Genomic DNA, 265617 nt, shown 5'->3' with positions numbered 1-265617 from the left:
AACTTTCAGGGTAGTTTTTCTTCTGGTGCTACTGTTTTTAGAGCATTGGTATAAGCTGTCTGTGCATGATGCTTCCTGCTAGTGATTCTTCCTTTCAAACCTGTTTTAGCCTTCCAGCTTCCTAACAAAGGTTTTATATCTGATGTTTGGTACATGTGCATTTGTAAAAGCCTTTGTCTTCTCTGATCCTATAAATCTGTCAGTTTGTTGAACAAGCAGCAAAAATAATTTCACTTCTCTTTTTTAAAGTGAGTTGTCCCATATTTGCTTCTTTTCTATGTCATTTTTTTTTTAAAGATTTATTTTATTTATTTGAAAGACAGTTACAGAGGCAGAGAGAGAGAGAGAGGTCTTCCATCCACTGGTTCACTCCCCAGATGGCCACAACAGCTGGAGCTGAGTCAATCTGAAGCCAGGAGCCAGGAGCTTCTTCCTGGTCTCCCCCATGGGTGCAGGGGCCTAAGGATTGGGCCATCTTCTATTGCTTTCCCAGACCCAGGCAGAGAGCTGGATTGGAAGTGGAGTAGCTGGGATTTGAACCGGTGCCCATATAGGGTGCCAGCACTGCAGGACAGAGCTTTAACCTGCTGTACCACAATGCCAGTCACGCAGACAGTTTCAACTATTTTAAACATTTGTTTTATAGCCTGTCACCTGAAGTTTTGTAATAGTACTGTTTGTTGGATTTTTTCCTCAAGGAGGATTCTAAATTTTACAGTGTGAACTGTTTTGCAGTAAAGCCCGCTAAGGTTTTAATGTTTGTGTCCCCTCCAGAATTCATGCTGAAATGTAGTCTGTAGAGCAGCTGTATTGAGGTGAGGCCTATGGAAACTGCTGAGGTTATGACGACCCCACCTTCATGAACTGATGGTGCCTTATAGAGTGGCTAAAGGAAATCAGTTAGGTCCTTTTGGCCCCATTTACCCTTGTGCCTTTCACCATGTGAAGACCCAGTGACACAGTGCTGTTTTGGAATTATCTTATTTGAAAGGCAGAGTTACAGAGAGGTAGAGCCAGAGAGAGCTTCCATTCTACTGGTTCACAACCCAGATAACCACAATGGCCAGAGCTGAGCTGATCCGAAGCCAGGAGCCAGGAGCCAGGAGCCAGGAGCTTCTTCTAGGTCTCCCATGTAGGTGTGTCTGGGCCATCTTTTGCTTTCCCAGGCGATAGCAGAGAGCTGGATTGGAAGAGGAGCAGCCAGGACTTGAACCGGTGCCCATGTAGGATGCCGGAGCTGCAGGCTGGGGCTTTAAGCTGCTGCACCACAGCACCAGCCCCAATATTTTTCCCTTTCTATTTATTTTTGTTTTCTTTGTAAGTCTTTTTTTTTTTTTTTTTTAAGATTTATTTATTTATTTGAAAGTCAGTTACACAGAGAGAGGAGAGGAGAGGCAGAGAGATGGAGAGAGGTCTTCCATCTGTTGGTTCACTCCCCAGATGGCTGCAGTGGCCGGAGCTGTGCTGATCCGAAGCCAGGAGCCAGGAACCTCTTCCAGGGTCTCCCATGTGGGTGCAGGGACCCAAGGACTTGGTCGATCTTCTACTGCTTTCCCAGGCGATAGCAGAGAGCTGGATTGGAAGTGGAGCAGCCAGGACTGGGACCGGAGCCCATATGGGATGCCGGCACTTCAGGCCAAGGTGTTAACCTGCTACGCCACAGTGCCAGCCCCAATATATTTTTATCTTTTTTTCTCTAAGTCTTGACTCTCAAAAAATCAATAAATATTTTCTTACAGATATATTGATAAATTATGCATATCAAAAAGCGGAGAGAAAAGAATGAAAAAATAAACAATGAAAAGTGATATAAGAAAGTTCCCTACTTCTCTAATCCCCAGTTTCTCTCTCTTTAAAATGGTGATACCAATGTAATGGAAGTATTTGCCTCAAATGGTTTAAACAAACCTAAAGCATTTAAATGTTAACAGTGACAGCACCACATGAAAAAAAAAAAAAACACAAAAAATAAACCTACATTAAAGTGGCAAGATACAGAATACAAAGAAACTGCCTTTATATTAAGAAACAAAAACTAGCAAATAATAGTAAAGAAAACCCCATCTCAATAACAAAGAAACCTAAATACTTTGGAAGAAATTTAACAAATTTGAAAAACCTGTATACGAAGATTTAAAAATATTCCTGAAAGACACAATGAAGACTACCCTTGACTAGTAAGATATAATATGAAGATATCAGTTAACTAAAATTAGATCTGTATCTCAAATGTTTTAAGAATATACTCCAAAAGGATCAGGGACCTATGTAAATTTTTTTTTTTAAGATTTATTTATTTTTTACTTGAGAGAGTTACACACAGAGAGAGAGGGAGGTCTTCCATCCGCTGGTTCACTCCCCAATTGGCCACAATGGCTGCAGCTGTGCCGATCTGAAGCCAGGAGCCAGGAGCTTCCTCTGGGTCTCCCACGCAGGTGCAGGGGCCCAAGGACTTGGGCCATCTTCTACTGCTATCCCAGGCCATAGCAGGGAGCTGGACAGGAAGTGGAGCAGCCGGGACTAGAACTGGCGCCCATATGGGATGCCGGCGCTTCAGGCCAGGGCGTTAACCTGCTGCGCCACAGTGCCGGCCCCCTACATAAATTTTCATAATTTGAGAAACAAAACCCAGTGGTAAATGAGAATGACATGATTTAGTATTCTCAAGACATTAAATGCCCTTAAACTTGTGAAAAAATATTCAACCTCACTCTTAGGTGAGATGCAAACCAAGACTTACAAGGGAAATGCCATGTTTAGCTTTCAGCCATCAAACTGACAAAAATTTAAATGACAAACATTATGTTGGCAATGTATGTGCAAGCAGGCACTCACACGTTTCTGGTGGGGAAACTGGTACAATCTTTTTGGAGAATTTGGCAATACGTAGCAAAAGTCATATCCTACTTCTGGGAAGTTACCTGAATACACATTCCAAACACAAAAACGCAAATAGGCAAGATTATTCAATTATAGTATTGTAATGGCATAGTACTGGGTATGATCTAACTGCCCACATAAGACAAAAATTGAAGAAACTGGTATAGTCATATAGTTGTAACAAACTATGTAATACAGCATGCTTTCAGGTTAAAAAAAAAGAATTTATGCAAAAAGAAAGGATAAACCAGGAACCAGATAGGTTTCCTCTAAATGTGCAAACAAGATAGAAAGGATGGGGGGTGGGGTGGGGATGGAGCGGCTGCCTGCAGTGCTGGATCCCCCTATAGGTGCTGGTTTGAGTCCTGGCTGCTCCATTTTCGATCCAGCTCTCTGCTATGGCCTGGGAAAGCAGTCGAAGATGGCCCAGTTGCTTGGGTCCCTGCACCCATGTGGGAGACCCCAAGGAAGCTCCTGCCTTCAGATTGGCACTGCTCTGGCCATTGTGGCCAACTGGGGAGTGAGCCAGTGGATGGAAGACCTCTCTCTTTCAAATAAATAAATATATATGTATATTTTTTAAAGGGAAGAGTGACTTTTTAAAACTATTTATATTTGGAAGGCAGAATGACAGGGAGACAAATTTGTCCATCCATCTGTTCATTTCGTTCACTCCCTAAATGCCGGCAAGAGCCAGAGTGAGGCAGGTAAAAGCCAGGAAGTTCATCCAGGTCTCCTGCAAGGGTGATAGGAACCCAAGTACTTGGGGTATCATTCGCCAACTCAGTCACATTAGCAGGAAGCTTGGACCAGAAGTGCAGAGTAGCCAGTACTCTAGGGATGCTGAGTGTCCCAAGCTGCAGCTTAACCCACTGTTACAATGCCCACTCCCTTTTTGTGTCACTTTTAGTATTTGAAAATAAAAAATGCAAATTAGATTACAAATGAACATAACTATTTGAAAGTGGAAGATTGTAAAGTCAAAGTGATGGAAAATTGGAACGTGGAAAATTGTAAAGTCAAAATAAAAGAAAATGAGGAAAAAGTAATCATGTGGTCATGCATGGTATATACAGATAGTAAACTGAGTTAAAATATCAAAGTATGATCAAAGAAAATAGGGATATTTAACTTGTGTGGGGTAAAAAGAGCCCTTCAAATATTTTAAGAATGCATTTAAATAGAAGTGGGATTGATTTTTTTTCACTATGGTCTTCATACAGGCTTAATGGATAGAATATATGATTAAAAGTAACTTACAACACTTAGTGACTTTCAAACATTAATACGCATGATTTCCGAACACACAGGACAGACAACCCTTCGGAAATGGAGGAGGATTTGGATTCAGTCTTTTCCAGCATGAGATACTGTAATCCTATAGAACTGTTTGTTAAGTAGTAAGAATTTAAAACTCCCATTACTTTGGCCAACAATCGTGGCAAGAGCAACACTCCTAACATTTGTCTCAACTTTTTTGAAAATAAAAAGCCAGTAAGCAACAATTAAATAGAAAATAAGAACACTACTGAGTTTGAGAAATTTATTGGTATTTTAGTAAAGACATTCATCTTAGTCATCTCTCTCCCATCTTGACCTTAGGTTAAGTTTTTCCATTTGGGTCAAGAAATCAGTGTGTAGGAGAGGGATGTTATTTTAACAACAGTTAAATGGACAAAAATGGATACTTTGCCTACATTAAAGTAAGTTAAATTCATGTAACTTGATATAATAAAATCATGTAAGAACTAAAGTTCTATATACATTTCCATTGTTTTACTTGGGGCTTATTCTAGACTTAAATGTAAGTGAAGAAAGTGTTAGGAATATACACAGGCTGCTTCTCTGGAGTTATTACCTATTAGAAGAGCTTAGTGAGTGGTTACCACCAGTAAAAGTTTGAAGCTGCCTCCAAATTTAACATCATAGGAGTTTTCAAGGAAATCATTGTACTATTTTGTCTGTGACTTACGTTTTTAAAGATGGGTTTAACTGTCACACTAAAAAAAGAGGTCATATGCAATACAAAAAATACAAAACAAACACTCTACAATACACAAATCTTAACAGAGTATATGTGGTGAGAACTCCATAAAATATGTTTGAAGATGCATTTTCTCTATATCTCAGTACCTAAAATGTGCTTTGGAGAGGCCACTGGTCAATATGTATGTTCTTAAACTAAATCATGTAATTGTACTATTAAGAAGTCCTGTAGTGAGTTTAATTCAAATATGATTTCACAACTTAGTAATTTAAATGTGTAGACAAAGTTACAGAAAGTGCATCTTCTCATTTTCCATCTTTATACAATGTGGTTTTTTTTTTTTTTGGTGTTTATACCTTTTAAAAAATAAAAAAAAGCCAAATACTTAAGCAATATGTACATTTACATTTTTGGTGGTGGTTTGTATTTTAAAAGAAACAGCTTCCTTCTGATTTGCCTCAAGTTCTGGTGGAAATGCGTACAGGAACTAGCTAATAAACAAAAACCAAGAGAAGCACATTTGAAATACTGATTTACTTTGGTAGCAAATGGTTGGTCTTTGAAGACTAATGAAGGTAGACAAGATCCCTTAAGGTGAAGTAGGCTATTTCAAATACTCGATAGTTTACATAAAAAGTTAAACTTTTTTTTTAAAAGAGCTAAGCCGTGGTATCCACTGACAGCAATGCAATATCTAGTTTATGATGACTTAAAACAAATGCCCACAAAGAAAAAGCTGTACTTTAATTTTATCTAAATTTACTTTCAGTCAATAGTAACTTTTTTTCTCCGTACAATACTCCCTTCCCTCTATAAGGCTGTTCCTGGGAGCCTGACAGTTTAGGTAACGAGGGAGTTAAGAGACTTAACTACTCGCAGTTTTAAATAGACAATAAAGTTTTGCTTCCCTCTTAATGTGCTAATAGTTGTGTCTAAAAAAATATGCAATTCTTAAAAAGGTACCATTTCTGATTTCTTTATTATCTGTAACCTTTGGAAACTAATCACATGAAACTACAAAATTAGCAAATGTCTGAAATCTGTGTATAAAACATAAATTACCTCTAATTTCAAACTCTCATTTATTAGTGTACCACTCAATCTTAAAAAAAATGAAAAAGAAAAAAAAAAGCGGCTCCAAAGATAGTCTTATACCATTCTTTAAAAAAGGAAACTGTTCCTTTTAACTTTACACCCACCCCACACCCCAATTTCAAAACACATCATTTAATTGTCTTGGTCATGGACATTTCCAAGATGAGATTTTATATTTCTCTCCCATAGCTTCTGGTTATCAGAAAACCCATGCTTTCCTTTATTGAAGGAATTTGGTCCGGCTGATGTTGGTGTATCCCTGTGTTAAAAGAAAGGAAATTTATGTGAATTGTCACATAAAGTCTTACTCAATATATAAATTTGCTTAGCACAGATTATAACACAAGCTGGATACCAGAAGCCCCTTCAAGATTTTTAAATACCATTTGCACAGACAGTTCTAGACTTCAGAGTCAGAAGGCCTGAGGTACATAGCTTAAGTAAATATTAATGACCAACATTTAATTCTGATACACAGCCAAGGGCAGCAGCTACTGGTTTATAAAAGTATCATCTGTAACCCATTAACATGGCCATGAAATCAGTTTGGTGGCTTGCCATCAGCATTTGTGAAAATGAAAGAGAAGGAAAACAAAGATGTATCACATGTAGAAAGGCTCAATGCCATTTTATAAACACTTGTTCCAATTTTATGTTTTATATGAATACTGAGTTTGAATCTGAAAGGACAGCAGGCAGGCAGCCATTGGGACTGTTTCCACTTGAATCAAGAGACTGAATTTAAGAACTAAGGCTCATGTATGGATTTTAGCATTTAGTTCTTTGGAGGGTCATACATTTGGTAGAAATGGGGGATATCCAATGGATTGATATAAAGTTGACCTTTCTTACTACCCTCTACTAGGTTATCCATTTATGCATATAAAGATGAAGATAGGCCAAGTGCTGCCCCCCCTCCCCCGACATGGGAGAGCAGGAAGAAGCTCCTGGCTTCGGCATGGCCCAGCCCTGGCCTTTGAAGCCATCTAGGGAGTGAACCAGCAGATGGAAGATTTTTCTGTCTCTCTGTAACTCTTTCCAGTAAATTAAAAAAAAAAAAAAAAAAAAAAAGCATTATGTACAACTTAGTGTTGTTCTTATTTTATCCCTATAATTTCCTAGAATATTTATGAAAAATTATAATACCTTCCAATATTCTTCATCCTCATCTTTGCTTCTGGAGGCATTTCCTCTGGTTCACTCTAAAGGAAAAAAAAATAAGTAAACGAGATGAATGCATATAAATTTATTAAATTCAGTTGATTACTGACAATACTCAATTTTATATTAGTCTTAGCATTTTGATACTGTAAATTTTGATAACGAGAAAATCAGTGATGTATCTTAACTGCTTTTTTAAAAGAAAGGCATTATCTTCTATAATACTGATCTTTCACAAAGATCACCTGCCACTTGGGATGCCCACATCCCACATCAGAGTGCCGGTCTGAATTTGGCTCCTCTGCTTCTGATCCAGCTTTCTGCTAAAACATCCTAGGAGGCAGCAGATGGTGGCTCAAATGCTTATTAGGTCCCTGCCATCCACATGGGAGACCTAAGTGGAGTTCTAGGCTGCTGGCTTTGGCCTGGTATAGATCAGCTGAGGTGGGAATTTGGGGAGTGAATCAGTGAATGGAAGACCTCTCTTTTTCTGTCATTAAATATATGGGGGAAAAATATTTTAAAAATATATTCTACATATTGCATATGTTCTGAAATATCACTATACTCCATAAACATATGGATTCTTAAAAACAACCATAAAAATGTTTATTTTGGTGCAAAAATTATAAATCCAATGCATAAGACTTTCTAATACATATTTTCCATGAACTTTTTAAAGATCTCTCATGTATAACTGTCAATTAAGAACAAAATTTTTTTTAAATCTCATGTTCTAGAAACAAAACCATTTTACTAAGTGCTACACATAGTAAAGAACGTATTAAGTGCTTTAATATGCACTGTTTTAAAATTCTTAACAAAATTATCTCACAAAGGGAGAATAATTATCATCATCTGCATTTTAAGGGGAGGTGTGCCCAAGGTCACAAAGCTAATTATAGCAAACCAGTCTGAGGCCAATACAAAGGCTCTTAGCCAGTTTACTGTATTGCTTCTCTCAAAACATTTCCCTTTTACTATAAAGGCACCTTTTTTTCTTTTTTGACAGGCAGGGTTAGACAATAAGAGAGACAGAGCGAAAGGTCTTCCTTCCATTGGTTCACCCCCTAAATGGCCACTACGGCCGGCGCGCTGCGCCGATCCAAAGCCAAGAGCCAGGAGCCAGGTGCTTTTCCTGGTCTCCCATGCAGGTGCAGGGCCCAAGCACTTGGGCCAACCTCCACTGCCTTCCCGGGCCACAGCAGAGAGCTGGACTGGAAGAGGAGCAACTGGGACTAGAACCTGGAGTACTGGTGCCGCAGGCAGAGGATTAGCCTAGTGAACTGCAGCACCGGCCTAAAGGCACCTTGAAAGGTCATTCCTTGTACTTTTAAAAACTGTAGGGCAAGTTCCTTTCCGATGTATACATATTTTTATGTATAAATGGTACTGCTTATTAGCTAACTATTTTTTACAAGAGTGGCCACAAAATCAAGGTTGTGGGAGCTTTCATTAGTCAAATCTGGTATATTTTGAGCATTACAGCCTATTGGATAAAGTATCCATGAATCTTTACTTACATAATACGAAAAACTTGGAAAGTGATAAGGGAAAGCTCTTCTTCATAGTAAAAGACAGTTAAATAAATGTAGAACAGATGATGGAATTAGAAAAATCACCATTTTGCACACTATGAGAAACGGTGACTTGATCAGCCCTTGCCCTGACTGTTGATGAAGAACTTAATACTTTATCCCTTTTAGTATTTTTTTTTTCTACTTAATACTATAGGTTGAATTCTGTAATTAATACACAATTAAAAAACTTAACTGAAAAGTGATCCCTGTTAAATATAAGAGTGGGAAGAGATGTGCAATTTGGGACATGCTCAAGCTGACTTGCCCCAAATGGTAGAGTTAGAAACATACCAGGGGATTCCAATTCAATCCCATCAAGGTGGCATGTACCAGTGCCATATCACTAGTCCAAGTGATCAATTTCTGTTCACAATTGATCATAATGATAGGACTAAGAGTCAAAGGGAGCACATAAACAAGACTAGTGTCTGCAAATACTAACCGATACTGGCCTCAGAATCAGCCGCGAAGGCATTCAGATCTGGCTGAAGAGCCCAGGAGAGTATTTTAGGCATGGAAAGCCAAGACACTCTGGCAAAAAAAGGATGGACAGACGGACGGAAGGACCTAAATGAAAGATCTCTGAGAGTGAGATACCAATAGAAAGAACAGGTCATCAAAGAAGGAGGTACCTTTCTCTGAAGGGAGGAGAGATCTTCTACTTTGATAATGACCTTGTCAAAATATGATCAGAATGAGCGAACTCAAAAGGCTTCCATAGCCTTGGCAACTCATGACAAGAGCCTAGGGAGATTACTGACGCCATAAACAAGAGTGTCAATTTGTTAAGTCAACAACAGGAGTCACTGTGCACTTACTCCTCATGTAGGATCTCTGTCCTTAATGTGCTGCATATTGTGATTTAATGCTATGACTAGTACTCAAAAGTATTTTTCAGTTTGTGTTTCTGTGTGGGTGCAAACTGTTGAACTCTTTACTTAATATATGCTAAATTAATCTTCTGTATATAAAGAGAATTGAAGATGAATCTTGATGTGAATGGAAGGGGAGAGAGAGTGGGAAATGGGAGGGTTGCGGGTGGGAGGGAAGTTATGGGGGGGGGGAAGCCATTGTAATCCATAAGCTGTACTTTGGAAATTTATATTCATTAAATAAAAGTAATAAAAAAAAGAAAGAAAAATCACCATTTCGCAAACATTATTACAATGATCAACTCAGGAAGAATCATAAATAGATGTTAACACTTTTAAGTAAATGCTCGTGAAGTTATATATTTTCACATATTCTCAAAGTGTAACCTCACAAGATAGATTTTAATTGTAAATGATAAAACAGGAATTTGACAGTGGAGAAATCTGGCAGGCATCACTTTACCCAAATGATCAAAGTTAACACTGCCAGTAATGGGGCATACTAATAACATGTGCTTTCTGGTACAATGCGTTGAGAGCCTGGCATCACTTCTTTAGTCTTCCTGCCAAAAACAAGGATTATGAATTGACTCCTGAGGAAACATCAGGCAAATCCAAACTGAGAGACACTGTACAATTAAAATAACTGGGTTGTACTCTTCAAAAAGGTCAACTTCATGAAATACACAGAAAGATTCAGAATTGGCCAAATAAACGACACTAAAGAGACCCAACTGGAAAAATACAATTTCAGTACTGACTAAACTGATGCCCTCTTTTTTCAATATAGTTCAGACTCAGCTATATACCCAAGATTACTTATGCCCTTAAAAGAAGATGAAGACTTTAAATGTGTATATTCTTTTATCTGAGATAAGTTAATCCTTTATCATTATGATATTATAGCAGAAAGAGTGATGTCTGAACCTATCTAGAAATTAATTAAAAAACAGTTGGGAAAACAGTAAGGTCTGATGAAGGGAACATGGGACAAAAAACTAGAAGATGCAAGGGATAACATGTGTATACATTACCATGTATTCATGCATACTTACTTTCTCCATTTGCAAAATGTGAATAAACACATTATACTGAGACAAAGGGTAAATTTAAATTGTATGAAAACTGCTAAGCATTCGAAGTAAACTAAAGGTTATGCCAATTGTTAGATATTCAAAGTAAGTCATTATTATAATGTAGGTGCTTAATTTCCAGCCTCTGCACTTTTGCACTTGTGTTCCATTCTTCCTGTGTCATCCTTCTAGACGTCTGTACATGTCCAGTTGGCTTTGATTAATTGCAACCTGATCTCTTAAGAATGGCAGTGATGCCAGAAAACCTGCAATACTAGCTGAGTTACTGCTTTTTAGAAGTGAAATATTTTCCCCCAACAAAATCTTATTTGGGTTCTGAAATATCAAATAGATGTAAGCAAAATAGGGGTAGAGGACCAGAATTCTGCTTGCTAGGCATCAGCTTTCCACATTATAGCAGCTCCTAAGATATGTCCATAGGACCACACAACTCTGAGAAATGGTTTAAAAATCTATTTTCCAAATCGAGCGTTAAGGCCTCAGGCATTTGGCCTAGTAGTTAAAACAATGGTCAGGATGCCTACATCCCACATTATAGTGCTTGGGTTCAACTCCTGGCTCCATCTTCTCTTTCTGCTAATGCAGACCCTGGGAAGCTGTAGATGATGGCTCAAGTACTTGGGTCCTAGCCACCCATATGGGAGATCCAGATGACTACTGGCCTCCTGGCTAGGGCCTACCTCACCCTTGGCTGTTGCAGGCATTTGGGGAGTGAACCAGCAGGTGCAAATTCTCTGCCTTTAAAGTAAACAAATAAACAAAACTTAAAAAAATTAAAGAAAGGGGTTGGCTGGTGCTATAGTGTGGGTAAAGCTGCCACCTGCAGCTTTGCTATACCATATGGGCGCTGGTTCAATTCACGGCTGCTCCACTTTCAATCCAGCTCCCTGCTAATATGCCAGGGAAAGCAGCCAAAGATGGCCCAAGTACTTAGACCCCTTGCACTTGTGGAAGACCCACAAGAAACTCTTGGCTTTGGATCAGCCCAGCTCTGGCCATTGCAGCCACTTGAGGACTGAACTAATGGATAGAAGATCTCTCTCTCTCTCTCACTGACTCACTCAATCTTTCAAATGAATAAATAAATCTTAAAAAAAAAAAAAAAGCCTCCATTTTAAAACTAAGAAACTGTGAAAAGATGAGTTCTTAAATTATTTATTTGTTCAATTGTTTGCAATGGCCAGGTCTGGGTGAGACTGAAACTGGGAACTCAATCCAGGTCTCCTATGCAGGTGGCAGGGACCCAACTATTTGAGTCATCATCACCTCATGGAATTCATATTAACAGGAAGCTGGAATCAGGACTCAAGCCTAGGTAGGTACTCCATTATAGGCTGCCATTTGGGATCCTCCCACCTCCTATCAGATGGCCTGGGTTCAAATCTTAGCTCCACTGATGATTCCAGCTTCCTGCTAATATGTACCCTGGAAAGTAGTTGGGTCCTTGCACCTGAAGTGGGAAATCTGGATTGAGTTCCTGGCTTCTAGTTGGGACCACTGCAAGCACCTGAGGGGTAAATCAGCAAGTGGGAGCTCTCTCTTCCTCAAATAAAAACTTAAAAAAAAAATAATATCCAGATTTACTCACAGGCTTTGCTAGTTAATAAATGAGCAAGACACCATAGGAAACCAAGTCTTCCAACTGCCAGTCCGGTGGTCTTTGGTTTCTCTTTTTTCAATTTCCATAATCTTTCACCTCATCACATAATTTAGATTTTTATGTGAGTAGCTTACTTGTGTCTATCCTACTAGGATGAATTCTATGAGAACATGTCCAACTTAATTTTAAGTAATTCCTTACCTACTGATCTAAATTCTAGTGATTCCATTTTATCCTTGCCCAATATTCCAGCCCAGTCAAATGCAGCTAATAAGGATTTACCACTTGTGACCTGAAAGCTGATGTCTTGGCTAACAAAAGTATTCCCTGGTTCACCAAAACCTGGCTTAATGTGTTAGAATCCAATCCATATAACCTCACATCTAGACTCCTCAAACATTAGTCCCAGTATCTGCACTGCTTTGGGAACAGTTACTCATGTACCCTGTAACACTTTATTGTTATTTAGTAGGGTTATATCTTAAGTGACAGTTAGGTTCTAAAGTCAGAGACTAACACAAAAATCACTGTCAACATTATGCTTGAAAATTCCATTAGTCATTCATAAACACTTTTAAGACTGGTGAAACTGAGAACTGCAGCTGACAAACAGAACATCTTATGTGCACTCTGGAATATGTGCTTATTGAGTAGAACTGCAGAATCATCTACATTATTTAAGTTATTCCTTCTAGAGATATGGGAAGCAAGTACTGTAGCTGCCTTTTTTTTTTTGACAGGCAGAGTGCATAGTGAGAGACAGAGAGAAAGGTCTTCCTTTTACCGTTGGTTCACCCTCCAATGGCCGCCACGGCTGGCGCGCTGCGGCCCGCACACCACGCTGATCCGAAGGCAGGAGCCAGGTGCTTCTCCTGGTCTCCCATGGGGTGCAGGGCCCAAGCACTTGGGCCATCCTCCATTGCCTTCCCTGGCCACAGCAGAGAGCTGGCCTGGAAGAGGGGCAACTGGGAAAGAATCCAGCGCCCCGACCGGGACTAGAACCTGGTGTGTCGGCGCCGCAAGGCAGAGGATTAGCCTAGTGAGCTGTGGCGCCAGCTTTTTTTTTTTTTGACATCCTTTTTAAAGCGTAAGGACAAGGGGCCAGCACTGTGGCATAGCTGGTAAAGCTGCCGCCTGCAGTGCCAGCATTCCATATGGGCGCCAATTCAAGTCCTGGCTGCCCCACTCCTGATCCAGCTCTCTGCTATGGCCTGGGAAAGCAGTAAAGGAGGCCCAAATCCTTGAGCCCCTGCACCTACGTGGAAGACCCAGAAGAAGCTCCAGGCTCCTAGCTTCGGATCAGCCCAGCTCTGGCAGTTGCGGCCATTTGGGGAGTGAACTAGTAGATGGAAGACCCCCCCCCCCCCGCCACCTCTCTAACTCTGCCTTCCAAATCAATCAATCAATCAATCAATCAATAAAAAAAAAGTGCAAGCACAGGAGTTGGGGTTGTGGCACAGTGGGTTGAGCAGCTGCTTGCAATGCCTGCATCCTGTATATGAGCACTGGGTCGAACCCCCAGCAGCTCTGCTTCTGAACCAGCTCCAGCTTAAGTACATGGGCCCTCGTCACCTATGTGGGAGACCCAGATGGGGTTCCTGGTTCTTGGTTTCTACCTGGCCCAACCCAGGCCATTGTGGGCATTCTGGGAATGAACCAGTGGCTAGAAGATCTGTCTCTTCCTCTTTCTGTCACTCTGCCTTTCAAATAAATAATCTTTGGGAAAAAATAAAAAAGATGAAGTACAATGCTCAAAGGTACTTCAAAAAAGCTTTTGGAAAAACGAAATTAAACAATATCTTTAGGGGTAGGTGTTTGGCCCCAAGTTGGGACATCTGCATGCCATATTGGGGTGCCTGGGTTTTAGTCAACACCGTTCCCGATTCCAGCTTGCTGCTGGAGTACACCCTAGAGGCAGCAGGTGATGGCTCAAGGGGTTGAGTACCTGCCACCCAGGGGGAGACCTGGACTGAGTTCCCAGCTCCTGACTGTAGCCTGAAGCCTGGCTCAGGCTTGATTAAAGCCTCTACATGTATAATCAAAAGAAAAAAAAATGTAAAAATTTTTTAAAAAGACTTTTAGTTAAAAAGCAGAGTTAGAGGCCGGCACCACGGCTCACTAGGCTAATCCTCCGCCTGCGGCGCCGGCACCCCGGGTTCTAGTCTCGGTTGGGGCGCCGGTTCTGTCCTGGTTGCTCCTCTTCCAGTCCAGCTCTCTGCTGTGGCCCAGGAGGGCAGTGGAGGATGGCCCAAGTCCTTGGGCTCTGCACTGGCATGGGAGACCAGGAAGAAGCACCTGGCTGTGCGCCGGCTGTGGCGGCCATTTGGGGAGTGAACCAACGGAAGGAAGACCTTTCTCTCTGTCTCTGTCTCTCTCACTGGCTAACTCTGCCTGTCAAAAAAACAAAAACAAAACAAACAAACAAAAAAAAAAACACAAAAAAACAGAAAAAAACCCAACAACAACAAAAAAACAAAACAGAGTGAGAGAGAGAGGGACAGACAGATTTTCCATTTGCTTGTTCATGCCCCAAATGGCTGTTACTAGCTGGGGCTTCTCCTGGGTCTCCCACATGCTTGGGTGCAGGAGCCCAAGCACTTGGGCCATCTTCCACTGCTTTCATTAAAGGCTCATTAAAGGAGTTGGATCTGAAGTGCAGTAGCCAGGACTCCCATAAAGGATGCCAGCATTGCAGGTGGTGGCTTTGCCCATTATGCCACAGAGTCAGTCCCTCAAAACTTTTTTTAAAAAAGATTTATTTGAAAGGCATTCACAGACAGGGAGAGACCAAGAGAGAGAAAATTTCCATCGCTAGTTTACTCCCCTGATGGCCATAAAAGCTGGGGCTGGGCCAGGCATAAGGCAGGAGCCAGGAGCTTCATCTGGGTCTCCTGTGTGGGTGTCAAGGGACCAAGTACTTGGGCCATCTTCTTCCGCTTTCCCAGGTGTATTAGCAGGGAGCTGGGTTGAAAGTGGAGCAGCTGGGACATTAACTGGTGCCCATATGAGATGCTGGTATCACAAGCAATGGCTTAATCTGCTATGCCACACTGGACCGTCATAACCTTTCTGCACCAAAATAAACGTATTTTTTAATTCAATTTTTCCATAAATTTATTGAAGTATACTCATATCGTTGCTGAAACACCAACTATAAAAAACACTAAGGTAGTATTAAATTTTTCCTTTATGGATCCTAGGTACTTCCTAGCTTGTATTTGTTATTCATAATAAGTATCTGATATGGTTAAGCTTCTTGCCCCAAAAGCCAACAATATTAAAAAATAACCCCACAACTAAATACAAAAATAGAACACCCAGTTTTGTAGATGACACACACAAAAATATGTAAAGAAAATAATCTGTAATCTGTCATTAATGCCTTTCTTAAAGAACTAAAGTAAAATAAACAAAATTGGTGTCAACTTACATCTTCATCTTCATTAAAAGCCGCTGCTACTGAAAGAGTTTTTGGAGCAAGAGTTGGAACAGTTTCTTTAGGCTTCTGAAGATAAAACATAAAAAAATATCACTTCAGTAACATTCATACATACTTATTTAATGATATGAATCTTTAAAGATTCAATTGGGTTATCAGTATGGAGGTTTTCACTAATTTTCATATCCATTTGTTTTCTTCCTCTAAAAGATTACCTAGTTAACATCTGTAATGTTTAGGACCACTTACTAAGGGTACTGTCACAGGTAAGAGAAAATGATTAGCAATACCTTCCCATATAGGCATTAAAATCAATATAATGTACTTTGAGAACACAAAAGACACCATGACTCACCTTTACTGGCTATTTTCTGCCCTTTGTCCTGTAAACAGGCTTCATCTACATCATCATTTTCTTTCTAACCTAAGTTTTTTCCCCCATTTCTCTCACCTAACCTGAGTTTTAGAAAAATTATCCTCATCATCAGTACCCTGGCAATAACCATTCAGTCTTCAACCTATTGGAATCTAGCTCCCTCCTTAATAATTCCCCTGAAATTATTCTCGGGTGGCCCACCAATGAGCAGCGTGCTGTATTTTAATCACCAGCTTTTTGAAATCAACCCTGCCTTGACATCTAGGACAGGCATATTTGACAGTTCATTTTACAAGTTCTTCTAATCCTCTCACCTTTTGTTCTTTCTCCACCTTCCACCCTACACCCCACGCTGCCAATGTTCTCCCCTTGACACAGATACTCAGGATTTTATTGTTAGTGATCTTTCCTATTCTGTACTTCTGTGGTCATTTTCATTCACTCTCACAGTTTGAATTACCAAATCCTATCTCTAGTCCCAAAATGTCATCTGCGTATTCGACAGCTCCACTTAAGACAGCCTTTGAGTACTTTGTTTCATAGTGTCCTTATGTACCTAGTCAGAAAACCTTTTCCTCAACTTATGAGCTCTTGTTACTATACCTCTATTAGATACTTAACTTTCCTTCTGCTTTTCCATCATACTACCGCACCACAACCTAATGTTCTTAGTACTACCTGCTTGTTAGAACTATCAACTCCTCACTTTTTGCGATTTTTCTCCTTCAGCCCTCTGTAGCAGTACTAGAGTGATGTTTCTAAAATGCAAATCCATGTCAAGACTCTTTATAATGGTTCTTTGTATCTTTGCATGAAATGCCATTTTGCTTTTTGCCTATATTTAAATCCAACTCAAATATCATTTCATCAGTAAAATCTCTGATCTGCTAAAACAAAATTAACCAATCTTCCTACCACACATTTTCAAATTATTTGCTTTTGAAAGAAAAGGTGTTAAATTGGATATTATGTACTGTGACTCTAGGAATACTCTTAAAGACATCACATATTTAATGTAGAAACAACTTAAGACACAAATAACTACTAGCTGATCAACTATCTTTTACATCATATAGCCAAAAGCAGCAGTTCAACTATTTAATTTCTTACACTTCCCTGAATAATCTTATTCTACATCTTACTTACCCAAGAAGGCTACAACTATTTTATAAAAACAGGGCTTATTTTCCATAATTAAAGTTTTATTATGTGTTTTCAAGTATAACTTCCACCTCCCCATCTACAATGATTAGTAATTACTAAATCAAGCCATTAAGCAGGGAGAGTTAGATTTAGGGAATATGCTCAAGCACATTAAAATTGACCATCAAGGAGACCCACTATATTAGAATTATGATTGAGAACACATGTTTACTATATCAAAAATTTACACATAAGTTCATATATCAAAGAGAAGCAATATATCTTAATGTATTTTTTTTGTAATTTACCATGACTTTATAAAAGCAGGTTTCTGAAACAAAATATTTAATAATATTCATTACAAACATTCATATATAAAATAAGAACTTACACTTGATCCAAGTTTGATGGATATGGCTGATGCTTTCTTTGACGTCTGACTACCTATGGCAAATCCAAACTTGGAGATCTTTGTAGGTTTTGTTGGGAGGTCTGCAGCTTCTTCTTCAGCTGATCGTTTCTCAGCGCTGCGACTGGAACTTTCCCCTCCATTACTGGAAGAAACAGTCTTAGTTTTCACAGGTTTTTCTGCTTCTTCTTCAGGTCCTGGTGAAGTCGAAACAACTTACCAAGATGAGCTATTTTTACTGAGCAGATTGATGGGAGCAGCAACCTCAAAAAGCATCGTTACAAGGAAGATACCTCTGCAGTTGTCACCTACTGACCCAACAGTCTCTTCCACTGTTTGTTAGAGTATACAGCAGGAACTGAGATTGTGTGGCAGTAGAAGAGGCTCCCATGAATTAACTAGCATAAAATACAGAGCAATTTAAAATTATAAACATAGAGTTCACAAAAAAAAGACCCTTCAACTAAACACTATATAAACTGTACAATAATCTGGTTATGATTTTGCTTTTTAGAAATTAAGATCTATAAATTAAATTAGTTTGTGAGTGCTAAAATAATACATTTGGCTAACAAATTGTAATATTTTTCAATTACAGGACTGATTATACAAAGTACCTAGTTATGAAAAGGTCATTACCCAAACTACAGTGTTAACACAGGCTAGAGTAATTTTCTTAAATGATGTGTTCCTCAAGTACATCTCATATAATCTTAAAAGTTGAAAAGCAATTTAAAGGAAGACTTCAGGTTCACCTCTTGAGTAATTTAGTCTAATCTGAAAGCTTGGCTATCACATGTTTCAAGCTATCTGTAAGAGCTATTAAAAATCACTTTGATTTATATATTACGTTTTCTAGTGAAAGACAAGCTAATCACAATTTCAAATAGTAACAATGTTGGTTTGGAAGGCAACATGTCTTTCAATAATTTTGCTTGTGTTTCTGTTAAGTCAATGATGAAATTCATTAATATCCCGAGTACTTTAGGTCTGTTATATAATACTGGGAGATGAGACAGAAGACAATTTCATTTTCTTTCCCCAGTTTGCCAATTCACCATATAGAATGTATCCTGCTACACTGGATAGAGTGTTTATAGAGAAAAGGATGCTTTGAGGATGGCCTTTACAACAGTTAAGAAAACATGACAAAAGCTAGAATGGTGAAAAAACAATTAAGCACAAATGGATGGAAAACAATTAAACAATTGGAGGCTACAGATTTGTTCCATGTGGTTTGGGAATGACAGTGTCTCTAGATTAATATGCACTCTTTTTTTTTTTTTGACAGGCAGAGTGGACAGAGAGAGAGACAGAGAGAAAGGTCTTCCTTTGCCGTTGGTTCACCCTCCAATGGCCGCCGCGGCCGGCGCACCGCGCTGATCCGCTGATCCGATGGCAGGAGCCAGGAGCCAGGTGCTTTTCCTGGTCTCCCATGGGGTGCAGGGCCCAAGCACCTGGGCCATCCTCCACTGCACTCCCTGGCCACAGCAGAGGGCTGGCCTGGAAGAGGGGCAACCGGGACAGAATCCGGCGCCCCAACCGGGACTAGAACCCGGTGTGCCGGCGCCGCTAGGCGGAGGATTAGCCTAGTGAGCCGCGGCGCCGGCCTTAATATGCACTCTTAACACTGATTTTGTTTAGACCAAAAAGTGGCATTTTAGCCTAGCAGTTAAGACACCCACTACTCAATTCAGAGTAGCTCAGTTTAATATCTGACTCCATCTCCTGCCTCCAACTAATGTAGACCGTGGGAGGCCGTAGAGACAGCTCAAGTAACTAGGTTCCTGTGACACTTGTAGATCTGGAATGGAATAAGTTCGTAGTTTCTGGCTTCAGACCTGGCCAATGCGAGCAACAGGGGGAGTGAACCAGTGGATGGGAGCTCGCTCTTTTTATCTCAAGTAAATAAATACATTAATATTTAAAATTCAATAAAGGAATTTTTTTATCCCCTTTGGACAAGGGGTGAAAGTTGTAATGATAATGTAAAGGAAGGAATTAGATTTTGGGATTTTCTCAGGAAGCAAAGATAGCACTATTTGAGGTGTCATTTGCTTACGTATGTATGAAGTTACAAAAGAACCTGAAGAATTTTTAAAGACTGCTATTTAACAGTTGTAAAACAGAACTCAATTCAATACAAATGGGATCTTACTCTCAAATAAAAATATTAATAACATTAAATATGACAATGGAATTCCTATGTGCTAATAAATGGAATATAATACTAATGCCATTATGCCACAATAATGAATTCCATGGAGACTGCTCCAGAAAAGAGTACAAAAAGGGACATGGGAGAACTCTTCTTCCACTCATTAAGTGGAAACTGCTCAATTTTATTCACATCTGTATTGTCTTCAGAAGAGGCAAAACTAGACCATCAATATGACAGGTCCACATTGAACATTAAAGATACTGTGTTTATTAAAAGTCACTTCTACACATAACTGATTCCAGATCCAGCAATTTCTAGACAAGTAAAAACTGATCTTGCCCACTCTAAGTGTTTTTGGTTTTTTAAAGCAACTGTAAAAACTATCAGTATGAGCGGATCAGATCTACTCTTCAGTGAAGAGGTGGGGACAGCAGGGAATGAAGGAAGGTGGGTGCATTATTGGCCCTCATTTCTTAGCTTTAAAAAGCTCAACGTGTCACATAAATTGAGATGCTATTTTCTCTTTACATAACCCTCTTAATAGTTATGTAGTAAATACACAAAGCATTTAGGGAAAAAGTAAATGGAATAAATAATGGAGATGGGAAACTATGACAAATCTATGACACTAAAAATGTGATATTACAGTTTTTATAATTCCATGTACATACATTATTTGAAAATTATAAACCACATCATGTACCACTTTAAACTTGGGGTTTTTAATCAAGGTCCTCTATAATGGGACATTTTATATTTGGGGACTGTAGGAAACAAAATTTTTGGTGACCATGAATTGTGACTGTGAAAATTTTTAGTAATGTAAACTATAAATAGCCAAAATAAAATCACATCACTTTACACATGAAGCAAATTATATCAAATTACTAGATTCTTAATGTGAAATAAAATTCACATGGTGCTACTGTTTTTCTTCTCCACTGAAAAGCTAGAAGAGTTTTGGAAGCTAGAAGGCTTTGGAGCACAAACAAAATTACCTCTTAAGAAAGTCTGAGTCCAAAAAGTGCCTCTCAAGGTCCATTTGCATTATGGTAGCTTCTTCATATGGAAAAAGGGCAAACAGCTATCTTTCAGGACTGCTGTGCAGTTTACATAAGAATGTAGTCAAGACCTCACTAGTGCCTGGCATAGTGTCAATTTCACTGAAGTAGTTCTTAGCACAACCTAATAAAGCTGGAGATGGTGGTGATTATGTATGAACAGCTTTTCTCTGAAATTTCTACAAATTTCAAAGAGCTACAAATTTTTAAATAAACTTAGAAAAAAAATCTACACAAAACCTTATTGTATTTTTGGAAACTGAAAGCAGGTAGTTCAAGTAATCAGCTTCTCTCAGAGATGTAAATTAATATCAACTATAAAAGTAACTTTCCCATAAAAAAATACTATGCTTTCAATTTAGTGGATTGTTCAATAGGTTTGTAAAAGCTCATTCTAGTCTGTAGTCAAATCCCAAAGACAAACCTAACATTTTTTTTTAAAAATTGTGTCACAAAATTACCAACTTAACAATATTCACAGAATTACATGTTTTAATTGTGATTCCGAGGCACAATTTCATAAAAATACCTGACACCTAAAAATGGTTTATATGCAATAGTACTAGTTTCTTGTAAAGGAAATGACACAAACTAGGTAGAAGTTAAGGCGTGACATTTTCTTCTCCGTTATAAAAAAAATTTCCTGATAATTTATACTACCCTCTCCCTCCCCCAAGTGCTAAAATGGGAATATCAATATTCATCAAAGCTAATATCTCTCAACTGAAAGGGTGGCAGGTATATAGTGGATTTACGTTGTCACTTCGGGTACACTCCGGCAGCGCCTTAAACACACCTCTGCAACTCTACCAAGACAGGTAAAAAGCCAGCCTTAAAGTTTAAGACACAGGAGATTCTTCAGGCTACAGGTGTTATGTGGAGGACTGGCCAAAGACTTTACTACAGGGCACTTAGGTTTTCTTTAAACTAGTTGTAAATTCTTGTGTAATTTTACTCCACAATTTCCAAGAAAGTTTTTTTTTTTGGGGGGGGGAGGGGGAAGGATCCCTACCGAGGAAGCCCTACAACTGTTTTTTCATATGCTATTTTACTAGTTAAAAAAAAAAAAAAGAGGATGAAGTCTCAGCTCAAACTAGTAGCACTCTACATGCTTCTTTTAAAAAAGGAAATTCTGAATTCAAAGCAACGGAACATTACACTTAATAGTTATGTTTGTTACCATAATTCACATTAAACATTGCTCTACTAGATGCCTGTATATGCTATTATCTCCTGTATTTTTTCATACTAAATACTCTCAGGGATAAGACTTGAGGGAGTGGGAATACAGAATAATATTTAAAACTTCTAAACAAGACAGTATGAGCGGTTCGCACGTGTCTAGTCATTGCCTTCTTACGACAAAGCGGGGTGGGGGGACTGGAGAGATCACATCTTCTTTTCCTTAATGCAGAACACCCCAGTTTACGGGGCCGCAGTGGTTAGAATAAGGCAAGCCGTAACCTGATTAACATCGTAACAAAATACAAGAGTCACCCTTGCCTATTTAGCCTCCTAAATATCTGGCATGCGGGCAGCTGGCAGCAGCCTGAAAAGGCACGGTACTTCAGAAAAAGGCGGCCACCCTCCAGCTCGAGACCCCGGAGCTTAAACCAGGGGCAGGCAAAGGCACTCTCTCGCCCGGGCCCATCCCGCTATAGAGTCCGGGCTTCGCAGAACGCGGGGGGAAAGAGCAGGCCGGGGTTGTCCACCTCCTCAGCCAGAAAGCGCCGCAGACGTAATCGGCTCCAACGTGTAACCGAGAGGCCGACACAGTCGGAAAGTCGGCCTGCGGCCAGTTCCCGCGGTCGCGGCTCGGTGGCTCGCCTGGGAATGTGTGCGTTTCGTGTGATGAACGTCTCCTGTGTATTTTGTGTGATGTGCGTCCCCGGTATGGCGGTGAGCGGCCCCTGCACCGCCGATTCTGGTCCCACCCTAAGTTTTCGTTCTCCCTTACTGGCGCCCTTTTCCCTTCTCCCTCAGAGGCAGGGCCTCCGCTGGGCCACACGGTGACCAAAGTGGCCCACTCTCCCCCGGCAAAGAGGCGCTGAAGGCCCCGATCCCAGTGGGCCTCACGGGCGTGCCCGGGGCTCGTCTGGGCCCAGCACCGGGCCGGGTGAATGCCTGATCCGCCCACTCTTGTCCCCACCCAACGCCCCCCACCCCGGGGAACTCAAAGAAAAGCCCAGAGCATCCCACGCAGCCCGCGACGCTGGGGTTGTGTTCACCTCCGGCGGCTCCAGCTCGCTGCGGCTTTTCGGGCTTCTCTTCTCCCGCCTTCCCGTCCGCCATTTTCCCCGCCGCGGCCTCCCCTGCAGCCACGCCAAGGACGTCACGGCCCCGCCCAACAACCACTGAGCTGTGGGGCCGGCCGGCGAGATGGCAGCCTAGAGTGGCCCCGGAGAGTGAAAAGCGGCCTCTTCGCGAACGGAAGTGGACGTGACGTCGTCGATTAGCCGCCCCTGAACGGGGAGGGGGGGAAGGTGGGTGGTCTTTCTGGAGGACTGGTTGCAGATTTCGCTGCTGGACTCTTAGGTTTTCATGCTCCAGGGCCAGAGCCAGGAAGGTCGGGGCAGGTGTAAGCGTCTCAGGAAGGGTTGGTGGAATCTTGGAAGGTGTTTGCAAACTCGGACGTGGTTGCGGTTAAACCTAGCCGGGTCTTTTCACTGTTGGCTGCATCACGTGGATCCGCCTACTCTGCGTTCCCTACTTAACGGGGGAATGAACTTTTATCGAGCGCCCTCAAGTGTTAAGACACTTTTCCTACACTATCGTTTAATCCCCCGCAATAGTTCAATGCAGAATTTACCTTTGTTTTAAGTATCCATGAGTTAGGAATCAGAGAAAGAAATAGTCCAAGGTGACGAAGCGAAATGGTAACACCCCCTGTTCCGCAGGTCGCAGTCTTTCAAGTTGACAAGCTTTTTCCTTGCTGAGGAACTTCTGGTGGATTCCCAGGGTCTGCAGAATAAAGTCCGTGTGTTGTATTACGACCCAGCCTACCTTTGCGGTCTCATCTTCCTTTTTCTATATATTTATCCCCCCGTTCTAGCCAAACGGAGTCGATTACTTGCCTCGCTAGGAAGCTGGACTTTATGGATTTGTTTTCTAATGTACAGTCAACATTAGACATCAGTCGTAAGAATCACTAGTTAGGTTTGAATCCCTGACTTGCCTTTTCCTTATCGAGTACCTTGAGAGTGGCTTACTGTCTGTACACCTACCTTTGCTGTATAGACTAGAAATAGTAACACCCCCTCAAAGCTGATCATGGGGATCAAATAAGGTATAGAATTTCTGTATAACATTCTTTTATTTACTTTTTTATTCCCACAGTGTGTGCTCTGGGTTGAAGTCTGTGGTCCGTTATTTTCATCATATGATGTATGCAAAAGTGACCAGGAAACTCTTAGAGCAGGCACTTAATTATTGTTTGTTCCAGTTTTCCTATATGTGATCTTCGCAAGATAATCATTAGACTATCTTTTTAAAAAAAAGATTTATTTAGTAGAGACTATCATTTTTAAGTAGAGACATGAACAGGACATTTTTAGGTAAAATTATGTATGTACTTATTTATAGATGCTTGTATTTTTAAGTGACAAAAATAGATCTCAGAGTGATCACATCTTAGGAGCAGATCAGTTCCCACAGACCACACTGCAGAAGTTAATGATGGAAAACAGTAATCCACTCACCTGTCAGTTCCATAAGGTTACACTGTGACTTGTTTTGGTCACCACCATTTCCTCAGGTCCTAGATTACACCAATCTCAATATATATTCATTGGAAAAGTGAGTGCAAGTTGCTGTAACCCCCTCCAGATGGACTGGGGACTGAAGAGGCCATGTAGTACAAGGCAGAGAGAAGCAGTTCTGGATTACACAAAAGTGGATTTAATTTCTGACTGCCATTTGCTAATTCTTTGAGTTTGTACTGATAAACAATACTACTGAGTATGTGTTAACTTATATACAAGTAGAATACGAACAGGGCTGCTACCTAGAGCATTAGGACAGATTATTATCTCTTAGATAAAATATACTGCCTGGCCATGGTGGGGTCTTGCTTAATGGTAGCTATTGGGATGGGTGTGTGGTGCAGCAGTTAATATTCAGCAGCTCCATATTCAAGTAACTGGTTTTGAGTCTCAGCTACTCCTTTTTTTTTTTTTTAAGAAGTGGAACAGCTAGGACTTGAACATGTGCCCATATGGGATGTGGGCACTGCAGACAGCAGTCCCTTCCACTATGCCACAGTGCTAGGCCTGATCAGCTACTTCACTTTCAATCCCACTTCCTGCTAATGTGCATTCTGAAAGGCAGATGTTGGCTCAAGTAATTGAATCCCTGCCATTCAAGTGGGAGACTCAGCTTGAGTTCTGTGCTCTTGGCTTCAGTCTGGCCTATCCCTGGCTGTTGCAGGCATTTGGGGAGTGAACTAGTGGATGAGAGCTCTCTCTCCATCTGTCTTTCAAATAAAGAATTTAAGGTAGCTAGTATTTATACTTCTATTCAAATTATGGTTTAAAAGCTGGAGTTGGGAACAGAGCCAGGACTTGAACCTAGGCATTCTGATACGGGATACAGGCATCCTAAGGGCATCTTAGGCCAAAAGACTGCCCCAGACCCTAGAAATTTTAGAAGTTCATATTTGTATCACTTTATACCCTATAATCATATATAACTATAAATTATCAATTTACAATGTAAGTAGTACATATGTGGATTGTGTTCATTTTTTACTGGACCACAGTGGTGTAGAGGAAATGCACAGTGTGTTCTGAATATCTGCTTAAAGGATATCGCTTAGATATTAAGTTAAACTGGATAACAACTGTAGGGCAAATAAAGGCTGTTAAAATTATTTTTAGTTGGGGCCAGCATTGTGGTATAGTGGTAAAGCCAATGCCTGTGACACCAGCACCCCTTATAGGTGCCAATTGAGTCCTTGCTGCTCCACTTTGGATCCAGCTTCCTGCTTATGGTCTGGGAAGAGAGGTGGAAAATAGCCCAAGTCTTGGGCTTCTGCCACCATGTGGGAGACCTGGAAGACACTCCTGGCTTTGGCCTGTCCCAGTGCTGGCCATTTGGGGAGAGAACCCATGGATGGAAGATCTTTACCTCTTTCTCTGTATAACTGACTTTCAAATAAATAAATAAATCTTTTTAAAAATTATTTTTAGTAACAATTTCCTAAGTAGTAACCATTGGGAAGTTGCCATCATGTTTGAAAGTAACAAAAACTACAAATAGTATTATGTGAAAACCTGACTGCGAGAAGCAAGAAAAGAACTCCAAAGAATACTTTTAGCATGAATCACTGAGTAGTGAAGATAAGAGAGAAAAGCCATTTCCCTACCTCATACTTAGTGCCTGGGAAACCAGACCATCTAGTTTCAAAAAACTGAAGAATCATTCATGGTTATACTGCATTCCAACTTCTAAAACTGTGAGAAACCTTATCAATACATAATCAAACTGTTGATGAGCTTGTTACTGTGATTTATCTATGTAAGAATGAAGGAAAAGCCGGCGCCATGGCTCAGTAGGCTAATCCTCCACCTTGCGGCACTGGCACACCGGGTTCTAGTCCCGGTCTGGGCACCGGATTCTGTCCCGGTTGCCCCTCTTCCAGGCCAGCTCTCTGCTGTGGCCAGGGAATTCAGTGGAGGATGGCCCAAGTGCTTGGGCCCTGCACCCCATGGGAGACCAAAGATAAATACCTGGCTCCTGCCATCGGATCAGCGCAGTGTGCCGGCCGCGGCAGCCATTGGAGGGTGAACCAAAGGCAAAAGGAATACCTTTCTCTCTGTCTGTCTACTCTGCCTGTCAAAAAAAAAAAAAAAAAAAAAAAAAAGGAATGAAGGAACCTTAGAAATCGGTCACTGCTTGGCTATTTGGAAGAAAAATGGTCATTGATTTTTTAAAAAAAATTTTGTTTGCATCACTGAAGTACTTCAGCATATTGTACAGAAAGAAGTAACAGCATACTCCTCAAGGCAGTAACGCGTATATACTAGCACTAGAAATTCCACACATTTTTCCTGACTTCATATCTGTTGAACAGATATGTGCCAGATACCATGCTTTATATATCAAAAACTATTTATCTCTGCTGTGGCCAGGGAGTGCAGTGGAGGATGGCCCAGGTGCTTGGGCCCTGCACCCCATAGGAGACCAGGAAAAGCACCTGGCTCCTGGCTCCTGCCATCAGATCAGCGTGGTGCGCCGGCCGCGGCGGCCATTGGAGGGTGAACCAATGGCAAAGGAAGACCTTTCTCTCTGTCTCTCACTGTCCACTCTGTCAAAAACAAAAAACAAAAAACCAAACAAACTTTATAATCACCTTTTTTACAGATGTGGAAAACTAAACTTTGAAGAGATTTAGCAATACAAGCAATGTCAGGGGCTTTAAGAGTGGAGCTGGAACCCAGAGAGAACTGGGATCAGGCACAGAAATGAGATAACCTAGGAGCCTTGCTTGCCTCTCTAGTCCCAATCCTGCCAGGCATTTTCAACTCCCTATCCTTAACACTACAGTACTATTTTTCTCTTCAGTGTACCTCAAGCAACTCAAGTATTAGTACCTTGACACTTAGTAGGGCCTTACGTTGAAATTCATTCATACCATACTTCCCATTGAGGTCTAAGTTTATGTATCATCTTATCAAGGTCTTTCCTAATCCTAGAAATTTGGGTTAGGTGTAATTTATCAGCTAGGACTCTAAAGACAGATCTTTTGTATTTTGAAATTTTTTCCCCTAAGAAGGGCTGGTTTCTTCTGTGAAAAGTTGTTAATAACATCTACAACTTAAATAAATCATGTCAACTGCACACTATCTCATTTGGTAGTCAGTACTGAAGTACTTCGTCAAAAATTAAGTACTGCTTTAGTAAATATATCACACGGCATATTTCAGATTTCCAAATCAGAAATTAGGACGGAGTAGGAGGCCATATAATTTCTATTTTCCATGTTTTCAAAAATTTGGATGCAGATTATTATGAATATTGTTCCTAAAGTTCTTTTCTTAGGGTACAGGTATACATTTTCCCAAGTATATTACAGCTTATTTGGTAGCAAGTGGCAGAAATGCAACTCAAACTGGTTTAGGTGAAAAACAGCCATTTATTAGGTTACTAAGGTATCTCATGAAGTTGAACAACCAATAAATGCAAGTGATAATCTATAGCTGAACCTGACAACTGGAACCAGGGATTTCAACAGCTGCAGAAATTGGTCTCTATTTTCTATATGCAAACTTTATTCACTCCTACAATAATCTAATTTACTCAACATAGAAAGGCATTGTCAATCATCAATCCCAGAGTCTCCTGCCTATCAAAGTCCACCACCTGAAATGAACTGATGTAGGCTATGCTAGATCTCAGATCCAAAAATCTTGGAAAAGGATTCTTGGTGGTCTGAAAGTCAAATGCAGGGCACTGGCATTGTGGCACAGCAGGTTGGGCCACTGCCTACAACATTGGCATCCATGTGGGCACCAGTTCAAGTCCTGGCTGTTCCACTTCCAATCCAGCTCCCTGCTATTGTGCCTGAGAAAGCAGCAGAAAACGGCCCAAGTACTTGGGCTCCTGAACACACATGGGAGATCTGGAAGAAGCTCCTGGCTCCTGGTTTTGGCCTGATTAAGCCCCAGCCATTGCTGCCATTTGTGGTGTGAACCAGTGGATGGAAGTTCTCTGTCTTCCCACCCCTACAACTGCCTTTCAAATAAATAACATCACTTTTTTTTTTTTTTCCAAGGAAAGCTATCTATTTGACAACAGGGCAAGTACTATATGATGCAACATTAGCCAAAAAAATCTTTTTTTCTAAGAGGAAAAGAAATTAGTTTGACCATACAAACCCATTTTTTGTAATACAGCCAAATTCTATGATATGTCAAGGGATATCTTAGCCTTGTGCTTAACCAAGATTCAATTAAGCAATATATTTTAGTGCCCATGACATGTTCAACATACCAATACTTACTTTATAAAGTGAACTAACACCTGAAGTTTAGAAATCTTTTTCCAAATCAATTTTTCACAAGGATAGTTGCTATATGAATAAAAAATATTTAAGGAGAATGAAGTCTGAAACTAAGAAAATCCATTAAAAAAAAAAAAACCCACACCAATGGTCCAACTGTTTAGTGGGCTCACTTAAAAGTATTTCTTGGGGCCAGCGCTGTGGCATAGCGGGTAAATGCACTGCCTGTGGGGCTGACTTCCTATATGGGTGCCAGTTTGAGCACTGACTGCTCCACTTCCAACCCAGCTCCCTGCTAATGCACCTGGGAAAGCAGCAGAGGGTGCTCCAAGTGCTTGGGACCCCGCACCCACATGGGAGACCTAGAAGAAGCTCCTGGCTCCTGTCTTTGGATCAGCCCAGCTCTAGCCACTGCAGCCATTTGGGGGGTGAAGAAGCTGATGAAAATGCTGTTTCTGCTTCTCTAAATCTGCCTTTCAAGTAAAACACATAAATCTTTAAAAAAGATATTCTGTTAAAAAAAATCAACTCCTTATTTTGGCTGATTGCCTTTTTACAGCAAACAAAATATATTCCCAAGTTTTACAGATATTTAATTAATTGAGAAAAGACACAATGCCCTGGTTTGCAAAGACATCTTTAAAAGAAAATTATTTCTACTTAGCAAGAAATACAACAAATAAACTGTATTTTCAATCCATTTACAAGTTATCAAATTTTCTCATTCAAATTATCTCTTTTGTGTACATTTAGAGAGCCTTTTGGAAATGAATTAAAGGTCTTTGCCTTCTTCACTTTATTGACAAAATCTCGAGATTGCTGTGAAACCTGCAGATAACCACTATGCTTTCTCCTGGGAACAAACTTCAGAGCCTCTTCCCAACTTCCAGAGTTTTTCAGACGTAACAAAATACGCATCATCTGATCTAGGGTGAGATTTTTGGTACCAGCGTCCCAATGTAAATATTTATCTAATGGAAGGCATTCTGTTGCCAGCTTCAGTCGTTTTGCATTGGCTAGGGATGTGCCTGGTTGCATAGCCTTATCAATAAATGATCCAACTACATAAATTTTGTCATGCCTGAAAGTAGTCATAACATTGGGAGAATCTGCAGTTAAATATATAATATCATCCTTTGGAAATAAATCTACATAAGACTTTTCTGTTGCTGTTAAAAACAATTTGTCCCATTTTTCTCCATAACGTTTAACTAACTCTCTATGATAAGCACCATTTATTTTAAGGTTACAGAAATAAATATGGAAAGGATCAATATTTCTTCTGTTACACCCTTCACTTTCTAAAAGTTGAGAAACTGCATTCTGTAGTTCTTTTGGTTTCATATAATTATCATAAATCATGTCAAAAACTAAAGGCTGTCCAAACTGCATGGCCTGAGCACCCTTCCAGCCCATTGCACTGTTTATATTCTTATTCCAAAGTCGCAGAAAAAGAAAGTTTTGCGGTTTATCTTCCTCAGTGGTTTCTAACAGCTTGACATTTTTTGCTTCTTCCCTTGCTGCTGCTTTCATTTCTTTTTTTATTTGCCTGGCTTTTTTCAGGTTTTCCTTAATAAATAAATATTTCAAATATTTCTTTTTTGATGACTTAGAAGGACATTCTATAATGGTTTTAAGCTCTTCTTCAGTGATATGTTCTGGTACTTCTCTGCCAAGCAATCTCCACATTTCAATTAATTCTCTGGTGGCAACTAGAGGATCTTCATCCTTGTCACTGAAGCCCGTTGAAATAGCTTCTTGCACACTAGATTTCATTGTAGCTTTCCACCCATCCAATTCTAGCTGTTCAGGAGCAGATGTACCCTCCTTATTAGGACAGGGCACAGCTGGTATTTTAGAAGACATGCATCTATGCAGAAGTGTTGAACATAAATTCCTTCTCTTCCTATGAAGGGTAAATGGCACCAGAAACCTAGCAAAAGGTCTTAATGTTACACTAACACTCATTTTGAGGAAAACAGACATACAAGAAAATTCCTGCAAAAGAAGAAAAATGCATTTAAAAGACAAAGATTTTTAAGAATTCCCAACTGTAAGTATACATTAGAGGAGCCAAAATATAACCAATTCTGAAATAAAGTAAAATCCCTGTGTTGCATGTTGTTACGTGTTGCATCATTCCCTTTTCCTAGACTCTGGCAGCCAAAAGGCTGTGATCATTCACTGAGCAAAAAGTTTAAAACTTATTTGGGGTCTTATTCTTAAATATGAATCTCATTATTTTCTCCCTCCCTCTCTCTTCCTCCCTTCCTTTCTTTCTAGATTTATTCATTTTATCTGAAAGGCACAGTGACAGAGAAGGAGAGACAGAGACATAGATCTTCTATCTGCTGGTTCACTCCCCAAATGGCTGCAACAGTCAGGGCTGGGCCAGACTGAAGCCGGAAGCCAGATGCTTTATTCTGTACTCCCACACAGGTGCGGGGGCCCAAGCACTTCAGCCATCTTCTGCTGCCTTCCCAGGCGTATAAGCAGGGAGGTGTATCAAAAGTTGAGCAGCCAGAAATTGAACTGGCACTCGTATGGGATGTCAACTCTGGCACAGCGACAGCTCCTCACTATTTCTTTAAGCAAAAAGATACCTCTCAGATACTTTTAAAAACTTATATAGGGGTCAAGAGGATCAATGTACTGGATAACAAAGGTTTTGCACTGCAGATGCAGCTGAGATGCTGCTGCTGTATTCTCAATTCTACATTAAGCCCAGGTACATACCCCAAAACAAGTCCTACATACAACCAATATGGAAGATAAAGGACAGAAAAGCTACAGAAGATGGCAACAGGTGAAAAAGCACTTGAGAGCTGCAGTACAATGCTCATGTTCTCAAATGAGAAATATATAGATATTAATCATATAGATAATTAAAAAATAATGAACTCCTTACTACAAATTTTATTTTGCAGCAAATGTTATTGCTAAATAAAACATACAAAATTAAAATACATACATGCATAATTTTTTATCCTAAAGAACTGGATGGCCAGAAGATGATGAAGACACTTAAAGAAGTGAAACCAGTGTCAAATTTGAAGAAAACAAAAACAAAAACAAAGAATTCAAATTTTTACAAAATGCAACTAGTACACTTAAAAAGAAAAACACCTTTTACTCTTGGCCATTTCAATCACTGTGCGTCAGAAGACACCTCAAAGACCCACATGGGGTTCCTGGCTCCTGGATTTGGCTTGGCCTACCCCTGGCTGACTCTTGCAGGCATTAGGGGACTCAGCCAGTAGATGGATGATCTCTTTCTTTCTCTGTCTCTCTCTGTGCTGTTCTGACTTTCAAAACAAATAAATAAATAACCCCCCCCCCAAAAAAAAGACACCACAAATGCAAGAAATTGAAATCATCTCTCTCCCTTTTTCCCCCCTTCCCAACCTGCTTTTCCTTTTGTGTTCTGTTTCAGAGATGGGCAACTACTGTCCATCCAGCTGCAAAAACTAGAAACTGGAAATCATTTCACTACGGTCTTCTGTCACAATTACCAGACCTAATTCATTTGATGACAAAGGCATTTGAAAAAAATTCATTAAGGGGACAATATTTAGCCTAGCTCCTTTAAAAGAGAAAATCATTTATTTTAGACTCACTGAAATATTTAAGACACAGGATAAGATGCCTACCTTCCACACTGGAGTATCAGGACTCTATTTCCTGTTTAGGTTTCTGATTCCGGCTCCTGCCAAGGCAGATCCTAGGACGCAGTAACGATGGCTCAAGTAATTATGTTCCTGCCATGCAAACGGGAAGACCTAGATTAAGTTTCTGGCACCTGGCTTTAGCCTGACATAGGTGCAGTCCCAGCCACTTCTGACATTTCGGGAATAATCCAACAGGTAAGAGCTCTTTCTGTTTCTCAAATAACTAATTCAATTATTTTTATTTTTATTTTGTAAATATAAATTTCCAAAGTACAGCTTATGGATTACAATGGCTCCCCCGCCCCATAACTTCCCTCCCACTAGCACCCCTCCCATCTCCCACTCCCTCTCCCATTCCATTCACATCAAGATTCATTTTCAATTATCTTTATATATATATATATATATAAAGATATATGTTTTAAGTTCATGGAAGACAGAATTACTTTTTTTTAAAACTGAACATATATTTTACTTTCCAAATATTTGTTTGGATTCTCTTCAGTCCTATACTTATTTATTTGAAAGGCAGAGAGTTAGAGGCAGAGAGATAGAGATATTTTCCATCTGCTGGTTTACTCCCCAAATGACCTCAATGGCAGGAGCTAGGCTCATCTGAAGCCAGGAGCCTGGAGCTTCTTCTGGGTCTCCAATGCTGGTGCAGGGGCCCAAGGACTTGGATCATCCTCTACTGCTTTCCCAGGCCATAGCAGACAGCTGGATCAGAGATGGAGCAGCCAGGACTGGAACCAGTGCCCATATGGGATGCTGGCACTGCCAATGGCGGCTTTACCTGCTATGCCACAGTGCCAGCACCAGTCCTATTTTATCTCTTAGCTTCCAGAATTGCTCTTCCCATCTCCAAGGTGCTTAAGTCAGTGCAAATCTTATCAATGGCATTCATATCATTCCCAAGCAGTATCTGTAACTCTACTGCTGCCAAGTTAAAAAATCACTTATTAATATAGTTTACAAAGTCTGTCACGTTACCATACCTTGTCTACTTATTCAGCTGCACCTCTAGCTATTCTTCTCATACTTTATATGAAGTATTCCTCCTTTTAGTTCTCACAGCACCCTGTGCCTACAAAAGTACTTGTAACACTACTGTAATCACCGGATTATTTTTTTGTCCCATCACATGCTGAGGACTACCTAGCCCATCAGGATTAGAACAGTGTCTACATTGTTAACATTGAACTCATTGCTTGGCAGCATTTGGCTTACATCAAGTAATTTTTTGGAAGAAGTACCTGGGGTCAATGCTTCCTACATTTAAAAAAAGTTCAGATTTCCTTTAAAGAAAAAGATTTACTTCAGTCTCAATCGAAATATTAAATCTGGGGCCCTCAGGCCCCAATCTGATAAACATTAGTCTTTTCTTTTTTTTTTTTTTAATTTTTTTTGACAGGCAGAGTGGACAGTGAGAGAGACAGAGAAAGGTATTCCTTTGCCGTTGGTTCACCCTCCAATGGCCGCCGCGCACCACGCTGATCCGATGGCAGGAGCCAGGTGCTTCCTCCTGGTCTCCCATGGGGTGCAGGGCCCAAGCAGTTGGGCCATCCTCCACTGCACTCCCTGGCCACAGCAGAGAGCTGGCCTGGAAGAGGGGCAACCGGGACAGAATCCGGCGCCCCGACCGGGACCGGGACTAGAACCCGGTGTGCCGGCGCCGCAGGCGGAGGATTAGCCTAGTGAGCCGCGGCGCCGGCCAGTCTTGTCTTTCTAACTAGTGCAAATGTCCAAAATATCTCAGACAAGGAAAGTCAAAATTTAAAAGGAGACCAAGATTATCATCTTACGAAGCACTGCCCTCGTTTCAGATACTGTATTACGTATAGTTTCTTAAATCAACTGGGCGCCCTTCTCTTCGAACCTTCTCGGTGCACAGGCTCCACGAAGCGCACCTTTGAAATGTCTTCCGCGTTCTGCCACCCCGCAACGTACGCAATAAGAGAAAGAAGAAACAGCGCATACCAGGACTGCACACTGCCTTCTGCCACCGCAGAGCACACCGGGGAACCACAAACCGCAGAATTCGGCCCGAAACGCTGCCCACGACTCAGCCACGCAGCCCCCGCAGGTCACTCAGCAGTCCGCACAGTACCCGCCTTTGACCTGAGCGGCAGCCGGAACTCCCGCCCTCTATCTTCCGGCGCTGCCTTCTGACATCACGAGAGGCGGGGAAAGTTTTCTGGGCTCGGCGCCTTGCGCTGGAGCAGGCGGCTGTCAGTAAGCAAGTGGGTATTTGAACGTTTTCCAGCGGCACAGGCGTGTACTTGTTTTTTGTTCTTTATCCCTATTGTATTAAAAACTCATCTAATCTTCTCTTAACGCATTCTCTACTTGGGCTCCGTATTTATAAACATGGGCTCACATAGTGCTAAAATAAAATTAGCATTGCACAAGTCTATCCAATTTCAACTGTTTGAGGAGAGGAGTTTAACTTTTAACCTGTTACTTACCAGTACCTAGTACAATGCTTGCAATATGGTTGTCCACGGTGAATCTCACCTTCTGTCTCTTCCTAGCTCATACGGAAATTTTATGTGAAAATGAAGTTGAAGTACATTTATAAATCTAGCCTTTAGGCAAAAATCCAGGCTGTTTTGTTTAGCCAACACAATGTACTTTGGTTGTCATTTTAGATGGCCATTCATGATGAAAAGGTAAGTCTTTTTAACAAATGATACTGGGAAAACTTGATGTATGCAAACAATGACGTTAAGCTCATCTCACTTAACACCTAATGACCTAAATGACCTAAATAAATGAGCTGGTGCAGCCACTATGGAAGACAGTATGGAGATACTTCAGAAATCTGAATAAAGACTTATATGATCCAGCCACTCCTGAGAATTTACCCAAACCAAATGAAATCAGCATATGAAACAGTTATCTGTACCCCCATATTCATTGCAGCACAATTCACGATAGCGAAGGCATGGAATCAACCCAGATACCCATCAACTCTTGACTGGATAAAAAAATTATGGTATATGTACACAATGGAGTATGATATTCAGCTATAAAAAAAATGAAATCCTATCTTTTGCAACAAAATGGACACGACTGTAAACCATTATACTTAGTGAAATAAGCCAGTCCCCAAAAGACAGATACCATATGTTTTCTCTGATCCAAGGTAACTAGTAGAGTACCTGAAATGTAATTACTGGAGTGAAATAGACATTGTGAGAATTGATGATTGTTTACAGCCCTGTCTCTTCCATTGAAGAACAATATATATTTTTTCTTTTTTTCTTCCTACTATTCATGGAAATCTATTGCTTAGTGTAGTGCTAACTATATCATTAAATGAACTGAAAATAGATCTTTGTAAAAGTTAAGAGAGAGAATATGAGAGGGAAGAGGAAGAAGGGTTGGAGCATAGGTGGGAAGGAGGGTGTTGGGGGAATGTCACTGTGTTCTTAAATCTGTATATATGAAATAAAAGAAACTTGTATGACTTAAATAAACTTTAAAAATTAAAAAAAAGAATGTGAAAAGGAAAAAAAAGCTAAATTTAAGAGCAAAAATTATAAAACAGAAGAAAACACAGGTAAAGCTTTATGGCATTGGATTTGGCGGGTTTTATGAATAAGACAGGAGAGTGTAGGCAACACCAACCAAAAAGAAACATAAACCAGACTTTATAAAAATTGAAAACGTTGTGCATCAAAGGACAGTCTGTTAACACAGTGAAAAGGCAACCCACAGAATGGGAGAAAATATTTCCAAGTCATATCTCTTTAAAGGGATTAATACCCAAAATGTATAAAGAACTTCTACAACTCAGCAACAAAAAGTCAAACAACCCAATTCAAAAGTGGGAAAAAACTTTAAATTTCTCTAAAGAAGATATGCAAATAGACAATAAGCCCATAAAAAGATGTTCAATATCATTAATCATTGAAGTACAAATCAAGACAGAAATCTCTTGTTGAAAATAATTAGAGAAAAACTATTATGGCCCATAGCCAACTGTTTATTTTTTTTTTTATTGTGGTGTGTATTAAAGACTTACTAATTCACATCCATTAAAATGACTATTAGGGGCCAGGATTGTGGCATAGCAGGTTAGGCTGCTTTCTGCAATGCCAGTATTCTAAATGACACCAATTCCAGTCCTGGCTGCTCCACTTCCAATCCAGCTCCCTGCTAATGAACCTAGGAAAGCAGTGGAAGATGGCCGAAGTACTTGGGACCCTGCTGTCACATGGGAGAGCCAGATGGAGTTATAGGCTCCTGGCTTCAGCTTGGCCCAACCCCAACCATAGTGGCCATTTGGGGAGTGAACCAGCGGACAGAAGATTTATTCATTTTCTCTCTCTCTGTCTCTCTCTTCTTTTCTCTCAAGAAAGTAAATAAATCTTAAAAAGATCACTATGCGGCTGGCGCTGTGGCGCAGTGGGTTAAAGCCCTGGCTTGAAGCGCCAGCATCCCATATGGGCGCTGGTTCTTGTCCCGGCTGCTTCTCTTCTGATCCAGCTCACTGCTATGGCCTGGGATAGCAGTAGAAGATGGCCCAAGTCCTTGCGCCCCTGTGCCCACGTGGGAGACCAGGAAGAAGCTCCTGGCTCCTGGCTTCATATCGGCGCAGATCTGGCCGTTGCAGCCATCCTGGGAGTGAACCAGCAGATGGAAGACCTTTCTGTCTCTACCTCAATCTTTTTTTTTTTTTTAAAGGATCACTATTAAAAAAAAACTAGAAAATACTAAATATTGGCATGAATGTGGAGAAATTGGAAACCTGTGTGTTGCTGATAAGAATGTAGAATGTGCAGCTGCTGTGAAAATCAGATAGTAGTTCCTCAAAAAGCCAAACATAAAGTTAATGTTATGCAGCAATTCTCATAAGCATGTACAGAGGAATTGAAGGCAGGGACACAAACCTTCCATCCGCTGGTTCACTCTCCAATTGGCCACAGTGGCCGGAGCTGCGCTGATCCGAAGCCAGGAGCCAGGAACTTCCTCCTGGTCTCCCTCACGGGTGCAGGGGCCCAAGGACTTAGGCCATCTTCTGCTTTTTCAGGCCACAGCAGAGAGCTGGATAGGAAGTGGAGCAGCTGGGACTAGAACTGGTGCCCATAGGGCATGCCAGCACTGCAGGCGGCAACTTTAACTGCTATGCAACAGCACCGGAAAAGGGCAAGTATTGTATGATACCACCCTTATGAGGTAACCAGGAAAATTTTAGAGAAGGGGAAACAAGGGAAAAATAATGGTAAACCGTGGACTATAACATAGTCTTTCCCAAATGATTTTCCAAAAACGTCTTTTGTGTAAGAGACTGGCTATTATCATGTCGGAAACAGAGGCAGGAAAAGTAGATTAATAATGAGTTTTCTCCCAAACGTGGAAGGAAAAATCAAGGATAAATACCTAGAGGACCTGTGCTATGGTGTAGAAAGTTGAGCTTCCACCTGCAGTGCTGGTATCCCATATGGGTGCTGGTTGGAGTCCTGGCTGTTCCACTCCCAATCCAGCTCCCTGCTAGTGCACCTGGAAAAGCAGTAGAAGATGGCCCAAGTATTTGGGCCCCTGTACTCATGTGGGAGATCCAGGAGAAGCTGCTGACTCCTGGCTTTGGCCTAGCGCAGCCCTGGCCATTGTGGCCATTTGCGGAGTGAACCCGCAGGTGGAAAATCGATCTCTCTCTCCCCTTCTCTCTGTATGTCTGCCTTTCAAATAAAGAAATAAATCTGTAAAAAAGAATAAATATCTAATAGTTTTCTTTAATAGCAAAGATTGAGACTCCCCCCACCCCAGTCTTAAAGAGCATATGTCTGAAGTTTTTCAATTAAGTATATTTCCTTAAGGTTTTGATACATAATATTTACCTGGAAAATAAAGTTTATTTCTCAAGTTTTTTTGTGTGACAAATCTTTGGAAGCATCTGTAAAAGTACATATAGCAAAATGTTATTTATTCACTGTGTCTGGGATCTAAAGTATTCCAGATTAAGAATATTTCCATGTGTTACCTCAAAATAGAAGAACAGGCCTGCGCCACGGCTCAGTAGGCTAATCTTCCACCTAGCGGCGCTGGCACACAGGGTTCTAGTCACGGTCGGGGCACCGGATTCTGTCCTGGTTGCCCCTCTTCCAGGCCAGCTCTCTGCTATGGCCAGGGAGTGCAGTGGAGGATGGCCCAAGTCCTTGGGCCCTGCACCCCATGGGAGACCAGGATAAGTACCTGGCTCCTGCCATCGGATCAGTGCGGTGCGCCGGCCGCAGCGCGCTGGCCTCGGCGGCCATTGGAGGGTGAACCAACGGCAAAGGAAGACCTTTCTGTCTCTCTCTCTCACTGTCCACTCTGCCTGTCAAAAAAAAAAAAAAAAATAGAAGAACAATGGTTTAAAAAATGTGTTTTGGGGGCCAGCACTGTGGTACAGTGAGTTCAGCTGCTGCCTGCAATGCTGGAATCCCATATGGGCAAGTTTGAGTCCTTGCTGTTCCACTTCTGATCCAGCTCCCTGTTAATGTGCAACAGAAGATGACCCAAGTGCTTGGGTCCTGCACCCACTTGGAAGACTTGGATGAAGCTTCTGGCTCTTGGCTTCAACCTGGCACAGCACTGTCTGTTGCAACCATTTGGGCAGTGAACCAGCAGAAGCAAGATCTCTTTTTCTCTGTAACTTGGCCTTTCAAATAAATAAATAAATCTAAAAAAATGCATGTGATTATATAAGAAATTACTTGTAATATGGGACATAAGGAATTGTAAGAAATAGATTTTAGAAGCAAACAAGCAAACAAAAATCCATAAAACAATTTTACATAAAACCTTGAATTAAAAAAGTAGACGATCTGATAGGCCTTGGCCCAAATTTTGGCTTAGAAACAACTGGTAAATCTAAATAAAAGCTGCTTCATAATCAAGGCACTTGCTCTCAAACTCTTCACAGCTCATTCTATCACATGTCCTTTTTCCTACACTGGCATAAATGTAATTTGCCTCTTCTATTGAGTAGAGGACTACTTCTCTATACTGATGTCTCAAAGTTGGAAGACAGAGCATGTGTTTAAAGGTCTAGGTGTTTCTTACAGTGTAGAGACCTCTTCTGTTTGATTCTCTGCCAAACTCACAGCATATAAAACAGTTCCTAGCATAGAGTGGGAATTCAATAATTATTTGCCAATCAATGAATGCTATGATAGGTTAAATAAGTGGTAAAAATGGTTTGGACTAGAATGGCTTCAGTAGAGGCAAAGAAATGTATGTGGATTTGATATTTAAAATGTGGAAATGACAGAACTTGGTGATCAACTTGGGACAGAAGGAGAGGAGGAAGTCAATCTGATATCAGCTCCTGGGAACAGAGTGATTAGTAGTAGCAGAAATGGGGAAAATAAGTCCATGGTAAGGGTAGAGATGGAAAGTTTACTTTTACATGTGTGTTTTGTGAAAGGAATGTGAATTTTCAAAACAATAGAGTCATTTATGTCAACCCTAACAAAAATAAATAAGATCCAAAGGTTATGAAGACAAGGTTCTTACACATATTTACCTTATAGTGACTGACATAAAAGACCCCTCCAGAATCGCATGTGGAGGCTCCCACAGCCTTATACAGATAGAATTTCTGCAAGGGCATCTGCCCAGCAACTGTTTATTCAGTCTCAGACTAATGTCACCCTGGTCTTTGATCATTTTATCCAAAGACTATTTTTTTCAAAGTATTTGAGGTAATCCTTCTTATTTTTCCTTTGAAAACTTGCCCTGGCCTCAACATCTTTAAATATGGATGTAAATTACTATGGCATGGAGATATTCATTGCAATCCTTTGCTGTTCTAGTTGCAGTACTCTGATGTTCCTAAATAAATATCGTATTCTTTAGAGTCTCTCTCTCTCTCTCTGTCTCTCACTGTTTTTTGTTTTGTTATTTAGGTTGACAATCTGCAGCAACACCACCTTCAAAAGGAATCAGTAGCTCTCGGAACTGGATAACTGGATATGGTACCAAGATGAAGACCTTTGCTCTGTCAGTTTCCATGGCCTACCATTTTCCATGGCCTACATTTGTGAGTCTTGTCTCAGAGCCCCCCACTTTTTTGGTAAAGGCAACTTACTGATTTTACTTGGGATGCTTTGAACAAATATTTTGATAAACAGGGGGGGAATATGGAAGGAAATTGGTAGCTGTCAGAATAAAAATTGAATTGCCTACGTCAACCTTAACAAAAACAATAAAGTTTTGTAGTTATGAATGAAGGGTTCTTTCATAATTGCCTGGTGGTAAATGTCCCGAAAGGTTCTGTCAAAATCCCAACTTTACATAGAGGTTTCCACAATCTTCTACTAAAAGTACCTCTACGAGGACATCTGCTCAGCAACTGTCTGTTCAACCTCAGACTAATATACCCCATTTATTCATCACTGTGGTCAATATTATTGTTTCTTTTTTAAAAAAGACTTATTTATTTGAAAGGCAGAGTTACAAAAAGAGAGAGAGAGAGCGAGAGAGAGCGAGCGAGCTAGAGATAGGGAGAGATCTTACATCTGTGGATTCACTCCCCTAATGGCTGCAACTGCCAGGGCTGGGCCAGGCTGAAGCCAGGAGCCAGAGCCAGGAGCTCATCTGGGTCTCCCACGTAAGTGCAGGGCTGAAGCACTTGGGCCGTCTTCCACTGCTTTCCCAGGAGCATTTGCAGGGAGCTGGATAGGAAGTAGAGCAGCTGGAACTGGAATCATTGCCTGTATGAGATGCCAACACTGCAAGCGGTAGCTTAACCCATTATGCTACAACACTGGCCCCACATTATTGTTTCAAAATATCTTATTTAATCCTCCTCATTTTTGTCTTTAAGAACTTTCTCTTGCCTCAACTTTTTTGAATATGCCCATGGTTTACCGTGACATGCATGCTTCCATCACAATGCTCTTCTATTCTCATTGCAGTGCTGTGCTGTTCCATAATAAATGTTATATTCTTTAGAGTCTGTCTCTCTCTTTGACTGTTTTTTGTTTCATTATTTAAGTTGCCACTCTTGTTGTGATTTCTCTTAAGTACAGTCAAATGATATCTCCTTTATGATAGAAGTTAGCTGGCTGCGTGAGTCTAGAGTATAGGACACAGGGGAATTCACCAAAGGTAAAGGTTTGAGAGGTTTTTTTTTTTTTTTTTGACAGGCAGAGTGGACAGTGAGAGAGAGAGAGAGAGAGAGACAGAGAGAAAGGTCTTCCTTTTGCCGTTGGTTCACCCTCCAATGGCCGCCACGGCGGCGCACCGCGCTGATCCGATGGCAGGAGCCAGGTACTTATCCTGGTCTCCCATGGGGTGCAGGGCCCAAGCACTTGGGCCAGCCTCCACTGCACTCCCTGGCCACAGCAGAGGGCTGGCCTAGAAGAGGGGCAACCGGGACAGAATCCGGTGCCCCAACCGGCACTAGAACCCGGTGTGCCGGCACCGCAAGGCGGAGGATTAGCCTAGTGAGCCATGGCACCGGCCGAGAGTTTTTTTTTGCTGACACAGAACCTGTGAATGTGTATGGATGGACGAGATCACTCAAGATTTGGGTAGAGGCCGGCGCCGCGGCTCACTAGGCTAATCCTCCGCCTAGCGGTGCCAGCACACCGGGTTCTAGTCCCGGTTGGGGCGCCGGATTCTGTCCCGGTTGCCCCTCTTCTAGGCCAGCCCTCTGCTGTGGCCAGGGAGTGCAGTGGAGGATGGCCCAAGTGCTTGGGCTCTGCACCCCATGGGAGACCAGGAAAAGCACCTGGCTCCTGGCTCCTGCCATCGGATCAGCGCGCTGCGCCGGCCGCAGCGCGCCAGCCGCGGCAGCCATTGGAGGGTGAACCAACGGCAAAGGAAGACCTTTCTCTCTGTCTCTCTCTCTCACTGTCCACCCTGCCTGTCCAAAAAAAAAAAAAAAAAAAAAAAAAAAAAGATTTGGGTAGAGAGGGAGACTAGGAAAAAGGGGTTGAAAATGAGTAGTTAGAAAGATGTGAATAAAACAATCAGAATCTGTCATGGAAACCAAAGGAAGAGTGACTGTCTCGAGCAGAAAAAGATGGGTGAACAGGATCAAATACTGTTCAGAGAGCATGCAATGTAGACTGAAAAATATATTCGTTTTATCAGTTGAAAGCCATTAGAACCTTATTGTCAGGTTTGGGAGGCTTCAACCAGATGAGAGTGGAAGAAGAATGAGTAGATTATGAGAAAATGGAGTCAACAAGTTTAAATGCTATAAAATCTGGTAAAGGGAAAGACATTTAGAACAGTTACTGGGAGTGGAGTGCAGGTAAACTTTGTTATTATTACTGTTATGTTAGGAGAGACTCATCATTTTAAATGCTGACAGGATCATTAATAAGATAATAAAGCAAAGAGAAGATAACAGTATGGGTAAACATCCTAAAAAAATTAAAAGATGGTATTCAGAGGGCAAGTGGTGTGTGTGTGTATTATTACAAGTATTTTAAAAAATATTGAAGTGTGCACTGAATAGGGAAACAAAGAACCTCAGTACTTGTACTTTGCAGTGTTAATGGTCCAGTTCATTTTGAGGATCATGAATTTATAGTAATACCATTCTGTTAAGTTAAGCAATCTTTTTCCCACTACTTAGCCAACATTATTAAATATTAAGAAATCCAAGTACAGCTATGTTTACAGAAAAGAAGTGGGTAATGTTGTGGAATGTATTGGTGTGGGGGAGGATAAACAATTTTATCTCTTCCCTCCATGAGTTTTTAGCTAAAACTCTTCTAACAAAAGCAGAATACTGGGGGCTGGTGCCCATATGGGATGCTGGCATCGAGGTGGTAGCTTTACACACTGGGCCACAACACTGGCCCTTGGTCATGATTTCAAGGAAGATTCTATCTCTGTGTAACTCTGCCTTTCAAGTAAATAAAGAAATATTTTTGATATTAAATAATATTTAATTATTTTAAATTTTAATTATTTAAATAAATAAATGTTTATTTATTTATTTGAAAGGCAGAGTTACACAAAGAGGAGAGGCAGAGAGAGAGAGAGAGAGAGAGAGATACCTTCCGTTCACTGGTTCACTCCACAATTGGCTGCAATGGCTAGAGCTGCACTGATCCAAAGCCAGGAGCCAGGAGCTTCTTTCAGGTCTCCCATGCGGGTGCAGGGGCCCAAGGACTTGGGCCATCTTCTGCTTTCCTAGGCCATAGCAGAGACCTGGATCAGAAGTGGAGCAGTAGGGACTCAAACTGGCGCCTATATAGGATGCCGGCACTGCAGGCGATGGCTTTACCCGCTATGCCACAGTGTTGGCCCCAATAAATAAATATTTTAAAAAATGGAAATATCCTTTATTTATTTAGCTATATATTTTATTTTTCCTTTTACTTAACATATTAATACATATTACATTTATGCAGTACCGTGAGTTACTTTAATAACCATGTACAAAGTATACTGATCAAATCAGAATACTTTGCATTTCTTTTTTTTAAAAGATTTATTTATTTATTTGAAAGTCAGAGTTACACAGAGAGAGGAGAAGCAGAGAGAGAGAGGTCTTCCATCCGATGGTTCACTCCCCAATTGGCCGCAACGGCCTGAACTTCGCCGATCTGAAGCCAGGAACCAGGAGCCTCCTCCGGGTCTCCCACGTGGGTGCAGGGGCCCAAGGGCTTGAGCCATCTTTTTACTGCTTTTCCAGGCCAGAGCAGAGAGCTGGATTGGAAGTGGCAGCCGGGACTCGAACCGGCACCCATATGGGATGCCAGTGCTTCAGGCCAGGGCGTTAACCCGCTGCGCCACAGCACTGGAAGCCAGGAGCAGCTTCCTCAAGATTTCCTTTATTAATATAGATTTCTCTCACAAAAGGATAGATTTTCAGAGCTACTCCTATGTCTATAGTTTCTCAAAATAATCTGCTCAAAATAATCAATATGTCAAAGAGGCACATTTGGGGGCTGATGTTAGTCTGGTCTCCTGAAGTCCTAATTTGGGCTAGTGTGTTCTGAGCCCCATCAATGGCATCAGAATGACTGCAGGAGTGACCTATAGGGTCTGTATAAGATGAGAATATGTCACCCCAAAAGACACAACTCTAGTGAAAGGATTTTTTTGAGCTGAAGTCATTTGAGAAAAAGCAGACACAGAATGAGCTCTTTGTTCTGCCTCATGTACCTGAAAAGAACACATATATTCCCCTTTTTGAAGGTGTCATATATATGTATATATATACGTGTGTGTGTGTGTGTATATATATATATAGTGATGTGAACACCAGAGTTGAGATGGCACTGAGAAAGTGTCCACATAAACAGACCAGACCTGACAGACTAGCCATTATCTACCATTAGTTTTGTATTTGTCTTCATTTTGCCACCTGTAGAAACTTAAAATGTCTTTTCTTTGTATTGTCTCTTTTTCTCTTTAAATTTATCTGCCTCTTTTCAAATGGTGTAATGGCCTCCCAACCTATCATTTCTTTGTGTGGGGGGAATTTTTTTCTTTCTATGAGCCACCCCTGTGCCATGAAAATCCTTTATTAAAATTTTTTTAAATTAAAAAATTATTTTCTTTTTTTTTAAAGATTTATTTATTTATTTGAAAGTCAGAGTTACACAGAGAGAGGAGAGGCAGAGAGAGAGAAAGGTCTTCCATCCGATGGTTCACTCCCAAGTTGGCTGTGACGGCCGGAGCTGTGCTGATCCGAAGCCAGGAGCCAGAAGCTTCTTCAGGTCTCCATGTGGGTGCAGGGGCCCAAGGACCTGGGCCATCTTCTACTGCTTTCCCAGGCCATAGCAGAGAGCTGGATCAGAAGAGGAGCAGCTGGGACTAGAACTGGCACCCATATGGGATGCCGGCGCTTCAGGCCAGGGCGTTAACGCCACAGCGCTAGCCCCTAAAAAATTATTTTCATTTTATTTTAATGGTAGAGAAACAGAGGGAGATAAAGAAAGAGAGAAATCTTCCATCTACCGGTTCACTCCCCAAATGCTTTCAACAATCAGGACTGGGCCAGGATACAGCAAAAAGGCTGGAACTCCATCCAGGTATCCCAGTGAGTGCAGCGACCCAAGTTAATGGGGCCATTATCTGCTTGCCTCCCAGGGTGCACATTATTAGGAAGCTGGAACTTGAACCCAGGCACCTGATAAGAGATGTGGGCTTCCCAAGTGGTGTCTTAACCACTTATGTAAAATTCTCATGTGAAACTTTTTTGAAGATTCGTTTTATTTGAAAGGCAGAGTTACAGAGAGAGGGAGATACAGAAAGATCTTCCATCCATTGGTTTCGTCCCCAATGGCTGCAATGAGTGGAGCTGGGCCAGACTGAGAACAAAAGCCAGGAGCAGCTTCTTGATCTCCCACATGGGTGCAGGTGCCCAAGCATTGGGGCCATCTTCCACTGCTTTCCCAGGCACATTAACAGGGAGCTGGATTGGAAGTGGAACAGTCAGGACACAAACTGGCACCTGTATGGCTAGTCATATTGGCCAATCTCCCATGGTCAATTGATGTTGTTAGGGATATGCATCTGACTTTATTATCTTTTTAAAAGATTTTATTTATTTATTTATTTATTTGTTTGTTTGTTTGAAAGGCAGAGATAGAGAGGAGGTGGAAGAGAGAGAGAGAGAGAGGGAGAGAGAGAGAGACATCTTCCATCTACTGCTTCACTCTCCAAATGGCTACAATAGCTGGGGCTGGGTGAGGCTGAAGCCAGGAGCCAGGAGCTTCTTTTGGGTCACCCATGTAAGTGCAAGGGCCCAAGCACTTGGCCCATCCTCTGCTGCCTTCCCAGGTGCATTTGCAGGGAGCTGGATCAGAAGTAGAGCAGCCAGGACTCAAACTGGTGCCCATATGGGATGCTGGCATCACAGGTGGTGGCTTAGCCTGCTTAGCCACATGCCAACCTCCCATAATGTGTTTTTAATGTTATTTTCCACTCTGAGACAGTTCAACTCCTAGAATTGAGCCTCCATTGTTAAGCTCCATGTGGCTGAAAAGTTTCCTTTTAGGTTCTGATTTGCATTTTTTTCCCTTGTTGAATTGTTCCTGTATGGCTTGGTAACTCCATTCTTACACCTTGAAGGAGGTAGGAAGTGGTAAAACTAGTTTTGTTGCCTAGTTGCCACACTTGGTGTCAGGAGGGACCTCCAACAATGGCAGAGGTTCCATACTGGGCCGCAGAAGGTGGGACTTAACACTTTTGCTGGAAGATGGGTGGTCAGTCACCACCCCATCATGGTTGCCTCCATTCCTGGTTGCAGGCTGCATGCCTGGTAGGCAGTGCTGTGATTCCACCTCCCCCCCAAACTTTTTATTTAAGGTATACAAACTTCATGCATTTCATAAATGTAACTTCAGGAACATAGTGATTCTTTCTACCATACCCGCCCTCCCATCTGCACTCCCACTCTTCTTCCTCCTTCCTCTTCTATTCACATTCTTATTTTTTACTAAGATCTATTTTCTTTTCTTTCTTTCTTTCTTTTTTTTTTTTTTTTTTTGACAGGCAGAGTGGACAGTGAGAGAGAGAGACAGAGAGAAAGGTCTTCCTCTGCCCTTGGTTCACCCTCCAATGGCAACCGCGGCCGGTGCACTGTGGCCGGCGCATTGCGCTGATCCGATGGCAGGAGCCAGGTACTTATCCTGGTCTCCCATGGGGTGCAGGGCCCAAGGACTTGGGCCATCCTCCACTGCACTCCCTGGCTACAGCAGAGAGCTGGCCTGGAAGAGGGGCAACCGGGACAGAATCCGGCGCCCCAACCGGGACTAGAACCCGGTGTGCCAGCGCCGCAAGGCGGAGGATTAGCCTAGTGAGCCGCAGTGCTGGCACTAAGATCTATTTTCAATTAACTTTGTACACATAAGATTAACTCTATACTAAGTAAAGAGTTCAACAAATAGTATGAAAAAAAAACTTCCTCAACAGTCAAGATAAGGGCTATTCAAAATTATCACATCTCAAAATGTCAATTTTACTTCCACAGATTATTTTTTAGGTGCTCTATTAGTTACCACAGATCAGGGAGAACATATGGTATTTGTCCTTTTGGGACTGGCTTATTTCACTAAGTATGATCTTTTCCAGTTTCACCCACTTTGTTGGAAATGACTAGGTTTCATTTTTTTTTTTTTTACTGCTGTGTGGTATTCCATAGTGTACAAGTCCCATAATTTCTTTATCCAGTCTTCAGTTGATGGGCATTTGGGTTGATTCCATATCTTAGCTATTGTGAATTGAGCTGCAATAAACATGGGGTACAGATAATTCTTTTATTTGCTGATTTCATTTCCCTTGGGTAAATTCCCAGGAGTGGGATGCCTGGGTCATATGGTAGGTCTATATTGAGATTTCTGAGGTATCTCCAAACTGTCTTCCACAGTGGCTGTACCAGTTTACATTCCCATCAACAATAGATTAGGGTATTTTTTCCCCCACATCCTTACCAGCATTTGTTGTTTGTTGATTTCTGTTTGAAAGCCATTCTGACTGAGGTGAAATAAAACCTCATTGTGGCTTTAATTCAGTGTTGTGATTTTCAGTTTAATGCTGGTACCACCCTGGAGCATAGGCTCCAAATGTGGGGATCAATGCCTCCTAGGGTCAAGGACCCTAGGTACAGCAGTGAAAGCCCCCCAGAATTCAGGGCACTGAAGTTTTAGGGCTTAAACTAAACTCTGAATGCTGATTTCAGCTTAATGCTTGGCTTCTGTCACCCTGGAGCATGGACTCCAGGTGTGATATTGGCTGTCCCTTAGAGGTTGAAAGAAGCCTTAGTGCTGATGATGCTGCATACAGATATTTGGGGCACTGGGGAAAGGCCCCAAATAAAGACTAGTCAGTTGCATCCTCTAGTATACTGAAAACTTAGCAATGGCAGTGCCCACCAACCCTCCATAGTAGCCAGATATCCTAGGTACTGTGGTTTAAAAAATATGGGGTTTTGGGTAATGTTAATACCCTAGATCTGGATCAACCTTCAGGAAGTCCCCAAAGTGGGCTGGAACAGGGAACCCCACCTTGGGGTGTGAAAAGAGAGATCCTAGGACTTCAGATCTCATCTAATACAAGGTATTCAAGTCACATGTCTAAGCATAATTGGACTTGCGGAAAGACATGTCTGCTTTTACTTTTATTTTTCCAGGACTTTTCAGCTATGTATGACACTGTACTCATTCCTGTGGACTCACTTCTAAGGATACAGTTTCAAAAACAGGCCATGGAACTTCACCCACTCCTTCCCCACACCATGTGCTATATGATAAAAACAGCATTCCAAGTATTTATTAATATAGACAGGGACAAAGAGGAAAGAGTACTCCAGCATGGTGAGTAGTCCAGACTGCAGGAAATCACTGTAATCAGCAGTCAGCAACCTCAGAACCAGCTCAGGAGACATTCTGGCTTGGCTGAAAAGTCCATAGCATGGTGTTTCAGGTGTTGAAAGCCAAGACAATGGTACAACAAGTGTCTTTCTACAAAGGACCCCATGGCCCATGGCCCCAGTACAAGAGAACTGTTTTATTTTTATTTTTATTTATTTTTTTGACAGGCGGAGTGGACAGTGAGAGAGAGAGACAGAGAGAAAGGTCTTCCTTTAGCCGTTGGTTCACCCTCCAATGGCCGCTGCAGCCGGCACGCTGCGGCTGGCGCGCTGTGACCGGCGCACTGCGCTGATCCGAAGGCAGGAGCCAGGTACTTATCCTGGTCTCCCATGGGGTGCAGGGCCCAAGGACTTGGGCCATCCTCCACTGCACTCCTGGGCCACATCAGAGAGCTGGACTGGAAGAGGGGCAACCAGGACAGAATCGGGCACCCCAACCAGGACTAGAACCCGGTATGCTGGCACCGCAGGTGGAGGATTAGCCTAGTGAGCCATGGTGCCGCCCAAGAACTGTTTTTTTTTTTTTAACTTTTATTTAATGAATATAAATTTCCAAAGCACAGAATATTGATTACAATGACTCCCCCGCCCCCAAGAACTGTTTTTAAAAACAGGGAATGTCCCCTCCTTCAAAGGGAGGAGAGAGATCCCACTTTGCTCATGGTTTTATCTGATGACTGATGTGGTCTGAGGACTCATGGGGTTTTTATAGCCTAGACATCTCATGTCAAGAGCCTTGGATGATCACTCACATCAAAGGTAAGAGTGTTAATTTGTTTCGTGGACAACAAGAATCACTATGTTCTAACTTTAAAATTAACACTCTTATGTATGAGGTCAGTGATCACCTGCCGCTCTTGACATGAGCTGCCTAGGCTATGGAAGCCTTTTTTTTTTTAAGATGCTTTTTATTTAATGAGTACAAATTTCATAAGTACAACGTTAGGAATATAGTGATTCTTCCCACCATACCTGCCTTCCCACTCCCACTCCCACCCCATTTGCTCCTCTCCCATTCTCTACTAAGATTCATTTTCAGTTAACTTTATAAACAGAAGATCAGGGCCGGCGTCGCGGCTCACTAGGCTAATCCTCCGCCTTGTGGCACTGGCACACCGGGTTCTAGTCCCGGTTGGGGTGCCGGATTCTGTCCCGGTTGCCCCTCTTCCAGGCCAGCTCTCTGATGTGGCCAGGGAGTGCAGTGGAGGATGGCCCAAGTGCTTGGGCCCTGACCCCATGGGAGACCAGGATAAGTACCTGGCTCCTGCCATCGGATCAGCGCAGTGTGCCGGCTGCAGCGTGCCGGCCGTGGCGGCCATTGGAGGGTGAACCAACAGCTAAAGGAAGACCTTTCTCTCTGTCTCTCTCTCTCACTGTCCACTCTGCCTGTCAAAAAAAAAAAAAAAAAAAAATTCAAAAAAAGAAAAAAACCCCAGAAGATCAGCTCTATACTAAGTAAAGATTTCAACAATTTGCACACACACACACACACACACAATATAAAAAGCTGTTTGAGAACAAGTTTTACAGTTAATTTTCATAGTACAACTGATTGAAGAGAGAGGTGCTGCATGGGGAGTTGGTGCTGCATGGGGAGTTATTGCACAGTGACTTCTGTTGTTAATCTAACAATTAACACTCTATGTGTGATGTCAGTGATCACCCAAGGTTTTTTTTTTTTTTTTTTTTTTTTTTTTTTTTTTTTTTTTTGACAGGCAGAGTTAGTGAGAGAGAGAGAGACAGAGAGAAAGGTCTTCTTTCCGTTGGTTCACCCCCCAAATGGCTGCTACGGCTGGCGTGCTGCACTGATCTGAAGCCAGGAGCCAGGTGCTTCCTCCTGGTCTCCCATGTGGGTGCAGGGCCAAAGGACCTGGGCCATCCTCCACTGATGGATGATCCTCCACTGCCTTCCCAGGCCGCAGCAGAGAGCTGGACTGGAAGAGGCGCAACTAGGACAGAATCCGGCGCCCTGACTGGGACTAGAACCTGGTGTGCTGGCGCCACAGGCAGAGGATTAGCCTATTGAGCCACAGTGCCGGCCCCAAGGTTCTTGACATGAGCTGCCAAGGCTATGGAGCCTTTTTTTAAAAAAATTTTATTTAATGAGTGCATTTTTACATAGTACAACTTTAGGAATATGGTGGTTCTTTCCCTCATAACCCCCCCTCCCTGCCAGCTCCCATCCCACCTCCCGCTCCCTCCCTCATCTCCTTCTTCATTATGGTTCATTTTTAGTATGACTTTAGATACAGAGGACCAACTCTATGCTAAACATAGACTTCAACAATTTGCACCCACTCCCCACATACAACATACAAACTACAGTTTGGGGAGAGGATTTGCAGTCGATTCTCATATTACAATTCAATAGGGACAGTGGAAGCCTTTTGAGTCCACAGTCTCTGTCAGTATGTTGACAAGGCCATAAGCAAAGTGGAAGTTCTCTCCTCCCTTCAGAGAAAAGTATATCCTTCTTTGGTAGCCACTTCTTTCCACTGGGGTCTCACCCACTGAAGTTCTTCATGTAGGACATTTTTTTTTTTTTGCCACAATATATTGTCTTTCCATGACTAAAATGCTACTTAAACAGTTGTCATTCTATGAATCTGCTGTATGGACTGCTTCCCATGTTGGGGCATTCATTCCTTTTTAATTCTTTTATTATTACCAGACACTTAATCCTATTTATATGATGACTTTGATACTTAATTCTATCTATATGATCACTTTAATACTTAATCCTATCCATATGATCACTTTATTTTTTTAACTTTTATTTAATAAATATAAATTTCCAAAGTACAACTTTTGGATTATAGCGCATATGATCACTTTAACACTTAAGATGATATTTTTACCACCCAGCTTAAGGGGATTTGGGGTCCCATGGCAAGTTTTTAAACTGTACCTTTAGAAGTCTGTAGGAATGTATGCAAAACTAAAGAGCTTTACAGTTACAAACTTCACACACTTCATAATTACAACTTTAGGAACATGTGATTCTTCTCACTGTGGTCTCCCACCCTTCTTCCTCCTCCCTCTCTTATTCTCTTATTTTTTACTAAATCTATTTTCAATTGACCTAAACACATATGATTAACTCTATGTTAAGTAAAGAGTTCAACAAACAGTAAAGACAAACAAGCACAAAAAAATTCTTCCTCAACAGTCAAGACAAGGGCAGTTCAAATCATTGCTTCTCAAAGCGTCAAGTTCATTTCTACAGATTGCCTTTTAGGTGATCTACTAGCTATCACAGGTCAGGGAGAACATATGGTGTTTGTCCTTTTGGGACAGGCTTATTTCACTAAGCATGATGAAATGACCAGATTCCTTTTTTTTTTTTTTTTTTAACTGCTGTATGGTGTACCTATTCCATAATTTCTTTATCCAGTCTTAAGTTGACAGGCATTTGGGTTGATTCAATGTCTTAATTATTGTGAATTGAGGTGCAATAACCATGGGGGTACAGATACCTCTTTTATTTGTTGATTTCTTTTCCTTTGGGTAAATTCCCAGGAGTGGAATGGCTGGGCTATATGGTAGGACTATATTCAGATTTCTGAGGGATCTCCAAACTGTCTTCCATAGTACATTCCTGCCAACAGTGGATTAGGGTACTTTTTTCCACACATCCTCACCAGCATTTGTTGTTTATTGATTTCTGTATGAAAACCATTCTAGCTGAGGTGAGGAGAAACGTCAGTGTGGTTTTGATTTGCATTTCCTTGATGGCTAGTGATCCTGAGCATTTTTTCATGTGTCCATTGGCCATTTGGATTTCCTCTTTTGAGAAATGCCTATTTAAGTCCTTTGCCCATCTCTTAACTGGGTTGGTTGTGTTGTTGTTGTTGTTGAGTCTTTCTTTCTTTCTTTCTTTCTTTCTTTCTTTCTTTCTTTCTTTCTTTGACAGGCAGAGTTAGTGAGAGAGAGAGAGAGAGAGACAGAGACAGAGAGAAAGGTCTTACTTTTTCCATTGGTTCATCCCCAAAATGGCCACCATGGCTGGCGCACTGCGCTGATCCGAAGCCAGGAGCCAGGTGCTTCCTCCTGGTCTCCCATGCGGGTGCAGGATCCAAGCACTTGGGCCATCCTTCACTGCCCTCCTGGGCCACAGCAGAGAGCTGGACTGGAAGAGGAGCAACTGGGACAGAATCTGGTGCCCCAACTGAGACTAGAACCCAGGGTGCCGGTGCCGCAGGCGGAAGATTAACCAAGTGAGCCGCAGCGCCGGCCTGTTGAGTTTCTTGATCTCTTCACATATTCTGGTTATTAATCCTTTATCAGTTGTATAGTTTGCAAATAATTTCTACCATTCTGTCAGTTGTCTCTTCACTTTCCTGAGTGTGCCTTTTGTAGTACAGAAGCTTCTCAATTTGATGTAATCCCATTTGTTAATTTTCTCTCACTATTTTTTGGTAATGTCTGAATGTCTAATTCATTTGCTTGGAAGATATCTGCTGTCATCCCTGGGTGCATCCTTGAAGTTAATTGCTTGCAAGTTTAAGTCATTTGTTATTGTAGTACTGAGCACTAAGACAGTTTGGATGATCTTCCTACTGAAATAAAAGAGTAGATCCTTAAGTCTGGAGTAGGGAATGATTGGACAGGTTATGCATGCTATGCATATCAGAGTCCTTTTACAAGACAAGTTTATATTTCCTCATTGGCATCAGTAGCAGGTATATTCTAATAGGCCTAACCTATGTGATAGATCTCTAGAAAATCCAAATGTTGAGTTGTTTACTGATGGTGGTAGCTTTTTGAAGGAAGGAATTAGACAGGTTATGCAATAGTTGATCTTAGGTCAGGTATTGCCAACTGACTCAAAAGGCTCAACTTACTGCTTTGACTAGAGCCTTACAACTGGGAAAAGATCAGAGTCAATATTTACACAGACTCCACATGTGCTTTCATTGTTTACATGCATATGCAGCTATTTGGGGAAAAAGAGGCCTAGTTCCTGCAAAGAACTTTCCCATTAATTATGGGAGAGATATTAGTTCTCTTTTAGGCAATACTGGAACCTCTGGAAGTGGCTGTCATATACTGCAGGGGACACCAGAAGAAAGGTAGTCATGTTAGCAAAGGAAATACACTAACAGATAAGGCAGCAAAAAGAGCTGCTTCACAGATTTTAGAAATGGCTGCAGTACCTTAGCCTGTAGAGATAACTAAAAATCCTTACTATACTGAGTCTGAGATAGAATGGGCTTAGCAACATGGTCATATGCTATGGGTGATGGACTTTAAATAATAAGATCATGCTCCCAATGACCTTTCAGTGGAAAATTATTAAGGAAATGTATGGTTCTACTCATCTGAGAAGAGGAACTTTAAAGCAAATAATTTTGGGGGTATTTGGAGGGAAATAACTACAAACAGTCATAAGGGAAGTAATTCATTCCTGTCTCCTCTGTCTACAAAATAATACTAGTGGTCACATCAAGCTACCCCTCTTACTCCTGTACAAAGGAGAGGAACATATCCAAATGAAGACTGGCAAATAGAATTCACTAACATGCCCTCAGCAAATAATTACAAATATCTAATGTTCTTTTTGTTTCTTTAGATTTATTTATTTATTTGAAAGTCAGAGTTTCAAAGACAGAGGAAAGATAGAGAGATCTCCCATCTGCTGGTTCACTCCTCAGATGGTTGCAACAGCCAGGAATAGCCCAGGCTAAAACCAGGAGCCAGGAGCTTCTTCCAGGTCTCATGTAGGGAGCAGGGGCTCAAGCAGCCAGGCCATCCTCTGCTGCTATTCCCAGGCCATCAGCAGGGAGCTGGATTGGATGTGGAACAACTGGGACACAAACTGGTGCCCATGTGGGATGCCTGCATTGCAAGTGGCAGCTTTAACTGCTATGCCAAATTGCTGGCCCCTATTTGTTTTTATTAATACATTCACAGGATGGATAGAAACTTTTCCAACTCCATCAGAGAAGGCCCACGAGATGTCAAAAAAAAAAAAAAATAGCTCAGGCCATTTGAGGGGCGAACCAATGGAAGACCTTTGTCTCTCTCTCTCTCACTGTCTAACTCTGTCAAATAAAAAAAAATAGCTCAACAGACAGCCATTGCTCTAGGGTGGTGGGTACAGATATGGGTTTCATTTCCAAGTATAGCATAAGCAAGAGGGAATTTGTAGCCAAGGAGCTGGGTGGGAGTCAGTGGATGGAAAATTACTAAAGAAATATCAGAGGTAAGGCTGATTTTAATAAAATTGGCCTCACAGAATTCTTAATTGAAGATTGTTCAGGGTGATCAGATATTACCTGAGGGATAGTTGAGGAATCTAATCAGATACTGGGGGTGATCAAAAATAGAAGATGGGGGGTTTTCTCTCTAAATTGAATTAGCGTAATTCAGTACACAACTAGCCTGACTATATTTGGCCAAGCAAAGAATCATTGTTACTATAGTAAAAATACTATAGCGTTGGTGTTTCATAAATAATAGAAATTTATTTCTGACAGTTCTGGAGGCTGGAGAATCCAAAATCAAGGTACCAATAGATTCTGTGTCTGGTGAGGACCAACTTCCTAGTTCATAGGCCGTGGTCTTCTCATGGTGTCTTCACAAGGCAGAAGGGGAAAGGGAGCTCTATGGGGCTTCTTTTACAAGGGCATTAATTTCTTTTCTTTCTTTCTTTCTTTCTTTCTTTCTTTCTTTCTTTCTTTCTTTCTTTCTTTCTTTCTTTCTTTCTTTGACAGGCAGAGTTAGACAGTGAGAGATAGAGAGAGAGACAGAGAAAAGGTCTTCCTTTTCATTGGTTCACTCCCCAAATGGCTGCCACGGCTGGCACACTGCGCTGATCCGAAGCCAGGAGCCAGGTGCTTCCTCCTGGTCTCCCATGCAGGTGCAGGACACAAGCACTCGGGCCGTCCTCCACTGCCTTCCCGGGTCACAGCAGAGGGCTGGACTGGAAGAGGAGCCATTGGGACAGAATCTGGCACCCCAACCGGGACTAGAACCCGGGGTGCTGGCGCCGCAGGTGGAGGATTAGCCAAGTGAGCCATGGCGCCGGCCAAGGGCATTAATTTCATTCCTGGATGTGGAACACTCATGACCTAATCTCTTCTCTGTCGCTCCCCCATTCGCGGAGGAACGACACAGGACCCTGCGCTGTTCTTTTGTCTGCTCGGCCCTTCCCGGGTTTGCTGCTGGTCCTTCCCGGGTTGGCTGCTGACTCCTCCACCTCCGTGGAGGGGCGGCTCCCCCTGCCACTTTCCCCACTTCCACGGAGGAGTGGCACACCGCCGGCCGGCTCTCTCGGGGGCTGCTCAGATGTTATCCGGATGTTCCTGGTGCATGTTGTCTCTCTCCTCCTTTATAGTCCTCTTCCACCAATCCCAACTCTGCTACCCACACGCCGAGCATGCTGCTCTCCTCCAATCAGGAGCAGGATCAGCTCCTGCAGCTTGTCAAACTGATGAGGCAGCTGCGTAGAGGTTGTTTGGTCTCTTTCTCTCAGCGCCATATTGTGGGAGAGCAGATGCATAGAATAAGTCTTAATTCCAGTAACTTAGTCTAGTCTCAGTTGCTCCCCACACTTCTCCTAATCACATCTGAACTCTAAATGCTGTCATAATGGTTGTTATGTTTCTTTCTTTCCCTCCCTTCCTCCCTCCCTCCCTCTCTCCCTTTCTTTCAGATTTTTATTTTATTTATTTGAAAGACAGAGTTACAGAGAGAGGTAGACACAGAGAGGGAGGTCTTCCATTTGCTGGTTCACTCCCCAGATGGCCACAATGGCCAGACTGGAACTGTGCTGATCTGAAGCCAGGAGCTTCCTCCAGGTCTTCCATGTGGGTGCAGGGGCCCAAGGACTTGGGCCATCTTCCACTGCTATCCCAGGCTACAGCAGCGAGCTGGATCAGAAGAGGAGCAGCCGAGACTAGAACTGGTGCCCATATGGGATGCCGGCACTTCAGGCCAGGGCTTTAACATGCTGTGCCACAGCGTCAGCCCCGGTGTTATGTTTTAATATATGAATTTTGTAGGGTTGAAGAAAACACATCCATTCAGTCTGCAGCTGCACTCCCAGAGCAAAGATGATCTTATAATGAACAACTGTGCTCAGCTGCTTTTTATTTTATTTTTTTATTTTTTGAAGATTTATTTATTTATTTGAAAGTTAGAGTTACACAGAGAGAGGAGAGGCAGAGAGAGAGAGAGAGACAGAGAGAGAGAGGGAGAGAGAGAGAGGTCTTCCATCTGATGTTTCACTCCCCAGTTGGCTACAACTGCTGGAACTGTGCCTATCTGAAGCCAGGAGCCAGGAGCTTCTTCCAGGTCTCCCACGTGAGTGCAGGGACCCAAGGACTTGGGCCATCTTGTACTGCTTTCCCAGGCCATAGCAGAGAGCTGGATTGGAAAAGGAGCAGCCAGGACTAGAACCGGTGCCCATATGGGATGCCGGTGCTTCAGGCCAGGGCTTTAACCTGCTGCGCCACAGCACCAGCCCCAGTCGCTTTTTAAATAGTTTTTGTGGGCCCAGTTAGTTTAGCTTTAGCAAGAATTCTGCTGAGTCAGTTTAGTGAACATTACTCACCTTTGGTGTAGCTCATCAAATCCTTCATCCCCTAGCCTTGATATATTATCATCCTGATCTGCCTTCAACAAGAATCCCTCAACCTTGATATTTCTTCTTAGTAATTTTCTACTTAATGACCCCCTCACATTACTCCTGGGCTATCAATCCCCACTTATACTTGTTTTCAGGGTTAAGACTGATCTCCCATACTGAAAATTCCCAATTGCAGTAGTCCTTCTTGAATAAAATTGTCTTTTCTTTAACAAGTGTCATGAATACTTTTCTATTGAAAATTTTTCTTTTTTTATTTGAAAGGCAGATTTAGAGCGATAGCAAGAGCAGGAATGCGAGAGAGATCTTCCATTCGCTGGTTCACTCCCCAAATGGTCGCAAAGGCCAAGGCTGGGTCAGGCTGAAGGCAGGAGCCAGGAGCTTCTTCCAGATCTCCAATATGGGTGCTGGGTTCCAAGTACTTGGGTCATCCTCCACTGATTTTCCAGGCACATTAGCAGGGAGCTAGATTGGAAGTGAAGCAGCCATGTCTTGAACCGGTGCCCATATGGGTGACTGGAGTCACAGGTGGAGGCTTAACTTGCTGTGCCTCAATACTGGCCCTGAACATAACTCTTTCTCAATCTTCTAGCTCCATCTGATCTGAACTTCTTTCTTCTGCCTTAAGACCTTTGCATACACTGTTTGCCCATGACTTTTTTCTCCTAGCTTATAATTATTGTCCCAAATCAAGTATCATTTTCTCAGGAAAATATTCCCTGAACCCCAAGACTAGTTAGCTCTTATGCTAGATATCCCATGGCACCTTTTACTTTTTTTTTTTAAACTTTTGTTTAATGACTATACATTTCCAAAGTACAGCTTATGGATTACAATGGCTTTTCCCCCACCAATGACTTCCCTCCCACCCGCAACCCTCCCCTTTCCCGCTCTCTCTCCCCTTCCATTCACATCAAGATTCATTTTCAATTCTCTTTATATACAGAAGATCAGTTTAGTGTGCATTAAGTAAAGATTTCAACAGTTTGCACCCACATAGAAACACAAAGTGAAATATACTGTTTGAGTACTCGTTATAGCATTAAATCACAATGTACCGCACATTAAGGACAGAGATCCTACATGAGGAGTAAGTACATAGTGACTCCTGTTGTTGACTTAACAAATTGACACTCCTGTTTATGGCATCAGTAATCTCCCTATGCTCCAGTCATGAGCTGCCAAGGCTATGGAAGCCTTTTGAGTTCACCGACTCTTATCTTATTTAGACAAGGTCATAGTCAAAGTGGAAGTTCTCTCCTCCCTTCAGAGAAAGGTACCTCCTTCTTTGAAGACCTGTTCTTTCCACTGGGATCTCATTTACAGAGATCTTTCATTTAGTTTTTTTTTTTCCCAGAGTGTCTTGGCTTTCCATGCCTAAAATACAATTTAATACTTTATCCCTTTTAGTATTTTTTTTTGTTCTACTTAATCCTATTGGTTGAACTCTGTAATTAACACACAATTATTATTAGGTGTTTAAATTTTAACTGAAAAGTGATCCCTGTTAAATAAAAGAGTGGGAATAAGAGAGGGAGGAGATGTACAATTTGGGACATGCTCAATCGAACTTGCCCCAAATGGTGGAGTTAGAAATGTGCCAGGGGATTCCAATACAATCCCATCAAGGTTGCATTTACCAATACAATCTCACTAGTCCAAGTGATCAATTTCAGTTCACAATTGATCATACTGATAGGTCCAAGAGTCAAAGGGATCACATAAATAAGACTAGTGTCTGCTAATACTAACTGATAGAATAAAAAAGGGAGAGAATGATCCAATATGGGAAGCGGGATACACAGCAGACTCATAGAATGGCAGATGTCCTAAATAGCACTCTGGCCTCAGAATCAGCCCTTAAGGCTGAAGAGCCCATGAGAGTATTTTTTTTAATTTTTATTTATTTTTTATTTTTAGACTTTAATAAATATAAATTTCAAAAGTATAACTTTTGGATTATAGTGGCTTTTCCCCTCAAAACCTCCCTCCCACTCATAACCGTCCCATCTCCCACTCCCACTTCCATCCCATATTTCATCAAGATTCATTTTCTTTTTTTTTTAAATTTAATTTAATTTTTTTTTGACAGGCAGAGTGGACAGTGAGAGAGAGAGACAGAGAGAAAGGTCTTCCTTTAGCTGTTGGTTCACCCTCCAATGGCCGCCACGGCTGGCGCGCTGCTGCCGGCACACTGCGCTGATCTGATGGCAGGAGCCAGGTACTTATCCTGGTCTCCCATGGGGTGCAGAGCCCAAGTACTTGGGCCATCCTCCACTGCACTCCCTGGCCACAGCAGAGAGCTGGCCTGGAGAGGGGCAACTGGGACAGAGTCCGGCGCCCTGACCGGGACTAGAACCTGGTGTGCCGGCGCTGCAAGGCAGAGGATTAGCCTAGTGAGCTGCGAGCTGGCCTTCAAGATTCATTTTCAATTATCTTTATATACAGTAGATAAACTTGGTATGTACTAAGATTTTTAACAGTTTGCATCCACACAGATGCACCAAGTATAAAGTACTGTGAGTACTGGTTTTACCGTTAATTCGCGTAGTAGAACACGTTAAGGACAGAGATCCTACATGGGGAGCAAGTGCACAGTGACTCCCGTTGTTTACTTAACAAATTGACACTCTTATTTATGATGTCAGTAATCACCTGAGTCTCTTGTCATGAGCTGTCAAGGCTATGGAAGCCTCTTGATTTCACAAACTCTGACCTTATTTAGACAAGGCCATAATCAAAGTGGAAGTTTTCTCCTCCCTTCAGAGAAAGGTACCTCTTTCTTTGATGGCCCGTTCTTTCCACTGGGATCTCACTCACAGAGATCTTTTATTTAGGTGGTTTTTTTTTTTTTTTTTTTTTTTTTTTGCCACAGTGTCTTGGCTTTCCATGCTTGAGAAACTTTCATGGGCTTTTTAGCCAGATCTGAATGCCTTAAGGAATGATTCTGAGGCCAGAGTGCTGTTTAGGATTCCTCCATGTTAATAGGTGTACATCCTTTCCCAGCTGGTGTTCTACATGATGTTTATTGTTAAGAAGTGCAACAGGCCAGCGCCGCGGCTCACTAGGCTAATCCTCCGCCTAGCGGCGCCGGCACACCGGGTTCTAGTCCCGGTCGGGGCGCCGGATTCTGTCCCGGTTGCCCCTCTTCCAGGCCAGCCCTCTGCTGTGGCCAGGGAGTGCAGTGGAGGATGGCCCAGGTGCTTGGGCCCTGCACCCCATGGGAGACCAGGAAAAGCACCTGGCTCCTGGCTCCTGCCATCGGATCAGCGCGGTGCGCCGGCCGCAGCGCGCCAGCCGCGGCGGCCATTGGAGGGTGAACCAACGGCAAAAGGAAGACCTTTCTCTCTGTCTCTCTCTCTCACTGTCCACTCTACCTGTCAAAAAAAAAAAAAAAAAAAAAAAAAAAAAAAAGAAGTGCAACAGCATGGACTTTGCTTATCGCTTTCCACTTACTACAATTAAGCAGGTCCATAAAGAAGCCTTCACATGCAATGAAGACAACATTCTTTCCTTCAGTCTGAGAAATGTAGTAATCTCCAATGTAAACCACATGTTCTTTAGGGTTTTTGGTGCCTCCTCCTCCTCACTGGGGAGAATGCATGAGATAAAATTTCTCTGCCTGAACCATTTTTTTCAGGAAGAGGACTCATTATTTTGTGTTAAAAGGGCTTTCCATTCTTTATGTCATTATGTCCACAGAATTTTCATTGGAGTTTGATACAATTACATCATATTTTGCCTACAATATTATTTGAAAACCTGATATCTTACTTCCATATTGTAGACCATGATGTATTATTGTTGCCTGCTGACTCCACTGACCAGCTCAAAAGACCCATTGGGCTTTTTAGGAGGATGAAAATAGCAGAATGATAATTTGGCAATGTACTATCATTTGTGTAAAAGTAGTTTTTTGTTCATTATCAGCCTGGGGTGGGTTATATACTTTTTGTAATTTGCACGTTTTCGTCGAAACCCCAGAAATGTATCAGATGGCCAAGACTCTCTAGCATTTGCTATTTTTCCCAGGTACATTTTTATTAGAAAGACAAAAGGCCTTTGTGTATCAATTCACATTTTTCATTGAGTCACTTTTAAGTTCTAGTCAGTAAGTCAGATTGTTCAGTAAATCTTTGGAAGCTTAGATCCTGAGATTTTGGTAATCATGGAGAAAAAAAAAATTTCAGTTTGCTAAATTCTTCCTCTAGGAAATCATGCTAATTAAGCCATTTAAGGAGCCCTTTTAATCAAACTTTGAACCTATAGTAAAAACTTTAAATTGGGGTAGGCGTTGTGGCATAAGTGGTGGGTTGAGTTACTGCCTGCAACAACCTGTTCGTGTGCTGCCTACTCCACTTTCAATCCTGCTCCCTCCTAATGAATCTGGGAAAGCAGCAGCAGATGGCCCAAGTGCTTGGACCCCTACACCCACATAGGAGACCTGGATGGAATTCTGGACTCCTGGCTTCAATCTGGCCTAGCCCTGGCCATTGCCACCATTTGGGGAGTGAACCAGCAGATGGAAGATCTCTTTCTCTCTCTGTTTTCTCCTCTCTCTCTCTCTGTAACTCTGCCTTTCAAATAAATAAATCTTTTTTTTTTTTTAATTTGACAGTGAGAGAGAGAGAGACAGAGAGAAAGGTCTTCCTTCCATTGGTTCACCCCCAAATGGCCACTACGGCCGAAACTACGCCAATCCGAAGCCAGGAGCCAGGAGTCTCTTACTGGTCTCCCATGTGGGTGCAGGGCCCAAGCACTTGGGCCATTCTCCACTGCCTTCCTGGGCCACAGCAGAGAGCTGGACTGGAAGAGCAGCAACCCGGACTAGAACCCGGCGCCCATATGGGATGCCTGTGCCTCAGGTGGAGGACCAACCAAGTGAGCCATGGTGCTGGCCCCAAAATAAATCTTTAAAAACAACTTGAACTCAAAATAATTATGCACAGTTGTGAGAAACTGAATATAACAAGTCACAGCTACCAGACCATATAAAAACACAGAACTTTGACCTATACCCTATAGCAACCTCCCCAGGAAGCCACCCACTTCTCTGTAATAAACCACACAAGAATTCAGTATGGCATGTGCAGGAAGCCACATTTCTATCTCTACTGACAATCCAGGAAGCAAACCAATAATTTCTTTCCGAACTGGCCCCACATGGCCAGCTTGTTTAATTTTTGCCAGCACTTCCAACTTGGGAACAGTCCAAGAAAGACAAGTACTTGTATGTACCTCTAGCTAATCACATGAGATACTGACAGCCTCCATGTTTTAACTACTCATCAGCCAAATCTGAACTCTTCTCTTCTTCCACTGTAAAACTTTCTCAATCCTCTGACTTTCCTTGAGTCTCTGTCAGAACTGAAATGATAATTCAGTATAATTATATAAAGTACCAGATACTGAATTAAGACAGGGCTAGTCCCTTAAGTACCATAAATGTTAGTTGAATGAATGCTAAGTTTTAGCCACCTACTTTTTGTCATCATCTTAGCATATTATGTTTCAATCAAGGTCTAGTCTTTTTTTTCACCTAGGTATTTAAAAAGGAAGAACTTTAATTTTAAAATGAGATCCTTTTTATTAGGAGGATACTTTCTCTTTGCTGACCTAAATTTATTTCTGTTCCAATGCTAAACTGCTAGCCTATTATTATAAGGTGATCATGCAAACTTAATGTTTTTGAATTTGAGGAAGCCCCTTGAGGACAAACATATAGGACAGGCTGTGAGACCATCAATATTGCAAATGGTAACGTTTCATTCTATTCTAGGGCCACCTAGGGAGGTCGAGTGAACTAGAGTTTTCTTAACGTTCTCTCCTCATAATTTTTGCCGACCTAGTCTTCGAAATAAATACACCTTTTAGGAATCTAGGCTAAAATCGAGCACCCAGCTTCACTTCTCCAGAAACGCAGAAATCAAACAAAGACTGCCACCAAATAATACACAGACGGTGGCAGCGAGCAGAGAAAACAAGTCCCAGGAAGTGATTTCCGGGTGGAGGTGGGAGGGGCAGCTGATTTCCGGTCTGAGGGCCGGCGATGGCTCTTGCGCAAGCGTAGCTCGTACTTCCCTGTTTTTTTTTTTTTTCTTTTTTTTTCTTCCCCTCTCCCTTTCCCCCTCCTTCCCCCAAGCCTGAGGGGTCTTGAGGTGACAGCGCCTGCAACCGGGAGTCCAGAAGCTGGAGAAAAAGATGGACAAGAGGAAGCTCGGGCGACGGCGATCTTCATCCGGTGAGGAAGGGTTAGAGGAGGACTGATCTGCTTGTCTCCTACCTGGCTGGGCAAATGGGAGGCGCAGGCGGCGACAGGCGTTGCGGCCCAGGGCGGGGAGGGGAGGGGACGGAGAAGGAGGGGCGCGCACAATGGAAGGCCTCTGGGTCGCCCCCGCCCCCCGAACCGAAAACCCAGTCCGAGCTGTCATCGAAACCTCAGCTGTTTTTCACCTCGACAGCCCTTTCATTTTCCCCTCTGGCAAACGCTGAGCGCCCTGGGCCCACGGCTCTCTCCGGTTGGCTTGCCCCTCTCCTGCCACGCCTTCCCGTTATTCCACCGACGTTCGGGTTTCAGCGCCAGCTCCGCGGCTGACCCCACTCCCCTCTATTGCCTGGCTTCCCTCTGGGCCTCCCTGCCCCCACCCGGGGCAGGTAGAAGCCGCTGCACGGACGAAAGGCGGGGCTTGCTAATTGACACTTCGTTCGGTCGAGAAATGCCTCCCTCTCTCCTTCGGAACGCGCCCGCACCGTAGCCTTTTTCTTTTTCTTTCTTTTTTGCTTTTCCAGCTTTGTCCTGCATTTTCCAAAAGTGATTGAGAGTCGAACAAAGGACTTGAAGCCGTGCTTTCGTTGTCTTGTTATTCTGAAACATAGTTTTGTCTTCGAAATTGCTTTAAGGTTTAAATGATGGTGTTGAGCTTCTTGTAGTGTGTATGTCTCGATGGCACAAAATGGAATTATAAGATGTGAGATAGAGTTCCTCCCGGGCAACAAGTTTTGTCAAACATTTCATCCACCAAGGTCTCTCAAGCCTTTAGCTTAAGCCCTTCAGACGGGCGAGGAGAGGACCAGGACTCTAATGAGCTTGCCATCCAGTACACAAGCTAACATCTGATGAAACAGTTTTTAATTGTGCTACTTATTTTTGTAGAAGCAGTGCTAACAGTTTCAGATTTATTAAGGAGTGCCCTCTGAAAGTGAATCTCGAACGTTTTTTTGGTTGTTTGGTTTTCACTGCAAGGGATTTAAAAAAAAAAAAAGGCAACAGAGACATATTCTCTAACAGTTGAATGGAATAATGAAGTATGTGGGAGCAAGCGAGAATCACCATTAAAAATGCTTAAAAGCAGAAGTACAACAGATATGCAAGTATTAGACTTATAGACTAGAAATTTCAATAAAGTTTTGAATTAAAACAGGAAAGTTCTGGGGCTGGAATTGTGACATGGCATGTTAAGCTGCCACATGCAATGCCTGAGATTGCTGGTTGCTCAACGTCCTATCCAGCTTTCTGCTAATATGCCTGGAAATGCCCTTGAGGTGGGCCCAAGTCCCTGCCTTCATGTGAGAGACCTGGATGAAGCTCCTGGCTTCAGCCTGGCTGAGCCCTGGTCATTCTGGCCATTTGGGGAATGAACCAGCTGATGGAAGAGTCTCTCTCTCTCTCTCTCTCTCTGCCTCTCCCTCTCTCCCTTTCTGTCTGTAATTCTGCCTTTCAAATAAATGAATAGATCTTAAAAAAAACAAATAGAAACGTTTTGGGACTATTGTGACTCAGTGGGTTAACTGCCACTTGGGATGCTGGCATTTCATATTGGAGTGCCAGTTGGAGTCCTGACTGCTCTGCTTCTGAACCAGCTTCCTGCTTGTGTGCCTGGGGAGTCAGTGGGAGATGGCCAAGGTGGCCTGTGCCACCCAAATGGGAGACCAGGATGGAATTTCTGGGTCCTGGCTTCTGAATGGCTCAGGACTGGCTGTTGTGGCCATTTGGGCAGTAAACCAGTAGATGAAAGATCTCTTTCTCTGATTCTCCCTCTCTGCCTTTCTAAATAAATATATTTTAAAAGATTTTATTTTTATTTTATTTATTTGTAAGAGTTACAGGGATAGGTAGAGAAACGGAGAGGTTTTCCATTGCTGCTTCACTCCCCAAACGTCTGCAACAGCTAGAGCTGAGCCGATCTGCAGCCAGGAGCTTCTTCTGGGTCTCCCATGTGGGTGCAGGGGCCCAAGGACTTGGTCCATCCACTGCTGCTTTTCCAGGCACATTAGCAGGGAGCTGGATTGGAAGTGGAACAGCCGAGACTCAAACTGGCGCCCGTATGGGATGCTGGCACTGCAGGCTGGGGCGTTAACCCACTGTGCTACAGCACTGGCCGCTCAAATACATAAATCTTAAAAACAAAAAGGAAGATTCTGGGGCAGGTGTTATAGTGCAAGTGGTTAAGCTGCTACTTGGGATACCCAGATCATGTACTGGAGTGCATGTTCTAGTCCTGGCTACTCTGCTTCCTATCCAGCTCTTTGTAAATGGTCCAGTGTAAATGGTCCAGGATGCAGTAGATGATGGCTCAAGTACATGAGTTCCTGCCACCCATGTGGGAGACCTGGATTGACTTTCTGGCTCAGGGCTTCAGCCTGCCATAGCCCCATCTGTTGTGGTCGTTAAGGAAGAATGAAACAACAGATGAAAGGTTTCTTTCTGTCTCTCTGTCTCTCTCGCACTTGGCTGTTCAAATAAATAATAAATAAATCTTAAAAAAAAAAACCAGGAAAGTTAAATTAATTTGCAGGTTTTCAACTGATTGATTATTCCTGGAACACCCTTAGAGATCTGTGTCACTCTCATTTGCAGTTAAGAATATATATATTTTTTAAGCAGGTGGTTAGGTACAGTGCTAAGAACTTTATAAACTAATTCTTTCAAAAGCTTTTTAAGGTGATTATTTATGCTTTACAGGTGAGGAAACAGAGATTTAGAGAGGATAACTGTTAACTATAACTATTAAGAAACAGGATTCAAAAATCTGGTCTGATTACATAATCTATAGTTTAAACTATTTACTGCAGTGGAGTGGAGGTAAGGGAAAGGATTTCATGGAAATGAGTGTAATGACTATAGGTAGAAAATTTGTTTTGCTGCTAGATTTTCAGAGCATTTTATGTGCTGTTGCACATTATGCTTCTTCAAGAGAATGGCTGAGCTTGCAGGGTTTTTATTTTCTTTTTCTTTAAGAAAATATTATTTTATTTGAAAGGCAGAGCAACAGAGAGTAGAGGGAGGGAGGGGGAAAGGGAGTAGGAGGGAGGGAGGGAGTGAGGGAGAGAGAGAAAGAGAGAAAGAGAGAAAGAAAGAGAAAGTATCTTCCATCCACTGGTTCATTCCCCAAATGACTGCATCAGGAACACCACTCCCTTGAGGGTGCAGAAACCCAAATACCTAGACCATCACCTGCTGCATTCCCAGGCACAGTAGAATGGAGGTGTATTTGAAGCAGAGCAGCCATGACTTGAACTAGCACTCTGATACGGGATGCTGGCATCACAAGCAGCAGCTTAACTCACTGTGCCACAACACAAACCCCTCCGTGTTTTTAAAACTTGATTTTGAATATCTCTCCTCTCCCCAGTTTCATCTTTGAGGTACTAGTGTTCTGTGTTGATATACCTTGTGTTCTTGTTATACAAGTTTGAGTAGGTCCAGAGGATGGATGCTTGCTTTGCATTGGAATTAAAATGAGTCATAATTGAAGTTCAAAATGAGAACCTACAATTAATCATGATACAGCTATATTACTTGTAGAAATGTTAGCTGAATCCATTGGAATGAATGGAATTACCCACAAAAATAGCAGAGTGAGAAGTCTTGAATCACATGATGAATTTCAAAGTAGGGAGAGCATGACATTGGTATGCAGTTAGGCAGTGATAGGTTTAGTGGAGGAGGATGAAAAAGAATACTAACATTGTTTCAGAGAGTTAAAGTAGTATGAGGGTACTGAATTTGGCAATTAGGAGACCAGTTTTACTACTGGTAAAAGCAGAATACAAGATCCAGATTTCAAGAGGCTAAATGAATGGGTGGTGATGAGGAAATAGCAAAAGTAAGCTGAGAAAATTGGATGGAAGAGGAAGTCTTGGTTAAAACAAGTATGCATTTTTAGTAGTGGCAGGTTTTTTTTTGACAGGCAGAGTGGACAGTGAGAGAGAGAGAGAGAGAAAGGTCTTCCTTTTCCGATGGTTTACCCCCCAATGGCCGCTGATGCTGGTGCACCGCGCTGATCCGAAGCCAGGAGCCAGGTGCTTCCTCCCGGTCTCCCATGCAGGTGCAGGGCCCAAGCACTTGGGCCATCCTCCACTGCCTTCCTGGGCCACAGCAGACAGCTGGACTGGAAGAGAAGCAACCGGGACATAATCCGGTACCCTGACTGGGACTAGAACCCCGGGGTGCTGGCACCACAGGTGGAGGATTAGCCTAGTGAGCTGCGGTGCCAGCCAGGCAGTTGTTAAAACTATGTGACTTTCCTCAGTGGTACTAAGCAATATTGGAGCAAGAATATGGAAACAAAAACTGTGTTTAGTTTTACTTAGTTACATAGCATTAAAAGATGTGACAAAATGTGGGGGCAAAGAGAATTTGGTGGGAGTGAGGGAGTTTGAAGTATCGAAGACAGTATGTTGTAGAATGACAGGTTCGTATTTGAGAACTTGAGAAATGAAATAGTTTTTCTTAATTTCATTTGTAAATGCATATTACTGAAATGGGAATGTGTAGAATAAGTTTGTTGGAATAAAGATTATTCCATTGTTTTGAGTGAGTTGATTGATGCCATTTTAGTGCTTTAGAATAATTTTTTATTGCTGAGAGGAAAAATTTTTTTAAAAAGATTTATTTATTTACTGGAAAGTCAGAGTTACACACAGAGAGAAGGAGAGGCAGAGAGAGAGAGAGAAAAAGAGAGAGAGAGAGAGAGAGGTCTTCCATCCAGTGGTTCACTCCCCAGTTGGCTGCAACGGCCAGAGCTGTGCCAATCTGAAGCCAGGAGCCAGGAGCCAGGAGCTACTTTGGGATCTCCCATGCGGACTTGGGCCATCTTCTACTGCTTTCCCTGGCCATAGCAGAGAGCTAGATGGAAAGTGGAGCAGCCTGGAGTTGAACAGGCCACCCATATGTAATGTCAGCACTGCAAGCGGCGGCTTTACTTGCTACGCCACAGTGCCTGCCCCAGGAAAACTTTTGACGAAGCATCAACATATTCTAGGAATGTTGGACAGTGTTGTGGCTGAGTAAAAGGCAATCATAAATATGGCTGAGGAAATATATTCAATTTATGAAAATTTAAAGGTAGAATTAGGACATTAAAATTAGAGTATGAGGGGACTTCAAACAGCATGCTGGGTAACATTGTAGACTCTTCCAGTTTTGCCATAGTGACACTTATGGGGCATTCCTGGTGATGTCTACAAAAATCACTTTTCTTGTGGATGGTCATGTGTGTGGCCCAAGGAACAACCCTATATTTTCTTTTTTTTTTAATTTTTAAAAATTTTAAATTTTATTTATTCAAAAAATTTTTTTTGACAGGCTGAGTTAGACAGAGAGAGAGAGGGAGACAGAGACAGAAAAGTCTTCCTTCCGTTGGTTCATTCCCCAAGTGGCCGATATGGCCAGCGCTGCACCGATCTGAAGCTAGGAGCCAGGTGCTTCCTCCTGAGCTCCTATGCGAGTGCAGGGCCCAAGCACTTGGGCCATCCTCCACTGCCTTCCTGGGCCACAGCAGACAGCTGGACTGAAAGAGGAGCAACCGGGACAGAATCCAGCGCCCCAACCAGGACTAGAACCCGGGGTGCCGGTGCCGCAGGTAGAGGATTAGCCAGGTGAGCCGTGGCGCCAGCCCAACCCTATGTTTTCTAAAAGACCTGGAGAACATATTTGTTGTCTTTCCTCTAATTACTGGAACATACTATTCAGGCTTAAAGGGGATTACTCTGATTTGATCAGTATACACTGTATACATGTATTGAAATGTTACACTTGTAGTGCATAATTATGTAGAATTGTTGTCAGTAAAACAATTTAAAAAAGTATGTCAGGCGGGCAATAGGCAAGATGTTCACATCTGCAGCCTGAGTTTAATACCTGGCTTTGCTTCCTGACTCTAGCTTCCGGCTAATATAGCCTTGGGTAGCAGCAGAGATGGCTCTAGTAGTTGGATTCCTGCTACCCATGTAGGAGACTTAAATTGAATTTGTTGGCTCCATTGCTGGTATTTGCAGAGTGAATCATGTATTGGAGCAGTCTCTCTTACAAAAAATTTTTAAAAAGTTTGTGGAAAATAGCCACCGGGACTGTGGTGTAAAAGATTAAGCCTCTGCCTGTGGCACTGGGTTCTCCTATGGGAACCAGTTTGAGTCCCAGCTGCTCCACTTCCAATCCAGCTCCCTGCTAATGTGCATGGGAAGGCAGTGGAGAATGGCCCAAGTGCTTCAGCCCCTGCAAAGACCTGTAAGAAGCTCCTGGCTTTGTCCTGGCCCAGCTTTGGCAATTGTAGCCATTTGGGGAGTGAACCAGTGCTTGGAAGATCTTTCTCTCTCCTCTCTCTATTTCTGCCTTTCAAATAAATAAAATAAAATTTTTAAAAAAAGTTTGTGGAAAACAGACTTAAAAGGAAAAAAAAATTCTCAACATAAGCTCCATCAAATTCAAGACATCTTTGCAAGCAATCATGCTAGTCATCTAGTCCATCCATAAAGAACTGAGGGTACTGGGAATTTAATCAGGTTAGTGCAGTCTTTTTTCCACTATCAACAGAAGAAAAATAGGTGACTTTATAGATTTTTTAAGATTAGGAAACAAAAATCAGAAGGAGGCAAATCAGTTAAATACCTAATGATTTCCTATTGAAACTCTCACAAAATTGCCCCTGTTTGATGAGAGGAATGAGAAAGAGCATTGTTTTGGGGTGGAAAATAATGTTGGTGAATATTTCCTGGGTATTTTTTTGCTAAAACTCTGTCTGATCTTCTCAGAAATTTTTCTGATCTTCTCAGTTATTTTTCTTTGGCCCTTAAAAAGTCAATTAGCAAAATGCCTGGACTATCCCCCAAAACTATTGTTATGGCACTTGCTCTTTTTTTTTTTTTTAAGATTCTTAAAAAAGATTTTCTTTATTTATTTGAGATGTAGAGTTACAGGCTATGAGAGTGCAAGATAGAAAGAGAGAGAGGTCTTTCATCCTCTGGTTCACTCCCCAAATGGCCACAACAGCCAGAGCTGAGCTGATCTGAAGCCAGGAGCCAAGAGCTTCTTCTGGATCTCCCATGTGGGTGCAGGGGCCCAAGGACTTGGGCCATCTTCTTCTTCTTCTTTTTTTTTTTTTTAAGGATTTATTTGAAAGTCAGAGTTACACAGAGAGAAGGAGAGGCAGAGAGAGAGAGAGAGATCAAGGTCTTCCTTTGTTGGTTCACTCTCCAATTGGTCGCAAAGGCCGGAGCTGCACCGAACTAAAGCCAGGAGTCAGAAGCCTCCTCTGGGTCCTCCATGTGGGTGCAGAGTCCCAAGGCCTTGGGCCATCTTCCACTGGCTTTATAGGCCATAGCAGAGGGATGATTGGAAGTGGAGCACCTGGGTCTTGAACTGGTGTCCATATGGGATGCTGGCACTGAAGGCAGTGGCATTGTGCACAACACCACAGTGCTGACCCCATGCCATTTGCTCTTGACTAGTCCATTTTTGCTTTGACTGAATAACTTCCACAGACTGGGAAACTCCACATCTTGATAGTCATTGCATTGTGCTTTTTTTTTTCTTTCAGGATTGTGTTGATAAGGCCATATTTCATATCCTACTAACATTTCTTTGAAGAAGTGCAGCATGATCTTTCTACCACTTGTTTAACATTTCCATTGAGAGCTCTGCTCTTGTCTGCAGCTGACCTGGTGCAACAGTTCTGGCAACTATTGAGCAGAAAAGTATTTCTACTTTAATTTTTCAGTTTGAATTGTATAAGCTAAATGAGTTGAAGTATCTATGGTGTTGGCTGTTGTTTCTGCTAACAGTTCTCAATGTTCTTCACTTAGGGCACAGATAATTTCTCCTTACAAATTAATGTAGTCTGCTGCTGCTGACTTCATTTGCAGCATTGTATTGTTCCTTCTTTTTTTTGAATAATCATTTATTTTTTCATAAATACAACTTTAGGAATATAATGATCTTTCCACCATTCCCACCCTCCCACCCACACTCATACCCCTCTTCCTCCTCCCTCTCCTATTCACATTTTATTTTTAGGTCTGTTGTAATGTTTTTTTTAACTTTTATTTAATAAATATAAATTTCCAAAGTACAACATTTGGATTATAGCAGCTTTTTCCCCCCATAACCACCCTCCTACCTGCACCCATCTCATCTCCCACTCCCTCTCCCATCCCATTCTTCATCAAGATTCATTTTCCATTATCTTTATATACAGAAGGTCAATTTAGTATATACTAAGTAAAGATTTCAACAGTTTGCACCCACACAGAAACACAATGTGAAAAATACTGTTTGAGTACTAGTTATGCCGTTCATTCACATAGTACAACACATTAAGGACAGAGATCCTACATGAGGAGTAAGTGCACAGTGACTCCCGTTGTTGATTTAACAATTGACACTCTTATTTATGGAGTCAGTAATCACCCGAGGCTCTTGTCATGAGTTGCCAAGGCTATGGAAGCCTCTTGAGTTTGCCAATGTGAAGTTTCTTGATCTCTTTGTAGATTCTGGTTATTAACCCTTTATCTGTTGCATAGTTTGCAAATATTTTTTCCCATTCTGTTGGTTGTCTCTTCACTCTCCTGACTGTTTCTTTTGCAGTACAGAAACTTCTCAATTTGACGCAATCCCAATAGTTGATTTTGGCTTTGACTGCCTGTGCCTCCTGGGTCTTTTCCAGAAACTCTTTGCCTGTGCCAATATCTTCAAGGGTTTCTCCAATGTTCTCTAATAACTTGATGGTGTCAGGTCGTAGATTTAGGTCTTTAATCCATGTTGAGTGGATTTTTGTGTAAGGTGTAAGGTAGGGGTCTTGCTTCATGCTTCTGCACATGGAAATCCAGTTTTCCCAGCACCATTTATTGAATAGACTGTCCTTGCTCCAGGAATTGGTTTTAGATCCTTGATCAAATATAAGTTGGTTGTAGATGTTTGGGTTGATTTCTGGTGTTTCAATTCTGTTCCATTGGTCTATCCATCTGTTTCTGTACCAGTACCATGCTGTTTTGATTACAACTGCCCTGTAGTATGTCCTGAAATCTGGTATTGAGATGCCTCTGGTTTTGTTTTTGTTGTACAAGATTGCTTTAGCTATTTGAGGTCTCTTTTGCCTCCATATGAATTTCAGCATCATTTTTTCTAGATCTGAGAAGAATGTCTTTGGTATCCTGATTGGAATTGCATTGAATCTATAAATTGCTTTTGGGAGAATGGACATTTTGATTTTGTTGATTCTTCCAATCCATGAGCATGGAAGATTTTTCCATTTTTTGGTATCCTCTTCTATTTCTTTCTTTAAGATTTTGTAATTCTCATCATAGAGATCTTTGACATCCTTGGTTAAGTGTATTCCAAGGTATTTGATTGTTTTTGTGGCTATTGTGAATGGGATTGATCTTAGACGTTCTTCCTCAGCCGTGGCATTGCCTGTGTATACAAAGGCTGTAGATTTTTGTGCATTGATTTTATATCCTGCTACTTTGCCAAACTCTTCTATGAGTTCCAATAGTCTCTTAGTAGAGTTCTTTAGATCCCCTAAATAAAGAATCCTATCATCTGCAAAGAGGGATAGTTTGAGTTCTTCCTTCTCAATTTGTATCCCTTTAATTTCTTTTTCTTGCCTAATAGCTCTGGCTAGAACTTCCAGAACTATATTGAATAGCAGTGTTGAGAGTGGGCATCCCTGTCTGGTACCAGATCTCAGTGGAAATGCTTCCAACTTTTCCCCATTCAATAGGATGTTGGTTGTGGGTTTTTCATAAATTGCTTTGATTGTATTGAGGAATGTTCCTTCTATACCGAGTTTGCTTAGGGTTTTCGTCATGAAAGGGTATTGTATTTTATCAAATGCTTTCTCTGCATCTATTGAGATAATATATGGATTTTCTTCTGCAGTCTGTTAATGTGGTATATCACATTGATTGTTTTGTGCACATTGAACCATGCCTGCATACCAGGGATAAATCCCACTTGGTCTGGGTGGATGATCTTTCTGATGTGTTGTTGCATTCTATTGGCCAGAATTTTATTGAGGATTTTTGCATCTATGTTCATCAGGGATATTGGTCTGTAATTCTCTTTCAATACTGCATCTTTTTCTGGCTTAGGAATTAAGGTGATGCTGGCTTCATAAAAAGAATTTGGGAGGATTCCCTCTTTTTGGATTGTTCTGAATAGTTTGAGGAGAATTGGAGTTCGTTCTTCTTTAAATGTCTGGTAGAATTCAGCAGTGAATCCATCTGGTCCTGGGCTTTTCTTTGTTGGGAGGGCCTTAATTACTGTTTCAATTTCTGCCTCAGTTATGGGTCTGTTTAGGTTTTCTATGCCTTCCTGGTTCAATTTAGGTAGGTTGTATCTATCCAGGATTCTATCCATTTCTAATAGATTTCCCTGTTTGCTGGCATACAAGTCCTTGTAGTAATTTCTGACGATTCTTTTTATTTCTGTGGTGTCTGTTGTTACATTTCCTTTTTCATCTCTGATTTTACTGATTTGAATCTTTTCTTTTTTGAGTTAGTTGGGACAATGGGGTGTCAATTTTGTTTATTTTTTCAAAAAACCAGCTCCTCGTTTGGCTGATTTCTTGTAATGTTCTTTTGGATTCAATCCTATTGATTTCTTCTCTGATTTTAATTATTTCTCTTCTCCTGCTAGATTTGGGTCTGGTTTGCTGCCATTTTCTCTTAAATATTCCTGTTTTTTTTTTTTTACTTTGGATTTCCAAATTTTCCTTGTACCAAAAATATGCTTATCTCTGAATTCCATTTTCATTTTTTTTTTGAAAGGCAGAGTGGACAGTGAGAGAGAGAGACAGAGAGAAAGGTCTTCCTTTGCAGTTGGTTCACCCTGCAATGGCCACTGCAGCCTGCGTGCTGCAGCCGGCGCACCGCGCTGATCCAAAGGCAGGAGCCAGGTACTTCTCCTGGTCTCCCATGGGGTGCAGGGCCCAAGCACTTGGGCGATCCTCCACTGCCTTCCCGGGCCATAGCAGAGAGCTGGCGTGGAAGAGGGGCAACTGGGACAGAATCCGGCGCCCCGACCGGGACTAAAACCCTGTGTGCTGGCGCTGCAAGGCGGAGGATTAGCCTAGTGAGCAGAGGCGCCAGCCCCTGAATTCCATTTTCTAAAAACTTTTTTTTTTAATGAGAGAGAGAGAGAGAGAGGGAGGGAGGGAGGGAGGAAGAGAGAGAAACACTTCCCTGTGCATTGGTAATTGGTTCACTCCCCAAATGTCTGCAATGGTCAGGTCTATGCTGGGGTTGGAGCTAAAGCCAGGATCTTGGGATGCAATCCAGTTCTATGTGGCTGACTCTTGTGGGTGGCATGAACTCAGTCATTTGAATCATTACTGATGCATGCCAGGGTCTGTTGGCAAAAAGTTGTAGTCAGAAACCCAAGCCTAGAATTGAACCCATGTATTTAACGTGGAATGCAAATGTCTTAACCGCTAACCTAAACACCTAAAACTAAACTCCATGAACTTTTTGAAATAGTCTCATATATCTTTGTTACCATCTAGATAAAGATCTAGAACATTTTCAGCATCTCAGAAGCCTTACTTGTATCCCTTTCCAGTTAATACTGTTTTTCTTTTTGGGAACACACCACTATCGTTCATATTCATTCATTCTCTCTATCTATGTTATCTATCTCTTCTTTCCTCATTCCCTCCCTCCTCACCCTTCCTTCCTCCCTCTTTTTCTCTCTCTCTGTTTGTTTCTTTCTTGCTCTCTTTGTTTTTCTTTCATATTTATTTATTTACTTGAAAGGCAAAGCATTAGAGGGAGAGAGAGAAAGACAGTTATTCCATCTACTGGTTCATTCCCCAGATATTCACACTGGCCAGTCCAGGCTGAAACCAGGAGCCAGGCATTCCATCTGGGTCTCCCATGTAGGAAGCAGAGGCCAAAGCATCTGGCTATCGTCTGCTGCTTTCTCAGGCACATTAGCTATGAGCTGGATTGGACTGGAGCAGCTGGGATTTGAACTGGCCCTTACATGGGATGCTGGTGTAGCAGACGATGGCTTAACCCACTATACCACAATGTCATCCTCTACATTTTTTATAGCTGAATAATTTTCCACTGTATATATACAAACATGTTATATATACACTATAAATATACACATTATGTACATATAAACATGCTATATAATATATACATTTATATATTCTGCACACACACACACATATATATTATCCATTCATCCATTAAAGAGCGCCTAGGTTGATTCCTTATTTTGACTGTTGTAAATAGTTCTGAAATAAACATGTAAGTGCAGATGTTTTCTCAATTTTCTTATTTCATTTCCTTTGAATATACTCAGTAGTGAGATAAGTGGATCATGTGGAAGATGTATATTTAGTTTTCTAAGGTGTCTCCATACTATTCTCTATAATGACTGTGCTAATTTACATTCCCACCAATAGTGTATAAGAGTTCCATTTTTCCACATCTTTGTCTGCATTTGTTATTTTTTGTCAATAGGCATTCTTTTTTTGTTTGTTTGTTTGTTTGTTTTAAGGGAAAGGGTTTATTGGGGAAAACCCGACAGACTGGAGGGAAGGGGTGAAGAGGGAAAAAGAGAAGGAGAGTGTGAGAGAGAGATCCAGAGAGAGAGATCAAGAGACAGAGGAAAAGGGGGAGATGGATCAGGAGACGGAGAGAAAGAGAGCCACGTGTTCAGGGACAGGTCCTTTTAAAACTTTGCTGGAAGGTGGGCAGGGATGTAGGAGCATTGAATCCCATTAGGATGGAGGTGGAGCTGACACCAGTGGTTGGGCCATGTGGCCACCTGGCTTCCAGCAATGGTGGCATTGGGGTATAGATTGCGCCATAGATAAGACTGTGCCATTTTACTAACATTCCCCCCTTTGTCAATAGACATTCTAACAGGGATGAAGTGATACTTCATTGTGGTTTTGGTTTGCCTTTCCCTAATGGCAAGTAACATTGAGCACTTGTTCATATTTTTTAATTCCTCCTCCTCCTCCTTGTCCTTGTCCTCTTCTTTCTTTTAAAATAAGCTTTACTGGGGCCTGCATTTTGGCATAGTAGATACCTGCCATCTGTGATGCCAGCGTGTCATAGGAGTGCCAGTTCGTGTTCTGACTGCTCTACTCCTGATGTAGCTCCCTGCTAATGCACATGGTAAAGCAGAGGAAGGTGGTCCAAATTCTTGGACCCTTGCCAATCAATTGGGAGACCTGCATGGAATTCCAGGCTTCTGGCTCTGCCTGTGCTGGCTGTAGTCATTGCCACCATTTGAGGAGTAAACCAGTCAATGGAAGAGCTCTCTTTGTGTGTCTTTCACTCACTGTCTAACTCTGCCTTTCAATTAGATAAATAAATCTTATTGCCACATTCTTTTTTTTTTTTTTTTTTTTTTTTTTTTTTTTTTTTTTTTTACAGGCAGAGTGCACAGTGAGAGAGAGAGAGACAGAGAGAAAGAGAGAAAGGTCTTCCTTTTGCCGTTGGTTCACCCTCCAATGGCCGACACGGCCAGCGCCCTGCAGCCGGCGCATCGTGCTGTTCTGAAGCCAGGAGCCAGGTGCTTCTCCTGGTCTCCCATGGGGTGCAGGGCCCAAGCACTTGGGCCATCCTCCACTGCACTCCTGGGCCATAGCAGAGAGCTGGCCTGGAAGAGGGGCAACCGGGACAGAATCTGGCGTCCTGTCCGGGACTAGAACCCGGTGTGCCGGTGCCGCAAGGCGGAGGATTAGCCTATTGAGCCACGCCGCCGGCCTTAGATAAATAAATCTTAAAGACAAAATTAAAAAAAAAGATTTACTTATTTGAAAGGCAGAGGGTCACATAGAGATAGGGAGACAAAGAAATAGAAAGATGTTCCATCTTCTGGTTTACTCCACAAATGGCTGCAGCAGCCAGTGCCAGACAATGCCAAAGTCAGGAGCCAGGAATTCCAATGAGCACTCTGACATGGGATGCTGGCTTTGCAAGAGGTTGTTCAACCTAGTGTACCACAATGCCAGCCATTTGCATTTCACCTTCTCCCCCACCCCTTCTCCCCTCTCCCCACTCCTCTTCTCCTTTTACCTCTAAAGATTTGTTTTATCTATTTGAAAGAAGAGAGATAAAGAGAGGAGAAAGAGAAAGAGATCTTCCTTCTGCTGGTTTACTCTCCAAGTGGCCATGATGGTTGCGCTGGACCAGGATGAAGTGAAGGAGCAGGGAATTCTGTCCAAATCTCCCACTTGGGTGGTAGAGTTCCAGGTACTTGGGCCATTTTCTGTTGTCTTCCCATGTGCATTAGCAGGGAGTTGGATTGGAAGTGGAGTAGATGGGATTCGAACTGGAGTTCATATGGAATGCTGTTCTTGTAGGTGGCAGCTTACTCTGTTGTGCCACAATGCCGGCACCATGTTTCTTTTGAGACATGTGTGTTCAGATAAGTTGCTCATTTTTAAATTGAATTTTATTTATTTACTTGAGCAGTAGAGTTACAGAGAGAGGGAGAGACAGAGAGAAAGGTCTTCTATCCACTGGTTCACTCCTCAGATAGCCGCAGTGGCCAGAGCTGAGCTGATCTGAAGCCAGGAACCAGGGGCTAGGAGCTTCTTCTGGGTCTCCCACGCAGGTGCAGGGGCCCAAACACTTAGGCCATCTTCCAGTGCTTTTCCAGGCCATAGCAGAGTTGGATTGGAATCGGAGCAGCTTGGACTAGAACCAGCACCCATATGGGATGCTGGTGCCACAAGCAGGGGCTTAACCTACTGTGCCACAGTGCCAATATTTTTTTTAATTGGATTGGATTGGATTTTTTAATTATTGAGGTTTTTGAGTTCTTTTTACAGTCTAGGTATTAATTCTTTGTCAGATGAATGGCTTGAAAATATTTTCTCTTTTCTGTTGTCTCTTCACTCTGTTGATCATTTCTTTTTTGCTGTACAGAAGCTTGTAGGTTTGATGTATTTTTGTTTTGATGTTTGTGCTATTGGGATTTTTATTAAGAAATCATTGTTTTTCACTGATGTCTTGAAGTGTTTCACCTGTGTTTTCTTCTGGTGGTTTCCTAATTTGAGAGGTGTTACAGTTAGATCTTTGATCCATTTTGAGTTGATTGTTGTTAAGGGTGAGAGATAGGGGCCTCATTTATTAAAGAGGCTGTCCTTTCTTCCATTGTGTGTTTTGGTGCCACTTCTGGTTTATCTATTGGAAAAAAATCACCCCTTTACCACAGAATGGCAGTAGTGTGTTTGCACATAAATGAATTTGTGGACCTCTGCCATCTGTTTTTATTATGAACTTTGTGATATATTCCAGTAGACTGTCATTTCCAAAGAAGTGTGACTTGTTTCTAATTTGTTCACTACACTGTCCTCACTGTTTAGCTCAGTACCAGCCACATGATAGACATTCTTTGCTGATTGTGTGAGAGTGTTCATGAAAGAAATATACACAGGAAGTCTAAAAATTGTTGGTCAGGGGCTGGCGCTGTGGCGTAGTGGATTAAGCCACCGCCTGCAGTGCTGGCATCCCATATGGGTGCCAATTCAAGTCTTGGCTGCTCCACTTCCCATCCAGCTCTCTTCTATGGCCTGGGAAAGCAGCAGAAGATGGCCCAAGTACTTGGGCCCCTACATCCATGTGGGAGAACCAGAAGAAGCTCCTGGTTCCTGGCTTCAGATTGGCGCAGCTCCGGCCGTTGCAGGCAGTTGGGGAGTGAACCAGCCGATGGAAGACCTCTCTCTCTCTCCGCCTTTCCTGCTCTCTCTGTGTAACTCTGACTTTCAAATAAATAAATAAATCTTTAAAAAAAAAATTGGTCAGTGAAGAATTCAGCTGTTCTTAGTTGCACATTATGCTTATATATGAAGTAGAACTAAAAGTGTGTTTGTAGATTTAACCTGCCCTGTATTTCCCCACCATTAGAATTTATGTAATGAGATGCTTTTGCCACTTTATTTTTATTTTTTAAAAAGATTATTTATTTGAGAGGTAGAGTTACAGACAGAGAGGGAGAGACATAGAGAAAGGTCTTTCATCTTTGGGGTCATTCCCCAAATAGCCACAACTGCCGGAGCTGAGCTGATCCAAAGCCAGGAAGCTCTTCTGAATCTTTCATATTGGTGCAGGGGCTCAATCAAATGGGCCATCTTCCACTGCTTTCCCAGGTAATGACGGAGAGCTAGATTGGAAGAGGAGTAGCTGGGACACGAACTGGCACCCAGATAGGATGCTGGCGATGTTGGCGGAGGCTTAGCCTACTACACCACAGCGCTGGCCCACTTCTGCCATTTTATTTGAGGTCTTTGGCTAGGGAATTTCATTTAGTTCTTAGATACAGATTTACCTCTGTTTTCTTGTCATTATACATATATTGTTTGCTGGAGACATTTTATGAGAATCTGCTGCTTTTCAGACAGAAAGTAATTATTTTTGACCACTACATATTTAGGTTTGTGGATTCTATAAAATATGTCATTCTAAATCTAACAAGAAGTTAAAATCAGGGATGTATGTAAAAGGATCTATTATAGTAAATTGTTTCTCAGTTAGATATTAAATGATAATTTTTTACCATTTTTTTGGTTTTTGTAGAAATTGTCACAGAAGGAAAAAGGAGAAAATCTTCATCTTCTGATTTACATGAGGTATGCATTAGTTTTTCTTTTAAACTGTTTTTATTTTGGAGTTACTGGTATTTTGCAATTTATCTTTTAAATAAAATTTTAAGGAAAGTGCTCTTGAATTTAATCAGTTTTGGGGGGGATATTGTTATAATCTGATTAACTAAATGAAGTTTAATCAGGAAACTGTTTCTTGGACCAATCTTCTTCAAGTCATTTTATGATGACAAGTATACTTTCTAGGCCTCAGTTTTGATTTTATATAAAATGTTAACAATATTTCTGTGATAATTTAATATGGTAGAGCTACTCATGTTTATTTATTAGTATTACTATAGATGTAGAAGAGGTATACTCAAAGTATGTTCTGAAAATCACTGGAATGTGTCATGTAAAAACTTTTTCTCATGTATTTCTTCCATATAAAGCAAGCTTAGCAAATCAAGCAAAATGAAATTTCTACTTATATAGGAAGTCTTTTTTAAAAATTTAACCATGTATGGACAGATGTATTTTTTTCTGTAGAATTTTGTTATGTAAATGCTGTAACATCCTGATTTACATTATAATTATTTATTAGGCACTTTTATCACTTTCCGAGTTATGCACAGAGACCTTTAGTTTGAAACATTTAAAAAATATTTATTTATTTGAAAGGCAGAGTTACAGAGAGGCAGAGGCAGAGAGAGAGAGGTTTTCCATCAACTGGTTCACTCTCCAAATGACTGCAATGGCCAGAGCTGAGCTGATCCAAAGCCAAGAGCCAAGAGTTTCTTCTGGGTCTCTCATGAGGGTACAGGGGCCCAAGGACTTGGGCCACCTTCTGCTGCTTTCCCAGGCCACAGCAGAGAGTTGAATCGGAAGTGGAGCAGCCGGGACTTGAACTGGCACCCATATGGGATGCACTGCAGGTGGTGGCTTTAACCACTATGCCACAGCGCCAGCCCCGAAACGTTTTTATGTTGTGTAGTTGTAGCATTTAGCAAAGAGGGAGAAGAAATCCTAAAGAATGGTGGTGAGAAGGAATCAAGAATGCCTTAGAAGTCTGTTTAGAGTGTGGCTTTAGTGACTTTCTTCCTTGGCTTACTTAGGATTTTCAGTGTGTAGTGTCTCCATTTAAAATTCTTGTTATAGCTTCAATGGAATGAATAATGGAGGCTAAAGGGAAAGTCTTACATTAGTTTTCTGTTGTTAAACAGTGTACTGGAAAGTGGGTAATTTATAAGGAAAAGAGGTTTCTTTTGGCACAGTTTGGAGGCTGGGAAGGTGATGGCATCTGGTAAGGCTCTTACGTAGATTCACTTCATGTCAGAAAGTGGAAGAGCAAGCAGGCAAGTGTAGAAGAGAAGCTTGTGTAAGGAGAGCAGAGATAAGTGGTAAAGCCTGGAATTATAATCTAACAAACCCAGGGTTATAAATAACAGGGATAGGGTGAGATGGACCCAAAAATCATAAATTAATAACCCAAAGAAATTTGGGGAGAGAGGACACCTCAGGAAAAAAAACTGGGTGATGTTATATGGATGATTAGCTCCTACAAAATTCATGTGGAAATTTGACTGCCAATACAAAGGTGTTGAGAAATAAAATTAGTAAGGCAGTTTAGAATATGTGGGTTGAAGAGTAAAATTAGAAATATGATAAGGATGATTTATAATAAGGGAGATAGGAACAACCTCAGCCAGGGTCCCCATTCCCCAAGAATATCTGGGAGTAGTTGTTGCCAGATTCCTTTTATTTTTTTTTGACAGGCAGAGTGGACAGTGAGAGAGAGAGACAGAGAGAAAGGTCTTCCTTTGCCGTTGGTTCACCCTCCAATGGCCGCCGCGGCCAGCGCGCTGCGGCCGGCGCACCGCGCTGATCCGATGGCAGGAGCCAGGAGCCAGGTGCTTTTCCTGGTCTCCCATGGGGTGCAGGGCCCAAGCACCTGGGCCATCCTCCACTGCACTCCCTGGCCACAGCAGAGAGCTGGCCTGGAAGAGGGGCAACCGGGACAGAATCCGGCGCCCCGACCGGGACTGGAACCCGGTGTGCCGGCGCCGCAAGGCAGAGGATTAGCCTAGTGAGCCGCGGCGCCGGCCGCCAGATTCCTTTCATCCACATCACAGTATCCAAAATATTACTGACTTGAATTTCAACTTGTCTGAAATCATTGTTATACACAGAACAGAACACACTGAAGTGGTTATGAAGGATCATACATGTGCCTCCCTCTGAGGCAAGAAAATTGTCTAAGGCCATTCTATTATCCATTAGAGATTCCTTTAGATAAAATACTGAGGGCTGTGCCATTAGCTAGCTGTTCAATGACCTAAATTATGTTTTTCCAGGCTCAGTTCTTATTTTGCATGACCCACCCGAGGAATAGCAAGAGCTCAGGCATTTAGAGCACAATACACAAAATGAGCCCATGTGCTTCTTTTTTTTTTTTAATTTTTTTTTTTTGACAGGCAGAGTGGACAGTGAGAGAGAGACAGAGAGAAAGGTTTTCCTTTTCTGTTGGTTCATCCTCCAATGGCCGCTATGGTGGTGCACTACGGCCGGTGTGCTGCGGCCAGCGCACCATGCTGATCCGCAGCCAGGAGCCATGTGCTTCTCCTGGTCTCCCATGCAGGTGCAGGGCCCAAGGACTTCAGCCATCCTCCACTGCACTCCCAGGCCACAGCAGAGAGCTGGACTGGAAGAGTGGCGACCGGGACAGAATCTGGCGCCCTGACTGGGACTAGAAGTCGGTGTGCTGGCGCTGCAGGCGGAGGATTAGCCTATTGAGCCGCGGCGCTGGCCCCATGCACTTCTTTTAATCCTGAGAAAAAGGGGCTGAGGATGGAGATTAGAAAATTAGGAATTATGGTTACTCCTGGGTTGAGAGCTAGCACAGTACATTCCCTATAGGTGATACATTTACTCAGATACTTGGCGGATATTAAGACATGAGAGTTTGAGAGTATGTAGAGATTGTTATTCTATAAGCAAACATGTAGCCATCAGGAACACAGAGAAAGTCACGTGTATTATCTGTAGAGTTTAGTAAGTGCTTAGGAGATCGAATTTAGTTGTCATTAAGAATGAGTCATTTGGGCAGAGTTCCCCTGCCATGTGCAGAGTTTCTTATGGCTAGTCGGTATTTCCATGAGTGTGAATCTTGGACAAGAGTTTTGTTAAGGGGCTGGCGCTATGGCGTAGCAGGTAAAGCCCCCGCCAGCAGTGCCAGCATCCCTTATGGGCGCTGTTTTGAGTTCCGGCTGCTCCACTTTCTATTTTTTTTTTTTATTTTATTTTATTTTTTATTTTATTTTATTTTTTTTATTTTTATTTTTGACAGGCAGAGTGGACAGTGAGAGAGAGAGACAGAGAGAAAGGTCTTCCTTTGCCGTTGGTTCACCCTCCAATGGCCGCCGCTGCAGCCGGCGCACCGCGCTGATCCGATGGCAGGAGCCAGGAGCCAGGTGCTTTTCCTGGTCTCCCATGGGGTGCAGGGCCCAAGCACCTGGGCCATCCTCCACTGCACTCCCTGGCCATAGCAGAGAGCTGGCCTGGAAGAGGGGCAACCGGGACAGAATCCGGCGCCCTGACCGGGACTAGAACCCGGTGTGCCGGCGCCGCAAGGTGGAGGATTAGCCTATTGAGCCACGGCGCCGGCCTTGCTCCACTTTCGATCCAGCTCTCTGCTATGTCCTGGGAAAGCAGTAGAGGACGGCCCAAGTCTTTGGGCCCCTGCACCCATGTGGGAGACCCAGAGGAAGCTCCTGGCTCTTGGCTTTGGATTGGTGCAGCTCTGGCTGTTGCAGCCAATTGGGAAGTGAACCAGTGGATGGAAGACCTCTCTCTCTCTCTGCTTCTCCTTCTCTCTCTGTGTAACTCTTTCAAATAAAATAAATAAATCTTTAACAACTACAAAAAAGAATTTTCTTAAAATAGTCCCAAGCAAATAAAGGGCAGCCTGGAATCTGTATGAGTATGAAAGAGGACAAATACAGATAGCTATGTGCCTGCAACAACTTCAAATGCAATATTCTCTGGTGATTTTCTGTTTGCCTCATTCCTTCTACATTAATTAATAGGATTTTTTTCTGTAAGCAAAAGCTGACCCTCTTCTTCCATTTATTTATTTAAATATATCAATATGGAATCATAGATATTTATTTTATTTCAAGGGTTATAATCCACTACTAACATTGCTTTTTTTTTTTTTTAAATTTTATTTATTTATTTGAGAGGTAGAGTTAAAGAGAGTGAGAGGTAGAGACAGAGAGAAAGGTCTTCCATTGGTTGGTTCACTCCCCAAATGGCCACAATGGCTGGAGCTGCACCGATCCAAAGCCAGGATCCAGGTGCTTCTTCCTGGTCTCCCACGTGGGTGCAGGGGCCCAAGCACTTGGGCCATCTTCTACTGCTTTCCCAGGCCATAGCAGAGAGCTGGACAGGAAGTGGAGCAGCCGGGACTAGAACCAGTGCCCATATGGGAAGAAGGCACAACAGGCAGAGGATTAACCTATTGCACCATAGCACTAACCCCCTATTGCTTTTTTTTTAGTCAGAGTACTGTAGCTTTTCAAGGAGATATCATTCAGATTGGCTGCCATTCCCTTTGACATATAGTCTCTTAAAGTCTATTAGGTGTATTTATTTCTGTGTACTCAGCACCTAACCCAGTGCTGGCACCTGACAGGCACTCCAGTGATTTATGAATGACATTGAATTGGAAAGTTGTTCTGGATGATGAAAAGCCAATGAATCAAATCATTACAGAGCCCTTATTCTCTAATGACAGAGCCATTACATTTTTAGGGGGAGGCAGTGAACCAAAATATTTCATATTTCAGCATATTTTTCTCCAGATAAGACCCACATTTTTTTTTCCGAAACTCTCAGAAAATTCTATAATAAGCCACTTCCTGATTAAGAAGCATCCTCCTTCCTCAAATATGCTCCTGTGAAAAACATAATGTTGAAACAAAATGTGTTTTATTCAGGTAATTACTCCCAAAAGCTAGACATCTGGAAGGCAAGAGGTGTGTTTTTCTTTTTAAAGATTTATTTATTTATTTGAAAGTCAGAATTACACAGGGAGAGAAAGAGAGGCAGGGTTGTGGGGAGGGATCTGCCATCTGGAGCTTTGCTGATCTGAAGCCAGGAGCCAGAAGCTTCTTCCGGGTCTTCCACGTGGGTGCAGGGCCCATAGACTTGGGCCATCTTCTGCTGCTTTCCCAGGCCATAGCAGAGAGCTGGATTGGAAGTGGAGCAGCTGGGACTCATACTCATGCCCATATGGGATGCTGGCACTGCAGGCGGTGGCCTTACTCGCCCCAGCGTTGGCCCTGAGTGTGTGTTTTTCAAAGAGAGAAATATTACTTGTTTCTTTTGAGAACCACCAAAGGGCTTCCTCCCTTGTCACTTTGATTGAGTCCAGCAGAAAGGACTTGTGGTGAAAGATCTGCGCTAATCAGATTCATCAAACTGCTGAACCAGCGGGAAGCATCAGAGATCCTGGGTGCTCTGACTATGTGCACTGTTCTAGGATGGATGCTGCTGGGCTGACAGCTGTGGTGGGCTTAAAATATCCAGGTCCCCACTCCCTGCTCCAGACCCAGGCCCTGTGTGTTGACCAGACACACCAGAGGCCTCTGGAAAAGCTCAAACTAGCTGCCTGTCAGGCCTGGCTGAGAAAATGCTGGCACCCCCACAGCTTGGTATGGCTGGGCTGTCCCAGGGTGGTCTGCTCTGCACTCCCAACTCGGGTGCAGTGTCCTTTGGGCCTGCCGCATGTGGCTCATGCACCACACCTGGGATGCCTGGTAAGGGATGCCTTCTCATTAAAACACACTGACAACCAGAATCTGGGAATGGGAGCTCATACCCGAAGCTTTATGGAAAGCAAATCTGAATGGCCAGATGATACACGCAGGCTGTGTCTTTAGAATTGTGTAAGGAAGGCAGAAACGTTCTCTTTTGTGACCCGTGTAAGCCAGGCTGAAGGTATATTGCCTTTTATGACTAGCTTCGGACGTCATGCACCTGTACGGATTCAAGGGGAAGAAACACAGTCCAGACATTGTAGAACTGATAATATCACATTCTAAGAAGAGCAGGTGAAGTGGGAAATATTGGTGTGGCCATCTTTAGAAAATACAGTCTGCCACAGAATTCACTGTAAGCTACTTACAAAGAACGAATGGGTGGGAACAGCCATAAGCACTTGTACCTCCTGAGGAAGCAACTTTTGTTTCCTAACTTGGAGTATGTGGCAGATGATTGCTTTAGAAGTAATAGTGCCTTTTGTAGATGAATAATTATAAAGATGCACTTTTTAAAACAAAATAGCAAGAAATTAATTAAGAAGTTACTAGTCCTAGGAAGATTAAATTTATCCTCCAGAGGTGCTAGTGAAATAAAAGAGTTGAAATACTCTGATTCAATTTTATTTTTATCCTCCTGACTTAGGCTTTCTTATCATAGAAGTAATTCAACAGATTGTTACTGGTTGTAGTTTTACAACTTACTATGTGTAACCTTTGTAGGCTGAATTTGAAGTTTATTCATCACTTATGAGTTTATGTGAAAGATTATTTAATTTAATTTAATTTAATTTAATTTATTTTTTTTTTTACAGGCAGAATGGACAGTGAGAAAGAGAGACAGAGAGAAAGGTCTTCCTTTTGTCATTGGTTCACCCTCCAATGGCTGCCGTGGCCAGTGCGCTGCAGCCGGCGCACCACACTGATTCGAAGGCAGGAGCCAGGTGCTTATCCTGGTCTCCCATGGGGTGCAGGGCCCAAGCACCTGGGCCATCCTCCACTGTACTCCCTGGCCACAGCAGAGAGCTGGCCTGGAAGAGGGGCAACCGGGACAGAATCTGGTGCCCCAACCCGGACTAGAACCGGTGTGCCGGCGCCACTAGGTGGAGGATTAGCCTATTGAGCCGTGGCACTGGCCAGATTATTTAAATTTTTAACAGATGATTTCAAACTTGTGATTGTAGTCCATGCTTGCATTCATTTATTTAATATATCATGAGCCACATGCTTTGGAGATAAAAATATGAAAAAGGCAGAGACTTCTCTTTAAGGAGTTCTATGGTCTGGATAAGAAGTTACACATAGACAAATAACAAGAATATGGTATATGTGTAATGTAACAGACATAATATAAATATATCACTTTCTAATACCTTGATGTAAGGATAAGAGAATAATTTTGACAAGAAAATTTAGTACTTCACACTAAAAATAGGGCATTTTAGGTTGAGGAAGCAAGATACACAGAGATCTAGGAATATAAAATAATATGACATGTTTTAAAAAGGTTGAGTAACTTAACATGGTTGGGTTTAGAGTTTTGAAGTGGGGTGATGTGAAAGAGCACCAATTGTGAAGAGCTTTGTCTATAAATAATGGGTGCCATTGTTTTTTAAGTAGTTTAAGTATTATAACCATAATTAGATTTATGTATCAAAGAACTGTGGAGCTTGCATTTGAAGGATCAGAAGGGGAGGAGACTGAAGGCAAAAGAATATGAATGCTCTTTGCCTTTTGGTGATGTTAAATTCTAATAAATGTACTGCAAATTGAAAATATTGTAAGTAAAAATTGCGTTTAATATGCAATTAAAATCAAAGCTTAGTGAAGCCTATGTTTAATGTGCTCAGAACACTTACTTTACCTCACATTGGGCAAAAATCATCTAACACAAAGACCATTTGTAACTAAAGTTGGGAATATCTCAAGTAACCTATTGAATACAGTACATGGTAGAGTTCAATATTGGTTGCTTACCCTTTTGATGATGTGGCTGATAAAGCCACAGCTTACTGCTGCCCAACCTTACAAGGAAGTATTGTACCACATATTACTGTTCTACTGAAAGATAAAAATCCAAAATTCCAAATTCCACTAAATGTGTGTTGCTTTTTTATCACCCTAAAGTCAAAAATTAATTTGTGGCTGGCGCCATGGCTCACTAGGCTAATCCTCTGCCTGCGGTGCCAGCACACCAGGTTCTAGTCCTGGTTGCCCCTCTTCCAGGCCAGCTCTCTGCTGTGGCCCGGGAGTGCAGTGGAGGATGGCCCAAGTCCTTGGGCCCTGCACCCCATGGGAGACCAGGATAAGCACCTGGCTCCTGGCTTCGGATCAGTGCAGTGCTCCGGCCGCAGTGCGCCGGCCGTGGTGGCCATTGGAGCAAAGGAAGACCTTTCTGTCTCTCTCTCTCACTGTCCACTCTGCCTGTCAAAAAAAAAAAAATTTATTTTGAATCATCCTAAGTTGGGGGCCATCTATAGTTATGAAGCTGCAATTCACTTGTCCACCTTTATACTCAATGAGTTTTTAAAATAAAATTGTATTTTATTGCTTGTGCACTGAGCACTGAATTTAAAACTCTGAAACTGTTAGCAGAATATTAATGCAAGGTAATATAAGGGTTCTGCTAGCTGATTCAGCTCTTGCATGTATTTTTTAATTAAGCTGATTATTATCTCATCCTAGTTTCAGATAAGAAAGATGTTAAATGTAAAACCAGAAGATGCTCATGCTCAATCACCACTGTCCAAATTCAGAAGCACAGAATGCTGGGATCTCCCTTTGCAGGGGGTAAATAAAATTAACTTCTTTTAAGCATATAATTTTATTTGGTGTGTTTAAAATATTTTAATCAAGTTGAATTTCTATTTTCCTGGATGTCCTTTTTTATTTTCTGCGTGATTTAATTGCAGATTTTAAATTAGTTTATCTCTGAAATATGTTGGAATGATGCTTTGAGGTTAGGACTTCTTTTGATTTCTTCCAAATTCAAATCTCATTGTAAAATAAGTTGTTTTATTAATAATAAAATTTTAAGTTTTGTAGAATCATTTGTTCATTTGCTTTTATTTGTTTTTAATTTTTTTAAAGGCTTACTTGTTTGTTTGAGAGGCAGAGTTACAAACAGAGAGAAGGAAAGGCAGGGAGATAGATCTTCCATCTTCTGGTTCACTACCCAAATGTCCACAATGGCCGGAGCTGGACTGATCTGAAGCCAGGAGCCAGCAGCTTCTTCCTGGTCTCCCACATGGGTGCAGGGATCCAAGCACTTGGGCCATCTTCCACTGATTTCCCAGACCATCAACAGGGAGCTACATTGGAAGTAGAGTAGCTGGGACTTCAACCAGCACTCATATGGGATGCTGGTGCCATAGGCTTAACCTACTGCACCACAGCACCAGCCCCCTGTCTTTAAATTTGAGAGAGTACCTCTTCAAAGGTGATATAGTTGTGTATCAATAGATATTCTGATTATAAATCTGGGCTTTAATTTTATCACTGGTAAGCATTATTATAGGGCTCTGGTTGATAAGGCTTAGTATAGCAATTTTTTTTTTTTAAATAACATAGGACTTTATTAGTTTGTCATCTGAAACAGCTCATGGTCAATTGTTTAAAAACAGAAATTTTCTCAGATTTCCCAATTTATACACTTTTGGCTATATTAGTCTGCTAGGGCTATCATATCAAAACACTACACAATGGGTGGCTTAAAGACAAAATTATTTTTTCACAGTTCTGGAATCTGGAAGCCCAATATAAAGGTGTTGGCAGTGTGCAGATATAAATTTTCAAGTTCTTTGAGTAAATACCAAGGAATGTGATTGCCAGATCATATAGTAACAGTATATTTAGTTTTGTGAGAAGCTGTCAAACTCTTCCAATATTGTAGCATTTTGCATTTCAACCAGCAGTGAATAATTCCTGCTGTTCTATATTTTTGGTAGCATTTGGTAGTGTTAGTGTTTTGGATTTTGCCCATTCTTTTTAACTTTTAATTCTCTGATAATATATGAAGTGAAACATTTTTGCCTTAGTATATCTGCCATATGATGTGAAGCATCTATTTGCCATCTGTATATCTTATTTGGTGAGATAATCTGTTAAAGTCATTAGCCCATTTTTTTTTTTAGGAGAAAATAATCATAGATTATTAATCTGCCTAGAGAAAAATCACAGTTTGGGATCTTACACAAACTTTGAAACTCAAAAAAGGGCTAGATATTTGAAGCTTATATACCCTTCTTTATAGGGGAGGGTGAGATGTGACAATTCTCAGAATTAATAAGAGATTACTAGAGACAGAAATCAGCTTGTAAAATGATTTCAGTGAACCTAAGGTAGAGAGATTATCTTTTAACACTCTTTCCACTTTTTTCTTAAAAGAGTAGCTTTTACTAATTTTCATACAAATGAGACAACCAAATTACAAATTGTACATGATTTTTAAAAAAAGTTTAAATAGTTTTTAGTATAGTTCAATATAGTTCGTAGATACAATTCTTTTTTTTTTTTTTTTTTTTTTTAATTTTTTTGACAGGCAGAGTGGACAGTTAGAGAGAGAGAGACAGAGAGAGAAAGGTCTTCCTTTGCCGTTGGTTCACCCTCCAATGGCCGCCGCTGCAGCCGGCGCACCGCGCTGATCCGATGGCAGGAGCCAGGATCCAGGTGCTTTTCCTGGTCTCCCATGGGGTGCAGGGCCCAAGCACCTGGGCCATCCTCCACTGCACTCCCTGGCCATAGCAGAGAGCTGGCCTGGAAGAGGGGCAACCGGGACAGAATCCGGCACCCCGACCGGGACTAGAACCCGGTGTGCTGGCGCCGCAAGGTGGAGGATTAGCCTATTGAGCCACGGCGCCGGCTCAGATACAATTCTTAGAATATAATGATATTCACTCTTTCTCCCTCTCTTCTTCTCTTTCTCTCCCACCTTCCCTCACTCTCCCTTTCTTTCTTTTTTAGTTTTTGATATAACAAATTTTATTTTATTATTTTTAAGTTTTATTTAAGGTCTACAAATCTCATGTATTTCCTATATACAGATTTAGGAACATAGTGATACTTTCTACCCTACTCTCCTCCCTTGCCTATTCCCATTCTTATTTTTTACAAAGATTTATTTTCAGTTAACTTTATACTCATAAGATTAACGCTATACTAAATAAAGAGTTCAACAAATGCCATGAAGGCAAAAAAAAAAAAAAAACAAAAAACACTGTTACTCAACAGTTGAGACAAAGACTGTTCAAAATCATTGTATCTCAGAGTGTCAATTTCACTCCTATAGATAGCTTTTTTGGTACTCTCTTAGTAACTACAGATCAGGAAGAACATATGGTATTTGTTTTTTTGGGACTGGATTATTTCACTAAGTATAATGATTTCTAGTTGTATCCATTTTGTTGTAAAAGACAGGATTTCATTCTTTTTTACACCTGAGTAGTATTCTGTGCTATGTATTTACCATAATTCATTTATCCAGTCATCAGTTGATAGACATCTGAGTGGTTTGGTATCTTAGCTATTATAAATTGAGCTGCAGTAAACATGGGGCTACACATAACTCCTATATACTGATTTCATTTCATTTGAAATGAACTGGATGGTTGGGTCATATGGTATGTCTATTTTCAGCTCCAAAAGCTGTTTTTAATAAATATATATGATGTGTCTTGATAGGGATTCTTTGAGTTTATCCTGTATCAGGTTAAGTGAGTTCTTTGAATCTGTAAGGTAATGTCTTTGATCAAACTTGGAAAGCTGTCAGCCATTAAAAATTTTTTTTTTTTTTTTTTTTTTTTGACAGGCAGAGTGGACAGTGAGAGAGAGAGACAGAGAGAAAGGTCTTCCTTTGCAGTTGGTTCACCCTCTAATGGCCGCCGCGGCCAGCGCGCTGCGGCCGGCGCACCGTGCTGATCTGATGGCAGGAGCCAGGAGCCAGGTGCTTTTCCTGGTCTCCCATGGGGTGCAGGGCCCAAGCACCTGGGCCATCCTCCACTGCACTCCCTGGCCACAGCAGAGAGCTGGCCTGGAAGAGGGGCAACCGGGACAGAATCCGGCGCCCCAACCGGGACTAGAACCCCGTGTGCCGGTGCCGCTAGGCGGAGTATTAGCCTAGTGAGCCGTGGTGCCGGCCTAAAAATTTTTTTTTCTGCACATGTTCATTTTTCTCTCCTAGGATTTAAATGACATGAATATTAGAAATTTTATATTTTCTCAGATGTCTGTAAGTCTTTATTCATTTAAATTTTTAAAAATGTTTTCTGTGTATTCAGGTTGTGTAAGTTCTATTGGTTCATCTTCAAATTCACTGACTCTGTTTTTTAAAATCTGTATCTTAATCTTTAGTCCATTTAGTGAATTAGTGGTTATCTTTTATCTCCATTTTCACTAATGGTTATTTTTTATTTCTATCTTATTCTTCCCCCATTTAGCATATCAGTAGTTATCTTCCCTTTTAGTTTTAAAATTTCCATTTGGTTTTCTCTAATCATTTTTTTTCTCCACTGAGGCTTTCCCTATTTCCATTTCTTTGAAGAGAGTGCATCCTCCCTTTTCAGAGGATAGTTGTAATAGCTGCTTTAAAGTTTTTTTTTTTTCCTGATGGTTCTAATCTATCATCTTGCACTTAGCTTCTTTTGATTGTTTATGTGAGTTGTTGAGATTGTCTTGTTCCTTTGTATGTCAATATTTTTTGGATTGTCCTGGATATTGTGATTGAGTTGTGAGTCTCTGGTTATTTATTTATTTGAAAGGCAGAGCTAGAGAGAGAGAGAGGTTCCATCTGATGGTTCACTTTCTAAATGGCCGCAACAGTTGGAACTGGGCCGATCTGAAGCCAGGGACTTCTTCTGGGTCTCCCAAGTGGATGCAGGAACCCAAACACTTGGGCCAAGCTCTGCTGCTTTCCCAGGCTCTTTACCAGAGAGCTGGATCGGAAAGTGGAGCAGCAGAGACTTGAACCAGTACTCATAAGGGATGCCTGAGCTGCAGGCGGCAGCTTTACCTGTTAGGCCACAGTGCCAGCCCCTCCAATGTTATTCTTTTTTTTTTTTTTTAAAGATTTATTTATGTGAAAGAGTTACACAGAGATGTGGGGAGCAAACCGGACTAGACTGAGTTACTGGAATTAAGACTTATTCTATGCATCTGCTCTCCCACAATATGGCGCTGGGAGAGAAGTAAACAGCTTCCGCACAGCTGCCTCCAGTTCAGCTAATAAACTGTAGGACTTGCTCCTGATTGGAGGAGAGCAGCATACTCGGCATGTGGGCAGCCGAATTAGGATTGGCGGAGGAAGACTATAAAGGAGGAGAGAGACGGCATGCACCAGGAACATCTAAGGGGAACATCTAGCTGAAGGAACACCTGTGCAGCCCCCGAGAGAGCCGGCCGGCGGTGTGCCGCTCCCCCGCGGAAGTTGGGAATGTGGCCAGGGGGAACTGCCCTTCCACGGAGGTGGAAGGGATAGTAGCCAACCCGGGAAGAACCAGCAGCAAACCCGGGGAGGGCCGAGCAGACGAAAGAACAGCGCAGGGCCCTGTGTCGTTCTTCCACGAAGAGGGGGAGCGACATAATGGTGCCGTGACTTGGATATGAAGCCTAGGCAGGACTTAGTGTCGTTCCTCCACGAAGAGGGGGAGCGACACAGAGAGAGAAGGAGAGGCAGAGAGAGAGAGAGAGAGAGAGAAAGAGAGAGAAAGGTCTTCCATCTGCTGTTTCACTCCCCAATTGGCCACAATGGCCGAAGCTGTGCCGATCTGAAGCCAGGAGCCGGGAATTTCTTCCAGGTTTCCCATGTGGGTACAGGGGCCTAAGCAGTTGGGCCATCTTCTGCTGCTTTCCCAGGCCGTAGTGGAGAGCTGGATTGGAAGTGGGGCAGCCGAGACAACTGGCACCCATATGGGATGCCAGCATTGCAGGCAGTGGCTCTACCCGCTATGCCACAGCACTGGCCCTCCAATGTTATTCTTTTTTTTTTTCTTAAATTTATTTGGCAGGTAGAGTTATAGACAGTGAGAGAGAAAGACAGAGAGAAAGGTCTTCTTTCCGTTGTTTCACTCCCCAAATGGACACTCTGGCTGGCGCTGTGCCAATCCGAAGCCAGGAGCCAGGTGCTTCCTCCTGCTCTCCCATGCGGGTGCAGGGGCCCAAGCACTTGGGCCATCCTTCTCTGCCCTCCCGGGCCGCAGCAGAGAGCTGGACTGGAAGAGGAGCAACTGGGACTAGAACCCGGTGCCCATATAGGATGCAGGCACCGCAGGCGGAGGATTAACCAAGTGAGCCATGGCGCTGGCCCCTCCAATGTTATTCTTAACAAATATTCGTCAGAGCCCTATGATAGTTTCTGTGTTTATTCCATCTAAAATTCTTAGTTGTACTCTATGGAAGAAATATTCCTATTCCTCTCTCATTTTACCTGAAGTGGAACTCTTATTCATTTTTCAAATATGAGTTTTTAAAGAAATATTTGTTTATTTTAAAGGCTGAGTATCAGAGAGAGGGAGGGCAAGGGGGAGAGGGTGAGAGGGAGAGGGAGAGGTTAGAGAGGGAGAGGGTGAGAGGGAGAGGGAGAGGGAGAGGGAGAAATAGAGGGAGAGGGAGAGAGAGAGAGAGAAGAGCAGAAGGGGGGGGAGAGAGAGAGAGAGAGAAAGAGAAAGAGAAAGAGAGAAAGAGAGAGACTGACTGGCTGAAGGCAGCACCCAGGAACTCCAGACTGGTTTCCCATATGGGTGGTAGGGGCCCAAGCACTTAGGTCATCTTCCCCTGCCTTCTCAGGTGCATTAGCAGGATGCTGGATTGTAAGTGGAGCAGCCATGACTTGAAATGGTATTTTGATATAGGATGTCAATGTTGTAACTGATGGTTTGCCCAACTGTGCTATAACAGCAGTCCCCCCACTCCTCCAAAATTTGAGTGTTTGATCTTTGTTATTGATTTACAGGTATACTTATATGATAAGGATATGAATCTGTTGCATGTGTATTATAAATATTTTTCTCCCGTTCTGTAACTTAACTGTTATATTTTATTATGGGATATCTTTTGATGAGCAGAGAAATTTGATCTTAGTAAAGTATATAATTTTTATCTTTTATTGTTAATGCTTTTTTACCAGATATGTTTTTTATTGGAAATGCAGTCATATGCTTTTGTTGTTGTTGTGGCAAAATACACAAAAGATAAAACTTACTATTTTAGCATGAATTTTGGCATTCAGTCCAATCACAGTGTTGTGCAACCATTATGGCTGTCTAGTTATAGGACTTTTTCATACCCTCAAAATAAACCTTTCTTGCACTAGGTACTCACTTCCTATTTTACAATTTCCTTCATCTCACAGCTCCTGGCAACCACTTATATATTTTCTGTCTCTATATATTTTCTTGTTCTGATTGTTTCTAAAAAATAGACTCATTGAACTTGCAACACTTGCATCATGGGTCTGCTGCTGACAAAAGCCCCAGATGGATCAGCCACTGCTGCTCTGTAACTATCCTCATTGCAGGAGCTGTAAGTAGGGTGATGGGATACCTCTGTAGTTGGAAAATAATTCCAATGAACTACTCCTCTTTCATGTTATCGGACACAAAGAGTGCCACACAAGTCCAGCGCAAATGCAGCAACGACAGTATCATTCAATGGGCCAGAGAGTTATCCTTGGTGACTATCCAATTTGGTTATGGAAACTGTTCTCTATCACTTAGCATAGAATCAAAAGGACCATACATAACTGAATAAGGAAAAGAAGCCTGATATTGGGGTTAGTGGGATTTGAGATTCTTTCTCTAGGTGAGGAGGTGAGAGAGTTCACTAAATGAGAGAACCAGAGAAGAAATATTGAATTAAGGGAAAGACTGCTATAAAGGTCATTCAGTTATCTCATTCTGGGTATTCAGAAGACTGTTTCTCATTGCCATTGCTTTTAGTAAAGGACATAAGATTGCTCCTGGTCAGTGATACTATTTTTAGCTCAAAGCATGAAAGAAAAGATGTAAATGCTCTTCTCCTCCAGTGGGGACATGAACTTCACAAACATGGTGTATCACCAAGATGGTGCTGAATTTTTTGGATCAAAGCTCCCTCTCTTGGGGGGCTGTAGCTGTGGCATAGAGGATAAAGCCGCTGCCTGTGGCACCAGCATCCTATATGGGTGCCTGTTTGAATCTGGCTGCTCCATTTCTGATCTAGTTTCCTGCTAGTGTGCCTGGGAAAGCTGCGGAAGAAGACCCACGTATTTGGGTCTTTGCCACCCATGTGGGAGACCCAGAAGAAGCTCCATGCTCCTGGCTTTGTACTGATCCAGTTCCAGCTGTTGCAGCCATTTGGGGAGTGAACCAACAGATGGAGGATCTCTCTCTCCCTCCCTCTGTAACTCTGCTTTTCACACTTGATCTTAGCCAAAAGGCCGAGAAGCGATGTAACTCTGCTTTTCAAATGAATACATATATATATATATATTCAGAGATATATATTCATTATATATTTAATATGTCTTCATATATATTCACATATATATTCTTCATATATATATGAATGTATACATATGTATATATATTTAAAAAAGCTGCCTCTTCCAGCAGCCAATATTGGATGTAAAGTTTTTTTTTTTAAAGATTTATTTATTTGTTTGAAAGTCAGAGTTACACAGAGAAGGGAGGAGAGGCAGACAGAGAGAGAGAGGTCTTCCATCCACTGGCTCACTCCCCAGTTGGCCGCAACAGCCAGAGCTGCGCTGATCCAAAGCCAGGAGCCAGAAGTTTCTTCCGGTTCTTCCACTTGGGTGCAGGGGCCCAAAGACTTGGGCCATCTTCTACTGCTTTCCCAGGCCATAGCAGAGAGCTAGATTGGAAGTAGAGCAGATGGGACTTGAACCAGCACCCATATGGGATGCCAGCACTGGAGGTGCTGCTATGCCATGATGCTGGCCCCAGATGTAAAGTTTGAGATAGAAATAAATCTTTATTGACCTCTGGGAAAAAAATAGACTTATTCAATAAGTAGTAGTGTCTGGAACCTTTTACTGAGCATTTTCATTGTTAAAGCATGTTATAATATGAATTAGTTTTTCATTTCTTTTTATGTTCAATGATTCGATTGTATGAATGTATCATGTTAACTTATATATGCATCTGTTGAGGGACATTGGATTGTTTTCACCCTTTGGTATTACACATGGTGCTACTGTGAAAATTTACATATAAGAATTTGTTTGAACATTTATTTTTCTTTCATTTGGTTATTAGTCGGGATTAGAATTGCTGTATTGAGGAACTACCATACTGTATTCCATAGCACGTACACCATTTTATATTTCTGCCAGTAATGTTTAAATGTTCAACTTGTTTACATCCTTGCCAACACTTTTGATTTTTTTCCCTCTCTTCCTCTTTTATTCTCACTCTTCCTCCTTTCCCATCCTAGGGGGTATGCAATGATATCTTTGTGGTTTTGATTTTCCTTTCCTAATAACTAATGCCATTGAATACCTTTTCACATGCTTCTTGTCATTTGAACACCTTCATTGGAAAAATATCTATTCACATTCTTTGCCCATTTTTAAATTGGGTAGTTTGTTATTATAATAATATTTTATTAAAAAATTTTAACATTGTACTTTTTTTAGTGTGTAATACAGTGTTTTAACATATGTATACAGTGTTTTGATACCTTCTTGTTACTACAAGAAAGGATATTTATGAAGGAAAAGTTTATTTTGCATTATGGTTTTGAAGGTTTCCAATCCAAGATTAGTTGATTGCATTTGTTCAGCATTTGGTGATGTCATTCTTTTTTTTTTATTTTAAAATTTTTCTATTTCTTTGAAAGGCACAATTACAGAGAGAGAGGCAGAATTATAGGGGTGGGGGAGGAAGTGAGAGAGAGAGAGAGAGAGAGAGAGAGAGAAATATCTTCCATCCACTGGTTCGTTCTCCAAATAGCTGCAATGGCCAGGGCTGTACTGTGCTGAAGCCATGATCCTGGGGCTTCTTCTGGGTCTCCCACATGGGTACAGGGGTCCAAACACTTGGGGCATCTTCTGTTGCTTTCCCAGGAACATTAGCAGGGAGCTGGATTGGAAGTAAAGCATCCAGGACGCAAACCGGTGGCTATATAGATGCCTGCTTTGCAGTCAGTGGCTTAACCTTCTACAACATAACGTTGGCTCCAGTGATGATGTTCTTAATGGCAGAGTCCTGAGGTGGTACAGAGCATCACATGATAAGAAAGAGTGTGTCTATGTCTCTCCTTAAAAAGCTACCATGATCTATATTTCACTTTGTGTTTCTATGGGGGTGCAAACTGTTGAAATCTTTACTTAATGTATACTAAACTGATCCTCTGTAAAAAAAAAAAAAAAAAAAAAAAAAAAGAAATTATCAACTCCCAACTTGACTCTCACTGGGATTAAACATGACAATAGGTCTGATCTGATTTCATCATCATTTAAAAAAAAATCATCTATTATTTTTCACTTTATGTTTCTGTGTGGGAGCAAACTGTTGAAATCCTTACTTAATGTATACTAAGCTGATCTTCTGTATATTAAGATAATTGAAAATGAATCTTGATGTGAATGGAAGGGGAGAGGGAGTGGGAAAGGGGAGGGTAGTGGGTGGGAGGGACGGTATGTGGGGGAAGCCATTGTAATCCATAAATCGTACTTTGGAAATTTATATTCATTAAATAAAAGTTAAAAAAAAAAAGAAAGGAATCTTATCTGTTCCAAAAAAAAAAAAAGCTACCATGATCTGATCATAGGCTCCACCCTTCTGCTTAAATCAAATCTAATAACTCCTCAAAGATCCCACCTCTAAACACCATAGTTAAATAATGTTTCCACCCTCTTAGTGCCATTAACATAAGTCTGTGTGTACCAGATACCTAATGCATGAGCCTTTCAGGGGCATGAAACTAACATCAAACACTTTACCAAGGGTAAAGTCATCAAATCAAGTGGGTAGAGGTAGGTATTTGGCATAGTGGTTAAGGGATAAGCTACTGATTAGGATGCCCATGCCCTACATCCTAATGCTTGGGTTTGATTCCAGGCTCTAACTCTTGCCTCCTGCTTCTTGCTAATGTGGACTGTGGGAGGCAGCAATGTTGTCTGCCACTCAAGTAGGAGATGTACTGTTGTGAGCTTTTGGGTAGTGAAGTAGCAGATGGGAACACTCTCTGTCAAATAAATAAATATTGAAGAGAACAAAGCAAAAAACAAAACCAGTCAAGTGGCACTTCCATTTTCCTTATGTTTGAAGACTACCTACTCCTCTCCTCTGGTTCTTCATGCATTATTGTGAACTATAGTCACTCCATTATGCTGTAAAACACTTAAACCTATTATTTCTAAATGTGTTTTATCTGTTGCCCAATATCCCTCTGTTATCCCTCATTTCAGCCTTCTCAACCTCTAGTAATAATTATCCTAAGTTCAGATCAACTATTTTTTTTTTTAAATTCCCATGTAAGAGAGAACCTGTGATATTTGTCTTTGTGTGTCTGACTTATTTTACTTAACATAAAGCTCTAAAGTTCCATCCACTTTTCTGCAAATGATAGGATTTTATTATTTATGACTGAATGTGTGTGTGGTATGTTATCACATTTTCATTACCCATTCATCTATTGTTGGACACCTAGGTTGATTCCATATCTTAACTATTGTGAATAGGATTGCAATTAACATATGAGTACCAGGTACCTTTCATTTCCTCAGCTATATATGCATGGAAGTGGGATAGGATAGCTGAGTCATAGGGTAAATTTATTTTTAGCTTTTTTTTTTTGAAGAAACTACATAGTGGCTGTACTAATTTGCATTCTCATTAACAGTAAATAAGGTTTCCTGAATCTTTGCCAGCATTTGTTATTTTTTGTCATATTGATAATAACCAATCTAAGTAGAGTGAAATGATACCTCATTATGGCTTTGATTTACATTTCCCATTTGGCTAGTGATATTGAGTGGTTTTCCATATATTTCTTGGCCATTTGTACTCCTCTTTTCAGTGTATATTCAGGGGCTGGCACTGTGGTGCAGTGGGTTAAAGCCCCAGCCTGCAGCTCCAGCATCCCATATGGCTGATGGTTTGAGTCCCGGCTGCTCCATTTCTGATCTAGCTCCCAGCTGAAAGCCTGGGAAAAGCAGTGGAAGATGACCCAGTCCTTGGGTTCCTGTATCTGCGTGGCAGACCTGGAAGAAGCTCCTGGCTCCTGGCTTTGGATCAGCCCAGCTCCAGTTCTTTGTCTCTTTTTATGTTTTACTTTTGTCTCAAAGACTAAATTTTTCTGATATAAGTAAATGTACTAAATGTACAAAAGCATCTTGCTTTTGGCTTCCATTGGCATAGAATCTTTCTCAGTCCTTTCATTTTAAGACTGTATGCATGGGCCAGCGCCACAACTCACTAGGCTAATCCTCTGCTTGTGGTGCTGGCACCCTGGGTTCTAGTCCCAGTTGGGGCGCCAGATTCTGTCCTGGTTGCTCCTCTTCCAGGCCAGCTCTCTGCTGTGGTCCAGAAAGGCAGTGGAGGATGTCCCAAGTGCTTGGGCCCCTGCACCCACATGGGAGACCAGGAGGAAGCACCTGGCTCCTGCCTTCGGATTGGCGCAGCGCCAGCCGTGGCGGCCATTTGGGGGGGTGAACCAATGGAAGGAAGACCTTTTGCTCTCTCTCTCTCTAACTCTGCTGTCAAAAAAAAAAAAAAAAAAAAAAAAAAAAAGACTGTATGCATGTTTGATGGTGAAGTCAGTTACTTATAGGTAACATATCTTTGGTTGTTTTTATTTTTAAATCAATTCAGCCAGTCTATGTCTTTTGATGGAGGATTTTAGTCCATTCATATTCATTTTTTTAATAAATAATTTTGACTTAGTCCTGTCGATTTTTTCTCTATGTTTATTTTAAATATGCTTTGTCCTTTTCTTCTATTGTTGTGTTCATCTTTGTGCTCTAATTTTTTTTTTAAAAGAGATTTAAAATGGCCAGGGATGGGCCTGGCCAAAGCAAGGAGCGTGGAACTCCATCCACTTCTTCCATGTGGGTGGCAGGAGCCCAAGTCCTTGAATCATTTTCTGCTTTCCTGAGTGCATTAGCAGGGAGCTGGATCAGAAGAAGAGCAGTTAGGATTTGAACTGGTGCTATGATATGGGATGCCAGAATGGCAGGTGGTGGCAAAATGGTAGCCCTTTCTTATTAATTTTTAAAAAATGTATTTAGTTCTTTGAAAGGCAGAGAAATGAAGAAATAGAGGGAGAGACAGGGATGGGGAGGGAGATAGAAGAGATATCTTCTATCTGCTAATTCACTCCACAAATGTCTGTTACATCCAGGGCTGAGCCAGGCTGAAGCCAGGAGTCAGGAACTCCATCCTGGTCTTCCACATGGGTGATAGGGGCCCAAATACTTGGCCCTTTATCTGCTGCCTTGCTAGGTGCATTAGCAAGAAGCCAGATTGGAAGTGAAGTAAACAAGACTCCAACTGGTGTTCAAACACTGCTGCACCACAGTGTCAGCCCCTTTCTCTTTCTTTTTAAAAGGAGATTTGTTTATTTGAAAGGCAGAGTGACAGAGAAAGACACACATACACACACACAAGCATGTACACACTGTGTGGTAGGGAGGGAGGCAGGGATGGAGAGAGAGAAACTGATCCTCCATCTGCTCATTCACTCTCCAAAGGCCTGAAACAACCGGCCAGGCCAGGTGAAAGCCAGCATCCAGGAATTTCTTTTCTTCTTTTCTTTCTTTTCTTTCTTTCTTTTTTTTTTTTTTAATGCAGAACTATTCTGTTTTACAGTTACAAATTTCATACACTTCATAATTACATTTTTAAGAACATGGTGATTCTTCCTACTGTGCCCACCCTCCCACTCCTGTTCCTCCTTCCTTTCTTATTCCCATTCTATTTTTTTACTAAGATCCAATTTCAGTTGACTTTATGCACATATGATTAACTCTATGTTAAGTAAACAGTTTAACAAATAGTAAAAACAAACAAAAAAGTAAAAAAAAAAAAACCTATTCCTCAGCAGTCAAGATAAGTGCTGTTCAAGTCATTGCTTCTCAGTGTCAATTTCAGTTCTACAGATTGCCTTTTAGGTGCTCTGTTAGTTATCACATAGGTCAGGGAGAACATATGGTATTTGTCCTTTTGGAACTGGCTTATTTCACTAAGTATGATATTTTCCAGTTACATAGTGGTTTCCAGTTACATCCATTGTGTTGTAAAAGAGAGGATTTCATTCTTTTTTATGGCTGAGTAGTATTTTATAGTGTATGTATACCACATTTTCTTTATCTAGTCATCAGCTGATGGATATCTGTATTGATTTCATATCTTAGCTATTGTGAATTGAGCTGTAATAAACATGGGAGTACAGATAACTCTTTCATATGCTGATTTTATTTCCTTTGGGAAAATACTGAGGAGTAGGAGAGCTGAATTATATGGTAGATCTATTTTCAGATTTCTGAGGAATATTCACACTATCTTCCATAAAGGTTGTACTACATTATAATCCATCCAACACTGTATTAAGGTACCCTTTTCCCCACATCCTTGCCAAAATTTGTTATTTTCGGATTTTTTCATGAAAGTCATTCTAACTGTATTGAAGTAAAATCTCATGGTGGTTTTAATTGCATTTCCCTGATGGTTAGTTGTTCTGAGCATGTTTTCATGTGTTTGTTGGCGTTTGCATTTCATCCTTTGAAAAATACTTGTTCATATCCTTAGCCTATTTCTTAACTGGATAGTTTGTTTCATTATTGTTGAGTTCTTTGAGCTCCTTATATATCCTGGATATTAATTGTTTATCAGAGGTATAAATTGCAAATATTTTCTCCCTTTCTGTTGGTTCCCTCTGTACTTTGATGAGTATTTCCTTTGCAATGCAGAGGCTCTTTAGCTTGATAGAATCCCATTTGTCTAGCTTTGCTTTTAATGCCTGTGCTTCTGGGGTCTTTCCAGGAAGTCACCGCCTATGCCAATATCTTGCAGAGTTTCCCCAATGTTTTCCTCTAGTAATTTGATGGTATCAGGTTGTAGATTTAGATCCTTGAACCATTGTGAGTTGATTTTTGTGTAAGGTGTAAGGTGGGGGGTCTTGTTTCATAATTCTGCATGCAGAGATCCAATTTTTCCAACACCTTTTATTGAAGAAATTGTCTTTTCTCCATGGATTTATTTTAGCTTGTTAAAGATTAGTTGGTTTTATCTACATGGATAAATTTCTGGGGTTTCAGTTCTGTTCTATTGGTCTACATGTCTATTTTTGTGCCAGTGCCTAACTGCCCTGTAGTATGTTTTGAAATCTGGTGTTGAGAAGTAATGTTATTAGTATTTTGATTGGATTGCATTGAATCTGTAAATTCCTTTCAATAGTATAGACATTTTGATATTAATTCTTCCAATCCATGGACATGGGTGATTTTTCCATTTTTGGTGGTTTCTCTATCTTTCTTTATACTGTTTTGTAATTTTCATGTAGAGATCTTTCATCTCCTTTGTTAAATTTTTTCCAAAGTATTTTTTTTCTGTAGCTATAGTGAATGCTATGGATACATTTTTTTAAAGATTTATTTTATTTATTTGAAAGACAGAGTTACAGAGAGAGGTAGAGACAGAGAGAGAGGTCTTCCGTCTTCTGGTTCACTCCCTAGATGGCTGCAACAGCTGGAGCTGTGCTAATCTGATGCCAGGAGCCAGGAGGTTTTTCCAGGTCTCCCACGTGGGTGCAGGGGCCCAAGGACTTGGGCCATCTTGAGCTGCTTTCCTAGGCCATAGCAGAGCTGGATCGGAAGAGGAGCAATCAGGACTAGAACTGGTGCCCATTTGGGATGCCAGTGCTTCAGGCCAGGGCCTTAACCCGCTGCGCCACAGCGCCGGCCCTGGCCCTGAATGGTATTGATTTTACAAATTCTTCCTCAGCCATGACATTGTCTGTGTATGCAAAGGCTATTGATTTTTATGTGCTGATTTTATATCCTGCAAATTTACCAAACTCTCTTATGAGTATCAATAGTTACTTAATGGAGTCTTTTGGTTTCTTTGTATTTAGGATCATGTCATATGCAAAGAGAGATAATTTGACTTCCTCCTTTCCAATTTGTATCACTTTCATTGCTGTTTCTAGCCTAATGGCTCTGGCTAAAACTTCCAGACTATATTGAATGCAGTGCTGAAAATGGGCATCCTTGTCTGGTTCTGGATCTTAGTAGAAATGCTTCCAACTTTTCTCCATTCAATATGATGCTGGCTGTGGGTTTGTTATAAATTGCCTTGATTGTGTTGAAGAATGTTCCTTCTATGCCCAATTTGATTAAAGTATTTATCATGAAAGAATGTTGTATTTTATCAAATGCTTTATCTGCATATATTGAAAAATCATGTTTTTTTCTTCACTTTGCTAATGTAATATATCAAATTTATTAATTTACATATGTTGTACAAACTGTGCATACCAGGGATAAATCCCAGTAGGTCCAGGTGAATGATCTTTCTGATGTGTTGTTGGATTTGAGTAGCTAGTATTTTATTGAGGATTTTCTTTTTCTTTTTCTTTTTTTTTGACAGGCAGAGTTAATGAGAGAGAGAGAGAGAGACAGAGATAGAGAGAAAGGTCTTCCTTTTTTCGTTGGTTCACCCCCCAAATGGCCGCTATGGCCGGTGTGCAGCCAGCGCACCTTGCTGATCCTAAGCCAGGAGCCAGGTGCTTCCTCCTGCTCTCCCATGTGGGTGCAGGGCCCAAGCACTTGAGCCATCCTCCACTGCCTTCCTGGGCCACAGCAGACAGCTGGACTGGAAGAGGAGCAACTGGGACAGAATCCAGTGCCCCAACCGGGACTAGAACCCAGGGTGCCGATGCTGCAGGCAGAGGATTAGCCTAGTGAGCCACGGCGCCGGCGCACATATTTTCATCAGGGGTATTGATCTATATAGAGTTTTCTTTCTCTGTTATATCTTTTTCTGGTTTAGGAATTAAGGTGATACAGGATTCATAGAAGGAGCTTGGAAGGATTCCCTCTCTTTCAATATTTTTGAATAGTTTGAGAATAATTAGAATTAGTTATTCTTTAAAAGTTTTATAAAACTCAGCAGTGAGCTCATCTAGTCCTGGGGTTTTCTTTGCTGGGAGGGTCTTTATTACTGCTTCAATATCTGTATAGGTTATTAGTTTTCTTTTCTTTTATTTTCTTTTATTTTTTTTTTTGACAGGCAGAGTGGACAGTGAGAGAGAGAGAGACAGAGAGAAAGGTCTTCCTTTGCCGTTGGTTCACCCTCCAATGGCTGCCGCGGGCAACGCACTGATCCGATGGCAGGAGCCAGGTACTTATCCTGGTCTCATTTATTTATTTATTTGAAAGTCAGAGTTACTCAGAGAGGAGAGGCAGAGAGAGAGAAAAGTCTTCCATCTGGTGGTTCACTCCCCAACTGACTGCAATGGCTGGAGCTGCGCCGATCTGAAGCCTGGAGCCAGGAGCCAGAAGCCTCCTCCAGGTCTCCCACACGGGTGCAGCGGCCCAAGGACTTGGGCCATCCTCTACTGCTATTCCAGACCACAGCAGAAAACTTGATTGGAAGAGGAGCAGCCGGGACTTGAACCGGCACCCATATGGGATGCAGGTGCTTCAGGCCAGGGCATTAACCCGCTGCGCCACAGCACTGGCCCCTATTGGTTTTCTATATTTTCATGGCACAATGTTGGTAGGATTGTAGTTGTCCATAAATCTATCCATTTTTATGAATTTTCCAGTTTATTGGCATATAAATGCTTATAGTAATTCCTGATAATTTCTTTTTATTTCTGTGGTATCCATTGTAACATGTCCTTTTTCATCTCTGATTTTATTAATTAGGTGTTCTCCACCCTCCTTTTTTTGGTTGGTTAAGACAATGGTGTATTAGTTTTGTTTGTTTTTCCACCAGCTCTTCATTTCATTAATATTTTGTATTATTTTTTGCTTTCAATTTTGTTTATTCTCTAATTTAATTATTTCTCTACTACTACTATTTTTGGATTTTGTTTGTTATTGCTTTTCTAGGTCCTTGAGATAGATTCTTAGATCATTTATTTGATGTCTTTCTAATTTCTTGATGTAGGCAGTAATTGCTATGAACTTCCTTCTTTTTTTTTTTTTTTAATTTATTTGAAAGAGTTACACAGAGAGAAGGAGAGGCAGACAGAGAGAGGTCTTCCATCCACTGGTTCACTCCCCAATTGGCTGCAGTAGCCAGAGCTGCGCTGATCCAAAGCCAGGATCCAGGAGCTTCTTCAGGGTCTCCCATGTGGGTGCAGGGGCCCAAAGACTTGGGCCATTTTCTACCGCTTTCCCAGGCCATAGCAGAGAGCTGGATGGGAAGTGGAGCAGCATGGACTTGAACCGGCGCCCATATGGGATGCTGGCATTGCAGGCAGCAGCTTTACCTGCTATGCCACAGTGCCAGCCCCATATAAACTTTCCTCTTAACACTGCTTTTGCTGTATCCATTAACTTTTGATGTATTGTGTTATCATCTTCATTCATTTCTTGGAATTTTTAATTTTTCCTCCTATGAGCTACTGTTCATTTAGGAGCATATTGTTTAGTCTCCATGTGTTTGCATATTTTCTAGAGTTTCTTAAGTTGCTATTTCTGTCTTCATTCAATTGTGGTCAGAAAAGATGCATGGTATGATTTCAGTTTTTTTTTTTTTAATTTGCTGCTACTTGCATTATGGACTAGCATATGGTCTATTCTAGAGAAAATTCCATGCACTGTTGAAATGAATGTGTATTCTTCAACTGTTGGATGAAATGTCCATTCGGTCCATGGTGTAGATTAACTCTGTTGTTTCCTTGTTGATTTTTTTTGTCTAGTTAATCTACCCACTGATGAAATGTGTTGAAGTCCCCCATTATTATTATATTGTGTCTATTTCTCCCTTTAGATTGATTAATGCTTTTTTTTAATAGCCAGCTGCTCTTGCATTGGGTACTTATACATTTAATATGGTCACTTCTTCCTAATTGAATTGATACCTAAATCAATACATAATTTCCTTCCTTGTCTCTTTTAACAGTTTTTGTGTTAAAGTCTATTTTGTACGATGTTAGGATGGCTACACCTGTTTGTTTTTGCTTTGGGTTAGCATGGGATATTTTTTCCATTCTATCACTTTAAGTCTGTGTGTATCTTTGTTGGTGAGGTGTCTTTCTTGTAGGTAGCATATAGATGGGTCTTGTTTTTTAATCAATTCAGCCAGTCTGTATCTTTTAATTGGATAATTTAAATTTAGACCATATACATTCAAAGTTTTTATTGATAAATAATGTGATGGTTCTGCCATTTTTCTATAGTATTCCTAATGTTTACTTTGAATTTCCTTTGTGCTTTTACTAGGAGATTTTCTGCCTTCACTTTTTTTTTAAGATTTATTTATTTATTTGAAAGTCTGAGTTACATAGAGATAGGAGAGGCAGAGAGAGAGAGAGAGAGAGAGAGAGAGAGAGAGAGAGATGTCTTCCATCCGATGATTCAATCCCCAGATGGCCACAACGGCCAGAGCTGAGCTGCGCCAATCTGAAGCCAGGAGCCAGGAGCTCCTTCTGGGTCTCCCATGTGGGTGCAGGGGCCCAAGGACTTGGGTCATTTTCTACTGCTCTCCCAGGCATAGCAGAGAGCTGGATGGGAAGGCCTTCAGTTTCTTTTATGATGATGACTATCTTTTTCTGTTTCTGTGTGTAGCACATCTTAAGTATCTTTATAAGGCTAGTTGAGTGCTAACAAATTCTTTCAATTTATGTTTGTTTTAGGTGGCCTTTATTTCACCTTCATTTTTAAGTGAGAGCTTTGTTGAGTACAGTATTCTGGGTTGACATTTTTTTTTCTTTTAGGACTTAGACTATGTCTCTCTATTTTCTCCTAGCCTGTAGGGTTTCTGATGAGAAATCAGCTATCAGTCTAATTGGAGATCCTCTAAAGGTAATCTGGTGTTTCTCATGTGCACATTTTAGAATTTTTTCTTTATGTTTTACTTTTGAAAGTGACTATATTTCGTGGTGAAGATATTTTCTGATCATGTCTCTTATGACTTCTGTGTGCTTCCTATATTTGTATGTCCCTATCTTTCTCCAAATAGGGAAATTTTCTGATATTATTTCACTGAATAGGTATTTTAAGCCATTCTTTGTTTCCACACATTCAGGACTCCTAAGACTTGTATGTTTGGTCAATTGATAGATTCTCATAAATCTGAAACGTGTTTTGGTTTGTTATGTTTGGTTTTTCTAATTTCTTCTTCTTCTTCTTCTTCTTCTTCTTCTTCTTCTTCTTCTTTTTTTTTTTTTTGTCTGACTGAGATATTTCCAAAGATTTGATTTCTAACTCAGACACTGTTTCTTCTGCCTCACCAAGTCTGTTGTTTAGGCTTTCCACTGTATTTTTTATTTGACACAATGAATTCTTCATTCCTCATATTTTAGTTTTATTATATCCAATATCTCTGTCTCAGGAGAATTTTTCATATATGGCATGTGTGGATTTCTTTAACTCATGTGTTGTTTTTGAGTCATCTTATGTTCATTCTTTTGAATTTCTTTTCAGGCAATTCATTGATCTTAAAAATTTATTTATTTATTTGAAAGGCAGAGTTATGGGGTTAGGGGTAAGACACACACACACACACAAACACACACGTATTCCATCTACTTTTTCACTCCTCAAATGGCCCTGATGGCTGAAACTGAGTCAGTCTGAAGCCAGGATCCAGAGCTTCTTCCAGGTTTCCTACATGGGTGCAGGGACCCAATTACTTGGGCCATCCTCTGCTGTTTTCCCTGGCACATACAGTAGGGAGTTGGATTGGAAGTAGAGCATCTGGGACTTGAACTGGCAACTATATCAGATGCTGGCATTGTGGGCAGTGCCTTCTATGCCACAATACTGGCTCCTCATTGTTCTGTTTGTGTTCACATTCTAATATTGAAGTGTTGTTCTGTTCCTTTGGGGCATTAGGTTGTCTTCCTTGTTTATGTTTCTTGTATTTCTACATATAAGTTTTAGATGTTTGTGAAAACACTTGTTGATTTTCTCCTCTGAAGGCTTTTATCTTTGATATATGTCTCTGTGGCTTAATGGAATGTCTTTTCCTTCAGTGGATGTCAAGAGGGACACGCTTGGTGGTTCCACGGATCTTTGGCCACTGCTTGAGGGTGGGACAAGGGTCCAGGGTGACACTGAAGTTAGATGTGGTAACTCTGTCTTCAGCAAGTTTGAGGTTATGATCACATTGGTTGATATGATAACAGTATTAGGTCCTCTTTGCCAAGGTCAGCCAACTACTTAGGATGAGCTCACAGTGGCTATATACCTCACCCACACAAGTACATGAACTGCACAAAAGAGCTATGCACTCCTCAGTGTGAGTGGGAGCCTCTGAAGCCGGACACAGTGATTGCCCTAATGCCCAGGCACACCTTATTTCCCAACCTATCACACAGTCACAGAATTCCTACAGTCACAGGGCTCAGGTCTCCCACAGTCACAGGGAATAGGGGATCCACTCTCAGTCCCACGAACCTCCTGTGTCCAACAGAAAACCTGTCTCATTCTTGAGTCAGCTGCCTAACAGAGGTTGTTCAGTGCTCTGCCTTGGCAAGTCGAGTCTGGGCATCTTAATAGAGTGAGGAGTGGAAGAGTTTCATGGGCCGAAGTGGGTGGCCTGCCCTCCACCAAATCTCAAGTTCAGATTCATAGAGAGTGGGAACCCGGACTTATCCCTCTGATAAAATTCCTCAGTTGTGCGTGGGCTGCAACAGTGTCGGGGAACGGGACAGCCTGGCCAGCTGTGCCCCTCCCGACATGTACAAGCACAAGAAGTTTAGTGCTGGGCTTTTTCCACCCTGCCCGTTGCTAATTGCAAGATCCTGTTTTGACTTTAAGCATCCTGTTATTGCATGTTTCCCACACTTAGTTGGTAACATGTTTTCCGTGAATGATATATATAAATAGGTGGACGGTGGGCGGGAGTGAATGAATGAACGCTGGTAAAAGACGGAGGAATGAATGAAGGCTGGTAAAAGACGGAGGAATGAATGAACGCCGGTAACAGGCGGAGTTGTGAATGAACGCCGGTAACAGGCGGAGTTGTGAATGAACGCTGGAAACAGGCGGGAGTTATGAATGAACGCCGGTAACAGGCGGGAGCTGTGAATGAATGCTAGTAGTAAGCGGGAGTGGTGAATGAAGGAGTTGTGAATGAATGCTGGTAAAAGACGGGTGAGTGAATGAACGCTGGTAAAAGACGGGGAGTGAATGAACACTGGTAAAAGGCGGAGTGAATGAATGAACGCTGGTAAAAGACGGAGGAGTGAATGAACGCTGGTAAAAGACGGAGGAATGAATGAACGCTGGTAAAAGACGGAGAGTGAATGAATGCTGGTAAAAGACAGAGGAGTGAATGAACGCTGGTAAAAGACGGAGTAATGAATGAACGCCGGTAACAGGCGGAGTTGTGAATGAACGCCGGAAACAGGCGGGAGTTATGAATGAACGCCGGTAACAGGCGGGAGCTAAAAATAAAGTGAAAGCTGAAAAGCCGATAAACGCGTCTGGTGTCTCCGAGGTCTCGCCGGCGTTAACCTATCCGGAAGGTGTACGCCTGCACAACAGCCTCTACTTGCCTTATTAAGATGGCATTTCCTCTCTGCTCGTTGCTCAGTGCCTTACTCCAAGAAGATGGCGTCCCCTCTGACTGTTGCCCTGGGGAGTCGCTGCCAGTGTTCTCACTGCTTTGTGATTGAACTGTTCCCACTGCTCCATAGCATCTGCCTTCTTTTTTTGATTCCAATTGCAAACTGCTCTCCAGCTGTCTCATAGGAATGCATTTTCTTCCTGTTTCTTGTTATCTTTCTGTGGTTGGAATCAGTCTTTTCCCTATTCAGAGTCTTTGATCTCCTCTTTTAGCGTCCTTGTAATCATAATCATTATTCTGAAATTTTTTTCCTTCTGAATCTTTATCATACATTTTGGCAAGCTCCTTTTCTTTGGAGCCAGTTACTAAGGCATTATTGTGCTCCTTTTGGTACTATAATATTGACTTTCTTTTTCATTCTTCCTATGTCCCTAAGTTGATGTTTGTGCATGTGCTGGATTAGTTGTCTCTATCACTTTAAAGAATGAATTTCATGATAAGCATTTTTCCAAAAAATGTTTTTTTGAATGTCCTTTGGTATGCTATTTTGGTTTCATTTCCAGTTTGATTTTTTAATGTAGGGTCCTTATATTTTCTTCCACTATAATCAATGGCAATGGCAGTTTGGGATGTTATGCACCCTTATCTGGCACCATAGGGTAAGTGGCAGGCCATTTGGTGTGGCCAGGGCCATTGGTGTCCCTTCCCTAATTCTGTCTTGTATGTGGTCCTGATAGTGCCAGTCTGGAATCTTGCATCCTTTGCATGGGTTATTGTGGTAGCAGGGTCATGTGCAGGGTCATGGTAATGCTGGTTTGAAGTCTGGCATGGGATGCTTGGGTCTCTACACTGTCAGCTTCAATTTTCTATATAATAAATTGACCCCCATTTACCTTTTTCTTCCCCAAGCAGGCAGTTCCTCTCCTCATGTTGTGCTGTAATGCTAAGATCATACCCAGAGCCTATACTCTGGGGTTGGGCCAAAGCCCATATTGTCTACCTTCTGCTGAGGTTGAGTTGGCACTTAGGCTGCTGCATCTATCTCCAGGCTGTGCTGGCCAGGATATAGATCAAGTCAAATTGATACTGGTAGGCTTTTAGGCTCTGTCTCTGAGGACTGCCTTTTGGGTGGAGGTCTTTTGGCTTTATCTGTTCTGAGTCTTACCATGGTGGGCCAAGCACCAAGGTCTGAGGCAAAATCCTAAGCTCACCTTCCTTTTTACTCCCTCCTGGCTGGAGTCTTGCTCTGCTACCTGCTGCAGTTTGCAAGAGGGATGATAGAGGCAGTCCCTTTGGTGCTTTGTCTGACCCTGTGCTCATTTTGAACCTGGGTTTCATATTACTGGGTACTGTTCATTCTTGGGGGAAGATGCCAAGCTCAGTCAAAGCTGGTGGTGATACATGATGTATTTAACCTGGCATAAAATGGTTTTTACTACTCTTTATTTTTTATTTTTTTGACAGGCAGAGTTAGACAGTGTGAGAGAGAGAGAGACAGAGAGAAAGGTCTTCCTTTTTCCGTTGGTTCACCCCCTAAATGGCCGCTACTGCTGGTGCGCTGCGCCGATCCAAAGTCAGGAGCCAGGTGCCTTCTCCTGGTCTCCCATGCGGGTACAGGGCCCAAGGACTTGGGCCATCCTTCACTGCACTCCCAGGCCACAGCAGAGAGCTAGACTGGAAGAGGAGCAACTGGGACAGAATCCGGAGCCCCAACTGGGACTAGAACCTGGGGTGCAGGTGCCGCAGGCAGATGATTAGGCTAGTGAGCTGCGGCGCCGGCCTTTACTGCTTCTTTGAAACATATTTCAGTTGTTTTTAGTTATTTAAGCATCGGAATCTCCAAGTTTCCTGACTAAAGTTACTTGAACATTCTTTTTTTTTTTTTTTTAAATTTTTGACAGGCAGAGTGGACAGTGAGAGAGAGACAGAGAGAGAAAGGTCTTCCTTTGCCGTTGGTTCACCCTCCAATGGCCGCCGCTGCAGCCGGCGCACCGCGCTGATCCGATGGCAGGAGCCAGGATCCAGGTGCTTTTCCTGGTCTCCCATGGGGTGCAGGGCCCAAGCACCTGGGCCATCCTCCACTGCACTCCCTGGCCATAGCAGAGAGCTGGCCTGGAAGAGGGGCAACTGGGACAGAATCCGGCGCCCCGACCGGGACTAGAACCTGGTGTGCCGGCACCGCAAAGTGGAGGATTAGCCTATTGAGCCACGGCGCCGGCCTACTTGAACATTCTAAAATGTCTTCCTGCTATTTTTTGGTGGACTTATAATTCCTCACCAGCAGAAGAGGCAAGTATTCTGTCAAATGTGGTTATTTTTATTTTTTCTTTGTGAGCTATGAATTTGGCTGTTTATCTTGAATTTATAAGTAAAATTGATATCTGAAGTGCCTCATCATATAGTTATTTTACCAACAAAATTACATATTTTTTTCTAGTGGAAAAGAAGCCCAAGAAATAAAGTCATCTCTTTGGACCGTAAGAATAAAAGAGGTGTCCATGAGTGTCCTGTCACTTCTAAGGCATCACCAGAAAGGTAAGATATATATGCGACATAGAACCAGCTTTTACCTTGTATAAAGAGTGTGACCACAGGGGATTCATTTAAGCTCTTTGTATCTCCTCAATTACCACAATATTTAAAATTAGAAAGATTGAATTCAGTGACTTCTAAGGTTTCTTTAAGCTCCAACTTTCTGTGATTGTAGGTCATGTTATTCCTTGTTTTTTGTACATTTGTAATATCTTGCTAAATTTAGCTGATATGTGACAGTTATATATAGACTGATTATCATGCTTGATTCATCATTTGCAGTCAGCAGTGGAAAAGATGCTGCATTTAGCAACTATGGTCCTATATTCATAGCAATATTTATGAATGTAGGGATTAAAATATCTGTAGGATTCAAATTGTAGTTATCAGAAGGAATATAGAACATTCTAAGATTGGACATCAGTAAGCGATTAGAAAATTATTATTTTAGAGAAGTGTGTTGAATTTTCTTTTTTTTAGCACAGTGAATGAAAAAGTGACAATGGCACAGTAAAAATTACAATGATTGAAAGATTGCTCAAATTTAGAAGACTACTTGGAATCTTTGAATTTATGTCAGAGTAACTGTATAAGCTACTTAGTCTTATTCTCCCCTTTTAAGTAAATTGTTTGTAGGAAATATAAAAATATAATGGTGACTTCACAGTCATTTAGAAACCCTCTGATCTTCTGTCATCTAACGGATGAATTGTCAAGATGAATAAAGCAGTACTACAGATGCAGTGGTGATGCTTTGATTTTTAGGATAATTACAAACTCAGTTTAAAATTTTGTAATATAATTTCTTACAAGATAAGATAATATATAATAATAAGATAATATAAAAATTGTATTTTATTTGAGAGATTGAATGCTTTGGAAATAAAGCAATCTTTTTTTAATGTATAAAGTCAAGCCACATTTTCTGAAACATTGCATATACAAGGTTGTTTCATTTTGTGGGAGAGATATCCTGAAGATATATGATTCAGAATTCTATCATTCAAATATCATTTTTCCATATGAATGCTTATAAAATATATCTTTGTGTGGGAAGCAGGTTCTTTGAGGTATTATAGCTTATTATTGCTTCCTTATTTTCCTGACATTATCTCTAATATTTTTCATCTTTTTTCTGTATACATTTTCAAGTCTGCATTACAGACCTTCCTTATAGAGTTTGTGACATCTGACCTCTATGCCAGAGTTAATGATTTTTAGGAATGTTATCAGCATTATCACTGTAACTTATACTTAATATACATTTAATGACGGGGAGAAAAATATTTTAAAATTTAATGGTGGTAGATATGAAAATAAAAATACAATAATGACCAAAGTTATTGTACACACACACACACACACACACACACACACTGATGTACTTCTTAACAAGGGAAGAATAATTTTTTTTAAGTGATGTAGCTAACAGGCAATAGTTTTATAATTTGCTCAGCTAGATAGCTTTTGAATAACAATGTAATTATTGACAGATTTTTAAAATCTAGACAGTTCATATTATTTAAAAATTTGTACCTGATTTTTATCATTAATAACTGTATTATATTAGTTTACATTCTCAACTTTAATTTCCTAAAATATTTCTGCATCATATTTTGAGACATGCACTTAAATATTTAAAAGTGGATTTGTTTTTGCAAATTCTCTGATGTATGCTATAGAAGAACTTAATCCCCATCCTACTGTCTTAAGTGAAGAGTGGGCATCCTTTCTATCTTTTATACTATCTCCTCTCCACTTGTATTGATATTCTGGAGCTTTTGATTCTTAACTTTTTTCTAAATCTTCTATCTCCTAAATTCAGGTAGACAAAAATATTTGGGATGGTTAGAATATTTTGAAACTAAGATGAGATTGAACATGTGAGTTCTTTGGATGAAACTGGATTACTAGAGATAGGTTTACAGTTAGAGTTTAAGAAGTGATTTGGTTTGAAGCAATGAATGTCATGTTTTACAGTAGAAGAGGCATGTGTTCACAACTTTGTAAAATACTCTTGGACAGGTTGTTATTTTTAAAAAAGATTTATTTGTTTATTTGAAAGTCAGAGTTACACAGAGAGAGATGGAGAGGCAGAGAGAGAGAGAGAGAGAGGTCTTCCATCCACGAGTTCACTCCCCAATTGGCCAAAATGGCCGGAGCTGCACTGATCCGAAGCCAGGAGCCAGGAGCTTCCTCTCCGTCTCCCACGCAGGTGCAGGAGCCCAAGCACTTGGGCCATCTTCCACTGCTTTCCCAGGCCATAGCAGAGAGCTGAACTGGAAGTGGAGCATCTTGGACTAGAACCAGCGCCCATATGTGATGCCGGCACTGCAGTCGGTGGCTTTACCCGCTATATCACAGTGCTGGCCCCCAGATTGAGTGTTTTTATAAGGGGACAAGTTTTGCTTACTGTTCCAGAGAGATTTTCTCCTCCTCTATTGGTCTCATTTTTGTTCCCGATGATCTTACAGATTGTGTGGCTATTGACTTAGTTCTCTCATAAATGATACCAAGTCATACTATTCTTTCTACTCCACTAATTACCCCTTTTAAGGCTTTGGGTGTCAATCATAGAGCATGTGAGGAGTATCAGTTTAGAACTGAATATCCTCTGTTTATAATTATGGCAGTTAACCTTTATTTAATATTTATTGTGTGCTAGGTATCAGGATAAGCCTGAATGATCTCATTTAGTTTTTGTGTTTGTGAGGCATTAGTAACACTGGCCTTCTTTCATGGTAGAAAAAATTTAGGTCCTCTGATTTATTATAAAAGGAAGAATATTATTAGTATGTCTCCAGAAAATCAAGTTTATATTTTCAAAGTTGGTTGGTTGTTTGAAAAGCAGAACAGCAGCAGGAGAAAGAGAGTGAATTTGATCTTCTGTTTGGGGGTTCACTCCCTGAATGCCTGCAATAGCCAGTGCTGGGCCAGGCTGAAGCCAGGATCCAAGAAATCCATCTGGGTCTCCCATGTGGGTACCAGGAACCCAAAAATTTGAGCTATCACCTGTTGCCTCCCAGAGTGCACATTAGCAGGAGGATGGATGGGAGGTGTAGGTGTAACTTGATCCTAGGCACTCTTATATGGGTTGTGGGCATCATAAGCAATTACTTCACTCTATACTACAATGCCATCCCCTAAATATAGTTTAATATTTGTAACTTATTTTTTGTTTTTGTCACATATATTATTGAGTTCTGCTAGACTATATGAAATATTTTATAAATTGCTGCTGTGTGCAGGGAAGTAAAAGCCAACACAATTACATCTGAGATGGGAAAAAAAATCCCCTTATTTATTTTTTTTTACTTTGAGATGTCTAATCCTATCCATTGAGTTTGGTCCGTTTAAAACTTGTAATATCTTCTAATGTTTTTAAAAACATTAACAGTTTTGCTGTGATTTACATATTATAAAATTCATACATTTAAATTCTAAAGTTAAGTAATTTTTTAGTACATTTGCAGAGTTATACAGTCACCTCTGTAACCTAGTGATGGTTTTAGAACATTTCCACTGTGTGCCCAAAGAAACTGCTCATTTACAGCCACTCTCCATTCTCACCCTCAGCTTTAGGCAACTACTAATTTACTTCCTTTCTCTATAGGAGCTTACTTTTTATTTTTTACATTTCATGTTTACAGAATCATAGTATATATGTTCTTTTGTGTCTAACTTTTCCTAAACATAATGTTTTTGAGGTTTATGCATGTTGTAGCATGTATCAATGTTTTTTCATTTTATTATTTTTTTATTTTTTGCCAGGCAGAGTTAGAGAGAGAGAGAAAGAGAGAGAGAGACAGACAGACAGTGGGAGAGAGACAGATAGAAAGATCTTCCTTCCGTTGGTTCACTCCCCTAATGGCCGCTATGGCCAGCGCTGTGCCCATCCGAAGCCAGGAGCCAGGTACTTTCTCCCGGCCTCCCATGTGGGTGCAGGGACCCAAGCACTTGGGCCATCCTCCACTGCCCTCCCAGGCCACAGCAGAAAGCTGGACTGGAAGAGGAGCAACCGAACTAGTACCCGGCGCCCCAACCGGAACTAGAACCCGGGATGCCAGTGCCACAGGCGGAGGATTAGCCAAGTGAGCCACGGCGCCGGCCAATGTGTCAATATTTTATTTCTTACTATTACCTAATAGTATATTATTGCATAGGTATACCACATTGTGTTTATCCCATTCACCAGTTGATGAACATATGAGTTGTTTCCACTTCCTGGATATTGTAAATAGCATTGTCATAAATATTTCTGTACAAGTTTTTGTGTGGACATATGTTTTTATTTGTCTTGAGTAGATACCTAGGATTAGAATTTCTGTGTCATGTGTTAATTTTGTTAATTTTTTAAAGAAACTGCTGAATTGTTTTCCAGATTAATTTCACCATTTTACATTTCAACTGGAGGTGTATGGGGGTTCTGTATTTCTCCAGATTTTCACCAATTATTATTTCCTTTCTCACTCTCCTTCCGTCTCACATTCCTTGCTTCTCCCTTCCCTACCCACTATACTTCCATATTTCTTTCTTTTGTTCCATTCTGTTGATTGTGAAATGGTATCTTATTGTGGTTTTGATATACATTTCCTAATAATTAAGTGACATGGATTGTCTTTTATGTGCTTACTGGTTATTTGTGTCAATATTTTTTGAGAAATGTGTATTTGGATCTTTTTCTATATTGGGTTATTTATCCTTTTGTGGTTGATTTGTAAGAGTTTTTGATATATCCTCATTACAAGTGCTTTATCAAATACATGATTTCCATATATTTTCTCCCATTCTTCAGTTTCTTTGATGAAGTCTATTTTTCTTTGTGTTTTTGGTGTCATATCTAAGAAACTGTTGCCTAATCCTATGCCATGATGATTTACTCCTGTGTTTCCTTTTTAAAAAAGATTTATTTTTTGGAAAGAATTACAGGGAGAGAAGGACACACACACACACACACAGAAAGAGAGAGAGAGAGAGAGAGAGAGAGAGAGAGAGATTGATCTTTATCCACTGGTTCACTCCCCAGATGGCTGCAATGGCCAGTGCTGGGTCAGGCTGAAGCTAGGAGTGGGAGGCGGGGACCCAAACACTTCAGCCATGTTCCACTGCTTTTCCCAAAACATTAGCTGGGAGCTAGTTCAGAAGGAGCAGCTGGGACATGAACTGACAGCCAAATGGGATGCCAGAGTTTCAGGTGGTAACTTTACTTAGTATGCTACAATGCAAGCTCCTCTTTTTTAGAGTTTTATGGTTCTAGCGCTTAGATTGAAGCATTTGATCCTTTTTGAGTTAATTTGGGGTATGGTATGATATATGTATGTAAATTAATATTTTTGCCACTTCATATTCAATAACTCCAGCACCATTTGTTTAAAAGACTATTACTTTTCCATTGATTGTCTTGGTCAAAAATCAGTTGACCATAACTGTGAGAGTTTATTTCTGGATTGTCAATTTTATTCTATTCTCTCTTTATATATATTCTATTATATATATAACCTGATCTGTGTGCTGGTCCTACTGCAGCTTTGTAGCAATTCTTGAAATTAGCAAGTATGCATCTTACAGTTTTGTTATTTTTTTTAAAACTTTTATTTAATGAATATAAATTTCCAAAGTACGGCTTATGGATTACAATGGCTTCCCCCCCATAACGTCCCTCCCACCCGCAACCCTCCCCTTTCCCACTCCCTCTCCCCTTCCATTCACATCAAGATTCATTTTCGATTCTCTTTATATACAGAAGATCAGTTTAGCATACATTAAGTAAAGATTTCAACAGTTTGCTCCCACACAGAAACATAAAGTGAAAAATAATAGATGAGTTTTTAAATGATGATGAAATCAGATCAGACCTATTGTCATGTTTAATCCCAGTGAGAGTCAAGTTGGGAATTGATAATTTCTTCTTCTTCTTCTTCTTCTTCTTCTTCTTCTTTTTTTTTTTTTTTTTACAGAAGATCAGTTTAGTATACATTAAGTAAAGATTTCAACAGTTTGCACCCCCATAGAAACACAAAGTGAAATATACTGTTTGAGTACTCGTGATAGCATTAAGCCTCAGTGTACAGCACATTAAGGACAGAGATCCTACATGAGGAGTAAGTGCACAGTGACTCCTGTTGTTGACTTTACAAATTGACACTCCTGTTTATGGCATCAGTAATCTCCCTATGCACCAGTCATGAGTTTCCAAGGCTATGGAAGCCCTTTGAGTTTTAAAGATTATTTTGGTATTTTTTAGTTCCTTGCATTTCCAGTTGAGTTTTAGTACCAACTTTACAATTTTAACCAAATTACCAACAAGGATTTTGATAGAGATTGTTTTGAAAATGTAGACTAAATTAGAGTTTTGCTGTCTTAATATTAGTAAGTCCTCAGAAGTGGGAGGTCTTTTATTTATTTAAGGCCTTTCTAATTACTCTCTACAATTTTTTACAGTTTCTTTTTTTTAAAAAAGATTTATTTATTTGAAAGAGTTACACAGAGAGGTAGAGACAGAGAGAGAGAGGTCTTCCATACGCTGGTTCACTCCCTAGATGGGTGCAATGGCCGGAGCTGTGCCAATCCAAATCCAGGAGCCAGGAGCTTCCTCCAGGTCCCCCATGTGGGTGCAGAAGGATTTGGGCCATTCTCTACTGCTTTCCCAGGCCATAGCAGAGAGCTAGATTGGAAGAGGAGCAGCCGGGACTAGAACTGGCACCCATATGGGATGCCGGCACTTCAGGCCAGGGCTTTAACCTGCTGCGCCACAGTGTCAGCTTTTTTTTTTTTTTTTTTTTTTTTTTATAGTTTCTAGCATGTCTTAGACTTCTAAATTAATTTTATTCCCAAGTACTTCTCTTCTCTTTTCTTTGGTTTAATGCTATTATGAATGAAATTCATTTTTAATTTTATTTCAGGTTGTTCATTGTTAATATGTAGGAATGTGACATATATATCTTATCTACTTTGTGCTTATATATTTTAATAGTTTTTAGTGTATTTTTACTAGAATTCTGTAAACAAGATTATGTCATCTACAAATAAAAGCAGTTTCACTTCTTCCTTTCTGACTGGATGCCTTTAAATTTTTATCCTTTTTTAATTGCTCAATCTAGAATATCCAGTATGATGCGGACTGGTGAGTGTGGCCCAGTGGGTTAAGCTAATACTTGCAAAGCCAGCATCTTATATTGTACTACCAGTTCACATCCCAGATATTTTGTTTCCAATTCAGCTTCCTACTAATGTGCCTGGGAAGGCAGCAGAAAATGGCTTGAGGACTTGGGCCCCTGCCACACATGTAGGAGACCAGTATGGAGTTCCTGGCCTTGGTCATTTGGGGAGTGAACCAGCAGATGGAAGGTCTCTTTTCCTTTGTTTCTTCCTTCCTGTCCCTCTTTCCATTGTTCTGCCTTTTAAATAAATGAATACATCTTAAAAAAATGAAAGCTGATGGGGCCGGTGCTGTGGCGCAGCGAGTTAAAACCCTGGCCTGAAGCACTGACATCCAATATTGGCGCCGGTTCTAGTCCCGGCTATTCCTCTTCTGATCCAGCTCTCTGCTATGGCCTGGGAAAGCAGCTCAAGATGGCCCAAATCCTTGAGCCCCTGCACCTACGTGGGAGACCTAGAAGAAGCTTCTGGCTTCTGGCTTTGGATCGGTGCAGCTCTGGCCATTGCGGCCATCTGGGGAGTGAACCAGTGGATGGAAGACCTCTCCCTCTGTCTCTACCTCACTGTGTAACTCTGTCTTTCAAACAAATAAAAATAAATCTTTAAAAAAAGAAAAATAAGGCTGATGAGTATGGAAATCTTTGTATTGTTCCCACACAAGCAAAAATGATTTCATCACCATAAAATATGATGTTTGCTGTAGATTTTTGTAAGTGCTCTTTATCATATTGAGTGTTTTTTTAAATCATGGATATGTATTGGATTTGGAGAAATGATTTTTTCACATCTTTATCATATAATTTGTGTCCTTTGTTCTAGTAATAAAGTGTATTACATAAATTCATTTTTGGGGAGTAAACCAACATGACATTCCTGGAATAAATCCCATTTGGTACTGATTTTTGATCCTTTTTATATATTGCTGGTTCAGTTTGCTTGGATTTTCATGAAGATGTTTATGTTTGTGTTCAAGAGGGAAAATCAGTTATTTTCTTGTGTATTCTTTTTTCTGGCTTTTGTGTCAGGCCAGTGCTGACCTAGTAGAATGATTTGGAAAGCACCCATTTACTGGAAGAGTTTTTGGAGTACTCAGTAGAATTCACTAGTGATCCCATCTGCTTGTGGGCTGGGTGTGTGACGTTTTGAAATTATGAATTAAAATTTTTGCTTATTATAGTCTGTTAGGATTTTCTGTTTTCTGTGCCTCAGTGTTAGTAGCTTCTGTCTTTCTAGGAATTTTTTCTTTTAGTTATGTTATTTTTTTGACATGTGCTTATTTGACTATTCCTCCATCTTTTTCTATATGTGATGACCTCTCTTTCATTCCTGCTTTAATTAATTTGAGTTTTCTCATTTTTCATAATTAGTCTAACTAAAGATTTGTCAATTTTGTTGATCTTTTCAAAGAATCAGCTTTTAGATTCATTACTTATTCTAATACAGTCTTTATATTTCTTTGTTTTGTCTTAGATATATTTGCCTTTTTTTTTTTTGGACAGGTAGAGTTATAGACAGTGAGAGAGAGATAGAGAGAAAGGTCTTCCTTTTTCTGTTGGTTCACTCCTCAAATGGCTGCCACGGCTGGCACTGCGCCAATCTGAAGCCAGAAGCCAGGTGCTTCCTCCTGTCTCCCATGTGGGTACAGGGCCCAAGCACTTGGGCCATCCTCCATCTGCCTTCCCAGGCCACAACAGAGAGCTGGACTGGAAGAGGAGCAACTGGGACTAGAACCAGTGCCCATATAGGATGCCGGTGCCACAGGCGGAGGATTAACCAAGTGAGCCACAGTGCCAGCCCCCAGATATATTTGCTTTTTAAAGTTTCTTAAGGTAGATGATTAGGTTATTGATTTGAGCTCTTTTTTTTTTTTTTTTTAAACGATTTATTTATTTGGCTGGTACCATGGCTCACTTGGTTAATCCTCCACCTGCAGCTCTGGCATTCCATATGGGCGCCGGGTTGCTCCTCTTCCAGTCCAGCTCTCTGCTGTGGCCTGAGAGGGCAGTGGAGGATGGCCGAAGTGCTTGTGCCCCTACACCTTCATGGGAGACCAGGAAGAAGCACCTGGCTCCTGGCTTTGGATTGGTGGCCATTTTGGGGGTGAACCAAAGGAAGGAAGACCTTTCTCTCTGTCTCTCTCTCTCACTGCCTATAACTCTGTGAAATAAAAAAAAATTATTTATATATTTGAAAGGAAAAGTTAGGGAGGCAGAGGCAGAGAGAGGGAGATCTTCCATGTGCTGGTTCACTCTCCAGATGGCCACAACAGCTGGAGCTGCACCAGTCCAGAGCCAGGAGCCTTCTCTGGGTCTCCCACATGGGTGCAGGGACCTAAGGACTTGGGCCATCTTTCACTGCTTTTCCAGGCCATAACAGACAGCTGGATCAGAAGTGGAGCAGCTGGGACTTGAACCGGTGCCCATATGGGATGCTGGCACTGCAGGCGGTGGCTTTACCCGCTATGCCACAGCACGTGCCCCTGAGCTCTTCTTTTTGAATATAGATCTTCTTTTTGTTTTCAATTTATTTCTAAGTGCTACTTTTGTTGCATCTCCTAAATTTTGGCTTGTTTTTGTTTTCATTGATCTCAAAAGTGTTTTCTAATTTCTGGTAATTTTTATTTGACATATTTTTAATTTAGTGTATATTGATAAACTCCTGCATGTCAATAAATTTTGAAAAATTTCTTTCTTTTATGTTTTATCGAATTCCTTTGTGGTCTGAAAAACATTTTATGTGATTTTTTTGGTAAATTTATTGAGTTTGTTTTATGGCCTTGCATGTGGTCAGTCTTGGAAAATTTTCTAGGTGTGCTTAAGAAGAGCATGTATTGTGTTGCTCTTTGGTGAAGTGTTCTATAGATTTCTGTTGTTGGATCGATATGAATTGGTTAATAGTTTTACTCAAACCTTTTGTGCATGTTTAATTATTCTATTTATTATTGAGAGTGGGATATTGAAGTATCCAACCCCTTTTTAAATCAGATACTAGTTATTGTAATAAAGAATTTATTGGTAATGTGAAGAATTGGAGAGCAAGATTCATTTCATTGAAGATTCACAGGATGAAATAGTTTATAAAACTTTTTTTAAAAGAAAGATTATTGATTTTGAAAGAGTTACAGATAGAAGGAGACACATATACACACGGGGGAGAGAGAGAGAGAGAGAAAGAGAGAGAGAGGAGTGACCCAAATATTTGGACCATCATCTGTTGCTTTCCCAGGTGCATTAGCAGGGAGCTGGATCAGAAGTGGAGCAGCTGCGACATGAATCAGTGCCTTATGGGATGCTGGTGTCCTAGGCAGTGGCTTTACCAGCTATGCCCCAACATTGGCCTCTGCAAAACTTATTTAATAGTCTAATTGATATAGACTCCAGGGCAACTGATAAGTCAATAAATATCATCTGAATGTTTTTATTTGCAATACTAGGAGGTTTCTTTTCCACTTTGTGCTGATATGTGCCAATATTTGGTATTGTAAATTTGTTACATGTATTGATAGTATGCATTATCAGGTAGGAGATTAATATTGGTAAAATGTACTTGTCTTTTCAGATCTTCATAGTAGTTATCATAATTTTATTTCTAGAATATAAAATAATCACTTGTTCCAACTGCTGATTATCATCTCGTGATAGCAGCTACTCAATGTTTAGTGGTCTCTAGTCTTTAAATCTGAGGGCTAATTTAGTGCAGACAGGCAGTTTCCCCTTTGGCTTTTTAATCATCTGTTCCGAAGTAGTATTATTCAAACTTCTGTTGAAGTTTTGTACTCTGCACAGGTGCATGTGGTACAACTGTAGAGCCATGGTGGTTTTCTGGCCATGGCATTGGCCCTATGTAGGGGGCTGTCTCTCTGGGTCTTAGGCTTCCAGTGCATCTTGGGCAATAGATTGGCTTTCTGTTGAGTATCTCTTCACATCCCTTCAACCTTCTCTCAGGTGAACTCGTGTCACTTCTTTCAGTGACAACATGAAGTTCCCATGGCAACCAAGCACAGCAGTTTTGAGGGACTCTCCTGGAGGAGAATTCTTGGGCCCTATGTATACCATGGTGTTGGGGTGCCCAACTATTTTTGTCTCTACTTTTTGTCCCCTTTATCTGGTTTTGGTATAGCCACTCCATCTTGCTTAAGGTTGCCACTTATGGTCTATTTTTTTCATTTTTTACTTTAAACTTACTTTTTGAATGTAAAAATGTGCCTTGTAGTGATTGTATACAGAAATACTTTTTTAAAAAAATTTTTTTTTGACAGGCAGAGTGGACAGTGAGAGAGAGAGAGAGACAGAGAGAAAGGTCTTCCTTTTTTCCGTTGGTTCACCCCCCAATGGCCTCTGCAGCCAGCGTGCTGCGGCTGGAGCACCACGCTGATCCGAAGCCAGGAGTGAGGTGCTTTTCCTGGTCTCCCATGCGGGTGCAGGGCCCAAGGACTTCAGCCATCCTCCACTGCACTCCCTGGCCACAGCAGAAAGCTGGACTGGAAGAGGGGCAACTAGGACAGAATCCAGTGTCCCGACCGGGACTAGAACCCGGGGTGCCGGCACCACAGGCAGAGGATTAGCCTATTGAGCCGTGGCACCGGCCAAGTCATACATTTTTTTTTTTTTTTTTTTTTGACAGGCAGAGTGGACAGTGAGAGAGAGAGACAGAGAGAAAGGTCTTCCTTTTGCCGTTGGTTCACCCTCCAATGGCCGCCGCTGCAGCCGGCGCACCGCGCTGATCCTGGCAGGAGCCAGGAGCCAGGTGCTTTTCCTGGTCTCCCATGGGGTGCAGGGCCCAAGCACCTGGGCCATCCTCCACTGCACTCCCTGGCCATAGCAGAGAGCTGGCCTGGAAGAGGGGCGACCGGGACAGAATCCGGCGCCCCAACCGGGACTAGAACCCGGTGTGCCGGCGCCGCAAGGTGGAGGATTAGCCTATTGAGCCACGGCGCCGGCCCAAGTCATACATTTTTTTAAAAAAAGATTTATTTATTTATTTGAAAGTCAGAGTTACAAAAAGAGAGAAGGAGAGGCAGAGAGAGAGAGGGAGAGGGAGAGGGAGAGGGAGAGGGAGAGAGATCGGTCTTCCATCTACTGGTTCACTCTCCAGTTGGCCTCAATGGCTGGAGCTGTGCCGATCTGAAGCCAGGAGCCAGGAGCTTCCTCCAGGTCTCTTACTCAGGTGTGGGGGCCCAAGAATTGGGCCATCTTTTTTTTTTTTTTTAATTATTTATTTATTTATTTATGACAGGCAGAGTTAGACAGAGAGAGAGAGACAGAGAGACAGAGAGAAAGGTCTTCCTTCTGTTGGTTCACCCCCCAAATGGCTGCTACAGCCGGTGTGCTGCGGCCGACGTGCTGTGCCAATCCGAAGCCAGGAGCCAGGTGCTTCCTCCTGGTCTCCCGTGTGGGTACAGGACCGAAGTACTTGGGCCATCCTCCACTGCCTTCCCGGGCCACAGCAGAGAGCTGGCCTGGAAGAGGAGCAACTAGGACAGAATCTGGTGCCCCAACTGGGACAAGAATCAGGGTGCCAGTGCTGCAGATGGAGGATTAGCCTAGTGAGCTGCAGCCCTGTCCGGGTTGTCTTCTGTTGCTTTCCCAGGCCATAGCAGAGAGCTGGATTGGATGTGGAGCAGCTGGGATTTGAACAGGCACCCATATAGGATGCTGGCACTGCAGGTTATTTTTAATATTTGTTGAATATTAATGCACAAATACATACAATAGCCTAGGCCTACACTGGGTCAGGATCATCAATATAACTGTCTTCCACTTCCGCATTTGGTCCCACTGGAAGCATGGGTTTGTCATGTATGGTGATGATACCATCTCCAGGAATACTTCCTGAAGGATTTGCCTGACACTGTTTTTTGAAGTTAACTTTTTTTTTTAACAGATAAGACTACAATCTAATATAATGATAAAAGTATAGCATAGTAAATATATAACAGTTATATAGTCACATTGTCATTATCAAGTATTATGTACTGTATGTAATTGTATGTGCTATACTTTTAAAAATATTTATTTATTTGAAAGGTAGTTACAGAGAGAGGCAGAGAGACAGACACACACACAGACACACACACACACAGAGCAGGAGAGAGAGAGATAGAGAGAGAGAGAGAGAGAATCTTCTGTTAGTTCACTCCCCAGGTGGCTATAGCAGCTGGGGCTGGGCCAGACTAAAGCCAAGAATGCAGAATTCCATATGGGTCTACACATGGATGCAGGGGTGCAAGTGCTTGGACCATCTTCTGCTGCTTTCTCAAGAATATTAGCATGGGGCCAGAATGGAGGTGGAGCAGCCAGGACTCCAACTAGTGCCCATATGGGATGCTGTTGTCAGAGGTGGCGATTTAACCCACTGAACTACAACAATGGCCACGTGTGCTATACTTTTATATGGCTAGTAATGCAGAAGGTTTGTTTGTACCAGAATTAACACAAACACAAGTAATGAGCTGCCTGCTCTCATATCTGAGTGTGTACTATCCATTTGCCTTTCAATAAATTGTGCATTTCTACTCACCTCCATCTATATTATCAGTTGTATTCTGGTTATTTCTTTTAAAAGATTAATTTATTTGAAAGGCAGGGCTACAGAGAAAGAGATCTTTCATCTGCTAGTTCACTCCCAAATGGCCACAACAGATGGGGCTGGGCCAGATTGAAACTAGAAAGCTGAAACTGCATCCAGGTCTGCCATGTGGTTGGCAGGGGCCCAAGGACTTGGGCCATCTTCTGTGCCTTTCCCAGGCATACTAGTACGGAGCTGTATTGGAACTGGAGCAGTCGGGACTCAAGTGATGCTCATGTGGCATGAAAATGCAGATGTCACAGGCAGAGGCTTAACATGTTGTGCGACAAGGGTGGTCCCCACTTGTATTTTTTTTTTTTTTACAGGCAGAGTGGACAGTGAGAGAGAGAGAGACAGAAAGGTCTTCCTTTTACCGTTGGTTCACCCTCCAATGGCCGCTGTGACCGGCACACCGCGCTGATCCGAAGGCAGGAGCCAGGTGCTTCTCCTGGTCTCCCATGAGGTTGCAGGGCCATCCTCCACTGCACTCCCGGGCCACAGCAGAGAGCTGGCCTGGAAGAGGGGCAACCGGGACAGAATCCGGTGCCCCGACCGGGACTAGAACCCGGTGTGCCGGCGCTGCAGGCAGAGGATTAGCCTATTGAGCTGCGGCACCGACCCCCAGTTGTATTCTTAAATGTGAGAAGACAAGAAGTGGGACTAAGTCGAGTCTGGGATCTTTCCAAGCCCAGTCAGGGCTCTCAGTCTCCCAGTGTAATCTAGGGGTCCTCACCAAACACACCAGCTCTGTCATCAGGCAATAGGATTTTTCTTTTTTAACATTTATTTATTTATAGCTCTGTTATAATCTTATGGGACCACTGTCCTATACACAGTTTGTTATCAGCTGAAACAAAACTGTATGGCTCTTGACTATACTTGCTTCTTGATTTTTTTTTAAATCCAGCCTGATAATTCTTGCTATTTGATTGGATTATTTGATTGATTTACACTTGTGTGAATGAGAGTGTCTGGACAGCTGTGTTCTCTTTGAAGTCACAATGGAAAGGTCTGTTCCATGACAGTTCTATTTTCTTAAAATATTCCTTTTAGAGATGTTACCACTCTATGTAATCCTCTATGTTGACATGAGGTTTTCTTAGTGCATATTCATATTGCCTTCCCTATATGAATGTCATTGCTGTGTTCAAGATTTCCCTTTTCATAAGGATACCATTCATACTTGTATTGTGTTAGGGCTCATCTTAATGACTTTATTTTAGGTTTATTACCTCTGAAAACTAAACCTACAGACATAATCACATTCTGAAGTACTGGGAATTAGGCCTTCATATCCCTTTGAGGGAATACATTTAACCCCTAATAAACATACTGGAATGGAAGGGAAGTTTAGTCATTTTAGGTTTTTTTTTTTTTCTTTAGGAAAGAAATTGAGGTCTCTTAACATGCTTTTTCTCATTTCATTACTTCTAAAAAAATCCATTTCTTCCTCAAAAATATGTAGGTAAAACAAGTTTTTTTTCTTTTTTTTAAAAAAGATTTATTTATTTATGTACTTGAAAGTCGGAGTTACACAGAGAGAGAAGGAGAGGCAGAGAGAGAGAGAGAGAGAGGTCTTCCATCTGCTGGTTCACTCTCCAGTTGGCCGAAATGGCTGGAGCTGTGCCAATCTGAAGCCGGGAGCCAGGAGCTTCTTCCTGGTCTCCCACACAGGTACAGGGTCCCAAGGACTTAGGCCATCTTCCACTACTTTCCCAGGCCATAGCAGAGAGCTGGATTGGAAGTGGAACAGCTGGAACTCCAACTGGCGCTCATATTGTATGCTGACACTGCAGGCGGTGGCTTTGCCTGCTATGCCACAGCGCCAGCCCCAGTATTTTTTCTTTTGTATTGCCTTTTGCCTTGATTCTGTTATAGGACTGGGTTTATTGCTTATTCCTTTTTTTGGAATCAACTGTATCAATATATAATTTATATAGATGAAAATACACTAATTATAAATATAAATTTTTATGATTTTTGACAGATATAGTGTTTTATCAAAATCTGTCTCCAATTTTTGTATTGTATTAAAATAAAAATAACATTTACCATTTAACCATTTTAAGTACATATCAGTGTTATTAAATATATCCATAATGTGCAGCTTTCATCATCATCCATCTCCCAAACTCAAACTCTACTTATTAAACAATAACTCTGTTTTCCCCTTGCTCCAGCATTAAGAAGTCTGTTTGACTTCTTAAGACCATATAAATTTTTTTTAAAAGATTTATTTATTTATTTGAAAGTCAGAGTTACAGAGAGGTAGAGGCAGAGAGGGAGAGAGATCTTCCATCCACTGGTTCATTCCCCAAATGGCCACACTGGCTGAGCTGTGCTGATCCAAAGCCAGAGCCAGGAACTTCTGGGTCTCCCACATGGGTGCAGGGGCAAGGACCTGGGCCATCCTCTACTGCTTTTCCAGGTCATAGCAGAGAGCTGGATCAGAAGTGGAGCAGCTGGGTCTCGAACCGGCACCCATATGGGATGATGGCACTACAAGCGATGACTTTACCCACTATGCCACAGTGCCCCGATATAAATCATTTCATGTGTGTTTTCTTTTTCCTCTATTTTTTGGAAGAACAAAAGTGATGCTCTTTCTCCCATCGTTAGCAGATATAGTAGAGAAGTTCTGGATCCCAATCATTTTATTGTGAACTTTGATGTTAACCATTTTGTCTCAGTCTCTTCAACTGCAGAATAAGAAGACTGATTACCCTAATACCTCATAGAGTAGTTGTAAGATTAGATGAAGTGGGAGTCTGGCAAGATGGCAGAATAGGAAGGGAGCACACAGATAGTCTGGGAAGAGAAAGTTTAATATAAGTGGAGATACTGCAGGTTCAAGGAAAAGTTGGGGAAGAAACAGCAGAGGAAACTGCTGAAACTAGTGATTCACGGTGGACCTGTGTGGAGGGCACGGGAGCCCACAGCTCGGGATATCAGCCGTGGAATCTATGCACTAGCACTAGAACGTGAGGAGCCAGAGATTGGAAGTTGACTACCTTCAATTCCGCTCAGCTGTGTGGAGTTACTTCCCTTCTTAAGTAAAGAGAGAGAAAGAGATAGAGATAGAGATAGAGATAGAGATAGAGATAGAGAAAGAGAGGGAGATTGATTGATTTACCACGCCTAACCTGGGTGTGTCACCTTTGGCACACCCTTAACCCTGAAGAACCAGAGCTCTCTGGCTACACCCATGTCAAGCCTCTAAGGCTCCATCAAAAGCAGACAGTCCACTTAATACAGTCATAGTATAAAAAGAAAAAAACACTACACTGAGGGAAGAAAGATCCAAAGAATATCTCCACAATGCCAAGCAACAAACCTAGAAACCAAGGAAACAAGAACAAGGAAGACATTAAGACACCCCCAATTGAACAAGACACCCCAAGCCAAGATTATGAAGATGATGAGATAGAGGAAATGCAAGATATTAATTTCAAAAAATTTATGATAAGAACATTTAGAAGTTTTCAAAAACAAATACTTAAACTACAGAAATCCTTACTGGACAGGATAGAAAATCTCCTTCGAGAAAATGAAATCTTAAGGAGGAATCAAAATGAAACACAGAAACTAGTAGAACAGGAAAGTGTGATAGAAGAGAAATCAAAATGAAATGAAGAACTCAATAGATCAAATAACAAACACATTAGAGAGCCTTAAAAACAGACTCAGTGAAGCAGAGGAGAGAATATTGGACTTAGAAGACAGAGCACAGGAAAGTATACAGTCAAACCAAAGAAAAGAAGAGGAAATTAGAAATCTAAAAAATAATGTTGGGAATCTATAGGATACTATTAAGAAACCCACCATTCGGGTTCTAGGAGTTCCTGAAGGCATGGAGAGAGAGAAAGGATTAGAAGGCCTTTTTAGTGAGATACTAGCAGAGAACTTCTCAGGTTTGAAGGACAGAGACATTCTAGTACAGGAAGCTCATATAACCCCTAGTAACCATGACCAAAAGAGATCCTTACCACGACACATTGTAATCAAACTCACCACAGTGAAACACAAAGAAAAGATTCTTTTTTTTAACTTTTATTTAATGAATATAAATTTCCAAAGTACAGCTTATGGATTACAATGGCTCCCCCCCCAATAACTTCCCTCCCACCTGAAACCCTCCCCTTTCCCTCTCCCTCTCCCTCTCCCCTTCCATTCACATCAAGATTCATTTAAAGAAAAGATTCTAAAATGTGCAAGAGAGAAACGTCAGATTACTCTCAGAGGATCTCCAATTAGATTCACGGCAGACTTCTCATCAGAAACCCTACAGGCTAGGAGGGAATGGCGAGATATAGCCCAGGTACTAAGAGAGAAAAACTGCCAGCCCTGAATACTATATCCTGCAAAGCTCTCATTTGTGAATGAAGGTGAAATAAAGACCTTTCATAGCAAACAGAAATTGAAAGAATTTGTCGCCACTCGTCCAGCCCTGCAAAAGGTGCTTAAAGATGTGTTGCACACAGAAACACAGAACACAGCTATCAATACGGAAGAAGGTAAAAGAAGAAAACCTCCCAGTAAAAGATCACAGGAAGTTCAAAGCAAATATTAGAAAATATCTTTGGGAAAATGGCAGGGCAAAGTTACTACTTATCAATAGTCACATAAATGGCCTCAACTCTCCAGTTAAAAGGAACAGATTGGCTGAATGGGTTAAGGTACAAAAAACATCTATTTGCTGCTTACAAGAAACACATCTTTCCGACAAAGATGCATGCAGACTGAAAGTGAAAGGCTGGAAAAAGATATACCATGCCAACAGAAATGAAAAAAGAGTGGTGTAGCCATCTTAATATCAGACAAAATAAACTTTAACACAAAATCTGTTAAGAGAGACAAAGAGGGGCACTATATAATAATTAAGATATCAATTCAACAGGAAGATATAACGATTGTCAATGTATATGCACCTAATTGCAGGGCACCGTTTTATTTAAAAGATATGTTAAGGGACTTAAAGGGAGACTTAGACTCCAATACAATAGTACTGGGGGACTTCAGTACTCTACTCTCAGGAAGAGACAGATCAACTGGACAGAAGATCAACAAGGATACAGTAGATTTAAACGACACTATATCCCAAATGAATCTAACAGAAATCTACAGAACTTTTCATCCTACACATAAAGCATTTACATTCTTCTCAGCAGTACATGGAACCTACTCTAGGATTGACCACATACTAGGCCATAAAGCAAGTCTCAGCAAATTCAAAAGAATTAGAATCATACTGTCACTCCTCTGCGGGCTTGCGGGAGAATGACACCGGACCGGACGCTGTTTAAGCGAATGACTCTGTGTTGTGCGCTCAAGTTTGCTCCTGTGCTAACCGCATTCCACTTGGTGTGTGTCCGCATTCTTGTTATTCATTTGGCGCGTGGTGTGAGATGTCTACTGCGCCTCGTGGCGCATAAGCGAATCCCCCCGCGCCACTTCCATCTCGCCTTTATAGTCCTCTCCCAGCAATCCATGCTCTGCTGCCCACGTGCTGAGCACGCCGCTTTCTTCCAATCAGAGGTTGGGTCAGCTCCTGCAACTCATTAGTCAAATTGATGAAGCAGCCGAAGCCACTGTGTAGAACTTGTTTACTCCCTCTCAGTGCCATGTTGTGGGAGCCGGGCCTTGCTTCCCTCACATACGATGCAGCTTCTCAGACCATAAAGGAATGAAGTTGGAAATTAGCAACTCAGGAATCCCTAGAACATATGCAGACACATGGAGATTGAACAACATGCTCCTGAATGAACACTGGGTCATAGAAGAAATCAAAAGAGAAATCAAAACCTTTCTGGAAGTAAATGAGGATAACAGCACAACATACCAAAACTTATGGGATACGGCAAAGGCAGTGTTAAGAGGAAAGTTTATAGCAAAAGGTGAATACATCAAGAAATTGGAAAGGCACCAAATAAATGAGCTTTCAGTGCATCTCAAGGATCTAGAAAATGAATCTTTCTGTGAATGGAAAGGGAGAGGGAGCGGGAGATAGGAGGGTTGTGGGTGGGAGGGAAGTTATGGGGGAAAATCCATTGTAATCCATAAACTGTACTTTGGAAATTTATATTTACTAAATAAAATTAAAAAAAAGATTAGATGATGTGAATCATTATAAAATGCTTAGCACAACGTCATGTATATAGTATACATTCAGTAAATCTTTTATTATACCATTTTTGGGAAGCTCATAGTGTTAATAATCCATTTAACCTTTAATCTTTAAACTTTTCCACTCTGTTGACCTCCTTCCATAATTTAATTTAAACTTATACAAACAGTTCCTATCTCAAAGCAGTTAAACAGCCAATAACTAACTAAAAAATCTTTTCTGTTCACGTCAATAATTTTCTTTTTTCTTTTTAAAAAACTTTTTTTTTGTTTGAAAGATAAGAGTATCAGAGAGGGAGAGACAAGTATTTCTGATCTGCTGGTTCACACTTCAAATTGCCATGACAGCTTGAGCTGTGACAAGCTGAAGTCAGGAGGAGTGGAGTTCCCATGTGGGTTAACAGGGACTCAGTGGTTGAGTCATCTTCTGCTACTTTTCAGATTCATTAGCAAGGAGCTGGATTGGAAGCTGCATAGCTGAGACTGTAACTGTCACTCCAATTGGGATGCTGGCATACCCAGAGGTGGCTTACTCACTGCACCACAATGTCTGACGTGGCACATCTATCTTTAGCCCTTGTCCTTTCTCCCACTTTCATAGCTGTAGGTGTATTTCTTAACTGCTTACATTTGCTATGTACTTTTTGTCCTCCCCCATTTTATCATCCTGCTGTTTCTGTTCAGCCATTCCACTAAGGTGCTTCTAATAAAGTAATCTTTACCTTTTACCTTTGATGTTGCCTTTTCATTCTTCATAAAAGGAAAAAGATTAAAATAAACTTTTAAAAATACAGCTCTGGGGGCCGGCGCTGTGGCATAGTAGGTAAAGCTGCCGCCTGCAGTGCCAGCATCTCATATGGGGGCCGATTGGAGTCCTGGCTACTCCACTTTTGATCCAGCTCTCTGCTATGGCCTGGGAAAGCAGTAGAAGATGGCCCAAGTCCTTGGGCCCCTGCACCCACACTGGAGAGGAGGCTCCTGGCTCCTGGCTTTGGATCAGCACAGCTCTTGCCATTTTGGCCAATTGGGGAGTGAACAAGCAGACAGAATACTCTTTCTCTGTGCCTCTCCTTCTCTCTCTCTGTAACTCTTTCAAATAAATAAATAAATATATTTTTTTAAACAAAACTGTTCTGATGTCATCATTCCCTTGTAAAAACTAATGGATTTTTATTGTTGACATAGTGTCTGAAATCCTTAATATAGTCTATGTCCTGCCTAACTTCACTCCTATCTTGTATATATTTCATGTTCGCTTCAAGTGCTTGAGCCAGGCTATCATTAATTTACTTGCACAAGCTTTACTCATATCAGAGCATTTATATTTTGGTCCCTGCTTTTAGACCTTTCTCTCTTTCCCATTTGTTTCCTTTAGATAGTGCCTATCTTTTGACTCTTCAGCTTAAAGGTCATATTCTCAGGAACATTTTCCCTATCCTGTTTCAGAATGCATTTGTATTTTTACTTCATATCACTTCTCACATTAGTAAGTAAATAGTGCATTGGATTATTATTCTCCATGAAAGCAAGAACTGTAACTATACTACTTGTTGCTGAGTCCACAAATCCTATATGCACAGTTGTTTTACTAGAAGATGTTCAGTATTTGTTGAGTGAATTACATTGATTCATCGATTTGTCACTCCTCTCTTTATTCATTAATATTTATTTATTTTTTATTTGAGTTACACAGAGAGGTGAAGAGACACGGAGAGAATCTTCCATCCGCTAGTTCACTTCCCAAATGGCTACAAAGGCCAGGACTGGGCCAGGCTGAAGCCAGGAGTCAAGAGGTTCTTCCTGATATCTGACATGGGTGCAGGGACCTAAGCACTTGGCTATCTTCTGCTGCTTTCCCAGGCATGTTAGCAGGGAGCTGGATTGGGAGTGGAACAGATGGGTCCTGAACTGGCACCCATATGGGATACCAGCATTGCACTTGGTGGCTTTACCTGCTATGCAGCAATGCAGGCCCATTGTTAATAATTTAAAAACAGGCACTTTAAACTTAATCTTAAAAAAAATTCAGCATGTTTAGAGTTTCATTGCCTTCTTTTTTTTTTTATCTAAAAAAAATTTTTTTTTTTTGACAGGCTGAGTGGACAGTGAGAGAGAGAGAGAGAGACAAAGAGAAAGGTCTTCCTTTGCCGTTGGTTCACCCTCCAATGGCCGCCATGGCCAGCCACCACGCTGATCTGAAGCCAGGAGCCAGGTGCTTCTCCTGGTCTCCCATGGGGTGCAGGGCCCAAGCAGTTGGGCCATCCTCCACTGCACTCTCTGGCCACAGCAGAGAGCTGGCCTGGAAGAGGGGCAACTGGGACAGAATCCGGCGCCCCAACTGGGACTAGAACCCGGTGTGCCTGCGCTGCAAGGTGGAGGATTAGCCTAATGAGCCGCGTTGCCAGCCTTCGTTGCCTCCTATTTAAGTCTCCCTAAGGACTTTTTTCCACGTCCCCCTTCTTGTTGGCTGGAGGATATAGCCCTAAGTGTCTATTGGAAACAACTGATTTTTTTTTTTTAAGATATCTTGTTTCATCTTATTAACAAATGAATTTTGCTTGCTGTTTCTTAAATATTCTTGTGCTTGTTAAGTAAGCAAACTGAAACTGCCTCAAACTGTTTACCAAAGAGTAAAATACACTCTCTGATTTCCAATTCTTTCAGCCATTCTTTGATAGTGTCATGAGTTTACTTCGTAGCTTTTCACATCATTGTAAAAACTATATTCCATGCGAAAACAACTGAACCTAGTTCTTCAAGTATTGTCCACATAGAGATATGTTGAATATGAGTAGGTGATGGCCAAAAGATGAGGCAAAAAGTTGGAACTGTTTGTAGTTATCAGGTAAAAATGATTTAAATGGATTTATTTCAGAAGTAAAAGAAATAGGGGCCGGTGCTGTGGCAAAGTAGTCTAAGCCTCTGTCTGTGGCGCTGGCATCCTATGTGGACATCGGTTTGTGTCTCAGCTGCTCATCTTGTGATCTAGCTCTTTGCTTATGGCCTGAGGAAACAGTGGAAGGTGGCCCCTGCACCCATGTAGGTGACCCAGAAGAAGCTCCTGGCTCCTGGCTCCTGTCTTCAGATCTGCCCAGCTCCAGCCATTAAGGCTACTTTCGAAGTGAACCAGCAGATGGAAGACCTCTCTCTCTGCCCCTTCTCCTCACTCTCTAACACTGCCTCTCAAATAAATAAATAAAAATCCTTAAGAAAAAAGAAGTAAAATTAATAAAATTATGTCTTAAGACTGTATAGGCCTAACTTGTAGATTACTATTGCATCATCATCATCTTTATTTTTCTTTTAATGCTGAAGAGTAGTATGGCTCAATCCTGAGCCACCCTTTATTTTTTTAAATTTCTATTTACTTAATTTTTAAATTTATTCTAAAAGCGGACAGAGAGAGACAGAGAAATCTTCCATCTCCTGGTTTACTCCCTAAATGCCTGCAGCAGCTGTAGCTGGGACTGCAAGCCAGGTGCTCTGATATGGAATGTGGGCATCCCAACTAACAATCTTAGCCACTGTGCCAAATGCCCACCCTTCACCCCTAATTTTAGTAACATTTTTTAAATCCACATGTGCTAAAACAAAACACATTTTTAGTGCAGAACAGGGTTGTGACTGTGATAAGATTTGCGACTCCAGGTTGTCCTTCCACTAATAGTGTGAATAATTGTGAATGGGTTGCTAGGAATCTAACAGGTATACATACTCATGTGCACAGCTGTGGTGTACCTGACAGAATTCTGAAGACAATTTTAGCTTAAATGAAATAGCCTTTTCTTTTAAACATATATGTGAGAATTATTAGGCAAATATATATGTATATATTTTACTTATAATATTTACTACTCTAGGTAATTGCTTGAAGAATTAACAATTTAGAAGTCCTAGAGCTATTCATGTTATAGTTTATGGTGAATTAATGTGTTATGCATTGTTTAGTACCATATGTATTAATTATTTATGTGTATAACAGGCAACTCAAAGTTATGTTGACGAATGTCCTATTGACGGATTTAGGACGAAAATTCAGAAAGACCCTACCTAGAAACGATGCTAATTTATGTGATGCCAACAAGGTGCAATCAGACTCATTGCCTTCGACATCTGTTGACAGCATAGAGACATGTCATAAATTAGAGCCTCTTCACCAAAGCCTTAATTTATCTGAAAGGTATGTTGTTCAATATTGATTTTGTTCAACTCACTACATTTGAAATAATATAAATCCAATATTCTTAAATAAAATTGCTGGAAATGATCTTGAAGATCTACATTTGCAGATATGCCCCACTCTAAGGCACATCTTAAAGCTGGCAATCTTGATTACAAAGTTAGTTGGTGATTTGGTACTTTGTTAAGTAGATTGATTTGGAATTACATTTAGGAACAAGTATCCTTGACATTTATTTATAGGAATTTGCTCCATGTACATACCTTTTAAAGAACTATTTTATAATATAAAATGAAGATACATGTGTATATACATATGTATATGTATTTCTCACTTTCTGCATCTTTAATATAGCTTTAACTATATATATCTGTATCCTAAATATATATATCTATATCCTCATCTCGTATTTTATATTCATTTTGAAAAAGATGATAATATCTTCTGTTTCATAATGGTAAATATTCAGTTTAAGTTTGAAAACTAGCAAGACCTATTTTGTGTGTATGTGTTTAAAGATTTATTTGTTTATCTGATAATAAGAGTTACAAATAGAGAGAGGGAGAGACAGAAAGAGATCTTCTGTTGGTTCACTTTCCAAATGGCTGCCATGGCCGGGTTTGGAAACCAGGAGCCAGGAGCTTCATCTGCCTCTCCCACGTGTGTAGTGGGGGCCCAAACTCTTGGACCGTCTTCTGCTGCGTTTTCCAGGCCATTAGCAGGGAGCTGGATTGGAAGTGGAGCAGCTGGGACAAAAACTGGTGCCTGCAGGCAGTGACTTTACCCAGTAAGCCATAACCCTGGCTCATGTGTGTGTGTATGTGTGTGTGTATGTGTATGTGTGTGTGTGTGTGTGTGTGTGTGTGTTTGAAAGAACTGTATATGGAATTTGGAGCTGAAACCTAGGAGTTAGCTCTAGGATTTTTTTAATTTGTAATATTTTTTATAGATTTCCATTTACAGGTTTAGCCCCAAAATGAATATTTTTAAAGGACAAAATTTTATTTTCAATTAAAATGTTTCCATTAGCTTTGATTACATTAGCTGTAATCTGAATGTCAGTATATAAGTGCTTTAGGTGTCAAAACCCAGGTAAAAAGTGCTGACTTTCCAGTTATTTTCTAGCTAACGGTTCTGATGAACAGAACTCTGTTAACACATCTGAATGTAATATTATACATTAGTACAAAAGGAAACTTATTCAAAAATTAAAATCATAAAAAGTTTAATGAGACTTTCTTACGAAATAAACTTTAACTTTCCAAAGCACTAAATATTGGGGTCAGACAACTTAGCATCAATAATCTGTGAAGTAGCTTGCTCTCATTTTCTTGGATTCTAGCCTCTTTTCTCCTCAGTACAGGTACATTAATCTTGTGTTGGCAGATCTAATGGGGCTACAAGAATGAACTTTGTAAATCCTTTGACTTTTTTGAATGTAAGATTTAATTCTTTGTAAATGACAACAAAATCATCAGTTTGTTCATCTCATGACTGTCCATTTTCCAATTAGAACAGTGTAGTGTTTTATTTTCTCAGAACTGGTTTTTGCCACCAAGAATTGTTAATGCCTAGATTATGTGTTCATGAAATTTAAATATAATATGAAAAATGCCAATAAGATCCTAATTTGTTCTTTTTTTTCTTTCCTGTTCAGTTACTGTGGTGAGCAACCAATTGATTGTTAAATTGATCCCCGTTTTTGTATCCCCTCCCTATCTAATGACCACCCCCATATTCCCAGTTCCACAAATTAGAAGTTGGAATTGTCCTGACTCCTCTTTTTTCCTTACACTTTATGCTATTATTTATCATGTCTTGTTCTTTTAATTCCCAAATCTGTCTCCATATTTATCGCCAGGGCATCAGTTTAATAACTTGTAACTGTGTGCCTTTATTATGGCAGTAACTTTATTACACTTCCTGTGCCTAGTCTGTTTATTCTTGGCTTATTCCTCATGTTGTTGTCAGAGTGTTCATTGTAAAAGGCAGATATTATTTTTTTCTTTTTAAAAAAGTTATTTACTTAATATGAGAGAGAGAGAGAGAGAGAGAGAGAGAATGAATGAATGAATGAAAATCTTCCATCTGCTAGTTCACTTCTCAAATGCCCACAATTGCCAGTGGTAGGCCAGGCCAAAGCCAGAAGCCAGGGACTCCATCTGGGTCTCACATATGGATGACAGTGGCCCAAGCACTGAGCATCATCTGCTCCCTCCCAGGCATGTTAGAAGGAAGCTGGATCAGAAGTGCTGAGTAGCTGGGATTTGAACTGGCACTCCATATGGGGTGCTAGTGTCTCAAGCAGCTTCTCAATCTATTATGTAATGTTCACTCCACCCCCCCCCCCCCCCCCCCCCCGCCAAGGCAGATCTTAGTTGTTACTTACTAGTTTAGCATCTCTGTGGTTACACACAACCTGCAAGATAAAGTTCAGCCTCCTTAGGTTGGCACGTAGGACACTTAATGATCTCACCTTTCTTCGTATCTAGCCTTGCCTCTGTCCACTCTTTTGTATTACACTATGCTTCAGACCTAGGGAACTATAAAAACAATCTCCTTTTCCTTTTTGCTGATTTCTGTTTGTCTGGAGCACTGGGTTATATTTTCTTCTTTGGTAATCTTCCTTGACTCCACACTCCAAACCTACATTTGATGCCTTGTGTAGTGCTAGCAGTCAGTTCAAATATCATGACACTCATCACCCTGTAGTGTGATTTTTACTTTCTGTGCTTCCCTGACAGTAAACTTCCTGTGAGTAAAGATTGCAAGGATATAGTAAAAATTTCGTTGCAACTGGAATGACAGATAAACGTGTTTTGGTACAAAAAATTTTTGAGATCCGTGTATAGTTTTTTCATAGTATGCATTTCTATGAACTTTTTGAAAACTCTGTATATACTTTTATTTTTTATTTTTACTTCATTACTAGTACAATAATGTGCTCAATAAATGCTTCTCACAAGAGTTATACCTCCAGAATCTTTAACTGAAATACATTTTCCTCTGTCAGAAGGAATCATACTTGCATATGTTGTGATTTTGGTGACCACCAGGAAAAGAGATATTGCAAGCTTCAAAGAAAAAAATTGAAGAACTCTGTTGAGTATGGCTTTGGAAAATTGTTTGCTACCTAAGATTTGCTATCTGTAATAGGAGACTTATGTCTATTTCAGTCTTTGCCTAACTTTGGCATGAGGGATTTAATTATTTCAGAACAATGAAAGGGAGAAAAAATAATTTTTTCCTTTTAAATTTATCTTCAATTTTAACTATTAAATAAACCAAAATTACTCCTTCAGTTTGTTAGACATTTTATTTGCATCCTGGAATCTAAAAGGTAGTGATGTTGACTTTTTTTAAAGATTTATTTATTTATTTGAAAGTCAGAGTTACAAAGAGAGGCAAGGAGAGGCAGAAAGAGAGAGAGAGAGAGAGAGAGGTCTTCCATCTGCTGGTTCACTCCCCAATTGGCTGCAAGGTCAGAGCTGTGCCAGTCCGAAGCCAGGAGCCAGGAGCTTTTTCTGGGTCTCCCATGTGGGTATAGGGGCCCAAGGACTTGGGCCATCTTCTATGGTTTCCCAGGCCATATCAGAGAGCTGAATTGGAAGTGGAGCAGCCAGGACTCCAACCGGTGCCTATATGGGATGACGGTGCTGCAGGTGGCAGCTTTATCCACTATGCCACAGCGCTGATACTGACTTTTATGAGAGGATATTTGGCCTTTTGATTTATGGATAAATTGAGAAAATAAATAGAAAACACATGGTTTAAATAAATCTTGTTAAATGATGAAGAAAAGGGTCAGGAACTTTAGAATATCAAATTTGCAGTATATAGAACACTATTTAAAAAAATAACCAAGTTACACTTTATTGTAAATCTTATCTCCATATGTGATTCACACTTATATTTTCCTGGAAGAAAATTTCCAGATTACTAGCTTTGGTCATTAGATAGAGGCCTAATGAGAGACAGTTGCAAGCCTTTTAAGAAAATAAACTGTCTTTCTCCTGCTTTTATAAATTGACACTGGAGAAATACAGACACACTCTACCCATATTCCATTAAGAAAAGTTAGCTCACTTGGTTAATCCTCTGCCTGTGCCGCCAGCATCCCATATGGGCACTGGGTTCTAGTCTCGGTTGCTCCTCTTCCAGTTCAGCTCTCTGATGTGGCCTGGGAGGGCAGTGGAGGATGGCCCAAGTGCTTGGGCCCCTGCACCCGCATGGGAGACCAGGAGGAAGCACCTGGCTCTTGGCTTTGGATCAGCGCAGCACTGTCCATAGCAGTTATTTGGGGAGTGAACCAACGGAAGGAAGACCTTTCTCTCTGTCTCTCTCACTGTCTATAACTCTACATGTCAAATAAAAAAAAAAAAAAAAGAAAAGTTAGCTATAGGGGCTGGTGTTGTAGTGCAGTGGGTATAGCTGACATCTGCATTGCTTATGGGCACCGATTTGAGTCCTGGCTGCTGCTCCACTTCTGATCCAGCTCCCTGCTAATGGCCTGGGAAAGCAGCAGAAGATGGTCCAAGACCTTGGACCTTGCCACCCACGTGGTAGACCCAGATGAAGCTCCTGGCTCCTGACTTTTGCCTGGCCCAGCCCCAGCCATTTGTGAACCAGCAGATATAAGATATTTTTCAGCCTCTACCTCTCTTTCTCTTTCTCTCCAACTTTTCCTTTCAAATACAAATAAAATAATTTTTTTAAAAAGTTCTCAGTACTTGAAATCTTCCTGAGTAATGTAAATATATTTATTCAGTTTTTCTTCAATTTACATGTGTGTGAAGTTTTTTAAAAATTACGTATTTCAGATATTCTGATGGTAATACTTTTTGGTCACTATGGTATTTCTTCTTCTTTTTTTTTTTTTAAAGAATTACTTTATTTATTTGATAGAGTTACACAAAGAGAGAAGGGGAGGCAGAGAGAAAGAGAGAGAGAGAGAGAAAGAGAGAGGTCTTCCATTCTGCTGGTTCACTCCCCAAATGACCGCAACGGCCAGAGCTGAGCTGACCTGAAGCCAGGAGCCAGGAGCCAGGAGCTTCTTCCAGGTCTCCTACACAGGTGCATGGGCCTAAGGAGTTGGGCCATCTTCTGCTGCTTTCCCAGGCCATAGCAGAGAGCTGGATCAGAAAAGGAGCAGCTGGTGCTCAAACCAGTGCCCATCTGGGATGCCGGCACTGCATGCTGGGGTTTTAACACACTGCGCTATAGCGCCAGCCCCGCTATAGTATTTCTTTATTTAAATTGGTAATATTCTAACTGAGAGACAGTTTATTCACTTAATATTTAGCTTAGCAAAAGAGCCAACCTAGAAAATCTGTGAATCTCTAAGAACAGTTACTCAAAAATTCTTTGTTTATATACTTCAAGAAGCTGATTTAGAAGGTATATTTTGAATTTATTTCATGTGGTACAAAAATAGATTTATGACAATCTTCTTAAAATGCCACATAGCACAATCTTAGACATTATTCTAGAATTACAGCAACAATGAAAACTAAATTAGTTTTGTATTTTTTGCTTTTTATATTACTGCTTTATTAGCAAATATATTACCTTTTTTTTTTTTTTAATTCACAAGCTTTTATTGGGATTCCACTCCCAGATGAGGTTCCCCTGTCCCAACAGGGTGGGGGTTGGGGAAGTTGCACATCAGAGGCTGGGAGGGCTCCTTTTATAGATTCAGGGCATGGAGGTTAAAGGTTGAGGCAGGTCTGATCCTCATTGGTTGACCTTTAGGCACCCGCGGGGACCTTGACAAGGACTTTACGTCCCCGGAAGTGTGGGTAGGGACTCTCCATTCCCGGAAGTATAGGCCTTCTCGTCTTGCGGATCCCAAAGCTACCATCCTGACCTTTTGATGATAGGAAAGGGGGTGATGATGAGTCTCTTTGGCTACTTCTTGCTGACTGGGGATGTCGTCTACAGGGGCCCTCTTGGGGGTATCTTGGGGTTCCACAGGGATAGGCATGTGTGGATGGAGAAGCATCTGATTGACTGCCTGGTTGCTGAAGGCCTTGGTTCATTTCATTATCACCTGCTGTAAACACTTAAACAGACACTGTAGTATACAAGTCAGGGTGAGAATAGCAACCAATGATCCTAAGAGTGACATTAACCAGGTAATGAAAGGATTTCATGGAGGAGAGGAACTGAGGGGGGTCTCTGGACCCTTGTGAGGATTGTTTGATGGACATGGTTTAAATCTGATCCCATACAAGACTGGGAGAAAGGCCACTCAACTTTTGCAGGTAGAGGGGTTTGTCTATAGAGAAATTCTGAATAATCATACAACATTAAGTGGAGGAGAGGACCATCAGTACACACAGGTTGGGAGTAGAGTCATTGATGTTAGAGTAGAAGCTATGATTACAAAGGAATGAGGCCCAAGTGGGCTAGACAGGGTGTAGAACAAAGGACAGAGTCATTATTAGAGGACCCAAGAAAGGTGCTGTCTCAGCCAAATAGAAACTGACAGAAGGGGCTTGATAATTGATTAGGTGGGCTGTAAGCCCTTGTAAATTATGAGACCTAGACTTATCTATCTCTTCACCTAGGGTACATCCTAAGGGGAGGTGTGAACCTCCTTGGGGAAGGCCCCCTGTTGACTTTCATTATCTAGCTGGCCTGGGAGGAGAGTTGGCCAGGTAAAGGTAGGTGGCATCTCTAACAGGAAATTTACAGTTCTGCCTGCAGTGTTGCTGACCCTACTTGGCCGTCCCCTCAGCTGTGGTGGTCACTTTGGAAGCTGGGCTGAATGAAGAGCTTTTCAGCTTAGATCCAATAAGATCCGTGGCTCTGACCTGAAGTCCTTCAACTCCAGGGCAGTTCCACTTCCAGAGATCTAACTCTTGGCTGGCAGAGCTGCCAGGGCTCTTCATAAGCTAATTTCTGCTGAAGCCCAGGCTTACCACATTGAAAGCCGCTGCAGTGGACTGTCCTGTTGGGTCTCCTTGAGGGCAGATCACTGTACAGAACAGCCTTCTGTACACCTATCTTCACATTTCTGATGCCTAGCTTTCTTTTCCTCCAGATTTTTGTTAAAGCAGATCAGAGGATGCAAGTCAAGGGGGTATTTAAGTCCCATCTCTAATCTTTGTGGCCTAAATTAGAAGTCTATAGTCAAGGCATGTTCTGTAGTAGTTTTTCTGAGGTAGATAATGCCCATGAGGAAAGCTATGTCCTTGCTTTAAAACTTTCCTTCCCTTTGGTCTGAAAGGGAGGTCTTGCCTGTTTATTGTGCCCATGGTGAAGTAAACCTAGCTGTGAAATTATAATTTAAGCTTTCATTTTGGCTATGCTATTACAGAAAATGTTAGCAATTCCTTTTATAAGATAGCAAGATCAAATTTTACATCTTGGAGAGTCCTTCAGAATAGAATTACTTTCCTACCTCGAAGAGAATAGAGAAATGAGAGAACAAGTTGGACAAATGAAAGAACAAGTTGGACAAAAGACCAGTTGGAAGACAAGGGCTGGAGAGTGAAAACATGGAGACAATTAATCCCAAACTGATAAGACAGAGAGAGTAGACTTTTGACCAGGCCTGGTTCTAAGATAAAATCCAAATTCCTAGGTAGGAGGGTGAAGTACAGTGAGATAGTGAAGAGTTGGGGCCGCAAACGTGGAAGGCAGAGGTTTGTGCTTAGGCACTTGACCTAAAACCCAGCAGACCAGAGGGGTGGGGTGAAGAAGGGTAAAAAGAGAGAGGAGGAGAGTATGAGAGAGAGACAAGAGAGGAGAGGAGCTAGTGAGGAGAGAAGAGAGAGCAAGCAGGAGGGAAGAGAGAGCAGGAGAGAAGAGAGAAAAGAGACCAGAGGAGGAGGCTAGAGAACCACGTGTTCAGCAATAGGTCATTTTTAAAACTTTGCCGGAGGGCAGGCAGGGAAGCAGGAGTATCCCAATAGGATGGGGGTGGAGCTTGACACCGGTGGTTGGGCCACGTGGCTACCTGGCTTTCATCAATGGTAGCAGGGAGCCAGAAGGAGAGGCAGGACATGGTGGTGAGGCGGAAGAATGTGCATATGGGGGCGGGAGGTTCCTGGCTAGCTGTGGGGTCCCCAGGAACTCAGAAGTGTCCAAAAAGGTGGAAGGTGGAGAGTTTGGCAGTAACACAGAAGAGGCATCCTTAGGAGGTGGGGGCCGATCTTGGCCAGTAAAACCTGGGCCATGGAGCAGGCAGAGAGGAAAGTAGGGGAGAAGGGAGTAGGACGAGAGCGGAGGTTTCAGAAAGCCTGAACGTATGGGACTTCTGACCATTTTCTCTCCCTGCTGCAGAAATTCTCAAGGTAATTAGGCCATGCCTGGGTGGAATAGAAGATCAGGCGTTTATGCTGTAGGTCCTGGTCCAGGTTCTTCAGGTTCTTTTTTTTTTTTTTTTTTTGACAGGCGGAGTGGACAGTGAGAGAGAGAGACAGAGAGAAAGGTCTTCTTTTGCCGTTGGTTCACCCTCCAATGGCCGCCGCGGCCGGTGTGCTGTGGCTGGCGCAGCGCGCTGATCCGATGGCAGGAGCCAGGTACTTATCCTGGTCTCCCATGGGGTGCAGGGGAGGCAGGCCAGGGGGCATTTTGAGTCCCACCCTCAGGATTGGCCAGATCCCATGGTCTCCCCGGCAGCCCGTATCTACTGAAATTCGGGCAAGGTGTCCCCTGTCCTGGACTTCAGCAGATGGATTAGAGGTCATTCCTTTATGGGGGCCAAGCCAGCGGCGGATTGTCTCTACAGCCACTGGGAGGCTAAACAGCGGAGAACAGAGCCCACGTGTACACGATTTGGAGGTCTCTGTCCGGACGGAGAGCTAGCTGGAGATCGCAGAGACTGGGCCAACCCAGAGGAAAGAGGGAGAGCAGGGGAGGAGTTACTTACAGTTGGTCGAGCGTGGTCTATAGTCAGCCTGGGGCACCAGACAGGTTCAAGGAGCAAGGGGGCCTCGAACCCAGAAAGGGGAGGTGCGCACCCTCAGCTCCCGGGTTTTGGCACCATCTGCAAGGTGTCCGGCGTGTAACAAATCTTCCCAGGCAGACGAATCAATTAATTCACAAGCTTTTATTGGGATTCCGCTCCCAGGTGAGGTTCCCTGGTTCCAACAGAACGGTGGCCAGGGAAGTCGCCGCAAATATATTACCTTTTAATAAGGACTTGGTTTGTTTGAAAATTTACTCTTGACATGAAGTTATACATTAATAGCTCTTTACAGTTTTTCAAATTTATTAAATTGCATGAATCTCACAGATACCTTGCCATGTAAGCATGGAAGAAACACATAATTTGTAATTGAAAAAAAATTACAATCTGAGAATGTAATCATGCAGAAAACACTGAGAAAATTGACACTACTTTTTAGGTCAATATACTTTCTGCTATATCTCATTGCATTTTAAAATTTGTTTCTGCTGTAATTTTTTAGTATATTAATGTTATTTTGAAGTGTGATTTTATAATAATAAATAAAACAAGTTCTATTTTTGGTTACCTACTGACACTAATTGCATATTTAGGAAAACAAACAGATGCTTTGAAATGACAACCTTTAGTCCTTCTCCCCAGATTGAGATAGTATGATAAATGAGGTATATATCTTTTATATACTTTATTTTTCTCAAGGACATTCATAATTTTTTGAAATGCAGACTAGTCCTGTAATATATCTGGAAATGCTAATTTATATAGCTGTACTTCAAAAAGACAGTTTAGGTACTGAGAATTTAGTTGTCAAACTTTATAGATTTTTATTCTATAATGTTGTCACACAAAGCTATTTGTTCCTCAAAGTACCTGAATTAGTTAAGTTGCTAGGAGTTGAAAGGTGTTTGGGCCATGGCTGTGTGTTATAAAGAGCTGAGTGTACTTTAGTCATTGGTAACTATTCAATTATGAATTTCTAAAAAAAAAACACTACTGTCATCAAGATAATTGTAATATTAATAATAAATTATGACCATTTAATTTAATTATGGCCATTAATAAAATTAATAATAAATTATGACCATTAAGCACTATTTGAATGAAGAATTTATAACTTTGAACAACATGTTAATAATATGAAAATTAAAATGGGTTTTCATGTATTGTGTACCTGCTGTGTGTCAGGAATTGCACCAGTTGCTTTACACCTTCTTTCATTTAATCTTTTCTTTTTTTAAAGATTTATTTACTTTATTTGAAAGTCAGAGTTACCCAGAGAGAGAAGGAGAGGCAGAGAGAGAGAGAGGTCTTCCATCCCCTGGTTCACTCCCCAGTTGGCTGCAATGGCCCAAGCTGCACCGATCCGTAACCAGAAGCCAGGAGCTTCTTCTGGGTTTCCTACACAGGTGCAGAGGCCCAAGGACTTGGGCCATCTTCTGTTGCTTTCTCAGGCCAAAGAGAGAGCTAGATCAGAAGTGGAGCAGCCAGTCTCGAACTGGGTCCATATGGGATTCTGGCACTGCAAGCAGCGGCTTTAGCCACTATGCCTTCATTTAATCTTAGTAGCTGTGTAAAGTAGAAATTATTCTTTCCATTTTAAAGATAAGGGGATCAATGATAAGAGGCAGAAATTATGTTAAATAATTTGCCTGAAGTTATACAAGGGTATTCAAAAAGTTCATGGAAAATATGTATTATGAAAAACGTATCCGTGGTTTTCAATTTTTTTGGCAACAAAGTAAACTTACCTTTAAATTTTATTTTTCCACAAACTTTTTGAATCCTCTTAGATAAATTAATAGGTGAAAAATCAGACTCTGCACCTATACTTATTTGACTTTAAAGTCATTGCTCTTAATCCTTGTGCCATCCTGCTTCTATTTAATTTTCACCCCTTTGTACTTTAATTTTTCTTAATAGTAATGTAGGAATGAGACGTTGATTCATTACCCTTTAATTTTTCTTTTTTTTTTAACTTTTATTTAGTAAATATAAATTTCCAAAGTACAGTTTATGGATTACAATGGCTTCCCCCCGCCACAACTTCCCTCCCACTCGCACCCCTCCCATCTCCCACTCCCTCTCCCATTCCATTCACATCAAGATTCATTTTCAATTATCTATATACAGAAGATCAATTTAGTATATATTAAGTAAAGATTTCATCAGTTTGCATCCACACAGAAACACAAAGTGTAAAATACTGTTTCAGTACTAGTTATAGCATTAATTCACATTGGACAATGCATTAAGGAGAGAACCCACATGAGGAGTAAGTACACAGTGACTCCTGTTGTTGACTTAACAATTTGACACTCTTGTTTATGGTGTCAGTAATCTCCCTGGGCTCTAGTCATGAGTTGCCAAGGCTATGGAAGCCTTTTGAGTTCGCTGACTTTGATCTTATTCAGACAGGGTCTTAGTCAAAGTGGAAGTCTCTCCTTCCTTCAGAGAAAGGTACCTCCTTCCTTGATGGTCCATTCTTTCCACTGGGATCTCACTCGCAGATCTTTCATTTAGGCCTTCTTTTTTTTTTTTTTTTTTTTTTTTTTTTTTGCCAGAGTGTCTTGGCTTTCCATGCCTAAAATACTCTCATGGGCTCTTCAGCCAGATCTGAATGCCTTAAGGGCTGATTCTGAGGCCAGAGTGCTATTTAGGACATCTGCCGTTCTGGGAGTCTGCTGTGTATCCCACTTCCCATGTTGGATTGTTCTCTCCCTTTTTGATTCTATCAGTTAGTATTTTCAGACACTAGTCTTGTTTATGTGATCCCTTTGACTCTTAGACCTATCAGTGTGATCAATTATGAACTGAAATTGATCACTTGGACTAGTGAGATGGCATTTTCCCATGGCATTTGCTCACATGGTAACAGAGTGCTTTCTAATTGAAAGGTATGCTATAGGGGCCAGCACTGTGGCGCAGTGGGTTAAAGCCCTGGCCTGAAGCGCTGGCATCCCATGTGGGCGCCGGTTCGATTCCCGGCTGCTCCTCTTCTGATCCAGCTCTCTGCTGTGGCCTGGGATAGCAGTAGAGGATGGTCCAAATCTTTGGGCTCCTGCACCTATATGGAAGACTTGGAAGAGGTTCCTTGCTCCTGGCTTTGGATCGGCACAGCTCCAGCCGTTGCAGCCATCTGGGGAGTAAGCCAAAGGATGGAAGACCTTTCTCTCCCTCTCCACCTCTCCTCTCTCTTTGTAACTCTGACTTTCAAATAAATAAAATAAATCTTTAAAAAAAAAAAAAAAGGAGAAAAGTATACTGTAGCAGACATGCTGAAATTGTGACATAAACCTTCTCATAGCTTTAGAGGCCTTCAAGGTATATAATTTCTAGTGCAGATTGGTGTATTATCTTTCTACATGATTTTTTTGTTGTTAAATCTTGAAATTTTTCTTTTTTAGGAAGATTTTTAGGTTTTTGTTCTACTTAAATGAACTCATTTATCCCCTAAGTCTTTTTTATCATTTTTCTCTCTCTCTCTTTCTGTTGTTTTTCCTTCTTCAAAATCTAGCAACAAAATAATTATCATGCAAAACATGGCATGACCATTCATTATTCAGAAGATAATTCTAATAGATATATCCACTGCTTTGTTGGTAAAGTTACGTTTTTTCAACACTTTTTAAGGGACTAATTTTTTGATTCCAACTGTGTTACTTTCTTTGGAGATATTTTTTTAAGAAGCTAAACATTTAAATAATGCTATAGTCGGGTTTATAAACAGAGATACCAAGTAATAGCATTTCTGTGATGTGTCTCCTTATAAGCTTCAAAATTTCTCTTAAATACTATATATCTATTTATATTAATTATTCTTATGAGTATTGTTTTAGAATTCAGTAATGATAGTGGGCCATAAAAAAATGAGATTACTTCAGAAAGTTTGTGGAGAGCTTCTTCTGGGTCTCCTACTTGGGTGCAGGGGCCCAAGGACTTGGGCCATCTTCTACTGCTTTCCCAGGCCATAGCAGAGAGCTGGACGGGAAGTGGAGCTGCTGGAACTTGAACCAGCGCCCATATGGTATGCCAGCACTGCATGCAGTAGCTTAATCTGCTAAGCCATAGCGCTGACAACCAAAAAATTATTTTTAAGACATGCATGTTGGGACTAGCATCATGGTACGGCAGATTGAGCCACCACATCCTGGGCTGGCATCCCATATGAGCACAAGTTTGAGTCCCGGCTGTTCCACTTCCAATCCAGCTCCCTGCTAATATGCCTGGGAAAGCAGCAGAAGATGGTACAAGCACTCAGGCCCCTGCATTTACATGGGAGATAACGGATGGAGTTCCAGGATCCTGTCTTCAACCTGTCTCAGACACAGCCGTTGCAGCCATTTAGGGAATGAACCAGAGGATGGACGATCTCTCTATCTCCACCTCTCTAACTGCCTTTCCAATAAATAAATCTTAAAGAAAAGTACATGCAAGAGGGCTTCAAAAGTTTGTAGAAAATGCATATTATGAAAAAACTGCATGGATTTCAAAATTGTTTTTGCACTAAAATAAAATTATCTTTCAATTTCATTTCTATAAACTTTAAAAATGATTTATTTATTTATTTGAAAGGCAGAGCAACAGAGAGAGGGAAAGAGAGAGAGAGAGAGATCTTCTACCCAATGGTTCACTCCCTAAATGACCACATCAGCTGTGTCTGGGCCAGGCTGAAGCCAAGATCTTGGAACTCCATTCTGGTCTTTTGCATGGGTGGCAGAGGCCCAAGCACTTGGGGCATCTTCTACTGCCTTCTCAGGCACATTGGCTTGAAACAGGATTAGAAGCAGAGTGGCCAGGACTCAAAATGACACCCTCCTAGGAGATACTGGCATTAGAGGTGGTGGCTTAACTCACTGTATCACAATTCCGGCCTCATCGTTTCCATAAACTTTGGAAGAATCTTCATTTGTCATTGATTTTTAAAATAAGTCATCAGTGTAGTGTATCAGATTCTCTTTTATCTCTTAAAATCAGATTCTATTATCTCTTAAAACTTTAAGTTCTTGGGGCTGCCATTGCATTGCAGGTTAAGGTGCAATGTTTGATGCTTGTTGGAGTGCTGATTTGAGTCCTGGCTGCTCTGCTTCTGATCTAGCTAATGTGCACAAGAAGGCAATGGAAGATGACCCAGTGCTTGAACCCCAGGATTTTCTGGCTCTTGGCTTTGACATGGCCCAGAACTGGCTATGGAACCAAACAGTGGATGGAAGATTCTCATTACTCTCTCTCTTTTTCTCCCCCACATCCACTCCCTGTCTCCACCTCTCCCTTTCTGTCAGTCTGCCTTTCAAAAAATAAATCATTAAAATGTAATTAAATTTTTATCCCAAAGTAAAATATTTATTTGTAAAAAATAATTATTACTTGAATTAAATTCTTTGTTAGTATTCCTGAATTTTTCTGAAAGTATTGCGAACCAAAGTTGAGTTCCCTTTTGTGATAAGTTTCATAGCAATACATAATGAGAAATCAGGTAAAAATGACCTTGAGGCTCTGTATTGGCCCTTTATTGTCCCTATTCCCATTCAAATCTAGCATTTTTCTTCTGTTTGAGCAATTTTTATTTATTTGAGAGGCAGAGAGACAGATAAGAGCGAGCGCCCATCTACTGGTCTACTCCCTAACTCTAACAGCTGGGTCTGGGCCTGGTCAAACTGGGAGCCAGGAACTCAATCCAGTCTCCTGTGTGGATGGCAGTGACACAGCTACTTGAGCCATCTCCTGCCTTTCTTCCAGGGAGTGCATTAGCAGGAAACTAGAATTGGGAGCAGAGCCAGGAGTAGAATTCTGGCAGTCTGATACGCTGTGTGGTCATTCCAACTAGCATTTTTTTTTTAAGTGTTTTTTTTTTTTTTTTTTTTTAATTTGACAGGTAGAGTTAGAGAGAGAGAGAGAGGAAGGAAGGTCTTCCTTCCGTTGGTTCACTCCCCAAATGGCAGCCACGGCTGGCGCTGTGCCTATCCAAAACCAGGAGTCGGGAGCTTCTTCCTGGTCTCCCATGCGGGTGCAGGGGCCCAAGCACTTGGGCATCCTTCACTGCCCTCCCAGGCCATAGCAGAGAGCTGGACTGGAAGAGGAGCAATGGGGACTAGAACCCAGCACCCATATGGGATGCCGGTGCTGCAGGCAGAGGATTAACCAATTGAGCCACGGCGCCAGCCCTCCAAGTAGCATCTTAATTGGCATGCCAAATACCTGGCCCCAAATATAGCATTTATAAGGAGAGTTCTGTCCGAGATCAAGGATATTAAGCATACAATACTAAATAGGATCAGTTATTACTTAGCTTTTTATTTCTTAAAATACTGGAGAGGAGCTACTTAGGAATGACGAAGGTTTTTTTTCTGGCTTCTAGTTGGAAGCCCACAGTTTAAGATCACGTGACCTCATTCATTTAAGCATCTGGGGAGGCTGAGGGATGGAGGAGGGATGATCACATGGTGATGCAGGAGCAGTCAGGAAAAACAAGCAGTGTATCCTGTGTGTCTGTGTGTCTCTGCCTATAAAACCATCATGATTCAATCATGAGACCTCTGCCACAGCAGCTTAATCCAATCTAAACACCTCTCAAAGAGCCCAGCTTCAGACACCATAACTGGATAAAACTCCAACCCTTATTAGCATTAATCCATTGTCAATTAACAAAGACTTTGGGAGTTTAAACATCCATGTGATTTTGGGGAGCCAAATCCTGTTCAAACCATTACAGATCCTTAGAGATTTAAATCATATGTGGAAGAAAAAATATTTCTACTTCTTGGCCCCCCACCCCATTAGAGGTCTACTAGGTGACAGACTACCTTTCTTTCATTCTTCCTCTCCTATTAGCGTTTGTTATTAGATAATGTATACTACTTAATTATTACAACACTTTTTAATTTGTTGGTGTGTTATATGTGGATATTTTCAAGGGTTTCCTGAAGTATGTATAGGAAAGCCCAGTTATCTGGAATCCTCTGGCAAGTTAATATTCAGGACACAGTGTAATGGAATAAAACAAAGAAGAAAACTCCTAAAGGTAATAGGTTCAGAGTTTGGTATTGTGACGCAGCAGGTTAGGCTGCTGCCAGTGGTGTTGGCATCCCATATGAGTGCCAGTTTGAGTCCTGGCTGCTGCACTTCTGATCCAGCTCCCTGCTAATGCACCTGAGAAAGCAGCAAAAGATGAACCAAGTACCTGAGCCCTTTCCACTCATGTGGGAGGCCTGAATGAAGCTCCTGGTTTTTGGATTCAGTGTGTTCCATCCCTGACTGTTGTAGCCATTTGGGGAGTTAAGCAGTGGATGGAAGACTATCTTTCTTAATAACTCTGCCTTTCAGATCAATCAATCAATCTCTTTTTTTTTTCTTCAAAGGTAATATGTCTAGGTTCTTCCACCAGAAAGAGCCATCTGGGCACATCATTTAACTTTTCTGAACTTTGGGTTCTTCATGTTGGAGATAAGGAGAGGACTAATTTATTTTAAAGTTCTCCTAAGATCTGATAATTTATATTGTCTGGGACATAGTAAAAAGAATGTAGTGAAAACAGAGTTATCTCTGAGTACTACAAAAAATGTAACAGAGTACAGTGAGGTTCATGTTTTTCCTTAAACAAAAGTACTCTCTCCATTTCTACGTATATCTGTTGTTTCTCACAAAGTATTAGTGTTGGTTGTGGCCCATTAATAACAGCCAAGGGGACATCTGACAAAATTAGTAAAACTTTAAAACTATTGTAACAAGAACTAAAAAAAATTATGATTATCTGGATTAGGAAAGCCAGTGCAGGGCCAAATAATAGTCTTAAGAGCATCATTATAGTGTGGCAGGTTATATCAGTTGTTCATAATAACAAATGACTAATCAAGCAAGGGTTGCATTATCCTATTTTGTCTAAGATGGTGTCAGGCCTATGTAATACATTTGATGTAAACCCCATTAATTTAAAAAAGTTTAGAATTTTAAAATATCATTTTCTAAACATTTAATTCATTGATTCCTTAATGCTATTCTGTTAGAATATAAATGATTACCAGTATATATTCTGTTTCACCTGTGGGATCTGTCATCACCATAGATGGGATCTGAGTGATGTCTTTTTTTCTTGGGTTTAGCACTTGTTTTATGCCAGTTATAAGGAAATAATTACTTATTAAGGACATTTCTGTTAAAGAGAAGAACAAGATTTCTTGAATTGGTTTGTAGTGATCTGGTTTTTAAATAACTACTGGAAAAGATAAAGAAAGAATTTTCTAAAGAAAAATTAGTTAAAATTCTAAGCACCTCAAGTATCCATTAATATATTTTAAGATGTTATTATTATGGGCTTGTATCCCATGACTTAAAAGAGTACTTTTAGGTATTTATGAGGTAATTTCTAGGGGGGTATAGCTCTAAGAGTTTACTTGTGCTAATATGACCATGTTTGAAAGTTCAACTTCTTAGAATAAAGTTTTTACTGAAAACTTCAGTATAGTACAGTGTTTGTTATTCTGTGTGACAGGATACCCAGAGTTATACTGACGAATGTCCTGGGAACGGAGTTAGGAAGAAAATACATAAAGATCCCTCCTGTAACTGAGGCCAGTTTGAGTGATACAGACAACTTGAAATCAGAGAAACTTTCTTCATCATCTGATGACAGCCTAGAGACTTGTCAAAATCTAAATCCCCACAAGAGCTGTTGTTTATCTGAAAGGTACGTTCAGTGATAACTTACTCAAAATAAATATATTTATTCTCATTAACCCTCTCCCATTCTTTCCCTCACATATATGTTATTGCTAAACATGAGCTAAACGTGTTTTGATGGCTGGTATGACTTTTTTCCTTCTGTTGACTGCAGTGGCAATTAGAAAAAAACTATGGCTAATTACGGGTTTCAGAAGTATTGGTCACCACGCTTGATTTTGGAAAAATGGATGCAGATACTTGTTGAAAATGTAGGTTCATGAATATGGTATAATTATATTCCATTCTCCTAACATTAGTCTATTCCTTCCTCCTTCTCTGTTCTGTCCATCCATCTGTCTGGCTGTCCATCCATTTCTCCAGTGTCTTTCACAATTTTATTTATTTGCATATTTTTAAAACCTTCTCTTAATATCAGTAGAATAGATTTCATATATTTTATAGGCACAATTCTTTTTAAAAAGATTTATTTATTTATTTGAAAGAGTTATGGAGGGGAAGAGAGAAGGAGAGGGAAAAAGGGAGAGAGGGAAAGAGGTAAAGAGAGGGAGACAGGGAGAGAGAGGGAGAGAAGGAGAGTGAGAGTGAGAGGGAGAGAGAGAGAGAGAGAGAGAGAGAGAGAGAGAGATGGATCTTTTATCCCCAAATGGCCACTATGTCTAGGGCTGGGCCAGGCTGAGGCCAGGAGCCAGGAGCATCTTCTGGGTGTCCCACATGGGTCCAGGGGTCCAGGTGCTTGGACCATCTTCTACTGTTTTCCCAGGTGCATTAACAAGGAGCTGGATGAGAAGTGGAGCAGTTGAGACTTGAACTGGTGCCCATATGGGATACCAGCATTGCACAGAACATTGGCCTCCATAGGCACAATTCTAAGAATATAACCATACTTCCCTCCCTCCCTCCTTCCCTCCTTCTCTGCCTTCCTCCCTTCTTCCTTCCTTCCTTCCTTTTTTTTCAGTCTTTGCAAAAACATGATTTCAATTCACAAGAGAAGAGTAGAAAGACCAAAGTTTAATAGGAATATAAACAAGGGCTGAAAACAACAGTCAAATCATAAGATGTCCATTTCATTCCTATACTTTTTTTTGTGTTCTATATTAATTGCCACATATCAGAGACAACAATGATATTTGTCATTTTGAGACTGGATTATTTCACTAAGTATAATGGTTTCCAGTTGTATCCATTTTGTTGTAAAAGAAAAGATTATGGGTGACTAGTATTCTGTAGTGTATATATACATTTTCTTTACTCACCAGTTGATGGACATCTGGGTTGATTTTATGTCTTTGATATTGTGAATTGAGCTACAGTAAACATGAGGATGCAGATAACTCTTTTATATGTTGATTTCATTTGGATAAATTCGCATGAGTGGGATGGTTGGGTCATATGGCACATGTATTTTTGGCTTTCTGAGGAATCTCTGTACTGTCTTCCATAATGATTGTACTAGTTGACATTCCTATCAACAGTATATTAGTGTTCCTTTTCTCCTACATTGCTACCAGCATTGGTTGTTTTTTGAGTTTTGGATGGTAGCCATTCTAACTGGGGTAAGGTGAAACCTCTTTGTGGTTTTTATTTGTATTTCCTTGATGGCTAGTGATCCTGAGCATTTTTTCATATGCCTGTTGGCCATTTTAATTTCATCCTTTAAAAATACCTGTTCATGTCCTTTGCCCTTTTCTTAACTAGATTGTGTTTATTTTGTTGTTTTTGAGTTTCTTGAGCTCTTTACAGATCCTGGATATTAAATCTTATCAGTTGCATAGTTTCCAAACATTTTCTCCCATTGTGTCAGTTGCCTCTTCACTTTGTTGAGTGTTTCCTTTGCAATGTAGAAGCTTCTTAGCTTGATGTAATTCCATTTGTCTGTTTTTGCTTGGATTGTGCTATTTTTTCTTGGATTGGTCTTTCCTAAGAAGTCGTTGCCTATGCAAATGTCTTGTAGAGTTTCCCTGATGCTTTCTTCCAGTAATTTGATAGTATCAGGTTGTAGATTTAGATCCTTGATCCATTGTGAGTTGATTTTTGTATAAGTTTAAGGTAGGGGTCTTGTTTCATACTTCTGCATGCAGAGATCTAATATTCTCACTACTATTTGTAAGAGAACATTCTTACTCCAAGGATTGATTTTAGCTCATTTGTCAAAGATTTGTTGATTGTAGCTGCACAGATGAATTTCTGGGGTCTCTATTCTGTTTTATTGGTCTACATGTATATTTTTGTGATAGCACCAGGCTGTTTTGATTATAATAGCCCTGCAGTAAGTCTTGAAATATGTATTGTGATGCCTCTGGCTTTGTTTTTTGTTGTTTAAATTGCTGTAGCTATTTGGGGTCTTTTGTTTCCATATGAATTTTAGCATTGGTTTTCCTAGATCTGAGAAGAGTGTCATTGATATTTTGACGGGGATTGGATTAGAAATGTATATTGCTTTTGATAATATGGAGATTTTGATGATATTCATTCTTCCGATTCACATATATGGAAGATAGCTCCATTTTTTCTTTCCTCCCTCCCTCCCTCCCTTCCTTCCTTGCTTCCTTCCTTCCTTCCTTCCTGTTTATTTTCTTCTATTTCTTTAATGCTTTGTAATTTTGTCAAAGAGATCTTTTACCTACTTGGTTAAATTTATTACAAGGTATTTAATTTTTTTGTAGCTATTGTGAATGAGACTGAGCTTAAAAATTCTTTCTAAGCCATGGCATTGTGTGTTTATACAACAGTTATTGATTTTTGTGTGTTGTTTTTATCATGCAGCTTTACCAAGTGCTCTTATGAGTTCCAATAGTCTCTTAGTGGAGTCTTTTGGTTCCTCTCTATATAGGATCATATCATCTGCAAATGAATAATTTTACTTCCTCCTTTCCAATTTATATCCCTTTGATTTCCTTTTCTTGCTAAATGGCTCTGGCTAAAACATCCAGGACTATATTGAGTAGCAGTGGTGAAAATGGGCATCCTTGCTTGGTTCTGGATCTTAGTTGAATGTTTCCAACTTTTCTTATTCAATATGATGTTCATTGTGGTTTATCATAGATTGCCTTGATTGTGTTGAGGAACAGTCCTTCTAGACCCATTTTGCTTAAGGTTTTTTTTTTTTTTTAATCATGGAAAGATGTTATATTTTATCAAATGTTTTGTCTATTGAGATAGTCATATGGTTTTTATTCTTCAATTTGTAAATGTGATGTGTCACATTTATTGATTTGTGTATGTTGAACCATCTCTGCATACCAAAGATAAATCCCACTTGGTCTGGGTGCATGATATTTTTGATGTGTTGTTGGATTTGATTAGATAGTATTTTGTTTGATATTAGGATGGCTACTCTTTTTGCTTTTTCTTTCCATTAGCATGGAATATCTTTTTCCATCCTTTCACCTTCATTCCATGTGTATTTTTGTTGGTGAAATGTGTTTCTTGTAGGCAGCAAATAGATGGGTCCTGTTTTTGAATCCATTCAGTCAGTCTATATCTGAAATAGAGAATTTGGGCCATTTATATTCAAGGTTATTATTGATAAATAATGACTTGGTCTTGCCATTTTTTCCTTAAATATTCCTATCATTTGTTTTGGATTTCCTTTGTACTTTTATTAGATTTTCTACCTTTACATTCTTTCTTGATGATGGCTATCTTACTCTGTTTCTTTAGGTTTGAAACATATCCTTAGGTATTGCTTTTTAGACTGGACCAGTGGTGACACATTCTTTAAATTTCTGTTTGTTTTGGAAGATATTTATTTCACCTTCATTTCTGAGTGCTTTTCTGGGTTGACAGTTTTCTCCTTTTAGGACTTGTGTATGTCCCTCCATTATCTCCTAGCCTATACATTTCTGATGAGAAATCAGCTGTAAGTGTAAGTGGAGATATTGTAAGGGTAATCTGGCATTTCTCTTGTGCACATTTTAGAATCTTTCCTTTATGTTTTACTTTTGAAGGGTTGACTATAATATGTCATGGTGAAGATTTTTTTCTGATCATGTTTATTAAGAATTCTATGTGCTTCCCATACTTGGATGTCCCAGTCTTTCTCCAAATCAGGGAAGTTTTCTGCTATTATTTCACTGAATACGTGTTCTAAACCATTCTGTCTTTCCACACTTCCAGGAATTCCTAAGACAGGTATGTTTGGTCTTTTGATAGTATCCCATAAATCTTAAACATTATTTTCTGTTTTTCTAATTTTTTTCTGTTTTCTTTTTATCTGACTAATATATTTCCAGAGATTTGTTTTCTAGCTTAGATATTCTATCTTCTGCCTCCGCATGTCTGTTGTTAAGGCTTTCTGCTATATATATATTTTGTTTGACATAGTGAATTCTTCATTTCTAGTATTTCAGTTTGATTTCTCTTCAGTATCTGTCTCCCAGAAGAATTTTTCATGCATGTCACATTTTTATTCATTTTACTCATGTATTAACTTCTCTGTGTTTTTGAGTAATCTTATGTTAATTCTTTTGAATTCCTTTTCAGGCATTTCATCGATCTGTTTTTCTTCACATTCTAATATTGAAGTTTTGTTGTGTTTCTTTTGGGCAGTCACATTTTCTTCCTTATTCATTTTTCTTGTGTTTCTATTTCTATTTTTAGGCATTGGTAGAAACACTTGTTGGTTTTCTTCTCTGATGTCTTTTATCTTTTAAATATGTCTTTGTGACTTGGTGGAATGTCTTCTCCTTCACTGGATATCCGAGGCAATTGCTGTCTAGGGCCATGGAGTTCAGGTCAGTGCTTGAGGGTAGATCCAATGTGACACCCAAGTTGAGCATGGTAGATCTCTCTTGTCTGCAGGAGGAAGGTTACAATCATGTCGGTGGCATGATCACGCCATTAACCACCCTCTACCAAGTTGAACCAACCACCCAGGATAAGCCCGCAGTACTAGACACCTTACCCATGCAGGTGCACGAACTACACAAAGGGTCTGTGCACTCCTTGGTGTGAGCACTGAACCCTGAGCCTCTGGAGCCAGACACAGTGATTACCCAAAAACCCAGGTACACCCTATCATATTCCCTATCACACAGTCACAGATTTCCCACAGTCACAGGGAGCAGGGGATCTATTCTTGGCCCCACAAACCTCCCCTTTCCTTGGAAAGAGCTGTGGCATTCCCAGAGGCAGCTGCCTAACTGACTGATGTTGACATGTGGTGTCCGGGTGCTTTAGTAGAGTGAGGTTGGGGGAGTGCCTTATGTTGACATCCTGCCCTCTGCCACCCCTTTAGGCCAAACTCAGTCAGTGGGAACCGCAGACTTATCAATTCTAATAAATTCCCCTAGACACTCTAGGGCTGCAGTAGTTCTTTCTTGCCTTATTGAGATGACATTTCCTCCCTGCTGGTTGCTGGGTGCCTTGCTTCAAGAAGATGGCATCTCCTCCAGTTACCTGCTGTGGGAGTCGCTGTTGATATGCTGCTCACTGCTGTGTGATTGAATTGTCCCCGCTGTCCATGGTGTCTCTCTTTTGTGGAATTTCTACTGCAAACTTCTGTCCAACTGTGCCCTTCTGTTATCTTCCCGTGGTCAGAATCAGCATGTCTTTTCACTATTCAGCCATCTTGGATCTCCTACATTTTCATTTTTTGAAATGATTTTTTATTTGAAAGGCAGAGTGATAGAGAGATGGAGAGAGAGAAAGAGGTATTTCATCTAGCAGTTCTTTCCCCATAATGGCTGCAAATGGCTGGCGCTGGGTCAGGCTGAGGTCAGGAATGAGGAATTCCATCTGAGACTCTTGTGTAGGTGCAGGGGCTGTCTTCTGTTGCTTTCTCAGACACATTAGTTTAATAGTTGAGACTTGAACCAGCATCTATATGGAATGACAGCATTGCAGGTGGTGGCTTTACCCGCTATGCCACAATGCCAACCCCTCCCCCAAGTTTTTTTTTTTAAGACTGAGTAGTATCCCATTGTATATATACCACATTTTAAAAAATCATTCATCTATTGATTGACACTTAAGTTGATTGTATAACTTGGTTATTGAGAATAATGCTACAGTGAATATGAGTGTGCAGGTATCTTTTTGACTTATTGATATCAAATCTGGATAAATATATAGAAATAAGATTGCTGCATCATATGGTAAATCTAATTTCAGGTTTTTGAGGACCTTCCATTGTGGCTTTTCATAATGGTTGTGATATTTACATTCTCACCAACAAAGCAGGAAGGTTTTCTTTTTCTTTTTTAAGATTTGTTTTGTTTATTTGAAAGGCAGAGTTACAGAGAGAAAAAGGGAATGATGAGAGAGAGAAAGAGAGAGAGAGAGAGAGAGAGAGAGAGATCTGCCATCTCCTGGTTCACAGATGTCTGCATTGGCTATGGGTGTGCCAGGCCTGGTTTTCCATGTGGATGGCAGGGGCCTAAAACTTGGGCCATCTTCTGCTGCCTTCCCAGGTACATTAACAGGGAGTTGCATTGGAAGTGGAGCAACTTAGACTCAATGTGGCACTCATATGGGATGCTGGCATTGCAGGAGGCAGCTTAACCCTCTGCTGCACAATGCTATCCCCAGAGGTTCTTTTTCTACATCCCTGTCAACATTTATTTTCTATCATCTTTTGATAGCAGCCATTCAAATAGGTATGAGATAATGTATCTTATTGTGGTTTTAATTTGCCTTTCAACAAATAATTAGTGATGTTGAAGACTTTTTCATTTCTCCATTGGCTATTCATCTTCATTTGAGAACTGTTTATTTAGATCCCTTGTCCATTAAAAAAATTATTTGAGAAACAGAGACAGAGGGAGAGAGAGAGAGAGAAGAGGGAGAGAGAAAGAGAGCGCGCGTGTGCAAGAGCGAGTGATCAAGGGAATGAGAGAGAATGAGCATAATCAGGACTGGACCAGGCAGAAGCGTGAAATGGGAACTGGGAACTCAATCCAAATCTCCCATGTGGGTAGGTGGTAGGGGCTTAACTACTTGAACCATCATTTTATGTATTTGATGTTGGAATTTACATCATTTTGTAAATTGTCTTCAGACAATTTAACTTAGCTGTGATTATTATTAATAGGTCTTTTAGCCTTCATACTGGGGATAAAATTCCTTTATAGCCACTACTGCAGTCCTAGAGGATTCTGAATATGGCTCCATGTTACCTATATATTTGAGTTTTGTGCTTTCCTAACTTTTATATCATTATTTTAATGGTTTTTTTCTTTGAGATTAAAGAATTCCATTTAGTAGTTCCTGTAAGAAGGCCTAGTGGTGATGAACTCTTTTACCTTTGGTTTGTCTAGGGATGTTTTGTTTCTCTCATTTTGGAAAGATTTTTCCAGGTAAAATCTAGTTGGTTGACAGTTTTTCCCCATCAGCACTTTAAATAAATATTTTTTAAAAGAAAATCACTGCTACAGATTTCTTGAATTTCAAGTCCCAGTGGTTACCTTGTCAGGGCCAGAACAAATGATCTTACAGGACTTAAATGGCCTGGGGGCTAGATTTTCCCAGCTTGGAACTAGACAAAGACGGGCAACAACTAATCTAAGTACACCTGACTCAAAGTGGTGGTTAAAATCCAAAATAGCTGCAGTCATGTCAAGCTCAATCCCTAAATCCTCAGATCCCCAAACTTGACCAAAAGATGAGTTAACTAAGACAAATGATAATCAAATCAAAAATTAAATAAAGAGTCCAGAAAGCAGCAAAAACAAACAAAAAAAGATAAGAAACATGGGATGGGCATTGTGGCATAGCAAGTAAAGCCACTCTGCCTGTGACGCTACGTGGTAGTTTGTGTCCTGGCTGCTCCACTTCTGACCCAGATCCCTGCTAATGACCTGGGAAAAGCAGCAGAGGATGGCCCAAGTATTTGGGTGGGAGACTCAGATGAAGATCTTGGCTCCTGGCTTTGGCCTGGCCCAGCCCTGGCCATTTCAGTCATTTGGGGAGTAAACTAGCTAATGGAAAATTTTTCTGTCTCTTCATCTCTCTCTGTCACTCTGCCTTTTAAATATACTTATATTTAGATATGGGGTCAAAGTTGGCCTAGGGTGAGAGCAATACTGAACGATCAGAGATTTCTTTTTTTTTTTTTTTTAAGATTTATTTATTTATTTATTTTGAAAGTCCAATCCATTGCGACCCAGAACATTTTCTGGGCCTGTGGTCAGTTGTAGATAGATGTGGGTGTAAAATATTGTTACATTGGGGTATCAGGGTAGGACCCTGTATCAGTCAGTTTTTTGTTGCTAGAATAAATACCTGAGTGGAGTTATTTGGGAAGGAAAAAAGTTTATTTTAGCTTATAGTTTCGCAGGTTCACAGTACATGATTGGGTGAACCCATTTGTATGGCCTTAGATGAGGGTGGAAGATGATGCAATGCATGCAGAAGAAGGATCACATGACAAACCACTTTTCTTTCATCAAGAGGCAATGTGATCCAATCTCATCACTTCCCAAAGGACTCACCTTCCGATACCAAAAACTGGATTAGATCTTTACTCTTAATCTGTTAACCATTAACAGAAGACTTTGAAGATCCAGTCCCTAAAACATTGACCTTTGGGGGACATAAAAATTCATATCCAAAATATAGCACGCCCTCTGTAACATATCTGGTACTCATTTCCATAGAATCAGAAAATATCCTAGAAATGGATATTGTGTCGGGGAAGACACTGCAAATATCTGAGGGCTGGAGAGATGGGGGGAATTTTGGCTTAAAGTTAGGTTGTGTTGTGCTGAGGAGGGAGGCAAATGGAATCCCGTCAGGCTCCCTGCCCTTAGCCTGGTAGTACATATAAGGCAGTATAAACTGCCTAGAAGATATGTGGAAATAGGAGATAACCTAAAACAATTAGAAAGGGTTGAATTCTACAACCAGCCAATGGTGCTTGTAATAGCCTCATCTGGCCAGTAAAAAAGCCTGATGGAACTTAGAGAATGAGTTACAGTTAAATGGGGCTCACATGGTTTGTTCCCCCAGGGTGGATGAGATACTTCTTGCCACAGTGTGAGGAATATCCAGCTCACTTAACTTTGTACCCATTGATCCACCTGGAATCTGGACCTGTGGTTACAGCTTATACCCTTAGTGGACAGTAAGGTTGGCCTCTTGGTCTGGCATGCCATTTCACCACTAGTTTTAGGAATCACTGTTGGACCCCATCCTTTTGCTAATATGTGTATTATTCTGGATCACATCAACCCCTGGGTGTTGCTGCTGTGTTGTCTAACAGTTGATGGTACAAGTATATTCTTGCTAGGTGATGCAGATTTTCCATTACAAGGACCTGTATTAATTTTTCATCCCAGCTGTGTACTGGTGCTATTTTTGTTGCTCATCCCACTTGGGTTTGTTTGATTTTTATTGCTATTTGCAAAATCATCTTTTGTCTCATTTTGTGCATGTGCTTCTGTTGCTTTGTGGAATGTGCTTACCAGCCAAATAGCCATACAACATGCCAGCAAGACAGTGTTAGAACTCCTTGCAGTATGAGGGCATATCACAGAAGAGGAGATAGCATGAGATTATAAGAGCCAGTTGGGAAGAGTGGAAGGTATGGATTCAGTTTAACCTGATTGCAGTCACTAAATTGATTTTTCTTTTGAAAAAAATACATCTTTTACAAAATTATTTATTAGAGAGAGAGAGAGAGAGAGAGAGAGAGAGAAAGAGAGATTGAGATTCCATCCACTGATTGTCCCTGAGTGTTCATTAACAGGAAGATGGATTTAGGCAGAGCTGGAATTCCAAAATGAGATGTGGGCATGTTTACCACTATGCTGAAATCTCACCTCTTTTTAAATTTATTTATCTGAGGGGGGGTGGAGAGAGAGAGAGAGAGAGAGCTCTGACCCACTCATTCATCCCCCAAATGTCTGCTGTGGTTGTGTCCAGGCTAGACTGAAGCCCAGAGCTAGGAACTCAGTGTGGGTCTTCCAGATGAGTGGCAGGAACCCAGTCACAGGGGCCATGACTGCTCACTCACAGGATCTTGCATTAGCAGGACCTGGAGCTGGGTATTAAACCTAGTCACTCTGGTATGGGACATGAGAGTATTTAAGTGGTTTCTTAGCCAGTAGCATAAATGATTGCCCTAACTGCAGCCATTTTGTATGTAGCCATGATCTTGCCCTTTAGGCAACCCTGACAGTCTCTGAAACCCTACAATAGGATAAACAGACAGGTTAAGATAACCTGTCTGAGGATTGGAATTTGGTGCATTAGTTAATTTGTCTCTTGGGATGCATGCATCCCATATCAAAGGGCTGAGTTCAAGTCTGGCCCACTCCACTTCTGATCCACCTTTCTGCTAGTGTGTGACCTGGGAGGCAGCAGGCAATTTGTTCAGTTATTTATGTTCTTGCCACAGATGGGAGATCTGGATTGAATTCCAGACTCTTGGCTTTGGTGTGATCTATTCACAGTTGTTGTGGATATTTGGGGAGTGAACCAGTGAATGGAAGGAAGTCTTTGTTTCTTTGTTTCTCTTCCTTTCAAACATAAATAAATAAATAAATAAATGGAACTAACTTTGTCTTTAAAAACATAATAAAGTTTAAAAAAAGTTAGTCACCCAATTTGGATTGTTAGTTGTTTTTTTTTTTTTTTTTGAGAAGATTTGGGTATACTTAGATTAGCCATAGGCTACCTTTGTCTATAAAACCCTTTATTTCTTTTTTTTTTTTTAATCCATGACCATTACATTTAATTGTAATCAAATTATATTCTCTATCTCATTTATTTTTTTAAATAAAGATTTATTTATTTATTTAAAAGTCAGAGTTACACAGAGAGAGAAGGAGAGGCAGAGAGAGAGAGAGAGAGAGAGAGGTCTTCTATCTGCTGGTTCCCTCCCCAGTTGGTTGCAATGGTCGGAGCTATGCTGATCTGAAGCCAGGAGTCAGGAGCCTCTTCTGGGTCTCCCACATGGGTGCAGGGGCCCAAGGACTTGGGCCATCTTCTACTGTTCTCTCAGGCCATAGCAGAAAACTGGACCAGAAATGGAGCAGCTGAGACTCGAACCAGCACCCATATGGGATGCTGGCACTGTAGGCAGTGGCATTACCCGCTATGCCACAGCACCGGCCCCTAAAATCTTTTCTTTCCTACCTCATGGTATGGGTATTCATTGTGTCATGAACACCTGAGACCAGACTTTGGTTTGTAAATCCCCAAATAAATTACATTTTATACAAACTTGGATTTCTCGTCTTTCTTTGGTCTTTTTTTTTTTTTCTTTTGCCAGGCAGAGTGGACAGTGAGAGAGAGACAGAGAAAGGTCTTCCTTTTCCGTTGGTTCACCCTCCAATGGCCGCTACGGCTGGTGTACTACGGCCAGTGTACTGCGCCCAGCGTACCGCGCTGATCCGAAGCCAGGAGCCAGGTGCTTCTCCTGGTCTCCCATGTGGGTGTAGGACCCAAGGACTTGGACCATCCTCCACTGCACTTCCTGGCCAGAGACCTGGGCAGGAAGAGGGGCAACCGGGACAGAATCTGGCGCCCCAACCGGGACTAGAACCCAGTGTGCCAGCGCCGCAGGTGGAGGATTAGCCTAGTGAGCCGCAGCGCCCGCCTCTTTGGTCTTACAACCCCTCTGCCTTCGGTGGCCCATTCTTGAATACCAGATTTTTCTGAAACAACCGAAGTAGGAAAGTTTTCACAGCTTTTTCTTACCCTTCCATTTCTTTAATTCTTATCATGTGTGTTATGTCTCTTTATCATGTCCCATCATTTTGATAGGCTTTCTTTATTTCTTTTTCATTCCCTCTTCTTTTTATTCTCTGATTGGATAATGTTCTGTCTTCATGCACACTGATTCTTTCTTCAGCACAATTGAGACTGGTACTGAAGCTTTCTGTAGTGTTTGCACTTTAGGCATTGTATGTTTTAAAATATTTATTTATTTGTTTGAAAGGCAGAGTTATAGATAGACATATGGAGAGAAAGAGAGAGATCTTCCATCTATTGGTTCACTGTCCAAATGACCTCAATGACTGGGGCTGCACCAGGCTGAAGCCAGGAGCCAGGAGCTTCTTCTGGATCTCCTGCATGGATGCAGGTGCCCAAGGACTTGGGCCATCCTCTGCTGCTTTCCCAAGCACGTTAGCAGGGAGCTGGATTGGAAGTAGAGCAGGTGGGATATGGGATGCTGACGCTGTAGCCCAGGCTTTAACTGGCTATGCCACAGCCCCGGCCCAGACATTGTATTCTTCATCTCTAGCATTATTGTTTTTTAAATTGCTTCTTTCATTTTAAACTTCTAATTTTGTTTGTGTGTTTTTGAAATTTCATTTAAGTTTCTGTCTGTATATTCTTTTAGTCCAGGGAACTTTTTTTTTTATAGAAAACTTATTTAATAAATATAAATTTCGAAAGTACAACCTTTGGATTATAGTGGTTCTTCTCCCCATAACCACCCTCCCATCTGCAGACCATCACATCTCCTACTCCCTCTCCCATCCCATTCATCATTAAGATTCATTTTTAATTATCTTTATATACAGAAGATCAGCTCTCTACTAAGTAAGGATTTCAACAGTTTGCACCCACACAGACACACAAAGTATAAAGTACTGTTTGAAGACTAGTTATACCATTAATTCTCATAGTACAACACATTAAGGACCCTATGTGGAGAGCAAGTACACAGTGACTCCTGTTGTTGTTTTAACAATTGACACTCTTATTTATGACGTCAGTGATCACCCAAGGCTTTCTCTCTCTTTTTTTATTTTTTGCCAGGCAGAGTTAGACAGTGAGAGAGACAGAGAGAGAGTTATAGATAGTGAGAGAGAGACAGAAAGAGAGGTCTTCCTTCCGTTGGTTCACTACCCTAATGGCTGCTACGGCTGGCGCTGTGTCGATCCAAAGCCAGGAGCCGGGTACTTCTTCCCGGTCTCCCATGCGGGTGCGGGGACCCAAGCACTTGGGCCATCCTCCACTGCCCTCCTGGGCCACAGCAGAAAGCTGGACTGAAAGAGGAGCAACCAGGACTAGTACCTGGCGCCCCAACCGGGACTAGAACCCAGGGTGCCGGCGCCGCAGGTGGAAGATTAGCCTAGTGAGCCAAGGCCCACTCAAGGCTCTTGTTATGAGCTTCCAAGGCTATGGAAGTCTCTTGAGTTCACAAACTCCAGCCTTATTTAGACAAGGCCATAATCAAAGTAGAAGTTTTCTCTTCCCTTCAGAGAAAGCTACCTCCTTCTTTGATGGCCCGTTCTTTGCGCTGGGATCTCACTCACAGAGATATTTCATTTAGGTCATTTTTTGCCACAGTGTCTTGGCTTTCCATGCCTGAAATGCTCTCATAGGCTTTTTAGCCAGATAGTTCAGGGAACTTCTTTAAGAGGATTATTTTGAACTTTTTGGTTGTCATTTTTTTTTAATTATTTATATCTCCCTCCCCCAGGAAACCTTTTATTTAAGGAAAATGGACTTCATATATTACTTAAGTACAACTTTAGGAATGTAGTGATTCTTCCCACCATACCTGCCCTCCCACTCACTCTCCTACCCCTCCTCCTCCTCCTGCTCCCATTCCCAGTCCTATTCTCCACTAAGATCCATTTTCAATTAGCTTTATACACAGAAGAACAATTATTTACTAAGCAAGGAGTTCAACAATTTGAACGGAAACAAAACAAAACAATTCTTCAATAGTTGAGACAAGAATTGTTCAGTCATTGCATCTTGAAGTTAATTTTACTTCTTTTTTTTTTTTTAAGAAACTTAATTTTTAATTCTTTATAAGTGTTCTTTGTCAGGAAGAATCTCTCACTGTTTACTCTAACTTGGGATTCTGTCAGACAAGGTGCTCATGATCTCTGAGGAACAGCTCCCATTAGGGCTCTGTGGATGATGGGGCTGCCATGCTTTTTCAAGTTTTGGTGGGGGCAGTTGGTTAGGCTCTGCTACCTGGTAAGATCACTGGTTAAGTTCTACAATCAGACTGAACTGTTGGAAGGACACTGCAATCTTTCTAGATCAGGCCTAGCCACAGGGTGTGTTTTCTGGTCAGGTGGTACCTCTCTGTGAGTTCAGCAGTTGGATAGGTTTGCATGAGGTGTCTTGAGGTTAGCTGAGATTGCTTCAGGATAAATGGGATCAGCTGTCTTGCTCAGTGACGTACAAAGTTGAGGTTTGCCTCCCCTGTTTATGGTAGGCCTTCAGGTGGGCTTTGAGGCTGGGCTGAATACTGCTTGAATTCCCATGTGTGACACTTGTTTTTTTGTCAGATATTTCTGTGGAAGAAGTCTGTCAACCCTGGGTTGAATCTTGTCACATGGACTATTGTCTTCTTTTACTTAATACCTTTGTGTATTCTAATAATACTTACTGTATATTGTCCTATGCTCTACAGACTAAGTATAAATTTTTGATGAACTAGATATATATATATTTAATATATATACTTATTTTCATGAAATTGAAATTATTTTCATTTTAATTATTTTTTTAGTAAATATAGTTTTTGCATTTTTTAAAAAAAGTTTTGTTTTTATACTTTGAAAGTAAGAGAGAGAGGGAGAGAGGGAGCTAGCTTCCATGCACTGGTTAACTACCAAATGCCCACAACAGCCCAGACTGGACCAGGCCAAAGGCAGGAGCCAGAAGCCAGGAAGTCAATCTAGGTGCCCCATGTGGGTGATAGAGGTCTAACTACATGAACCATTACCTGCTTCCTCCCAGGGTGTACATTAACAGGAAGCTGGAATTGGGAGCAGAATCAAGACTCTAATTTGGGGGACAGCCATTCCAGGTGACATCTTAAGTGCTATACCAAATATCTCCCCTGTATTTCTTTTTTTTTTTTTTTTTTTAAGGGAAAGGATTTATTGGGGAACACCCTACAGGCCGGAGTGAAGGGGCGGCTAAGGAAAAAGAGAAGGAGACTGTAAGAGAGACAGAGAGGAGGGAGAAGAGATACGAGAGGAGGAGAGGATCCAAGAGAGGCCAAGAGAGTGCAGGAGAGAAGGACCAAGAGAACAGGGAGCAGAGCCAAGAGAGCACGTGTGCAGGAACAGGCCCTTTTAAATCTTTGCCTGAGGGCGGGCAGGGAAGCAGGAGCAGTGAATCCTATTAGGATGGGGGTGGAGCCTGGCTTAGGTAGCTGGGCCAAGCAGCCACCTGGCTAAAACTGGGCCAGTTTCCCAACATTCCCCCCTTTTGTTTTTTTATAAAGCAGGATTTGTATGGGATTACATTAGTCCCAAAAGTCCGGGAGGGGTAGAGGGACGATGATCTGTCTTTAGAGCTACTTCCTGCTGACATGGGGCGATAAGGTACTCTTCGCTGGCATGGGGCGATGTCTCAGGCTGCTGTCTCCTGGGTGGGGAGCTGAGTATATTCCCGTAGCAGCATTAGGTTGACCGCCTGGTTGTTGAAGGTCTTTGTTTGTTCCATTATCACCTGCTGTAAACACTTAGACACTGTAGTATAGAAGACAGGGTGAGAATAGTAACCAATGATCCTAAGATCATTAACCAGGTAATGAGAGAATTTTATAGAGAAGAGGAAATGGAGAGGCATCTCTGGACCCTTGTGGGGACAGTTTGATGGATGTGGCTTAAAGCTGATTCCAGCCAAGACTGGGAGAAAGGCCACTTTTGCAGGTAGTGGGGTTTGTCTGTAGAGAAATTTTGACACACAGGTTGGAAGTAGAGCCATTGGTGGTAGAGGTTATGATTACAAAGGAATGAGGCTCAAGTGGGCTAGATACAGAGGACAGAGTTGTTATTAGAGGAGCTAAGAAAGGTGCTGTCTAAGATACAAATAAGTTTTCTGATTGAGAGGCAAATAGAACCTGACAGAAGGGGCTTGATAATAATCTGGTGGGCTTTAGGCCTTGTAAATTATGAGGCTCAGACTCATCTATCTCTCTTCATATAGCCTACATACTAAGGGAGGTGAGAACCTCCATGGGGAAGGCACTCTGTTGACTTCCATTACCTAGCTGGCCTGGGAGGAGAGTCGGCCAGGTAAAGGTAGGTGGCATCTCTAACAGGAAATTTACAGTTCTGCCTGCAGTGTTGCTGACCCTATTTGGCCGTCCCCTCAGCTGCAGTGGTCACTTTGGAAGCTGGGCTGAGTGAAGGGCTTTTCAGCTTAGATCCAATAAGATCCGTGGCTCTGACCTGGGTGTCCTTCGACTCCAGGGCAGGTCCATTTCCAGAGATCTAACTCTTGGCTGGCAGAGCTGCCAGGGCTCTTCATAAGCTGACTTCTGCTGAAGCCCAGGCTTACTACATTGAAAGCCGCTGCAGTGGACTGTCCTGTTGGGTCTCCTTGAGGGCAGATCACTGTACAGAGCAGCCATTAACAGGCCTGCCACCCATTGCTTCTGATGCCTAGCTTTCTTTTCCTCCTGGGTTTTGTTAAAGCAGACCAGAGGATGCAAGTCAAGGGGGTGCTCAAGTCCCATCTCTAATCTTTAGTGGCCTAAACTAGAAGTCTGTAGTCACAGGCATGTTCTGTAGTAGTTTATGTTGAGGCAGACAATGCCCATGAAGAAAGCTATGTCCTTGCTTTAAAACTTTCTTTCCCTTTGTTCTGAAAGGGAGGTCTTTCCTGTTTACTGTTTACCTCGCTGATGGCAAAGTAAATCTAGCTAAGAAATTATAATTTAAGTTCTTATTTTGGCTATGCCATTATAGAAAAATGTTAGCCATCTCTTTTGTAAAATCTAAAATCAAATTTTGCATCTTGGAGATCCCTTCATAATAGAATTAGTTTCCTACCTTGATGAGAACAGAGAAATGAGAGAACAAGTTGGGCTTAGAATAGAGGAATGAGGGAGCAAGTCCCAGATCGCTTACTGACAATAGCAATGTCACATGAAAACTTAGAAAGCAGTTTTAACCATTAGATAACAACGTAAGAAAACATTTACCAGAAGGTCCAATGCCTTCCATAAATATTAATACATATATTTGGAAACATCTCTTGAATATCTAACATGATGTAGCTAGTTTAACCAGCAAATTTAAGCACAAACATATAAAATGTTTTTAGTTTCTTTCTACCAACAAGTTTAAACCATCTGATACAGAGATTCAGGTCACATGAATTAAAATATATCTTTGAATAATTTTAGCTATTTAAATTTATGGACAATCTTTTATCTATAAGCCAATTAAAAATAAAACTCAATAAATTTTTCCATGTAGACATACAGTATGTATACACATATAACATAATAGGCCATAGCAGTTTTAATAGCTTTTTTTTTTTTAAAAATCTAACTTCTGTTTGTAAATTACCAATTGATTTGAATTACTTTTTGTTTTAGTAACCTCAACTAACCATACTTTCTCACAGTTGCTACCTTTAATATATCATTGGCTTCATCTGGTTACAGAGTCATCCCAAAGTACTGAATACAATACATGTGGCTGGAAAAATTCTATCAGAAACTATAGGAGGACAGCTAAACACAGAACCAACAGTGCTTTAGTTTTATGAGCAGCAATTCTGATATATAAAACTGTAGATGAGAAGATTTTAAGTTGCCACATTTAAAATTATAAACTTATTAACCACCAAGAGGCACTTGCTTACTTCACAGTATTTTTGAAAGCACCTGTAGGATTTTACAAAGCATTTAACCCTTTAGGCCTCTGGGGCTTTCTCACTAAAATAACTATCGTGTCTAGTAACACAAGATCATTAGACTTTTTAATTCTGACATTTGTATTAGTGCCATTTTATATTCTAGAAACTTAAAATTTAGTACCACTTCACATCTTGACAGTAATTCTAATATAGTCCAAATAGCCTGATTAGTTGGTGTCTCTACAAGATGAGAGACATAGGTCCTTTGATTTTTTCAGTTGGGCCTGAACTGGAAAAACCAAAGTCCAAAATTTACTGGAAATTTTAGAGTCCAAATTCTTTGAAACTTTGATTTTTTATTTTTTGAATGCCTGTCAAGAATGTCAAGAAGGCTCAAAATCGAAAATATCTGGTTGAAATAAGATTCCTTAAAATCATGACATAATATAGACCAAATTTGATCATTGTTGCAAGGTAATTATTTAAATGTTTGAAAATAAGCACATATTTAAATAACCCATAGCTCTTAATAAAAATTTCCGCTGTTTTTAAACAATTAGAATTTAACAGACATCAAGAGAATATAATAGATTACTTTAACACATTGCTTTAACAGAGAATCAGATTTTAATTTTATGTCAAAGAGGGATAGATTAGTATACTTGTGATGTTTTCCTTGATTTACATTTTGAGATAAACTGTTAAAAATCTTCAAATTAAGATTAAGGTAATGCATCAAGTTTTAGTCTGAGTTACTTTAAACAGTGTTGAACTATTTTCATAGACAGTTTGTAAACTAACCCGAATAGTTTTTTATAGAATATAACATGTTGAGTATTCAAAAGTTTACATTTAGACACTCATTTGCCTTTACCGATTTCAATTAGCAGTTACACCTAAATGACTTATGATGCTGATATTATATTATCTCTATCTGAATTTAATTTAAATTAAAGTTGCATTCATCTAAAACAAGTGGTAATTCCCCATTGCTGTTTCATTGAGTACTGATTACCTGGAAACCTGTTAAAATAAATTGCAAAATAAGTTCAGCATTTTACAAAGCAATAGTTTCAAAGGTAGTGGTATTCCTGGATTTAAAGAAAAATTACAGTGAGCCAGGTCCACGCAGGAAATCTGATTTTCCTGTCTGGCTTGTTCATGATAAAACAAAAGAGCCCTCAGAAGGGTGGGATACCTAATTTGTTTCTCAATAAGCAGGGAGCCCAAAAGGGTGGGACTACCATTCCCTTGCTATTCTTATGGTAAGACTGGGACAAGAGAGGGACAAAAGACCAGTTGGAAACCATGGAGACCGCCATTCCCAAACCAGTAAGACAGAGATAGTAGACTTTGGGCCAGGGCTGGTTCTAAGATAAGAATTCCTAGGTGGGAGGGGGAGATACAGTGAGAGTGGGAGTAGGAATTCACATGGGCATGAGAATGGCTTTGAGGAATAGTTGAGCAAGGGGCTTCAGATAGGACACTAGAGGTTGACAGTGCCCCCTGGAATTCGGCAGGAGGGGGAGGTGAGGACGCAGCTGCTGCATGGGGGATAATGGCGCTGGAACTTCAGCCGCTGAGGCCTCAGGAGGTGGCTGAGCCAGTGCCTGTAGATTGGAGCAATAAGGAGGTTCATCTGCAGGATCAAAGGAGGCTGTGGTAGTGGCGGGAACAGGATCGGGGCAGAAGAAAGGATTTTTTGCTCAGGCTTCTGCCCCCTAGTGCAAATCTTGGAGACCAGAAGGACTTGAGCGGGAGAGCAAGAAGTACATAGGGAAAGTTTAGTTCGAAGATAGGAAAAGGCTTGAACGTATGGAATCTCCTTTCATTTTCCCGAACACTCACGGAAGTGATGAAGAACTTGAATGATTATCAGGGTCAAACTACTCCAACTTCCGATCCCTCAGGGCCGGACGCGCCACCATGGAGGGGCCACTTTTTGAGGGCTGGGGCCAATTTGAGAGGGACCATCAGACGGAACGTGGTTAGAGAAAAGTTCCCATTGCGACCTGTAGAGTCAGACCCATGGATTGCAAGCGTCCTCGCATCCCAGCTATCTGACTAGCGAGAGAATATGGGAGCAGAAGGCTGGGTCATCACCCAAGCGCCCGCTGGAGCCCAGGGCCTCGCCTGGAAAGAGGCGAACAGAGATGGAGTCGTCACTCGCACCCACTGTTGCCTGGACACAGTGTCCATAGAGGCCAAAGGCCTTAAGTAGGAGTTGTGGTGTCTAGCACTATGACCTTAGACGTGAGTAGACCACAACTCAGTAGACAAGTAGAGTCACCGTGAGAGTTTTCCGTTCTGCGTCTTACCTCAAAATTTGGAAGGCCGATGTGTGGATGGAGATCACAGAGCATTCAAGTGGCTTGGAAAGAGTTCCCGAGGTGTGCTTTGCGACTGGCAGAAATTCAGGATCCCAGAGCACTGGGGGACACTGGATTACCAATATGAGGGTATCTGAGTCATGGCACCAATGTTATATATTAATATTAGCCGTCGCAAAGCACACCGGACACCGGAGTAAGGGAAAGGGTTTATTGGGGAACACCCTACAGGCCAGAGTGAAGGGGCGGCTAAGGAAAAAGAGAAGGAGACTGTAAGAGAGAGAGACAGAGAGCAGGGAGCAGAGCGACGAGAGGAGGAGAGGATCCAAGAGAGGCCAAGAGAGTGCAGGAGAGAAGGACCAAGAGAACAGGGAGCAGAGCCAAGAGCTCCCCTGTATTTCTTATATAAGTTTTTTTTTCTTAATTTTGTCTTTGCCCATCTTGCAGTGAGTCATTTGTTTCTTATAGATTTATAAGAACTCTTATTAATTAATATATATTAAAATTTATTAATATGTATTATAATATGTAAAAGGTTATTCACATATAAGAATTCTTGTTAATATTATATATGAAAAAGTCTTTCAAGTTTGCTATCATTTTACTTTGTTTATAGCATCTTCTGTAATAAAGAAATTAATCACTCTTTTCTAAAATCTGTCAGTATTTATCTCCTATGTTTTGCTTTATCCTTGGAGAGACTTCCTTTAGCTGAAGTATGGAAATAATTCAGCTATTGTATTAATGTTGTTTTATTTGAGGTATCAGTTCCAGAACAATAGTTAAGAGATTACTTTTTTAGTTGAAGTTCTGATTTCTTTTTTGTCTTTCTATAGTAGTTTAGTATACATTTTATTGGGAATTCCTGTGTAGGTCAGACTAATCAAAATATTTTAGTAATTTTCTAGGTTTATTTCCCATTTTGATATTTATAGTTTTTGAATGGCTATTATAAAAAAGTCTAATAAATTTAAAATAATCTACAAAAAATTGTATTAGTAAATACTTAATAAAAGTAAGTGTTTTTCAAAAGTGTTGAGGATTTTATTATAACCTGCCACTTAGCAGATATTGTTAGTCTTAACTGAGTAGTATCAAATTACAGTTGTAAAAATTCAAATTAAATTGTAGAAATATAATACAAGCTTCCGATAGAGGGAGCTCAAAGCTCTGAAATCACGGTGAAATAGGTTTCCTATTTAATTCATTTATTCCAGCTGTGTCATAGTTTTCTACATTCATGTTAGTTGATTTTCATTTCTCTTTTGGAAATGACAATAATCCACATATAAGTACTAAAGAAAATACTTTTTAGAAAAAGTGTAGCTACTTTTTTTTGAAAGGCAATGGGTTGGAGGGGAGAAGGGGAGAAAGGTAGAGAAGGGGAGAGACACATTCTGTTTGCTGGTTCACTCCAAAATACCTGGGCCAGGATGAAGCTAGGAGTCTGGAACTCCATCTCCCTCATGGGTTGCAGGGACTTGGGTACTTGAGCCATCACCTGCTGCTTCCCAGGATGCACATTAACAGGAAGCTAGATCAGAAGTAGTATGCTTGTGACTGGAGCAAGGTACTTCCATATTGGATGTATGCATCCCACGTAGGCTCCTGCCACACTTGTTGGGGACCTGGATGAGTTCTAGTCTCCTGATTTTGGCCTGATGTATCCCTGGTTATTGCCTTTGGGGGAGTGAACCAGTGGATAGAAGAGCTCTCTGATTCTCTGTGACCTCTTACCCCTTTCCTCTGCTTTTCAGATAAATAAAATAAATCTTAAAGATAAGAAAAGACTATCCTCCAATGTATGCTCTTGATAGCTTTGTCAAAAATCAGTTGGCTGTATGTACATGGATTAATTTCTGTGTTCTTTATTCTGTTCTGCTGATCTATGTGTTGGCTTTTATGGCAGTATCATGCTGTCTTAATTACTATAGCTTTGTAGTTTGCTTTGAAATCAGATATTGTGATGTCTCTAGCTTGATTTTTACCCCCCAGAATCCCATTAGCTTTTCTTGGGCTTTTGTAGTCCCATATGAATTTTAGGATTCTTTTTCTCATTCTCTAAACAATGCTATTGTTATTTTGATAGGACTTAATTAAGTCTGTAGATTGCTTTAGATAGTATGGATTTTTTTTTAACTTTTATTTAATGAATATAAATTTCCAAAGTACAGCTTATGAATTACAATGGCTTCCCCCCATAACTTCCCTCCCACCCGCAACCCTCCCCTTTCCCTCTCCCTCCCCCTTTCCATTCACATCAAGATTCATTTTCGATTCTCTATATACAGAAGATCAGTTTAGCATATATTAAGTAAAGATTTCAACAGTTTGCACCCACATAGAAACACAAAGTGATAAATACTGTTTGAGTACTAGTTATAGCATTAAATCACAATGTACAGCACATTAAGGACAAAGATCCTACATGAGGAGTAAGTGCACAGTGACTCCTGTTGTTGACTTAAGAAATTGACACTCTTGTTTATGGCATCAGTAATCACCCTAGGCTCTTGTCATGAGCTGCCAAGGCTATGGAAGCCTTTTGAGTTCACCAATTCTGATCATATTTAGACAAGGTTATTATAAAAGTGGAAGTTCTCTCCTCCCTTCAGAGAAAGGTACCTCCTTCTTTGATGACCTGTTCTTTTCACTGGGATCTTACTCGCACAGATCTTTCATTTAGTTTTTTTTTTTTTTTTTTTTTTTTTTTGTTTTTGTTTTTTTTTTTGCCAGAGTGTCTTGGCTTTCCATGCCTGTAATATTCTCATGGGCTCTTCAGCCAGATCTGAATGCCTTAAGGGCTGATTCTGAGGCCAGAGTGCTGTTTAAGACATCTGCCATTCTATGGGTCTGCTGTGTATCTCGCTTCCCATGTTGGATTGTTCTCTCTCTTTTTTATTCTATCAGCTAGTATTTGCAGACAGTAGTCTTGTTTATGTGCTCCCTTTGGCTCTTAGTCCTATCATTATGATCAATTGTGAACAGAAATTGATCACTGGGACTAGTAAGATGGCATTTACTAACTGAGCACCAAAAAGGAAACCTGTTAAAGTGAAATGAACACTATGAAAAACGGTGACTTGATCAGCCCTTGCCCTGACTGTTGATGAACAACTTAATACGTTATCCCTCTTAGTATTTTTTTTGTTTGTTCTACCTAATACTTTTGGTTGAATACTGTAATCAATACACAGTTATTCTCAAGTGTTGAAACTTAACTGAAAAGTGATTGCTGTTAAATATAAGAGTGGGAATAAGAGAGAGAAGAGATGTGCAATTCGGAACATGCTCAAGCTGACTTACCTCAAACGGTAGAGTTAGAAACATACCAGGGGATTCCAATTCAATCCCATCAAGGTGGCATGTACCAATGCCATCTCACTAGTCCCAGTGATCAATTTCAAGATAGTATGGATCTGTTAACAATATTAATTCTTCCAGTTCATAAACAAGGAATATCTTTTCTGTGTCCTTGATGATTTCTTTCATCAGTGTTTTATAATTTTCTTTGTAGAGATCTTTCACTTCTTTGATTAAATTTATTCCTGCATGTTTACTTCTTGTAACTATTGTCAGTAGGTTTTCTTTTTTTATTTCTCTTTCAGGAAGATCGTTATTGGTATATGAAAGTGCTTCTGTTTTCTCTATGTTGATTTTGTATCCTGCAGTTTTACTGAATTGGCTTATCAGTTCTAACAACTTTTTGATGAAATGTTTACGTTTTTCCATGTACAATATCATGCCATTGCAAACATGAATATTTTGACCTCCTCCTTTCAAATTTCTATGCCATTTATTTGTTTCTGTGCCCTAATTGCTCTTGCTTGTATTTCCAGTAATGCATTAAATAAGAGTGGTGAAAATTCAGTACAGCTGTGGGTTTGTCATATACAGCCTTTAGAATTTTGGTGTATGTCCCCACTAATTTTCCCATTTTTTTAATTTAATTTTTCAAATTAATTATTTTATTTTTTAAGGAATACAAATTTTATGTGTACAACTTTAGGAATATAGTTAAACTTCTTCTCACCACACCCACCCTCCAACCCACATTCCCACTCCTTCTCCTCTTCCCTCTCCCCTTCCCAGCCCACTCTCCATTAAGCTTCATTTTCAATTAACTTTGTACATAGAAGACTAACTCTATACTAAGTAAACATTTCAACACTTTGTACACACACCCACACTAAAAAACTGAGAATAAGTATCACATTTAACTCTCATAATACAACTCATTAAGGACAGAGGTCCTGCATGGGGAGTTAGTGCACAGTGACTTCTGTTATTAACAATTAACACTCTTAAGTATGATGTCAGTGACTACCCGAGGTTCTTGTCATGAGCTGCCTAGGCTATGGAAGCCTTTTGAATTCACAGACTACATCAGTATTTAGACAAGGCCATTAGCAACGTGGAAGTTCTCTCCTCCCTTTAGAGAAAAATACATCCTTCTTTGATGGCCACTTCTTTCCATGGGATGTTCCTTTTCTATCTAATTTGTTGAGTTTTTTTTAATTATGAAGTGTGTTGAATCTTATCAAATGCTTTTCTGCATCTATTAGGATTGTATGATTTTTTTCTTCATTCCATTCATGTGATTTGTTATATTTATTTTTTTGTGAGTGTTGAACTGTGCTTGCTTCCTGGGATAAATCCCACTTGATCATGGTATATTTTTGATATAGTGTTGCGTCAGTTTGCTAATATTTTGTTGAGAATTTTTACATCTATGTTCATCAAGGGTATCGGTTGGTAATTTTTATTTGGTTTTGATATCAGAGAAATGCTGTTCTCATAAAAAGAGTTTTGCAGAATTTTGTGCCTTTCAATATTTTGGAATAGTTTGAAGGATATTGTAATTATTTCCTCTTTAAATGTTTTGTGGAATTAGTTGTAAAGCCATTAGGTCCTGGAATTTTCTTTGATGGGATACTTAATTAATACTTCATCCTGTTACTTCTTCTGGATCTGTTTATATCATTTAAGATCTTTTTCATTTAATCTTGGTAGGAAGTGTGTACCTAGGAATTTATCTGTTTCTTCGTGTTCTTCTATTTGTTAGATTATGGTTGTTTATAGTAGTTTCTTATGATCATTTGTATTTCTGTAGTATCAGTTGTCATAGCTTCCTTTTTATTTCTTATTTTATATATTTGTTCTCTTTTTCCTTTGTTAGTCTTTAATGATATCTTTATTTTCTTTATGTTTGCATAAAAACATCCCTTTTGTTAACCTTTTTAATTTGTTTAGTTTCAATTTCGTATATTTCTCTTCTGATCATTATTATTTCTTGTCTTTAGATATTTTTGAGTTTGATTTGGTCTTGTTCTTCTAAGTCTTTGAGATGCATCATTTGATTGTTTCTTTGAAATCAAAATCTTTTATTCTTTTTTTTTGACAGGCAGAGTCAGACAGAGAGAGAGAGAGAGAAAGGTCTTTTTTTTTTTAAAATATATTTTATTTTATTTAATGAACATAAATTTCCAAAGTACAGCTTATGGATTACTTCTATTTTTATTTTTTATTTTATTTATTTATTTATATATTTATTTTATTTTTTTTGACAGGCAGAATGGACAGTGAGAGAGAGAGAGACAGAGAGAAAGGTCTTCCTTTGCCGTTGGTTCACCCTCCAGTGACCGCCGCGGCTGGTGCGCTGTGGCCGGCGCAGTGCGCTGATCCGATGGCAGGAGCCAGGTACTTATCCTGGTCTCCCACGGGGTGCAGGGCCCAAGCACTTGGGGCATCCTCCACTGCACTTCCTGGGCACAGCAGAGAGCTGGCCTGGAAGAGGGGCAGCCGGGACAGAATCCAGCGTCCTGACCGGGACTAGAACCCGGTGTGCCGGCGCCACAAGGCGGAGGATTAGCCTAGTGAGCTGCGGCGCTGGCTAGCTTATGGATTACAATAGCTTCCCCCACCCATAACTTCCCTCCTACCCACAACACTCCCATCTCCCATTCCCTCTCCCCTTCCATTCACATCAAGATTAATTTTCAATTATCTTTATATACAGAAGATCAATTTAGCATATATTAAGTAAAGATTTCAACAGTTTGCACCCACACAGAAACACAAAGTGTAAAATACTATTTGAGTACTAGTTATAGCATTAATTAAACACCTAAGAGTAATTGTGTCTTAATTACAGAGTTCAACCAATAGTTTTAAGTAGAACATAAAAAATATCAAAAGGGTAAAGTATTAAGTTCTTTTTTTTTTCTTTTTTTAGTTTGTTATATAGTTATTTTTTATTTAATAAATGTGAATTTACAAAGTGCGACTTTTTTTTTTTTTTTTTTTTTTTTTTTTGACAGGCAGAGTGGACAGTGAGAGAGAGAGACAGAGAGAGAAAGGTCTTCCTTTGCCGTTGGTTCACCCTCCAATGGCCGCCGCTGCAGCCGGCGCACCGCGCTGATCCGATGGCAGGAGCCAGGAGCCAGGTGCTTTTCCTGGTCTCCCATGGGGTGCAGGGCCCAAGCACCTGGGCCATCCTCCACTGCACTCCCTGGCCATAGCAGAGAGCTGGCCTGGAAGAGGGGCAACCGGGACAGAATCCGGCGCCCCGACCGGGACTAGAACCCGGTGTGCCGGCGCCGCAAGGTGGAGGATTAGCCTATTGAGCCACGGCGCCGGCCAACGACTTTTGTATTGTTGTGGTCCCCCCCCCCCCCCAACCTCCTTCCCTCCAGTGGCCCTCTCCTCTCCCACTCCCTCTCCCATCCCGTCCTTCATCGAGTTTCATTTTCAATTACCTTCATATACTGAAGATCAATTTAGTATATACTAAGCAAGGATTTCAACAGGCTGCCCTCACACAACCGCACAAGGTATAGGGTATTGTTCAACTAGTAGTGTTGTTTTTAGGTTTCATAGTAGAACACATTAAGGACAGATATCCCACGTGGGGAGGCTATACCCAGTGACTCCCGTTGTTGATTTAACAATTGGCACTCTTATTTATGACTTCAGCAATCACCTGAGACTCTTGCTATGAGCCGTCTAGGCTATGGAAGCCCCTTGAGTTCACCGACTCTGAACTTGTTTAGTCAAGGCCGTATCACAGTGGAGGTTCCTTTCTCCCTTCAGAGAAAGGCACCTCTCTCCTTGATGGCATGTTCCTTCTGCTGGGGTCTTGTTCACCAGGATCTTTCATTTAGATTGTTTTTTGCCACCGTGTCTTGGCTTTCCATGCCTGTGAGACTCTCATGGACCTTTTAGCCAGATCCGAATGTCCCAAGGGTTGATTCTGAGGCAGGAGTGCTGCCATTCTATGAGTCTGCTGTGTGTCCTGTTTCCCCCGCAGGATCATGAGAGAAAGGATTTCCTTCCGTTGGTTCACCCCCCAAGTGGCCACTATGGCTGGCCGGCGCGCTTTGCTGATTTGAAGCCAGGAGCCAGGCACTTCCTCCTGGTCTCCCATGCGGGTGCAGGGCCCAAGCACTTGAGCCATCCTCCACTGCCTTCCCAGGCCACAGCATAGAGCTTGGATTAGAAGAGGAGCAACCGGGACAGAACCCGGGGTGCCGGCGCTGCAGGCGGAGGATTAGCCTAGTGAGCCACGGGCGCCTCTTATTGATTTCTAAAAGTTTTATTCCTTTTTGGTCTGAGAAGATACCTGATATGATTTCAGTTTTTAAAAATTTTCTGAGACTTTTGATTTTGTGGCTTAATATATGATGAATCCTGGAAAACATTCCATGACCTGATGAAAAGAGTATGTATTTTGTACTTGTTGAATGAATTGTTCTGAAAATGTCTGTTAGATCCATTTACTCCATAGTATGGTTCAACTCTCATGTATCTGTCTTATGATCTGTCCATTGATGACAGTGGTGTGTTGAAGTCTTCTACTATTATTGTATTGGAGTCTATCTCTCCCTTTATCCCTAATTTTATATATTTGGGTAGTCTTTTGTTGAGTACATGTATATTTATAGTTGTTATATCTTTTGGGAGAATCAATCTTGTTATCAATACATTGTGTCTTTCTCTTTTTACAGTTTTTTGATTTAAAGTCTATTTTAGCTGACATAAATATAGCCACCTCTGATCATTTTTGGTTTCCATTTGCATGACAAAGGTTTTTCCAACTCTTCACTTCCAGTCTGTATTTTTCCTGTGAAGTAACTTTTTTTTTTTTTTTAAAGATTTATTTATTTATTGAAAGGCAGAGTTACAGAGAGGCAGAGGCAGAGAGAGAGAGAGAGAGATCTTCCATCTGCTGGTTCACTCCCTAGATGGCCACAAAGGCTGGAGCTGGGCCGATCTGAAGCCAGGAGCCAGGAGCTCCTTCTGGGTCTCCCATGTGGATGTAGGGGCCCAAGGACTTGGGCCATCCTCTACCGCCTTCCCAGGCCATTGTAGAGTGCGGATTGGAATTGGAGCAGCCAGGACTAGAACCGGCACTCACATGGGATACTGGCACTGCAGGTGGTGGCTCCACCTGCCATGCCACAGCACGGACCCCAAAGTAACTTTCTTTTAGGCAGTATATAGTTGGGTATTTTTTTTAAAAAATCTATTCGGACAACCTATATCTTTTTTTTTTTTTTTAAGATTTTATTTATTTATTTGAGAGGTAGAGTTAAAGAAAGAGAGAGGCAGAGACAGAGAGAAGGATCTTCGATCTGCTCATTCACTCTCCAAATTTCCGCCACTGCCAGAGCTGGGCCAGTGCAAAGTCTGGAGCCAAGAGCTTCCTCCTGGTCCCAAATTCCGGTGCTAGGGGCCCAAGCACCTGGGCCATTTTCCATTGCTTTGCCAGGCCATAAGCAGGGAGCTGGATTGGAAGAGGAACAGCTGGGACGTGAATCTTCACCCATATGGGGTGCCAGCTTTACAGGTGGAGGCTTAGCCTACTATGCCACAGCTCTGGCCCCGGCAACATATATCTTTTGACTGAGGAATTTGTCTATTAATATTAATATTGGTTGATAAGTGATTGTTTTATATATTGTCTGATTACTGATCTTTTTAAAATGTATTCTCTGTTTCTTTCCTCATCTCTTATTATTTATCTATGTGTTTGATAGCTTCTTTGATAAGGTTGGATTCTCTTTTCTTTCTCTTTTGTGTATCTGTATTTGTTAGTGAATTGTGTACTGTCATGTCTGTGTTTTAAGATTTATTTATTTATGGGACTTGTGCTGTGGCGTAGTGAGTAAAGCCACTGCCTGCAGTGCCGACATCCCATATGGGCTCTAGTTCAAGTCCTGGCTACTCCACTTCTGATCCTGCTCCCTGCTATGGCCCGAGAAAGCAGTGTAAGATGGTCCAAGTCCTTGGACTCCTCACCTGCATGGGAGACCTGGAAAAAGCTCCTGGCTTTGGATCAGCTCAGCTCCAGCGGTTGCAGCCATTTGGGGTGTGAGCCAACAGATGGAAGACTTGTTCCCCACTACCATGCTTCTTACTCTCTGTAACTCTGCTTTTCAAATAAATAAATAAATAAATAAATACATTTTTTTTTTAAATAGAGGAGAGAGCGAGCGAGCGAGCGAGTATACTTCTATTTGCTGGTTCACTCCCCAGATGGTTGTAATGGCTAAGGCTGGGCCAGGCCGAAGTCAGGAGTTTCATCTGGGTCTTCCACATGGGTGGCAGGTGTGCAAGTCATGGGTCACCTTCCACTGCTTTCCCAGTTGCATTAGCAGGGGGCTGGATTGGAAGTGTAGCAGCTGGGACTTGAACCAGTGCCCCTATGGGATGCTGGCACTGCAGGTTTAATCTGCTTCACTATAGTGCTAGCCCCATGATAATTACTTCTAATGTAGGACTACCTTCAGGATTTCTTGGAGCATTGGTCTGGTGTTGATGAGTTCTTTCAGTTTTTGCTTGTCTGGGAAATTCTTTCTCCTACACTTTTTTTTTTTTAATAAAAGATTTACTTATTTATTTATTGAAGACTGAGTAGATGTCTTCTGTCTGCTAGATTATTTCCCAAATGGCTATAACAGCTGGAGCTGGGCCAGGGTAAAACTAGAAGTCATGAACTCCTTCTGGCTCCCACACATATGTGGCAGGGTCTCAGGTCCCCGAACAGTCGTCTGATGATGTTAACTGGGAGATGGGTTGGAAAAGAGTAGCCAGGACTAAATGGCACCATAATGTGGGATGAAAATATCACCAATGGTGACTTAACCTGATGTGCTGCAATGACTGCCTCTTTCTTTGACTTCTAAAGGATAACTTCAGTGGAGATGGTATTCTTTGTTGGACATTTTTTTCTTTCAAGACCTTGAAACCCAAACTGGTGCCCATATGGGATGCCAGTATCGCAGATGGTGGCTTTATCTGCTACACCAAAATGCCAGCCCTAGGGAGGAATCTTACACTCAGTGGTTCACTCCTGACATGGTTGCAGTAGCAAGTCTTGACCAGGCTTAAGTTAGGAGCCAGGAACTCCATCCTGATTTCCCATATGGGAGGCAAAGGCCCAAGTTCTTAGGCCATCTTCTGCTTCCCTCCCAGGTACTTTAGTAGGAAGCTGGATTCATCTTTTTTTGAGAATTGGGAACTTTTCAACTTTTATATAATTAAAATATTCTCAATGCCTTTTTTCTTCTATTCTTCTTCAGATTTTCCTATAAAAAAGATTCTTAATGTGTCTATATATATATATAGTCCATATATATGTATTTCTTTGCAACACAAATTGCTGTTAATCTAACTGTAGCCTTTGTTTAAGGATAATGATATTCATTTAAAAGTTGTTTTTATTGAGTATTTGTAATTAGAATTATTTTAATAATCTGAAGGCTATCAGGTTTAAATTAGTAAGCAGAAGAGAATCCAGAGAGGTGTGAGAGAATTAGAGGGAGAATAAAATCAGATGAAATTACATTTTTCTTTAATTTCAGATTGTTTATAAAAACCTTATGAAGGTATTGTGGAAAAATTTTAAATACTATATTGAATTTGGCATTAGTATACTGAGGCTTATTAGTATAAGCATTAAAAAATATGCCAATAGGGAGCTGGCATTGTGGCATAGCAGGTTAAACCTCCACCTGTGGTGCTGGCATCCTATATGGGTGCTGGTTTGAGTCCCAGCTGCTCCATTTCTGATTCGCCTCCCTGCTAATGGCCTGGGAAAGCAGTGGAAGTTGTCCCATGTACTTGGGCTCCTGCACCCACATGGGAGACCCTGAAGAAGTTCCTGGCTCCTGGCTTCAGATTGGGCCAGCTGTGGCCATTGCGGCCATTTGAGGAGTGAATCACTAGATAAAATACCTCTCCCTCTGTCTTTCCCTCTCTCTGTAACTCTGTATTTCAAGTAAATAAATCTTTAAAAAGTATACCAATAAAGAATTTTGACTTCAAATTTGTTCTTTTCTAGTATTCATCTTGCTGGTGTTACAAAACAGCTTTTAGTACAGTGTTTGCCTTGTTGGTAAAATATGTGATGTGGTCATACTACCAATAAGTCTGTTTGGGGTGTTTTAAATTTCCAGTATCTGGGTATCCATATCTCTTTGAAGACTTGGGAAGTTTTCAGCTTTTATTTTATTAAATAGTTTCCAATACATTTTTTTCTCTTCTCCTTCAGGTATCTGAAGAATTTGTTTGCTTAATTGCTTAATTGTATCTTGTGTGTCCTAGACTTCCTTCATTCTTTTTAATTATTTTTTTCTGACTGGATTATTTAAAAAAATCTTGTCCTCAAGATTAGAAAATTTTTCTTCCACTTGGTCTCTTGTCTTGTTGAAGTACCAGTGTTAGTTTTTTTCCTTTGTTTTGTTTATTTATTTAAAAAAATTTAAGGTGAACAAACTTCATATTTTTCATATATATAAATGTAGGAACATAGTGATACTTCTTACCCTGCCCTAACTCCTGCCCATACTCTCACCCTTCCTCCTCCTCCTTCTCTTACTTTGTCTCTTAATTTTTCCAGTGATCTACTTCCACTTTACTTTATACTCATAAGATTAACTCTACACTAAGAGTTCAACAAATAGTAAGAGGCAAAACCACCATTTCTCAACAGTAGACACAAAGGTTGTAAGCAATCATCATATCTCAAAATGTCAATTTCACTCCTATACATTACATTTTTTGGTACTCTGTTAGGTACTGAAGATCAGAGAAAACACATAGTATTTGTCTTTTTGGGACTGACTTATTTAACCAAGTATAATGGTTTCCAGTGTTGCATTCGTTTTGTTGCGAAAGACAGAATTTCATTCTTTTTTATGACTGAGGGATGGGTGGAGGGAGGATAGGACAGAGGGGAGAGACAGAGTGAGAGGAGAGATAGAATGCTCTCCCCATCTACTGGTTTACAAATGACTGCAGTATCTGGAGTTGGGCCAGGCTGAACCCAGGAGCCAGAAACTCAGTCTTGGTCTCCCTTTGGGTGGCAGGGACTCAAGTGCTTGAGAATTGCCCACTGCCTCCGAGGGTACACAGTAGCAGGAAGCTGGAATTGGGAATTATGCCAGGACTTGAACTGAAGCACTCTGGTATGAGATGCAGGTATCTCAACTTGCATCATAACTATTGAGCCAAATGCTCACCTTTCTGAGTTCTTTTTGCTGTACATTCTTGATTCTACTCCCTTTTGAGATATTTTATTTGCAAATCTTTTCTCCCATTCTGTGAGTTATTTTTTTATTCTCTTGATATTGCCCTTTGAGGCATGGGATTTTTAAATTTGATAAATTCCATTTTATCTTCTTTTCTTCTACTGACTGTTTGTGTTGTCGTATCTGAGAAATCATTGCCAAATTCAGTATTATAAAGACTCCTCCTATGTGCTCTTCTAAGAGTTTTTTAGTTTTATGACTTACATTTAGGTCTTTGATAATTTTGAATTAATTTTTAAAATTTTTATTTTTTAAAATTATTTATTTAAAAGTGGAGTTACAGAGAGAGGGGAAGAGAGAGAGAGAGAGAGAGAGAGAGAGAGAGAGAGAGAGAGAGAGAGAAATATTGAGATTGAAGTAATCTATCTGTGGGTTCACTCCCCAAATGGTTGCAAAGGCCAGGGCTGGGCCAGACTGATGCAAGGAGCCAGGAGCTTCCTTTGGGTCTCCCACATGGTTGCAGGGACCCAAGGACCTAGGTTATCCTCAGGTGCTTTCCCAGGCACATTAGCAGAGAATGAGGTCAGAAGTGGAGCAGCTGGGATCGAACTGGTGTCCATATGGGATGCCAGTGTTGCAGGAAGCAGCTTTACCTGCTGTGCCAAAATGCTGACCCCTTTTTAATTTTTGTATATATTATTATTATTATAGTTATTAAGTTTTAAGCTTTTTATTCAGTGAGAGAAATGCATAGGAGAGTGAGGACCCTGTCTAAGAAACAGAAGGAAATCTGGATTCATACCAAGCACCAGGAGCCAGGCACATGAAGGAGCACACATGCCAGAAGGCATGGGTCGGGTGGCCTGAAGGCGTGGGGCAGCAAGGGGTCCAGGGCAAAAGGAAAAAGGGCTGTATATATTATTAAGTTAGGATCCAACTTCTTCCTTTTGTATGTGACTTCTTTATCCTCAGTATCCTTGATTGAAAAGACCATCCTTTCCCTTTCAAATGATTTTAGCACCTTTGTCAAAAAATATTTTGACTGTCATTTTTAAGCATTTGAGAGTTCATTACTGAGTTTTATTTTTTTAATTCTTTTTTATTTTTATTTTTAACCTAGAAACCTTTTATTTAAGGTATACAAATTTCATGCATTTTATATATACAAATTTAGGAACACTATGATTCTTCCCACCCTACCCTCCCTCCCACCCACGCTTCTACCTTTCTTCCTCCACTCTCTCTTATTCCTACTTTTTACAAATATCTATTTTCGGTTAACTTTATGCTCTTGAGACTAGCCCTATGCTAAGTAAGTAGTTCGACAAAGAATATGAAGAAAAAAAAAAAACCGGTGTTTCTCCATAGCTTTTTTTTTTTTTTTTTTTTTTTGTAAACAGGCAGAGTTAGTGAGAGAGAGAGAGAGACAGAGAGAAAGGTCTTCCTTTTCTGTTGGTTCACCCCCCAATGCAGCCGGCGCACTATGCTGATCCGAAGCCAGGAGCCAGGTGCTTCTCCTGGTCTCCCATGCGGGTGCAGGGCCCAAGGACCTGGGCCATCTTCCACTGCACTCCCGGGCCACAGCAGAGAGCTGGACAGGAAGAAGAACAACAGGGACAGAATCCGGCACCCTGACTGGGACTAGAACCCGGAGTGCCGGCACCGCAGGTGGATTAGCCTGTTGAGCTGCGGCGCCGGCAAAATCATCTCATCTGAATTTTATTTCTATAGGTTACCTTTTAGGTACTCTCTTAGTTACCACTGATCAGGGAGAATATATGGTATTTGTCTTTTTGAGACTGGATTATTTCACTAAGTATAATGCTTTCTAGTTGCATCCATTTTGCTGCAAATGTCAGGATTTATCCAGTCTTCAGTTAATAGTCATTTGGGTTGATTCCAAATCTTAGCTATTTAGTATTGAGCTGCAATAAACATGTGGGTACAGATAACTCTTTTATTTGCTGGTTTCATCTCCCTTGGGTAAATTCCCAGGAGTGGGACAGTTGGCTCATATGGTAGGTCCATACTTAGATTTCTGAGTTATTTTCATGCTGTCTTCCGCAGTGGCTGTACCACTTTACGTTTCCATCAACAGTGGATTAGGGTACCTTTCCCCCCACATCTTCACCAGCATTTGTTGTTTGTTGATTTCTGTATGAAAGTCATTCTAGCTGGGATGAGGTGAAACCTCATTGTGGTTTTAATTTGCATTTCCCTGCTGACTAGTGATCCTGAGCGTTTTCTCAAATATTTGTTGGCCATTTGAATTTCCTCTTTTGAAAAATGGCGGTTCACATCCTTTGCCCATTTCTTTTTTTTTTTTAACTTTTATTTAATAAATATAAATTTCCAAAGTACAGCTTTTGGATTACAATGGCTTCCCCACCCCCATAACTTCCCTCCCACTTGCACCCCTCCTATCTCCCACTCCCTCTCCCCTTCCATTCACATCAAGATTCATTTTCAGTTCTCTTTATATACAGAAGATCATTTTAATATGTATTAAGTAAAAGATTTCAACAGTTTGCACCCACACAGAAACACAAAGTGTGAAGTGCTGTTTGAGTACTAGTTATAGCATTAATTTACTTTGTACAACACATTAAGGACAGAGATCCTACATGGGGAGTAAGTGCACAGTGACTCCTGTTGTTGACTTAACAAATTGACACTCTTGTTTATGGTGATAGTAATCTCCCTAGGCTCTTGTCATGAGTTGCCAAGGCTATGGAAGCCTTTTGAGTTTGCCAATTCTGATCTTATTTAGACAAGGTCATAGTCAAAGTAGGAGTTCTCTCCTCCCTTCAGAGAAAGGTACCTCCTTCTTTGATGGCCTGGTCTTTCTGCTGGATCTGTCTCACAGAGATCTTTCATTTAGGTTTTTTTTTTTTTTTGCCAGAGTGTCTTGGCTTTCCATGCCTGAAATACTCTCATGGGCTCTTCAGCCAGATCTGAATTCCTTAAGGGCTGATTCTGAGGCCAGAGTGCTGTTTAGGATATCTGCCATTCTATGAGTCTGCTGTGTATCTCGCTTCCCATGTTGGATTGTTCTCTCCTTTTTAATTCTCTCAGTTAGTATTAGCAGACATTAGTCTTGTTTATGTGATCCCTTTGACTCTTAGTCCTATCATTATGATCAATTGTGAACTGAAATTGATCACCTGGACTAGTGAGATGGCATTGGTACATGCCACCTTGATGGGATTGAATTGGAATCCCCTTTGCCCATTTCTTAACTAGATTGTTTTGTTATTGTTGAGTTTCTTGAGTTCTTTATAGATTCTGGATATTGATCCTTTATCAGTTGCATAGTTTGGAAATATTTTCTCCCATTCTGTTGATTGCCTCTTTAGTTTGTTGAGTGTTTCCTTTGCAGTACATAAGGTGCTTATCTTGATGTAATCTATTTTGTCTATTTTGCACTTACTGCCGGTGCTTCCGGAGTCTTTCCCAAGAAGTCTTTGCCTATAGCAATGTCTTATAGTGCTTCCCTAGTGTTCTCTAGTAATTTAATGGTATTGGTTCATAGATGCAGGTCCTTGATCCATCTGAGTTCTTTGTATAAGATGTAAGATGGGGATCTTATTTCATACTCCTCTGTGGGGTGATCCAGTGTCCTAGCACCATTTGTTGAAGAGACTGTTGTTTCTTTAGTGACTGATTTTAGCTCCTTTATCAAAGATTAGTCAGTTAAGGATGTGTGGATTGATTTATGGAGTTTCTATTCTGTTCTCTTAGTAGACATATCTGTTTTTGTGCAAGTACCAGGCTATTTTGATTATAACTGCCCTGTATTATGTCTTGAAATCTGGTATTGTGATGACTACCTTTTTAAATTTTTTTTTTAAATTGCTTTAGCTATTCAGGATCTCTTGTGTTTCCATGTGAATTTTAGCAATATTTTTTCTAGCTCTGAGAAGAATATAATTGGTATTTTGATTGGGCTCACATCAAATCTGTAAATTGCTTTACATAGTATGGTCATTTTGATAATATTAATTCTTCAAATCCATGAACATGAAATATTTTTCCATTTTTTGTGTCTTCACTTTCTTTCTTTAATGCTTTGTAATTTTTATTTTAGGGATCTTTCACATCCTTAGTTAAATTTATTCCAAGGTACTTAAAATTTGTTTGTAGTTATTGTGAATCTTACAATTTCTTTCTCAGACATGGCATTGTTTGTGTATATAATGAATACTGATTTATGTGTGTTGATTTTATATAGTACAACTTTACCAAACTCTTAAGAGTTCCAGTGTCCTCATAGTGTATTCTTTTGATTCCCCTATATATAGAATCATCTCATCTGCAAAAAGGGATAATTTGACTTCCTCCTTTTCAATTTGTATCACTTTGACTTATTTTTCTTTCCTAATGGCATTGGCTAAAAGTTCCTTAATTATATTGAATAGCAGCGGTGAATGTAGGCATCCTTGCCTGCTTCCCAATCTTAGTGGAAATGCTTCCAATTTTTCCTCTTCAATATGATGCTGGCTTTGGGTTTGTCATATATTGCCTTGAATGTGTTAAGGAATGTTCCTATGTAACCAGTTTGCTTAAGGTTTTCAACATGAAAGGATGTCATATTTTATCAAGTGCTTTCTATGCATGTATGGAGATAATCATATGGTTTTTATTCTTCAATTTGTTAATTTGATGTATCACATTTGTTGCTTTGTGTACGTTGAACCATCCCTGTATACCAGTGGTAAATCCTACTTAATAGAGGTAAATGATCTTTCTGATATGTTGTTGGATTCGATCAGGTAGTATTTTGTGGAGGATTTTACATCTGTGGTCATCAGGGATATTGGTGTATATTTCTCATTGTTCTATTTTTTTCTAGTTTTGGAATTAAAGTGATGCTAGTCTCATAGAAGGAGTTTGGGAGGATTCCCTCCCTTTCAGTTGTTTCGAATAATTCAGAAGAATTGGAGTTATTTTTTCCTTTAAATGTCTGGTAGAGTTCAGCAGTGAAACCATCTAGTCCTGGGCTTTTTTTTTTTTTTTTCCTCGTGGGAGGGTCTTTATTGCGGATTCAACCTCAACCTCTGTCTTGATTATTGGTCTAGTTAAGTTTTCTGTGTCTTCATGACACAATTTTGATAGATTGTATGTATGCAGGAATCTACCCATTGCTTCTAGATTTTCCAGTTTGTTAGCATATAGCTATCTGGAGTTATTCCTGATGATATTTTTATTCTGTGGCATCTGTTGTAATATCCTTTTCATCTCTGATTTTATTAGTTTGGGTCTTCTCCCTTTTTTTTTTCTGTTTTTGGCTAGTTGGACCAATGGTGGGTCAATTTTTTTCTTAAAAAATTTTTTTTTCAGGCTGGCGATGCGGCTCACTAGGCTAATCCTCCGCCTAGCGGCGCCGGCACACCGGGTTCTAGTCCCGGTCGGGGCGCCGGATTCTGTCCCGGTTGCCCCTCTTCCAGGCCAGCCCTCTGCTGTGGCCAGGGAGTGCAGTGGAGGATGGCCCAAGTGCTTGGGCCCTGCACCCCATGGGAGACCAGGAAAAGCACCTGGCTCCTGGCTCCTGCCATCGGATCAGCGCGGTGCGCCGGCCGCAACGCGCGGGCCACGGCGGCCATTGAAGGGTGAACCAACGGCAAAGGAAGACCTTTCTCTCTGTCTCTCTCTCTCACTGTCCACTCTACCTGTCAAAAAAAAAAAAATAATAATTTTTTTTTTCGGCTGGCGCCATAGCTCAATAGGCTAATCCTCCGCCTTTGGCACCAGCACCTGGGTTCTAGTCCCGGTCAGGGCTCCGGATTCTGTCCCGGTTGCCCCTCTTCCAGTTCAGTTCTCTGCTGTGGCCCAGGAGTGCAGTGGAGGATGGCCCAAATCCTTGGGCCCTGCACCCACATGGGAGACCAGGAGAAGCACCTGGTTCCTGGCTTCGGATCAGCGCGGAGTGCCGGCATGCTCAGCGGCCATTGGAGGGTGAACCAACGGTAAAGGAAGACCTTTCTCTCTGTCTATCTCTCACTGTCCACTCTGCCTGTCAAAAAAATTTTTTTTTCTTCATTTCACTGATATTTTGTTTCTCTTTTTTGGTTTCAATTTTGTTTATTTCTTTTCTAATTTTAATCATATTTTTCCTCACACTAATTCTAATTTGGGGTTTGGTTTGTTCTTGTTTTTCTAGATCCATAGATGCATTGTTAGAACCATTTATTTGATGCCTTTTGAATATCTTGATGTAGGCACCAATTGCTATAAGCTTCCCTCTTAATACTGATTTTGCTGTACCCATAAGTTTTGATTTGTTGTGTTTCATTGTCGTTTGTTTCTAAGAATTTTTTTGATTTTCCTTTTGATTTCTTCTATGACTGATTGTTCAGGAGAGTGTTCAGTCTCCATGTGATTGCTTATTTTCTAGAGTTTCTCAAGTGGTAATTTCCAGCTTCATTTCATTGTGTTCAGAAAAAATATATGGTATTCAATTTTTTTTATTTTGTTGATACTTGCCTTAGGGCCTAGCATATGGTCTTATCCTAGAAAAAGTTCCATGCACTAATGAAAAGAACAGGTATTCTGTAGCTGTGGAATGAAATGTTTTGTAAATATCAATTAAGTCCATTTCTTCCATAATATAGGCTAACTCTGTTGTTTGTTGATTTTTTGTCTAGTCAATCTGTCCATTGATGAAAGTGTGGTATTGATGTCCCCCATTATTGCATTAGAGTTTATGTCTCCCTTTGAATCCATTAACATTTGTTTTAAATAGCCTGGCATCCTGGCATTGGGTGCTTATACATTTACTGTAGTTACATCTTTCTATTGAATTGATCCCTTAATCATTACATTATACCCTTCTTTGTGTTAAAATCTATTTTGTCTGATTAGGATGCTTACTCATGCTGTTTCTTATGTTCTGTTAGCATGGAATATTTTTTTTTCCAACCTTTCACTTTCAGTCTGTGTGTCTCTTTTTCATTATATGTGTTACTTGCACGCCATTCAGCCAGTCTGTATCTTTTAATTGGAGAATTTACAGCCATTTACATTCAAGGTTATATTGATAGACAATGACTTCTTCCTGCCACTTTTCCATAAATATTTCTATTATTTGTTTTGAACTTCCTTTGTATTTTTCATAGGAAATTTTCTTTTTCTTCCTGTTTTTTTTTTTTTAATTTAAAGTTTTATTTATTTATTTGAAAGGCAGAATTACAGAGAGGCAGAGGCAGAGAGAGAGAGAGAGAGAGAGAGAGAGTGAGTAAGGTCTTTTATCTGCTGGTTCACTCCCGAAATGGCTGCAACAGCCGGAGCCATGCCAATGTAAAGCAAGGAGCCAGGAGCTTCTTCTGGGCCTCCCATGTGGATGCAGGGGCCCAAGGACTTGGACAATGTTCTGCTGCTTTCTCAGGCCATAGCAGCAAGCTGGATCAGAAGAAGAGCAGCTGGGACTATAACCAGTGCCCATATGGGATGCTGGCACTGAGGGTGGCAGGTTGACCCACTATGCCACAGTGCTAGCCCCTACTAGGAGATTTTCTGCCTTCACGTTCTGTCATAATAATGACTGTCTTTTTCTGTTTTTGTGAGCACCTTTTGTAAGGGTAGATGAGTGGTGACAAATTCTTTCAATTTCAAACATGGATACCTGATTATTTCATCTTTTTATCATTTAGATCATATTCTCTCTTTATTTATAACATCTATATTTATAACATCTTTTTATCATTTAGATCATATTCTCTCTTTATTTATAACATCTATGACTTGTCCTTGGGCTTTCATCTTCAATATATAAAATTGTAAGATATAGTACTACTTACATGTCCAATCCTTCAAGAATGATTCTTGAGTGCTGAGAAGTGGCATGATTTGACTCAGACAAAACATGTTTGTAAGTAAAACTGATTGAGTCTTAGAATTTGAATATTTGGCCTTTTAACTTCCAATCTAAAAGTGAAGAAAATTGTACCAAAGTAAATATGAACAGCATGATCAGTATAATAGCGGTAATAACTATCACTTTAGCAGTGACACTCTCTTGGTAATGTTTAGTACTATAGCATTTTTATGTATAATATACTCTGTTTAATATTCTTAATCATTTCTCTCATAACACAGCGGTACGTGTTTTTTGTCTTTATACCTCTTTATACATGTTATTTTGTGAATACCTTGTTTTTAAAATTATAACTTATTTAAAATATATAATAAATGCAAAGAATAATAACCCAATGTGTTAAATATCATATTTAACTAATATTTCTATTAATTATTTGACAGTTGTTTCTATGTGTTTTTAAAGTAATATTACAGGAAGTCATGACCTCATTTCTATTTAATTTCTGAGTCTGTTACCCTCCTTCCTTAGAGTTATCCACTATATAAATAGTTTTCAGTCTTTCCAGCTCAATTTTTTTATATTTTACTTAATATATCATATATTTATACAGTATACAGTGTTTGTATTTCTGAATTTTTAAGTTCAGAAGTGGTGTTGAACTTATCATTCCAAATCTTATTTTCACTCAGTCTTGTATCTTAGGTGTTTAAAGAGCACTTTAGATACAAAGACTCTGTGGTTAAAATTCGTAGCCACAGTTCAAATTTTGTGCTTACCTTTAGATATGTGAATCAACTTGAAATCTATTAACAATCAACTTAGGCTTATAATTATTTGATTATACATTGGTTTATCAGTGTACCTGTATATTTGAAATTTTACCTTTTAAACCTCTAATAATTTAATACTTGTGTAGTATTACTCTCTTGGGCATTTTGCATGTACACACTCTTGCAATATGAATATCCTATCTTTTCCTCCAAAGATAAGTGGGAAATTAAAAGATATAGCAAAAAAAAGATATAGCATAGATGGGAAATTATTTCTCCTCTTTGAGTTCAGTATTCTTTTCTGTCCATATTAAATGATTTACCATATAGAAATGTGTTTGTATCCTTAGATTTTTATTTTGAATACATGCCCTGACTTTTTCAGATTCATTTGTGCTTTATTAGAATTGAGTATAATTCAATTCTGTTTTGCAGGGGTTTGCAACCAAGTAAGACATTAGATAACATTTCTACAAAGCAGGCTGCACACACTAAAGAAAAGCGGAGAGATGATGATGGCATTTCTCTTGCATTGTCTGATACTCAGCTTAAAGGTTTGTGAACCTTAGAAAACTGTTGGAATTTGAATTTTTGCCTATTGATTTTACAGTAATTTTAAATGATAAATAAATATTTTTTCAGTGTACATTGAAAGACTACTTCACAATAACGTGAGTTTACCAACACAAAGAAAATTGCTAAACATACTATTTATATTCTGTAATATACATTTCTTGATTTCCTTTTTTACTAATTCCAAAAGTTAGATTTGAAAACCATTTCTTTTCTTATTTGGGGAGGGACAGCTGGGGATATAGCTATATGGTTACAATTTCAATTTAATTATTTTAAGTCCTGTTTTATGGATGTTATGTTATTGATAATGGAACTTCTTAAAGACAAATTTTATATTGTTATTTTTTAAAAAGATATATTTATTTAGGATCTTGGTAAAAAAATAAGACTGGGAATAAGAGAGGGAGGAGGAAGAGGGGTGGGAATATGGGTGGGAGGGCAGGCTCAGTGGGAAAAATCACCATGTTCCTAAAGTTGTAATTATGAAGTGTATGAAGTTTGTAACTATAAAGCTGTATAGTTCTGCGTGCATTCCTATAGACTTACTTCTAAGGATACAGTTTAAAAACTTGCCATGGGACCCCAATTTCCCTTAAGCTGGGTGGTAAAAATACCACCTTAAGTGTTAAAGTGATCATATGGATAGGATCAAGTGTTAAAGTGATCATACAAATGGGATTAAGTGTCTGGTAATAACAGTAGAATTAAAAAGGAGTGAATGCTCCAACATGGGAAGCAGTCCATACAGCAGACTCATAGAATGACAATCTCTTTAAGTAGCACTTTGACCTCAGAATCAGCCCTTAAGGCATTCTACTCTGGCTGAAAAGCCCATGAAAGCATTTCAGGCATGGAAAGCCAAGACACTGTGGCAAAAAATGTCCTATATGAAGGACCTCTATGGGTAAGACCCCAGTGAAAAGTCGTCATCTCTGGAGGAAGGAGAGAACTTCCACTTTGCTTGTGGCCTTGTCTAAATACTGACAGAGTTTTTGGATTCAAAAGGCTTCCATAGCCAAGGCAGCTCATATCAAGAGCCTTAAATGATCACTGATGTCATATATATGAGTGTTAATTGTTAAATTAACAACAGGAGTCACTGTATACTTTTTTTTTTATTTAATGAATGCATTTTTACATAGATACAACTTTAGGAATACAGTGGTTCTTTCCCTCATGCCCCCATCCCTCTCCCTTCCCACCTCCCATTCCCTCTCCCATCTCCTTTTTCATTATGGATCATTTTTAGTATGACTTTATATATAGAGGACCATCTCTATGCTAATCATAGATTTCAACAATTTGCCCCCATGCCCACACATAACATATAGAGTACAGTCTGGGGAGAGAATTTGCAGTCAATTCTCATATTGCAATTCAATAGGGACAGAGGTCCTACCTGGGGAACAAGCATAGTGACTACTGTTATTCCTTTAACAATTAACACTCTTTTTTTTTTTTTTTTTTTTTTTTTTTTTTATGATGTCAGTGATCATCCGGGGTTCTTGTCGTGAGCTGCTGGGGCTATGGAGGTCTTTTGTGACCATAGACTCTGTCGTTATTTGGACACGACCATAAGCAAAGAGGATGTTCTCCTATCCCTTCAGAGAAGAGTGTCTCCTGCTTTGGTGACCCTTCCTTTCCTCTGAGGTCTCGCAGAGATCCTCCATGTAGGGTTTTTTTTTTTTTTTTTTCCCACAGAGTCTTGTCTTTCCATGCCTGAGATGCTCTTGCAGGCCTTTCAGCCTGACCAGGAAGCCTTATGGGTTGATTCTGAGGTCAGAGTGTTATTTACTGCGAAAGTCATTCTAGGAGTCTACTGTGTGGACTGCTTCCCATGTTGGTCCCTCCTTCCTTTTTTAATTCTATTATTTTTTCTTGGTATTTGATGTTATTTATGTTGTCCCTTTTAAACTTAGACAAATCCATCTGTTGCCTTTAACACTTAAATTGATCATTGTAACAGTGAAGATGGTGTTTATGCCACTGATTCTTATGGTTTGGAGCCCCATGATTAGTTCTCAGGCTGTACCCTTAGAGGTGAGTCTATATGCTTGTATGCATAACTATACTGTTTTACAGTTTTAGACTACCTCCTCCATCTCTTATTCCCTCCCTTTTTTTTTAACTGGTATCTTATCCCAATTGCTTTAAAATACCTATAATTAACTCTGATTTACATAGAGAGTTCAACCTATAGTGTGAGGTAGATGAGAGAGAGAGAGAGAAAGAAAACAGAGGAAAAAGAAAAAAAAAACAAAATCAAAAAGATATACACAGTAAAAAGTAACAGTAGTTAACTGTCTCTCAACAATCAGGTCAAGGATTCTTGAGGACATTAGTTCTGTAAGGAGTCATTGTATACTAACTTCTCATGGAGGACCTCTGTCCTCAAAGTTGTATTATGAGAGTTAACAGTAAAACTTGTTCTCAAACATTTATTTTGTTTCAGTGTATTAAGTGGAGGATATTCTTAGGTCACTTAAGTTTTAGTTTTGCCTAAGTGTCCATGTCCATTGCTTGTTTTCTTGGGTGCTTCCTTAATTAATGATAAAACTCATTCTCAAGGATGTACTTTCTCTTAATATATTAAGTGGAGGATATTCTTATGTCTCATAGTTGAAGTTATGTCAAAGTACTTGCAAAAGATGTATCATTCTTGGGTGCTTCTTTAAGGTCAATTAGCTTTCTCAAAAAAAATATGAAATAAGCTTCAAGATGTAATGACTTTTTTTAAAGATTTATTTTATTTTTTCCACTTTTATTTAATAAATATAAATTTCCAAAGTACAGTTTATGGATTACAATAGCTTTTTACCCCCATAATTTCCCTTCCACCTGCAACCCTCCCCTTTCCCACTCCCTCTCCCCTTCCATCCTTCCATTCACATAAAGATTTATTTTCTTTTTTTTTTCTTTTTTTCTTTTTTGACAGGCAGAGTGGACAGTGAGAGAGAGAGAGAGAGAGAGAGAGAGACAGAGAGAAAGGTCTTCCTTTGCCGTTGGTTCACCCTCCAATGGCCGCTGAAGCCAGTGCGCTGCAGCCGGCGCACTGCGCTGATCCAAAGGCAGGAGCCAGGTGCTTCTCCTGGTCTCCCATGGGGTGCAGGGCCCAAGGACTTCAGCCATCCTTCACTGCACTCCCAGGCCACAGCAGAGAGCTGGCCTGGAAGAGGGGCAACCGGGACAGAATCCGGCGCCCCGACTGGGACTAGAACCTGGTGTGCCAGTGCCGCAAGGCGGAGGATTAGCCTAGTTAGCCACAGCGCCGTCCAAGATTCCTTTTCAATTCTCTTTATATACAGGAGATCAATTTAGTATATATTAAGTAGAGATTTCAACATTTTGTACCCACACAGAAACATAAAGAGTGAAATACTGTTTGAGTACTAGTTATAGCATTAATTCACATTGTACAACACATTAAGGACAGAGATCCTACATGAGGAGTAAGTGCACAGTGACTCCTGTTGTTGACTTAACAAATTGACACTGTTGTTTATGGCGTCAGTAATCTCCCTAGGCTCTTGTCATGAGTTGCCTTTTGAGTTCACCAATTCTGATCTTATTTAGACAAGGTCATAGTCAAAGTAGGAGTTCTCTCCTGCCTTCAGAGAAAGGTACCTCCTTCTTTGATGGCCTGGTCTTTCCGCTGGGATCTCACTCACAGAGATCTTTCATTTAGGATTTTTTTTTTTTTTGCCAGAGTGTTTTGGCTTTCCATGCCTAAAATACTCTCATGGGCTCTTCATCCAGATCTGAATTCCTTAAGGGCTGATTCTGAGGCCAGAGTGCTGTTTAGGACATCTGCCATTCTATGAGTCTGTTGTGTATCCCGCTTCCCATGTTGGATTGGTTTCTCTCTTTTTTATTCTATCAGTTAGTATTAGCAGACACTTGTCTTGTTTATGTGATCCCTTTGACTCTTAGACCTATCAGTATGATCAATTGTGAACTGAAATTGATCACCTGGACTAGTGTGATGGCATTGGTACATGCCACCTTGATGGGACTGAGTTGGAATCCCCAGGCACGTTTCTAACTCTAGCATTTGGGGCAAGTCAGCTTGAGCTTGTCCCAAATTGTACATCTTCTCCCTCACTTATTCCCACTCTTATATTTAACAGAGATCACTTTTCAGTTAAGTTTAAACACCTAAGAATAATTGTGTGTTAATTACAGAGTTCAACCAATAGTATTAACTAGAACAAAAAATACTAAAAGGGATAAAGTATTACATTGTACATCAACAGTCAGGACAAGGGCTGATCAAGTCACTGTTTCTCATAGTGTCCATGTCACTTCAGTAGGTTTCCTTTTTGGTGCTCAGTTAGTTGTCAGCGATCAGGGAGAACATATGATATTTGCCCCTTTGGGACTGGCTTATTTCACTTAGCATGATATGTTCCAGATTCCTCCATTTTGTTGCAAATGACCGGATTTCATTGTTTTTGACTGCTGGATAGTATTCTATAGATTACGTGTCCCATAATTTCTTTATCCAGTCTTCTACTGATGGGCATTTAGGTTGATTCTAGGTTTTAGCTATTTTTATTTGTCCATCTTTAATGGAAATGTATTACATTTAATTTTAGTTTTAAAATTTTTTTTTATATAATATGAACAAATATAGTGTTTTTTATATATACAGGCTTAAGAGCATAGTGATACTTCTTATGCTACTCTCCCTCCTGGCCACGCACCTTCTTCCCTCCTTCCTTTCTTATAATTTTTGCAATGACATACTTTCACTTTATTTTATAATCACAAGCTTACTTAACAGAAAGGCAGAATGAGAGAGACAGAGATCTTTTCCATTTTCCCCAAATCACAACAATGTCCAGGGCAGGTTCAGGCTGAAGCCAGGAGTCAGAAACTCCACCTTTGTCTCTCATGTGAGTGGCAGGAGCCCAAGTAATTGGGCCGTCATCCACTGCTTTCCCAGGTGCATTAGCAGGGAGCTGGATTGGAAGCAGAGTGGCCGGGAATTGAACTGGAGCTCAGATGTGAGATGCTGGTGTCTCAAGCAGTGGCTTAACCACCTGCTCCACAAGCCATTCCCCATATTTAAATAATTTAACAGTTTATTATATTAAAAATAAAATTTCATATGTTTTTCTAAATACTGTGTGGATGATTTGGGGAGAATCTTTTTCCCTCCTTAGGGAAAGTATAATAGTTTCTTTGGAACTTAAAAGAGATTTGGCTGTCAGAGATTTTGACTTCAAGTCTGTTTCAATGCCTTCCTTTTAAGCTACAATATAGACATGGTGTCCTAACAGTTATTATGAGTCAAAGCAGTTAGAGTAACAACAAGAATACTTTAAGAGAATGTGTGTAGTGTTGAAGAACTTTTACTGAATGGAGAGAAAACGTCGATCAGTATTGGTCAAACTATAACAGTTGTGAATGAAAGGAAGCTGCTTTGTGATTAGCTTTTTTGATAAGCTTTGAGCTGCTACTTGCATAATAGATTTAGAAAGCCAAATAATTCAAGATAACTTTGAATTACCTAGGTAGAACTTTTTGCAAGGCATTTTTTTTTAACTTTTATTTAATGAATATAAGTTTCCAAAGTACGAATAATGGATTACTATGGCTTCCCCCCCATACCGTCCCTCCCACCCACAACCCTCCCCTTTCCCACTCCCTCTCCCCTTCCATTCACATCTAGATTCATTTTCGATTATCTTAATATACAGAAGATCAGCTTAGTATACCTTAAGTAAGGATTTCAACAGTTTGCTTCCACACAGAAACATAAAGTGAAAAATAATAGATGATTTTTTTTAAATGATGATGAAATCAGATCAGACCTATTGTCATGTTTAATCCCAGTGAGAGTCAAGTTGGGAGTTGATAGTTTCTTTTCTTTTCTTTTTCTTTTTCTTTTCTTTTCTTTTTTTTTTTTTTTTTTTACAGAGGATCAGTTTAGTATGCATTAAGTAAAGATTTCGACAGTTTGCACCCCCATAGAAACACAAAGTGAAATATATTGTTTGAGTACTCGTTATAGCATTAAATCTCAATGCACAGCACATTAAGGACAGAGATCCTACATGAGGAGTAAGTGCACAGTGACTCCTGTTGTTGACTTTACCAATTGACACTCCTGTCTATGGCATCAGCAATCCCCCTATGCTCCAGTCATGAGTTTCCAAGGCTATGGAAGCCCCTTGAGTTCTCCGACTCTTATCTTGTTTAGACAAGGTCATAGTCAAAGTGGAGGTTCTCTCCTCCCTTCAGAGAAAGGTACCTCCTTCTTTGAAGACCTATTTTTTCCACTGAGATCTCACTCACAGAGATCTTTTGCCAGAGTGTCTTGGCTTTCCATGCCTGAAATACTCTCATGGGCTTTTCAGCCAGATCTTTTTTTTATATAGCACATGTATCTGATAACTGAAATGCTAAGTATTTTTAGAACAGATTGGCATAGTATTCAAAATGATACTTTGTTGACTTAAGAAAGGAAGCATTTCCTTGTCTGTAGAATGGTGGCTTTATTGGAGTCTTTAAATGGCAGTCTTGGTTATTAAAAATATGAAACAAACTTTCAATTGGATTGAGAGTTCTATAATTGATTTCATATCATAGTCAACTGCTGGGAAAAGATATTTTGACTCCTTTTAAAAGAACACACGACACTTTATAATTATAATTCCTTTCCATTTAAAAGTATGTGTATGTGTGTAACATTTTAAGATACAACTGGTTTACAAAAATCACAATAAATCAAGACTTTTTTAAAACATGATTTTTCCATATTTTATTAACTGTTTTTGTTTTGGTCTTACAGTCAAAAGCATTCACAGCAAATGGAACAACATGGCTTCATTGCTCTTCTTTGGTTTCTCTTAAAAAGAATACACTATGTGTTTCCTTCACTACTTACTTGTGTATATAGGCATTAATAAATGATATTCCTACATGTTCATCCAGTGTCAGCATGAGAATTTAACAGTGGACTTCTGTTTTAATGAACTTTGGAAGTAGTATAGCAATTTTGACAATGTTTCTTTAGTACCTCTAAAAGGGATTCTTCCTGAACTTTTTGGCCATATTTATGCCTCTTTTGTTTTTTAAGACCTTACCAGTGCAATTAGAGGTTGTGATTGTCTTGAAGAGGGGAGCAGAAACAAGGATGTTACATATTCTGATTCAAAAATGGAACCCACTCTGATTTCCAGGAAGACAAAGAAAAGGCTTAGAAGTCATTTACCTGATGCTCATAATTCTGTTTCTTCTATGGATAAGTCAGCAGAACAAACAGTAAGTAGAAGTATTTAGATGTCATAGGAAGTAATTTTGTACTGTGTTAAAAATGAGTTCACTGTGGACGAATAATGTTCCTCCTAGCTTTGAGCTTTTATTAGATGTCTTTCTTTTTTGGTTTTCTTCTAGATTTATATTTATAACATACTTAAATGCAACTCCTGACAACAATAAGGGTTATAAGAACTAGTATCTAATATGATTTGGTAAAATTTAAAGTTGTTCCTTCTCTGAATCTACTCTTTCCTTAATAGTTTGGTGTATATATTTTAGACTTGTCTTTTTGCTACTTTTAACCAAATCCTATTTATGCAGTCTAGCTTCTTGCTTATTTTTTTCACTTGCTTTGTAAAATTATCAGATTGCTTTTGTTGGTGGCAATGTACTTACTGAATTAATTAAGCTTCTATTTATCTAGAATTGAGGGAATGTGTTATAATTAAAGTACTGTACTTAATACATATATTTCCTATTTCAAAGACTTATTATAGAATGAACAATAGAATGAGGCCATGGGAAGACAGTTTTGTGATTCTTATTATTCACAAAATAAGGCACCTTGTAATGCCTTTAAATTATAAATGCAAACATGATTTGCATAGTACTAGAGATACTGAAGATAATGTTTGATATATTAATATTATCCTGTTACATTTTAATCTGTTTCCTATTGTTACTATAGTGGTTGATTACATTCCCTTATTACTTTTGCAAGATAAAAATATTTATTATTTAAAAGATAATTTCATTCTAAAATTGACTTAGGTCATGGGAGACCATCTGAATCACTTATAAAGATGAGTATCTTCCAGTATTATCCATTAAACAGTTGTTTAGGCTTCAAATGAGACAGATTAAACCCATATCTTTATGTAGTTTTCTATCCATGCAGTTATAGAAATGACATAATATTTTTACTTTTATATTACTTGTTAGGAGTTTAAACCTTATAAAAGTCTTTTAAACAAATTGGAAAAATGCTAAATTTTTGTATGCACTTATCTATGTTCAGAAAGAACCAGAAAATGACTCAACAGTATCTGCGGAGTTTGACAAGTCAAGTGAAAACTATCATCAAGATGGAAAACTACTTGAAGAAGTTTCACCTGAATCTATTGAAAATGATTTTACTAAACTGTCTGCATTTAGTAGTCAGGAATTGGCTTTGAGTACTGTTCCCAAAACTGCTTCTGCCTGTTCAACCTCTGAATCTTTTGAGAACTCTATTTCCAGTGATTCTGTGGGTATTTCTTCCCTGATTGAAAAGATTGAGAATGAATTGAATACAATAGAAAATTCTGTTCCAAGTGGACACGATGAAGGGAACCAATCGTTGATTTCTGCTGAACCAAGTAAGTAATAGGAGGGTTATAGAAACACTTGATGTTCTCTGCTTTACTTAAATTTTTCCCTGAACAATTTTGCTAAAGCAATAAGTGGTTATAATATCACTGTGTAAATTATTGGGGAAAAAAAAGTCTTGAGGGTTTGGAAATTTCTTTGTGACTCTTGGAATACCAATTTAGGTATTTGGAAGCAGATATGATTATTTTTAGATTAGTACACATAATCGAACTCAGTAGTTTTTTTAATCAGTTATACATTTGGTTATTAAAATGTGAAAACAGGTCTATGGCAATTGAAATCTATGTCTTCTGGAAAAAAAGTTTGTCTTAGAATTAATTGAACCACACAAATAAAAGCACCAGCATCATTCTTTCCATCTCAAACCTGCTAGACACTCCCTGTACAAATAATCAAGCTGTAGGGTTTGGGGAGGGGAACACAGGGATCCTTGTTTAGGAAGTTTTTCAAATGATCTCATAAATCAGGTACTATTTTTGAATTTTTGAATACAAAACACACATTAAATAGCAACTAGAAAAGGAAAACCAAAACAGGAAGAAATGTTTTACATTTTAATCAGTTCTAATCCACATTGACTGTCTAAAGATTTTTGAAAGTGGTGAGAAATCTATAAGTAACCAAAGTGTAGAGCTTGTTTGGTGAATCTTCATCCTCATTACATTTTTTTGACAGTCTCACACAGTTGTGGTATGGGATGTTCCTTATTCCTTTGGCCCAGATGGTTTTGTTGAGCCTGGTATCAATGTGCACATCTGGGAGTCCCCATCTCTTTCATGGCAAACTTCTGGATCTTTTTGAGTGCCAGAGGGGCATGCTTCTTGAAGCTCACTCCATGGATGCATTTGTGAATGTTGATGTCGGGTCATGACTTCATTGATGGCAGTATGGCCCTTCTTCTCGCCACCCTTCTTTGTGGGAGCCATCTTGTAGAGCCCAAGTTGGAAAGGAAGAGCAACTAATAGTTTTTAAAAAAGGTTCTCCAAGGATGATTATTACTGTCATTTGATTGATGAAATTGAAATATGGAGAGTTTGAGTACCAGCTAATTCTCATTAATTTTGATTTAATAACCTTTTGGGTAGCTGGTGAGGTCATAGGGAAAACATGCTAAAGGAAATGCAGTGAATAGTCTCCCACATTTCCCCATGATCATCCATTTGTTTGTCCAAAAGCCAGCTAATTAATAGGGTTTAAAGGGCAATTTAGGGTGATGGCACAATATACAGTTGAAACTTGTTCTAAGATCTCCTCATGGCTTTAATCATTTTTAAAGATGTTTATCCTCAAGAAGGTAAGGTTACAGGTAACTGTTGATAATAGCAGTGATATAAAGCATTGTATAGGGCTATTATAAATTAGGTAATTTTTTAGGTAGTTTTTTTTTAAGGATTTTATTTATTTATTTGACAGGTAGAGTTACAGAGAGAGAGACAGAGAGAAATGGCCACTATGGCCGGAGCTACGCCAATCTGAAGCCAGGAGCCAGGAGTCTCTTCCTGGTCTCCCATGTGGGTGCAGGGGCCCAAGGACTCAGACCATCCTCCTTCCCAGGCACAGCAGAGAGCTGGACTGGAGGAGGAGCAACTGAGACTAGAACCCAGCATCTATATGGGATGCTGGTGCCACAGGTGGAGGAATAACTTAGTGCGCCATGGTGCTGGCCCTGGTTTTTTTTTTTTTTTTAAGATTTATTTATTTGAAAGTCGGAGTTACAGAGAGAAGGAGAGGCAGAGAGAGAGAGAGAGAGAGAGAGAGAGAGAGGTCATCTATTTGTTGGTTCACTCCCCAGTTGGCTGCAATGGCTGGAGCTGCATCAATCTGAAGCCAGGAGCCAGGAGCTTCTTTCAGCTCTCCCACGCGGGTGCAGGGGTCCAAGGACTCGGGCCATCTTCCACTGGTTTCCCAAGCCATAGCAGAGCTGGATTGGACATGGAGCAGCTGGGACTTGAACTGGCGCCCATATGGGATGCCAGCACTACAGGCGGCTGCTTTACCTGCTACACCACAGTGCTGGCTCCAAGAAGCCAGTTTTAAAGCTGAATATATTTAAATGATTAAGCTTAATGGGATTATTATTATTATTATTTTTTTTGACAGGCAGAGTGGACAGTGAGAGAGAGACAGAGAGAAAGGTCTTCCTTTGCCGTTGGTTTACCCTCCAATGGCCGCTGGGGCCGGCGCACCGCGCTGATCCAATGGCAGGAGCCAGGAGCCAGGTGCTTTTCCTGGTCTCCCATGGGGTGCAGGGCCCAAGCACCTGGGCCATCCTCCACTGCACTCCCTGGCCACAGCAGAGAGCTGGCCTGGAAGAGGGGCAACCGGGACAGAATCCGGCACCCCGACCGGGACTAGAACCCGGTGTGCCGGCGCCGCAAGGTGGAGGATTAGCCTAGTGAGCCGCGGCGCCGGCCCGCTTAATGGGATTATTAAGTCTATATTAAATTAACTAGAAGTTTCCCTTTTTGATATGTGATGGTTGTGACATATTTAATGTACATTTTTCCCTTTCAGTTGTTGTTTCCAGTGATGAAGAAGGACCCATTGAACACAAGAGTTCTGAAATTCTTAAATTACAACCTAGACAAGACCATGGGATCACTAATGAAAGTGAGAGCACGTCTGAGTCAACATTATCAGAACTACCATTGGTTACATGTGAATCTATACAGGTAATTTATTTCTTCCTTCTCACATATTAACAGTGAAATATATATTATTTGTAAGATGACTTGTTAATTGCTTAATGAAGCAAAATATTGTAATACAAATTATGTATTTTTTTATATTGAATTTTGAGACAATTTTCTTGTTAGCTTGAGTGAAGTATGTAATTGTTTTATTTTGAAGTGAAAAGCTTATATCATTTTTCCCTAGTCATTTATATGTATATATTTTAAAAGGTTATTTAGTTGAAAGTCACAGTTACAGAGAGGGAGGGGGAGAGAGGGAGAGGGAGAGAGAGAGAGAGAAAGAGAGAGAAAGAGAGAGATCTTCCATCCACTGGTTCACTCCCCAAATGGCCATTAACAGCTGGAGCTGGGCCGATCCAAAGCTAGGAGCCAGAACTTCTTTTGGGTCTCCCACCTGGATGTAGGGGCCCAAGCACTTGGGCCATCCTCTGCTGCTTTCCCAGGTGCATTAGCAGGAAGTTGGATCGGAAGTGGAGCAGCTGGCAGCTGGAACTCAAACCAGCACTCACGGCAGATGGCTTTACCCACTAAGCCACAGCACTGGCCCCATCATTTCTATTTTTTCAGCTTAAATATTTTATGACTTGAATCTCTTTTTTCCCCCCTAGTGGTTCTTAATGAGCAATTAACTGTTCTGCCAGAATATTTTATATACACAGTTTCTGGTATTTATGTTTTCTGGTCTTGTGAGTACCATTGCTACTTGGAATTATTCTTTCTCCCCATGTACTTTAAGATGGTAGGATATAGAAGAAAGGACATAGCTTTTGGAGATACACAGACCTATGTTAAATCCTGGCTGTCATTTGGACGAGTCACGACATCTTTAAGCCTGAGTTTCCTCATATGTTGCATGAGGATAATAGCACCTCCCCCAAGGATTATTTTGAGTATTAAATGAAATAACATATGAGGGTGATCATCAAAAAGTTAATGGAGAATGTGTATTATGAAAGAACTATGCATGGATTTCAAAATTATTTTGCTCCAAAATAAGCATCTTTTAATTCCAAATTCCATGAGCTTTTTGAAGTACCCTTGTGTGAACACATTTATAATAGCATCAGAAACCTATCAAGCTGGTAAATCCTTTGTCTTTTCTTTTTTACTGAAATTAATAAATGGAAGTATGTTAAGTTTAATATCAGTAAACAATAATCATATTTTTAACATAACCCTTTAAAGAGGAAGGTTCAAATCATTTAAGTGTTTGTTATCAGCCTCTGATTATCCTATTTTTAGGAAATGATTATAAGTGATTACTAGTGCAAAATTATGGAGAACTTCTGTTGGTTTGTTTTTGAACAATGGCAGACTGTTATTTTGCAGACTGTGATGGAAGAGTTTGGTGAGATTTATGAAAACAGTTTGGTGGTATGTTTATTGTTTCATGGACATTTCTTTTGTATTTGGTACTCCACACTGAAACCACCTCAGCAATTGAATTCTGAATTTTCACTGAAATGTAACTATTCTTGTCAGTTTGCATCAGTAGTTTTCTTGATCACTTAGGTATATTTATAATTAGAAGTGTTGTTGGTAATGAGTTTAAATTTGTAGATTTTTTAGTTATCTTGATATCATATAAACTGACATGGCAATAAGAAATGATTATAAGAAAATAATTTCTCAGGGCTGATGTTGTAGTGTTGTGGGTGTAGCTGCCCCTTGCAATACTGGAATCCCATATCAGAGTGCTGGTTTGAGGGCCAGCTCCTCTGCTTCCCATCCAGCTCCCTACTCTCCTAGGAGAGCAGCAGATGGCCCAAGTGTTTGGGCCCTTCCCACCCTTGTGCGAGACTCGGGTGGAGTTCCAGGGTTCTTGCTTTGGCCTGGCCCTGCCCTGTCCATTATGGCCATTTGGGGAGTGAACCAGTGAATGGAAGATATTCTCTCTCTCTCTCTCTCTCTCTCTCTCTCTGTGTGTGTGTGTGTGTGTGTGTGTGTCTCCCATTCTCTCTTTGTAACTCTACTTTTCAAATAAATTTTTTTAAAGAAAATACTTCTTTTATAGTATTTATAGAATTTGTGATCACAACCAAGAGTAAATACTTAAAGACTGTAGAGACCTACCAAGGCATGTAAGACAGAATATCATGTCTCCACACGCTCCCTTGTTTCCAGTTTCAAATGAAATTATGAGAAACATGGATTGGATATTTTTAGAAGGCAGTCTTTTATGAAAATGTGAGGTCCAATAAGAAATTATTCTAAACCAACTCCTTATTTTATCACTAAAAACAAGAATACAGTTATTTGGCTGATTGAAATCACCTGCAGTTGAATTCATTCTTTTTTTTTAATTTAGAGAGTTAGAATGTATAGTAAGAAATAAGAGAATGATAAAGAAATTCTGTTAAGCTAAATGACATCTTAGAATGAATTAGAATTAATGAGCATCATATATGTTTTAGGTAATTTATCAAAATTGTTAGAGGTAGGAGAGGAGTGAGTATATATGCATAAAATTGCTTTAGTGGTCATTTGTGATTGATAGTAGGGTTAAAGAAGAAAAATATGGAGAGGCTAGGCAAAAAATCTGAAAGCAGTTAAAAATCAGAAGAGACTGGGATGCAGCTACTGCTAATATTGTCCAGTTACATTACAATTTGAAAGAAGAGTTGTGTAGCTGTTTCTGTGAGAGTGATTCATTTTTTGGGGCCATTTCTTCTTATCTGTCTTTAAATAAAATGTCTGTTATGAAGCATATAGAGTTGATTATTAGGCACTTATTTCCCTTCATTGCTCATTAAAATTGCAAAAGCCATATCATTATCTTGGTTAATGTAAGCAATTTTGTGTATTTCAAGTAACATTTGACCTGGAAATAGATTCTCAGGTTAGACTCTTAGTTTTGCTTCTTAGGAACTGCATAACCTTGAGCAATGCATTTAACAAATCTAAATATATATTTGCTTTATTTATGGAATGGGAAGGAAAAAAAAACTTATAATAAGGTGGTAGTAGAAATTAAAAGACATAAAAACTCATTTTAAACTAAAGTATTTTTGTTCTGTTCACAATTGATCATAATTATAGGACTAAGAGTCAAAGGGATCACATAAACAAGACTAATGTCTGCTAATACTAACCAATAGAATAAAAAAAAGGGAGAGAACCACCCAACATGGGAAGCAGGATACACAGCAGACTCCTAAAATGCCAGATGTCCTAAACAGCACTCTGGCCTCAGAATCAGCCCTTAAGGCATTCGGATATGGCTGAAGAGCCCATGAGAGTATTTTAGGCATGGAAAGCCAAGACACTCTGGAAAAAAAAAAGAGAAGACCTAAATGAAAGATCTGTGCGAGTGAGATCCCAGTGAAAAGAACGGGGCCATCAAAGAAGGAGGTACCTTTCTCTGAAGGGAGGAGAGAACTTCCACTTTGACTATGGCCTTGTCTAAATAAGATCAGAGTTGGTGAACTCAAGAGGCTTCCATAGCCTTGACAACTCATGACAAGAGCCTAGGGAGATTACTGATGCCATAAACAAGAGTGTCAATTTGTTAATTCAACAACAGGAGACACTGTGCACTTACTCCTTATGTAGGATCTCTGTCCTTAATGTGCTGTACATTGTGATTTAATGCTATAACTAGTACTCAAACAGTATTTTTCACTTTGTGTTTCTATGTGGGTGCAAACTGTTGAAATCTTTGCTTAATATATACTAAACTGATCTTCTGTAAATAAAGAGAATCGAAAATGAATCTTGATGTGAATGGAATGGGAGAGGGAGCGGGAGATAGGAGGGTTGCGGGTGGGAGGGAAATTATTGGGGAGAGGAAGCCATTGTAATCCATAAGCTGTACTTTGGAAATTTATATTTATTAAATAAAAGTTAAAAAAATAAACTAAAGCATTTTTGTTGATTTAAAAGTAAATAATGCTTATTAGGGAATATTGAATAGGAAACCATGGCTTTGAATCATAGCAGCTTAGATCCGTAGAATTAAATTTGGAATTGAGCTTTAAAGTAATTATGTCTATTTTTTCAGAAAAAGAAATGTAAGAAGTGCAAGTAGCTATTTCTTCTGGTAAGAACAGTATAGAAATCTTTATAAAGTCACTGATGGTAATATAAAGAGACTTTGAAAAACATTTCCACATTTATAAAATATACAGGGTTATATGCATTTTATAATTTATTCCCTTTTAGACATCATCTGAATTATGTCCATACAATTCTGTCATGGAAAACATTTCCTGTATTGTGCCTAGTAATAAGATGACTCTACAACTGGATTTTATATTTACTTCTGTTTATATTGGTAAAATAAAAGGAACTGCTAAAGGTTGTGTTACAGTAAGTATATTTTCTTAATTTTTCTATGGTTTTGGGTCTTGGAGGAGACATTTTCAGATTTTTGAAACATGCTTTTGGTGCAAATGAAGACAGAATGAAGAGTCATTTTATATGGGACATTTTGGATATGTTGAAAGTACTTACTCTGAAAATTGTCTCTAATTGTGTTCTCCAAAATCCCATCTCATATCTGATTACTCTAATGAAAATCATGTGTGGAAAAGACATTTATTGTATTGGTATTTTGGGGGCTCTAAACTTTTTTTAGTAATAAATTCAGTGATTTTTAGGAAATAGTTTGGAGCACCAAGAAGAAATCTAATTTTTTTCATTCAAATATTTGTAAATTGATTTCTCCAAATTCCTAAATTTATCATGTCTAAGAACTGATTCTAATCTGTTTTTCCACTTTTTTTTTTCAATATTCCTCTTCACATATTGTATTTGAGTGCCAAACTGGATTTTAATCAGTTCTTTGTATTTTCTTACCATTTCTTCCTGTTAAAACTCTGATCATTTTTTAAAGACCTATTTGGAATACTGCCTCTTCCAGGAAACCTTCCTTGATCCCTCTTTCCCAGTCTGAGCTAGCTTCTCTCTATACTGTGTGCTTATAGCACCTCTTTTGTACATCTGTTATATGATTTATTCTGTTTTCATAATTACTTATATTCTTGCCTGGACCTCCCCATTAACTTTTAATCTTAGGGTGAAGAGACATGCTTTTTTCCCTTTCATATTTTTCATAAATGGCTCAAACTTAACTTGATACTTTTAATAGTACTGAATTGTTAGCATGAGATTCTAAGGTCTTTTTCTAGGTGTTTTATTAATATCTCACTGTTAAGAATAAGGCGGAGAATATAAAAATGGTTAAGACATGGTTTTTATTTTTAAGGAACTTATAGTTTAGTGGAAGAGACAAGGATATAAACTGACAATTTACATTATGAGAAAATATACTATGGAAATATGTACAAGAAAACTGCACATGGGAATTGGTACCTATAAATGTCTGGAGGAGTCAGGGAAGCTTTCATGGAGAAGACAGTAAGATATGAAGTAAGATATGACATAGATATTGACTTAGTGTCCTTTCAAGAGGATAAGTCTAATTTCAATATAGTAAAGATTATGTGCAGATCTGCCAAATTCTGGAAAACAAAAATGGTGACCTAGTCAAATTGCTTGCCTTGAAAACTCAAGAACGATTTGGTTTAAAATTAATATTCCCTGGCCACTGATTTTCATATATTACTGATTTTGGCAAGCTTTAAAGTGGTTTTACAAATTTTTTTCTTTACGTAATTATGTTCATTTTTCAAATTTTCTTCCCTATTTTAAAAAATTTAATTCAGGTTTAGCCAGTTATTTCTGTTGAGTTCTTTTTATAGCAAAAGTTGGATAACCTAAATACTCACTGATGACAGCAATTAGTTAGCCAAGGGAGAAAAATCCGACATAAAAAAAATTCAACAAACAGATTTTTGCTAATTAATGTGTTTATTTATTACACAGCCAGCTGTACTTGCTACAGGCATAAAAGAAAACCAAACAAAACTACAAATGAGTAAAGAACAATGTGAAGAACATAATATTCTTAAGTTTAAAAGGATTTGGTATGGTTTCAGAGAGCTTCATTTACTTTACTGCTATAAAAACATTTTTCTCACTTTCTTAACCAAGGGTTTAATTTTTGTTGAGAATAGACTCCCTCCCCCTCTCTCCCCAGGAAGGTAGTAATGAATGGCTTAGTCATAATTCACAGGTGTAAATGAGTATCAGATCCTTACCTGGTAGAAAGTTTTGATAGGACAAAGATGCTTGACATAGGGAAAGTGAAAGAACAGTATAGAAAGAAGAGGCTGAAAACATAAATATAGCATTTCTACTTCATAATGTAGTAATAATGACTATATGAACTGTGGAAAGCTAGTTATCTTCATTTACTAAGACATATTTTATGAGGTTAAACGCCTAATGAAACTGCCAGAAGGAATTTGGAAGGGACATTATATACTAGATGTATATAACAGTGAAATGAAAGTAAAAATGTTTGATTAATCTAGATAACATTCTTATCAGATGATAGTGTCTTGATAATAGCTCTCCTTTATTTGGGATCTTATTAAAGCTGAGAGAGTTTACCTATTTATTATTTGTGTTAGTGGTAGAAATAATAGAGGCAAAATTTGAACTCCATGGTCAGCTTTTTGCCAATATGTTCTCATGTATTGCTTAAGTGGCTGACTTACTCTTTGTAAAATTAACTTTATATCTGTGAAAGTACAACTTGAATTAATTCTTAAATTGGAAAACTAAAGGGAGCAAAAAATAAACCTGTGGTTTTACTGAACATTGTTTACTATTATATGAAAGTCATGTACTGAGAGACCATTTCAGTTTTTTGTGCTGAAAGATTATTCCCCTGATATAGTCAATAATTTAATAATGAATGTATTGATGAAAAGAGAAACTTAACCAAAGAATAAATATCTAAGTACAAAATCACTTAGAATCAGTGGAAAAACAAACTTAAAAGCACAAGCCTACTTCAGATGGTATCTGTAAAATTTAGCCAGGTACTTCAAGTCTTGAAAGTTCATTATAAAAACAACAGTTAGAGAGGTGAGAAGCATACAAAAGGTATTTAGGAGATATGTAGAGAAAACAAGATTCATGGGATATAATGAACAGAAAGAGCTCAAATCTTAGACAGAAGGGAATTTGTAACATGGAACAAAGAAAGGTGAATATTAGGGATGAAACAGTTGGTGGTGTCTTTCTAAAAGTCATCCAAGGGAGAAAGTGTTTGGCATAGGACTTAATTTTGCTATTTTGACAAGTTCATCACTGTTGTGAAGTTGGAATTATTAGACTTTTATGGTGTTTTCACAATAAACAGTGGATTTTTCTAGTTCTGTTTTGATGAGGTGAAAGTACTTTAGGACTATAGTTGTAGTTCTACAAAAACAGAATGTTCATACCAGGTGGGACACAAGTTAAATCTTTCTGCAGTGTTTATGTATCATTATAAATAATTTAGTACCTTGGCATTTTGGCTTATGAACTAGTCTCTTGTGTTTTTGCTGGTGTGCCTTCACCCTCGCCCCCCCCCCCCCCCCAATAATCATCAGCTTCTGAGTCAGCAAAGCCAAGAATCAAACTCTGCTTTGTGGTATGTTTACCAGAATGGCTGCTACTTTATGATGCCTCTTGGCAGTTTCTTTTGGACTTTTGTCTTATTTTTTCTTGTTTTTAAATTTTAAGGAAAATTTTTTTTTAGATTTATTTATGGCCGGCGCCGTGGCTCACTAGGCTAATCCTCCACCTGTGGCGCCGGCACCCTGGGTTCTAGTCCCGGTCAGGGCGCCAGATTCTGTCCCGGTTGCCCCCCTTCCAGGCCAGCCCTCTGCTGTGGCCAGGGAGTGCAGTGGAGGATGGCCCAGGTGCTTGGGCCCTGCACCCCATGGGAGACCAGGATAAGCACCTGGCTCCTGCCATCGGATCAGCACGGTGTGCCGGCCACAGTGCGCTGGCCGCGGCGGCCATTGGAGGGTGAACCAACGGCAAAAGGAAGACCTTTCTCTCTATCTCTCTCTCTCACTGTCCACTCTGCCTGTCAAAAAATTAAAAAAATAGATTTATTTATTTATTTGAAAGTCAGTGTTACACAGAGAGAGGAGAGGCAGAGAGAGAGCGGTCTTCCATCTGATGGATTACTCTCCAATTGGGAGCAACGGCCAGAGCTGCACCGATTCGAAGCCAGGAGCCAAGAGCTTCTTCCCGGTCTCCCATTTGGGTGCAGGGGCCCAAGCACTTGGGCCATCTTCTACTGCTTCCTCAGGCCATAGCAGAGAGCTGGATTGGAAGAGGAGCAGCCTGGACTTGAACTGGCACCCATATGGGATGTCAGTGCTTCAGGCCAGGGCATTAACCTGCTGTTCCACAGCACTGGCCCCAAGGAAATGTTTTTAAAAACTATATTAGTCTTAAATGTTTTTACAAATGAGCATATTGAGAATTTTACAAATTTTTTTCCAAAGAAACCTTTTATTTGAGAAATACAGATTTCATGCATTTCTTAAGTACAACATTAGGAATATAGTAAATCTTCCCGGCATACCCACCCTCCAACCCACATTCCAACTCTCTACTAAGACATATCAATTAACTCTTTATACAGAAGGCCAATTCTATACTAGGAGTTCAACAATTTGCACAGAAAACAAAACACAAAACAAAACTATTCCTCAACAGTCCAGACAAGGGCTATTCAAAGCCATTGCATCTCAGAGTTAATTCCTTCCCTCCCTCCCCCTGTCCGTCCGTCCTTCCTTCCTTCCTTCCTTCCTTTTTTTGAGAAAATTAACTTTAAAGAAGCATCCAAGAATGATGACGTCTTTTGGGAGCACTTAGACATAACTTCAACTTCTGAGACATAAGAATATCCACTTAATAATAATCCACTTAAGGATTCCACTTAATATATTAAAAGAAAGTAAGACCTTGACAACAAATTTAATCATTAATTAAGGAAAGCACCCAAGTAAACACGCAATGGAGTTAGACAGTTAGGCATAACTAAAACTTAAGAGACATAAGAATATCCTCCACTTAATACACTAAAACAAACTAAATCTTTGAGAACAAGTATTACTGTTAACTCTCTATATGTATCCCATAATTTCTTTGTCCAGTGTTCAGTTGACAGGCATTTTGGTTGATTCCATATCTCAGCTATTGTGAATTGAACTCAGTTAACATGGGGATACAGATAACTCTTTCATATGCTGATTTTATGTCCCTTGTGTTAATTCCTAGGAGTGAGATGGCTGAGTCATATGGTAGGTCTACACTGAGATTTCTGAGATATTTTCATACTGTCTTCCACAGTAGCTGCACCAGTTTACATTCCCACCAACAGTGGATTCCCCACATCCTTGCCAGCGTTCATTGTTTTTTGATTTCTTTATGAAAGCCAGTCTAATGGGGGTAAGGTGAAACCTCATTGTGGTTTTGATTTGAATTTCCCTGATGGCTAGTGATCCTGAGCATTTTTTCATGTGTCTGTTGGACCTTTGGATTCCCTCTTTTGAAAAATGTCTGCTTAAGTCCTTTGCCTATTATTTAACTTGATTGTTTTGTTGTTGTTGAGTTTCTTGATCTCTATATATCCTGGTTATCAATCCTTTATCAGTTGTATTGTTTATAAATAATTTCTTCCATTTTGTCCATTGCCTCTTCACTTTGCTGAGTGTTTCTTTTGCAGTAGAGAAGCTTCTCCATTTTATTTAATCCCATGTCAATTTTGGCTATAATTGCCTGTGCCTCTGGGGGTCTTCTACAAGAATACTTTGCCTAAGCAAATGTCTTGCAGGGTTTCTCCAATGTTCTCTAATAAGTTGATATTATCAGGTTGTAGATTTAGGTCTATAATCAATTTCTGGTGGATTTCTGTGTAAGGTATAAGGTAGGTTTTTTTTTCTTTTTTTTAACTTTTATTTAATAAATATAAATTTCCAAAGTAAAACGTTTGTATTATAGTGGCTTTTTCCCCCCATAACCTCCCTCCCACCAGCAACCCTCCCATCTCCCACTCCCTCTCCCATCCCATTCACATCAAGATTCATTTTCAATTATCTTTATATAAAGAAGATCAATTTAGTATATACTAAGTAAAGATTTTAACAGTTGCACTCACACAGAAACACAAAGTGTAAAATACTGTTTGAGTACTAGTTATACCAGGGATTCACATAGTATAACACATTAAGAATAGAGATCCTACATGGGGAGTAAGTGCACAGTGTCTCCTGTTGTTGAATTAACAAATTGACACTCTTGTTTATGGCATCAGTAATCTCCCTAGGCTCTTGTCATGAGCTGCCAAGGCTATGGAAGCCTCTAGAGTTCACCTACTCTGATCATATTTAGACAAGGTCAATACTCTCATGGGCTTTTTAGCTGGATCTGAATGCCTTAAGGGCTGATTCTGAGGCCAGAGTGCTGTTTAGGACATCTGCCATTCCCATGTTGGGTTGTTCTCTCCTTTTTAATTTTATCAGTTAGTATTAGCAGACACTAGCCTTATTTATTTATTGATCCCTTTGACTCTTAGTCCTATAATTATGATCAGCTATGCACTGAAACTGATCACTTGGACTAGTGAGATGGCATTGGTACATGCCACCTTGATGGGATTGAATTGGAATTCCCTGGCTCGTTTCTAACTCTACCATTAGGGTAAGTCAAGTGAACATGTGCCAAACTGTACATCCCCTCCCTCTCTTATTCCCACTCTTATATTTAACAGGGATCACTTTTCAGTTAAGTTTAAACACCTTAGAATAATTGTGTGTTAATTAAAGAGTTCAACCAATGGTATTAAGTAGAACAAAATAAATACTAAAAGGAATAAAATAGTAAGTTGTTCCTCGACAGTCAGGACAAGGGCTGATCAAGTCATTGTTTCTCATAGTGTCCATTTCACTTCAGTAGGTTTCCTTTTTAGGTGCTCAGTTAGTTGTCACCGACCAGGGAGAACATATGATATTTATCTCTTTGGGACTTGCTTATTTCACTCAGCATGATGTTTTCCAGATTCCTCCATTTTGTTGCAAATGACCGGATTTCATTGTTTTTGACTGCTGTATAGTATTCTATAGAGCACATGTGCCATAATTTCTTTATCCAGTCTTCTGTTGATGGACATTTAGGTTGATTCCATGTCTTCGCTATTGTGAATTGAGCTGCAGTAGACATTGAGGTGCAGACAACTCTTTTATTTGCCAGTTTAATTTCTTTTGGGTAAATTCCAAGGAGTGTGATGGCTGGGTTGTATGGTAGGGTTATATTCAGGTTTCTGAGGAATATCCAAGCTGACTTCCATAGTGGCTTTACCTGTTTGCATTCCCATCAACAGTGGGTTAGCATCCATTTTTCCCCACATCCTCACCAGCATCTGTTGTTGGTAGATTTCTGAATGTGAGCCATTCTACCGGGGTGAGGTGAAACCTCATTGTGGTTTTGATTTGCATTTCCCTGATTGCTAGTGACCTTGAACATTTTTTCATGTGTCTCTTGGCCATTTGGATTTCCTCTTTTGAAAAATGCCTAGTGAGGTCCTTGGCCCATCTCTTAAGTGGGTTGTTTGTTTTGTTGTTGTGGAGTTTTTGATCTCTTTTTATTCCTGTTATTCATCTTTTATTGGTTGCATAGTTTGCAAATATTTTTCCCAATCTGTTGGTTGCCTCTTCACTTTCCTGACTGTTTATTTGTAGTGCAGAAACTTCTCAGTTTGATGCAATCCTAATTGTGAATTTTGGCTTTGATGCCTGTGCCTCTGGGGTCTTTTCCAAGAAGTCTTTGCCGGTGCCTATATCTTGTAGGGTTTCTCCGATGTTCTCTAATAATTACATGGTATCGGGTCGTAGATTTTGTGCAAATCTAGTTTTCCCAGCAGCATTTGTTGAATAGACTGTCCCTGCTCCAGGGATTGGTTTTGGATCCTTGATCAAATATAAGTTGGCTGCAGATGTTTGGGTTGATTTCTGGTGTTCCTATTCTGTTCCATTGGTCTATCCATCTGTTTCTGTACCAGTACCATGCTGTTTTGATTACAACTGCCCTGTAGTATGTCCTGAACTCTGGTATTGTGAAGCCTCTGGCTTTGTTTATGTTGTACAAGATTGCTTTAGCTATTCGAGATCTCCTGTGCCTCCATATGAATTTCAGCATCATTTTTCCCAGATCTGAGAAGAATGTCTTTGGTATTTTGATTGGTATTGCATTGAATCTATAAATTGCTTTTGGGAGAATGGACATTTTGATGATATTGATTCTTCCAATCCATGAACATGGAAGATTTTTCCATTTCTTGGTATCCTCTTCTATTTCTTTCTTTAAGATTTTGTAATTCTCATCATAGAGATCTTTGACATCCTTGGTTAAGTTTATTCCAAGGTATTTGATTGTTTTTGTAGCTCTTGTGAATGGGATTGATCTTGGGGGTTCTTCCTCAGCCATGACATTACCTGTGTATACAAAGGCTGTAGATTTTTGTGCATTGATTTTATATCCTGCTACTTTGCCAAACTCTTCTATGAGTTCCAGTATTCTCTTAGTAGAGTTCTTTGGATCCCCTAAATAAACAATCCTATCATCTGCAAAGAGGGATAGTTTGACTTCTTCCTTCCAATTTTATTCCTTTAATTTCTTTTTCTTGCCTAATGGCTCTGGCTAAAACTTCCAGAAGTATATTGCATAGCAGTGGTGAGAGTGGGCATCCCTGTCTGGTACCGGATCTCAGTGGAAATGCTTCCAACTTTTCCACATTCAGTAGGATACTGGCTGTTTTTCATAAATTGCTTTGATTGTATTAAGGAATGTTCCTTCCATACCCAGTTAGCTTAGAGTTTTCATCATGAAAGGGTGTTATATTTTATCAAATGCTTTCTCTGCATCTATTGAGATAATCATATGGTTTTTTTTTTCTGGAGTTTGTTAATGTGGTGTATCACATTGATTGTTTTGCACACATTAAACCATCCCTGCATACCAGGGATAAATCCCACTTGGTCTGGGTGGGTGATCTTTCTGATGTGTTGTTGCATTCTATTAGCCAGAATTTTAGTGAGGACTTTTGCATCTATGTTCATCAGGGGTATTGGTCTGTAATTTTCTATCAGTGCTGCATCTTTTTCAGTTTTAGGAATTAAGGCGATGCTTGCTTCATAGAAAGAATTTGGGAGGATTCCCTTTTTTTTTGATTGTTCTGAATAGTTTGAGAAGAATTGGAGTTAGTTCTTCCTTAAATGTCTGGTAGAATTCAGCCGTGATTCCATCCAGTACTGGGCTTTTCTTTGTTGGGAGGGACTTTATTACTGTTTCAATTTCTGTCTCAGTTATGGGTCTGTTTAGGTTTTCTGTGTCTTCCTGGTTCAATTTAGGTAGGTTGCATGTGTCCAGGAATCTATCCATTTCTGATAGATTTTCCTGTTTGCTGGCATACAAGTCCTTGTAGTACTTTCTGATGATTCTTTTTGTTTCTGTGGTGTCTGTTGTTATGTTTCGTTTTTCATCCCTGATTTTATTGATTTGGGTCTTTACTCTTCTTTTTTTAGTTAGTTGGGCCAATGGGGTGTCAATTTCATTTATTTTTTCATAAAAACAGCTCTTTGTTTTGCTGATCCTTTGTAACTTTTTTATTCAATTATGTTGATTTATACTCTAATTTTAATTATTTCTCTTCTCCTGCTATTTGGGTCTGGTTTGCTGCAAATTTTCTAGATCTTGAGATGCATTGAAAATTCAATTATTTGGTGCCTTTCCAATTTCTTGATGTAGGCACCTATTGATATAAACTTTCCTCTTAACACTGCTTTTGCTGCGTCCCATAAGTTTTGGTATGTTGTGCTGTTATCCTCATTTACTTCCAGAAAGTTTTTGATTTCTCTTTTGATTTCTTCTATGACCCATTGTTCATTCAGGAGCATGTAGTTCAGTCTCCATGTGTTTGCGTATGCTCTAGGGATTCCTGAGTTGCTGATTTCCAACTTCATTCCACTGTGGTCTGAGAAGCTGCATTGTATGATTCTAATTCTTTTGAATTTGCTGAGACTTGCTTTATGGCCTAGTATGTGGTCAATCCTAGAGTAGGTTCCATGTACTACTGAGAAGAATGTGTATTCTTTAATTGTAAGATGAAAAGTTCTGAGATATCTGTTAGATCCATTTGGTCTATAGTGTTGATTAAATCTGCTGTTTCCTTGTTGATCTTCTGGGTGGTTGATCTGTCTATTGCTGAAAGTGGAGTATTGACGTCCCACAATACTATTGTATTGGAGTCTAAGTCTCCCTTTAAGTTCCTTAACATATCTTTTAAATAACCCGGTTCCCTTTGATTAGGTGCATATACGTTTATAATAGTTACATATTCCTGTTTGATTGATCCCTTAATCATTATATAGTGCCCCTTGTTGTCTCTCTTAATAGTTTTTGTGTTAGTTTATTTTGTCTGATATTAAGATGGCTATGCCCACTCTGTTTTCATTTCTGTTGGCATGGAATATCTTTTTCCAGGCTTTCACTTTCAGACTGCATGCATCTTTGTTGGAAAGATGTCTTTCTTGTAAGCAGCAATAGATAGGTTTTGTTTCTTAATCCATTCAGCCAGTCGGTGTCTTTTAACTGGAGAGTCGAGGCCATTAACATTCAATGTGACTATTGATAAGTAGTAAGTTTGTCCTGCCATTTTCCCAAATATATTTCTAATATATGCTTTGAACTTCCTGTGATCTTTTGCTGTGAGGTTTTCTTCCTTTACCTTCTTTCGTATTGATGACCGTGTTTCTGTGTGTAACTCATCTTTAAGCATCTTTTGCAGGACTGTACTAGTGGCGACAAATTCTTTCAATTTCTGTTTGCTGTGAAAGGTCTTTATTTCACCTTCATTCACACATGAGAGCTTTGCAGGATATAATATTCTGGGCTGGCAGTTTTTCTCTCTTAGTACCTGGGCTATGTCTCGTCAGTCCCTTCTGGCCTGTAGGATTTCTGATGAGAAGTCTGCTGTGAGTCTAATTGGAGATCCTCTGAGAGTAATCTGATGTTTCTCTCTTGCACATTTCAGAATCTTTTTTTTTTTTTTTTGACAGGCAGAGTGGACAGTGAGAGAGAGAGACAGAGAGAAAGGTCTTCCTTTTGCCGTTGGTTCACCCTCCAATGGCCGCCGCGGCCGGCGCGCTGCGGCCGGCACACCGCGCTGATCCGATGGCAGGAGCCAGGAGCCAGGTGCTTTTCCTGGTCTCCCATGGGGTGCAGGGCCCAAGCACCTGGGCCATCCTCCACTGCACTCCCTGGCCACAGCAGAGAGCTGGCCTGGAAGAGGGGCAACCGGGACAGAATCCGGCGCCCCAACCGGGACTAGAAGCCGGTGTGCCGGCGCCGCTAAGCGGAGGATTAGCCTAGTGTGCCGCAGCGCCGGCCTTCAGAATCTTTTTTTTGTGGTTCGCTGTGGTGAGTTTGATTACAATGTGTCGTGGTGAGGATCTCTTTTGGTCATGTTTACTAGGGGTTATATGAGCTTCCTGTGCTAGAATGTCTCTGTCCTTCTCCAAACCCAGAAAGTTCTCTGCTAGTATCTCACTAAATAGGCCTCTAATCCTTTCTCTTTCTCCATGCCTTCAGGAACTCCTAGAACCTGAATGTTGGTTTTTTTAATACTATCCTGTAGATTCCTAACAGTATTTTTTAGATTTCTAATTTCCTCTTCTTTTTCTTTGGTCTGACTTTATACTTTCCTGTGCTCTGTCTTCTAAGTCTGAAATTCTCTCTTATGCTTCACTGATTCTGTTTTTAATTCTCTCAAATGTATTTTTCATTTGTTCTGTTGAATTCTTCATTTCCTTTTGATTTCTCTTCAATATCTCAATTTCATGTTCTACTAAATTCCTCATTTCATTTTGATTCCTGCTAAAGATTTCATTTTTCACGAGAGAGATTTTTCTATCCTGTCCATTAAGGATTTCTGTAGTTGAAGAATTTGTTTTTGAGTACTTCTAGATGTTCTTATCATAAATTTTTTGAAATCTGTATCTTGTATTTCTTCTGTCTCATCATCTTCATAATCTTGTATTGGAGTGTCATGTTCATTTGGGGGTGACATGATGTCTTCCTTGTTCTTGTTTCCTCTGTTTCTGTGTTTGTTGTTTTACATTGTGGAGATATTCTTTGGTTTCTTCTTTTTTTTTTTTCTCACTGTGGTGCCTTTTCTTGTTATACTATGACTCTATATTAAGTGGACTGTCTACTTTTGGTGAATCTCTAGAGGCTTGTGGTAGGTGTGGCCAGAGAGCTACTCCAAAAGGCCAAAGGTGTGCCAAAGGTGATACACTCAGGTTTGGCATGGTAAATCTCTCTCTCTTTCTCTTTTTTTTTATTCAGAAGGGAAGTAATTCCGCTTAGCTCAGCTCTTCTCCTTGATGGCAATCAGTGCCTGAGCGCTAGCCCCAGTGGGTATAATATTTGTCTGCTGTGTCCCAGGTACCACACAAAGATATGTGCAGTCCTCATTGTAAGCTCAGATTCCCTGCAATGTCTCTCGCCGCATAACCAAAGCTGCCCGAATTTGTGGTGTCTCCCACCAAGACTACTTATGTCTCAGCCACACCGTGAGTTCTTCCACACACCCTCAGATTTTTTTTTTCCCACAGTCCCAGTTCATAAGTTCTATACATGCACTAGGTCTTAACCTCCTGTTATTTCTCCCCTCCAGAGTCAGGTTTTTCTGCTTGGCTGAGGGCGGGCACAGCTCTGAGCTGGTGCAGCTGTTACATATGTCCAAAATGGCACCTGCTTTTTTGTCTTGCTCACCTTTAAGGTGAGTCAAGAGAGAGAATCATGTCCATACCAGTCTCTTTTATTTGTTTTTTCCTCTCCTCTAATTAGGCTGGTGTACTTTCTTTTCAAGCCTCCTTCCCTCTAGGCTCTTCCTGCTGCTTTACTGCCAGTGTCTCTTTCTACTGTGGTTTCGCTTCACCTCTCTTTCCAGCGCTGGTGCATAGACTTGGCAGCTGGAGTCCTGAGCCATGGGCTCAGGTTTTTTTTTTTTTTAAATTAATTAATTAATTAATTTGGGAGAAAGAGTTACAGTGAGAGGGAGAGATAGAGAGAAAGGTCTTCATTCCATTGGTTCACACCCCAGATGGCTGCAATGGTTGGAGCTGTGCCGATTCGAAGCCAGGAGCCAGGTGTTTCTTCCTGGTCTCTCATTTGGGTACAGGGGCTCAACCACTTGGGCCATCTTCTGCTGCTTTCCCAGGCCATAGCAGGGAGCTGGATTGGAAGAGGGGCAGCTGGGACTAGAACTGGCACCCATATGTGATGCTGGTACCTCAGGTGGAGTATTAACCTACTGCGCCACGGTGCTGGCACCAGGAGGGGTCTTGTTTCATACTCCTGCATGTGGTAATCCAGTTTTTCAAGCACCATTTGTTTAAGAGACTGTCCTTGCTCCAGGGATTGATTTTAGCTCTTTTTTGAAAGATAAGTTGGTTGTACATGTTTAGATTGATTTCTGGTATTTCAATTTTGTTCCATTGGTCTATCCATCTACTTTTGTACCAGTACCAGGCTTTTTTGATACAGCTGCCCTGTACTATATCTTGAAATCTGGTATTGTGATATCTCCAGCTTTTTCTTATATAAGATTGTTTTAGCTATTCTGGGTTTCCTGAGTTTCCTTATGAATTTTAGCATCATTTTTTTTTCTATATTTGAGAAGAATATCCTTGGTATTTTGATTGGTATTATATTGAATCTGTAAATTTCTTTCTGTTTTGATGATATTGATTCTTCTAATCCATGAACATGGAAAATTTTTTCATTTTTTGTTATATTCTTCTATTTCTTCCTTTAATGTTTTGTAATTCTCATTGTAGAAATTTTTGATATCCTCAGTTAAATTTATTCCAAGGTATTTGATTTTTTTGTCCCTATTGTGAATGGGATTGATCTTGGAAGTTCTTTCTCAGCTGTTGCATTGTCTGTGTATACAAAAACTGTTGATTTTTGTGTTGATTTTATATCATGCCATATTACCAAACTCTTCTTTTTGTTCCAATAGTCTCTTAGTGGAATTCTTTGGATCCCCTATAAATAAAATCATGTCATCTGAAGATAGGGATAATTTGATTTCCTCCTTTCCATTTTTATCTCCTTAGTTTCTTTTTCTTGCCTGTTGGCTCTGATGAAAGTCCTGGCCACACCCTGAACCCTCCCACACAGCCTCAGTGTTTTCACAGTCCTGGCATATAAGCCTCCCACAAACAGGATCATCCAGCCTCCTGTCTCACTTCACTCCGGAGCTTGTGTTGAAGTTCTCGGGTGCTGGGGTCCTGAGTTGTGTGTGTCCACACCCTCCAAATAGGTCCACAGTGTCCCTTTACTTTATGTGGATTTTCCTCTGCCATTTTTAATCTTCCTCTTCTCTCAGACTGCACTCTCTCCACTTTTTTAAAACTATCTTCTAGACTAGAGCAGGAAGCTCCCTCCCTATTCTGCCATCTTAGTCCCTCTCCCCATATTCAGAATTCAGTTACACAGGATTTTATTTTTTTTTAGTGATATTTTTAATTTGAGAGAAAAACATACATACACACACCACACACACACACACAGAGAGAGAGAGAGAGAGAGAGAGAGAGGGACAGAGAGAGAGAGAGAGAGCTCCCATAACTGATTTACTCCCCAAATGCCTGCAATGGCCAGGGCTGGAGACAGACTGTGACTGGAACCAGGAGCTGAGAACAATCCAGATCTCTCATTTGAGTGACAGGAGCCCGATTACTTGAGCCATCACCACAACCTCCCAGGGTCTGCATTAGCAGGAAGTTTGTGTCAGAAATTGGAGCCAATAATCTAACCTAGGTATTCTGAGGTGGGACGCAGGTGTCTTAAGATCAAACACCTACCCTTCATTGGGTTCTTCTTCTTCTTCTTCCTCTTCCTCTTCTTTTTTTTTTTTTTTTTTTTTTTTTTTTTTACAGGCAGAGTTAGACAGTGAGAGAGATTGAGAAAGGTCTTCCTTTTTCTGTTGGTTCACCCACCAAGTGACTGCTACGGCCAGCGTGCTGTGGCCGGTGTACTGCGCCAATCCAAAGCCAGGAGACAGGTGCTTCCTCCTGGTGTCCCATGCGGGCGCAGGGCCCAGAGACCTGGGCCATCCTCCACTGCCCTCCCGGGCCACAGCAGAGAGATGGACTGGAAGAGGAGCAACCGGGGAAGAATCCGGCGCCCCGACCAGGACTAGAACCTGGGGTGCCGGTGCCACAGGCAGAGGATTAGCCTAGTGAGCTGCGGTGCTGGCTCATTGGGTTCTTAAATTTTCATAAAATGAAGTCTTTATCGTAACATTTTGTTGATTTGTTGATAAAAGGGATTGAGCACTTTTAGTGTAGACTGAATACTGTGATTTGAAAAAGAAATATTTAAAAATTTGAATGTTTCAGTGGTAACTCTTTTTTCTTTGCCTTTATTTTTTCTTTAGTTTACAACAAAGTATATTAAGATCCCATTTCAAGGTAAGCTGTCTTATGACCTTCCCTTTTCACTGTAATTTTGATTATATAATGGTTAGAAAAATTCTGAAGTTGTTTTGCAGCCAGTTTTCCATATATTTTTCAGTATTGAATTTAAGTAAAAGTAACAGTTTAATATGTGTTTCTTTTTCACTTAACATTTTTAGTAGCTCCTTAAGGGAGTTAAATATTCTACAATACTGAAAATAATTACTTCGGTTTAATGGCTATAAATTAAATACTATTAATGGACTGAATTCTTGGGATTAACAGAAGTTTTTACATAAGAATATTTTTGGCATTTATAAATTGGATGAAAATAGGAATTATAAGGAAAGAAGTAGTAGGAAATATTCTAGTATTAAAAACATGTAAGATGTTTTTGCAGAGTATTACCCATTTTTATGCCATTTTTTATCTGAGTAAGGTAAAGTAGACTGAAAAATGTACCTGAAACTTATTGGGACTCAGGATATTTTCTTATTCTTTCTTGAACTAAAAACCTTTCAGAATAAATAATGACTCTGAGAAAACTAAATCATAAATAATAGTGAATAATCTCTCTAGAGTATGAAATATAAAATGAATGCGTACAAATAGAACTTCACTTATGAACTAGGGAACAAGAAGCTTCTATTGCAAGATTAACGATGTGCTCAAAGTAACTTTACTTGAATCCCACTGATACTTCATGTACAGAATCCAGAAGTACATGTTATGATAATGAACCTAATAATTGGATTATCATCTAGGAGGTGTAAAAATATAAGGTATATAATAAATATGTTGATAGTCTTTATTAGGAAATTTTAATAAATTTCTACCATAGCTATTTAGAAGAAACAAATAAGGGTTGGCATTTTGGTGTAACTGGTTAAGCTACCATCTGCAACTCCAACATCCCATATGGGCACTGATTCGAGTCCTGGCTGCTCCACCTCCAATCCAGCTCTCTGCTAATACACCTGGGAAAGCAGTGGAAGATGGCCCAAGTACTTGGTCCTTAGCACACATATGTAAGACCCAGATGGAGCTCCTGGCCCCTGGCTTCTGCCTGGCCAAGCCCTGGCTATTGTGGCCCTTTGGGGAGTGAACCAGCAGATGGAAGATCTCTCTCTGTTTCTCCCTTTTTTTCTCTGTACCTTTACCTTTCAAATAAATAAAATAAATCTTTAAAAAAAGAAGCAAATAAAGACATGTGATTTTAAAATAAAATAATAATTTCAGAAAAGATATTGCTACAATCTGTAAAGATCTGGGTAAGAGGGAGAGAGCTACTTCTCAAATTATTGTTGAACAAGCATCAAAATTGTATTTTATATTTTCTTTTTTTTTTAAGATTTTTATTTATTTATTTGAACGTCAGAGTTACACAGAGAGAGGAGAGGCAGAGGAAACACAGAGAGAGAAAGGTCTTCCATCTGGTGGTTCACTCCCCAGTTGGCTGCAATGGCCAGAGCTGCGCCAATCCAAAGCCAGGAGGCAGGAGCTTCTTCCAGGTCTCCCACGTGGGTGCAGGGGTCCAAGGACTTGGGCCATCTTCTACTGCTTTTCCAGGCCATAGCAGAGAGCTTGATTGAAAGTGGAGTAACTGGGTCTCGAACTGGCGCACATATGGGATGCCGGTGCTTCAGGCCAGGGCTTTAACCTGCTGTACCACAGCGCCAGCCCCAATAATTTACATTTTCATAATTAGTATTTGTACTTTGTTTAAAATATTGCTTATGTTATAATTTTTCTATTCCCAATGATTTTTTTAAACATTTAAGTAGATGACCCTGATTTTTTAAAAAGATTTATTTATTTATTTGAAAGAGTTACTCAGAGAGAGAAGGAAAGGCAGAGAGGGAGGTCTTCCTTCCGCTGGTTCACTCTCCGATTAGCTGCAATGACCAGAGCTATGCCGATTTGAAGCCAGGAGCCAGGAGCTTCTTCTGGGTCTCCCATGAAGGTGCATGGGCCCAGGGACTTGGGCCACCTTCCACTGCTTTCCCAGGCCATAGCAGAGCTGGATTGGAAGTGGAACAGCCAGTACTTGAACCAGCACCCATAAGGGATGCTGGCACTTCAGGTGGTGGCTTTACCCGCTACACCACAGTGCTGGCCCCCTAATGATTTAAAAAAATATATATTTTGTTTATTCGGAAAGCAGAGAGAGGAAAAGACAGAGAGAGAAAGATTTTCCATCTGCTGATTCACACCCCAAATGGCTGCAATGGCAGTGGCCCCAAGCCAGGAGTCTGGAACTCCATCCTGGTAACCCATGTGGGTGGCAGAGGCCATCTTTTTCTGCTTTACCAGACACTTCAGCAAGTAATTGGATCAGAAGCAGAGCACATGGGTCTCAAACCTGCACTTTAGATACAGTATGCTGATGTTGCACATGCGCTTCACTCCCCTTCCCCCCAGCACTGATTTTTAAAAGATAGCTTTAATTACAAATTGTGGAAAAATTACTCTTTTTCATTGTAGTAGGCTTGTAGTTTTATAATGGAAGAGGAAAATATTAGTTTTCTTGGCCATATCTTGACGACACTAAATTTCAATATGTAAAAATCTTTTTAAAACAAGGCATACCTATAAAAAGTTTTATAGCTGTGGACCCAGGCCTCTAAATGTTCACTTTTTTCTCTTGCAATTGAAGGCAAATTGATTTATTCATGTTTATATTAGCTATTATTTGTGTTTCTTAGTGTCTTAAAGAAGATATTTTTCTTTCATATAGAAGAAATCCAGAGATAGACTGAATCAATCAGTGTTTCTTTGGTCATCACGGGCTCAAACTCTTTTCCCTTTCTACTGTATGATCCTTGACACATAACTTTCATCCTCACATTTGGCTCATGGCCAACTATGTTGCTCATAGTTCATTATCAGTGTTTCAGGCAGGGAGCAAGAAGAAGGGGGAAATGCTTAAAAAAGGTAGAGCACGTGTTACCTGTGTGTTCCCCTTTTAAGGAGCCTTTTTGGATGTGCGTGACACTTGACCTCTTTACATTTTATTAGCTAACATAGTCATATGACTGCATGCCTATTTGAAGAGAAATCTGGAAAATAAAGTATTTAAATGCTGGAAATCTTGCTTCCCTACGTACAAGTAGGATTCTTTTACTAAGAAAGAAGGAATGGAAAAGTGAGTAGGCAACTCCTACTATCACTATCTGCCATATCCCTGGAACATAATGAACTACATATTGGGGGTAAATTTGGTAAGGTGTACATTTTTCTCAGGAGCATGTTAAATCTGACTTCCAGCCCCAATCTTCCATAAAAGAGAAAGCAGTCCTTCTAAAGAAAATGCAGGACAGTTAGATTTAGTAGTATTCTGTAGGTTTCACAGAAATAGTTTCAAATGTACCTGTAGAGCTGAGAGGTGGGTGCATGAGGAAGAAATATTGAGCAGTTTTTCTAGAGTCTTCACCTCTAATTTCTACAATTTGATCTGTTTTTGCTGCCAGTTTTAGTGATAGCTTTTAGAATGGGGAATAGAATGGTTGTTGTGGAAACATTAAGATTAATGGTTAATATGCTGGTATTTGCTCATTGTAAAATACTTCCAGACTTTAATATTCATATAAATTACTCAGAAGTGTGTGTGGCTATTAAACTGATATTGTGATTCAGTAGATAGAGGGGGTGGAGCCTGATACTCAGCATTTCTGACAAGCTCCCAGGTCACACTAATGCCATAGCCTGACGCCTACACTTTGAGTGTCAAGATCTCAGGAGTTAATGCAGCAGGAATACTACTAAATTACTTTTCCTTCTTTCCTTTTAGTTTTCTAAAATTTCTAAAAATTTATTTGGGTCACGCATACCCACACATACACAGATACATGCACACAGCCCCCATCTGCTGATTCACTCCTCAGATACCCACAATGGTTAAGGCTGGGAAGGCCTGAAGCCAGGATCCAGAAACTCAACCCAGGTTTCCTACATGGGTTATGGGAACCCAGTTACTTGAGTCATCATTACTGCCTCACAGGGTCTTCATTAACAGGAAGTTGGAAATCTGGCACCAGAGCTGGGCATCACACATATGTACTCTGATATGGGCTGTGGTGTCTTAATGTGAGTCTTAACTGCTAAGCATAACACTTGCACCTATACTTGTTATCTTTATTTTTTTGAATTAAAAAAGAAAAAAAAATTGTCAGGGGAGTTTCCTTTAGCTCAATGAGAGAGAAAGACTGAGAATTTAGAGCAATTAGTTAGAAATTTGGAGACATGGAAATGGAAAAATTTAAAAAAAGAAGTATCTTAGACCATTCTGAACCTCATGTTATTTTTGAGAATATTTGTGTGTGTGTGTGTGTGTGTGTGTATGTGTGTTTGATGTCCTGAGGAAAATTTTCTTTTTTTTTAACTTTTATTTAATTAATATAAATTAACAAAGTATAACTTTTGGATTATAGCAGCTTTCCCCCCCATAACCTCCCTCCCACCCGCAACCATCCCATCTCCCACTCCCTCTCCCATCCCATTCACATCAAGATTCATTTTCAATTTTCTTTATATACAGAAGATCAATTTAGTATATACTAAGTAATGATTTCAACAGTTTTCACCCACACAGAAACACAATGTGAAAAATACTGTTTGAGTACTAGTTATACCATTAATTCACATAGTATAATGCATTAAGGACAGAGATCCTACATTGGGAGTAGGTGCACAGTGACACCTGTTGTTGATTTAATAATTGACACTCTTATTTATGGTATAGGGTAATTACCCTAGGCTCTTGTCATGAGCTGCCAAGGCTATTGAAGCCTCTTTAGTTCACCAACTCCGATCTTATGTAGACAAGGTCATAGTCAAAGTGGAAGTTCTCTCCTCCCTTCAGAGAAAGGTACCTCCTTCTTTGATGGCCTGTTCTTTCCACTGGGATCCCACTAAGAGAGATATTTCATTTAGTTTTTTTTTTTTTTCAGAGTGTCATGGCTTTCCATGCCTGTAATACTCTCATGGGCTGTTCAGCCAGATCTGAATGCCTTAAGGGCTGATTCTGAGGCCAGAGTGCTGTTTAGGACATCTGCCATTCTAGGAGTCTGCTGTGTATCCCACTTCCCATGTTGGATTGTTCTCTCCTTTTTAATTTTATCAGTTAGTATTAGCAGACACTAGTCTTATTTGTGATCCCTTTGACTCTTAGTCCTATAATTATGATCAATTATGAACTGAAATTGATCACTTGGACTAGTAAGATGGCATTGGTACATGCCACCTTGATGGGATTGAATTGGAATTCCCTGGCTCGTTTCTAACTCTACCATTAGGGTAAGTCAAGTGAGCATGTGCCGAACTGTACATCTCCTCCCTCTCTTATTCCCACTCCTATATTTAACAGAGATCACTTTTCAGTTAAGTTTAAACACCTTAGAATAATTGTGTGTTAATTAAAGAGTTCAACCAATGGTATTAAGTAGAACAAAATAAATACTAAAAGGAATAAAATAGTAAGTTGTTCCTCGACAGTCAGGACAAGGGCTGATCAAGTCATTGTTTCTCATAGTGTCCATTTCACTTCAGTAGGTTTCCTTTTTAGGTGCTCAGTTAGTTGTCACCGACCAGGGAGAACATATGATATTTATCTCTTTGGGACTTGCTTATTTCACTCAGCATGATGTTTTCCAGATTCCTCCATTTTGTTGCAAATGACCGGATTTCATTGTTTTTGACTGCTGTATAGTATTCTATAGAGCACATGTGCCATAATTTCTTTATCCAGTCTTCTGTTGATGGACATTTAGGTTGATTCCATGTCTTCGCTATTGTGAATTGAGCTGCAGTAGACATTGAGGTGCAGACAACTCTTTTATTTGCCAGTTTAATTTCTTTTGGGTAAATTCCAAGGAGTGTGATGGCTGGGTTGTATGGTAGGGTTATATTCAGGTTTCTGAGGAATATCCAAGCTGACTTCCATAGTGGCTTTACCTGTTTGCATTCCCATCAACAGTGGGTTAGCATCCATTTTTCCCCACATCCTCACCAGCATCTGTTGTTGGTAGATTTCAGTAGTGGTGTATCTTTATTCTGGAATTAAGATGTTTTGCAAGAAGAAAGATGGGAAGAAATTGGCCTTTGACAGTATTTTGAGCCTTGGTTTATATTATTGACCAAGATGAGTAAGAAGAACTATAAATATATAATTTTCTCCTAAATTTTATGCTTAGTTTTCTGCATTGATAGTCATCCCATTCCCCCAATCTCCACCCCCGTTTGCTAGCAGAATTCCCGTGGACAAATCTCGCTGGACAAGGTTTCTATGTTATGAAAATTTCATCTCACGTTTTCCTTTTCTGTATAGAATTGAAATCATATAGTGAGAGACTAAATCTCTTTAATAGTTATTTAGCTCTTCCTAATTTGTAATGTGATTTTTTAAAGCTGTAATGATGTTGCTTGGGCTATTTCAGCTAAATTAGTGAAGTTCATTGGAAATATATCTTTGAAAAATTTTGCATATAATTCTTTTAGAAAGCTATAGAATATTAAGAAGTGTCATATAGTACATAAGAAATGTATTCTTAAGTACATTTAGTAGATTGATTTTTAAATTGCTATCTTTTGTTTCAGTGTCCCTGAATGAGGTTTCATTGCTAGTGGATACCAGACATTTAAAGAGGTTTGGATTGTGGAAAAGTAAGGATGAGGACCACAGTAAAAGGAATCATGCTATCCTTTTCCTCTGGGTCTCTTCAGATTACCTTCAAGAAATTCAGACCCAGTTAGAAAATTCTATATTAAGCCAGCAATGTGAGTATAAAATGATTTCTAAATTTCAGGATAACCTGATATGTCTAAAAAATAAAGTAGTTTGTGTCTAAAATAACTTAACAGTATAATTATTTCATTGAGTTAAAAATAATTTTATCCCTTAACATTATATTGTATATCTTAGGAAAGCTCATGCAAATATATAGTATGAGAAAACTGCATGTATTTCCAAAAATTTCTTGCACCAAAATAAACTTACCTTTTAATTTCCTTTTTATGAAGTACTCTCATATAAGATAAATTATTTCATCAATTCCTACAGTTTTTCCTGGTAATTTTATTCAATGGAGTGAAATTATCTTCTATAATAAATGTTGTTTAAAAAATCTTAAATGTTGTTTACCTTGGAAACAAAAAAGCTCCTGTGTTCTTAAAACAAAACTAAAGAGAGATACCTCATGTTTAATTCACTTGTCAGCATCCCTGGCTACCTTTCTTATGAGTAACTTACCTTTCTTTCCTAATCAACCGTGACAGAGTTAATTGGTGGTAAAGTGAAATAAAATCTAGAAATCTTTACCTTTACCATTTTCTTTAGTTTCTAAAAAAAATCAGCTTACTTATGTATCATTACTTGTAAGACTCATTGAATACTTTTCTGCATGTACCCATAAGATGTTTCTGCATATATGCATCTTGAAGTATTTCCCACCTATTTTAGTTTCTAACTTCTTTTTAATGTTTTTTTTTTTTTTTAAAGATTTATTTATTTGAAAGAGTTACAGAGAGAGGGGGAGACAGACAGACAGGGTGATCTTCCATCTGCTGGTTCACTCCCCAGATGACTGCAACAGCAAAGGCTGGGGCATGCTGAAGCCAGGAGCCAGGAATTTCATCTGGGACTCCCACATGGGTGGCAGGGACCCAAGTACTCGGGCCATCTTTTGCTGCTTTTCCAGGTCATCATCAGGGAGCTGGATTTGAAATGGAGCATCTGGGACCTGAACCATTGCCCATATAGGATGTCAGTCACAGGCGGTCTCTTTACCTACTATGCCACAATGCTGGTGCACGAGTTTCTAGCTTCTTAAAGGAATCTATTTTAGAACTGGGTAAATCAGTTTAGTAAGATTCTTTCTTACCTCTTTGATATTTTTACCTTCTTCCCCCATTCTCTTACATATTAAAAATGTTACATAGTAAATTAATTTTATACCTTCTTTTCTTGTAATTACTTTCAGTGGAAAAAATCATGATTTAATAGCAAAGAGTAGGGGGGAATATAAAGAGTCACTTATATACTCATTGTAAGGAGAAATAATTTTTTTAAAAGATTTATTTATTTATTTGAAAGGCAGAATTGCAGAGAGGCAGAGGGACAGGGAGGGAGGATGGGAGGGAGAAGAGAGAAAGAGAAAGAGAGAGAGAATCTTCCATCTGCTTTTTCACTCTTCAAATGGCCACAATAGCTGGACCATCTTCCACTGCTTTCCCAGACGTATTAGCAGGGAGGTGGATTGGAGATGGAGCAGCCAGGATTTGAACTGGCATCCATATGGGATTTTGGTACTGCAGGTGGTGGCTTTACCTGCTATGCCACAACACCTGCCCAGAGAGAATGTTTTTTGAGAGTATGGCTGAGATGGTGGGTGAAAAAAAATAAAAGAGGCATTTTAATTGAAATACTTTATTTGATACATTTGATTTATGGAGGAGACTAGAGAAAAGTAATTGCTGAATTTTCATTTATTCATAACATTTATCAACAGTGTTTTCTAGGCTGGCACCGTGGCTCACTAGGCTAATCCTCCGCCTGCGGCACCTGCATCCTGGGTTCTAGTCCCGGTTAGGGTACCGGATTCTGTCCAGTTGCTCCTCTTCCAGTAGCCCGGTCAGGCAGTGGAGGATGGCCCAAGTGCTTGGGCCCTGCACCGGCATGGGAAACCAGGAGGAAGCACCTGGCTCCTGGCTTCAGATCCACGCAGCACTGGCCATAGCGTCCATTTTGGGGGTAAACCAACGGAAGGAAGACCTTTCTCTCTGTCTGTCCTTCTCACTGTCTAACTCTGCCTGTCAAACAAACAAACAAACAAACAAAAAACAGTATTTTCTAGCGCTTACTAAATGCTGCACACGGGAGAAATAGCAGTGAACAACCTGTGAAGTTTCCATTCTAGTGTAGTAAACAGGTGTCTAAAAATTGTGAGCTTGGGCTCTAGGTTATTAATGGCTTATCTGGGGATTTTAATTTGCCTGGGTTATTACCTAACATACAAAATACTTTGATAGGTTATCTGCCAACCTTACTGTTAATGATGATTAGATTATTTTAATTATAATCGTGAGAAGTTTATTGATTAAAAATTGTTTCTTTTTTTCCATAGCAAAATCCAGTGAATTCATTTTCCTTGAAATACACAATCCTATTTCACAAAAAGAAGAATTGCAACTGAAAGATATTATGACAGAAATTAGTACAACCAATGGAGAAGTAGAGCTTTCTTATCCATTGTCTTGGGTTCAGGCACTTCCTTTGTTTCAGAATCTCTCTTCAAAAGAAAGTTCTTTTATTCATTATTATTGTGCTTCAACTTGTTCTTTACCTGCTGCTGCTACCGAGGCAATGAAGATGAAATCAGTATCCCAGGTTAGCATATGGTTAATAAATTTAGGAGGGGGTGGGAAAGTAAATCTTTCACTGATATTAGGCTGATATAATAATGCTGTGTTTTTCCAAAAGAACACAGAAACTAACTCGAAATAACTCTAGTGACAAAGATGAACAAAATTAATAATAGAAACATATGAATATAATGCAAGAATAAAATAAATATTGAAGATTCTATATTGGTACAGATAGATAATTGAGTTACTGAATGAGTGAATAAATAATAAATGGTACTTAAGGGACAATTCTTCATTAAAAAAGGGATCTAATTAATTAAATAAAAGGCACTAATATATAAAACTACTTCTAGGGGCCAACATTTTGGTATAGCAGGTAAAGCCATTGCCTGCAATGCCAGCATTCCATATGGGTGCTGGTTCAAGTTTCAGTTGCTCCACTTCTGATCCAGCTCCCTGCTAATGCTCCTGGGAAAGCAGTGGAAGATGACCCAAGTGCTTGGGCCCCTGCACCCAAATGGGAGACCTGGAAAAAGCTCCTGGTTCCTGGCTTTGGCCTGGACCAGCCTCTACTGTTGCAGCCATTTGTGGAGTGAACCAGTAGATGGGTGGAAGATCTCTCTCTCTGTCTTCTCACCCTTAACCCACTCCCCCACCCCCGTAACTCTGTCTTTCAAATAAATAAATAAATAAATAAATAATCTTTAAAAAGGAATGATGAACACGACTAGAACACAATACAACAGAAATACAATACAAATGCTTTGCAGTTTGGAGTTTGAATTTTTGGACTAGGGATGCTCAAGTTTTTTTTTTTTTTTTTTTTTTTAATTTTTTTACAGGCAGAGTGGACAGTGAGAGAGAGAGAGACAGAGAGAAAGGTCTTCCTTTTGCTGTTGGTTCACCCTCCAATGGCTGCCGCGGCTGGCGCGCTGCGGCCGGCGCACTGCGCTGATCCGATGGCAGGAGCCAGGTGCTTCTCCTGGTCTCCCATGGGGTGCAGGGCCCAAGCACTTGGGCCATCCTCCACTGCACTCCCTGGCCACAGCAGAGAGCTGGCCTGGAAGGGGGGCAACCAGGACAGAATACGGCGGGCGCTCCGACCGGGACTAGAACCCGGTGTGCCGGCGCCGCAAGGCAGAGGATTAGCCTAGTGAGCCGTGGCGCCGGCGATGCTCAAGTTTTAAAGTCTATTAAAATATTACAAAATCCAAAAATCTCCAAAATCTGAAACACTTCTTGTCCTAAACATTTTGAATAAATGATTCTCATCTTGTTTTTATGATTCTTGTGGGTAAGGTCCACTGATGGACACTAAATTCAATGGCTGAAAATTTGAGGAGAAACAAGGATATATGCATAATCTTGAAGTCTGTTGCTCAAAATATTTATTAATTACAAAGATAAAAGTAGTAACTCTTCAATGGAAAAGCCTAGCAGACATTACCGTAACTAACTGATCAACGTTACCACCATTGGTACTAAGACTAGTCAGCATAATGTACCCCTTGATACCATGCATGGATAAGGGCACATTATTTCTATGGTATTCTTCCCAATAGTGTATGACTTCAGCTTAATCATGAGAAAAGTGAGACAAACGCAGCTACAAAATAATCAACTAATATTCTTAAGCAGTATTAAGGTCATGAAAGACAAGAAAAGACAGGAGTTGGAGAATCCTGAATCAGAAAAAGGGTATTGGTGGAAAAACAAGTTAAATCATACTAAAGACTGAATTCTGTTAATGGTATTCTATTGATGTTAATTTCTTAGTTTTGATAATTGTACCATGGTTATATGTAATATTAAGATTAGGGGAATTTGAGGTTTTTTTTAATTGCAATTCTTCTATAAGTCTATAAAATTATCTTGAAACAATAGTAAATTAGATACATATTATGCTTCTTTTTATGAATTGATAATTATTTACATGTAGTTTGTGTATCTCTGCCAAAAACTTCTAGAAAGAAAGTTGTTTATTAAGTAACTATGGCATATACACAAATTCACATATGAGTATACGCACACAGGTTTGATCTGGAGCTAACCTTTTACTTAAAAGCTTTTACAAAGCTATATTAGGCCAGCACTGTGGCTCAATAGGCTAATCCTCCGCCTTGCGGTGCTGGCACACTGGGTTCTAGTCCTGGTCGGGGTGCCGGATGCTGTCCTGGTTTCTCGTCTTCCAGCCCAGCTCTCTGCTGTGGTCGGGGAGTGCAGTGGAGGATGGCCCAAGTGCTTGGGCCCTGCACCTGCATGGGAGACCAGGAGAAGCACCTGGCTCCTGGCTTCGGATCAGCGTGGTGCACCAGCCGCAGGGTGCAGCGGCCATTGTGGGGTAAAGGAAGACCTTTTTCTCTGTCTCTCTCTCTCTCACTGTCTAACTCTGCCTGTCAAAATAAATAAATAAATAAATAAATAAATAAATAAATAAATAAATAAATGAAAAAAGAAAGCTATATTAGTTCTACTCAGCCATAAGAAATAATAAAATCCTGTCTCTTACAACAAAGTAGAGGCAGCTGGAAACAATTATACTTAGTGAAATAAGCCAATTCCAAAAAGACAAATACCATATATTTTCCTAATCTGTGGTAACTAATAGAGTATAAAAAATATAATGTAAAGGAATGAAATTGGCATTTTGAGATTCAATGATTGTTCATAGCCCTTGCCTCTACTGCTGTTGTGAAACTGTATTTTTCTTCTTATTATTTGTTGAACTGTTTACATAGTGTAGGGTTAATCTAATGAGTATAAAGTAAACTGAAATTAGATCATTGTAAAAATTAAGAGAGAAATTAGGAAAAATGTGGAAAGGTGGGAGTGTAGGTAAGAGGGAGGGTAGGATGGGAAGTATCACTATGTTTCTAAATCTGTGTACATGAAATACATGAAATTTGTATACCTTAAGTAAAATTTAAAAAACAAATCTACATCAGTGTAAAATGAGGCACAAGACTTCATTACTATCTTTGTTTAGCATAATATTATAAAAATTTTGCCCTATAATTATATTGTGTATACAAGTTGGTATCTTTTTCATTTTAATGAGTATCAGTTTATATTATAAACTAAGACTGTTAATTTTAAATTTCATTTTTTCCTACTTTCTGTCACCTGTTTTGATTATTATGAACTACAAAATTATTTTTTTCTTTTTTAAGATTTTATTTATTTTCTTGAGAGGTAGAGCTACAGGCAGTGAGAGGGAGAGACAGAGAGAAAGATCTTCCATCCACTGGTTTACTTCCTAAACGGCTGCAATGGCCGGAGCCAGGCCAATCCGAAGCTGGGGGCCAGGATCTTCTGGGTCTCTCACATGAGTGCAGGGGCACAAGCCCTTGTGCAATCTTCCATTGCCTTCCCAGGCCATAGGCAGAGAACTAGATCAGAAGAGGAGCAGCCGAGACTAGAACCTTCATCCACATGGGATGCTGGTACCCAAGGCAAGGCTTAGCCTACTGTGCCACATTGCCAGTCCTGCAAAATTCTTGATTATAGAGCTCATTTCTGGAAGTAGCATTTCACTTTAAACTTTGATCAATGTATACACAATATGTTTTAATCATAAGTACTATAATATTCTCCACCCCCTTATCCATTATTCTTCTTTTTACAGTTTCAGTTATAAATGGTCAGCCATGATCTGAAACGATTGAGTTGAAAATTCCAAACATTAATCATTTGAGTTTTAAATTTCGTGCTTTTCTGACTAATGTGATAAGATCGTGTATTATCCAGCTTTGTCCTTCCTGGAATATGAATTGTTCCTTTGTCCTGTGTATCTATACTATATATACTACCCACTTGTTAGCCACTTAATTGTTTTAGTTATCAAATGCACTGTTGCTGTATTGCAGTGCTTGTTTTCAAGTACCCTTATTTTACTGTATAATAACCCCAAAGTGTTAGAGGAATTGTGCTGGGAATTTGGGTATGCCAAAGGAAAGCTATAACATGCTTTTTTTTCAGAAAACTTTTATTTAACAAATATAAATTTCGAAAGTACAACTTTTGGATTATAGAGGTTTTTCTCCCCATACCCACCCTCCCACCCAAAAACCATCCCATCTCCTACTCCCTCTCCCATCCCATTCTTCATTAAGATTCATTTTTTTAAAAGAATTTTATTTTATTTTATTTTTTGACAGGCAGAGTTAGACAGTGAGAGAGACAGAGAGAAAGGTCTTCCTTTTTCCGTTGGTTCACCCCCCAAGTGGCCGCTATGGCTAGCGCGTTGCGGCCAGCGCACTGCGCTGATCCGAAGCCAGGAGCCAGGTGCTTCCTCCTGGTCTCCCATGTGGGTGCAGGACCCAAGGACCTGGGCCATCCTCCACTGCCTTCCCGGGCCACAGCAGAGAGCTGGACTGTAAGAGGAGCAACTGGGACAGAATCCGGCGCCCCAACCGGGGCTAGAACCCTGTGTGCCGGTGCCGCAGGTGGAGGACTAGCCTAGTGAGCTGCGGCACCAGCCAAGATTCATTTTTAATTCTCTTTATATACAGAAGATCACCTTAGTATATACTAAGTAAAGATTTCAACAGTTTGCACCCACCCAGCCACACAAAGCATAAAGTACTGTTTGAATACTATTTTTACTGTTAATTCTCATAGTACAACACATTAAGGACAGGAATCCTACATGGAAAGTAAGTGCACAGTGTCTCCTGTTATAACACGCTTTCTTAAGTGAAAAGGTAGAAGTTCTTGACTTATTAAGGAAAGGTAAATGATATGTTAGGGTTGCTGAGAATCTTCTACCTGATACTGTGAACAGGAAAAAGAAATTTGTATTACTTTTGCTGTCACACCTCAAATTACAGAAACCTCTACCACTATGCGTATTAATTGCTTAATTAGGATGGAAAAAGTATTAAATTATAGAATTTGATACTCTCCATGGTTTCAGGCATCCTCTGAGGGTCTAGGAATGTATCCCCTGTAGATCAAGAAAAACTATGTGTTTTGGTTTGATTATATCTTTATGGAAATTCTAAAAGTGTGTGTGTGTGTATGTGTGTGTGTATATATATAATGAACACAGATTTCTCTTATAAGTCTGGTTTTTTAACTTTGTCCTTTTAAATCTTAATATGTTTGTATTTATAAATTTACAAGGAGATATTTTCCTTTGCTGTTTTCTCTCAGCCTTCAAATACAGATGCCACCAAACCTACCTACACCTTCGTGCAGAAGCAAAGTAGTGGTTGCTACTCACTATCCATCACATCTAACCCAGATGAAGAATGGCGAGAAGTCAGGCAAACTGGACCTGTTCAGAAGTGTGTACTGTGTCATATTCTGTTAGTAATAGGCGGGCATAGTTTTCACTCATGTTGCTGCTTTTATGTTTACCTTTTGAAATGCTTTTGGGTTTAGTTTCATGTTAATGGCTAGTAATGGAAGTAATGTTTTTAACTGATGATAAGCAAAGAAATTCATTAAGTAAGCAGTAGGTGCCATTGCATTTAATCTTATGTCATTAAGATAGAAAAGGAAGCCAAAAATGTCATATTTATTGTGAATAAGGTATTTGTGAAAATATTTACTTGAGTAGCAATATATGGTTTTGAAGATTATTCTACATTTGCATATATGGTAAGGTAAATGAAATTGTGTACTAAAGTATGCTAGGTTTGAGGTATTTTGAGTTTTTTCATAAGTTCCTTCTTTGTTCATATTTTATCTTTTATGTCTTTTCATGATGGTAAGGCAGAATAGAGTATGTGTGTTTGAAGTTATTTCTCTACCTCCATGTGATTCTTTTTCTCTTTTTAAAAAAGTAGTTAAAAGCATAAGAAAGTAAAAATCAATGAGATGGTAAATATATTTTAGCATTCAAATTCTTGATTTTCAGGGTTAGGCATTTAGTCTGGTGTTTAAGACACCAGTTAGGGCACCCACATTCCCCGTCCGAAAGCCCGGCTTCAACTCCTAGCTCTGGCTCTTGATTACTAGCTTCCTGCTGATGCAGATTCTGAGAGGCACTGGTGATAGCTCAAGGCGTGAGGTTCCTGCCATCCGCTTTGGGAGCATTGGAATGAGTTCCTTGCTCCTGGCTTCAGTCTTCCCCACTCCCCAGCTGTGCTGGGCATTTGGGGGAGCACTCTCCAACCAACAGATGGGGGAGCACTCTCTATTTTACAGGAAGACTCTTAGGTTCTTGAACCTTCTGCTGGGAGGAGTACCTTTTACACCATTGTTAACTAGCTCATCAAGTACCACCTTGTCTATTTAAAAAAGTTTATAGCCAGCAATTCACATCTGGTCTTATTTCTAAAATTTTAAGAGACAGTGCCAGAAGGAAGTTGCATAAAAAATTAGTTGTCATCTATATTATTCTCTGGTTATGATCTAATTTTTCACTGTCATTTTGTTCCTTTTAAGTTTATGTTGTAAGCACTTTCTTACAGGAAACTTACCTCCCCAGCTCCCATATTATTTCCTTATTGCCTGGCTATTGGTGTAGACTGGCCACGAAGAGAGAATAAATTTTGTCTGCTGACTTTTCTTTTTAAAATTTTCATTTAAAAGAGAGAGAGAGGGAGTGAGAGTTACTTGTCTTCCATTTGCTGTTTCATTCCTTGAATGCTGGCAACAGCTGTCCTGGGCCAGGCCAAAGCCGGGAGTCTGGAGCTCTACCTGGGTGCAGGGACTCACCTACTTGAGCCATCATCATGGTTCCAGGATGTGTATTAGTAAGAAATTAGAATTGGAAGCACAAGGAAGACTTGAACCCAGGCACTCCAACATGGAATGTGGCATCTCAAGCAATGTCTTATGTGAGAATAAGATAAAATATAATTGCTTGTGTTGTCAGATATTTTTTATTCTGTTGATTTTAGTTATAGAATACTACTATGTAGTTATTATTTCATTTAAGAGATATCTTAGATATTAGAATTGTGAATATCATCAGTATTTTTTAACTTTATTTTTTTTAAGATTGATTGTATATCCTCCACCCCCTACCAAAGGAGGATTAGGAGTAACTAATGAAGATCTGGAGTGTTTAGAAGAAGGAGAGTTTCTTAATGATGTAATAATTGATTTTTACCTTAAGTAAGTACAGTGATAATTACTCTTCATATTTTTTGTAGGTTTTAGTGTGAAAATTAATGGTTTTGTCTTTGTCTTATTTTGATTCTAGTTAAAAGTAACTTGCTAATACTAACTGATAGAATTAAAAAGGGAGAGAATGATCCAACATGGGAAGCGGGATACACAGCAGACTCCTAAAATGGTAGATGTCCTAAACAGCACTCTAGCCTCAGAATCAGCCCTAAAGGCATTCGGATCTGGCTGAACAGCCCATGAGAGTATTTCAGGCATGGAAAGCCAAGACACTCTGGCAAAAAAAAAAAAAAATCCTAAATGAAAGATCTCTGCAAGTGAGATCCTAGTGGAAAGAATAGGCCATCAAAGAAGGAGGTACCTTTCTCTGAAGGGAGGAGAGAACTTCCACTTTAACTATGACCTTGTCTAAATAAGATCGGAGTTGGTGAACTCAAAAGGCTTCCATAGCTTTGGCAACTCATGACTAGAGCCTCGGGAGATTACTGATGCCATAAACAAGAGTGTCAATTGTTAAGTCAACAACAGTTGTCACTGTGCACTTAATGTGTCCTTAATGTGTTGTCCAATGTGAATTAATGCTATAACTAGTACTCAAACAGTATTTTTCACTTTGTGTCTCTGTGTGGGTACAAACTGTTGAAATCTTTACTTAATATATACTAAATTGATCTTCCGTATATATATATTCATTGAAAATGAATCTTGATGTGAATGGGATGGGAGAGGGAGTGGGAGATGGGATGGTTGTGGGTGGGAGGGAAGTTATGGGGAGGGAAGCCATTGTAATCCATAAGCTGTACTTTGGAAATTTATATTTATTAGATAAAAGTTAAAAAAATAAAAGTAATTTTCTGGGCCTGGCACGGTGGTGAAGCTGGTTAAGCTGAAGTGTGCAGTGCCAGCATCCCATATGAGCACTGGTTTGAGTACTGGCTACTCTACCTTGTTCCATCTTCCTGCTAATGTGCCTCGGAAAGCAACAGAAGATGGCTCTAGTCATTGGGTCCTTACACCCACGTGGAAGACCCGGATGAAGCTCCTGCCTCCTGGATTCAACCTGGCCTAACCCAGGTCATTGTGGCCATTTGGGGAGTGAACCAGCAGATGAAAGACTTCTGTGTCTCTCCTTCTCTCTCTGCAGCTCTGTCTTCCAAATAACTCTTAAGTAACTTGCCCAAGGTTTCAAGATTTGGAATTTTTTTTCTAAATTTTGAAATTTTAAGTTTCATTCATTTATTTCCACAGATGCTATATACTTCAGAGGAGTTGTTGAATTTTTGTGTTTGTTTTTGATTTATACTTATTTGACTACTGTATTATTGTGGTTAAGGAAATACTTAAATAATTACGAATAATTTGGGAACTGAAAGAAATAACTCTATTAAGTTCTCTTTTTAGGATATCTTTAGGATCACTGCTACTTTAAAAATCTATGCTACTTTCCATTAAAAATATTTTCAACTTTTTGTGTAATAAAAGTTGAAAGAATGAATATGAAAACCTTTAAAGCCTTCATAAAAAGGAAATTACTTTCTAATCCTTATTTTATACTGGATCTAAATCTCCAATATGTGATGGAGATGTCTCCTAGTTATTTCATATATTGCTCCCAAACAAAATTTTTTCCCATCTTACTTAAACTTTATTGTTTTACTATTGAAATTCTTAATCCAGTCATTCTACCTCCAAATCTTACATATATACATATGTTATAGATTTAATCTTTAGAAATTCAGTTGGGTCTTTTTATGTCTTCCATGACTCTAACTTTTTGAGTATATGGAATACAGTTATTATCTGTTTGATATCATTGTCTAAAATGCATAATCTAATGTCTGTGTCAATTCTGGGTTGGTTTTCGTTGAGTGATTTTTCTCTTCAGTATGAATATTTTTTAAAAGGTTGTTTTATTTATTTGAGAGGAAGAGTTGCAAAGAGAGAGAAAGGAGAGATAGAGAAGTCTTTCATCAGCTTGTTAGCTCCCCAGTTTGCTGCAAAGGCCAGGGCTGAGCCAGGCTGAAGCCAGAGGCCAGGAGCTTCTTCCAAGTTTCCCACATGGATGGCAAGGCCCCAAGAAGCTGGGCCATCTTCTGTTGCTTTTCCTAGGCCGTTAACAGGGAGCTGTATTGGAAGAGGAACAGCTAAGACATGAATTGGTACCCATATGGATGCTGGCATTGCAGGTGGTGACCTTATCCAATAAGCCACGTGCCAGTTCTGAGTCTTTTTTTTTCTTATTCTTTGCATTTCTGGTAAGTTTTTATTGGATACTAGGCATCTTTGTATTTCTATAAATATGCTTGAATTTCGTTCTGGGACACAAATTGTATAGGAACAATTTAATGCTTAAAAGATGTCATGTTTCTAAGATTTGTTAGATGAGACCAACAAATTAGTCCTTGTTACAGAGGAAAAGTTCTTTGGAAAACTCTACCAAATGCCTTGTGAATTACAAGATTATAGGCACCATTCCTGGTCTACATAAATGTTGGCCTTTTTGGGTAATTTTTCCTCAGCCTTGTGTACTTTTCTTACACACATACCATGAAAAATACTCTTGAGTACTTGAGGCTGACTTTCTGTAGCTATCTGGAGTTCTTTCTATATACAACTTTTTTTCCTTTCCAGTATACTGATCTGCAAACTCTGATCATTTTCAAACCTACATTGACAATTAAGAATCTTAAAGTTTTCTAAGGGTTTAATCATCAAATGATTGAATTACAAGCTTACATTAAAGACTTTTAGTATAGAAATGTAGTAAAGATTTAAAGAGTAGTCAGACTTCAGTTACTAAAGTTTATCTAGATTTATGCAGGAGTGTTACTGTATTACATTTAGTCATGAGATTATTTGATAAATATTTCATTCTACCTTCACTCCTCTGGTTTGTAAGCTCTATGTAGGGCAATGCTTGCTATATATGAGGCATGATATAAGTATTTAACTAACTGAATGAGTTAGTGGGCAATCTGCTTTAAATGGTTTTGATAGAAGTTGAGGTAACTAAAGAACAAATGGGAGGGAGGCAAATATGGTTATTTTCTTAGAACTCTACCTATGAAATACATGAAATATGTTCTGTTTATATTTAAAAATAATAATAATAATAAAATACAAATGGAAACAATGGAATCAGAGGAAACTGTGGGATCCCACTGAATTTAATTGGCTATAAAAACAAAAATTTCCAGAACAAAAAAAATACTTGAGAAAAGTCCAGGTAAGATCTAAAAATAATTTACTCTTGTGGAATTTCTATTTTGTAGGTATCTTATATTGGAGAAGGCATCAGATGAACTTGTTGAACGAAGTCACATTTTTAGTAGCTTTTTCTATAAATGCTTGACGAGAAAGGAAAATAATTTAACAGAAGATAATCCAAATCTTTCGTAAGTCAATCTTCTAGCATACTTAAGTTTTAAGAGAAAATGTATTATTTTGATATTCCTCATGAAGTGGCTTTTTAATAGTGTTTCCTACAGTGGTGCTTTACCACTTTTTTATGTTTGCCCTGAGAACCATTCTCACTCTTCCACTGTTCTGCTCCCTGTGACAGGGAAGCTGCGTTTCCAGTTGCATGTCCTGAAGATACTGGAAGTTAGATGGCGAGGAAGAAAGAAGCCAGGCTGTTTCTTCCTTCTGTTTTTGTCCTGGACAGTAATTTTGGCAGTGGCTATATTTCCTCTGTTGGTCCATGTCTTCTTGGGCTGACCTGCTAGAGCTCCAGCTTTCATCTGGAGGTACTGCTTCTTTCCTCTATACTGTAGAGGTTGAGCAGTTTCTCATTTGTTAATCTCTGGTTGCCTCACTGTCTCCTTTTTCCGCTTTTCTCTTTCTCTGTCAGTTTGGTAGCCATTTCCTTACGTTATATTCTATCTGTTGTAAATATACAGAATTGTTTTTGTTTTCCTGGCTGGACCCTTACCAACATACTATTTAATTAAACTGATAAATTACATAAAATATCACATTTGTATAATTTGGTTGAATTTCTGGCCAAGTACTTTTTGGTTAATATTAAGAGTTATGGAGGATAGGTAAAAAGGAAGGCGTTATTATTTCTTAAACCAAAGTAACTTGTATAGCTGTTGTAGCTTGGAACACTCTGTCTTCATATCTAACAACTTGAATAATATTGTATTTGAGTAGACTCATGAAAAAGTTAGTATAACAATTATTTACCATTTTAAAATTTAATGGTATATTTATATACTTTTTTTTCTGTCTCAACAATGCTTTTGGGTGGATAAGGCATAAGTTATATCCTAGTTTTTCAGACAAGGAATAATTTGACTAAGGACAAATAGCTAATGAGTAGCAGAACTGGATGGTACTTCAATTCTTATCTTTTAACATTTAGTACATCATTTTCATTGCACTAAACTACCTTAAAAATGGCTGTGTGAGTTTTTCAGTCTGTTAAAAGGAATAGTGAAAAGATGATTAAATGAATAAACTGCTTGAATTTGTTGTATTATTGGAGAAAGGGGATAAGGATAGGCAGAATATTAATATTTATTGAGTGCTTGGAATCAAGGTAGCAAATATAAAGTTACATGATTCTACAGTATTCTTATGAGATAATTATTATTGTCCTTATGAACTGTAGCTAAAGAAGTTGTATAAGTTATCTGAAATTGGATATAGTTTTCCAGTTTCAAAGTTCAGCTCTTTTTTTGTGTATAGAGTTCTGACTATATTATTTTTTATCTAAAATAGGATTCTTGTAAGATTAACAAGAGGCTGTATTTATTGGTTACACTGGGCAGCTAGAATATGATGTGGCTGTCTTAGATAAAATGAGGTGTATGGATAACTATATTTTGAGTGTCCTTAAGAGGTTTGGAACTTGTGCTGATACACAAGGCTTGCCACAATGAATAAAGAAAATTACAATTTCAAAATATTCCTGATAATCAGTTATTGTAGAGGGGTGTATGGAAGGGGATGATTTATTAAATAAAATTGATATCTAACATTTACGATGCCCTGTTCTATTTTATATATATGCAAGTTGACAGTTGGTATCATGTGCTTAATCTCATTTTTTGTTTTAAGATTATTCACTATAAAGATTATGAATTTGGCTTACCTACCTACAAACTAAGGAAAATATAGTAGGTAGATTTTGTTGTATTGCTAGTTTTTTAAAAAAATTAGATGTTAAAAAAAGAAAAAAATTAGATGTTATATGCTTGACCAAATATATACAAGTAATAAAAATGAAGTTACATGAATGGCCATTGTAGGGTAAGATGGGTATCATACACACATCAAACCATTAGTATTAGTATTTACACAGTCTGACATATCAAACCAAGCATTAGTATTCCCACAAAGAATCCCTAGAAATCAGTAAAAGATAAACCAGAAGCAAAAGAGCAAGGGATACAATAATTATATCCAGTAATTCTCAATAAATCCAATGCAAAAGGCTCAAACTACTAGTATTAGGAAACTTTAGACTAAATGATGCACAAGTTTATTACCATGGTCTATGAGATCCTGCAGAAATCTCACTTCTATATAGCTCTCTGAACTCACGGCATTGTTTTCTCTAATTTATCATACTTCAACCTACTTCCTTTCATTTTTTAAAATATTTTATTTATTTATTTGAGAGGCAGAATTATACACAAAGAAAGGAAGAAACACAGAGTTAGGTCTTCCATCCACTGGTTCACTACCCAAATGGCCACAACGGCCAGAGTCGGGCTGATCCAAAGCCAAGTGCCAGAAGCTTTCTCTGGGTCTCTCATGTGTGCAGGGGCCCAAGCACTTAGGCCATCTTCTCTGCCTTCCCAGGCATTAGCAGAATGCTGGATTGGAAGAGGAGCAACTGGGACATGAACTGGTGCCCTTATGGGATGCCGGCGCCACAAGTGGAGGCTTAACTTACTACTGCATAGTGCTGGCTCCTCATTTTTCAAATAAACTCAGTTCTTTCCTATTTCCTGTCAGAGATTTCTTTTCCTGGTACTTTTTAATTTGTTCCTCAAGAGAACTTCTAATCATTTAATTTATAACGTGTTATGTTCTATTTTTCATCCTAAGCTTGATAAGGTTAGGGATCACATCTGTTTTATTTTCTGCCCTATGCCTGGTGCCCTTTTTAGTGTTTAGGACATAGTAGGAACTCAAAATAAAAGATGATAATAATGCATATTGTTAAATATGAAGAAAACTATTAGACACGATGACGATTTTCTACACATTTAGGAATTGAGAATATGAGATCATGTTGTAGCTCTCATCTTCTATTCTGCTTACCCAAACTATATCTAATACATTCTGAATCAAATGTGGTTAGAGTGATAAGGGGCTATATACCAAACAATAACATAAAAAAAATTCTTGAAGTCCTTATCTTAAATTTAAAAATTTTTATTTTGTCAAATATATATCTTTAATATTTCCAGAATGGCACAGAGAAGACATAAAAGAGTAAGAACATGGACTCGTCATATAAATATTTTTAATAAAGATTACATCTTTGTACCTGTTAATGAGTCGTGAGTATTCTATATTACTTAAAAACAGAGTCGAATATGCAATTAATTGTTGTCAACTCTAGTTACCTTTATGTGCTACAGAACATTAGAAGTTAGGATTTTCGACATTCCAAAAAAAAATAATAATAAATGTTTGAGGGGATAGATATGCAAGTTACCCTAATCTGATCATTATATATTATATACATTTGTATATGTGTACCCCACTAAATACATACAATTATAGTATGTGACATTGAAAATAAATTGTAGAGGATTCACAAAAAATATTTTGTGGCATTTTTAGATTAATAATCAGTAAAAAGCATAGGTACATGAGTCCCAGATATAACACTTTTTTCCCATAAAAGTAGCTAAAACAGTGAGTTGTTAAAGCAACTCAGTTTTGATTTAACAATGATTTTGTTGTAAATTGATTGAAAAAATAAAATGACAAATGATAGAAGACTTCATGACTTAGGTGAATTTTTTTGATTTTATAAAATATCTTCTAAATAAAAAATAAAAAAAAACTTAGGATGAATCTTCAACTATTTAAGGGAAAAAATTCTTCAAGCCCTAATACAAAAAAAGGTAATGATTCTTTTTATTTTTAAAGATTTATTTTATATATTTGAAAGAGTCAGTGAGAGAGGTAGAGACAGAGAGGTTTTTTTTTTTTTTTTTTTTTTTTTTTGACAGATGGAGTGGACAGTGAGAGAGAGACATAGAGAAAGGTCTTCTTTTGCTGTTGGTTCACCCTCCAATGGCTGCCACGGCCAGCGCGCTGCAGCCGGCGCACCACGCTGATCCGATGGCAGGAGCCAGGTACTTCTGGTCTCCCATGGGGTGCAGGGCCCAAGTACTTGGGCCATCCTCCACTGCACTACCTGGCCACAGCAGAGAGCTGGCCTGGAAGGGGGGCAACCGGGACAGAATCCGGCGCCCCGACCGGGACTAGAACCTGCTGTGCCGGCGCCGCAAGGCGGAGGATTAGCCTAGTGAGCTGCGGCGCCGGCCAGAGAGGTCTTCTATCTGCTGGTTCATTCACCAAAATGGCTGCAGTGGCTGGAGCTGAGTCAAACCAAAGCCAGGAGCCTCTTCCATGCCTCCCATGTGGGCCATCCTGTGCTGCTTTCCCAGGCACATTAGCACGGAGCTGGATTGGAAGTGGAGCAGCTGGGACTTGAACTGGCACCCATAGGAGATGCCAGTGGCTGTAGTGCCACAGGGCCAGACCCAAATCTGTCTTTGTATTAAAGCAGACCCTCAATAGAAAACACTGATAACTCAGATTTTACCCTCAATTGTGTTACTTATGCCTGGTATAACTATGGATTCTTAAATAGTTTTAGAATACATGCTATATATCAGATATTACAGTGGACATTTTAAAAATTAATATTAAGTTTTCATGACCACTTTCTCAGATGTAGCTGTAGGACATATTTTTCTACATTGTGTAGATTTTGTATATTATAAAAATTGTAGTTCTTTCTCAACAGGTCTCACTGGTATCTTGCAGTCATTTGTTTTCCATGGTTAGAAGAAGCTGTGTATGAAGATTTTCCCCAAGCTGTATCCCCACAGTCCCAGGCTCAGCAGTCCCAACATGACAACAAAATAATAGGTGATGGTCTTGATGTTGATGGTATTTTTTAAGTAATGAATACAATAGTAAAATTGTGACAGAGTTCAATATGAAGTTAAAGGTAGTGTAGTTATTTATTATTATTCAACTTACTTGAAGGGAGAGTAAAACAAAAATTTTCATAATAGATAACCAGTCTCCTAGGTAGACTAAATGTAATTCTTAAATTATACTGCTATACCAGGCTTTATTGTAGTCTTTTTTATGGGACAGCTTTGCTAACATGACGAAGGATTCAAGTGATACATCTTTAAGCATGGCTTAAAAATATCCTTTCAAAAAATTAATTTGTTATCTTTGAAAGGCAGAGAGACAGAGAAACAGACAAATTCCCCTCCCCCCTTTTTTTTGACAGATAGAGTTAGACAGTGAGAGAGAGAGACAGAGAGAAAGGTCTTCCTTCCATTGGTTCACCCCTGAAATGGCTGCTATGGCCGGAGCTATGTCGATCCGAAGCCAGGAGCCAGGTGCTTCCTCCTGGTCTCCCATGTGGGTGCAGGGCCCAAGCACTTGGGCCACCCTCCACTGCCTTCCTGGGCCACAGCAGAGAGCTGGACTGGAAGAGGGCGACTGGGACTAGAACCCAGCGCCCACATGGGATACCAGCGCCGCAGGCGGAGGATTAACCAAGTGAGCCACAGTGCCAACCCCAAATTTCTCCCATTTGTTACTTCATTCTCCAAATGCTGAGGTTAGGTCAGGCTGAAGCAAGGAGATGGATCGTTGAGGTCTCCTATATCGGTAGGAGGGACCCAAAAACTTGAGTCAGCTCCTGTTGCCTCCTAGAGTGAGCATTAGTAGGAATCTGGAATTGGAAGTGGAGCTGGGACTAGAATCCAGGCATTCTGTTACAGATTATGGGTGTCCCATGAGGCATCTTAGCTACTCTGTCAAACATCTGTTCCCCTGTTTTAATGTATTTGAACGAATTTCTTGTAGATGCTAATAATTCAGAGATCTCTTTTAATCCTTCCATGTTATAATTCAGAATCTTAATTAAGTAGACAAATAATTTCTCTTTGAGGAAAAAAATAGCAAAATTAAGTGTCTTATAGCTCTAAGCCTAAGCAGCAAGCAGAATTATTAATAGCCATTACAGTTATTACTGGCCAAAACCTTGGAGGGAAGAAAGAAAAATTGATAAAGCAACTAATTATTTCAGTTTTTTTTCTAATTCTTTGGCTTCTTAAGTACACTTACAAAACTCTGTGGTCATAGTTAGAAAAACTATTACTGGGAAAATTAACTATACTATGCATTAAAGTATCATATGCTTTGACTAATGACCTTTGGTTAAATCTTTTTATAGGAAACTGGCCCAGCTAACTTGCATTTCAGGTTTTTATTATGGGTGGTTATTTGATAACAGCTAAACATTATCAGTTTTATCCATTGAATTTTATTCATAACATCACACAAAAAAAATTAAATGTATGCCAAGTATTTTTATATCTTTAATTACTACAATGAATACAAATGATAATTCAAGCTAATCTAATTATCTGTAGTGAATCTGCAATAAAGACATAATCACTTCCTCATTTCTTGCTAGATAATGATCAACATTCTACATCATTGTTATCTCTGAGTGCAGAGGATTCTCAAGTAAGTGTTCTTTACAGATATGAAGGAAGGAAAACTCATGAGCATGATAATTTAGCTATAAAAAAGGGCATAGGTAGGTGGGCAGTGATGGCTCTTAGTGGCCCATTACTAAATTGTGCTGATCTATAATTCCTTGATGCTTTTATGGGACTGGGAAAGAGAACAAGAAAAGTTACTCTTTTTGTATCCATTTAGCTTGCTTTATTTTCCAATATTTATTTATTTAGTAGTTTAATTGATGTCATCTTGGTTAGCTACTTTTCCATTTCTAGTGTCAGGTTTACTTTTATTCTTTACTACTTCAGTAACATTTGAACTTAGTATAATTAATAACCTTAGCTAGCACATTTTATCTTCTTTCTGTTTTAAATTGTCAGTAAAAATCATTGAAAATCGACTCAAGGTCAAGCCATATGATTGTTTGGACCAAAATAGTTACTGTTATCTTTTCTTTATATGAGATTCCAAATTGGTAGGTGTAGTCCAGATACTGCATACTAATTGATTAAGATTAGCAGCTGGTGACTTTGATGTGTGTAGAGATAGTAGCAGCCTGCCGGCATAGGCCTTTGTCTTTACTGTCACTGGGGTGGAGTGGGCAGGAAGAAAGAAGCTTCTTTTTCTGCTGTCCCAGTGGCAGGGTAGAGAAGTGCCATCTTGCTTCTAGGGCCAGGCTTCTCAAACTGGGTTCCTTTGACTACTATATGCAATTTATGTTAAAAAGGATTCTCAGGTCAGTTCAGTTGGGCAAACTCTTTGTACTATTCTTTTGGAGCTTACTATGTATATTAGAATAGTGAAGATACTGAGAAAGTTTATATTATAGAAATATGGTTAAGTTTGATCTGTGGTTTCTCAAAATTGTGAACAGAAACAAATATTCATAAAAACAATGAAATCTCCAATCCTTTTTCTCTTAATATAGACTAATACTCTGCTATTATCATAAATTGAGTTAGACAATGTATATAAAGGCAGATTAAAGTAGTGTGTTTATCTTTGTTTAAGATGACAACTCTGAATTGAAGTTCCAGATTGTTTTTTAGGCCAAGGTGAAGCTCCATAGTTACTGGAGGCTACCTGTAAAAGTGTCTTAATTATTTTACCAGCATTAGAAAATAAATCAGCAAATTTCTGAAAAATAAGTTAATTCACATCAGAGGATAAAAAGAACTTTTATTTGAAATTGAAATTTAATTTCAAAGCTGTTTGAAACATCTTAAGAAATAACTGAATATTAATTTACCCAAACTAGCTTTAATTTCAGTAATGAACATTCATGTTATTTCAGAGTACCAAGACGAATATATCAGTACCTAAGAAAATGTGTAAAAGGTAGGTACATGCTATCATAATAATATAGCATTGTTGAGATATTTAGGTATACATTATATACAAGTATATGTATCTTGATTTCTGTTTTGATTTTCATAGGCCATGTATTCTCATACTTGACTCCTTGAAAGCTGCTTCTATACAAAACACAGTTCAGAATTTACGAGAGTAAGTAATGATAATTTTATCATTTAGTGTATTATCTGAAATTTCAGTAATTTTGAAGATACCTTAAGAATTACTGAAAAGACTACACAGGAATTATTTTATTATGCATTTAAATGAGACCTATACATATTATCTATTATGTGTTAATATTTAAGAATTAATATTTCTGAAGGATAATATCAAAAGTAAATTGAGAATTTGTATTACAATTGAATGAAAAAAAGAATTTTACAAAGGATCATTGCAAATGTTTGTGACTATTTGAGTACAACTTTAGAAAAAGATAAGAACTCTTTTACATTCATAATATTAAGTGCACATGCATGCATGTGTATATGCAATGAAACTTTTAACACAATTGTTAGTTTACTTTGTAGTGTAATAATTTCATGTACTTGAGATGTTAAAAAGAGGCTGACTTTTAGTTTGAAGATCATGTTGTTTTCTTTAAGATAGAACTTGTGAGGGTTCACAAAATATAATTTAAACTGTTAAAGTTCAATCTTTGGAAATTTGGCTTGAGAACAACACATGTGGCAGCAAACATTTTTCCACCTTTATGAAAGTGTTGCATACTGATAAGGAAATTTCTGCTAGAGTCAATCTGTGTATTGCTGTTTTCAGGTATTTAGAAGTCGAGTGGGAAGTTAAGCGAAAAACTCACCGTGAATTCAGCAAAACAAACATGGTGGATCTATGCCCTAAAGTTCCTAAACAGGATAACAGTAGTGATTGTGGAGTATATTTACTGCAATATGTGGAAAGCTTCTTCAAGGTATGTGAAGATATTATAAATAAGTTTTCTATTCACAATTACCCACATACAATCATAAGCCAGTAAATGGGCAGGAAAATGTTACAGGTAATTCAAACAGGAAACAACAAGAACAGCAGCAAACAAGTAGAAGCATACATGATCCAGATACTGAAATTAGCAGATACAAACTAGAATGAAGGCTGGCACTGTGGTGTAGTGGGTAAAGCTGCCGCCTGTAGTGCTGGCATCCCACATAGGAGCTGGTTCGAGTCTCGGCTGCCCCACTTCTGATCCAGCTATCTGCTATGGCCTGGGAAAGCAGCGGAGGATGGCCCAACCTTGGGCCCCTACACCCGTGTGGGAAACCCAGAAGAAGCTCCTGGTTCCTGGCTTTGGATTGGCGCAGCTCCAGCCATTGCTGCCAATTGGGGAGTGAACCAGCGGACGGAAGACCTCTCTTTCTCTCTCTTTGCCTCTCCTTCTCTCTCTGTGTAATGCTTACAAATAAATAAATCAATATTTATAAAAAAAACCTTTAGAATGACTGGTTTTATAAGTTAAAGAAAATGAACCAATGGTCATCAAAATGGATCAGGGATGCAATAAAAAATGAATGGACATTTTAGAACTGAAAATGTATAATTATATGTCTGAAATAAGGAATTTTCTTGATTGGTTTAATAGACTGGATAAAGTAGAAGGCAGGATTAGTGAATTTAAAGAAAGCACAATAGAAGGTATCCAACTATAGCTCAGAGAGCAAAAAGAATGTAAAGAAGAGAACAAAGCTTAAGAGGCAATTGTGTAACTGTCAAAAGGTCGAATTCAAATGTAGTTAGAATTCCAGTAGGATTGGAGAAAAAAGAAAATAGGACAAACACAACATTTAAAGAGAATTTTCCAAAATTGAATAACCCATTTGTTAGGGAGCTTAGGAAACTGTCTGAAGTAGAATGACAAGCATAGTTATTTTCTTTTTTTTATGTAATTTTTTTTTTTTTTTTTTTTTGACAGGCAGAGTGGACAGTGAGAGAGAGAGACAGAGAGAAAGGTCTTCCTTTTGCAGTTGGTTCACCCTCCAATGGCCGCCGCGGCCGGTGCGCTGCGGCCGGCGCACCGCGCTGATCCGATGGCAGGAGCCAGGAGCCAGGTGCTTCTCCTGGTCTCCCATGGGGTGCAGGGCCCAAGCACCTGGGCCATCCTCCACTGCACTCCCTGGCCACAGCAGAGAGCTGGCCTGGAAGAGGGGCAACCGGGACAGAATCCGGCGCCCCGACCGGGACTAGAACCCGGTGTGTCGGCGCCGCTAGGCGGAGGATTAGCCTAGTGAGCTGTGGCGCCGGCCCAGCATAGTTATTTTCTAGCTCACACAGACTCTATAGGAACTGTAGCAGTGTTAAACAAGATATTTCAAATGGCAAGGAATCCCTCTTTTTGCTTTTGAGCAGTCAGCTTATTAATTCAGTCATTACCAGTGTTATTTATGAAGATCAATATGAGAGGAGGAGGAGGGTGTTTTTGAGCGGTTACCTGCTTGGAGAATGCTTAAAGATGGAAGATGTCTCTCCCTCTTCTTCCAATGCATGAGGGTTATAATATGAGGTTACAATTTTTTGATGTTTTTTATATCAGGGAAGAATGTTACTATATAGTAAAATAGAGTAAGCATTAAGGAAGCCTTTAAATATTTTTTGTTTGTTAGGTGTTTTTCCCCCTTTTTTTTGTTCCACACTGGGGCTCTGTGGGATGAAACCTAGTGTGACATTCCTGGTCCTCTAATACTCCTTTCCAGATGGATTTGATTTTGTGTTTGTATATTTGACATATCACATAACATAACGTATTCTTTTTTTAAGATTTATTTTATTTATTTGAAAGAGTTACACAGAGAGAGGAGAGGGAGAAGGAGGGGGAGGGAGAGGGGAGTCTTCCATCTGCAGGTTCACTCTCCAATTGGCCGCAATGGCTGGAGGTGCGCCAATCTGAAGCCAGGAGCCAGGAGTTTCTTCTGTCTCCCACGTGGGTGCAGGGGCACAAGGACCTGGGCCATTCTCTACTGCTTTCCCAGGCCACAGCAGAGAGCTGGATAGGAAGTAGAGCAGCCAGGACTCAAACCGGCACCTATATGGGATGCTGGCACTGCAGGCGGTGGCCTTACCTGCTACGCCACAGCTCCGGCCCCTACATAACGTATTCTGAATCTGTTAACATAGTTTTACTTCATATAGCCTTAAATATATATAATTTATAATTCTAATATAGGATGAAGCACTATGTAAGATTCCTTAAAGAAATCTTCAGAACTCTAAATCTTGTATTTTGCAAATTTGTGCACTAATATAGTTTAAATTAGAAGAATAGTCTTGTGGGGGCCTGCATTGTGGTGCAGTGGGTTAAGCTGCAGCTTGCAACATGGCGTGCCATATTGGAGTGCCAATTTGAGTCCTTGCTGTTCCGCAGCTTCCTGCTAATATACCTGGGAAGACAGTAGAAGATGGTCCAGGTTCTTGGGCCCTTGCCATCCATGTGGGAGATCTGGATGGAATGCCTGACTCCTGGCTTTAGACTGGGCCAGCCCTGTCTGTTGCAGCCTTTAGGAAATGACCTGCAGTTGGAGGATCTCTTTCTCTCTGTCCTTCTCTTTCCCTGTCACTGTGCCTTTCAGATAAATAAATCATAAAACAAAATAGTGTTGGAGCAGAGAACATAGAAACCTATGGTGCTTTGTAAATAAACCCTTACAGAAAAAATATTAATTCTGATAAAGACACAAGACAGTAAATCTCTATTGGAATTTGCTCCTAGAATCACAGTCCAACCATCCTTTCAGACTTACACCTGGAGAGTCTTAATTCCTTCTTCAAGATATAAGTTGTTACATCTAGCTTCTAATAATTTCATCACATTTATAAGCATGATCTACAGATAGCCTTTTTTATTTTTTTTTAAACAAAGGGCAAGGGGGCGAGGAAATGTTTGTACAGTTACAACTTGTTATTTCCTGGTTAAGCTTAACGTATTGGGAAATGTAGCAGTTCTTGAATCTGTTAATTCACACTTTTGCATGATTTTCCATTTTTAAAATTTGAGATTCTTTATTTACTGTGAGTGCTTTCTCTTTATTTTAATAACTTTAAAGTAGTAACATACTTGGAAAAATTGTGTTCAACCAACCTGACTTCTGAGTTGTGCTACATCATTCTCTATCTACCAATTCTGTTTGTGATAATTCACTTAATCATGCATTGTAGCAAAACATATAGTAACTAATATCGATGTTCAAAATTTTGATGTACAATTTAATGAAAATTGTTTAACATTGATTATGGTGATGATTACACAACTTTGAGGATGCTAAAATCACTGAGTTGTATACTTCAGGTGAATTGTATTATATGTGAAGTGTATATCAATAAAACATTTTTAAAAACGTAACAATTTCTTATTTGCTGTAAAAATGAAAGAAAATTTGGAATTATACTGTTAAAATGATTGTGTTCTTTCTTTTTTCTCATTAGGATCCTATTGTTAACTTTGAATTTCCTATTCATTTGGAGAAATGGTTTCCTCGTCATGTAATAAAGACCAAACGTGAAGATATTCGGGAACTCATTTTGAAACTTCATTTACAGCAACAGAAGGGCAGCAGTAGCTAGTTAATCTGTGAAAACATGACACATATGTTCTCTAAGATTACTGGAAAGCGGCTTACCAGCATTTGTGTTAGCCAGCTCACAGAGAAGAAAATAACTTGCAGTAGTTTTATAAGTCATTGAACATTATTTAAAATATATGTTATTAGAATTGTTGGGATTCATAGATGGAGTGTGAATGGGGGTAATATAGATAAACATATTAGATAGAAATTGAAATTTCATAAATGTTTGATATTTTTCTGGGCATATATGCTTGGATTATGCAATAGTATATGACATATGTAATGTGGGAATGTTTTTGTAGATAATAAAAGTATGTGATCTGTACTTCCACATGACTGGGTGTTGAAGGGAGTTAGGTCCTCCCTGGTGCCAGCCCCAGGGCTTGTCAAATTTGTTGACAAGTCACATCATATTGTAATTCTATTCTTTGCAGCTCAAGCATGCAGTATGAATACTGTGTATTTTTTTAAAAAAAAATTTAGTATCAAGGTTTCAGAAAATGCCATTTAAGGCATCCCTCCTGTATAGTGTAAAAAAGACGTTCATAATGTTAGGAAGATGATGAAAAGTCACTCTTTCAAAGCGCAGCTTATTACTCTCAATTGCTAAATGCAATTACTGTTCTAATTTTTCCTTTCCATTTCTCTTGATGTTACATGTGGGAATCTGAGAATTTAGTTCATTTTTTCAGGGTAAAAATTGGAACAAAAAATTAAGCTGTCCAAAATAGGTTTTTAAAAATTATATATGTAGCTCAACTTAAGTTTATTTGGAATATAGCTATATAAATATTCACTCCTAAGTTATCACAGAATATATGTATACAGCTTCTAAAACATATGAGATAAAATTGGTGTTCTCATAACTTTAACAAAAAATATACTCTTAGAGTTCTATTTATTAATTGTTAGAATGAAATATATAATTTTATAGCTCAGTTTGCCCAGTATTCATCTGCAAAGACAGATTGCTCTCATTACTTTTATATTTTAAAATTGTAGTTTTTAAAGACCTATGATCGCATATGGATCTTAAACCTATGGAGCTTAATTTTTTTATTAAATATTCAGGTAACAGTTCTACTGAATTCATGTGATGATAGTGGTATTATATTTGATTAAACACTTCAGAACCTTCTGATGTTATCAGGAATATTTTGAGGGAGACATGATTATATTGTATTTTCTCAAATAAGAAAAAATTTTTAAGAATATTATTTTAATCTTCTGTTTTAAGCATTTCTTATATTTACCTTGTAACTGTATGTAAGGGAGTAAGCAAAAGCAATTTAAGAAAACACTAAAGTCTGAACAGTTTATTTCAGAATTATGTGAATTGAGGTTCAGTGAGCCTCAGTGTCCTTAACTTTTGTTAAGCTTGTCACCATCTTTATATTGTTACAGAGATTTCATATCATATGATTATAATTGCATTTTCATTCCCAGTATGTATGTGTTGGGGGGAGGCTTTTTTAGGTGACTGTTATTTTGTACATCTAATTTTGGGAAAGCAACTATATATGACATCTTGTGATTTCTTAACTTTTTTGTTTGTATATTTTTCAAAGATCCCACTGTCCTTTATTATGTTTTAAAGATTGTTTAAAATTAATTTTCCTAAATTCATGTGGAAATAATGCTTTGAGGATATCAACATTTTATATTAAACATACTTCCAATTCATTAAAATTGAAGTGCAATTTTTTTTCTTATGAAATATCAGCCATTGTTAGAAATAAATTCATAGTTGTATGATGTCCTTTGCATATCCCCAAAGTGATGCTTTAGTTTATTTTTACCTATTTTAAGCAGCATATAGTTTATTTGATTAGTATTTCAGTTCAGTGATTTTTAAAAAATGATCTATCTATCTATCTATCTATCTATATCTGTCTAAAAGGCAGAGTGACAGAGAGGGAAAGAGAGAGATCTTCCATCTGCTGGTTCACTTCTCAAGTGCTCACAAAACCTGGGGCTGAGACAGGCCAAAGCCAGGAGCCAGGAACTCCATGTGGATCTTCCGTATGAGTGGCAGAAACCCAAATATTTGGGCCATCATCTTACCTCCTTGGTACGTTAGCAGGAAGCAGTTGGAAACACAAGCAAGACTAGATCTCAGGCACTCTGAGATGAGATGTAGATATCTGAAGTGGTGGCCTGATCCACTACACTACAGTGCTTGCCCTAGGGAAATTTTGTTAGTATCAGTAACCATTTTGCTACAGCCAATGCACTGAACCATGTATCTTTTATTCCTGAATTATTTATGAGCATATGAATCTTTTAATATTCTCTGGTAAGAACAATCATAGGACTTCTTTGGTAACAGTAGAGAGCTTAGCCTAGAAGGTGTGTGTGTATGTATGTGTGTGTGTATGAATGTCCAAGAAGAGAGATGTTGAAAGGGTTGTTAGTGGACAAGGAAAGAATTTGTAGAGAAGATACTGTTTTTAACTCACAATTCTTGGGCTGAAAAAAAAAAGTTGTATCTAATCACTTTATATAGGTTTCAGAAGAAGTTTATTGCCTCCTTAGATCAGTTTATCTTTTTATATCAGGAGGAAGAAGAGATTTAGACTTGTCATTTAGAGCCTCTATCCTTATCCTTCCAATGTCTTTTAATTTTTAGACATTCAAAAATTATTTATGCTTTAAGTACTTCTGTCTGTAGTATCCTGTAACTGAACTTGACCTTGTGGAAATTTTGCTCATAGGCAGTTAAAAGACATATTTCTGTGTGTATGGAGCTTGCTTCTTCTGCATTTAGTCAGGTAGTTCCTTCTGTTTCAACTGAGCCTTGTGGGTGCTGGAGAAATCATTTAAGACTCCAGATAAAGATGTATTTGGAATGACTGTGATCACACTGTTTACTTTGCTGTATTCTTCCACAAAATAAACCTGGAGCCAGGTTTCAGACTGTTGTCCTGTGAGTGTGAATGTTGCATTGTTACATTTTACCCCTACACCTGCAGAACTTGGCACACGTTGTTCTCTCTTCCAAGGATGCTTTTTTAACTTCTTGTGAATTCCAACTCATGTGTAGATTCCCCCACACCTGCTGAAGCACAATAATCCATATCCTCTCCTGCTCCCCCATAGGTTTATATAAACTTATCTAATCACTGGTATGTATATATTGTTTTTATGTAGTTTTCCCTCTTAGATTGTAAGCTCTTCAAAAACTGGAGAAATTTTGCATTACCTGTATTTTTCTTGAATTAAATGATCCTCAACTAATTTGGAATTAGAAATGAATTAAGGAATCTGGTACTTGTTACCTATAAAGTACAGAGTTTTATGTTTCTTTTCTCATATACTTATGATTTGGGGATGTTTCTTAAATTTGACAGAGTTCAAGACCATCATGTGAGATTCTGAAGTATTTCCTAAAATGAATCTCCATCCATAAATCTCAAGCAATATATTTTTTAAAGATTTATTTTATTTGTTTGAAAGATAATTACAGAGAGAGGTAGAGAGAGAGAGAGAGAGAGAGAGAGAGAGAGATCTTCCATTAGCTGGTTTACTCCCCAAATGGCTGCAATTGCAGGAGGTGAGCTGATCCAAAGCTGAGATCCAGGAGCTTCTTCCGGGTCTCCTGTGTGTATGCAGGGGCCCAAGTACTTGGGCTATCCTTCACCGCTTTCCCAGGCACATTAGCAAGGAGCTGGATCAGAAGTGGAGCAGCCGGGACTCGAACTGGCGGCCATATGGGATGCCAGTGCTACAGGCTGGTGCTTTAAACCACTGCGCCACAGCACTGGAATATTTTTTTTTTCTGAGTAATTAAACGGCAGAGAAATAATCTGTTTCTTCTATAGGTAAAAAATCTAAAATGCTTGGTAAAATTTTCAAGATATTCTATAATTTATCTCAGTTTACATCTTTAGTCTTCAATCCCAATCTGTTTACTCTACGTGCCTATCCTGCTCTAGGAAATGTTTGTGTAAACAGTATACTTTTCTACTTTGTTGATGATGATCAGGAATTTCTTGTCTGTTAATTCTTCCCACTAAACACCTCTACCTCTGCCCACGGAAATACCTTCTGGGCCATTCAAGACCCATCTATAATGTTCTATTTTCCAATAGACCTCCTCTACTTTTTCTAGATGGAGTTAATTTTGTTTTATGGTTCCATGGCACAAACATGGCAGTCATTACCTACTGCTTTGTATCACTGGTTCAGTTTTTTAAGGATCCTGTAGTTAACCGTTATAATTATCAAATATCAAGTTAAAATGGATTTATAAAATGATGAGCGTATGTAGAAACAAACCAGATGAGCTTGTATTTCTTATAATTGAGCTGTATACTTTTTATTTGCATTTTTAAAAGTTTAGTTGAAAGGCGGAATAGGGTAGGAGCAGAGATAAATATCATCCATCTCTGTTTCTCTCCCCAAATACCTGCAAAAATAGAGGCTCCATCAGACTGAAGCCAGGAGCCTAGACTCAATCTAGGTCTCCAGGATGACAGGGACCCAACTTGTTGAGCCATCATTTGCTGCCTCCCAGAGTATGCAGTGACAAGAAACTGCAATCAGAAGTGGAGCTGGGTGATGAACTCAGGCACTCAAATATGGGATGCCAGCATCCCAAGCAGCATCTTAACCACTGTGCTCACCTGCTCCCCAGCTGAGTTTTTTTTTTAAAGTTTGTTTCTGAAATTTTATAAACCATATTTTATGGAACATAATGAATGGTTTTGAATATTTTAGAGTACATTCTCTACTTGTTAGGGTTACATATATATTTTCAGTCTAGAGCATGTACAAAAGAGAATTCCAAAGTTTAAACTCTGTAAACTTTATGAATGCTTTTGACACAAATGACTAGTACATGATACGTTAGTTTATAAAGAATGTTTATATTTCTTAATATTTATTGACAACCCTATTACATAGATAGATAGTCACAACCTATTTCTTCATTGAATATACCAGCTCAGAGAGCATAGGTGATTTAGGGAATCAAATGCTGAATGGCAAAATCAGGATTTGAGTCTGCATTTTCTCAAAATAAGCATGGAAATGTTTCCAGATAACTGTGATCTTCAAAAGATTTTTCACCTTTTGGAGTAGGCCACCAAAAGTCATAATTTCCAAGCAATACTTGTTGCCTAAGAGTTCTCCCTTGTTCTGAATTGTCATCCTCAAGCTTCTTTTTTTTTTTTTTTTTTTTTTTTTTTTGACAGGCAGAGTGGACAGTGAGAGAGAGAGAGAGACAGAGACAGAGAGAAAGGGCTTCCTTTGCCGTTGGTTCACCCTCAATGGCCGCCACAGCTGGCGTGCTGTGGCCGGCGCACCGTGCCTATCCGAAGGCAGGAGCCAGGTGCTTCTCCTGGTCTCCCATGGGGCGCAGGGCCCAAGCACTTGGGCCATCCTCCACTGCACTCCCTGGTCACAGCAGAGAGTTGGCCTGGAAGAGGGGCAACCGGGACAGAATCTGGCGCCCCGACGGGGACTAGAACCCGGTGTGCCGGCGCTGCAAGGCGGAGGATTAGCCTACTGAGCCGCGGCACCAGCGATGAAGCTTTTCTTAAGACTAAAATTTGCTTAGTTAACAAAATTTTTAACTCCTCCCATTCATACCATGAAGTTTGGTAAAAAAAATTTCTTATTTACTTACTAATATTTTGCGAATGCAACTATACACATGTCAGTTCATTTGTCAGCTTTTATAAGGGCTGAAAAAGTGGTTTATTTAAGGCTGCAGTCCAAAATACTACCTGAGCTGTTCCTGAAGTGTAAAACAATATTGAATATGACTTAATTAATACAAGTAAGGAATCTCAAGAGCAATGTGCTTTTGATCTTTATAAAACTTTTTCCCCCAAATGTCTCCAGAGTTACATAAAAATAAAATAAGATGTAAATTAATTGGTATTTGATAGTATATCCCAGGTTCCACAGGGATTTTGACTAACTTAATTGGTTTCTACTAGGTTTGTTTGATAAAAGCATCTGTCCTGAATCATAGATTTTTATCTGATTCCGTTGGTCTTGGAGGAAATCTTTCTTGGTTAAGCCTTCCTCATGTAGAAAAATAATACATGGAGCCTCAAATTTGATAGCAAATCAAGCAATATAGGTATCACAATTATCTTTTGTATTAAGTGCCTAGCGTGTGCCATGCGCTATTCTAATAGTGTGAAGATTAAATTAGTTAATTAGTTAATTTAATCCTCATGATGTCTCTACTTTGAGTTTCCTTTACTATTCCCATCCCATTTTATATATAAGGAAAAAGGTCAGACTGAAAAGTTTTCAAATTTTCTACCAAAGATGGAAATTTATAAGACAGTAGCTTTTCTACAAAAGTGAATTTT

General features: G+C 39.9%; 3 protein-coding genes, 1 long non-coding RNA gene and 1 pseudogene across 49 annotated transcripts; 2 read left to right on the top strand and 3 right to left on the bottom strand.

The window, feature by feature from the left end:
- Positions 1-4409: 4409 nt before the first annotated feature.
- Positions 4410-23166, bottom strand: PCNP (PEST proteolytic signal containing nuclear protein). 2 transcript variants are annotated; one of them, XM_089331643.1, is made up of 6 exons: positions 23087-23166; positions 17857-18034; positions 17619-17781; positions 15700-15774; positions 7109-7164; positions 4410-6221 (listed from the first exon to the last, which is right to left on the bottom strand). In XM_089331643.1, the coding sequence occupies exons 2-6, from the start codon at positions 17910-17912 to the stop codon at positions 6095-6097; spliced, it is 477 nt and encodes a 158-aa protein (XP_089187769.1). In that variant the 5' UTR covers positions 17913-18034; positions 23087-23166; the 3' UTR covers positions 4410-6094. The 2 variants fall into 2 exon arrangements, with proteins under 2 accessions (XP_089187769.1, XP_002716777.1); XM_002716731.6 differs by lacking the exon at positions 17857-18034 and having other exon boundaries at positions 17619-17833.
- A 10-nt stretch (positions 23167-23176) lies between these two features.
- On the top strand, positions 23177-23855 carry LOC138849267 (uncharacterized). Its single transcript, XR_011387829.1, has 2 exons — positions 23177-23341; positions 23756-23855. It is a non-coding gene; the product is annotated as an uncharacterized LOC138849267 (long non-coding RNA).
- Positions 23856-27970: 4115 nt separating this feature from the next.
- TRMT10C (tRNA methyltransferase 10C, mitochondrial RNase P subunit) lies at positions 27971-34649 on the bottom strand. Its single transcript, XM_002716607.6, has 3 exons — positions 34503-34649; positions 32508-32615; positions 27971-30855 (listed from the first exon to the last, which is right to left on the bottom strand). The coding sequence occupies exon 3, from the start codon at positions 30841-30843 to the stop codon at positions 29569-29571; it is 1275 nt and encodes a 424-aa protein (XP_002716653.1). The 5' UTR covers positions 30844-30855; positions 32508-32615; positions 34503-34649; the 3' UTR covers positions 27971-29568.
- Positions 34650-63454: 28805 nt separating this feature from the next.
- Positions 63455-260977, top strand: SENP7 (SUMO specific peptidase 7). Of its 45 annotated transcripts, none has more exons than XM_051819117.3 (25): positions 63475-63689; positions 80273-80325; positions 88782-88886; positions 108011-108066; positions 113214-113311; positions 137139-137336; positions 154739-154933; positions 196331-196449; positions 203556-203740; positions 204756-205095; positions 207623-207780; positions 211963-212109; positions 227159-227192; positions 233772-233951; positions 236297-236559; positions 241692-241825; positions 243489-243605; positions 246890-247012; positions 250043-250135; positions 251620-251744; positions 253318-253370; positions 254662-254705; positions 254805-254873; positions 255498-255648; positions 259149-260977. In XM_051819117.3, exons 3-25 carry the CDS (start codon positions 88862-88864, stop codon positions 259284-259286), a joined length of 3045 nt encoding a protein of 1014 aa, XP_051675077.3. In that variant the 5' UTR covers positions 63475-63689; positions 80273-80325; positions 88782-88861; the 3' UTR covers positions 259287-260977. The 45 variants fall into 45 exon arrangements, 44 of the variants coding, with proteins under 44 accessions (XP_051675081.3, XP_051675073.3, XP_051675082.3 ...); XM_051819119.3 differs by having other exon boundaries at positions 63523-63689; positions 88788-88886; XM_051819113.3 differs by lacking the exon at positions 108011-108066 and having other exon boundaries at positions 63456-63689.
- On the bottom strand, positions 205683-206148 carry LOC108178012 (large ribosomal subunit protein eL31 pseudogene; annotated as a pseudogene).
- Positions 260978-265617: the final 4640 nt, after the last annotated feature.

This window comes from Oryctolagus cuniculus, chromosome 4, assembly GCF_051225735.1.
Source record: "Oryctolagus cuniculus isolate XC-2025 breed Fujian yellow rabbit chromosome 4, ASM5122573v1, whole genome shotgun sequence".
Lineage (NCBI taxonomy): Eukaryota > Metazoa > Chordata > Mammalia > Lagomorpha > Leporidae > Oryctolagus > Oryctolagus cuniculus.
This window is presented reverse-complemented; position numbering and strand designations above follow the sequence as displayed.

Coding starts and splice junctions, on each gene's coding strand:
- PCNP (XM_002716731.6), bottom strand. CDS start 23,150: ATGGCGGACGGGAAGGCGGGAGAAGAGAAGCCCGAAAAGCCGCAGCGA. Junction 17,834..23,086: donor GCGAGCTGGAGCCGCCGGAG/GTGAACACAACC, acceptor CGACTTCACCAG/GACCTGAAGAAGAAGCAGAA. Junction 15,775..17,618: donor CCATCAAACTTGGATCAAGT/GTAAGTTCTTAT, acceptor TTTTATCTTCAG/AAGCCTAAAGAAACTGTTCC.
- TRMT10C (XM_002716607.6), bottom strand. CDS start 30,843: ATGTCTGTTTTCCTCAAAATGAGTGTTAGTGTAACATTAAGACCTTTT.
- SENP7 (XM_051819113.3), top strand. CDS start 63,650: ATGGACAAGAGGAAGCTCGGGCGACGGCGATCTTCATCCG. Junction 203,741..204,755: donor ATAAGTCAGCAGAACAAACA/GTAAGTAGAAGT, acceptor ATCTATGTTCAG/AAAGAACCAGAAAATGACTC. Junction 255,649..259,148: donor ATGTGGAAAGCTTCTTCAAG/GTATGTGAAGAT, acceptor TTTTCTCATTAG/GATCCTATTGTTAACTTTGA.